Here is a 243,793-nt window from a genome sequence, read left to right as displayed (position 1 = left end):
GAAATAGGCAACCAGACAAGATGGTTGTTCTAACATTCACGAGAATAATGATGTAAAGCCATGCAAACGGGACTGTATTTGTTTTACAGTGAATGAAGGGATTAAACTGTATTATGAAAAAAAATTCATTGTGTCTTTGTGGTGGTGAGAATTGCTACTATTGTCTGGATTTGCACATCAAGGCGCCAGATCATTTCAGAGCTGGGCAGCTGCAAAAAAAAAAAAAAAAAAAGAATTATTCAACCTATTACTTTCATGTGGAAAAACATCGTAGCTCTCAGATGAAGTGCTTGCAGCATGGGCTCCATAAATATCCCACGTCCCCCCCATACACACTCATCTAAATTTAGATGACTGACATATCAGAGTTGAATGGGCACAATGGAAGTGCATGGGAATGTGGCTTACTAATGACAAAAGACATATGGCCTATCTCCTCAGGCTCATAACTTGGTCATTTGCACATTTTATAATCATGATAATCAAATATGCTATGCTGACACTTATGCACACGTACCAATTTTAATCATTGATTCATTGGTGATAAATTGGTGATAACATTTTTCATTTATTACCAATAATGTATCTTTGTTCATCATCTATCTCTGCCAGAGACATATAGTGACAGGCAGAAAAATTCAATTCGATGTTTTTCCAGTAGGTGGCAGAAGATACATCCATCCATTCATCCATCCATCCATCCATCCATTTTCTGAGCCGCTTCTCCTCACTAGGGTCGCGGGCCTGCTGGAGCCTATCCCAGCTATCATCGGGCAGGAGGCGGGGTACACCCTGAACTGGTCGCCAGCCAATCGCAGGGCAGATACAAACATCCGCACTCACATTCACACCTACGGGCAATTTAGAGTTGTCAATTAACCTACCATGCATGTTTTTGGGATGTGGGAGGAGACCGGGGTGCCCGGAGAAAACCCACGCAGACAGGGGGAGAACATGCAAACTCCACACAGGCGAGGCCGGGGATTGAACCCCGGTCCTTAGAACTGTGAGGCAGACGCTCTAACCAGTCATTCACCGTGCCGTGGCAGAAGGTACAATTAACCTTTGTACCCACCCGTTGGCGTGACAATCCCTGCGAGTATATCAGTGTTGTGTTGAACTAAACAGGCTGTGATGTCACGATGAATAAGTAAATTTATGAGTGAATTGTGACGAAGTCTGCATATATACTTTCAGTAATATTGTTGTTTGATGGTGTGCCATAGGCATTTCTAGCCCATTTTGGTGGCTGCTGAAGCAAATGTCCCACAAAAACTTAATCGATAGCGGACTATGCATTTTCTATTTGTAGGAATAGCTATCTTGCTAACTGCACTTTGCAATTGGGCCAGATAACCAGTGATCTAAACAAAGGAGCTTAAGTTCTTATATATTGGGGGAGGGGTGACTCATGCCAAGGCCCAAGTACGTAACTGGGCCCAGTTTTAGCAACCCCCAAAGCACATCTTCAAACATGCATGATGTATTTAGAAACAAATCCCTGAATACACTTTACAGGGTTTTTAATCTGTGAAATGAAAAAAAAAAATGTTGATTGTGGTCGTACAATCGTGAAGAAAAAATACCTGCCCGGAACAAATCTCATCTCATTAAACACATTAAAGATCAAAGGACTCCTACTTTTTAAACAGCTAACCTACAACTCCATTGCAACATGCTGCCAATTTTTTCGTCTTGAGTTTGTTGTCACATTTCCGTTGGGCCAATTATACATTACTCGTTTAGTAGTCTCGCCACGCTGCACTATTTGGATATCTTTTGTTGACCAATACTGGCCACTCATCCCAGAGCAGCATCTGCCCCATTTGCACACTGACTGAGGAGTATCTGCAACATTTGCACAATCAACAATGCCCCAGATTGTCACACTGCTAGTCACTTAAAACCGCATACACTCCTTGAAGTCTCGGCACCCTTTGCACTATTGCTATATTAGTCATTCAAACTGCTCTAAGTGCTAGAGGACTCAGCATCTTTTTGCACAATTGTCAAAAAAATAAAAAATAAAAAATTGGACAGGCATTACCAGATAACTAGCAACCCTTTATTGCCCAGTGACTGATTTTGTCAATGTCTTTATGTCTCAAAAGTGTTCTCTGTCAATTGACTGTCGTCGTACTAGAGCGACTCCAACTACCGGAGACAAATTCCTTGTGTTTTTTTTGGACATACTTGGCCAATAAAGATGATTCTGATTCTGATGATTGGGAAGGTTTGACCCTGGAACATTTCCATTATTTGCTATGGCAAAAAGTTGTCCACCAGGAACAGGTTGTGCTTGACCTTGGGCGTTCCATTGTACAATGTTTGCACAATGTTTAACGGGAATACGGTGCATTGGAAGGTAATTTACAGCCTCAGTACATTGACCGTTTTATTAGATTTTTTTCCCTTCGGCCTGATTCTGCCAAGTCCACTGTGTGGGAGAACCAGTGGAAGAACTCACAAATGCACCCAGGGAAAGCAATGACAAAAAATAGTGACGAATGTCATCACCATCAACCCTGCCAGACGAGTGGGAGCCGGATCCTGCATGAGGCCTTCCTGCCAGGGTGCCGCGGCGGGAAGAGGAGCACTTTAATTGCTGTCAAACTCTCCTCAGCAATATTTACACTGAGTCTTCCAGCTCCCAGCACACAGCTCCCGACCTTGCACGGGATTTATGTTATTGGCAGTGCAAGGGTTGAGTTCTTATTCGTGAATAACAGTGTGGGTCGAGTGCCACACACTTCTGTTGTAACGTGCCTTAGATTTATTTTTCCACATTGAGTCCATATCCGTGATCAAAAGTAACAATGTACAAATGCTTTCTTACTCTATTTAAGAAGATTTTTTTTCAGGCATCTGTGCTGTACTCTTTACTTTTACTCACTACATTTGAAAACAGACATATGTAATTCCCACTCCTTACTTAGTCCAAATAGGCTCGCTACTTCTTTTTTTTTTTTTTCTCAAAACCTCCCGGATGACACGACATAAAAAGATGTAAATAGAGGGAGGTAAAGTTAACCGCTGTTGAGATTTTGATGGATTGATTGATTGAGATCTTGGGGACTTAAAAATGCAGAAAAATCAGGGACAGCAGTGACATGGAGGAACGTGAACAAGAGAGCATTAATGACAATGACACAACAGATTTGGAGAAGCAAGATATTCCCCATCCATGGTCTTATTTAACAGAATTGTTTGATGTTGTAAGCTCCAAGAACGATTTGTGGTGAATGCCTTGTGTCTCGTGCCAGCCTAAAAACCGCAAGCTTCTGCCATTCAAAAATTCTGAGTGTAATTTGAAGACACACATATGGTTAAGATGTATTTGTTCATTTGTCACCATAATCTAATTTAGCATTTATTTTGTTAGTCAGTTCACAACCTTCGCGTAGCTATGGAACACGTTGTGATGATGGCATAAAAAGCTGAGCTATTTAACTAGCTCTTTTCTTCTCAGTCCAAGCACTCTAAAAGTTAATAAGAGAGAAACTATTATGTGTCAAGGACAAATAATAAAATACCGGAAGCACACTTGTAAAACTCTTATATTGGATGTGATTATTTCCTCACATTATTGCATGCACAAACACCAACAATGACAGGTGTCACTCTATAGTGCTGAGTGCTGACTTCAGCAGTCCTGGACTGAGTGTGCTGATCCATTTGTTTGGCGTCCGGTGTGCACCCTCAGCTCGCTGCGCTGGCGCCAGCACAGAGTCACAGTCACTGACACAAACTCATCGACATCCTCAGAGTCCTCAGACAGACACCAGCATTCATCGTTAGTTATTACTCTAAGTATCCTGGAAGCAACTGTGGATCTATTCAGCAGTTCTCCCCTCTGCAGAGCAGTATCTGTAATAAAATAGAGTTTGGTACACTTATGGTTACAATCACTCGTCACTGGGATAGTAATATGAAAGCAGTGTTTTCCAGGACAAATAATGTAGTTATGTTCCCAAACTGTAAAAGTCTAGTGTCTAGTATACAGTACATGACATGTACAGTATGTATGTGTGTGTTGACAAGCAGACCGGGGGGGTTTATTGCCTTGAGTTGTTAATAAAAGCCAAAATAATTTGTTTAATGTGATAAAGTAGGCAAGAAACATGATAGAAATCAACACAGAAAATGGCTCCTTTCTTATCGTTGGCTTCCATATATAATTAACAGTCTTCAATTAAGGTAAAAGTGTGTGTTAAATTTTTATTTATCCACTTCACTAGTCATTTATATTAATTTCATACTGTTTTCTTTATACACTGTACAGTGGTTACGGAAAATATTCAGACTCCCTTACATTCTTCACTTTTTGTTATATTGCAGCCATTTGCTAAAATCATTTAAGTTTACTTTACCCTCATTAATGTACACACAGCACCCCGCATTGACAGAAAAAAATGGTCTTCTCCCCCGATTGTTAAGTTTGGCCAGACGGGCAGCTCCAGTCCCAAACGTCTTCCATTTAAGGTTTATGGAGGCCACTGTGCTCTTAGGAACCTTAAGTGCAGCAGAAATATTTTTGTAAGATCTGTGCCTTGCCACAATTCTGTCTCTGAGCTCTTCAGGCAGTTCCTTTGACCTCATGATTCTCATTTGCTCTGACATGCACTGTGAGCTGTAAGGTCTCCAATGAAGGTGTAGCACCATCTCAAGGATGATCAGAAGAAATGGACAGCACCCAAGATACATATATATGTCACAGCAAAGGGTCTGAACACTTATGGCTGTGTGATATTGCAGTTTTTATTTTTTTAATAAATCTGCAAAAATTTCAACATTTCAGTTTTTTTCTGTCAATATGGGGTGCTGTGTGTACATTAATGAGGGAAAAAATAAACTTAAAGGATTTTAGCAAATGACTGCAACATAAAGAGTGAAAATCTTAAAGTGGTCTGAATACTTTCCGTACCCACTGTATGTATGTTTTTTTCTCCTAGTTTCCAGACTCTTGACTGAATTAATTGGATTTATATTATTTTCTGTGGGAAATATTGCTTTGGTTTTTGTACAATGTGGTTAATAAATCACGAAATCCAAGGTTCTACTGTATTTGAAAGAAAGCCACATGCCACTACAGAGATGCCATAACTAGAAAGAGTACAAACCATTACCTTTGGAGTATACTTATGATCCATTTGGGTACAATAGTGTACCATTGAGGGAAAATAATGGAATGTACCTCTAGTATTTGTGACTTGTGTGTAGTTGTAAATGTAACTGTAAAGCTCCTAATGAGACAGAATGTCCCAGTGCCCCAGTTGGGGGAGCGCAAGATCACTGCACTCACCTGGACTCCTGTGGGACTAAGAGTCCACAGTGGGTTGAAAAAAAAAAATGTTGCAAGGTCACTTAGGTGAACTTGACGCTCTGCCGCATTTGAGCAGGGGTATTAAAAACAATAATAATAAAAAAGACCTTTGTTTTAATGCCTCCACTCTGAAGCTGTAGCGAGGCTCATTTACTATACAACCAAAGTCTCTCTGACTCGTCATTTTCTCCCTCATTACCTTCTCCTTCTCCCAAGGACTGCTCAGGAGAATACAGACGCTCAATTAGGCTGTTCTGACCGGAAATCCCAGCTCTCATAAATCACCTCTCATGGCTGCTCCTGATCAGTGGGAAGAACATCTCTCCAAGCAGGACACCGGCTGTTATAAATCAAAGCAGTAGTATATTGCGGGGCAGGGTGGGTGGTGTTAAAATATAGCCGTACCGATGCCATAAATTGGGAAAGTCATAATGATAGCAAACAATGAACACAGAAACAGATGTGAGGTCATTGGCGTGAACAAGGACATGCTAACTTTGACTTGAATTTAACGTCACACTTAAAATTAACAGTTATCACCAAACTCTGTGTGTGCGCTCCTTTTAATCAACAATGTCATGCAGGCTATAAACGCATATCTTACCTTGAGGAGGGACTGCTTGATAAAACTTCCACAAATAGCTTCATGTGCTTCTCCTTCTTTGGAATGCTGTAAGAGTCGCAGCAAAATAAAGACACACTTTTAACGTGTTGCTATTTAACAAGGGACCTGGGAAGACCTAACTCAAAATGCATGACAGACAAATCCCTGCATATAGGGTGGGTAATCTCCGTATTAAATAATTAGCATTTAATTGGACTCCAAGGCAACCAACACAGGGAGGAGGAGGGGTGGGTTTAATTACAGGAAATCGTTCATCCAGGCCATGTGTGATGTGAACGTCGGAGTAACACAAACACTGAGGACGGTTCTTTCTCTCTTTTTTTTTTACATGCGGGGGGTACAATTATTACTACACAACATATTTACTGGAAGTCATTTTGTGGCAATAACTTAAGCCATCGCTTTCGTGTGGTAATATATATACATATTCCCGTAATTCGAGGTTATGGATGACACGCAATAAACTAGTTTAAGCAGCGGCATAAGAAAACATCGTCACACAGCACAAGAAGGCATGCTCAGTTACAATCCTATTTACCATGTTTTAGTTGAGTTTTCGTTAAATTTATGGGCTAGAAGTGATTTTCATATGAATATTTACTGTAATTCTGACTCTGCTGAGTTAGCGCATGTTAGTGATAGATTGTTCCGGAAGCCCAACCCCATAAAATTCAGGTTACCCCGCCACCTTAGGAACAGAACTCCTTTGTAAACACCCTGTATCTGATTGTCAGTTTACCAGAATGCAATCACATACACACTCAAACCAGAAGGAAATTATAAATGGGTAAACTGGCAAATAATTAGTGTGACCTCCCCTTACACGTTTTTAATGGTGATTAGCCAAGGGCGCTTTCTGGCATCTAAATTATATGCAGTCAGACAGTGCCGTGCTGGAGGGGCAACCGGGAGTGTAGCACAGGGTGGCATTCAAGCTAGGACCACCAACTGTGATTAGCGTTCCAGTAGACTCTCTGACATGTGATCGCGCCACAGTATTGTGGGCATCCATGTTCATGTACCACCCAGTCGGGCTGGAACAGAGTCAGTCAAGTTGTTATTTCATATTTTTCAAAAAATACATTTGTACAAATAATAAACAATACATAGCAATGTATTTTTAATATTGTTATTCTTTCTTGAAAAAAAGTGCTTTAATACACATGTAAGAATCCCTTGAAATTGCCCGTGGAGTGACAGATTAAAGCTGTCAGAGATTAGATGTCGCACACAGATGGTGTGCATGCTTCATCCACATCGGCTGACCTGCTACCGTTGCTGTGATTATCAACAGTGCGCTAAACATGTCACGACCGTGCTGCCCTCTCCGGTGTTGTTGTGTCTGTTCACTGCCACTCTCACTAGATACCCTCTGGATCTGTGACGTTATTCCCCTGATTTATCTTGAAATTACGTCCCTCGTGCATCCATGGTGGTTTTACCTCAGGCCACTATGAGTTTGCGTTCCCTCCTTTGGATTGCTTTATTAATTCATGTGTATTTTTGACTTTAATATTTAATACTACAAAACAAGCCCAATATATCCAGGGAGCTTTACAACCTACAGGCAGAATACATTACGACATAGTTGTTTCAGGGATGCAATGGCTTGCTTCATTAGGGCGTTGATTTTTATAGCCTCGCAACATTCGTTTACCTTTCTGGCCCTGGAAAAGGTAAAAAAAAAAATGACCACAGAGTCCAATAAATATTCCTGTGTAGTGTTCATTGTACCATTGAAGGATGGATAGGGTCTCCTATTGTGTATATGATTACCATACCTGTATAAAACATTTTTTAGTAAGTTTTCTAATGCAGCTGCAAAGGTGTGACATGATTGAACTAGTAATTTGTTTTGTTTTTGTGATTCATACCATTGCCAAAACGTCAGTACATTTCCTGTTATTTGGCCTACCTTAGTGGACAAACGCTCTCTTAGTCAGATATGTTTATTTCAAATTGTGTGTTTGTAACTGTACAGGGTGTCCAAAATGGTCACTGTACAATACACTTGCTTTTTTCTATTTTCTTTCAATTATCATTCAAGGAGACGTGGATCTTAGGGATTGCAGTTTTTATAAGCAGTCTAAAAATAGACGCGCACACGCAAGAATGAATAAATAAAAGTAGCGAACAGCATGTCGATCATTGTAACGGAGTTAAAGTATCGATCCTTCTTCACATAAATACTCAAAAGTATTTATGTACATAAAAGTACGGTGCATTTAAAGTACTCTGACAAGTACAGTTTATGGAAAATGTTACTTGAGTAAACGTAATGGAGTAAATGTAGCACGTTACTACCCACCTCTGTGATTACATATACTGCAAAGCCTAAACTGTCAAATACGGACGGCCTCAAGTCTGTCCAAATGACACCTGGAATGAAATATAAAAAAGGAAGTTTACAGTAACGTTTGGGATGCCCTGTACAGAAGAACTCAACATGGACCAAAACTTTTATTACTTTATTCATTTTTTTTTCTTAAAAGGTCCATTTGAACCTTATTGTTTTATTGCACTTATGCAGTTAAAGTATCATCATCAGACTCCTAATATATTACTGTTGTCTACGAGCACCCATTTCTTCTCAGTGTTTTCTTCACTGTTGTGAACATGGCCCACATTCTTCTTCCGAGCAGGAGGAGAATCTAAAACAGCAGCAAGTGAGAACAACACAAAGCCAAACATGTTGTCCTGCTTTCCACAGTGAAAGTGTTGACTCGTTTGCCTGCTCATCAATCCCCATCGGCCCATGTCACCGCTCGGCAAGAGGGGCCAGATTACTCCCATTTCTGGCCTCAGACTCTCATTTAGCCCATACTTCACACCATTATTCAACCATTCAGCCACAAAGCAAATGGTATTTACCTCAAAGGCCAGAGCACCTCAGGCAGCAAATTAGGAAGCCAGGAGAGGGGAAATATTTAATATGAGTGCGAAAGTAGAAACTGACTTCTTTTGGAAGTATCAGCCTGTCATCAGTCATCTAAGAACCTGACAAACGACTGAAATGAGCTGGAGAGGGATTTGACACAGATGTCTGACATGCCCATCTAATCCTTCACTACAACTGAAAACGCCTGGATGGAATGGACTTGATTGCCATGGCAACAAACTAAAAAAATAATCCCGCTGTCCCCAAAAGCTGGGGTGAATGGGTTTGATTTGGATGTCAAATCACTGGCTGTCTGCCGAACAATGACTCAATGAGGATGCTGGTAATTAGTCAACATCATGGGCAGGGCCTGCGGTCCAACCATTATCATCCACAGCCATTAGAGTCTTTGCTTTGAAGGAACAAGCCTCTTATAGAGCGGGAGCAAGGCTTAGCCTCACGTGCAACACTGATTCCATCTGTTCTCATGTCCATAGCGCAGCCTCTCTGTCTGTCATTTGTTTTAATGCCACACAAACAATTCAATCTTACCTCAGGACATATTGACATCTGGCTTGCAAAGTGTGCATTCCAAGGTCAAAGAGGAAGAAGTGTGCTAAGTGACCTGGATAACCTGGATCACGTAGACCTCTTTGAACAAATAATGAAACAGACGATGACTCTGACCTCCCCAGATTTGAAAGAGAATAACATACAAGTGATGATTAGAAATTTATGCTCAAGTGCTGCACAAATTTAACTGAAACACAGAAAGCACCAGCAAGTGAGCAATTTGTGTGTGTGTGTGTGTGTGTGTGTGTGCGTGTGTGCGTGTATGCATCAACTGAAAGAGCCTTTAGTGAGTACATGAAGTCATGCGACTTTGTCGGTTATTGTGCTCCATACGGATTATATCCACAGTATATCCAGAGTCATGAGCTGGCCTCTGGATGGCATTTGGTGTCATTTCTGACACACTTAAAATCAAGCCTGTGGCAACACCCAATTTTGCTGAAGACTGACTGACAGATACATTAAGGTCGCAGATTATTTGTATGCTGAATGGCAGAATAATGAGAAGATTTTTTAATAGACAATTTGTCATTACTTTCTTTAAGTTTAGAAGTTTACATACATTTCATTCGTATTTGGTACCATTGTCTTTACACTGTATGACTTGTATGACAGCCCGTGGTGTGCGCTCCTGCTGATATGCTCAACTGAACTCTTCTCATTTGTTTAGTGACAAACTGTTTTGTTTTTTGACACAGTAACGTAAAAAATCAAAACGGGCAATATACCAGTGACCAGTGGCAGTTATGGGGGCTACCGGTGGGTAGGGGTCAGTGCCTCCCTAACACTGGGCGGGCCGTCACCGTCCGCGGTGCATGGGAGCAGTTAACTGAATCAAAATGTGCAATGTGATGTTTCACCATCACTAGACTTAGTACAGCCACAAGTGTGGATGAGGAAACGCGCTTAAGTCTTTGGGAGAATATGCGCTCGGCCAGGTATGAGAGGGAACGCCCACACTTCAGGGTTAGTCCTCCCAGAGTGCGCAAATGGCCGAAAGGTGAGCCAATTGATAGAATTAAACGGAGGGCGGAATGGGCGCAGTCAGAAAAGGCACGCAGCACTGCGCTTTTTTGACTGAAGCGTACGGGAGAATATGGTCACTTAAGCGTGTGCAAGCCAGGCGTGTAAAAAAATGAGACTTACGCACGAATGGGATAACATGGCCTTAAATGGTTCAGGTCCTGAATACATTAAAGAAATGGAATATGGAATATAAACTCAATAGGGCTAGATCTACAGATTCAGGTCAGACAGTGAAGCACAGAGTCCAAAGCAAACATGGTGAAGCAGCATTTAGTTGTTATGCTCTACACCAATGGAATAAATTGCCAACAGACGTGAAGTCAGCCCCAAGTCTGAAGGTTTTTTAGTCCCGGCTAAAAACTATCCTTTATTCTAATGCTTACGACTCAGCTCTTTTACAGCATTTTAAAATCATTTTTAAAACATTTAAATACACTGTAAGTTCATTTAAAGATTTTTGTAAAATGTCTTTTATTTATGTACTTTGCTTTTAAATGTCTTTTGCTCTTTGTTTGAAATGGTTTTTACTTTTTAATCACATAAATCAGATTGAGTTTCCCTGTATATGACATGCAGTATATAATGTAAATAAAGCTGCCTTGCCTTTGCTTGAAATGTTGCTTCAGTATTTCCACGTAATGTTCTTTCCTCATGATGCCATCTATTCTGTGAAGTGCACCCGTCCCTCCTATAGCAAAACAACTCATGATGCTGCCATCCCCGTTTCAAAGTTGGGATGGTGTTCGCTTGCAAGTTTCCTTCTTCCTCTTCCGAACATAACAATGCTCATTATGGCCATACAGATCAATATTATTTTCGTCAGACCACAGGACCTGTCTTCCAAAGTTAAGGTCTTTGTCCCCTTGTGCATTTGCAAATTGTAATCTTTCTTTTTTTATGTTTCTTTTGGAATAACGGCTTCTTCCTGGCAGAGTGGCCTTTCAGCCCATGTCGGTACAGTACAGGTACTCGTTTCACTGTGCGTAATGACACACTCTTACCAGCTTCAGCCAGCATCTTTACAAGGTCTTTTGCTTTTGTTCTTGGGTTAATACAGTATATAAATTTCGGACTAACGCATGTTCATCTCTCAACATAATCCGTTATTTCATGTCAGACAGTGAGAAAAAAAGTGTCTTTTTATATAGTGCATGTAAACATCTGGTTTGAAGGGTATAAAACAAGACAGAAACATGTAAAAATACGATCTTAATTTATTCATATCTCAAATTAGCAAATTACTTCACCCACCCTGTATTTCCTCAAAATAGTTTCCGTCCCTTTAGAAAATGCCTCTTCTTTCTCATGAGGAAAAATGGGTAGTACCTAATAATTTGGTTAGACATAGACATTTAATAGTTGCTTTACAAATAAATGCATTTGCACTCAATTGCTAACCAAAACAGGAGCACTTACCATGGCACATAAACAGTTTCTCAGTGGACTTCAAATGTGGAGTAAATGACTTCAGTGCAGTATTAAAGATTATCTTACTGTAGAAGAGACGTCTTTAATGACCATCAGCGTTCCAGCAGACTAATACGATCACATCTTATTTTTTCCACTCTGTTTCAGTTAAATGCATTTTTATGTAATAGTCCTTATATTTAGTTTTTTAAACTCTACTTTTACTTGACATAAATTGTAAAACACTGGTAATAATCCAGCGGAACGGTGAACGACTGGTTAGAGGGTCTGCCTCACAGTTCTGAGGACCGGGGTTCAATCCCCGGCCCCGCCTGTGTGGAGTTTGCATGTTCTCCCCGTGCCTGCGTGGGTTTTCTCTGGGCACTCCGGTTTCCGCCCACATCCCAAAAACATGCATGGTAGGTTAATCGACAACTCTAAATTGCCCGTAGGTGTGACTGTGAGTGCGGATGGTTGTTTGTTTGTATGTGCCCTGCGATTGGCTGGCAACCAGTTCAGGGTGTCCCCCGCCTCCTGCCCGATGATAGCTGGGATAGGCTCCAGCACGCCCGCGACCCTACTGAGGAGAAGTGGCTCAGAAAATGGATGGATGGATGGTAATAATCCATTCTCAACACCGCTTATCCTGTTCAGGGTCACAGGGCGCTGGAGCCTATCCCAGCTGACTTCGGGCGAAAGGCGAACTACATCCTGAACTGGTCGGCAGTCAGTCGCAGGGCACACACTGGTAATAATATCTATTATTAATCCAGAAATGCACAACTATATGTACAAATACATGTGTCCACCCAAACAAATCCCCCCCATCTGTGGTTGAGTAAATAAACATTCTTTGCCACTATTTGCGGACATAAGGTAAATGCTCCAAAACGTACATGGAACAAACAATGTCACGTATCTGCCCACTGAAGAGAAATTATACACACAACAGCACATCAAAGAGCATGAGTGCATGTGTTTGTGTTAGTGTGTGTGTGAATGTGTCCGTGAGTAGACGTTAGTTACTTTTGTCATGTGCACACAGCACATGGCACAATAATCCTGCTACTGTAATGCAGGTTTTTAAGACCACTGAACACACAGAATATTGGAACCTATGAAGCATGTGATGCTATGTCACCTCATACTTAAAAAATCTCCCAATGCTCACTCAGGGAGGTCTATGAATTTTATGTCATCCCCTATTATTATGTGTGTCTACATCATCATCTAACCCTTTCACTTTTTTCAGACTATTTTACAATAATTTGGCCTGTACAGTCAAGGATTTTATGATGTGACGCCTACAGTTTGTACCTACGGAACAGATTATTACTATTTCCATGATTTCCTAGTAGAAGAATGGTTTTAAAATGCCATCAAATTGGAAGTTGACCATTGTCATGGAATATAATGTGTTCAATTTCAGAAATTATGACATTCATAGCCGTTGTGCTCAGGTGATGTTTTGGCCTGTTTACATTGTTGAACGATTTGCATGTGTCTGTGTCAGTGCAGCCAGTACATTTATTCAGGCATCATTATTTGGGCCACTTAAAAACACAAACTACTGGAATTGATGAATTAATAGTAAATTATTAATATTCATTTTGTCTCATTCAAATTACAAAGGGTATTCATTGTTTTTGACAATCCATATATCAGAATGGTTCACATCACCCATGAGATAAAACAATCATGATCGCTGTCTATTAAACTTATAACTTAGTGAAAATAGAAGAAAATAAGCACTTAGTCCACTCTTTAGAGCCGGGGTGGGCAATTCATTTTCGTTGCAGTGGGCCACACCAATATGCTAACCTCATCTGCGTTCTATATTAGTTGAATGTTTTTAATTAAAGGAGTAAATTGTATTGATTTAATAAGCTGCTACTTATATAGACATGGTATACTTTATAATTAGGAAATATAAATGGTAAACAAAATTATAAGCAGTCACATAAAAAATCTTTATATAGACATGTACGTCAGTGCGACTCCGTGTCAGTCCGGCAAGGATTACGATCGCTAACCAACTACAAGCGACCATCCCCCCAAGCGGAAAACAATAAAGGACTGACTGACAACTTGGAAACCTTCAATTACAGCTTTGAAAAGTCACCACCGACGACCACCATCACGCCTCTGACTCCCCCTTCCGCATTGTCCATCCACGAAGAGGATGTGAGATGTAGCTTCAAACAACAAAAGATCAACAAAGCGGCTGGCCCAGACCTTGTGTCCACATTCTGCCTCAAAGTCTGTGAAGACCAGCTCACTCCAGTCTTCACAAAGATCTTTAATTGATCTCTGAAACTGTGTGAAGTATCATCCTGTTTTCAAACCATCATCCCAGTCCCCAAGAAACCTGCAAACTCGGGTCTGAATGACTACAGACCTGTCGCCCTGACATCTGTGGTCATCAAGTCTTTTGAACGTGGTGGACAATCCTCAAGAGCATCACAGGACCCCTGCTGTACCCCCTGCAGTTTGCCTAGGGAGCAAACAGGTCTGTGGATGAGGCGGTCAACATAGGACTGCATTTCATCCTAGAACACCTCGATGGCGTACGGACCTACGCGAGGATCCTATTCATGGAGTTCAGCTCTGCATTCAACACCATCATCCCCGAACTCCTCTCCTCCAAGCTTCTCAAGCTCAGCATCTCGCCTGCCAATTTACAGCTTCCTGACGGGCAGGACACCGCAGGTGAGGCTGGGGGACACCACCTCTTCCACACGCACCATCAGCACTGGAGCAACCCTAGGATGAGTCCTCTCTCTGATCATCTTCTCTCTCTACATGAACGACTGCACCTCAACGCAGCTGGCTATCAAATTCCTTAAGTTTCCAGACAACACCACAGTCATCGGCCTCATCAACGACAGTGACGAGTCTGCGTATCGACAGGAACTCGAACGGCTCGAGCTGTGGTGCGGCCGACACAACCTGGAGATGAACACGCTCAAGACTGTAGAGATGATTGTGGACTTCAGGAAGCATCCTTTGCCACAGCTACCCCTCACGCTGTCCAACTTCCATTGTTCAACTGTCGAAAACTTCAAGTTCCTGGGAATAACAGTCTCTGTGTGAGGCCAACATTAACTTCTTAAACAGTTAACTCACAATTCCATTGTAACATGCTGCCAATTTTGCACATGTTGAGACACTACTACATTATTCGTGCACTCACTGTAGTTGTCACGTCACTCTGCACTATTTGCATATCTTTTGTTGACCAATACTGGCCACTCATGTGCTTCAGAACTATCTGCACAATTGTCAGTATTCCACATTATCGCACTACTAGTCACTTTAAACTGCTTACATTTCTTGAGGACTCTGCACCATTTGCATAATTATCACTGCACCAGGTTATTGCACTATTAGTCACATCAAACTGCTCTAAATGGCTTGAGGACTCTGCATCATTTGCACAATTGTCACTGTATCAGCATTACCACATTACCTTTCATTGCTCAATGACTCTCCGTGTGTTTTTATGTCCTAAAAGTATCCAGTACTTTGTCACAGTGGCTGTCTATTGTCATACTAGAGCGGCTCCAACTGCCGGAGACAAATTCCTTGTGTGTTTTTGACATACTTAGCAAATAAAGATGATTCTGACGTCACTATTTCATCATTTCATCACATTTACAAAAAACATGTCTACACTTTGCATCAGTTTTTTGTGCTGACATTTTGAGAACCAACCACTAACTCACATAATTTGCCACTCCAAGTTGGGAATCCCAAATCATGATCAAGACAAATTCCACTCTCATCTGAACCATGCACAAAATAAGAATGTTGCTAACATTAAGACCACGGTTAGCATTGTTGCGAGTTATTTTTATTTTAATACAGTAGTCGCTAGAGGGGTCACAGAAGTCGCTAAATCCGCTATATGCGGAACGTCACGAGTCCAAACCCGGAAAACAGGATAACTGACTTCCTGCGTATGTTACACTAAGGAGGATGACTATGGTTTGATTAGATAATTGTTTGAAGCAGAACTTGCTCGAATTTTGTTTTCTTTATGGCTGATGTCTTCAGACAAAAGTTAAATACATGTACAGTATATCATTTATTTATACAAATATGATCTGATATGTATAAACACGAACGAAGCCTAAACATTGGATACTGTAATCTTTGGTGGCTCTGTGGTGACATAAAAAACACAGTGTAAAAGACATTAAAAGTCCCTACGGTTGCTTTGTCACGGCTCCCTTCGCTACTCACCCGAACCGGGAGGAAGTGCTTCGACCCGTTTTTATGAATGCGGAAGTAGGTTGCCCATTGGCATCACTTATTAGACACAAGTGCACATCAAAATAAGAGCATTGCTTACAACATAACAGCTCTGGCTGAGTCTCTGTGTGGAAGAAGAACAGGAGCAGTGTGAAGCTGTGTGTGTCTTGATTTTACAGTACCTTCAACAAACTTCCATTTACAGTAACATACTGGCAACACTGTTGCCACTAAAGTACTGTAAAAAAAAAAGTGGGAAGTAAGTAGTCTAGATTGGATTCGAGAGTCATGCACCACTTGATACATCGTACACTAGCTGTGAATCATTATTTGCACAATGCTAATTGATTAGCTTACCTGAATCAGGTGACACTGTGAAAACAGCAATTGTCTCCTGTTTCTTGACCTCTACAATGAGCTTCCTCTAATGGAATGCTAATACCAAATCCACATGTACTGTATATAATAGAAGCATATACAACAAAGTTTTTCTGCAACAGTGCCACGTTGTTCGTGTTCAGTAATCATACACAATATATTCTTATGATAATTATCTTTCTTGTAAAATCATATTTTCTTGCATGTGTCTCTTGTGATATCTTGTAATTTACATCAAAATGCTTCATCACTGTGGAGCCATGAATATTAGAATCCATGCTGACAACGTAGATTACAGTACACTTAGACATTGCTCTAAATTCTAGTTATTTAACACATACATGCAGTAAAAGACTGTAAAGTGACAATACTTTAATTAAATATAATTTCCACTACACATGGGATTTTTGATTGACGTCACACACTATACATAGACAGTTACTACTTTTTTTCTTTTTTAAATCAATCCTTTTATTCATAGTAGTGCTGATGAGTCATACAAGGAAAATTGGAGTTCTTTTGGCTTGCAGAAAAAGTAGGCTAAATTGAGTAATCACAAGGAAGTTCACACTTGTATCTACTCCAGTTGACAAGTCACCAGCTAACAGTTAGCTTAGCGTCACTTAGCACATCTGAACTGACAGGGATGTCACTCTATTGCACACAACCCACAGTCAGGGTTTCATGAGAACAAACTGCAACATAAATGTAACCGCAGAGTTAAATAAAGCAAAGCAAAGGAAAGCAAATTTATTTATAAAGCACATTTCATACACAAGATGCCTCAATGTGCTTTACATGATTAAAATGATTTAAAAACAAAGAAAAAAAAAGGCTTACAAACATTTAAAACAAAGAGAAAAATAAAGGTACAATTAAAATAGTGTACAGTGCAAGAAATGTCATTCAAAAGTGGAAATGTGCTAAAAGGTTTTTAACCTGGATTTAAAAATATTCCCACTCGGGGCTGACGTCACTTCTGTTGGCAATGTATTCCATTTGTGTGCAGCCTAATAGCTAAATGCTGCTTCACCATGTTTGGTTTGGACTCTGTGCTCCACTATTTGACCTGAGTCTGTAGATCTCAGAGCACTACTTGGTATATATTCTATTAGCATTTAGTAATTTATAGACCAGTAGCAGAACTTTAAAATCTACTCTAAAGCTGACTGGAAGCCAGTGTAGAGACTTTAGAATTTGAGAAATATGATCTGACCTCTTTGTTCTAGTGAGAAATAAGACACACATTCAACGAACTACGGGTAACGTAAACACACATTGTTAATGCTACGTTAATACTGATAGTTCATGAACATTAAGGATTAACGTCTATATTACGGCAACAGTTCAACATTTCACAGCGCAATGCATGCTGGGCGTCACATGGCTTCTATTACAAAATACAGTAACTCTGTGTGACGTCTACCAAAATCGCATGATGCAGTTGAAACTGTAGTTAATTACTGTATCATCACCTTAAAGTATGGCGGCACGGTGGGCGACTGGTTAGAGCGTCAGCCTCACAGTTCTGAGGACCCGGGTTCAATCCCCGGCCCCGCCTGTGTGGAGTTTGCATGTTCTCCCCGTGCCTGCGTGGGTTTTCTCCGGGCACTCCGGTTTCCTCCCACATCCCCAAAACATGCATTAATTGGAGACTCTAAATTGGCCGTAGGCATGACTGTGAGCGCGTATGGTTGTTTGTTTCTATGTGCCCTGCGATTGGCTGGCAACCAGTTCAGGGTGTACCCTGCCTCCTGCCCGATGACAGCTGGGATAGGCTCCAGCATGCCCGCGACCCTAGTGAGGAGAAGCGGCTCAGAAAATGGATGGATGGATGGGATCACCTTAAAGTATTTTACAGCATGGATGTAGTAAATAACTGTAGAATTTGCAGGAATGTATAGTAACAGTGCACCTCATGCTTGTTTATGGTACAGTATTTGTTTAACATAAGGACGAACTGAAGAGAACAGAATGTAATTAAATAACATGAAACGGATACGCCACGATACAGCTTAATCTTATGGAATGCGTCTCAGTTAATAGTTTACTCAAGCCTCTCGGTGGCGTTTCATTGACAGTTGTCTCCACAATTTAGTCAACAGAAAATATCGGTGGCTCACTTACCTTTTAGTCCCAGTGAGCTCCCACGCCAGTGCACAGCCCATCCATCCATCAATCCATTTTCTACCGCTTATCCGGGGTCGGGTCGCGGGGGCAGTAGCTTTAGCAGAGACACCCAGACTTCCCCCTCCCCAGCCACTTCATCCAGCTCTTCCGGGGGGATCCCGAGGCGTTCCCAGGCCAGCCAAAGGATGTAGTCTCTCCAGCGTGTCCTGGGTCGTCCCCGGGGTCTCCTCCCGGTGGAACGTGCCCGGAACACCTCAGCGGGGAGGCGTCCGGGAGGCATCCCAATCGGATGCCCCCGCCACCTCATCTGGCTCCTCTCGATGTGGAGGAGCAGTGGCTCTACTCTGAGATCCTCCTGGATGACCGAGCTTCTCACCCTATCTCTAAGGGAGAGCCCGGACACCCTGCGGAGGAAACTCATTTCGGCCGCTTGTATCTGGGATCTTGTTCTTTCGGTCATGACCCACAGCTCGTGACCATAGGTGAGGGTAGGAACGTAGATCGACCGGTAAATCGAGAGCTTCGCCTTTCGGCTTAGCTCCTTCTTTACCACAACACATCAATAGTAAAAGTCCAACCACCTTACGGCCACAGCTCCGGTCGGCCGCCTCAGCAATGGAGACGCGGAACATGATCCACTCGGACTCGATGTCCCCCGCCTACCCCCGAACATGAGCAAAGTTCTGTCGGAGGTGGGAGTTGAAACTCCTTCTGACAGGGGATTCCGCCAGATGTTTCCAGCAGACCCTCACAATACGTTTGGGCCTGCCACGTCGGACCGGCATCTTCGCCCACCATCGGAGCCAACTCGCCACCAGGTGGTGATCAGTTGACAGCTCCGCCCATCTCTTCCCCCGAGTGTCCAAGACATGGGGCCGCAAGTCCGATGACACGACCACAAAGTCAATCATCGAACTGCGACCTAGGGTGTCCTGGTGCCAAGTGCACGTGTGGACACCCTTATGCTTGAACATGGTGTTCGTTATGGACAATCCGTGATGATTACAGAAGTCCAATAACAGAACACTGCTCCGGTTTTGATCGGGGGGGGCTGTCCCTCCCAATCACGCCCTTCCAGCTCTCACTGTCATTGCCCACGTGAGCATTGAAGTCCCCCAGCAGAACGATGGAGTCCCCAGAGTCTCCAGGACCCCCTCCAAGGACTCCAAAAAGGGTGGGTACTCTGAACTGCTGTTTGGTGCATAGGCACAAACAACAGGCAGGACCCGTCCCCCCACCCGAAGGCGGAGGGAGGCTACCCTCTCGTCCACCGGGGTGAACCGAGCCGAGCCGGAGAGCAATAAGTATACCCACACCTGCTCCGCCGCCTCTCACCGTGGGCAACTCCAGAGTGGAAGAGAGTCCAAGCCCTATCGAGAGGACTGGTACCAGAGCCCAAGCTGTAGGTGGAGGAGAGTCCGACTATACCTAGTCGGAACTTCTCGACCTCACACACCAGCTCAGGCTCCTTCCCTGCCAGAGAGGTGACATTCCACATCCCTAGAGCCAGTTTCTGTAGCCGGGGATCGGATTGCCAAGGTCCCCGCCTTCGGCCATCGCCCAGCTCACATTGCACCCGACCCCTATGGCCCCTCCCACAGGTGGTGAGCCCATGGGAACGCCAGTGCATAGGTGTCTGAAATGATCAATTGGTGAAAACCATGCCCAGCCTGTGCCAATAATGGATGTGACCATCACCACAAGAAAAGGTGCTGGCTCAAACAATAATATGAATTAACGTAACAATGCTTAGGGAAATACGTTTGAGACTGGTACACTCGAGAAAGTGTGCACAGTAGTACACAAATAATAAAAATAAAAATAGTCAAAGAAAAGAACAGAGTGAAGTTTAAAAAAATGTAATTATAAAATCTTAGCCAGTTTTTTGGTTCAGAGAGAATCAAAAACAAGCCAAAGATACTGTACAAAAGGCAAGCTTGATTGCCTGCCAAAGATTTAATTTTTTTAATTAAGATTTGTTATCAGACAAGTCATGATAATAACTCTTAACTCTCATCTTTCTGGAGGCCTCTCAAATTATTTGATCTCAGGGCCGTGGGAGCAAGACTTCACATTTTTGTGTTTGAGTGCTCTGGTCTCCCATCAGGCTCAATAATGGACTACAGTGAGGGGAAGTGGTATTGCGTTTCAAGTCTTTTATGCCAGGAGAGAACTGCATGGCTAGACACACACAGTCTGACTTATGACCAGCGGGAAAGGTTGGAGGAGAGAGAATAAGAGAAGGGGCAACAACAAGCACTCAGAGAGGTTCTGGAGATGGAAAGAGAGAGCAAGAGGTAGAGTGATAGAGAGATGCAAAATGTAGAGAAAGGCAGCTGTCTCAGAGGTGTGTGGATCCTATTTTTAGTTTCCCTAATGCACATCTCCAACTCAAACAGCTGCTGGAGAATTTGCATATCAAAACACTTGAGCGCTGTTGTTGTTTCCTGCAGACAACGCTAGTGAATTCCACGCAACAGGGAGGCTTCAACTGGCTCAGGTGTAGTTTAGCCGAGGATGAGGCCCCGCCCGCCTCACAGTCCTGCGTTTTTTTTTTTGTTAGCATGAGTTACCTAAGCACATCCACACGAGAGCGACGTGCAACGTCACATGACCCACAGTGCTGCAGCTGCACAAGACAGCAGTAAATAGCTCACGTCCCAAGTGAGCATGTGAGTGGGACACAACAGGCTGGAAGGGGTCATTAACGGAGGTCATTAATCCCATGATGGGAAGGGAGTCCACTATTTTACTCATTACTCATTGTAGCTTCTTTCATAGGCTAGTGATAAAATAGAGAATACCGTGGTTACAACCTCAATAATGTCTCAAAACTGTCTTGGGCCAGACAAGTTTGTGCCAACGTAGGTAGGGTAGCAACTCTACCCAGAAGTACGAAAAGAGGTTGTTTCATTTATTTATCAAATATAAAATATTTATAGGATTCAATCTACTGGCAGAAGACGACCAGGAAGAGCAAACTGTGGGTGGAAGAATAGCAAAGTAGCTTTATGAGTGAATGTTTTAAATAAGCATGTGCTGTGGATGCTGCCTGCTGCTTTGCATGCATTTTTTGTCCTGAATTACATTTGCCGGGCTTTCAGGCAGTCAGAACTGAGTAGGTCAGCACACTGAGAGCCATTAATGCGTCACTGTGGAGTTGTCGACTAACACTGGGAGTGGACACCTCGCCCGCATAAAAGGAGTCTGCCCGTTTAGACACAAAAGAACTACAGAAATTCCAGTCTAGCCAGTTTAGCAAGATTGCTGTTTTCCTTCAAACAACAACTCCTAACGCATCTCTCGACAATGTCCCTAAAGGGCTTGACGCACCTATAACTGCTGCCTTATTTGCAGTTAATCTGCACCAAAGTGCTGTGTGAGGATTACACATTTTGACTGATGTCGCATTCAAATTAAACTCCCAAAAAGACACACCAATCCCCTCTGACGCACATCTTCACATACGGCAGACAGATGATCAAAAACAAAGGGGGGATAGGAACCCAGGGAAAATGGGGGAGAAGCGATGCTGCGACAAATCACATTTAGTGAGTTAGCAGCACTCTCTGAGCATGGCTCTATTCTAAATAAAACATGAAAGCAGGAGAAGAAGGTACTCCTTCGGATGCTGTGACTTGTGACAAAACATGATATTGTGAGAGACAGCACACAAAGCTCAGAGTGACCCCTGGGAGGACTCTTTCCTCCCTTTCATGTCAACTGTAAGTGGAAAGAGCGGTGGTCGAACAAAAGCTGTTCTGGGACACACCTCAGATTTTTTTGTGTTTCCCATACAAATATAATGGAAATAGAAATACTGTATCTGTTGGAGGGTCCAATTGTCATACAAGTGTAAAAAGAAGTAAAAGACCCTGTAAACTGAATTCAGAGACTTGTTTCTAAATATATTATACATTTTTAAAGATAATTGTTGATAATTGCCTCAGACAGTCCACTGGCGTGGCTGCTTTAGAGCGCCTTCTTTTCAGCCACGAGTGTGCGCAAGTCACAGAGAAGGTGGAAGAGTGAAGAGGAAAAAAGTCTCACGGGAAAGCCAGCATTTACAGCGCCTTGTGTCGTGGCGCGGAAAGCCCCACGACGCCTTGATGGGATATATTCCAGCCACTACAGGCCTTAAGAAAGTATATTTTCACGGCAAAAACTTGTAATACTGATATTTGATTGACAGTTGAGTGGAGTGTTTTTGCGCATTCAGCAGACATGCACACAGTGTTTGAGAGCAGAGAGTATGGCTTGACTTTTCACGATATTTTGAAGCCTCATTTTATATACTTGGCAATTCTTTGATCAATCAAATTCAACAGGGTTGTTAGCAACACTATTCTCTGTGGTGTGTCAAATTTAGAAAACATTTATTTTCTGCTTAACAGAGACTTAAAGCACTCTAATAATTTGTTTAGAAACAACAAAATGTGTCGACTCATCGTTGTATCTTCGCAAGATATTGGATTCAAACGGCAGGTCCAAATAGACAATTCCAGTTTCATGCCGATATCAGATTTTTGGGAATGCTCTATTTACATGTACATGTGTGATTACATGTGTTTACATGACACTGAACAAATTAAACAACCTGCAAACACAGATACCCAAATTGCACAAAAATAATTAACACCGGGGCGTGGCAATAGAGAAATAAACCACATTTTTAATGGCTAATGCTTTTGCTGTAATTTGGATTTACAGATGGTAATTTTAAAATGATTTTACTCTATGTATGTATGTGCAGGGTGTGTAAGTAATTGTATTTTTATTACATGTAGCTCACATGTACAGTGGCTGAAATAAGTATTTAACACCTCACCATTTTTCTCATTAAATATATTTCCAAAGGTGCTATTGACATAAACATTTCACCAGATGTTGGGAACAACCCAAGTAATCCAAACATACAAAGAAAGTACTTGTAGAACAAATAAGCTTAGAAATTATGTTTTGTAATAATCTGAAATGACACCGAGAAAAAGTATTGAACACGCCAACTGTTATTTATTTAATACTTTGGACAAAAGCCTTTGTTTGCAATGACAGCTTCGTGATGCCTTCTGTATGGAGAAACTACTCGCATGCATTGCTCTGGTGTGATTTTGGCCCATTCTTCCACACAAGCAGTCTTCAAATCTTGAAGGTTCCGTGGCTTTTTTTTATGGACCTTGGGTTTCAGTTCAATCCATAGATTTTCAAAGCTGTTGTTTTTCTTCGTCTAAATGTAGTCACATAACGCGCGCTGTTGCCTTCAGTGGTAACGCCGACGTTCCCAACATGGTCGCAATGTATGCATGTTGATTAGCAGGGCTGTCTTATCTATTGTTAGTACCTATGCCCGGGAAGCCCAATAGAAGACAGTGTGTGAGGTCCTGTGACTTCTTTGTGTCGTTTGATTGGTGAACTAGACTTAAACGTCACTTGCACTTAAATTGGATTGCCGCAAACAGTGCCCACTGCGGAAATTAAAGTCATAGTCTAAACAAATATGTCGTGCACGAAATAGTTGATAAATAAACAAAAAAATTATAATTAAAAGTAGTGCGCGACATTAGATCATTGTAACGGAGTGAAAGTACGGTTTCTTCTTAACATAAATACTTGAGTAAAAGTAAAAAGTATACAGTACTACAACTACATTGACAGGTACAATTTATACAAAATTCTACTTGAGTAAATGTAACAGAGCGTTTACTACCCACCTCTGCATACCAGTGTCCAGAAAAGGCCCCTCTGACAGCTACTTCTGTTTGACCCAGTTTTGTATCCACTTTGTCCATATTTAGCTAAGCCCTTTTCTTTGATTGGTTGCCTCCGTGTAGTAGACCCACTTGCGAGAGCACACGTGTTTGTTATGTTCACAGCGCTGGCTCGGGAGCGGAAAGAGAAGGCAGAGATCTTCACTAGTGACGAAGATAGGCTCAAGAAATTCAAATTATCTGATTTCAGGGCTCCATCCATCTATCCATTTTCTGTATCGCTTATCCTCACTATGGTCATAGGCGTGCTGGAGCGAGAGGCTGGGTACACCTTGAACTGGTCGCCATCCAATCACAGGGCACATATAAACAAACAACCCTTCGCACTCACATACATACCTACGGGCAATTTAGAGTCTTCAGTTGACCTACCACTCATGTTTTTGGGATGTGGGAGGAAACCACAGTATCCAGAGAAAACCCACGCAGGCATGGAGAGAACATGCAAACTCCACAAAGGTGACGCCGGATTTGAACCCACAACCTCAGAACTGTGAGGCAGATGTGCACTCCAGTCGGTCACCGTGCCGGATTTCAGGGCTCTCGGCAGAAAAAGTCAGGAACTCAGGAATGCATGGACAATTTTAATTCATATTTCACGTTTACTGAGGCAACATAGAGCCAACATTACATCCCAAATACGAGAAAAAGTTGGTTTGGCAAAATATGTCCCCTTTAAATCTTGATACACCCTGACAGATACTCCATCACATAAACACACAGGAATGCTACAGTCATCAGTCACATTATCCTTGAGCTCACATCCAGATCTGTTTAGGCCCCCTTTCACTCAGTGCCATTAAACTCAGAGAGCCTGGAGAGGAAGGGCCTGTGTCAACACTGATATGACCATGTAAATAAGTCATGTGTAATAGCTCTCTCTCTCTCTCACACACTCACACTCACACACCACGCAAGTAAGGAGAGAGCGTAGAATCAAGAATCCCAAACCTCAGAACTGTGAGGCAGACGTGCGAGCCACTCACCACCGTGCTGCTATTTTCTGCAGTTGTAATATTTAATAGTGTAATTCTCATATTTGTACATGCAGTTGTGCTGGTCATCTTCCGTTTCTTAAAAAGGTGCTATCAAAGGCACTTTAAACATGTAAGCATTTGTAGTTTTACGATATGATATGCCTGTATATTTTGAAAAGTTATTTGAACAATATATTTTCTTTATTGTTCTTAACTTCTATAAGGGTCGCGACGCAACGTTGCGGTTTGAGCGGGATAACAGTTGAGAACCACTGTATTAATAAAGTGACTGCTGTATACACAACGGATAGACTACTGCAGGTTGACACAAAGACGCTGCATGGTCATTAAACGCACCACCAGAGGGAGACCATTACATACGACAAGGCTGTAAAACGGTGATATGTCCTTTACATCCATCGGTATGTTTAAGGGAATAAAGTTGATGAGAGCAATTCTCCTCGGGAAATTTTCGATGAATTAAAAAAAAAAAAGTACTATACGTCAAATTCATTGTAGAAGACCCCTGCAGCCTCTCAAGTCGGAGAATGCGGAAACTGGATTACATTGAGTGACATTAGTAAGTAAATGTTACCTGAATAATTAAAGCGTTGTGTCATTTAGTCCGCGCTGCCTCGTAATTACCCTGTTTAGTCTGCACTGACAAATGGTTACTCCATTAAGGGTTAATGTCGACGGTAGTGAAATTCGATACAGTTCCTGTTGAGCGCGCCCGGTGCTAAGAATGAGCTTGTTAGGCTACCCGTTGCTTGTAAACGTTTGCTTCCACGCTGCTCAGGTGCATCGTGGTCGCCATTAGCCGCGCCGAACGGGAGGACGTCATGGCGGCGGCGGAGGAGGAGAAAAACTTTCCCATACAGTTGGGAGTTGGTTTGGCAGCCTGGGGACGAGCGTGTAAGTTGTGAATGTTGTCAGTCTGCGCTGTTCAAACAAAAATCTGCAGCTCGTGTCCGTGTAGCCACTTTAACTGGTCAGGTGAGCTGACATGTCCGTGTGTCAGCGGGTACTGTTTGTGCCCCATGATGTGACCATGCAAGTAACAAGTTAAAAAAACAACAACAGAAAACGCCTTATTTAATTTTTTTGTTATTTTTTAAACGTGACAGCTCCAACCCAGGGGTCTTATGAACTGGGGTTCGTGACAGGAACAAAACCTTCACTGTCTTTAACGAGATTAGCTGTTTTGTTTGACACTAATGTCAGCAAAGGTGGGACTAAGTCACGTATGTGCAAGTCTTAGTTGGAGAATGTAAAATGAATGCATGAACAATGTTTAATTTTCCTTTATTGTGTGTGTCAGTTTTACGGGCATCTTCAACTGGTAGTGACAAACGGCTTGAAGCAAGCACTTCGTCTCTTATTTGGAGAGCTGTGGGAGTGAGTCTTTTTCTTTCCCCAAAGTTATGTTATACTTCCTCCCTCATACCTTGACAGCGAGAGAGTGAAAACAGGCGCTACGGAATACTTTATTAAGTGTATTTAAAGTGTGTGTGTGTGTGTGTGTGTAAAAATATATGTAAAAAAAAAATAAAATAAGTGTCTCTGTAGATTGTTTTCGATCACGTGATCAGTATGTGGTTGGCACCAGAACATAACAATGCGTTGACCTCCAACATGGCAGTGCATGACGTCACTATCTATATCGCGGATGGATCTGGAATGTTTTCCCCGCAATAAACAAGGGTTCACTGTACTGCATGTGGCTTTCTCCCACCCCTAGATATAAGATGTTAAAAGTAAGTCACATACCATAAATTTTTTTCTTGAACAATTCAACACGAGATTGTTTTTTATAAAATTAAAAAAAGAAAACAAAACAAATATAAGGCAGCAGTATATTTTGTCCTTCAATACTAATGTACATGTGCAATAGTAAGAAGAAGCAAAAAACAGTTTCAAGTAAAGCACACTGTTTAAACACATTTAAATTGAATAAAACACAATGATTCATTAGCACCTGTTCCCTCTCGTTGTCAAGGAATGGGAGACTACCGTATAACCACTTTAAAGAAACTAAAAGAAGACTCACTCGCACAGCGCTCCAAATAAGAGGTTAAGTGCTTGCTTCATGCTAATAAAACATAAAAAACACAAAATCTATTGAAGGTCTGCTAACTTAATGCCAACATACAAAACAAAATCCTCGAATCCAATTATATTTGTAGTTTCCTCCATGATGTTTCATGTGGTGGCCTCTGCACTCAACATCATATATATCACACTGCTGGGTTGCCAGGTTCGCGCAGCGTAAATTTTTTTCCCCTTTTTAAACCAAAACAAATGGAACACTACCTTCAAAATGCAGATTTTAAAATGTAAACAGGCAAAACATGTCATGAATACCAAGTCAAGTAGGGTCTTTCAAAAGTTTTAGCCAAGCAAGTCCCAAGTCCTAAAATTGTCGACCTAAGTTCGTCTCGAGTCACCACCTGTGCTAATATCTCTCTCCCCTATCTTTCAGTATGGTGGATTAAGTGATCAAGAAGCTCCAGTCCCCACACAAATGGAGGCGCTCTCCCTAATGGCCTTGCTGGAGTGCCCTCTGTGTTCGGAGCAGCTGGATGCATCAGCCAAGGTGCTGCCCTGCCAGCACATGTTCTGTAAGGCCTGCTTGCTGAGGCAGGAAGCGGCGCACTCGCAGTTGATCTGCCCGGAGTGTAGAACTCCCGCCAGGGCTCGGACAGTGGATGAGCTACCTGCGAACATCCTGCTGGTCCGGCTACTGGATGGTTTACAGGGGTCAGCGGGGCCTAGCCGGGACTCGCGCTACGCTGTGCCCTTTGCCAGGAGCAGTCAGACTGTCAGGGAGGGTCACAAAGAGCATCAAGGCCACAAAGACGTGAGTGTGTGTGTGTGTCTCTCTACCAGTGCTGCATTTGGGAAAACTGGGAAATGTCCGTCTAATGACATGAAATATAAAATGAGGCAATTCGGATGTACCCCAACTTCACAGTGATTCTGTAGGCGTGTAACACCGGTGGGTAGGCCTGTCACGATAATTACTATATCGACTTATCGTTCGATAAATAAAATGGACACAATAGTTATTTTGCGGGTCTCACGCAGTGAACCGACGGCAAGTTGAACGGCTCCACTGCGAAGTGGCTTGCTACTAGCAACCCGGCTAGTATGTATTAGCTGCTAGTGGGCTCGCGGACCTGCGGCGCACCGGCGTTGGCTCCGTCCAACACTCCACAGCATTGCTCCGTGTGCCGTCCGTAGATCCACACAACACAGACACAGGGAAAGGAAACAATGAGTTAACTGTTTTTTTGTTTTTTTTACATACGCTAGCCCGCAAGCTAACGAGTTAAGGAGGGAAAAAGCTCACTTGACCGCGGTGACGCTGTTTAAAATCTCAGCACCTCACTCTGACTTGTTGTGTGTGGGTCCTCACATACACATTCACACACACGCACGCACACGCACACACACGCCCACACACACACGCACACACAGAGACATTCAGCACGGGAACGTTAACTGTTTATTAACCATAACCGCAGCGGCACGTTATTCAGTCAGTAGTTGACTATGGCTCTTTTCCAGCACTTTCAGCGGAGACGTCCACACGGTCCTGCACCTCGAGGACGAGTCTTATTTTTCATGATTTCAAAGCCTTAGTGGTAGGTTGATTGAAGACTCTAAATTGCCCGTAGGTGTGAATGTGAGTGCGAATGATTTGTTGTTTGTGTGCCCTGCAATTGGCTGGCGACCAGTTCAGGGTCTACCCCGTTTCTCGCCTGCAGTTAGCTGGGATAAGCTCCAGCACGACACCAGTGAGGAAAAGTAGTACAGAAAATGGATTGATGGATCGATTTATTTATTTATTTTTATTATTATTATTTTTTTCCTTCATTCAAATTTGGCAGGCGTTTTAAACGTCCCAGCCAAACATTTGTGACAAATGTACTGTAACACCCAATGACTTATTTTGGTGTTTTTGTGACTTCCTGTCACGATAGCTTTGCAATTAGCATGGCTTCTTTGTCTTTCTCCTGTTAATTACTCCTCACCCTCACTTCATGATAACGATACTTGTCAGAAGTGTAGCATATTCGCTGCCAAGGAGGTGATGATTACTGACTTATGCTGCATTTACGCACGATGCGAAGCAAACGTTCCCCTCCGCTCCTCTGCATCGTATTTTGCTGCGTTAACTAAATTGTAGGTAGCTGGGGTGATGCAAAATAGTGTGCAACAAGCATTTCCCAATGCAAACAGCGGACAGCAGGGAGGTTGGGCGAATGTGGATGTGCCGTTTCTTTTTTTTTTTTTTTTTTTTTTTGGTGACTTAATTTTGTTTTTTTCTTTACAGTAGTGTACTGTACATGACCACACGCTGGCTGCAATTTTTGCTTGTCTCATAACACCATAACCATAACACCACACTATTTCAGCCGTTTTATTTCGGTAACAAAAGTTTTGGTCCGAAACTGAAAATGCACTTTTGGGCCCAAAAGCATTACTAGTAAAATATATTTTTAAGAACTGAGATGATCCAACAAAGATTAGGTTTTTTGTCAAGAATGCTGACACTAGTCAAATTGTCGGAGCTGGTAAGAGTCACCTGACTTGCTATTGTTTCTCACGAACCCCATTATGGTCAATATAGTTCTTTATACTTGTGTGCTGCAATATTTGGCATCTATTGTCATTCTATACAACCCAAATTCCAGTCACTCAATACACACAATAGTATGTTTTAACATAGTGCTCCTTTGCCAAATGTCCATTCGGGAGGACTATTCTGTATGATCCCAAATTGTAAATGAATTTTGCGTCACTGTGGGTATTCTTCCACAATGTCAAAGTCTGATCTTGCTCACCGCTAAGTGGGTTTATGCACACGAAAGACACAGGAGTTGAGTAAGATTACCTGACATGTCACAGCCCAAACACGATCTGAACTATCAAATTATTTCCCCAGGCAAATTGTGAATCAAGGGCTTCTCAAGTCTCAGGGGATAAGGTTTCTTTAAATGAGTTGGTACATTGAGAACCTTTCACTGACCTCTGACACTGTCTTCAGAAGAAGCTACAGTAATTTTGTCAAATGGAGCTTCAACAATTAAAGCAACAATACATAGTCATTTTACGTTTGACTATCAGCTTCAAAATGTTGATGCTGATGATAATAGTTGACTGGCTTACCATAGTGAGAACAGCATTTCTGTCATGGCTAAAGTGACCTTTCATTACCTTATTTTGTGGTCTGTCATAACTAGTCGGGACATTCTCACAAGCATCCCTCTTCACATTAGCTTCTTTGGCACTGGCATTGTGAGCCGGCTTTTTTACTGCTTTTTCCCCCAGTTTGCTGTCCTGTGGATAAGCTATTAATACGGGACAAGGGTGTTGAAGGCAATCTGGGAATTTCCCTGTGTCCGGCATAACAACAAAAGGGCAATGTTGCCAGCTTGTAATCCGAATGCAAAGTTTAAGAACAGAGACTCGCTGGCCACGTGCCTTTGTATTGAAAGCAATTGTCATGGCCCTCGCCAAAGCATCCAGTTACGATGTATATTAATAGGGCCGTGTGAACATGCACTTTGGACACAGAAATGTCCTGCTGTAGTCACTGATGGTGCAGCGGTACTTTCGGTGCTCATTTGGTGCAGGCAGCATGGGTTCATGTCCCACCCAGTGACGGTGTGAACATGAGTCTGAATGGTTGTCTCTCTCTATATATGTGCCCTGCGACTGACTGGCGACCAGTTCAGGGTGTAGTCTGCCTTTCGCCCGAAGTAAGCTGGGATAGGCTCCAGCGCCTCGTGACACTGATTCGGATAAGTGGTGTAGAGAATGGACGGATGGATGGATGAAATATTGTGCTTCGGCGAGTTCTGTCTGAATGGTACAGGCGAATAAATCCCGCCTCTACAGTTACAGCTATGATTTACTGGGAATGCAGTGTGAAAACGGCTATAGTTGTTTATGCAGTTCTTTTCCTCCTTTTTAGTCTTATACTTGAAATGATCAGACAATGTTAGTTTTAGAGCAAATGGTAAAAATAAAAATCATTATCTTAGCTTATTTAGAGTCTGACATGTCGTTGGCAGTTTCCTTAGCTTGAAGTTTCACCCCTGAATTAAAAGCCAGCGTTATACTGCACAACTGTTAAGAGAAGCCCTCTAGCAAACAAAAGCCTACTGTTTTGTTTTTAGGTTTTTCTTTCCACAGTTTATATCATTTCACAGGTGTCTTAATAACATGTAATTTTTCCATCAAAATTCCCCAAGGACCACATATGATAGACACATTTTTACAGCATATTTCTTGCGATGGTGAAACTGGCTCGTTTTAGGGAAGGATCTGTCTAATGCAATGCACAAGCCCTTATCCTGTGATACGTACTGCTGGACCATTGGTGAGTCCGGCTTTTGTTATAATGACAACCAGTGGGCTAAATCTCATGCACATTCCCGCCAGTGTCTCCTCTCCAGCCTTGCTTGGCTTTTAAAAGTTAAACACGGTTCATTACAAAAACTATGAGATAACACTTAACTGTCATAGCAAGTGCTACAGTGAGTCTGGCTACTTTTACTGTTAGTCCTCTTCAGGTAACTTGTGGTGTATATTCTCTTTCCTCTTCATTTCCTTTTGGAAAAAAAATGTAGCAAAAAAAAAAAAAGAAGCAAAAAACACGGCAAATAATACGCCAATGATGTTCGCTGAACTGAGGTCTTGTGAGGTATGCTGATGTTGGCCGTTGGAACTCAAAATTTTGTTTTGTTTGGTTTTTCAGATAACGTTGGTTGAATTAAAAATTGTACAAGCCTAGTAGTAGTCTGTTTTTTTTGTAAGAGAAAATGTATTTAAAGAAGTTTTAAATCAAACTTGAACTGAAACCCATCATTAGATCAACAAAGAGCTCCGTATTGTTTGAGTCACTCATCATGCTTATCGATTTGTCTCAATTGAGGATATAAGAAATGCAGAGAGAGGCCCTTTCAATTGTACATCATTTAAACCATTCAGTGTTCACAAGTCTGCTTCTAAATCCTCAACCTCGGTTCAGTGAAAGTTCAAAAAGCTCGCCTGAGTTCAGGAGGGGGGAGTTTGTGATCGTATTGCTATTTAGACGCTGGAGACAAGCTGCAGTTCAGAACAGGGTTATACAACCTATTCTACTTATCCTCTCCATCGGACCAGGCTTCACAAAATGTAATTTTAGTGTAGTTGATTTTAAAATAACATCAACCTGGTCATGACAAGCCCGCTCTGCCTGAGAGAAAAAAGGAAGCAGGTGTCTTTGTATCTTTATTCAGCTGATCTCCTATTAAGTTGTCTTCAGATGCTGCATTAAAAGGAAATAGCGTGTCTACAGTATTATTTTGTGAAAGTAGGCTGTGGATGATTTATTTCACTGATGTAAGATTCTGCCTTTGCAAAGATAACATTTCTAATATTTGCCTCTCTCATTAAGCTTAAGATAAACATAATATTATCTCATAAAGTGGGCTGTGAGCATTAATATTTGTATGGTGAGTAAATACAACATTGACAGTTGTGCTATGAATTAGGCTTATAAACAGTATGACGATGGATGCTCCAAGATTTGGCCCTGCCTACCTCGGAATTTGCAGTGCATTACTGTATTTGTATAATCTACCAATCTACCACTTCTAAAGTGATCCTTTTCAAACCCTTCCATCTAGGCTCACTTACCTTTTAGTGCCAGTGAGCTCCCATGCCAGTGCACAGCCCATCCATCCATCAATCCATTTTCTACTGCTTAGCCGAGGTCGGGTCGTGGGGGCAGTAGCTTTAGCAGGGACGCCCAGACTTCCTTCTCCCCAGCCACTTCATCCAGCTCTACCGGATGTAGTCTCTCCACCGTGTCCTGGGTCGTCCCCAGGGTGTCCTTCCGGTGGGACGTGTCCGGAACACCACACCAGGGAGGCGTCCGGGAGGCGTCCAAATCAAATGCCCCAGCCACCTCATCTGGCTCCTCTCAATGTGGACTTCAAACCTTCAAAGAAAATAATTCTGTCTAAGTAAGCTTGACAATTTATTTAGTAATAATTGACTAAAAAAAAAAACTTAAGTCAATGACAACCAGAATCACAGAACCTACTGTGTTCGACTTTAGAGGTTCCACTGTATTTTTCTGACTTAAGCTTCCATTAGCATCTGTTTTCTAGTTTTATCACTTAACACTGTAAATTGAGAAGTGTGTTCTACATTCAAATTATTTGCTCTTTCACATTAAATTTTTTTCCTACAATTTTACACTTCGCAACTTTGCTCTTGCTGGACGACAACCCTTGGACCTGAGCCAAATAGCCTCATCCCTATTATTCATGCATCTTCATGACATTTTTTTTATTTGTACATGTAACTAGCATGTTTTTAAAAGTAACCTTACAGTTACCTTTTTTAGCGCTGTGAGAAATGAACATGGGTTCCCGTGAATTGGAATACAGTATCAGTTGCTTTATTATTACAGACTCAATATCCAGGCATAGACAAACAAGATGCATAATATAAAAACAAGAAGGTAAAAATATGCAGCCACAGCAAGGCTGTATCAAGTATTAGAAAATAAATATTTACTATGAAGCATCATACAAGAACCAGACCATATTTTACTAACAACAAAGTGATTTTAAGTGGCAGTATTTTGTCATATTTTATATATCTTTACTGTGGGGTGGAATCCCCCCAACCTCCAAAATAAAATTTTCATGGAAAAAACAAAACTATAGCTTTGTTCAAGTTGGTTTTGTACCTTATTGCTATCATTACAACATTACACTGTCACATGAACACAACAGCTAGCACCCCAAAATTATGTTCAATCGATATGATGAAAATTTATCAGGGTGTTATCGATTAAAAGGATACGACCAAGGCGCCCGCTAGGCATACACATCAAAGTCTACCTGTGTCACACGATGTCACCATGCACCTACAGAAAGCCTTTAAAAGCAAAATCTGTGTCACATCATTCATCAGAACTCTTTTCAAACATCTTTGAGGCATTGTGATGATGATAATTATTAAGAACTAGCAATAGACCGATATCATTTTTCAGGGTGATACCGATTATTAGCAGTTAAAGAAGCCGATAACCAATATTTGGAAACGATATTCATTTTTGAAGTAAAAGGTTTTCCCCTTTTATTTATTATTTATTGGTGTCAAAATTTTGAACAATACAAGCTTGTATACTTTGTTTAAAGGCCTTTTAGCATATATTTAGTGAATAGCTTTTCAAACTTGGTAAACGTTAAAGTTTTTTTTTTTAGAATCTTAGACAATAGACATTTGTTTTAAAATTCTAATAAAAAGTGCAGGGATCGCTCAGGCTTAGGAGAATGTCTTATAAAGTTAAATGAAAACTTAGTTTTCTACAGTTAAGTTTTCCAAAATTTCACTGTAACTGAAATGTTTCTTTCACTTATCATTTCAACAAACAAAAACAAAAAGTGCAGGGAGTTCCCAACGTCTTAAGTTAACTGAAAATGTAAATAAATAAGAACTTCCCTGAAGTTTACCCAGTTTTAAATACGGTAGATTTCTTATCGGCCATTGGATTTATTTAAAAAATAAATAAATAAAGGCTGTTGCCATGTTGTCACAGATAATCGGTCTCTCCTGCCATGTTGTCACCGATAATTGGTCTCTCCCTTCACTTCTCTCCAAAAGTCAGTGGCATTGTTGCTTAAGTTTCTTAGCCATAGAGTCAGCCCTCCAAGTCTGCTCATTTTTACAAATAAAACGAGTAGCATACTTGTATCTTGCATTATCTTAATTGTATTTGAGATATTAAGTCATAGATTGCAATTAATTTCCGACAGCTCAACCAGGACAAAGAAGAGGTTTTAGTTATTCTTCCTGAAGGCAAGAGAGAGAAACTGTTAACGAAACTAGAATATTTGAAACCATCACAGTGTGTAAAGAACCTGGGCTTCGTTCTCGACTCTGAGCTTAATTTTATTCCACACATCAAAAATTTAACTAAGATAGGTTTTTACCATCTTAAGAGCATAGCCAGAGTCTGTCCGCTCTCTGGTCCTCCCAAAAAGACCATCTCTCATCTACGATTACTGCAGATATCAGCCGCTTGTTTGGTGACATAGACCACAGGGCGTGTTTGCCTTAGCTTTTAACTGATTTCTTATTTATTTATTACGTATTTATAAATTTATTTTTTTATCCTATTTTGTATTTTTTGTGTCCTTCAGTTTTTTTTATTATTATTATTTTTTTAATACTCTCCTATTGTCTTTTAGTTTTTTTAACTTTTTAAGTTGAACTTCAATGTCTTCTCATGAGAGTCTCCATAACTGTGGGGATGTCATCCTGCAGTTTCCCCGGGCCCGGTGACTCGAGGGCTCTGCACAATGTGGAGAGTCCATCTCGGTCTACCCGGGTCATGTTGGTCTCTTTGGTGGCATCCACTGTGGCTGTAGGCTGTGGCACCTCTCTCTGAGGATGGCTCCCACAGGTTGTCTTTCCTCACCTGAATCCTTTTCCTTGCCATTTCTCTACACTATTAATCAATAGGTGCTGTGCGGGGGTTCGTGAGTTCGTTTGGGTGTGTTATGCGTTTATATGTGGGGATGGGAGGGGTGGGTTGTATTGCTGTTTTTAATTCTGTTTTTATCTCTATAAAGCGCTTAGTGTTTCATTTTAATGTATGAAAACTGCTCTGAATAGATTGATGAACACATTTAATGCCCAAGCTCTCCATTGTACAGATGTAGTGATATCAGCGCTGTAAGACAAATCCATTATCAGCCACCTGATGACATGTGGACAGGTTGAATTTAGCGTCATGGATACGGAAACACCCTGGTTTTGGTCGACCTGCTATAGCCCAAGTCCTAATGGCTTCATAAGCCGCAACGTGATATCCTGCCACATATTTATCCCATCAAGGCTTGACATTGTGTCTTATTTTTGCATTTGTGAAAGCACATACTGCTTTTATGCAAAGGTTTTACAGTGTCATCATACATTTGGCAGATTTCTTAAAACATACATTTTCACACTCCGTCTGGTTACGCACCATAGTATCTCTTGGTAGAATGATTTCACGTCACAACCTATCTGTCTTAGTATAGTAAGCTAAGCGGTCTTCCTCACAAAGGGTTGACCAGTCCAATGTTCCTGTGTTGATACTATTTCTATGACTTGATAAATTAGGTATATTCTCAACATTTATTGTCATAGCAACACTGGTACATGATCAAATGGTACAGCACCATACAGAATGTTCATAGATGCAAGAGAAGCATGTGCATGAGCTGTGCTTATACAGTGGTCCAGCCATGATGTCATTTACTAGGCCTCGCCTATATAGAGTATGTATAGCCACCTGCAGATAGCTCTTTGCTTGACAATACCGGCTTATTATTGTGACAAAACAGAGCCAGATGCCTGGCAAATAATGAATTTTTTAATCATCCTCATTTTCATTGCATTCAAAAGGTGTATATACAGTACATAGTCACAATGTAATGTGAAAAAGACATGAAAAAAGCATTGTTAACCTTCTGGAGGGGGACTTAATGACAAGACATACTGTAGCATACTAGAAACAAAGATGTTAACAGCACTATGTAATCCATGTTAGCTCAAATAAGCCTGTGGGTGATGTTCTTCTGTTCCTCAGGTTTCTTCAAGAACTTCAATCCATAGCCAAGATGATTCAGAAGGAGAGCTTATTCTCTCCCCTGTTAACAGCATTGTGCCGAAACACAGAGCGACACCGAGCGAGGACTGGCTCCACAGACACATTAGTGACAATAGTGGCACATCTGTCTCTGCCGGCATGCTGCATGCTGCCCCCCAGACGCCTCAATCACTGCTCCACCAGCAGTCGCTGGCTCTCTGCCGCACACTGTGTGACTTTAGTCCCAATGAGATGAACGTGGAGACCAGCGATGCTTGTCTTAGCTTCCATAAGGTACGGTATGTGTCTCACAGTCCTACCTAAACACGTACAGAGGATCTCAAGTCTTGGGAAATGCTTGTGATGATGCAGTATCAGTGTTCTAACATCAATAATAAACACGAAGGGCCTGATTTACTAAGATCCCAAATAGAAATTGGGAATCCCATTGGAAATTTAGCGTTTTTGGCAGACGCAATCCTGGTTGCGCCCAGTCAGTAGATCAACTTCCACGTCTATGTGTATGAGCATTCAGGTTCACGCCCATTTTTGCACATGGAAACCTTTAGTAAATCAGGCCCCAAGTATTCTGACAAAGTGAGGATTAATGAACTTTTGAACACTGAAGTGTATTCCTCCCTGTACAGGTATATAAACCTATTTTTTTAATAATCTTTTAGGAACTTGCATGTATTTAAATGTTGATTAAAAATGTTTTTCAATCGCCATCATCATCCAAACAACGAAAAACAAATTAAGTTTTTATTTTAAATTATAGCCTAACCTAGTTGTGAACAGTTTATATACTGTACAATTGACCCGCAGCTGGGATAGGCCGCGAACCTAATGAGAACCAGCAAAGTAGAAAATAGATGGCTGGATGAAATTTCACCATTCCAGGAATAAACTGTCAGCGTTATAAAACAGTTAAGGTTGTGTAGGCTGCCAATTGGCTGGTGACCAGGCCAGGGTATATGTAACCTCTTGCCCTCAAAGTCAGCTGGGAAAGGCTTCAGCTCACCTCACCATCCTAATGAGAACAAGTGCTATAGAAAATGGCAAGTTCTTAGTTACCATTTGTGCATTTTTAACTACCATACATATACAAATAACCACTGCAATAAAAACATGTTCAAACAAAAGAACAACAGTAATTCATGTCTTCGTTACAGCTCGGCTACATTACTGTTGGGTCAAAATGCTGCTACTCTCCTCCTAACTGGCGCTCGTAGGAGGACGCACGCAACTCCAGTTCTGGCCTCCCTTCATTGCCTTCCTGTGCATTTTGGAGTTAATTTTAAGATATATTTATTTGTTTTTAAATCTTTAAATGGTCTCGCCCCACCTTACCCTCTGAACTGAGTTGAATTAAATAATGCAATATTTTTCACAATTTAAAATTGTACTCTTAATAAATTGTGTGTACTCAAAATGTCCCAGGAATCAGGATTTACAGGACACTTTTCACCCTCATAACTGCCCTCTTGAAACAGCTGTTTTTTTTCTTTCGGGCCGTTAATAACCTCCTCAATTTCGAGGTACCACTGTACAAACATTATCATGGGGTTTGAACCGTGGTACCTTGGTTCTAGCTACTCAGGATTTTGCCTTCCAAAAGAAGATAACAAATATACTTTTAGATTCCTTTGACTTGACACAATGTCCTTTTTCTGACAGGTAAGTGAGCTCACTGTGGTCTCTCACCAGATTTTTGGTCTCTCCTTTGGCTTCTTACATCATGCTGAGCAAAGGAAGTTGCTTCTGGTGCTAAAACATAATAGCCATGGTTATTTTTTTTCATTTTGCTCTTTTCACTGTTTCGCAGCATTCATTGCGGTCTGAAGGATTTCTGAGCGAGTTATGTAAGGGCTCCATTGCTGTATGCTTTCCATTAAAGCACTTGCTGCTTGCCTCGCTTTCCTTATTTTTTTATTTTTTTATTTTATTTTTTAATGGAGATGTTTTTTTTTTTTTTATAGAGGCGAGGTTGTTCGCAGAACAGGCTCTGGCCTTCAAAGAGACACAGAGAGTTAATTCCTCATGAGTACCCAGGCTCTAATCATAGCATAAAACACTGAGCTGTCATTTAATTTCCAACAGTGTCACATCTCGCCTCTTTGTAACTTTTGCCTCCATTTAAGTTTCCTCACGTGTGTTCGTGTTCTGCAGGGCGACATTCTCACTGTTATCAGACGGGTGGATGAACACTGGATTGAAGCCAAACTGGGCGACAGGATAGGAATTTGCCCTCTACAGTTTACAGAGGTGAGTTCTCTCCTCATGGTACATGCCATCTGTAGATGCAATGAATTCCAGGGCAGTTCCAGTTTCCTCTCTTTTTTCCATGCAAAGCTTTGGATTCATCCCCAAGTGCCACTCAGTGGCTGCAAAATGTTGAGGATAGAGAGCTCATTTTGAAGCCCTGCTGTGTGTGCAGATGCTCTTTAGTTAGGTTCGCAGAGCTGGCTTAGCTGACTGACTGTCATTTGTTTTCGTTTGAGTTTCCTGACTCCGGGAATAAACCTGCTCCACACTGGGACACATTGCTTGTTCATGCGGTGGGGTTACCTCAGCATGTTGGCATCTGAGTTCCCTCACTTGCCTCTTTCATGTTATCTCACATCTTTCCTCACTTATTTTCCCACCCCTTTTTGTTCCTCTCCCTGTCTTACTCCTCCGTATCTTTCTCCTCAAGCTCCGCCTCAGCAGTCTTCCCATCTTTTCTACCTCTGGACTCTTTCATCCTCCTCTTCCCTCTCCTTGTGCTGTGCAGCCAGGCGTGAAGACACAGTAATGCTTTCTCTGCTCGGATGGCATAACAGCACATCACTGTGGTGAGTGAAAGCATTAACCCAGCCGTGCCTGTCTGTGACGCTCTATATTTCACCTTGCCTCCCGCTATTCTCTCAGCGCCAGTCGATCCTTCCAGGCTTACTGGCTGCTACTTATCTTCCTGCCTGCCTGTCCAACAAGTTGGAGTGGGTGAGTGGAGTGATGAGCAACTATGTTTAGACAGCTGCTTCTCTGCTCAGCACTCAGCCTGTCAGGTGCTAGTGACAGGTAGACTTTGAGAGGCTTTCCTTGTTTAAATATACGGGCTGTAGGGAGCGGACATCACTTTTCTTTTCTGCATCTATCTTTCCCAGCTAAACTCGGTGGCAACCAAACTATTGGAGGGAAAGAGTCGACGGAGGAGTGACTCAGCAGAATATCAGAATCGGACGGGGAGCAGGAGCAAAGACAAGGGCCCAGAGGCATCCAATACGACCACAAACCCGAGAGTCACACAAGTTCCTGCAAAAACTCCTCTTGCCAGCCCTGTGGCCCCCTCCAACCCGTGCAAACAGCCGAGTCCCAGCAGCAGCAACTTTTCCCGCACACCTGCTGTGGAGGCAAACATCAACGGCTTTGACCTCCAGCGACAGTCACACCGCTCCTCCGTGCGACCCCCTGCCCGTGGACACGCGCATCCGTCGCGCGATTACTCTCAGCGAGTTCGGCGCCACTCTGACGGCCCGCACAGACACCTGTTACTGGTGAGTCGCATGCCTTGATTTTGTCTTAGTATCTCATTGTTATTTGGTCTTCAATTTTCTTGCAGTTAGGTGTGCTTGAGATGAATCAAAACGTGGCTGAAAAAAGTGGTGGTTACTCTAAACTGATCGATGTTTTCATTTGAAAAAATCTGTTTGTGCTCAGGGGCTCAGGGTGGGGACCACTGCCGTAAGGCTCAAGGAATGAAAACTGAGGGGAGCTGCCCTGATGTTAGCCTCTGCATGATTGTCTCCTATTAAGACAAAACACATGTGAAAAGGGCTAAGAATGAAAACTGCTGGGTTGGACTGAAACTTTTCAAATGTTTGTAATTAAGAGTCCCGGGACCTGAGCCAGAGATTCTTCTCAGAGGTGGACGAGAGTCTTTTTCCTTCCAACAAAAACACAGCCTAATCATCACAGGAAAGTTGTAATTCTACAAACCAAAACATTATAAGGCCCTTGAGAAAAATGCATAAAAAAAAATAAAAGGTCTATAAAATGTTAACATCCCATCAGTTTCCCACTCTTTGGATTTCCTGTAAATACATGCACTCAACGGCCACAACATTAGGCACACCTGATTTCAATACAAGAGCTGCATCAAATGAGCTGCCTTTTTGAAAGATCACATTTGAGTGATTCTGTGCTCACATGCACTAGAGAAAAACTGTATTAAGTCCATTGAAACCAAACTTTTACATCAAAACCACTCAACTGGAATCAGAAATTCAAGACATGAAGGGGGAATTAATTAAACAAATTCATGTTAAATCAGTTCAAATGTTCATATTGTAAAAGTATATTATGGTTGCAAGAAAAACATACCTGCTTAAAAAGTGGCTTAAAATAAAAAAAAATTTCTTCAACTGTTTTTGTAGTTTGCAGTGGTGTAGAACTGCTTTTCATCACACTGACAGCTGATTCTGCCATTTCTATTTGTGTCATTCGGCTTAATCATAAGGGCAAAGTATTAGAAACATACACCCACACTAAGAGAACATACTGTCAAATCATAAGAGCATTGCTGTCTTTATAAAGGCATCATTTCTTTGATGCAGCTGTTGCATCGCATTGCAATTATGTACCTCCTATAGTGTACAGTGAATGCATAATTTCATTTCTCAGGGCTAATAACAGGGATAGATAGTCAAAACAGGTTCACGTGACAGAATGATGGATGGGTGATGTGGACCTCTGGCTAACAATTTGGATTGTATCCCAAACGAGACAAGGACATTTTGGAATGGGCAAGGGAAGGTCAAATGTACACTGGATATGTTATGATCTGATCACCTCAGCATACAAACTTAAAAGGACACATGTGAATGTTACTTATGTGCTGACTATCGGTTTTGAATTTTTTTGTGGGCGTGGGACACCACTTAATGAGGAAACTGCACAGAGTCACAGTAAGGTTATGCAGTAGCAACATAAAAGCCTCTGCAAGGTTTTCAGAGCATAACTTTCCGCCAAGTGCCCTGCTTCCTGAGATAATGATTTCCTTTGATTTAGTTGAAGTTTCACTGCTCTGCCCTGCAATTATAAATGTCAGCGCAAAAAAAAAAACATACCTCATGAAGGTCTGAAAGTGAGATCAAAAATAAGAAAGAGAAGAATGGTATTTAAAAAAATAGGGGTTTCAGCTTGGGAAGAAAGAATGAAAACAAGATTTGTGAACTATGTAAAGGCAAGTAAGTAGGAAGATGAGGAAAAATAAAAGATACTGTAGATTCAGCGTGTAGGAGGCTCAGAGAGTCCCTCGGTGTGTCTGCTTATCTCTCATGCTGATGATGATGAGTCACTGGTGAAATTTGTTATATAACAGACTCCCATCTCACTCTCTCCCCCCACTGCTGTAAAACTCCTTCCTCTTCACTAAGCAGGTAACATCCACTCTCACATCAGTGGGCTAGTAATAGAAGACAAGCCCTACTTTCTTTAAAGAAGTCTGTCCTGAAACATGATGCTCTCAAGTTTCAGCTAACTGAGGATGAAGCAAATTTCCCGTGTGAAAATATTTTGTAGAAATAAAATGCTTACACACCCCTGTTCAAATGTTTTTTTGTTATATAAAAAAAATTAGAACAAGATAATTTCAAGTTTTTCCACCATTAAGTGACCTATAACCTGTACAACTCAATTGGGGGGAAAAAATAAAAAAATTCTTGAGAGAGAAGGTAAAAATAAACTGAGATTGTGGTTGCTCAATCGTGGACATCCTTTTATAACTGGGGAGACATCTCGTTCAAAGGTAAAGACGTCCACACAGTCCTGCAGCTCGAGGAAGGGCCTTACTTTTCATGATTTCAAAGCCTTAGTGGTAGGTTGATTGAAGACTCTAAATTGCCCGTTGGTGTGAATGTGAGTGCGAATGGTTGTTTATATGTGCCCTGCGATTGGCTGGCGACCAGTTCAAGATGTATCCTGGCTCTCTACCAGAGTTAGCTGGGAAACGCTTTAGCACCCCCGTGACCCTAGTGAGGTTAAGCGGTATGGCAAATGAATGAATGAATGGATCACAAAACGAGGTTTGGACATAGAAGCTGCCAAGAGGCTGACAGCAGCTTTGAAGGAGCTGTAGGTATTTCTAGCAAGTACTGGCTGTTTAGTAAAAACCCGAATTCCAAAGAAGTTGGGATGTTGTGTAGGACTAATTCTTTCCTGTTCTCGCTTTATGTACACCTTCAGTTGGTCAACAGTCTAGGGTCTCTGTTGGCGTACACATTTTCAATGGGAGACAGATCAGGAATCCCTAAATTCCTTGCAAGTGTATGTTGAAGAAGAAGAAGAATCACCTTTATTGTCATGAACATGCATGCATGCATGCACACGAAATTTGCTCTCTGCATTTTACCCATCACAGTGAACACATACACATGTTCGTGGAACACACTGGAGCAGGTGGCAGCTGAAGCGACCGGGGAGCATTTCGGGGTATTAGTTTCTTGCTCAAGGACACCACAGCCGTGAGTCCGGGGGATGTTGGCGGATGGTCAAGTCGGGGTCTTGAACCTAGGTCCCCCACGGTGGCAGTCGATGATCATTGGGCCACGGCTTACCTGTTGGACTGTTTGCTCACAAAATTGTTTAGAAAGTGGTGAACCTCACTCAATCCTTGCTTTTGAACAACTGAGCCTTTTAGGAATGCTCCTTTTATATCTAATCATGACACTCACCTGTTTCCAGTTGACCTTTTCACCTGTGGAATGCTCCAAACAGGTTTTTTTTTTTTTTGAGCATTCCTCAACTTTCCCAGCCTTTAGTTACCCGTGTCCAAGCTTTCTTTGGAACGTGTTGATGCTGCAACACGGGCATCAAATTCAAAATCAGAAAAGATTTTAAAATTTAAATATCTTCTCTTTTTAGTGTATTCAATTATATATAGGTTGAAAAGGATTTGTAAATCATTGTATTCTGTTTTTATTTACATCAACTCTGATGGAAGGTTTGTATGTGTGACAACAATCTCCCGTCTTATTCGTATGTCTGGGCTATGGGGTAGCGTGGAAGCTTGTCCTACAAAGAACAAAAAAATCCAAATATAATACAATACAAATACAAAGAACAAAAAATTTAAACAAAAAACAACAACACGTGAAACCTCCAAAATGCATGTGGGAAAATGTGTTATGGTCTGATGAAACCGAGGTGCAACTTTTTGGCCATTACTCCAAAAGGTATGTGTGGCGCAAACAACACTGCTCATCACTAAAAGAACCCCATAACTACAGTGAAGCATGGTGGTTGCAAAATCATGCATTGGGCTGTTTTTCTTCAGCTGGAACTGGGGCCTTAGACAAGGTGGAGAGAATTGTGAACAGATTCATTACCAGCCAGTGGTATTGGTATTGGTATTTGCATAGTCACAGGAGCGTGCTGATTCCCATGTAACATGTTTAAATGTGACTGATTAATTCTGAACACAGCCACTTCCCCAGTTTAAAGAGTGTGTGCACACTTGTGCAACCAGATTATTTCAGTTTACCTTCCACTCCTGAAAATATTAGGGGTGGTTTCAATTGAGTTTTGTACTGACTGGTTTTCCTAGTCCCATAATGCCTTTTAATTGATAGCTGGTTGAATTATTCAATTAGTGGGGACCTATTGGCCATGGACCAAATACAGCCCGTGAGAACATATGAAAGCCCCCAAACCTTTAAAAAAACACAAATGCTCATAATATATATTAAATATGTTTGATTGTTGCATTGTTTTTTAAATACATTTAGTATGAACCTCAAAAGACTTTATACAGGCTGAAATGGCCTGTGATTGGAAAAAGCCTCCCCTGATTTAGAAGTCCCATACTCATCCAATAGTTTCTCTCTCCTTGTAAATTATATGACACTGCTGGGTCATTGCATGCGGCAATTGCGTGACTGCTGCTTGAGTAAGATGCCCTCTTTGTATCTGGAAAAAAAAAAAACACAGACCAAGAATAGAAGATGGACACAGAGGAGTGAAAAGACTTAAATAATTGAATACATAAAGAATGCAGTGTTGTGCTTTTTCTCTTGCTGTTATTTCTTGCAAGGAGTTAATGCTGTGAGAAATGATTAATTACCGTCATTATATCAGGTGTTTGTTCACATGTAACTGTCTTACTAGTAAAAATAGCATTGCTAAATCATGTACTTTAAACATATGCCTGAGATTTACATCCATCATGTGAAAGCTCAAATGTCTTCAGGACATACTCGATGCCTTTTATCTCCTTTTTGCATGTATGCCTCTCAGCTCTGCTTTTCACAAAGGACTTCTAGGTAATAGTGATGTCTTGAATCATGTTAATTATAGCTTTCTTTATGTTTCGTGCGAGCGTGGAATGTAACTGTACAGTATATGCAATGCAGCCTAATGGTCACAGAGCCTCAGGATCCCAGGCACCTGCTATAAAGGGAACCTCTTGCTTCACTGGGCACTATTAATTCTTTAAGCACTAGGTGTGCTTTAAATGGCATGAAGCTTGCACTGAAGCCATGACAGGGAATATTTCTCAGTTTTATAAAGAGCACTTGGAGTAGCCCAAATTAAATGAATCAATGGCTTGATCGTACACTTTCCGGCCACAACTTAAGGTATACCTGCGCAATCGAATGAGGTCCGGTATAAGAACTGTATCAGAAATTTGGCATTTTGAAAGATGATAATGCTTGCTCTTGAGGGAGGTTGTTTTTTTTTGGTTGTAATATGCGTGGGGTGTAAAACTACACAATACAGAGAGGTGCATTATTGTTTTCCCCCCATTTATTTGTATAGCTTCAGAAGAGAAGCAAAATATTAGAAATTACTTTCAGTATGATGCTTTAATAGAGCACGATAGTAAAAGTTAAATGAAATACATCTGATGGTGTCAAGAAGCAATTTTTGTTTCCACTTTTGCATTGGGTGTCATTAGATTGAGCAGCTGTACGTAATGTTGTGGCCGGTGACTGTGTTTTGATATGCTATGGAAAAGATCCTCAAGTGAACTCTTGGAATTCCCCAACACCACCATGACTATTTTGTTCTGAGTGTGCTGTGGTTCAAAAGTTCAACCATCCTCCTTAAATTCATGTTGATCGTTTTTCCTCCATTTTGTTACAGAGTGACAAGATGGCCAACAAGGCTCCACCCAACATCTCGATGGCTCTGTCAAATCCCCAAATTTCTTCCTCTTCTGCAGACAGCAAAAACTCCAATACGCAGCAGCTCTCAATCAGTGTGTGAGTCCATGAACAAAAACTCTCCTCATTATAAAACATTTAACTGTAGAAGAAGAAGAAGAATCATCTTTTATTGTCATGAACTTGCATGCATGCACACGAAATTTGTTCTCTGCATTTAACCCATCACAGTGAACACATACACATGTTAGTGGAACACACTGGAGCAGTGGGCAGCATTTCGGGGTATCAGTGTCTTGCTCAAGGACACCACAGCCATGAGTCCGGGGGATGTTGGCGGATGGTCCAGTTCACAAACATTTAACAATTATCCATCCATCCATCCATCTTCTACCGCTTATCCGAGGTCGGGTCGCGGGGGGAGTAGCTTTAGCAGCTCGGGTCGCGGGGGGAGTAGCTTTAGCAGGGACGCCCAGACTTCCCTTTCCCCAGTAACTTCATCCATCTCTTTCGGGGGGATCCTGAGGTGTTCCCAGGCTAGCCAAAGGATGTAGTCTCGCCAGCGTGTCCTGGGTCGTTCCCGGGGTCTCCTCCCGGTGGGACGTGCCCGGAACACCTCACCAGGAAGGCGTCTGGGAGGCATCCGAATCAGATGCCCCAGCCACCTCATCTGGCTCCTCTCGATGTGAAGGAGCAACGGCTCTACTCTGAGATCCTCCCGGATGACCGAGCTTCTCACCCTATCACTAAGAGAGAGCCCGGACACCCTGTGGAGGAAACTCATTTCGGCTTTTTAACAATTTTAACATTTAACAATTATGCAAGTATAAAGGTTAACAACTCTTACTATTAACACGTAAAACAATGACAAAGATTTAGCCACTGCCAAAACAAAAAACGAGACTTAACCTTGACCATAACAGTGGTGACAATGGTCATAATCTTTGAATAATGTATCTTCCATTATACTCAATTTCTTCGGTTCTTCACCTTATTCTTTTGAAACAAGTGTTGAGAAAAGGCTATAAAAAGACAAATAAGTCTCCCAGTTAATGATTTGATGCTCAGAACTGAGGGCTTGCAAGATTTTCTAATAATGTCACCCATGACAGCAATGCAAATGCCTTGAAGCTCTGTGAGACTTCTAGTATTTTTCCCCAAAACATTGGTCGAATTCTAATTGGTTTGACCATAGACTATTTCAGCTTGAGATGTTAACTGTCTAAACAAGTTACGGACATTTAGAATACACACACTAGCTTCCATTATGTTGTAATAATAGCATGGGCTACCTCACCCCTTAGGTGTGCTGTGCTGTACTCCTATAAGCCGCAACGCCCAGAGGAGCTTGAGCTGAGGAAAGGGGAGATGGTGGGAGTGTACGGAAAGTTCAAAGAAGGATGGCTGCGTGGGTTGTCTCTCCGAACGGGCAAAGTGGGCATCCTGCCCAGCAACTACATCACTCCTGTGCTCAGGTGAAAGGTCACAATCCCTAACGGCACTATGTGTCAAGATGCAGTGCATTTGTGTGGGCAGGAATATGTTTAATCATTAAAAATGCAAAATGTATCACACGTATAGAGTTATATAAAAGATTCTCAGTTTAAAGTGTGGATAACTTTATCCTTCTGTGTCTCACTGCAGAACGTCAGCCAGACTCCTGGAGACCAAAGCGGCAAGCGCATCATCACAGCACAATCCAGCAGTGGCAAAGAAGCACACAGCTGCTCGGAATCCTGCTGTGGTCCTTGCTCCTGATAGGGTAAATACTGATGGAGCACTGTACTCAGCAGGACAGGTCTCACATGTGCCAAATGGAGCACAGCACGCAATGTCATCCACAGGTGCTGGAAAATCATCCTTCTACGGGAGCTCACCAGGTTGGGAGACAGTGAGGCGACTCTTTAACCCACACAGAGGTGAATGAACAACCAGTGCATCTCCTAATTTTCACCATTATTGTGTAATAATGTCTCCTAAATGATCCTTTTGAATAGGTTTATCAGCATCCAACCCTTTCAACCATTCATCCAATTTGAATGTAACCTCCAACTCGGAGCACTTTGCACAAGTTCAGGCATCCGGCTACTCGCCTGCCCTGCAGAGGAAGAAAAACGGCGGAATTCTAGCCAACTCTGGAAGACCACCAGGCTGGATGAGTGAGCCGACAGCGCTCTCTGCTGCCCTACCGTCGAAAGACAGGGACTTCACCTCCTCACATGAGGCAGGGGGTTATCACCATGAGCGGCATCTGTCCAGTGGTCCTCACTCAATTCTTGTCAGACCTGATTCACACAAGAGCACTGCAGACAAGGTAGTGTTCAAATGAAGTTATATTGTAGTCACTCATCTTGTCACATCCACTAGAGTGGTTTCTCATGTAGCGACTGGACACAATTTTATCCTGATCTACTTATTTCAATTTGTCTGTGTCAAAGCAAATAGTATATATTTTTATCAGTATTAAAATGTGTACAGCTGTCGTCTCAGCTGTGTTACAACTCTAAAACCACCTCTGAAAATAAAATGATCTCTGTGTGAACAGCAACCGAGCAAAAAGTCAGATAAATCCAGTCTTGAACAAACTGTAAAAATGTTTTCCACTGACAGCATAGTGTAACACTTACAGTTTAGTTTTTTTCTTCTTCTTTGATTTTGGTTACATTGCCAATATGAATTGTTTCCTTTCATGTCCTGGTTGTCTGCAGCCTGCCAAGTCGGTGCGCTTCCTCACAGATGAAGATCCCCCACCTCCACGGCGTCGGACCTCCTCCTGGTCTTCAGGAAGCCAGGTTCCGTCCAATTTTGCCCCAGCACCTCTCCCACTAGAAGTATGGGCACCATCACTCACCTTGGGAAGAGACGGACCTGGAATCCTTCTCAAAGACGGAAAAGATCCAACTGTCAGGAAAGGCATGGAAACTGTTCTCTCGGATCTAAACTCAAACTCACAAAAACCAATGTCATTGCAGCCGTCGCTATCAGCTTTGTCAGCTCAGTTCAGCCCCACCAGGTAGTTTGGGAATTGGAACAACCATTCACAAAGGTTTCATTGTTTAATGACTTCTGCACAGAAAGGTTCACTGTTTTGTTTTGCTTTGTTTTTGTTTTTTTCCTCCCCTCAGACACAGAGTGACTTCAACACATCTAGCCCAGACAGACTCTGAGCTCAGTCTGCTTCAAGGAGAGCTAGTCCTGGTCCACAGACCTCGACCTGACGGCCGTCTCCTGGTTACTCAGGAGACCAGCGGCCAGACGGGCCTGTTTCACTGTAGTATTCTTCACGCTCTGGAGAGGCTAACTTGACTCTTATTGCAATTAATATATTTTTGAAACCCTTTGTCGAGATCCAGCAGTTGAAATTGCCAAAAGAGATTTCCATGATGGAGTTTATTTTTGCCCCGGGTTCATATTAAAATCGATATTTTGTGTTTCTTCAGTGTATGAGCATGTACTGTATGTCTCTTCTACTGAGGATTTGCACATAAACCCACCAAACGGCGGTTACCCTGTTACTGCCCATGTTACATACAGTACATACAGTCCCCTCCCAAAGTATTGAAACAGCAAGGTCGATTCATTTGTTTTTGTTGTACACTGAAGACATTTGGGTTTTAGATCAAAAGATGAATATGAGACCAAAGTTCAGAATTCCAGCTTTCATTTCATGGTGTTTACATCTAGAAGTGGTAAACAACTCAGGACAGAGCACTTTTGTTTGAAGCCACCCACTTTTCAAGTTAGCAAAAGTATTGGAACAGACATGATTAAATTAACTATAAGTGAGTAACTTATTTGGTGGCATTACCCTTACTTGCAATAACTGCATCAAGCCTGCAACCCGTTGATTTCAGACTGTTGCTTTCTTCTTTTGAAATGCTTTTCCAGGCCTTTACTGCAGCTCTTTCAGTTCTTATTTATTTCTGTTTTTTTTCCCTTCAGTCTCATCTTCAGGAGGTAAAATGCATGCTCTATTGGGTTAAGGTCCGGTGATTGACTTGGCCAGTCCAAGACCTTGCACTTTTCCCCCCTGATGAAGACCTTTGTTGTGTTGGCAGTGTGTTTTGGCTCATTGTTTTGTTGCATGATGAACCTCCTCCCAATTAGTTTGGATGCATTTTTCATTAAATTGCCAGACAAAATGGTCTGCCAACCTCCACAGGGCAGGGGTGAATGTTTCACAATACACTGTTCGAAGAAGACTTTGAGAGAACAAATATACAGGCCATACCACAAGATGCCAACCACTCATCAGCAAAAAGAATCGGAAGGCCAGATTGGATTTTGCAAAGAAGTACAGAGATGAGCCACAAAAGTTTTGGAACAAAGTTTTATGGATTGATGAGACAAAGATTAACCTATAGCAAAGTGATGGAAAGGCCAAAGGATGGAGAAAGAAAAATGATCTGATTATGATCAAAAACACGCAAGCTCATCTGTGAAGCATGATGGAGGTAATGTCATCCCTTGGGCTTGCATGGCTGCTTCTGGAACGGGCTCTCTAGTCATTAGTGATGTAACTCATGATGGTAGCAGCAGAATGAATTCTGAAGTCTACAAAACAATTTTGTCTGACAATTTACAGAGAAATGCATCCAAACTAATGGTGAGAAGCTTCATCATGCAACAAGACAGTGACCCAAAACACACTGCAAAGACAACTAAGGACTTCATCAGGGGGAGAAAGTGGAAGGTCTCAGACTGGCCAAGTCGATCACCGGACCTTAACCCAATAGAGCATGCATTTTACCTCCTGAAGAAGAGACTGAAGGGAGAAACCCCTAGAAACAAACAAGAACTGAAAGAGGCTGCAGTAAAGGCCTGGAAAAAGCATTTCAAATAAAGAAAGACTGTTGTCTGGTGAAGTCAACTGGTTGCAGGTTTGATGCAGTTATTGCAAGTAAGGGTTATGCCACCAAATATTAAGTTATTCAAGTTAAGTTAATTTAATCATGCCTGTTCCAATAATTTTGCTCACTTGAAAGGTGGGTGGTTTCCAACAAAAGGTGCTCTGTTCAGTCTGTCTGTCCATGAAATAAAAGCTGCAATTCTGAACTTTTGTCTCATATTCATCTTTTGAGCTGAAACCCAAATGTCTTCAGTATACAACATAAACAAAGGAATTGAGCTTGTTGTTCCAATACTTTTGGAGGGGACTGTAGGTGAGTGCCTTTGTCAAAACCTACAAAGACAAGACAATCTAATTATGTGAAGTCAAATATCTATACTTCCTCTGTGACAATAAACTACCTAAGACAATAATTATGTCTCGCTTAAGGGGGTTGATTGGTGAAGGTAAACTAACAAACAGGAATACAAAAAAAAACAAAGGCATTATGTTGAATTAACAGTATTGGAAAGTCATTCACAGATAACACATTCTAAATACTAATACTTTTAATGTGACATATGTTTACCTACTTGCTGCTTCTAAAGATTATTCCAACTATTGTGTGAAACAATATTGCACAGACACCAGTTAGCAGACATTTACATCATAATAAAAAACACAACAGTTAAAATGTGTAGATTATGTGATTAAAGACTTGTACGTATGTTCTGACATAAATACATCTTCATGGTTTGTGCGTTGCCATGGTGATAGTCGTGAAGACGCACCAAGGCGTGGTGTCATCCTTTGTGGTACTCACGTGTAAAACTAAGGGAACTGAAACTGCTAAAACGTATTCGAGTATGTACATTTGACCTTTAATGCTTAAAATCCTGGACGTATTTGACATTGGGAGTGATGAAACAGATGAAGGTTCGTCATTTTATTTTACTTAGAAACCTTTAGACTTATTGTTCAACGACAGCGAGGACGCATTAAGAGTATGTTTGGAGACCAAATTTAGTACAACTTGAAGGTTGGGGGCGACTTTTTGTGATGAATGCCATTAAAAACTTCAACATTGTCGCATTATGACAACTGCCAGGAATTTACATTTGTCGCCGCCACAGCAGGTGACGCATGCGCAGACAGTCTCATCCAAGCTATCGAACGTGACACTGATGTTATGGATTCTACGATGGCATTTAAATTCTTCAAATAGCAAGTCTAATGTCCAACGAACACAGCCAAACAAGTACCAGTCATTGCACGTATACTTTTAGCTACATCCCTGCTGTTTTACAATGCCGGTAAGTCGCTTTGTATTTTGTTTTGTTCGCCAAGGGTTCCTCCCTTCCTCCGATCCCAATAATGTGATGCTAACCGGTTAGCTTATTAGCTCACTCGCCGTTAACCAGAGTACTGGGGAAATGTACACTTTGCGCGTTGTTACATATCTATTACGACGATTTCGTATAGTCGCTGGATATACGTCTCAATTTTGTTCTTAACACCGTTGCTGTTATCTGGAATGTTTGTGTCTCGTCATCCTTAGCAACCAAACGCCTATTATCAGAAAATAATGCTTCATCACCAACCTACTCGGAATCCTCTTGCTACCTACACGATGCTAATTATTTCATATTAAACTGCATCCTTGTCAGTTTTCCACTCGAGCGTTTTGACTGTGGTTACGTGCGCACAATGACCGACCGTGTTATCTTTCAGAGCAATAAGCTTGACAAGCCGGAGGTGTGCGATAACGTCAAGGTGGTGGTACGGTGTCGTCCACTGAACCAGAAAGAGAATGCGATGTGCCACAAGCAGGCCGTCGCCGTGGACGAGATCCGCGGCACCATCACAGTCAACAAGCTGGAGACACAACAGGAGCCCCCCAAAACCTTCACGTTTGACACGGTGTTTGGACCAGAAAGCAAACAGCTGGATGTCTACAACCTCACAGCCCGGCCCATCGTTGACTCGGTGCTAGCAGGATACAATGGTAAAACGGTACTATAATGTGATAATTTAGCTTAACAGCCTGTGTGGATTCTTATATGCCCACCAGACACTATATTAGGTACACTTGCACTGTATGACAAGATTCAGGGGCGGTTTTATTATTATTTATTATTTTTTTTTATTGTAGTTTGCAGTGCTGTACAAGTACACTACATTTAACAGAAGGGTGTAGGTATATTACTAAAATTTTCAGGATTCCTGTATATCAAAGTAGACAATATCATTGGATTGAGGAATGATATGGCAATAAAATGAGCCCTAGTTTGTAAGAATCTGATAAGGATTAAGGATTTTATCAGAATCCTCTTTATTTGCCAAGTATGTCAAAAACGCACAAGGTATTTGTCTACGGTAGTTGGAGCCGCTCTAACAGACAGCCATTCTGACAAATACTTTTAAGACATAAAAACACACTACGGAGAGTCACTTAACCTCTAGCAATTTAATGGCAAGAGGGAAGAAGCCGTTGGAATGTCTGCCTTTTTGAGGATGGAGTTGATCTTGGTCTCCCACTTCAGGTCCTGAGAGACTGTAATTCTCAGGAACTTGAAAGTTTCGACGGTTGACACAGGGCAGTTGGACAGCGTGAGGGGCAGCTGTGGCGAAGGAAGCTTCCTGAAGTCCATGATCATCTCCACTGTCTTGAGCGTGTTCAGCTCCTGGTTGTGTCGGCCTCACCAAAGCTCCAGCTGCTCCACTTGCTGTCGATACACATACTCGTCACCAGCTTTGATGAGGCCAATTACTATTACAAGGTCAAACTTACATAAAACTGCATGCGAAGTTTAACATTTTAACATCATTGGGTGTAAAAACAAGTTAATCAGCTGTATGTTAGTGTTAAAAAATAAAGGATTTTGCTCATGGCAGTTGTGCAGACCCTGGTTATTTTTGCCTAATTGGTAAGTGCCTTCACATAAACACAAAACCAACTGACTTTCTGATTTGCGTTCCATTCTTATATTATTGATGTAGACTTGGCTATATTGCACTGACTGTACAGCTTCTGTCGCTATGATGTTTTCAAGTCCAATTCCTGTTCCTTTGTCATCAAATTTTTATCATTGCTGCCACTGGAATGTTTTTGTGGTGGTATCAAGTTAATTCAAATTGCACAAATTCAGAGGCATTTATTTGTGTTTAAAACTATCAGTTCATGTTGTGACGTTGTGTATGTATATCTCTGTAAACTACAACCACAAATGATAAATATTGTTCAAAACTCAGTGTTATGCTTCTCCAAAAATGAGACACTGTTGTGTATTGGGTAGCACATGGGCCAATGAAAAGCCAATTACATGTATATTAGTCAGGCGTAGTCACAGAATTGATTATTCATTGTCAGAATTTTATTTGTTGTATTTTGCAACCCATCCTTTATCTCCAAATGGATTTTTTTTAAATTATGTTTTTTTCTTTGTATATTTCTGACCATTTTAGGTACCATCTTTGCCTATGGACAAACTGGAACCGGGAAGACTTTCACCATGGAAGGTGTACGGGCAGTGCCAGAGCTCCGAGGGATAATACCCAACTCCTTTGCCCATATATTTGGTCACATTGCCAAAGCAGAGGGGGACACTAGGTACATAGACATTACTAATTTGAGGCTTTTTTGCTACATTATCAACATTTACCTTTTTATATATACATTGCATTGTTACATTTATTTATAATATACATTGCATTGTTACATTTATTTATATGTACAAATTCAAAAAGTCTACACCTCTAACATTAATGCCATGCTTGGAAGTAGGATTTGGATAGTTATTTTTACATGCGTTTTAAGATTCTGATGCTTGAGAAATTGAACGGAATGACAAATTGGTAGTCTTATCTGGTGTCTTACACTTCAACAGGTTTTTGGTTCATGTATCATACCTTGAGATTTATAATGAAGAAGTGCGTGACTTGTTGGCCAAGGACCAGACGCAGAGACTGGAGGTATCAAATCTATAACCCATAATTGTTTTGATCCAGTGAGTAATATTGAAACCGAGCAGTTAAAGACAGTGTCATTTTTAGAATTCTGGTAACTTAAAAAAAAAAAAAAAAAAAAAAGCAAGTGAGGAGACTTGGCTGCATGGACTGAATAATTGTTGTGCATCATCAAGTGTTTTTGTTCTCCCGCATAGGTTAAAGAAAGACCAGATGTTGGCGTTTATATCAAAGATCTTTCTGGGTATGTGGCAAACAATGCTGATGACATGGACAGGATCATGACTTTGGGCAACAAAAACCGTAAGAAGAGACTTAACCACATATTCCAACATTATTGTACATGTGTTTGTAAAGATTTTCAGTAGAGTGATATGGAAAACCACATTGAAAATTATAAGGAACTCAAACTGACTGGAAAGAGACTTTAATAACAAGCTTGTACTTTGTACAAAACTGGGTAGCCTCTTAATTCACATAAAATAGTTGTTTTTTGTGTAGCTACATCATTGATGAAAACAAACTGTGGTTTTCTGTATTTCCCTTTCAACAGGATCTGTTGGTGCTACAAATATGAATGAGCACAGCTCGAGATCGCACGCCATATTCACCATCACCATCGAGTGCAGCGAAAAGGGTGTGGATGGAAACCAGCACGTGCGCATGGGAAAACTTCATCTGGTTGATCTCGCAGTATGTAAAACATTAGTTACAGTGCCACCAGAAAGTATTCACACCCCTTCACTTTTTCCACATTTTGCTACAGCGGCTAAAATAAGTATTTAAGACGTCGCCATTTTTCTCACTAAATATATTTCCAAAGGTGCTATTGACATAAAATTTTCACCAGATGTTGGCAACAACCCAAGTAATCTATACATATAAAGAAAGTAGAACAAATCAGAAATTAAGTGTGTAATAATGTGAAATGACACAGGGGAAAAGTATTGAACACATGAAGAAAGGGAGGTGCAAAAAGGCATGTAAACCCAAGACAACACCTAAAATCTATCAGTAATCAAATAGCAATCCAGCCCCTTGTCAGTACCAATGAAGAGCAGCTAGTTCAGTCCTAATTGATAGCCTACAAAAAGGTCTCATTGCCGAGGTGTGAGTTACGAAACATCTCGTGATGGATAAGAGCAAAGAGCTGTCTCAAAACCATTGCAAACCAATTGTTGCAAAACATAACGATGCCATTGGTTACAGGCTTACAGTGGGTACAGAAGGTATTCAGACCACCTTAAAATTTTCATTCGTTATATTGCAGCCATTTGCTAAAATCATTTAAGTTCATTTTTTTCCTCATTGATGTACACACAGCACTCCATATTGACATGAAAAAAAACGGAATTGTTGAAATATTTGCAGATTTATTAAAAATATCACACAGCCGTAAGTATTCAGACCCTTTACTGTGACACTCATATATTTAACTCGGTGCTGTCCATTTCTTCTGATCATCCTTGAGATGGTTCTACACCTTCATTGGAGTCCAGCTGTGTTTGATTATACTGATTGGACTTGATCAGGAAAGCCACACACCTGTCTATATAAGACCTTACAGCTCACAGTGCATGTCAGAGCAAATGAGAATCATGAGGTCAAAGGGACTGGCTGAAGAGCTCAGAGACAGAATTGTGGCAAGAAACAGATTTGGCCAAGGTTACAAAAACAATTCTGCTGCACTTAAGGTTTCTAAGAGCACAGTGGCCTCCATAATCCTTAAATGGAAGACGTTTGGGATGACCAGAGAACCCTTCCTAGAGCTGACCTTCCGGCCAAACTGAGCAATTGGGGGGGAAAGAGCCTTGGTGAGAGAGGTAAAGAAGAATCCAAAGATCACTGTGGCTGAGTTCCAGAGATGGAGATGGGAGAAAGTTCTAGAAAGTCACTGCAGCCCTTCACCAGTCGGTGCTTTATGGCAGAGTGGCCCTACGGAAGCCTCTCCTTAGTGCAAGACACATGAAAGCCTGCATGGAGTTTGCTAAAAAACACCTGAATGACTCCAAGATGGTGAGAAATAAGATTCTCTGGTCTGATGAGACCAAGATACATCTTTTTGGCCTTAATTCTAAGTGGTATGTGTGGAGAAAACCAGGCACTGCTCATCACCTGTCCAATACAGTCCCAACAGCGAAGCATGGTGGTGGCAGCATCAACGTCCATAAAAGAAGCCCACAGAACCTTCAAGATTTGAAGACTGCTTGTGTGGAGGAATGGGCCAAAATCATACCAGTGCAATGCATGCGACTAATTTCTCCATACAGGAGGTGTCTTGAACCAGTCATTGCAAACAAAGGCCTTTGTACAAAGTAGTAAATAAATACCAGCTAGCCTGTTCAATACTTTTTCCCTGTGTCATTTCACATTATTACTCATAACCTAATTTCTGAGCCTATTTGTTCTACATTCTTTGTATGTATGGCTACTTGGGTTGCTCCCAACATCTGGTGAAATGTTCATGTCAAGAGCACCATTGGAAATATATTTAATTAGAAAAATGGTGACGTGTTAAATACTTATTTCAGCCGCTGTATGTCAGACTTATTCTAAACCTGATTTGAGTATAGTTTTCTTTAAAAAGAAATCTACATAAAATACCCCATAATGACAAATTAAAAACATATTTTCAGACATTTCTGTAAATTTATAAAAAATGTAAACATTTAAACAATAGGTACGCAAGTATTCACACCCTTTGCTATCACACTCAAACTTAAGCTCAGATGCATCTGATTTCCACTGATCATCCTTGAGATGCTTCTACAACTTGACTGGAGTCCAGCTGTGGTAAATTCAGTTGAATAAACATAATTTGGAATGCCACACACCTGTCTCTATAAGGTCTCATAGTTGGCAGTGCATATCAGAGCAGAAACCAAGCAATGAAGTCTAAGGAATTGTCTGCAGACCTCTGAGACCGGATTGTGTCAAGGCACAAATCTGGGGAAGGATACAAAATAATTTCAGCAGAATTGAAGGTGTAGGTCTACAATTTTGTTTCTGGTGTCCTTTGACAGCTCTTTGGTCTTGGCCATAGTGGAGTTTGGAGTCTGACTGTTTGAGGTGGTGGACAGGTGTCTTTTATACTGATGAGTTCAAACAGGTACGATTAATACAGGTTACATAATAATTACCATAATCTCCTAATAAATTATTTAAAAATCAGTTCAATGTGATTTTCTGGATTTTTTTCTAATTTTGTCACTCATAGGTGAGGTATACCTATGATGAAAATTATAGGCCTCTCTCATCTTTTTAAGTGGGAGAACTTGACTGACAAAATACTTTTTTGCCCCACTGTACCCAAGAGGACTTGAGGCTGTCATTGCTGCAAAGGTGCTTCAACAAAATATTAAGCCAACGGTGTGAATACTTGTGTATCTATTATGTTTAAATGTTTACATTTTCCATACATTTGCACAACTGTCTGAAACGATGTTTTTACTCTGTCATTATGGGATATCTTATGTAGATTTTTTTTTTTTTATCAAGAAAGCTATATTCAAATCTGCTTTAAAGTGAGTCTGTAACAGCAAAATGTGGAAAAAGTGAAGGGATGTGAATACTTTATTGTGGCACTGTATATGACTTTAGAAAAGGGAAATTAATATTGCAGTAAATTTTCAAAGGTTAGAGTCCACTTATGTATTTTTCCCTCTTTAAGGTAAAACAAAACTATTTTTCATAATACTTGCTTAAGTGCTCTTAAAAATACATTAATAGACTGTCTATTAGGAAACCGTGTTGCTCTAGAGTAAAGAGGAGCAGCTCTCACCCTGGCCAATTTTGTATAACATTTCTGTGATTATGTGGACATGGCCTATGCCTTATTATTTTCATCTCTTCACTCCCCTCACAGGGTTCAGAAAGACAGGGTAAAACAGGAGCCACTGGCCAGCGCCTCAAGGAAGCAACAAAGATCAATCTGTCACTCTCCACGCTGGGTAACGTCATCTCTGCACTGGTGGATGGCAAAAGCACCCATGTGCCCTACAGGAACTCCAAACTTACCCGCTTGCTGCAGGATTCACTCGGAGGGAACTCGAAGACCTTGATGGTAAGATTCCAAGTTTGTAATATTCGCCTGCATACCAAGCAAATGAATCACTTTCCAAGAATTGGTGAGATTTCAGCATGTTAACATTCTTTCTTATTGCCACCCAGTGTGCAAACATAGGTCCTGCAGACTACAACTATGATGAGACCATCAGTACCCTGCGCTATGCTAACAGAGCCAAAAACATCAAGAACAAAGCCAGAATCAACGAGGACCCTAAGGAAGCTCTACTGCGCAAGTTTCAGAAGGAGATTGAGGATCTGAAAAAGAAACTAGAGGAAGGTAATAAGGCTTTTTTTTCCACTTAAACTGAGCACAAAATTACAGTCACTCTTATGTTGTAGCATTTGCCATGCAACCTTAAAATTGTTCCATAATGCCATCCCAGGTGAGGAGATCTCTGGCTCGGAGGGTAGCGGGTCAGATGAGCTCGATGAAGGGGATGAAGAGGGAGGGGACGCTGGACAAGGACGCAGGCGACGAAGAGGTAACAATTACATCAATTTGAATACATTTTGTCCTCATACAGGCAGGTAGTTAAATTTTGTGAAATGCTTTTATCATGTATTACGTAATGCCTTAAGATCACATTTTATTGACGTTTACCGTCTTGGCAGTAGTTTTCTCAAAAACTTTTTTTTCTGCTCTATGACTGAGATCTGTTTAGTATTCACTTGACATAAGATGTCAGATCCTGTATCTATAAGGTAGGTTACTATATCTTATTTATACTATAGTTTAATTGACTGATAATTTATGATGCTGACGGCAAATTGCATATGACACACACTCCGCATCCTCCCATCATTGTTGATGTTGGCATGGGTCATTGGCAGAAATATGCAAATTTTTGACAGATTACATTACTCCCTGTAAAGTGAAAATGAATGTCTTCTAAATATGACACACCACAGAGAAGAGTTGTAAACAACCCTGCCAAATTTGAATGATTAAAATAAAATTGTCAATAATATAATATGGCTTAAAAATTCAGAAAAATAAAGCTATTCCCTCCCCTCTCAGTTGCTGTGGGCCCCGACCCGCTCAACTGTCAATCAAGTACCACTGCGACAACCTGGAAAAATGGATGCTACTTTGTCTAGCGTCTTTCTTATGCTTACACAGACCTACGTTTGAGCCATAAAAATGTATCCGCTTAAAGCCTCTGGTGGCTGGGTCATCATGGGGGTTTTCTACACCACAACAACGAGGCATTCTAAAGTGGCCACGCCAGCCTGAAGCCCTGGTCCACACGTTGGCTGTCAAGTCTTACCCCACACCCCCACTCTTTCTCTGAAGGGAAGATAAATTTTGTAGGGGTGTAGGCATCGCTAGTTACCTTACTGTACACTGCAGTTGCGCCGGATAAACGCTAATGCGAACGAAGTTCTTATATAGTGGGGGAAGAGTACTTTTGCCAGACTCCAAACTCCGTCACTAGACAATGTTTGAGCCACCCCTAAAAAAAATCAGGAAAACAGTTTGCCGTAGAGATGATCCGATCACGTGAAGAAGTCGTCGAAGATGAAGTCTAAAAAGAGATCGCACACTCAATAATAGATACATAAAAGTATGGCATGTCGGTCATTGTAACGGAGTAAAAATATAAATTTTTCTTCACATAAATACTCAAGTAAAAGTATGGTTGATTCAAACTACTTTCACAAGTGCAATTTATCCAAAATGTGACTTGAGTAAATGTAACAGAGTTAAATGGAGCACACTACTACCCACCTCTGAATGTATGTAGAAACAAATCTCAGACTTTCACAGGGTCTTTATTAATAATAAATAATAGACTGTTTATTTTTAAATTCTCACATTCAACTCATGGCTCATCTAGGCTTTATTCTTCCACTCTTTCAGGGCTTCACCTTCATGTTTCATTGATGTGTTGTTGTTTTCTTTTGTCTTTACTGTTTTGGTATTTCAGGTTAACAGTCATGTATTCTTTCTCTTTCTCCTTCTGCCATTGTGTCTTTACCACACCTTCTTTCAAGGAGAAAGAGGTCGGTGAAAAAATATTCATGCTTTCTTTCCTGTAGCAAAGATTTCGCTTTTTGCAGGAAGCACTTTACAGTGGTGCCTTGAGAATTTAATTTGTTCTATGACCACACTAACAACTCAAAACCCTTGTATCTCAAATAATCTTTTCCATTGAAATTAATTGGAAATACCATTAATCCATTCCAGCCTTTTCCCGCAAAGATGTACTAATTTGTAGTTTAAGGAAGAGAAAAATGGCACTCCATAATATTGTACTTCATAAAAACATACAGTAATGACAAGTAAATAGAATAAAAAATCAACAGTTTTTGTCACACTACCATTGTGCTGCTCTTTCTAGTGAGCCTGCCTTGGCCACCTGGGAGCAATATAAGCACACACCCTACACTCACGGTTTGATAATGACATCAGAATCAGAATCCTCTTTATTTGCCAAGTATGTAAAAAATACACAAGGAATTTGTCTCCGGTAGTTGGAGCCGCTGTAGTACGACAATAGACAGACATTTTTTTTTATCCTATTACATAATATACTGCAATAACTGTCCCACGGTAATGTTCTTGACATAATTTTAAAAATCTGGAAATTCAGACAAATTGTTCTGAAAGTGAATTTCTATAGGTTGGCAGCTCTGCAGAAATAGCCATGAATGCAATTTTACTAATATTTGGCATATTTTTATAATATTGGCGAGTGATTTATTTTTATATTGTAATTAATGTAAGGCGCTTTGTGTTGTATTTTTTTTGGTATGAAAAGCACTTACAAATGAAGTTTGATCATTAATTTCTTCCGGTGTTTCGGCTTTCGGGTTATCGGTTTCGGTTTCAGTCTAGAATTTTCTTTCGGTGCATCAATAATTAAATTAATATATGGTGTTTACGTCACGGATTTCGTCTGTCCCGGGATTCGTCTGGAACGTAACCCCCGTAATAAACGAGGGATTACTTGTACTGTTATGTCTACATTTGTTACTACACAGTTTGTCTTCAAGCAGTTGCTTAAATGGTTAAAGCACCGCAACATAATTAATATAACACATTAAGATAGCGGACTGAAAGGCTAAGGTATGTGGTTGTTTTAAATTCTCTTTCTTTATGTTTAGTTTTGACAGTAACATTAAACTGGGAGTGGCAATAAACAGCTTAAAGCCTTTTTTGAAGAATTGTTGTTCAGTATTTGCCAAAGTGCTGCTGATTGTGAAGTGAGTTGAGTTCACAGCCATCAGACAGCGTTTGCATCTGAAGTCTGCGGTTACAAGTCAAAGCAAGGAATCGGCCAAACGACTGCTTGCATCTCAAGAAACTCATAAGTCGAATCACTCGTACCTCAGGGCACCACTGTATATATTTTAGTCGTAACAGTGGACCCCCGCATACTCGTGGTTCGGGACCTGCGAATTCATCTATTTGCGGATTTTCTTTCATTGTATTTTTTTAAAAAATATTTTATTAATGTTTTTCTTTGTTTTTTTCTTTTTTGGGAGGAACCAATCCCAAAAAATGCATATTGGCGGTTTATCCACATGTATTCCAAAAATATCAGGGTTTAAAAATAATAATAATCATAATAATAATGTATTTGTTTTTTCAATGCAATTCTAATGAGCGTCAATTATCTGCAGATTGTCGCTATTCGCGGTCCAGCCCAGTTCCTATCCTCAACGAATAGCAGGGGTCCACTGTATATCGAAGTAATTTGTTTCTAAGCCACTGTTAACATTTCTGTCCAAGAATGAATACCATCTGTGGATGTCTGTCTTCACAAAGATTGTGCCACTGAAATATTCAATATTGCACTATACCACTAACAATAGGCCGGTATTGTTAAGGCCTCCCAAAAATAAAAATAATAAAATAAATATATAACACATTATTTTGTAAAATATTTTAATAGCCATTCCAATTTAAATTTTATTTAAAAAAAAAAACAACTTGCACGGTCTTTGGTTTGGGGGAAATTACAATAACAATAAACTGTCAATTTATGGCACCTTGTTTGTGTCTTATCTTCAGGGAAAAAGAAGGTTTCCCCAGAAAAGATGGTGGAGATGCAGGCCAAGATTGAAGAGGAGCGAAAGGCTTTGGAGGCGAAGCTGGACATGGAGGAGGAGGAGCGGAACAAGGCAAAAGCCGAACTGGAGAAGAGGGAGAAGGATCTTCTCAAAGCTCAGTGAGTCCACCAGAAGAACAATAAAATGTAACATAACATACATACAGTTTCAAAATACAGGTCAAAGTTTAGTTTGGAACATCCATTTTCTGTACTGCTTATCCTCACTAGGGTTGCGGGCGTGCTGATAGCCTATCCCAGCTATCTTCGGGCAAGAGTCGGGGTACACCCTGAACTGGTTGCCAGCAAATCGCAGGGCACATATAAACAAACAACCATTTGCACTCACATTCACACCTACAGGCAATTTAGAGTCTTCAATTAACCTACCATGCATGTTTTTGGGATGCGGGAGGAAACTGGAGTGCCCGGAGAAAACCCATGCAGGCACAGGGAGAACATGCAAACTTCACACAGGCGGGGCCGGGATTTGAACCCCGGTCCTCAGAACTGTGAGGCAGATGTGCTGACCAGTCGTTCACCGTTCACTAGTTTGGAACATTTTGTCTATATTAAGTGAGATACTTGTGATGCCATTTTTGTCAACATCATTCCAAAGACACTTAACAGTTCGAGAGATGTTCCCTTATTATTGGAACCTGATTCTGTTGACAACTTTTATGGTAAATGTACAGTATCATAAATTAGAGGATTGCATGCTGTGTTCGTAGTCAGATTTAAATTGTGCTACATCTAATTTCTCACGATTGACTGTTTGTATTTTCACAACTAGGCAGGAGCATCACCTTCTGCGTGAGAAATTGTCAGCCTTGGAGAAGAAGGTGATCGTAGGGGGCGTCGACCTGTTAGCAAAGGCTGAGGAGCAGGAGAAACTTCTGGAGGAGTCCAACAGTGAGTTGGAAGAACGCCGACGGAGGGCAGAACGCCTTCGCAAGGAACTGGAGGAGAAAGAGGTAACAGTTACAAGTTATCATTTGGTGAACTGATATTTTTATGTTCATATGAAAAGCAATAATAATTTAATAAAATATCTTGTTCATCCCGCCCTACCTGCCTACCCATGTAAATGTTGTTTATTTGTGTAAAAAAAAATAAAAATAAAAAAAGGCGTTAAAAAATATACATAAAAACGGAATACAATGATTTTCAAGTCCTTTTCAACCTACTATTTTTTTGCAGATTTATTAAAAAAGAAAAACGGAAATATCCAACAGCCATAAGTATTCTGATCCTTTGCTCAGTATTTAGTTGAAGCACCCTTTTGAGTACAGCCATGAGTCTTTTTGGGAATGACGCAACAAGTTTTTCACACCTGGATTTGGGGATTCTCTGCCATTCCTCCTTAGTGATGCTCTCCGGTTCGATGGTGAACGTTGGTGGACAGCCATTTTCAGGTCTCTGCAGAGATGCTCAATTGGGTTTAAGTCAGGGCTGTGGCTGGGCCATTCAATAACAGTCACGAAGTTGTTCTGAAGACCCTCCTTCGTTATTTTAGCTGTGTGCTTAGGGTCATCGTCTTTTTTGAAGGTGAACCTTCGGCCCAGTCTGAGGTCCTGAGCACTCTGGAGAAGGTTTTCGTCCAGAATATCCCTGTACTTGGCTTCATTCATCTTTCCACCGATTGCAACCAGTCGTCCTGTCCCTCCAGCTGAAAAACACCCCCACAGCATGATACTGCCACCACCATGCTTCACTGTTTGGACTGTATTGGACAGGTGATAAGCACTGCTTGGATTTCTCCACACATACCCCTTAGAATTAAGGCCAAAAAGTTCTATCTTGGTCTCATCAGACCAGAGAATCTTATTTCTCACCATCTTGGAGTCCTTCAGGTGTTTTTTAGTGTGTCTTGCACTGAGGAGAGGCTGAAGTGATGGTTGACGTTCTAGAACTTTCTCCCATCTCCTGACTGAATCGCTGGAGCTCAGCCACAGTGATCTTTGGGTTCTTCTTTTACTTCTCTCACCAAGGCTCTTCTCCTGCGATTGCTCAGTTTGGCTGGATGGGCAGCTCTAGGAATGTTTCTGGTCTTCGCAAACGTCTTCCAGTTCAGGGTTATGGTGGCTATTGTGCTCTTAGGAACCTTAAGTGCAGCAGAAATCTTTTTGTAACCTTGGTCAGATCTGTGCCTTGCCACAATTCTGTTTCCACATCCTACCTGTGGGGCACAGCCACTAATCACATCATACATAACACCCTCAATTTCAAGTTTCAGCCTCATCACTCGATCTGATACTCTTTTTACCTCCATGACACTCTTAGCCAACTCTTCTTTTAAAATAACCCCGACTCGATTTCTCTTCCCCTCTACACCAAGGTAAAATAATTTAAACCCTGCCCCTAAACTTCTAGCCTTACTGCCTTTCCCCCTGGTCTCCTGGACACACAATATATCAACCTTTCTCCTAATCATCATGTCAACCAACTCCCAAGATTTCCTGTCATTGTCCCAACATTCAAAGTCCCCACATTCAGTTGTAGGCTCTGTGCTTTCCTCTTCTCTTTCTGCCGAAGAACCCGCTTTCCACTTCTTCTTCTTCTTTGACTTAACCTACAGTAACTGAATTTCCACAGGCGCCCTGGAGGTTGACGGCGCCGGTGACGGACATTGTTAACCCGGGCCACGACCGATCCGGTATGGAATTCTTTGGATGAACGCTCATATTTGTTTGGCAAAGTTTTAAGCCAGATGCCCTTCCTGACGCAACCCTCTGCATTTATCCGGGCTTGGGACCGGCCTACAGTTTGCACTGGCTTGAGCCCCCCCATAGGGCTGCATTGCTTGGATGGCAGCCTATGTTTCTCCAAAACCTGTATGTACCTTTCAGCATGTACAGATGTGCAAGTTAGCAATGCCATGGGTACGAGACACCCCCATACCATCACAGATGCTGTCTTTTGAATAATCCGAATGGTACTTTTCCTCTTTTGCCTAGAGGACATGAAGTGCATGATTTCCAAAAACAATTTGAGATGTGGACTCGTCAGATCACAGCACACTTTTCCGCTTTGCATGGTTTTAACTTGAATTTGTAGATGTAGCGATGAACAGTGTTAACTGACAATGGTTTTCTGAAGTGTTCCTGAGGCCACGTGGCAATATTTGTTACACAGTGATGCCTGTTTTTAATGCAGTGCCGTCTGAGGGATCAAAGGTAACAGGCATTCAATGCTGGTTTTCGGCCTTGCAGTTTGTGAAGAAGAAGAAGAAGAAGAATCACCTTTTATTGTCAAGAACATGCATGCATGCCCTCGAAATTTGTTCTCTGCATTTAACCCATCACAGTGAACACATACACGTTAGTGGAACACACTGGAGCAGGGGGCAGCTGAAGCGCGGGGAGCAGTTCGTTGTATCAGTGTCTTGCTCAAGGACACCACAGCCGTGAGTTCGGGAGATGTTGGTGGATGGTCCAGTCGGGGTCTTGAACCTAGGTCCCCCCACGGTGGCAGGCGATGATCTTAACCATTGGGCCACGGCTGCCCCGTGCAGAGATTCTCCACAGTCTTATGAAACTTTTGATGATGATATGGACTGTAGATGAGGAAATCCCTACATTCCTTGCAATTGTACGTTGAGAAATGTTCTTAAACTGTTGGACTATTTGCTCACATAGTTGTTCACAAGGTGATGAACCTTGCCCTACCCTTGCTTGCTACAATGTCAATCATGACACTCACCTGTTGCCAAATAATTTGTTCACCTCCGGAATGTTTCAAACAGGTGTTTTTGAGCATTCCTCAACTTTCCCAGTCTTTTGTTGCCACTGTCCTTGCTTTTTAGGAATGTGTTGAAGGCATCAAATTCAAACTGAGAGGTTATTTGCAAAAAACAGAGTTCATCAGTTTGAACATTAAATATCTTGTCTTTGTACTGTATTCAATTGAATATAGGTTGAGAAGGATTTGCAAATGATTATATTCTGTTTTTATTTACGTTTCACACAATGTCCCAATTTCATTAGAATTGGGGTTTATAATATATAATGTCTAAACACAGCAAGAGCGCCTGGACATTGAGGAGAAGTACACAAGCCTTCAGGAGGAGGCCCAAGGGAAGACCAAGAAACTGAAGAAAGTGTGGACCATGTTGATGGCTGCGAAATCAGAAGTAAGTAGCACCAGCAGGGGCATATATTTAGCAAAAGTTTAATTAGATTTTGAAAAAAAGCATCTTGGAAAGGAAAGGACAGACCTTCATCAAGGTTGATCACCTGTGTCCTGTAGGTGGCAGAAAAGTGTTTCCCAAATCTTAAATGCCACATTTGCTCCTCAATGTTTTGTGAAAATCAGTAGAATTGTGCTGGAAACAAACACATGCTGGTGAAAACGTAAGGAGGTAATTATTCGAACTTGGTCAGATATGCCATGTGAAACATTCCGTTATTACATTGACGCCCTGTCTTCTGCTGTGCCTTATACTTCATACTTCAGCTATGTCTTTTAGTTGGCAGATCTGCAACAAGAGCATCACAGAGAGATTGAGGGCCTGCTGGAGAACATTCGCCAGCTGAGCCGGGAGCTGCGACTCCAAATGCTGATCATAGACAACTTTATACCTCAAGAATACCAGGTCTGCATTTACATGTCTGATTGGTTTATACACGCTAAAAGGTTGGCGTCTCCCATTTATGTAAATGTAAATTAGTTGCCGAGAGACATTAATAATATGATGTGAATCTAACATGCTCAGGGCAGACTAAACAACCAATACTTTCTTATTCTATTTGTCAGTTATAAATGTCAAATTAGATTGAGATTAAGAATAGTTCCCTGTGTTGTCAATTATGTTAGAATGTTGTTTCTTCGTACTTTTTCTGTTAGAAATAAGAACAAAGCCAGAGGCTACAAGTCATTGGAATAAGAGTGTACACTGATGCCATAGCTGCTCTCTACCTAGCTCAGTGGTTCCTAATGTTGTTGGAGGTACCGAAACCCACAGTTGCATTTGTGCATTCGCCAAACCCCTTCATAATTGGAAATACTTTTTTTTTCCAGATTCAAAATACAGTTGTATATTTTATTAGTGCACAAAATGAACCTCAAATCAGTTGTACACAAAATCACTTTGTTCAAAGAAAAACAACAAAACATGAATTTCACACAAAAACAACTACTTACTTACTTACTACTTACTCAATTAATATTTACGGTACCCTGCTGTTGCCTTACAGAGAAAAGTTCAGAAATGCGTGGCTTCACCTTGGCAATTGCCCCTCTCATAAATTTTGCAAATCTTCTTCTTCATTTTTTATCCCTGCCATCCAGAAAAAGGATCGCTTGGAAAGTGGTAACATTGCAAAACGTTGTAACAAACGGTATGCAGTCAATGAACGGAGTGTGACGTCATGGATCATATGAGTGAGGTGAACAGAACAAACCCACGCACTGTGTGTGTGTGTGTGAGTCTTGACCTTCACAGAATCCCCAGGGTTTGATTGAGCCCAGATTAAGAACCACTGACGTAGCTAGAAACTGCATTGGGTACACTTTTTCTTTCCTTGCAAAGTTCTCTGTGAACTGCCAGCACTACATGGATCCAATCTAGTTGTGAAAATACACTATCATATTTATCCATCTGTTGTAACATACATATTTTTGTAGGAGATGATTGAGAACTATGTGAACTGGAATGAAGACATTGGAGAATGGCAGCTGGTAAGATTTTCTATTTTATTTTAAACTAACTTCATAATAAATCTTAGGCTTAATGCGATTTGTGTAAGTGTACCTGATGGTTAGTGGGTGTCAAGTTAAGTATTCTCTCTAATATGTATTGCCCTCTTGTGTCAGAAATGTGTCGCCTTCACTGGCAACAATATGAGAAAACAGACACCTGCTCCAGGCAAAAAAGAAAAAGATGTAAGTCTTTTCTGCTGTATTTGTCCAAGTCTAGATGACAAACGTTCAAATCTGTTACTTTTCTTCTCGACACTGTGCTTTACTCTCTCATCTCATCCTGCAGCCTTTCGAAGTAGACCTGTCTTACGTGTATTTGGCTTACACAGAGGAGAGCATGCAACAGTCATTGATGAAACTAGAGAGGCCCAAGACCTCAAAAAGTAGCAAGAGCGGCCGGCCCAAGACTGGGCGCAGGTAATCGTAACACAGTCCACACTTAAAGACATACATGGGATACAAAAAGTTGACGCACCTTTTCCAATGCCAGGAAAAACCCTATTTAAAAAATGAGACCATGATAAATAATTTCATAACTTTTCAATTGGGGGGGATTAATTCTCAATATTAATAATATTTTTTCCGAGAGGGGAAGTAAAAATAAAAAAACTGAGATACTGTGGAGGGAATTAATAAGTTTCAAATGGCAGTCAGTTTTAGAACAAAACCTTCAGGCTTCTGCTTGAAAAGAAAATCAATGTCAGGATAAGCCTACTATAACAGCTGAACTTTATTTGGGGTTAATCAGGGGAACTTTAAATGATAGCAGGTGTGTGCTGACTCCATTTAAACGACTTTGAATTCTGAACACCGCAACATCTCCAATTGTAAGACGGTGTTCACTCTTGTGCAACCACATTATCTCAGTTGTTTCTTTATACTTCCCCTATCAAAGATTAGTTTTTTTCAATTGAGATGATGAAAATGATTTATCTTGTTCACATTTTGTATATCACAAAACCTGGCATTTAAACAGGTGTACAGACTATATTATTATAACAGTTCCCAGGTGTCTTGACTGTCGGCGCCACTATTCTGTGGATGAAGATTTACAGCACATTTGCAATTAGTGTATTTTGAGGTGAGGGGGAAAGCCCTGTCTCATGCGATTAAGCCTCTCCTCACCCTGCCCTCTGTACTGCAGGACCAATGCAGAGTATTGCTGTCATTACATTTATTGTCACATCGACAATAAAGTGAAAAATAAAAATGTTGTATAAATTCGACACACTACAGAACCCTGCCAAATCTGGCCAATTATGTAAAATGTGACTCCAAAATCTTGAAAAATGGAGGCCTCCTCCCAGCTCTCGGACACTGTGGGCATTTCCGCTGAATGTTTTGAAAACACGTCCCGTGAATATAAACTTTCACTCAAATATGTTTGTACAGTATGTGCTCAATGCTCAAATGTCTTGTCAGTGTGAGCCACAGGCCGAATAATGGAGGCTGCCGTGTTTAATAAACAGTTAACATTCCCTAAAGTGTCTCTGTTATGTGGACCCACACTTGACATTAGACAACCGAGTGAGGTAACTAGCGAGCTAACCCGCTAGCTAGGGAGCTTAGTTATGATTGGATCCTAAACAGCCAATCAGAATTTTCCCTGCTGGCCAACTCCTGATTGGTTGATGTTATGGCACATTTGTAAGATCATGTAGCGTAACCGTAAGGGCCACAGATATGATGAGAAGAGGCGATCTGCCAATGCGTTGTAGCAATCAGTTAAGCAACGTGCCTACATGTAGGCCACATTGGCGTGGGCGATGTTCCCATCAAAAGCAATGCATGGGCATTGGAAATGAGTCATAGCTTGCTCATTTCTCAACTGATTTTCATGAGATTTTGTTTTTTGTCAACGCCAAAGCGTGTGCTATTAATACAGAAAATCTGGGAAAAGCCCCAAAAATATATAAGGTTAGTTAGTCCCTTATCCCTTATTGTAATTGTATGCAGTTGTGTGCAACGGAATGCAGCACAATGTGCAGGCATCCTTGTTATTTCGATTTTCTTGCTATCCACAAACGTGGAATGTGCCGACACTTTGCCCCCACTAGCTCTGCGTCGCCACAGCTCAAAAGGGGCATGTCGTTTCTACCTATTATTCATATCTATGGCAAAGATGGTGAATTTGTGGTTGAGAGCAAAATGAGTGGGTGGGATTGAGCACATGGCCAAAAACTGAAAAATAGTAAATGTTTATATAGAGTTCTTGCATAAAAACACGTTTTTGTGCACACATGTTCTGGTGCGCTCAAAACACTTGAGAGTAGGGGAAGTTGACGCTGGTATCCCCAGCATGCCTGGTGGCATTGTGTAAATAGTTGCGAAAAACGACATTTTTATTGTTAATGTTTGATGTTAATTATTCCCCAGTAGTAATATTAGACTGATTTAGTGTTTCAATCTGTGATCTGGCCGTCGCTTGAACATGGCGACTATTCAGAGGCTAGCTGGTACATGAGCTTGCAATTTGGCAAACTTCTGGAAGGCTCGCTTACAGACACATTTTCAGAAATAGGCAGCTCAAAATGTTTTACTTTTTGTGTAAATCAACACTTTATAAGTGGGCAGATACTCTAGAAACCCAGTTTGGTTGGTCACTGCTACGATTTGGCCCCAACACGAGTAGACAATATTATTGCATCTACACATTTACTTAGAGCCTGACCAAAATGTAATGAGTTGTTTTTGCATAAAAATAACCTCTCAGTGTAAAAGGCATTTAAGTTTGTTTGAAAATATGCCGCTCATGTCACTATAATTCCATTTGTTTATGGGATAATGTGATTCCCTGCCAAAAGACAACAGCATCCCAGAGTCACCCATTTGTGACTTTTTGTGTATCGTGAGCTGTTCCCATGTTGCTCAAATTGGTTTTGCTGCTCAGAAGTTAAAACCTAAATCTGAGTAATGCTCTTCATACTCTTGCATGGTGTGATTAATGTCTAGTAATTGGGTCACTGATAGTGGTGTGGTTCACTCGCCTGACTTCCTTGCAGACACAGTAGGTCCCAATCACTGTTGTAGTCCAACTCTCGCTCACAGTCAACTGGGTTAAACTACAGCTTGAACAAGATACGTGGTAGAAGATTGATGACCAGTAATGTTTTCATAGGCTCATAGCATTTGAACTTGAACCCTCATATAGTGTTTCGTGTAATCGTGCAAGTTATTTTAATGAGGTTATGTGTTCATTGATAGTTGATAGTGTGAAACATTGGCATGTTCGCGCTGATGTCAAGTATAAACTACATTTCTGAGAAGCAGCCTTCCGGATACAGCGCTAACATTTATCTGGTATCGTTCCCTCACAGGAAAAGGTCTGCAAAAGCAGAGGCGGCCGTCGAGTCCCCTCTGCAGTGACAACATGGCAGTGTCAACTGAAGAAGTCTCTTGTTGAATTAACTGATGATCCTTATTTAAAAGATGATCTGAGTACACTGTATACCTGACACGGTTTTAAATGTGACACAGCGATTAGCTGTTTGGATTATTATAGTCAATATGGTCCCCAGCTTCACATACCCTATAGTTTTGAAAGTAATTTCCGCAGCAGCAGCCCCTGTTAATGGAGCTGTTAAATCAGCGCCTCGAACAGCAGGTACATACTTGGCAATAAAGAGGATTCTAATCTGATCTGTAAATCTGGACTGCTAAAATATCATGGCAAAATGTGTTCTTTTTCTGCAGCAGAGTGATTGTTCAATCATACTTATCAAAGCTCTTTGGCTTTACTGTTATTCTTCGTCTTATACCATTCAAATGATTTTTGTTATATACATAGAAGCAACATGAATAAAAATAGGAATTTTAAAATATAAACAATATTACAATATAATTTAAAAAAATAATGTTTTGAGATGCACAGTGAAGCCCAAAATGACAGACCAAATTTCAAGTTGAACTTAATTTTCATTTGCTGAATGGGTCTTTTGTAGCTATAAATGATGCACACGAAAATAGGAAAAGACTTATGTGGCCTTAAGATTCTGTACATAAACCCTTTTTTACCCATTTTTTGTATAATTTGACCAAAATGTCATATTTCAAATCCACACCTTGTCTGAATATAGGGATACAAATGTTATAAATGCTCTCAATTATGCTCGTTACCAGGATCTTGTAGAACGGTGCAAAAAAAAAAGTCTTTCTGCGAAATTGTCAAATAGGACTCTTTATTTTATTTGATATGAACATCACAAAACATTGGATGAACCAAATGTATTGTTTTAAGTGTTTTAGCACAACAGGAATTTAATTGTAGAAGGTGCATAGAATTACAGAAGGTAGATGGATAGAATAAAGACAATAGTCCATATTTAAGACTGGTGTCAAAGCAAGCAAGTAGTTTTAATATTATGCATCAAAATTTTCATTCAAGCAGCACTGTCCAGGCTTGAGCCATTTTTTAGGTCCCTGCCAAATAGCATAGGATCAATCTCCAGCCCCGAACTCCCTGGGAAGCAAATTCTAAAGTTTGGCTCCTTTAGAGGAGCAACTGGACTGTCCAAAAGAAGTCTTGAACATTGGGAGTATACAGTCCCCCCTGACAGAGCCTCGAGTGGCTGGTCTCTCAGAGTTTTGAAATCTGATGATCAGGGCTGAGAACAATTATGGCAGTTAATTCATTTACAACTGAATTTTTTTTTATTTTTTTTATTATTATTATTTATTTTTTTCGAAATTAAAAACCCAATGAAAATTGCAATTATTAAAATCATTCTTAAATATTAGCTTAGCTCAATATCTTACAATCTTTTTCCACTTTGTTGTGTCATTTCCTGCTAAAGAATAACCATTCAACAAATCAAAATGTATGGTATGGTGAATTAAGTTTGGGTTTGATTGTAGATCCTTTTGATTTCATATAAGTCAAAAATTGATTGTAATCAGTTCTACAATTACTCTGTCCCTGAAAAAGAACAGTTTGAAGAACTTCATCCCCATATTTCCATGACAACAGGAAAATATGTGAACTATAAACTGGATCTGTATGTTCTGATAGTTGTTTTCACACTTTTTATGAAAAAGGCAACTGTTTTATTCATTGGAAACTAAATGCAGTAATTTGCGGTATCGATCCTTAAGACTAATTCAGTTTTTCAAGGTGAAGTCAAATGCTTCTACTCTGAAAAGACCTTTTAGTAGTCCTTAGTATTTAAGTGAAAGTGCGCGTTCTACTATTTCACGTAGGTCAGAAACTTTGGGAGCATGCATGCCAGCCAGCTCTCGTTAGTGCCACTTACTCGTCTTCTATTTTGAAAAGTTACAGCTATATTATTGAGATGCACCATATTTACTGTATGCCTTAGTGTAATGCACTCATTTGAGGCTCTGTGAAGGTCATTTAAATTTCACGTGTGTGTTTCGTAGTGGAGGCAAACTGGCTTTTGTTTTATATCATATGTCAAATGTTTACATTCACCCTGGATGTTTTATTTATTAAATTATTTTATACACGTTTACCTCACATTGTTGCTCTTTTTGTCTTTCTCTTGATGATATAGAAGACTTGAGTATGTGACCTTGGTGATTATAGTGTTGACTCATGGAAGGTTTTGTAATGCAGCTTGTAATGTATAATGTAATCCATTACATTGTACATGTTGTGATCCAGATTATATGGATCCCCATTTCCAGGGGATCAAAAATATTTATATTGTATTCATTGGCTTGGTATAGTCCATTCCCAATATGAAGTCCAATTAGATCAATGTAAGTGTAGAATGCAATAATAAGTTGGGGGCTGTGGGGGGAAACAGCCAAGAGTGACAGCAAAAACCTTAGGGGTGGCCAAGAGAAAAAAAAAAACATTAGCAAAAGTCTAGAATACTCTGAAGGAGTTAGGTGTACTCTATTGTCAAATTTGACATCTACTTGTCCTGCATATGCAGGAAAGTTCATGATGCAAGGTATACCACATCACGTGTCAAACCTACCTTTGGAAATTGTGGCCAAAAAGTTCAACCTTGCGTGCATAGGACTATAACACATTTTCCCACATGCCTTTGGGGGAGTTCAAGTGTGTTATTGCAAAATGCAGCTGACCTTGGATGGTTTATGGGCATATGAAGAGAGGAGATTGTCAAGCACTAAACAGCCTGTACATGCCAGAAATTCCTACAGCTCCTTCAACGATGCTGTCTGCCTCTTGGCATCATCTCTGATGAGTTTTCTCATCTTTTCATCAATGTAGGAGGGATGTCCAGATAGGATGGCTATCTTCATGATGACTTGTTCCATGGTATATTTACCTTGGAAAATGCTTTTGTACCCTTCTTACTAATTATTTTTTAACAATGAGATCCCTCTAATGCTGTGAAAGCTCTCTGTAAACTATGGCTTTTACTGTAAAATGTAACTGCAACAATGTCAGCAAAAGCCTACTGAAACATCTGAACTTTATTTGGGTTTAATCGGAGGAACTTGGCATTAACATGAATTTGAAGGTGATTGGTTGACTCTAAACAGGCACATCCTCATAAGAGGGTGTGCACACTTGTGCAACCACATTATTTTTACTTCCCCTCTAAAAAAGATCGTCTTCAAATGAGTTGTACAGGGTATATGTCCCATTAATGGTGGAAAAGTATTGAAATTATATTGGTTCCCCCCCAACACACACCACAAAATCCTGGCATTTGAACATGGGTATGTAGACTTTATCCACTGTATGTGCCCTGTGAATGACTGCCAACCAGTCCAGGGTGGACTGCGCCTCACTGGTAATGTCAGTCTGGATGGGCGACAGCTCACCCGTGACCCAAATGAGGACAAACGCTATAGAAAATGGATAAAATATTTTGCTCAGCTTCGCAAAAGAAATGTTTCTGTAACGAATAGGCCACTGACAATTACACGTTCATGTAAAAAAGCCCACATTGCTGTCATTTCCAAATCTCTCAAACCTACCCCACATGTTGTGTGCTTTGGCCTGTGCACCTTTATATTCTCCAACTGTCGAGGAAAAAAGGTCAACAAAATATAAATACACGACGACAGTAGGCCTACTGTACTGTACAAAGTTTTGCTACGTACGTTTAGAAGAGATGCATTTTTTGCTTCTTCCTTGATAGATTTCAGCAGGTAGTCTTCAGAAAGCACAAGGGATGCTGCAAAGAAGGCCACAAGCAACAATATTATATCAATCCTAAAATTATTCATGGTTTAGAACCCAAACACGAGCTGACAATGTCTGGGCCTAGGTGCATGTAGCCAATTCCTCCTTAATTGCGTCCTAGTTTTTCATCTACAACCTTACAGTTATCCCACCGAGCAATCCAAGGTCGCGTTTGTCACTAACCTCCTCCGCGGCAAAGCAGCTAAATGGTCCACCGTGTTATGGCACAACTCTTCCCCGCTACTCCAGTCATTCGATTCATTCTCCGCCGAACTAAAGAAGGTCTTTGAACACCCCGTTCAGGGCAAAGAAGCCACCCACCGACTCCTTACGCTCACTCAGGGCGCTAGTTCCATAGCGGCCTAATCTATTTAATTTAGGATACTTGCAGGTGAATGCGGGTTGGATGACGCTGCGCTGAGTGAAATCTAGCTTAATGGCCTTAAAGATGAGCTCGCTGCCCGGGACGAGCCCTCCTCTCTTGAGGATCTCATCACACTCACCGCCTGCCTTGATAACATACTGCGAAGCGAGAGAGAGCATGAGAGAGGGGGGTCCGAGCGCAGAAGATCCCTCCCACCATGAGCACCGCGCCGTCAGCATTTCACCAGCCTTCTGCACCTCCGACTGCCCGTTCACCACCCCCTACTGCACCTAAGGAACCCATGCAAATTGGTCACACCCGACTAGATCCCCAGGAAAGTCAGCGTCGTGTCATCCAGTGGCTGTGCGTTTATTGCGGTCAATCAGGTCATTTCATTGCCACTTGCTCCCTGCGACCAAAAGACGAGGCTCTCCACAGTCTGAGAGTGCCGTGGTGACCCAATCCACCATTTCCTCCAGCTCTCCCTCCCATATGACCGTACCTGCTTACATTCTAGGTTCCGCTCACAACACACCCCAAGTTGCCCGAATTGATTCCGCTGCAGACGATAGTTTCATTCACAAATGTATAGTACATCAGCTCCAACTACCTCTCCAACCACTTCCATCCCCCAAAGAAGTCACAGCCCTGGATGGCCGAGTCATCTCCCCTGTCACCAACCAAACACTGCCATTCACCTTGCTGATTTCCGGAAATCACTGCGTGAACATCTCTCTTTTTGTTATCCCATACCCTGAGACCCCATTAGTCTTTGGTATTCCCTGGCTCAAAGAACATAAACCCACCATAGACGCACTTAGCTATCACCAGATGGAGCCCCTCGCTGCCACTCACACGGCCTGTTCGCTGCTATACCGCCCTCTGGTAAACCACCACCATCTGCCACGCCGGTTGACCTCTCCCGTGTCCCCGAAGAATATCATGATCTCGCCCCTGTTTTCAGTAAAGACCTGGCCATTTCTCTGTCCGCCCATATGACTGCGCAATTAATCTGCTGCCGAGGGCCCCTCTTCCCTCCAGCCATCTCTTCAACCTTTCCCGACCTGAGAAAAAAGCAATGGAGGACTATATCCATGACTCTCTGGGTTGCGGACTCATTCATCCTTCCTCGTCTCCAGTAGGGGCAGGCTTCTTTTTTGTTGAGAAGAAAGACATCACTCTCCGTCCCTGTATCGACTACCGTGGACTCAATGACATCACCGTGAAAAATAAATCACCGCTTTCCCTCATTTGAACCCCTCTGTGACGCCCAGATATTGACAAAATTGTACCTACGAAATTCCTACAACCTCATCTGTTATCCGAAAGGGGGATGAATGGAAAACTGCTTTCAATACCCCTCTCGGACACTTCAAATACTTAGTCATGCCGTTCGGATTATCCAACGACCCCGCAGTCTTCCAAGCCTTCATCAATGACGTCCTCGGTGATATCTTAAACCAGTTTGTCTTTGTTTACTTGGACGACATCCTCATTTTCTCCCGGTCCCCCGAAGAACACCACAGTCATCTATGCCCAGTCCTCCAGTGCCTCCTCGAAAACCATCTGTACGTCAAGCCCAAAAAATGCGAATTCCACCTCTCCTCTGTACATTTCCTAGGCTACATCATTGCCCAGGTACAATTGCAACAACACCCTACCAAGATCCAAGCAATCATTGACTGGCCCATTCCACCCACCCGTAAAGAACTACGTTTCCTCGGATTCGCCAACTTCTACCGCCGCTTCATCTGCAATTACAGCAAGGTCGCAATCCCCCTCACCAGCCTTACATCCACCAGTTCCCCCTTTCAGTGGACCCAGGCAGCATCCCAAGCTTTGGTTGGTTGGTTGGTGTGAATGTGAGTGTGGATGGTTGTTTGTTTATATGTGCCCTGTGATTGGCTGGCGACCAGTTCAGGGTGTACTCCGCCTCTCGCCCAGAATCAGCTGGGATTGGTTCCCGCACCCACACGACCCTAGTGAGGATAAGCTGTACGGAAGATAAATGAATAAATGAATGTCAAGTAAAGTTTGTTTGTATAGCCCTTAATCACAAATGAGTCCTCGAAAGAATGTCTGTTCTTCTTGATATGCAAATGAACCACTGATTCTGGACCCGAAGATGCTGCCGTCGATGCTGCGCCATGCATCTATGAACCAGTTGCTTCATCTCTCCGATATAGAGGTTGTTGGACTCCTCACTACATTGCACAGTCTAAACAACAATGCTGAGTTTGAAATTTGTCCTTGGGGTGAACCAGATTTTGTCTGAGGGTGTTGGTGGGTTTGAAATTCATTGGTATATCATGTTTGGAGAAAATCTTTTCTCTGACAAACCAGCGAAGTAGGGGACCACCATATTTTGCCTCCTGTTTTGGTCTTTAGGTTCAGGTGTAGTGGATTTTCTTCTCTTGGGGGATTTGACAAAGGCTCTCTTTGGATACCTAAAGTTAGTACGAGCCTTCCTGATGTGAGTCTGCTCCTTCTGTCTTTCGTTGATTGTGGTTTTCTCTCCGCTGCAGTCAAACTTATCTTTATGGGAATGGGTACATGTAGAGGAGGAGGAAAACGGGGAGTAGTCAAAACATGGCCAGGACACACATAAGTAGTGTGCTGACTAAGAGCTATGGAACAATCAAACGAGAAGGTTGTATAAAAGTAATATGTGATATACTGTATATGAATCATAAAAGTTTCCATATCAAGATCCCCCCTTTTGATAATATAACAATCAACTATTAATCACACAAGGAACATTACTAAACATTACTAAACACTAAGTAACCAAAAATTGCTAAAATAGCATGGCGCAATCAAAATGATATAACAGTATAACATGTATTTACAAAACAACCTCACAATCATCCAGAACACCTGAGGTTTAAGAATAGCCTCCATAAGCGGGTTGTAAGGCAGACATGCAATGAAGTTAGGAAGATGAGTCACTGAGAGGAAAGGTCAGGAAAATGCCGCTCAGTAGCGGGGGAAATTGTCAGTGGGTCACCTGTGAATAGTGACCAGAAAACAGGAGTAGGCTCGAGTCTTGTTACAGCCGTTCACTGACTACATCAATGGCCACAGTGACGAGGATGCATGTGAACAGCGACTTCACATCAAAGGATACCATGTGTGGCTAAATGGAGGAGAGTCGAGAAAATTGACTGACAGGCCACCTGGGCAATTGAGAGCAGCCACGGGGCATGAGAGGGGAGCTCCCAGGCCAAGCAGCCATCCAGCCCGAGGGGCCAGACCTCAGGAACACCACCATGAAGCTAGTGAAAACCCACCTCCCCACCGTTTCTATGACTGCCAGGTCCCCCGACTAGCAGTTATTGGCCCTACCCTGTGTATCAGTGCCCCCCTGAGTGGTGTGATGCATTAAAATCTTTTTCAGGAACTTACCTGCTTATTTCAGCAAGACTATGCCAAGACACATTCTGCATGTGTTACAACAGTGACTAGACTGGCAGCAGTCCAGACCTGAAACCATTGAAAATGTGTGGCAAAATATGAAGTGCAAAATACGACGATGGAGACCCCAGACTGTTGAGCAACTAAAGTTGTAAATCAAGCAAAAATGGGAACGAATTCCACCTACAAAGCTTCAATTAATGTAGTGTTTTCAGTTCCCAAACGCCTATTGAGTAATGTTCAAAGGAAAGGTGATGTAACAGTGGTAAACGTGCCCCTGTCCCGGCTTTTTGGAAATGCGTGCGTCCGTGTGTGTGTGTGTGTGTGTGTGTGTCAACACTGAAATATTTCATAACCTTTTTTTTTTTAAATATAATTTTGATATAGCTTATAGCTAACAAAAACCCCATTCACCATCCCAAGAAATTGAATATATGATCAGAAACCTTATTCAAATTGGCCTTCTGAAAAGTATTTTCCCATGTTTAATGAATCTGTACAATACTTTGAGTTTTACTTTTTGAATTGGAATAATGAAATAATTGAATTTTTCTGTATTCTATTTTAATGAAATACACTTGTGTTGTGGTACCTCTCTTGACAGTCTCAATCAAAACAGAAACAAAAATATTATCGTTATAAATGCAGAGTTTTGTGATAACGCTATAAAGTCATTTGATTTTTTAACCTAATGCGGTGGACAGTGCCATCCTCAGGTAGTTCTAATAACTGTCAAAGGATACTAACCCTAACCCAAAAACTGAACTCATACAGTATTGTTGTTGTTTTAGCGATACAATTAACCACATGAAATATAATCTTATGTGGTGGTCAATTGGTTAAATTACACCCATCTTGGCCAATATGGGGCATTGAGCGACCTTCAAGACTAATGGACTACACCCTGAACTGGTCGCCAGTCAGTCGCAGGGCACATATAGACACGGACAACCATTCGCACTCACATTCACACTGCCACTGAGTGGGAAGTGATCTCACGCTGCCCGCACCAAAGTCAGGCGAGTGCACTACTGCACCATCAGTCACTTCCTGAAACTCTACCAAGACATTTTTGACAAAAATCTGCTTTGATCTACGAGGATGAAAATGAAACAAGGGTGGACATTTCAGCAGGATAACATTTTGTCCTTCCATTGATATGCTTGGACACAGCACACTGTGAACAGCCAGGCTCCTTAGCTATGAACCTTTGTGGCTTACCCATCCTATGGAGGGTATCAATGATGGTCTTTTGGCCAGTTGTCAAGTCTGCAGTCTTCCCCATATTGAACCCAACTGAGACAATTGAACCAAACTGAAGCAATCTCTCTCTCTCTCTCTCTCTGTCTCTCTCTCTCTCTCTCTCCACACAGTGCTGTGAAAAAGTATTGCCCCCTTCTCAAATTTGTATTTTTGCAACTTTGTTAGGATCATCAAACAAATGTAAATACCAGACAAATATAACCCAAGTGAACTTAAAATGCTGTTTTTGAGGGAAAAAAAAAAAGTTGAGAAAAAGTAATGGCTCCCTAAACCTAATAACTGGTTGGGCCATCCTCAGCAGCAACAACTGAAATAATTTGTCAGATATTTACATTTGTTTGATGATCTTAATAAAGTGGGGCAACTATACAAAAGTTACACCTAATTAATTATATCATCTCCTAACTGTGGCCTTTGGCCTTTCGGAGCACAAAAGTTTGCCCAAGACCCATCAGATGCATCGGATACGAATAGTGTACAGTGCACACATCAAGGTAGTTGAAAGTGGATCTAGATCGCATTGTGCGCCCACCTCGATGTGGACCAGTGGGTGCAGAACGGCATCAGAGGCCATCAGCCAATGAGAGCGGTCGCAGTACTTCGGCTCCATGCGCCATTTTAGCGCGTCCACCGCCATCCGGTAAGATGGTCTCCGCGCTTTGTCTCCGCTGACTGGAGTTGCTACGTTTATTCGGGGACTTCTGTCGCTTTTCCTGGGCCAAACATCGCCAGCCAAGCTCCTTCTGACCTGTCCGCGCCGAGAGCAAACGCGTCTTTGTGTATCGGGAAATGACGACCGCGAACAGCAGGTAGAAAAGGCTCGTTTGAATGTGTTTACACAAGTGTGTTGTGCATCAATTGTACTGTAGTGAGCTATCGTTTGCTAGCGCTACGCCGAGCCATCCATTAGTGCTTGTTGGTATTTAGCTAGCTAGGCTAACTAGCCCCTACCGGCAATGTTCAACTTATTACAAATGCAGGTTCCGGTATTCTCGTGCATGTCTCAGAATGGTCGCCGGATGTAGTGGGATTATTTTAAGCCGACTTTGTAAAACGGACTCTTATGACAATGGCTAAATGTAGTATCTTCTATGTAGCGTAGTAGCGAGCGCCAGTCAGCGTTCAGCGCTCCGGTTCCTGCCATGATATCGTCAGAGGGATGCAAGGCCCCGGGAGCATTGCATTTTTCGGTGCATGCCCATGCGTTGGAGCTGGCATGCACCGCTGGGAGGGGTGATTGGGCGGGGGTGGGGTGCAAGGTTGCCAGGGCAACTTGGGGATGGAGGGCAAAAAGAAGTGGCTCTGCTCGCACCGCTGCTACTGAACCTCCGATCTAGTCTCAATTTGGCGTCGCGGGCAAGAGTTGGTGTGTTTTTCAAAACATGTCAAGTTGAAAATGAGTAAAGGAACTCATGCAGGAGTCTTGTGTCTTCGGCTCACGCCGTTTTTTTAATTATTATTTTGTTTCCCCCCGCGATTAACCGTGGACCTTGTCAGTGCTTGTGGGGACGAAACGACTACAGAGTTGATTGTAGAGTTTAGCATCCACAGTAAACTGATGCGGCCGCGCGTTGTCAAAGTGGCAACACCGACATGTATACTAGTAATTATTGATTACATACAAATGTTTTTTTTAAAATTCTATAGCCTTCTTTAAATGCTTTTCATCAAAAGACAACGCGGTGCCTTGCCAGTTAATTCGTTCCATGACCACACATTTATCTCAAAACAAGTCAAATCTGAACTCATCTTTCCCCATTGGAATGGGTGGAAATGCCTTTAATCTGAGGCAGCATTGCTCCTTCTAATGTGCGAACCTTGGCATTTTAATAGTCATACAGACACAAACAAAAAGGTTTCATGATGAAGTGACTCAGTAAACTGCAATGATGTTTGTCGTTTTCACAGAATAACAAATAGACACCAGTGTATTGTTATACTGTCTTTCTAGTAGGGCAAAAAATGATTAATTTTTTCATCCAATCTCGATTATACCACTTTTTTAATATTTTTTTTTAAATAGCTGGATTTAAAGCATCTGTACTGAAAACTAAAGAAGCTAGAGAGTAGTTTGACATTTTATTAACGACTTTGGTTAACGACACTCCTCAGTCAATATTTAAAACAATAACCCCAACATAATATTGGCATACTACGCAAACAGGGATCTCATTTGATGTGTGTCCTGTGTCACAGAGGCACAAAAATGAGCAGGAATGCATAAAACATCATCAATCTGCATCCACAGGTACACAGCATTGCTTACGTACACTATACGTACCCTCCAACCCAGATACATGCTACACTCGTTGTCGGAGACCACTCTGGAAATCAGGGAGTTCGAGAAGAATGAAAATTCACCCGAATGCACAAGGAAAACCACTTAACTATCAAAGTGGAAACAAAAGGTCCACTTCTCGAGTGTCGTAGCTCCGGACGCAATGAAAAACAGCACTGGCCGGCCACTGAGTGGGTGCACGTCTTGTTTACAATGGGAGTAATCAAATGCAGTCAAATAAAAGAATACTGCATACTAAAAGCTTTTACAGTATTACGTATGAGTAAAGTAAATTACGTAGCAATTGCTATACTAATGGAACTAAGTTTAGACCCCTTGTTTTCTTTAGTTGCTTGTTCATTTGTAATGTCGGGTGCAACTCAAGGTACATTTAGTTGGAAAAATATATCAATGACAAGGAAAATAGTTCATAAGAGTTTAATTTATGCGCTGATATCTAGCTCTAGGAATTTTCTATGGTTTACTTGACAATAACCAAAATCATTAAATAATACAATTAAGCTCCCAGGCAATAAAATGAACAGGCAAAAGAAACAAAGGTGGTGTAATATTTTTTTGTCGACTGTATATATCATACATGTACTCCATAAAGTTTTTTTTAATGTACATACAAACACACATTCATCATATAATGTATATATGATCATGCAAGTGTTTATCTAATGATTTAAAAAAAAAAAACGTTAGGAATGGGCTAATTCCATTATTGCATATTTTTTCAAGTTTATCTTAATTTTTTAAATTGATTTAAAATATAAGTATTTGAAGTTGTCAGTTTTCATTCCACTGCATTTTGATTTTTTCCGTGGTATTGTTTCAATACCGGTATCGATGTACTTTATGCAGGTATATTATTGAAGTCAGAATTTTGGTATCGTGACATAACTAAACAGTTAAAATCTGCAATATATCCCGTATCCCGTGATGATAAATTGTTGGGACTCACTGTTCCAGGGCTTGGACTAATTGTTTCCATGACGTGCACCCCGGCACTCACACGGGTCTCAAGTGCAAAATGATCTACGAGCAAATAAGGCAAACAAAATAAATGTAGAAAAATATGAGAAATGTTTTTTCTCAACAGTGCAGACCTCCACATAGATGCTGTTTGTTAGCGTCTATGCCATTTTGCTTTGTGTGGTCGCATCAAGGTAGCAGACTTTCAGAGTGATGTGGTTGTTTTGAATACACGTGATGCTCTTTGTTTTATGTTTAGTTTTACAGTATACTTCAACTGGGAGTGGTAATAAACAGCTCAATTCTCATTTTTGAAGAATATTTCAATATGTGCTGCTGCTTGTTGTAAAGCTTGTTGTTTACTGCTATCATCTAGCACTCATATCTAAAAAATTTGCCTTCAAGTCAAAGCAAAAAAATTGCCCTAGCGCCATCTTATCTCTTATCTCAAAAGATTGGTAAGTCGGCTCACTCGTAAGTCAAGGTACCACTGTAATTGCGTTGCATTCAGACACTTCATTTGATACACTTGATTAACGCTGTCTGACAAGTATTAAGATCATGCATTTGTAATTTCTAATTTGCTGTGGCATAGACAGTATTGGGTAAGCTACATGGGAAATGTAGTTATTTTACATTAAATGTAGCTTAACTACACTGGAGCCACCCACCAGAGAAAGCAGCCAAGTAGCAAGCCAAGCTACAATATAATGTCAATTCATGCCTTTTTTTCAAAAGCGGGACAGTGCAGAAATAGACAGTGCTGAAAATCCACAAACGTAAATTGATTATGATTCAGTAACTGGTTTGGTCTGTAACATGTCAGAAAAAAGGCAAACATTATGATTCCCCCACTCACACCCCCGAATGAAAATGTTTGCAAAAGTCTTATTTTGATGAAACACATAGATGATCAGTCTGCTTTATTATTATAATAAATATAATTAATTATCAATATTTACTGTTGAGGTTGAAATTCCGAGGATGTGGACAGTTTTAAGGTAAAGCCTCAAAACGATTAATTGATTATCAAAAAAAACATTATCGATTAATTTGATAATTGATTGGTTGTCTAAATCGATTGATCGTTGCACCTCTATTTTGGTTATTCAGAGCGCCACACTCTGGGAGTGCTGGAGCGCACTCTGGCCACTCTGATTGGGGAGACAGCGTCAGAGCGTCAAGCAGGACGCTGTTCAAGCGAGTCATTCAAGCAAGGTGGTTGATGGTCGTTCGTAAATTCAAAGAAAGGGAGCGCGCTCTGCCTCACAGAACACTGCATTCTCAGAGTAGAGTTAGGGCGGCAGATTGAATTTCTGAACATTCCCTGAGTCGTGATGACTAGCTTAGCTGGCGATTGCTGTGTTAACTTTGGGACTTACCTTAATGCGGGTCCATAAATTTGTGCTGGACATCTTGGATTTTGACAGTAGTTTCTTTTTGGGGTTGCACAGTTAACACCGGAACTGTGAGGACTCTTAAGTAACACAAATTTGAGAAATGTAGTAAACTCGTAACGTCGCTGCTGCCTGACACTGCATTAAGAACGCTGCAATTTAGGCCTGTCACCATAATTACTATATGAACTTATCGCTTGATAAATGGAATGGACACGATAGTTTTTCCGGACTCGATAAATTGTCGTTGTTGTGGTGAGCAGGCGCGCAAATCACGCATTGAGCTGACATATTTGTTGTGTGTGGTAGTCCCCTATTAACACAAACACGGGAAAGCAAACAAACACTGTTTATTCAGTAGTTGACTACAGCGGACGTCAACATATATTTAATTGACTGGTGAAGTGCTCGTCTTCACCGGACCAACCACACAGTCTTGCAGCTCGAGGGCGGGCCTTATTTTTCATGCTTTCAGAGGCATAAAAAAGCATCGATATTATTGTTGATCGTGATAGTTTTTGGGAAAATATATCTTCTTAAAACAATTGTTATCATGACAGGCCTAATGGAATTTATAGCGTTTTGACAATGGTAATCTTTTATCTTTGTAGGATTCCTGTTGCATAGTCTGACTTTTGTTGCAGGCTATTGGATCCCATTAGAAAATGCAGGAGAATATTACCGTTTGTATGTTATTACTGCATGTTTCTGAAGTTTATAAAAAGGCGCCATGCTGACAAATGCAACACATTTGTCAAGGTTTTCAGAATAACATCACTTCTCCCTGTAATCTTATTTTTCAATGCCTTGCTGCCATTATTTGATGTCTTTTGGTATTTTAAGAGAGGGATGTCATGTTTGTTTCCCAAGCATAAAACACATTGACTGTTTCTTCAGGTAAAATGAGTCTACTTATTCCTGAATCCAGTGAAGACCAAATGGAAGAAAATACAGAGGAGGTAGTTCTTCTTCCTTTCTTCTGTTTTGGTTGTTGATTAGGTTTTGTGTGCATAATGACTAGAATTTTGATGCCATATAGTCCAGTTGAAACTTTTTTCCTGTTATGCTTGCAGCCTTGTAGCTCAGCAGAAACAACACTCTCCTCAGCTCGTAGCAAGAGGTAAGCAACATTTTACTTAATGTAACAGTCTTCTCAAACACACTCCTGTTTGCAGACCTACAACATTTTTTTTTGCTCCCACATTATAGGAAGCCCACTACAGCAGCTAAGGTTACTGGACAGAATGACTCTGGCAATTCCGATGACAGTGACAATGAAGCGGCTACCTCTGACAGTAATGCAGGCAGCACATCCAAAAGTATGATTTTATTTTTTATTTGAATTATTTGATTATGATGTTGTGACTGTAGCTAATCTGATCTTGCTCTATTTGTTCCAAGGTACTTTAGTGTTACGGCCTGCAGGAAGTGAAAATAAAGGTACCGTGAAGTTCAGAGTGGATTACAAACAGAAAACTTCAGGTAATTATTTGGCATAGAAGTGTTTTTGTGTGGTAATAGAGCACAGTCTAAGCAAAACGTTTTTTTTTTTTTCTTTTCTTCATTTTACTATAGGTAGTTGGTACAGTTGTATACCATAGAAAACTGGACTATTTCATTAAATTGAAACCATCCATCCATGTTCTTCACCGTTTATCCTCACTAGGGTCGCGGGCTGCTTGCGCCTATCCCGGCTATCTTCGGGCGAGAGGCGGGGTACACCCTGAACCGGTCGCCAGCCAATCGCAGGGCACATAGAAACAAACTATCATTCGCGCTCACATTCATACCTACGGGCAATTTAGAGTGACTGAAACCAGAATTCTAAAATGCATATAAACACTTTTTGTTTTTGTTTTTTTAATGTTTCAAACAAAAAGCAAGTCACAGTATTCTGCCTACAGATGACACCCTGCAAAGGAAGATCAACTGCACAGCCTGTGGAAAACAAGTTAACCAGTTTCAGCGCAGCTCTGTGTATGAGCACCCTGCTCTTAAAGTGCTTATTTGCAAGGTATACATTTTTCACTTATTTTTTCCCCCCCACCATTTTATTGAGGCTCTTGTGTGATAGTCTTACCTATGATCTCACCTTTCCGCTAGTCATGCTATAATTATTACACAAGTGATGACATCAGTAGAGACTCTGATGGAATGGACGAGCAGTGCAGGTAAGGCAAATCAATTTAGCCAAACCCTTTAGTGTAGTTCCAGTAGTAGAACTTTTTTTGCATCACTCGAAACCTTTCTTTGCCAGGTGGTGTGCTGAGGGAGGAAAGCTCATCTGCTGTGACTACTGCAACAATGCCTTCTGCAAGAAGTGCATCCTGCGTAACCTGGGCAGAAGAGAGTTATCAGCCATCACTGACGAGAACTCCAAGTGGCACTGCTATGTGTGCAGGTCAGAACCACTCCAGGATCTGATCTCAAAGTGTAACGGCATCATGGCAAAGGTTGACCACGAAAAAAACAAGCAGCGTAAATCTGGCAAAGGCGAGGAACGAAAGAGCAAGACCTATAATAGCAGTGAAGTCAAAGCGCACAAAGCCGTTGTGAATGGGAAAGAACACACGGATGGCTCAGGCACCATAACATTCTCTTACAAAAAATTACCGATATCCAAAGAACTCTTAAAGAAAGCAAAAAAGCTGGTCGAAACCACAACTGGTTTGAACAATACATTCATCCAGTTTGTGCAGCAGGCTACCTCGGAGCAGGATGACAAGTCTGTCAGGTACAGGCATTTGAAAGCATTCAAGGCGGTGCTTGCTGATTTGAAAAAAGCCCACACTGCTTTGGAGGAGGCTTTGGAGCCGGAGTTCAGAAGCATGAAACTACAGAATGGTGACAAACGGCAACAGCAAGTCAGAAAAAGCATGAATACGGTGCAAGCTGCTGTGGTTGATGAGGACAATGAGGTGGAGGAGGCAGATTCAGCGGAGGAGGCAGATGCAACTGAGGAGTCAGACTCACTGCAAAATCTGCTTGAGGATCATGATGAGCAGCCGGTGGTGCAGTACAAAAAACGTCAGGAAGCACATCCCAACCAGCATGATGCAAAGCAGCTAGTTGAGCCGGAGGAGGAGGAACCGAAGACTTTGTGCAACAAGCTGGAACGTGTGCCGGACAAGGAACTGGAAAAAGAACTGCATGAGGAACCAGTTGGTAAAGACAGTAAAACAGAAGAGCTAACCAAAAATATAGTTAAAACAGAAGTGTCTGATGATGAGCTGCTGTCACCTGGTGAAATATCACTTGATCGTGACATTATGTCTGTTCCTCCTTCAGTTCCCGAGGAGCTTTTTCAGATGGTGGAAAGTCTCGCAGGTCCCCACATGCTGGCACAGACTGATCCGGCTTCAGACGCAAAAGCAAATGGCCGCCCCCCACAGAAAGTGAAGAACCTCATTGTTAAACTGACTCCGGTGCCGGTGGTGACAACAAGCAGGTCAAAGTCCTCCAGGTCCAAAAACAAAGAACGAGACGAGGAAAATGGTGGTTCTGATACAAGAGATGAACCAGCCACCCCACCACCCAGTCGACGCTCCAGTAGAGTGAAGACCACTCCCCTGAGGAAGCAAGCTGATACTAAGAATCTCAAGGACTACTCTGAATTAGAGCAGGACTCAGAGAATGAAAGTAGTGGCAAGTCCCAGTCCTCCAAGAAAGAAGATAAGCACAGTAATGCTTCCTTGTCGGAGAAAGAGGCAGGAGACTCTGACTCGGATGAGGTTCCTGACATATTGCTGGAAAAGGTGGCAGAATGCAACAGTAGCGATGAGGAGAAAGAAAGCCTGATTCCCAAAAAACGTTTATTTAAAGGAAAACCCTCGGCTGACGCAGACAAAACATCCAAACGCAAAAGGAAGTCTGAGGGTTCTGAATCAGACATTGAAAGTAAAGGCAAGAAGGCATTGAAGAAGAAAAAACAAAATGTCTCTGACTCTACCGATTCTGATCAAGACAAAACGAGCACGGCAAAGAGGCGGTCGAGCCGCATAACAAAACAAGGTAAAGCAAAGGAGGAAGGCAAACCCGAAAAGATGGCTGCAGCTGTGAAAAGATCTTATGAGAAGAAGCGCAAAGGAAGAAGCTCAAAATTAGCCTCAAAGCTGGAGTCATCCTCCAGTGAGGATGAGGAAGAACAACAGGCTGATGGCGACTCTGGAGAGGACAGTGACCAGCAGATGTTCAACCCCTTGGTGGAAGATGGTGTGCAGGGAGGTAATTGTGTTTCGCAGGATTTAAGGATTCACAAATTGTAATTACTTGCATGTTCTTAACTTTATGGTACCTGTGGTCATTTTTGTCAAGGAGATGAAATAACTGTCAAGGAAGCCACTCAAATGGGTGACGACGACGATGACCCCGAGAATAGGTACACTACACACTCACAGTAAAGCCCAACAATATTCTACTTATTTATCCAACTTGCAATTCGTTTAATACTTAGGAGCCTGCGGGGCAGGCTGAAATTGGAAACTGAAATAAAAATTATATGCAGGAAAGATACAAAAATTATATGCCATGATGTTTAACAGTTGAGTATCCCTGATTACATATCAGTTAAAAAGAATTGACCACAGTTGTTTGTATTGTTTTATGTATTTTCTCCAAAAGGAGTAGTGCAGATGAAATTATTCTCTTCTGGAGCTTCAACTTTTGCAATCATAAACCTTTGCAATCATAAATCAACCTATTGAATATCTTGAAGATGATGTTTATAAGTTAGATTACACTGACATTATAAGAGATACATTCTAGCTGTGATTCGGTCGTAGGCACAAAACCGTAAGCTTTTAAACAGCAGTTCTACAAGCGTAATCTATTAGTTAACAGTAATAAGCGACAAATTATGATTTGCTTGTTTATTCAGTTATTAGGTTCTCCCGACACAAATAGCAGCAAACAGTGACGCAAGCCGTGTAGTTAGGCTATAGTGTGACAATGCTAACTAACCAAATCATCAGTGTCAACGTTGACCAAAACCAACAAAAAAACAACCTTGTTTTACGATTTCATTTTCATGGACCGTGTCGTACGTTTAATCCACTTCACGCCAAGTTGTGTCACGCTATTAAGCCGTTTAGTGGGCGCTATGGGACCATCCAAAATTACACGCAGTTGTCCAGAAATGCAACATGAAGCGATTTAATGCAATGACTGTGCACAGCAGTGTTAGCATATTTCAGTCAATGTAGACTGTCCTATTGATATCCTAGCCATAGCACTGTCCTCTGGACTCTCTGATGAAGCAGAGGCCAGTGGTGAGAGTTTGAATCGGGCAACTGGCTCTAATTCCCACAGTCGAACTTGAATGCTGCGAAGAGATGGTCCTCTTGCCATCCAACACAGAGCAACTTTCCGCTCTTAAATTGATTCCGTGCAAGGTCCGGTGCTTTATAAATTACTTGTGTTGCTGCCTTTAGCAGTGGTGGGTTTTCTCCATATATTCAGAATCAGAATTATCAGAGTCAGAATCATCTTTATTTGCCAAGTATGTCAAAAAAACACAAGGAATTTGTTTCCGGTAGTTGGAGTCGTTCTAGTATGACAACAGACAGCCATTTGACAGAAATACCTTTGAGATAAAAACACAGTACGGAGAGTCACCGAGGAATGAAAGGTTACCAATAATATGGTAATGCAGATTATTTATTTATTTTGGACAATTTATAGCTGTTTGAAATGACTAATAGAGCAATAGTCTGGCACAGTTACCATTGTGCAAATGGTGCAGAGACTTCAAGAATTTAAGCAGTTTAAAGTGACAAGTGGTGCGATAATCTGCAACAGTGTCAATTGTGCAAATGGTGCAGATACTTCTCAAGCATGAGTGGCCTGTATTGGTCAACAACAGATATGCAAAAGTGCAGAGTGGCGAGACTACTACAGTGAGTGCACGAATAATGTATAATTGGCCCGGCAGAGATATGACAGCAATCTCAAGACAAAATTGGCAGTATGTTACAATGGAATTGTAAGTTAACTGTTTAATAAGTTATTGGTTAAAGTTAGTTATTGCACCTTGCACAATTGGCATCTATTTTGCGCCACATTTTTTACACGTTTGACGACACACAACTACAGGAAAGATACAGTTCACAATATTGATACACAAATCCCATCTGTGGGCATACCAGTTCGTATTTTTCTTCCATGCTACAATGACTTGTACAGCCTGCATCCACCAATCACTGCAGCTGTAGCAGCTCTTGGTCACATGGTTGACCTGTGGGTGTTGAAACCTGGCACCGAAAAACAAGGGATATATCGATATTCTGTACTACCGAAGCATTTTGATCGGTTCCATGAAAGAACCAGTTCAGTACCAAGCCTTACTTAATAAACAAAAAAGGTTAAAAATGTGTTTTTTTATTTTTTTAAAAAGAAAATATGAACTCCGAGACTATGATGATGTCTTTGTCTGATCATGGCCTTCATCTCTCTTTGCTTCTCAATTTCAGTTCCAAAAGATAAATGTGGGGTATTTAGATTCAAATGTAGATGTTTTTTTTTTCTTTTTATTGGGTTTGTACTGGGGATGTTTTCAGTATTTTTTTGTGTGTGAAATCTTAATCATTCATCTTCTCCTTGTCTTTAAGAATCGCAAAGAAAATGCTGCTCGCCCAGATTAAGTCCAACTTTTCCTCCGGGGCTGAGAGCTCCTCTGAAAATGAAGGTGAAGACGTGAAAGAGAAGTCCTCCAAAAAAGTTAAAAAAGAGGAAGATGACAAAAAGGAGCAGCAAGGTATAGTGAATTTAATAAAAGAACACTGTTGGTTTTATTTTAATTTTTTTTTTGCATCGTCTACCATTTTTGTTATTGCTCAACAGATACAAATTCAGAAGACTCTGGTTCTGATGTAGAGGTGAAGAAGCGTGGTCGACGTCACAAGTTGCTTCGTCACAAGCTATCGCTCAGTGAGGCAGAGTCAGACGATGAAAAAGAAGACAATGCAGAAAAGACCAAAAAGGCGGCCAAGAAGAAGGAAAAGAAGAAAGGTTCATACTCAAGTTACTCATCCGTAAATGTGAGCTCACTATTTGCTTTTTATGTGAGAGCAGTGAGTAACCTCTGTCTTCTGCCTGGCAGTGGACAGCGACGATTCTGCGGATTCTGACTTCAAGAAGTCAGCATCCAGTGCGGAGTCTGTGATGAGCGAAGAGCTCAGTGAGTCGGAAAATGATGGAAAGCGTCGAAAGACCAGGTGTGAAGTCCAAGCACTCAACTCACAACAATCTGTTAGCGCTAGCAAGTGTCGGCAACCTTAAATACTCAGAGGGATTTGGACAGTTTCACAAAGAAGGAAAAAAAAAACACCAGGAGACACAAAACCCTTTTGGCATCTAAACTGAGGAGAACATTGCATATATGTGTATATATATGTATGTATATGTGTGTGTGTGTGTATATATATATATATATATATATATATATATATATATATATATATACACACACACACACACACACACACCCATATATATACACACACACACATATATATATATATATATATATATATATATGTGTGTATATGTGTATATATATATATGTGTGTATATGTGTATATATATATATGTGTGTATATATATATATATATATATATATGTAATTATTTTTTTTACATTGTGTGGGCTATTATGACATGGAATTTAAAAAAGAATTACATCAGCACACACAGAGCTGAATATTTCTTTGAAAAACCTAATAAAATATGGATGATACTTCTTTTGAGCATATGTACTGCAGCAAATCGATGGTGCGCATTACACAGTGCCGTGAAAAAGTATTGGCCCTCTACTCAAATTCTTATATTTTTGCACACACAGCAGAAGAATGAAAGAGCCACATCTGGCTCTGGACCCACGGGTTGCAGACTCCTGATCTAGACTCTTATTGTAATGTGGCATGGCTCAGAAACTGACTCTCTTGTGCATTAACAGATCTGCGAAGAAGAAGGATGATGAGAAGCAGAAAAGTCACAAGCAGCAGAAGAAGAAGAGACGTAGGATCAAAGTACAGGATTCCTCCAGCAATGAGAAGGTGATTTAAAATAGAGAAAAATAAATACATGGGCAATGACAGTGAGACCTGGAAGGGTGCGATCGGGAGGAACGCCCTCACCCCCCCACCCCCCCGGACCAGAACCCGAGTGGTGTTCTGTTATTGAACTTCTTTGCTCGTCACGGATGGTCCAGAATCAGAATCATGCTTTATTGGCCAAGTACCGTATTTTCACAACCATAAGGTGCACCATATTAAAAGGCGCAGTCTCAGTACGGGGTCTATTTCTGTATTTAACATACATAAGGCGCACCGTATTATTGGGCGCAGGCATGGTAAAACATACGCTAGCTTAAAACATACGGTAGCATGCATGCACGGTAAAACAATGTTTTTAAAAAGGCAGTGGGAGCAAAACTGAGTTCGGTTGTACTTTATTGAAGTATTTAACAATGTACTGACTTTATTTTTGATCAATCCTCATCCACAAATCTATCGAAGTCCTCATGTTCTGTATCCGAAATAAACAGCTGGTTCTCAATCAAACACGCCAGGTTTGAGTCAGTCTCTTTGCCGTGCGGCTCCTCAGAAATGATGCCGGCTTTTATGAAAGCTCGAACAACAGTGCAAGCAGACACGTTAGCCCAAGCATCCACAATCCATTCACAAATTGTGGCGTAATTCGCCCGGCGCTGCCTCCTTGTCTTTGTAAAGCTGTCTTCACCATCTGTCATCCATCGCTCCCACGCCTCTCGCAACTTCACTTTGAACGCCCTGTTTACACCGATGTCCAGCGGTTGGAGCTCCTTCATCAAGCCTCCCTGAATGATGGCAAACTCCGAGTTATTGCCCTCAGTCGAATGGTGACTGTAGAGACGCTTCTCCCGGCTGTTCTTTGCTCATTAATCCATTGCTCAAGTTGGTCTTCCAACTCGGACCACCTCGCCTTGTTTCCTTGGAAACTCAGCTTCGTCTTCTCGACTTGGCGAAGCTCGTTTTCCTGGTTCCTCCACTTGTGAACCATGGATTCGTTGAGCTTGAATTCTCGCGGCTGCTCGATTCCCATGTTCCTCCACGTAACTGATAGCTTGCAGTTTAAACTGTGCTTCGTAAGCGTGTCTCTTCGTAGGTGCCATTTTCGGGGGTCCTGAGCCAAACCGATGGTTTTTTTTTACATAATGCACACCCCGGCGCTATATACCTACTGGGAGCATGACTTTAGCGTCCTCCTTCACGCAGCCCCCTTACCCCCTTAACGTCTGCATGCTGTCCTCAGTCACGTCCGCCTTTCCTCTATATAAGCAGCGTGTGTGCAGGAAATGCTCCCAGTCAGTCAAGCGGAGCGTTCATCAAAGTCACACAACAACATTTACAGATTTTGGAACTCTGTACACACATAAGGCGTGCCGCATTATAAGGCGCCCCATCCATTTTGGAGAAAATGTAAGACTTTTAAGTGCGCCTTATGGTCGTAAAAATACGGTAAATATAGGTTGAACGTGATTTGCAAATCATTGTATTCTGTTTTTATTTATGTTTAACACAATGTCCCAACTTAATTGGAATTGGGGTTGTAGAAGCATATTCTGCCACCTTTTGTTTTCCCCGATAGCTCCATGTCGCAGTCCGCTCGATTTAGTTGGAAGCCGGGCAGCAGTACGGCGCTGCCAGGGATGCGTTCACAAAGCCATCTGTAAAGCAGAGGGTGGGAGAAGGAGCAATGTCTTTACTGGTCTTTGGGAGGAGATGAAGCTTGTTCATTTTGTTGGGTAGAGAGCATAGATTTGCAAGTTCGGTGAGGCCATGGAGAATTACTTCCGGACATCTTTGAATCTTTGGTCCACCATCTGGTGTCTTAGGATGGGGAAGCAGTGCACCATCAACACTGTCTATAGTAGGGAGGGGCGCTGTTGACTTCAACTGGAGACTATGTGAATCGATGGGCCTGAATACTTAGACCTATGCAATTTCACTGACACACTTTCTCATGAGGAAGCAGATTCTTGGAACTTTGAGGTGGGCTCTTCTATCTCTGGGGTTGAGGTCACTTGAGGTGGTTAAAAAGCTCCTCGGTGGCAGGCCCCAGTGGGTGGATGAGATCCGCTGAGAGTTCCTGAAGGCTGTTGATGATATGGGGCTGTCTTGGTTGATATGCCTCTGCAAAATGACGTGGACATCAGGGATGTCTATAGCAGTAGAGCTAGGATTTTTCTGGCTGTTCCTTTCAGACAGAACTCACCAAAGTGGGACACCACAGTGTCTGAAGTGCTCGTTCCTTTAGCAGTTTTAGCTTGCCCTATTAGGATATGTAGATATGTGGCAACGTCAAGGCAACAGCGGCGATTTCTTTCAAAACACAGGTGAGTGGACAGTAAGTCTTACAGTGTTAGACTTCACACTCTAGTTGCGGTTGGTGGCATTACGCCTCTGTTTCTTTTTTGAAAGCCATAAAATCTCTGGGTCAACTTCAACTCCCTATCCCAGTCCTCAGTACCTTCCCCAAAAGACAGCTATCTGGGGGAAAAGCAGTAAAAAAGACTGCCTTGATGGCCTTTGATGAAATAGGCTAGTGATTGCAAATGAGATGTGTCAGTGAATGTTTTCATTAAAAAAATAAATAAATCTACCACAGGTGTGAACCTTAAAAATTCTCACATGAATAAAAAGCTCATCTTTTAAAGGAATCCGCTCGTGTGTTGACCACTACAAGTGTACTAGTTGCAGTCCTGAAGAGTCCAAAGTGCAAGAACTTTTGAGACAGACTTGCTTAACCTTAGCAAGTACAGTCATGCATGACACAAAAAAATGCATTTTAAACTTATCCCTGGAGTGTGTTAGGGTTACTGGGGGCACATATTAATCAAGCTGCTCGCAGGCTACTGATCAAAGTTACCCATTCTACACCCCACAATCCCCCCCGAAGGACTGAAGATCTGAGAGCTTAACTTAATGTTCATGTCCACAGAGTGGAGAGGAAGATGGCGACGACCCAGATGGAGAGGAACGTAAAGGGCGCAAAAAGATCCGCAAAATCCTCAAGGATGACAGTCTCCGGACAGAGACGCGGGATGCACTAAAAGAAGAGGAAGATAGGAGGAAACGTATAGCAGAAAGAGAGGAGCTAAGGCAGAAACTCAGAGAGGTAAATATTGATATTGTCAATTTCATTTGATGGCTTGAATTACAGCACATTCAGATCATGTTTAGGACCTAATTTATGAATTGTATTAATATTCTATTAACTTTTATTCAATGTAGAAATACTTTCCACACAAAGATTAATTGGTTTGGCTGGATGGAAAGACACCATGTATTAGAGCTGCACGATTATGGCCAAAATAAAAATCATGATTATTTTGATAAATATTGTAATCACAATCATTCTTCGTTTGGAAAAAATCTTTATTTTTATTGCACTACTTTTCAATGGACAATTTGTGATAATTTTCAGTGCAAAATTAATCTTTAAATAAGAATGATAGGTAATAATAATAAATGTACCCAAAAAAAATCTACTTTGCCAAAGAATAGCTAAATAAATATGCTGTTACCAAGTGCAGTCGCGAATTGCAACTTAATGGAAGTAAATACAGTTAATGCATAAAACGCAAGATCATTAGAGTGCAAGGACCAAAATTTCATTAGAAAATCCCCGTCAGTATAGTGAATTGTCAAGGAAGGGTACGTCTCCGTTGTTTTGCTTGATTAGTCAGTCGTGCACAAACTGCAAAAAACTCGACAGTTGTGATTTTCCTCTCTCTTTACTCCATTTACTTCTGGCGTTTTTTTTTGTTTGTTTTTTTTACAGAGGTCAGGCAAGCTGAAAAGTTGAAGTCAAGACAGCCGCTACAACGATTAATAGTGTTTTACTGTGACAGGATTGTTAAGTGTCTTACCGTGACACGCTGCCTCTCTGCCAAGGTGCTGAGAGGGCCAACTTCAAAATAAAAGCTTCATATATTACTAATTTGGACATCAATGCAATTTTAAGCTTTGAGTTTGAAGTTGCCCAGGGTGGCCTTAATGAAGCCTTAACCATGCGTTCGTCCTCTAGTGGCTGGCTGACGGCACTGTTGCAAATGAAGCATTTTTCATATGCGGCAGTGCCTGCATTTTAAGTGTAAAAAAAATCTCTGATGATCGGGCTCATTTATTTGTAGCAGCCAAAATCACGATCACAATTAAAATTCGATTAATTGTGCAGCCCTACCATGTATAATTTTCTGAACTAGAGAACAAAATTCTACGTGTGGATGTACTTGAAATGCATTTTGTTTCAAGCATTTTTTTGAAAATACAGTGACATTTTTGTGCTCAGACAATTGTGGTGAAAGAGTCTTCCCAGGTGACATGTCCCATCACCACCAAGCTAGTGCTTGATGAAAATGAAGAGACCAAGGAGCCACAGGTTCAAGTGCACAGGAACCTCGTCACGAAGCTTAAACCTCACCAGGTCGATGGTAAGGACAAGACGAAGGATGCGGTGATGGGCATGATAAATCCACTTGCTATTTTTCTTTTTATCTCTCCCTGTTGATGAATGTAAGTAATAGAATTTTAGCTCATATTTTTATCGTGTCTTGCTTAAATAATACGGTGAATATTGGCACTATGGAATACCATAGTTCTGGACTTAAAAACATCAGCCTGTTGACGTCAGTGACAAAATGACGAGCATATTTCTGAATACTAGACGTTCTTGGTTGCTTCACAATTCAATACTATTATTCTGTCCCCACTTTGGCTGTTATTTCTAGACAATGTTAACCAATTTAGAGTGGCTGTTCCAATTCTCAAATTAAGCGGGCTTGCATCGCTCTTTGTGAGCCAAACTTTGCATTTTGCGGCGCCTCAGTCACATTAAAAAGCAAAACTGCTAATCACAAATTGTTCACTGTGCTGGCTCGGCAAGGACAAAGCTGAATTGATAAGAAAAATGCAAGGCAAATGATAGAAAAAGGCGAAAGTGTCGTAGCATTTCATAGTGAAATGCAAGGCGAGCACCCGTGAGGTGTAGGGTTGTAACACAGACCTTTCCGCCGAAGACAGAGTATGATGGCTGAAACCCGGCTGAACACTATATACGAGCCTTCATATGTCAGGGGATTAACCTTTTACCCCCCTTATATATCCACCCATCCATTTTCTTCCGCTTATCCAAGGTCAGGTCGCGTTGGCAGTAGCTATAGCAGGGAGGCCCAGACTTCCCTTTCCCCAGCCACTTCATCCAGCTCTTCCGAGGAGATCCCGAGGCGTTCCCAGGCCAACCGAGAGACGTAGTCTCTCCAGCGTGTCCTGGGTCGTCCCTGGGGTCTCCTCCTGGTGCGATGTGCCTGGAACACCTCACCGGGCAGGCGATCAGGAGGCATCCTAATCAGATGCCCAAGCCACCTCATCTGGCTCCATTCAATTCTTCACCACAAGGGACCGATACAAAGTCCGCATCACTGCAGATGCTGCACTGATCCGCCTGTCAATCTCCCGTTCCTTTCTTTCCTCACTCGTGAACAAGACCCCAAGATACTTGAACTCCTCCACTTGGGGCAGGATCTCATCCACGACCTGGAGAGGGCACTCCACCCTTTTCCGACTGAGGACCATGGTCTCAGATTTGGAGGTGCTGATTCTCATCCCAGCCGCTTCACACTCTAGCTGTGAACCGCTCCAGTGAGTGTTGGAGATCACGGCTTGATGAAGCCAACCGAACCACATCGTCTGCAAAAAGCAGAGATGCAATACTGAGGCCACCAAATGCGACCCCCTCAACGCCTTTGCTGCAACTAGAAATTCTGTCCATAAAATTTATGAACAGATTCGGTGACAAAGGGCAGCCTTGGTGGAGTCCAACCCTCACCGGAAAAGAGTCCGACTTACTGCCAGCAATGCAGACCGACCTCTGACACTGGTCGTACAGGGACCGAACAGCCCGTATCAGGGGGTTCGGTACTCCATACTCCCGAAGCACCCCCCCCGCACAGGACTCCGAGTGGGGCACGGTCGAACGCCTTCTCCAAGTCCACAAAACACATGTAGACTGGTTAAGCGAACTCACATGCACCCTTGAGGAAACTGCCGAGGGTGTAGAGCTGGTCCACTGTTCCACGGCCAGGTTGAAAACCACACTGCTCCTCCTGAATCTGAGATTAAACTTCCCAATGGACCCTCCTCTCCAGCACCCCTGAATAGACCTTACCGGGGAGGCTGAGGAGAGTGATTTCCCCCTGTAGTTGGAACATGCCCTCCGGTGGTGAGGGGGACCTTCTTAAAAAGGGGGACCACCATCCTCACTATACACAGTGTTGATGGGGCACTGCTTCCCCCTCCTGAGACGCCGGATGGCGGACCAGAATTTCCTCGAAGCCGTCCGGAAATCGTTCTCAATAGCCTCGCCGAACTCCTCCCATTTCTGAGTTTTTGCCTCAGTGACCACCAAATCTGCATTCTCCTTGGCCAGCCGGTACTCATCAGCTGCTTCAGGAGTCGCACAGGCCAAAAAGGCCCGATAGGGCTCCTTCTTCAGCTTGATGGCATCCCTCACCGCTGGTGTCCACCAATGGGTTTGGGGATTTCTGCCACGACAGGCACCGACTACATTACGGCCACAGCTACGGCCAGTTGCCTCGGATATGGAGATGCAGAACACGGTCCATTTGGACTCAATGTCCCCGCCTCCCCTGGGACGTGAGTGAAGTTATGATCGAGGGGCCTGTTCTTCCCAATCACCCCCTTCCAGGTCTCACTGTCATTGCCCACATGATCATTGAAGTCCCCCAGCAGAACGAAGGAGTCCCCAGCGGGAGCGGTCTCCAGCACCCCCTCCAAGGACTCCAAAAAGGTTGGGTACTCTGAACTGTTGTTTGGTGCATGGGCACAAACAACAGTCAGGACCCGTCCTCCCAGCTGAAGGCGGAGGGAGGCTACCCTCTCGTCCACCAGGGTGAACCCCAATGTACAGGGGCCTAGCCGGCGGGGCAATAAGTATACCTACACCTGCTCGGCGCCTCTCACCGTGGGGAACTCCAGAGTGGAAGAGAGTCCAACCCCTCTCAAGAGGACTGGTACCAGAGCCCAAGCCGTGTGTGTGTAACTTACACATTTGTGAAGGCACCATTAATGCTGAAAGGTACATACAGGTTTTGAAGAAACATATGCTGCCATCCAAGCAACGTCTTTTTCATGGACGCCCCTGCTTATTTCAGCAAGACAATGCCAAACCACATTCTGCATGTGTTACAACAGCGTGGCTTCATAGTAAAAGAGTGCAGGTACAAGACTGGCCTTCCTGCAGTCCAGACCTGTCTCCCATTGAAAATGTATGTTGCATCATGAAGCGTAAAATACGACAACAGAGACCCCGGACTGTTGAACAGCTGAAGCTGTACATCAGGCAAGAATGGGAAAGAATTCCACCTGCAAAGCTTCAACAATTATTGTCCTCAGTTCCCAAACGTTTATTGAACGTTGTTAAAAGAAAAGGTGATGTAACACAGTGGTAAACATGACCCTGTCCCAGCTTTTTTGGAACATTTTGTAGCCATAAAATTCTAAGTTGTGATTATTTGCTAAAACAATAAAGTTTATCCATTTGAACATTAAATATCTTGTCTTTGTAGTGTATTCAATTAAATATAGGTCGAACATGATTTGCAAATTAACACAACGTCCCAACTTCATTGGAATTGGGGTTGTGTACACACGCGCGCACACACACACACCCATACGCGCGTGTGTGTGTATATATATATATATATATATATATATACATATATATATATATGTATACACACACATGTATATGTGCGTGTATACACACATACGCGTGTATATATATATATATATATACACGTGTGTGTGTGTGTGTGTGTATACACACATACGCGTGTATATATATATATATATATATATATATATATATATACACGTGTGTGTGTGTGTATACACACATACGCGTGTGTATATATATATATATATATGTGTATACACATACAACCCCAATTCCAATGAAGTTGGGATGTTGTGTTAAATAAATAAAAACAGAATACAATGATTTGCAAATCATATTCACGTTTGAGTTGACAAGATAAAGTCCAGTGATCTTAAAAGATGGGATGTGGTGGTATCGGAATGTAAGATTTTATTGGAGTAGTCTGACATAGTGTAATCGTGAGAGCAAATTTGTCTTGTCGTCTGATCCATGCATTACATGTCTGTCTCAGACGTGTTGTCTGTCCAACACCGCCGACAATTTATTTATTTATTTTTTTTTCAATAACTTTCCTGGTCAAATATTTATAGTACTACGTCAAAAGACCTGGTAAAAATAAACTAGCTTTTGAATTCAACTATACTGTACACGATGGTGACGCGGAGTAAATGTCTTTTATCAACTCTCTCTCTCTCTCTCTCTCTCTCTCTCTCTCTCTCTCTCTCTCTCTCTCTCTCTCTCTCTCTCTCTCTCTCTCTCTCTCTCTCTCTCTCTCTCTCTCTCTCTCTCTCTCTCTCTCTCTCTATATATATATATATACACACATATGGACAAAATAGATTGTGGTGTTTTGAGGGGACTAGAACGGATTAATTGTATTTCCATTCATTTTAATGGGGGTCATGCATTTTGAGAGATGAGTATTTTCATGGAATGAATTAAACTCGTATTTTAAGGCACTTCTGTTTTTGTAATATTGTCACAAAATTGTAAGTATTGTCAAAAGTTTGTGTTTGAGAAGCCCTTTCATCTTTGTCATGTTTCTAGGGGTGCAATTCATGTGGGACTGTTGCTGTGAGTCTGTGAAGAAGATTGAGAAGTCCTCTGGTTCTGGTTGCATCCTTGCCCACTGTATGGGTCTAGGAAAAACACTTCAGGTAGGTAGAAGAGAGAAGCTGTGAAAGACTGGTTAGGAATGACTGACTAGAGCGTCCCAGGTTACACTGCTCCAGTGTGTCATCAATAGTGTTGTGCCTTTTGTGCACCAGTGATGGGTTAAATGCAGAATTCAGAGTAGATATGGTCTTAACCATCTTTTTGTATGTTATCTTTAACTAGATATGAGTGTTGGTAACTGGACTACACGATTGAGTCAATGCTGTTGTCATCAAATCTTAACTGTAATGCTCCTTCCCCCCTGAAGGTGGTGGCATTTCTTCATACTTTGCTCCTTTGTGAAAAGCTCAACTTCTCAACAGCACTGGTGGTTTGTCCCCTCAACACCGTCCTTAATTGGGTCAATGAGTTTGAGAAATGGCAAGCGGGAATGAAAGATGATGAGTGTTTAGAGGTAATAATTTGCTTTGGCAGCTGTTCTTCACCAAACCTTACTTTTGGAGGATTAACCGGTGATCCTTGATGTATTAAACAGGTGACGGAGCTGGTCACAGTAAAGAGGCCGCAGGAGCGAGCAGTCGCCCTCCAGCAATGGCATGATATGGGGGGTGTGATGATCATTGGCTATGAGATGTACCGAAATCTGACACAGGGAAGGAACACCAAGAGTAAGAAGCTGAAAGAAACATTTCAGAAGACTTTGGTAGACCCAGGTATGGTCATGCCATATTATAGCATATAAGTGTGCTTGAGTGCTTAGATAAAAATAGTTATTATTAAAATGATGAATCCATCATTAAAAGTAGTTTAAATGTTATACATATCCCATTTACTGTATGATCAGATTTCCCTTTGGTTTTAACTGTACTTTCGCTTCAGGTCCCGACATGGTAATATGTGATGAAGGTCACATCTTGAAGAATGAAGCATCAGCTGTGTCCAAAGCCATGAATTCCATCAGGACAAGGAGGAGGGTTGTGCTGACTGGAACACCTCTTCAAAATAACCTCATTGAATGTAAGCCTGTTAGCAGTTGCATTGGTATCTGAATGCTAAGATCTTCTGACATCCTTGTTCCTCTATCAGACCACTGCATGGTAAACTTCATTAAGGAGAACTTGCTCGGGTCGGTTAAAGAGTTCCGCAATCGCTTCATCAACCCCATCCAGAACGGGCAGTGTGCCGACTCCACAATGCACGATGTCCGCATCATGAAGAAGAGGGCTCACATCTTGTATGAGATGTTGGCTGGATGTGTTCAGGTAACACACACGCCCTTCTGGTTGTCTTTTCTCCTTTCATGGTTAGTCCTAAAAGTATCTTCTTTTTGCTTTCCCAGAGGAAAGATTACACAGCACTCACAAAGTTCCTCCCTCCCAAGCACGAGTATGTGTTGTCCATCAGAGTTACTCCACTCCAGTGTCAACTCTACAGATACTACCTGGAGCACTTCACTGGTGAGATGCATACTGCATTGAAACATTTTATTTATTTTCTTGCACAGAACCATCTGACTTTTACAATGCACTGAAGTTGCCGGGTGTTATGACCTTTAGGCCCCGCTAAGATGCCGTTTTTGCTCACTCACAGGAAAAACTTGCACAGCCTTTGCTGCTCTACTTTTCTGTGCTTGTTTGATAAGTCATTTAGTGAACTTTTCTGTGTGTGTGTGTGTGTGTGTGTGTGTGCGTGTGTGTGTGCGTGCACATATAAGAGTGGCAGCTGGCAGAGTGCCGCAGGCAGGGTTTAAGCATGGTTTCCCTAATGAAGAGCTCTGGGACAGGGGCGGGGAATGTGGGGGAATACACGAATAAGAAAGACATTGAAGTGGTTGGGGTGGAATATCAAAACCTCTGCACCAAAAATGAAACCAAAGACCACGACGGTTGGTGGGGGGGGGTCGCCGTCGCTGACATCATAGGCTGTTTCGTACTCCTTGAACGCTGGCAACTAGGTCCATTCCACACATCCACCATCCACACACAGATGTAATTTCTGAATATTACTCCGCGGCGGACTAATATGCGGCCTGAGGTTCCGCTTGTGCGCTTGAAGTTACAGGAGTTGACGAGACCAGAAAAAAACTTCTGCCGCTTCTGCTGTTAATAAGTAACGGTACTTTTACTCCGCTACAATGATCTAAATGTCGCTCGCTACATTTATCAATTATTGCTGATTTATCAATTATTTCGTGCCCGAGACTTCGACTTCCGCATCGGGCGCTGTCAATCCAATTTAAGCACTAGTGACGTTTAAGTCTAGTTCAGCAATCAAACGACACAAGAAAGTCACATGACCTCACACAACATCTTCCATTGGGCATCCAGGACATAGGTATTCACACTAGATAAGCCTGCCCCGCTGTTCATCGTGCATATGTGGCGGCCATGTTGGGAAGGTCATCGTTGCCATGATGGCAACGGCCCGCTACTCTTGTTTACAATTAAACGATCAAAAACAACAGCTTTTGTGTATTGTTGTATTTGTCTGGCACTGTCTGCCCAAACGTGGGTATTTCAGCTCACTTATCACTTGAAAAAACACCGTACAGATGGTTTTTTTTGTAGTTTTGACTGTGTGCACACACACTCTGCAACATCAGAATTTGCACATTCATGTTTTAAATTGTACATTTTTTTTATTGATGTTCTTGCTGTGCTAAAAACAAATCTGAAGTTACTCACTGTTTACTCTACTTGAATATTAATTTCACTCTGTACGTTTTACTGTTACTCAAGTAATTCTTTTGGATGACTACGTTTTACTTTTACTTGAGTCGCATTATTTTCAAGTAACAGTACTCTTACTTGAGGACAGTGTTTGGCTACTCCAGTGATTCCCAACCCCTGTGCCGGGGCACATTCGTGTGCCGTGAGTGCTCTTCAGGTGTGCCGTGGGAAATTATAAAATTTTACTTAATTGCTCCAAAAGAATTTTTTTTTTTTACAAGAAGTATTGTATCTTTATTCATCTATTTCTGCCAGTGGGGCATAGTGACAGACAGAACAAAGAAATGCTCTTCTATTTGATGGCAGGAAGTAAATGCAGTAATTAATGTATTCACTTTTTGTGAAATTTTTGTTTGTTGGTATGCCGTGAGATTTTTCAATTGTAAAATATGTGCCTTGGCTCCATGACGGTTGGAAATGACTGGGCTACTCTACCCACCTCTGGAGTGGACATCCTCTGTTGTAACTCTTATGCTTAAGCAACATTTTTGCTCATCAGATCAGCCAGTGTCGTGTTTGTTGCACTGGTCTTTTGTATTTTTGCATTCCTCAACTTTCTCAGTCTTTATTGCTACCTGTCCCAGCTTTTTGGAACGTGTTGCAGCCATAAAATTCTACGTTAATGATTATTTGCTAAAAACAATAAAGTTTATCAGTTTGAACATTAAATACCTTGTCTTTGTAGTGTATTCAATTAAATATAGGTTGAACATGATTTGCAAATCATTGTATTCTGTTTTTATTTGTTTAACATAACGTCCCAACTTCATTGGAATTGGGGTTGTACAAGGAAATTCTCACCTCGTCTCCGCTGCTTCACCGCGACGGCTGCGAAATTTAGTTTTCTTGCTGGCGGTTGAGGTCCCGATGGCCGTAGGAAAAATACTTGGCCGTAGCTGATTTCAGCCTCTACTTCTGTATCCAATGCTTTCTGCTAAGTCTTTCTCAAAACACGCTGGTCTAGAGTTAAAGAAAAATCTTTGTCCTCTGACCTTTAAAAAGATTGAGGCTTGTCATTTTCATCATAGTTATACCTAACCTATGAGAGACAACATGACTAAAAAATATCCAGAAAATCCCATTGTCTGATTTTTAAAGAATTTATTACCAAATTATGGTGGAAAATAAGTATTTGGTCACCTACAAACAAGCAAGATTTCTGGCTGCCACAGACCCGTAACTTCTTTAAGAGGCTCCTCTGTCCCCCACTTGTTACCTGTATTAATGGCACCTGTTTGAACTCATCAGTACAAAAGACACCTGCCCACAACCTCAAACAGTCACACTCCAAACTCCACTATAGCCAAGACCAAAGAGTTGTTAAAGAACACCAGAAACAAAATTGTAGACCTGCACCAGGCTGGGAAGACTGAATCTGCAATAGGTAAGCAGCTTGGTGTGAATAAATCAACTGTGGGAGCAATTATTAGAAAATGGAAGACATACAAATTAGGCACAAATTAGACCCCTCTCCAGATTCTACGCAGACCATTTTGTGTATAGAGAGACTAACCTTCAGTCTGACATTGTTACCACCTGCATCTCACACTCTCCCTCATGTTCCAGGTGTGGGGAATGCTATGGAGGGGGGCCGAGGCCGTGCAGGGACCAAACTCTTCCAGGATTTCCAGATGCTCAGCAGAATCTGGACCCATCCCTGGTGCCTTCAGCTGGATTACATCAGTAAAGAAAACAGGGTAGGTATGGGAAGACGAAATGAAACCTTGCAATGTGAAGAACTGGCAATACGGGAGTGAAGATTAACCTTTTTTATTTTTATTTTTAATTTTTTAAACAAATTCCAATGTGCATCGGTTTTGCTCCAAAGCATCAACTGTCTGTATTTGGTACATAAATTCCCTACACATTTGAGCCTCATCCAACTCATCTCTCTTTTAGGGTTTCTTTGACGAAGACAGTATGGAGGAATTCATTGCTTCAGAGACTGACGAGTCCTCCATGAGTCTGAGCTCAGAGGACGAAAAGCAAAAAAAGTAAAGAATCCAGTTCTCCGTGTTGTATATTTATAACGCGAGAGACACTTTTGTAGTTCCACTGTTCCTTCATCTGTTACTCTGGCTGACCCTGTGTCCCTCCTTAATAGGAAAAAGAAGAAAGGCAAGGGAAGAAAGAAGGGATCTGATGACTCTGATAGCGATGATGTGGAAGTCATCAAGGAGTGGAACACTAGTTCTCGTGGCAGAAATGGAGAGGGGCGAAACAGGGCTGAGCCTGTAGAAGAGCGTAAGTTTGGATCCTCGAGAACAGCTTTGCATGTTGTAGTAGAACATAACTGATCTTGACAATGTGGACAAAATGTGATGATGAGCAATGAGGGGTCACATTAACCAGATGTGACATTACAGCTTGTAGGCCTGTTAACACTGTAGAGGATGAGGCATAAATGTTGTGTCCAAATTGCAGATCTACAGTCAGGTTCACAAATATTGGGAAATTGACACAATTCTCATCTTTTTGGCTCTAAAACACTACGACAATGGATTTGGATCAATAATCAATAATGGTAACTTAATGGTTACTCACTACATACAGACCTTACTCATTTGTGTCTTTGTTGGAAAGAAGCTCAACCCTCTGGCTCGGCACCAGGGAGCCCCACCGCTGACTGGCACAAGGAGTTTGTCACTGAGCCCGATGCTGAAATCATAGAACACTCCGGAAAAATTCTGATCCTCTTTGAGATCCTGCGCATGGCAGAGGAAGTGGAAGATAAAGTGTAAGTATGGAATGTGCTGTTGGTGTGTATTAGCCAGTTTGTAGTGTAATGGGATAGCGTTTCGAAAAGTAAAGTGACACCAATGAATCTTTGTACCCATCCACAGGTTGGTGTTCAGTCAGTCTCTTATCTCTTTGGACCTGATTGAGGATTTCCTGGAGCTGTCTTGCAGAGCTGCAGATGAAAACAAGATCTCACCATACAAAGGTAGGCTTTATATTTCCATCCCTCCCTCCATCCATCCATGTTCTTTTATTCAAGATGATCTCACTTGGCTCTCTTGTGAGGCTGTTACTTACTTCACTGAATGATTCTATCCCATATTTGCCTGTGATCAGTTTCCCACTGAATATTCTGCTTTGTAATGCTGCTCTTATTCATGATGTACAAAACAACCAAGTACCCTATTAGTAATAGAAACCAGCTACTGATTTATGGAGCTTGACAGGCTTTGTGTGTCCCAAAATTCACTTTTGTTTTTTGTGTCTGATGCCAAAAATGCTAACATATTTTTTTGGGTAGTATTTTTCCATCCACTCCTTGAAGCAAGTCCACATGTAACATGTATTCTTGTCCATGCGTCTTAACCTTAAGTGTGCACACACACATACATACACAGTGCCACCGGTGTAAGGTCATGTTCCTAATTAAACTTCAGCAGCTGTTTTTACTTTCATTTTGAAAATGATTAGACCTTGACTTTTTATTCCACCAAAAATGTTTGCTCAAGGGTTTGTAATTTGTAATGAAAAGATCACAGTACTCTAATTGGAAACATGCTGAACTGCTGCATATGCAGGCTAGCGAAGGGTTGGCCATCTTAAAGGTTACATACAGAGGGCCTCCATTCGCCATAACAGTCTATCTGCTTCTACCCAAACCTCTTTGACAAGAAACGGCCTAGTTGATGGTGGCGTGTTGTTGAAGGCTCATCTGCAGTTTGATGATGGCATTAAATAGCTGGTTTCTTAACTCGTGTGTCTGTGAAGGTGAGGGGAAGTGGTTCAGGAACATTGACTACTATCGTCTGGATGGCTCCACCAACGCCACCACCAGGAAGAAGTGGGCAGAGGAGTTTAACGACCCTAACAACACAAGGTCATTTGTTGATTTAAAAGTCCAGTGGTAATTAAACAATTCAGACATCTTTTATACAAGTCTTTCCAAACCATTCCAGGGGTCGTTTGTTCCTCATTTCCACACGAGCTGGCTCCCTTGGCATCAACCTGGTGGCGTCCAACAGAGTCATTATCTTTGACGCCTCCTGGAATCCTTCGTATGATATCCAGAGTATATTCAGGGTGTATCGCTTCGGCCAGCTGAAGACGGTCTATGTCTACAGGTTCCTGGCGCAGGTGATCTTGGCGGGATGATTTGTTTAGCAGCCAGCAGATATCCTGATTCTGTAGCAGACAAACATATTAACGAGCAGCAGAAATGCACATCCTCATGAATTAAATTAACCTTTGCCTATTGATGGAACTGTATTGGATGTGTACCTCTGTGACTTTGATTGCTTATTGCACTAAATTAACGCTTACAACACTCTTGTTACTACGTGGAACCTTATCCCATATTTGTTGGGCTTTCGTTTCATATTCTCCTTTCAGGGCACAATGGAAGAAAAAATCTATGACCGGCAGGTTACCAAACAGTCTTTGTCATACCGGGTGGTGGACCAGCAGCAGATTGAAAGGCACTTTACTATGAACGAGCTGGCAGAACTCTACACTTTTGAGCCTGATATGCTAGACGATCCCTCAGAGAAAAAGAGCAAGAAAGCCACACCGCTGCTCCCCAAGGTAAACCTTCAGTTTTATGCTACTCTTATACTTAACACTTGTGTGCCAGACCAGTCTCCTAATAAATAAAATGTAGGGTAAGTCAGCAGTGTATTTTGGCTTTTATGGAGTTGTTTATTCAGTACCCATAAAGCCTTAAAGCCAGGGCTCGAGGCTGTGACCAAATTGGTCGCATTTGTGACCTTTTTTCAGCTTGTGCAATTAAAGATTTCATCTTGTCGCACTTGCACGAGCCCATGTTTTAATGTGTGAAAGTTGCCTTTTTTCCACCATAATCTACTCCTTCTGCACACTCAGAGAGAGAGAGAGAGAGAGAGAGAGAGAGAGCGAATCGATCGTTTTGAATTCCATTTGAGTTAAAAGCGAACCACTGCAATATGATTGGCTGCCCGCTGCAACATAATTGACTGCTTCTTTCAGTTAGGGACACGTGTTATTTTAATGTAATGCTAAAATTATGTGGTTTTCCCAGGGGAAGAGGTTTAGCAGCACTATAAGAGCTGGCTGCTGACCCCTCTAGTCGAACAAATGATCATGCTTTACCTTATAATCCCTTGATCGTCACTCCAGGATGCAGGTCTGTAAAGTATTATAGTGATATTTAGGCTGGCATTAAAATATGCTCAAACATGCTTGTAGGCAGTGCCACAGTGACCTTGAAAAAGTAACTTATTTACTTTACTCATTACTTGATTTCAAAAGTAACTAAGTTAGAAAAATAACTTTTTAGTTACTTTCAGCAGCTGCCAAGTGGCAGTAATATCACTTATCCAGAGTACAAAATAAGCATTATCTTAACCGTACCCATTACTTCGTAATGTACGCCATACAAGTTGCAGAATCATGTCATCAACATGAAGCAATAACTTAAATATTAGTGTAGTTGAAGCCACATTAACTTAGTGCAGACTTGACATGCCAACACAATACAGTAAGTTCCTAAACGTAAACAAGCACACCATTCTCTGTACACTGCCGATTGTGGTCCATGAAAGCATCTTTGTGTGCGTGCGTGCGTGCGTGTACGTAAATGTGACAGTGAGTGACACACACACATCATTGCTCCCACCACAGTAACTTTGATGCGATGAGCGAGAGAACTGAAAATTCTATCAAATAGTCAAGTGTTTGGATACACTATATATTTACTTGGCAAAAGAGCAATTATAGATACAAAAAAGAAAATGAGACCTTTCACTTAATCATGTACGTCTAATTGGTTTCCTTTTTTATATAATCAAGTTACTTGTTAAATTCATAATGTGCATAAAAGGCCTTAATTTAAAAAAAAAAAAAGCATTAACAGCCCTTGTGCAACTTCACTTAAGCAGCTAACATTTTAGCGTTTTGTGACATATTAATACATTAGGTTCATGGCTGCATTTCTGAGCTGAGAGCAGATGACTTGGAATAAGACATTCATTGTACTACTAGAAGTTTTGGAAGTGTTCAATTTGTGCAAACTAAAAAGAAGACACCTCGAGAGTAAACAAATATGTCCTTTATCTGACTTCACCAAAACTCTCCTCTGTTTGGGTACATGACCCATTTTACTCTTATTCCTGTATGACGCCCTGTGCCATGTTTTCCACCTCATTGATTCAAAATGTAGCCATTTACAGATCAGATGCTAGTATACTGCCCATATGTCACACACTGCCTAAACTGAGCAAAATTTTAAGCACCCTAAATAAGTAACATTCTGGTTGCTATGGTTGCAATATACTGGTCATCTTTGTAATAAACAATTCAGCCACAAATTTGATAGTACTCATAATTAACAGAGACCATCCCAAAGGCTAACATTATGTTAGTAAGGTAGACTCACGTTAATCTTACTCATTTGTACTATGTTAATTGCAATGTCAAATCCCACAACTTCGTGTCATTCTCTGCGTCTTTGGCGGAGAGAAATATCCGTCTTACAACAATTACAAGTCACAGGTGCTCGCCTTGCATTTTAGTATGAAATGCTCCCACAGTCTTGCCATTTTCTGTGTTTTGCTCTCGCATTTTTCTTACCAATTCAGCTTCGCCCTACCGTGCCAGCAACCAAGCTTCACTTCCGCCATTTCGGTAATGACGACATCGCGTTGTCACGTCCGTCACAGCAAAGCTTTATAGGAAACACCAATTTTTAATCCGTAGTTTTTCTTTTTAATGTTTCATGAGGCACAAAATGCAAATTTTGACTCTCAAATAAGCGATGCGAGACCGCTTAATTCGAGCCTTATAAACTTGCCGCCGTCCCAGTTTTTTTGGAACGTGTTGCAGGCATCAAATTCAAAATGAGTGAATAACTGCAAAAATGCAAATTCTGTTTTGCAAATTTTTATGCATTTTACACATCCCAACTTCACTGGAATTTGGGTTTGTCGATTCAGTGGAAAAGAAACTGCTCAGTTCAGCACAGGGGTATACTGACATCTTCAGTATCTCTACTTAAATGTACTGTAGTATTGAGCAGGTTAATAGTCCTGCCAGGCTTTTAATTAAAATAATTTCTTTTCATGCCCAGTTATACAGTATAGCCGTTACCACATTCATTAGCACATTTTGTAGATGACTTGAGTGTAGTTTGGTTGTCCCTTCAAAATAGCCATAACCCTAATAGCAACTGCCCTAAAATCTTTGCTTACCCTGTTCGGTCAAGTGCGCTCAAATGTTTATCTCACGGTTCGGTTTTAACACGTTATTACTCTCACTGTATGATAATTATTGTGGTATTGTGGGAAAGCTCAAAGTATTGTCGAAAGGTTGACTGTACAGGTGGGGCGGAAAAGTAAAAACAGGTATGCTGGAAAAAACAATTGTTCTTGCTTGCCGAGTCCTTAATAGGCTTTAGTAGTTTCTGTGCATTTCCCCACAGGTTTTTGTAAAAAAAAAAATAAAAAAAAAAAAGACATCTTCACATCCTATACAGTATTACCGTGCACTTCTATCCCTGTCCATTCAATGTTTACATTCGTATACAGTTCCTATTATTGCTGCACAAATAATCATGCTATGCTCTCAATAACAAAACTGTCCATTGAGAGATTCTGCTCACTAATTTAACATAATGTATTGACATATGTTTTCAAAGTTCTAACATTACAAATTGCTGCTATTCTAACTAACATTAAAAATTACCGCCTACTAACAGTGATTTATTTGCTTGAGTCCAAAAATTCAAGTCAAGTCAGAAAGGCAGGAACACACTTAAAGGCAAAGCAGGTTTAGAAACAGCCAAGTGACAATAAATAAAATAATCATGGGACTCCTACAGTTTCTTTTCTTCTGCTTAGTGATATTGTAAAATTATTTATTTTTCTGAGCAGCCTCTGTGATATGTTTTTATTTGAAACGTAGACATTACATTTGAAGATGGGGACGTATGTAAGATTTATTTTTGCAGTGATATGGAGTGGGCCTATTTAATTTTTTCATTTTGGGGACTAATGGAATGTACAGTAGTTGCGGAGGTATATGTTTTAACAGGAGTTAAAATCGTTATTCCCTCTCGCTGTGATGTTCATTCACCCGTGACCTTCGACTCATAAGTACACCACGAAAGAGTGATATTGTTAAAATATGCTTAAACAATTTGGCAGAGAAGTGGGGGCGGCGGCAGTGACACATGGAGATCTGACCCATGCTGTCTCCCGGTGGCGGCCGCCGCGAGCCAGGACGCTGGCTTCTCAAAGCGGAGGTCCATGGTAACCGATCCCGACCCGTGGGTCTACGTTTGCTGGGACAGAGACTGGCATGAACAGCAAGGCGCCTCTATCTCGCCCTGTTGATTGTGAAGTGACGCTCTGACGTAGTAGTATTACGCCGTAGCAAGTTGCAATTCTAACACACACCTCTCAACGCTGTGGTCATACAGGTCTGTCAGCCAGTCAGTGTATTTCTTTAGATTTACACACATGGTCGCATGGGTTAAATACTTGGGGTGTTCTGGTCTGATCTTTGAGATCATAAATCGGTCCGATGTCAGCAAAAAAAGCGAGTATCGGACTGGATGTAAAATCTCAGATTCTACCACTCATACAAGCAGTCTATTCAATGCTTTGCTCCAGCACTTCTATCCAGCAGCGCCCGGATGGCATGCAGAGCCCACATGATCACAACAGGTTGCTAAGGTGCTGACATTGTAGCAAAAAGTGAGAATCAATGTTGCTTGCTTCAAGTCGGTTATTGACACTCCAGTTAAAGTTCACTGTAAAACTAAACACACATAACAAAAGATTAACACCAATTGAATGTTCAAATACATCAGAATTTTTCTTTTTGTTCACAAAAATTGATAGCTGAAAGAATGAATCAATTAGTGAATGAAAAACACCATTGATGGGCTAACAAAAATTAGCATTGAACTTGCGGCACTTGTATCTCTCAAAGTATTGAATATTGGTACACAAACGCTGTATAAACATACTAACCGGCAATGTAACAATACTCTGGTATATATTCTTCAAACTCTGTGAAAAACGAGTTATTAACAATATTTTATTGTGACTTCTCCTTTCTTTGTTACTTCAAGTGTGTATCTCATTGCAAGTACTACACTGCCCCTCAGAGGTCAAGATGTGTACAGCAGGATCAGCGATCCCAAAAATGAAGTTCAACTGTATTGCCACACGTGTAGAAAGCAAATGCTGTTCCCACCATGTACTACCATTAAAAAAAAAAAACAAAAAAAAAACAACAACTTTATTTTGCGCTTTAAAAGTACAATTTGTATTATTTATTTAAGTTATTTTTTATGGTTTTTCGGTGGCATGGTGGGCGACTGGTTAGCACATCCACCTCACAGTTCTGAGGACCCGGGTTCAAATCCAGCCTCGCCTGTGTGCAGTTTGCATGTTCTCCCCGTGCCTGTGTGGGTTTTCATCAGGTACTCCGGTTTCCTCCCACATCCCAAAAACATGCATGGTAGGTTAATTGAAGAGTGTAAATTGCCCGTAGGTGCGAATGTGAGTGCGAATGGTTGTTTGTTTAAATATGCCCTTCGATTGGCTCGCAAACCAGTTCAGGTGTACCCAGCCTCCTGCCTGCAGTTAGCTGGGATAGGCTCCAGCATACCTGTGACCCTAGTGAGGGTCGTAGGAATGTAGAGAATGGATGGATGGATGGTTTTCTAATTCATTTATCATTTAATCTATTCAAATGTAGAATATGCTTATGTTTAAGTTGAGCAGTGGTTATGTTGCAATTTAAATATATATTTTTGGTATTGGTTTTATTGGTTATTTTTTCAGGATTTTCTTACATAATTTTTATTCAATTGTAGTACACGTTCTTATTTTTAAAGTTTATGTAGCCTGTTGGTTGAAGATGTCAAGGTTCACTCTAGGAGTGACCAGGTTGGATAAAATTAGAAATGAGCTCATTAGAGGATAGATGTTTCGGAGACAAAGTTGGAGAGAGCAGACTTCGATGGTTTAGACATGTCCAGAGGGGGGAGAGTGAGTATATTGGTAAAAGGACGATGAGGATGGAGCTGCCAGGCAAGACAGTGAGAGGAAGACCAAAGAGAAGGTTGATGGATGTCGTGAGGGAAGACATGAGGGTAGTTGGTGTTAGAGAGGAGGATGCAGGAGATAGGCTTACATGGAAAAGGATGACATGATGTGGCGACCCCTAATGGGACGAGCCGAAAGGAAAAGATGATGTAGCCCATTGGTTAAAAATAAATGGGTCAGTTTTTCCTCATACCTACTGTTGCTGATTATTGTTTTCTGTTTGAGTAATATCACGTGATCAAGCCTTTTCTACATTCCTTACGACAAAATATGTGAAGTATGTGTGATTATTGCTGGATTATTTATGGATCGGACCGGTATTGGCCAAAACTCGAAGCTGCAGTATCGGTATCAGATCAGCCATGAAAATGTTGGATAGAGACATCCCTCCTAAATACACCCAGTACAGTACAGAATTATTGTAATTAAATATAAAAAAGCTTTAAAAATATTGTAAAAGTTTTTGTTTATCCAAACTTACCTCGCTAGTGCATGAGAGGGGTGATTTTGACTTCCAACTGGACACTATTGTCTGTCCGTTAAATTGAGGTTCCACTGTATTTGCCTTTCTAGTGACCAGTCCAGACAAATGACAAATGGGACACCATAGATCATTTTATACTCGAGACTATGTGAGTACCGGGATTCACATATCATTGAAACAATGAGTCGCAGCCCTGGAACAATGAGTCCCTGAAACTTATCATCACGGAATACAGATGCAGTAATCCTCCGCTACATTGCGGTTCCTGCGTCACAGTTCTGCTATATTGCAGCTTTTTATTACAGTTGTTACTCTTTAATCTTTTATACTGTTTGTGCAATATTGTGGTGTTATCTATTGCTCTTGTTCTCTATCACTATATTGTGCTTAAGCCTGCCACGATAGCAATTTTTTTTAGAACAATATATTTTCCCAAAAACCTTCAAGATAAACAATAGTATCGAGGTTTGTTTTTTTTATACCACTAATATAATGATATTAGTGCATAATAAAGACTTGTACCCACATTACAAATTCTGCCTTGGTAATCAAACATTTGAGCACAACTGTGTTTTTCTCATTTACTAAATAAAGGTAGGGCTGCATTTCACATTAAGAGCAAGTAAATCAGAGTTATACGTGTTCAAATAAAGTGCTGAACTTAAGAAAAATAAAGTTTGAGTTTCCCTTTTTTTGTTTGGCTTCTTGACATAACAGTGAAGTCTCAAACAATTTTACATTAACTGAACCGTGTTTCGGTTATGTTTATTCAAAACCTTTGTTTTGGTTCATAATGGCGTTTACCTATATGCACTTTTAATAAGAGGGTTAGTTAGGGTTAGGGTTACCCACTTAACATCTTTTGTGCATCTTCACTTAAACAGCTAGAATTTTTTTCATTTTGTGACATTAATACTTACTCTGCATTTATGAGCATAGACCAGCTGACTAGAAATAAGACAAATATTCTTTGTACTACTACAAGTTTCAATTTGTTCAAACTAAAATGAAGAAACGTCACGAGAGAAAAATATTTCCTTCCTCTCCTTTTACCGAAACCCTCCTCAGTTTGGGTACATGATGATGATCCATTTTACTCTTATTCCTCTCTGGCCACATTTGCTACATATTTCACCTATTTGACTCAAAGTTTTGCCACTAACAGATAATCAGATTGGCCATGTCACACAGTGACTACACTGAGCAAAAAGCACACTATGTAGTTATGGTTGCGTTATACTGTCCTTGTCACGGTAAAAAAAAGAAAAGAAAAAAAAAGCCACACATTCGACGGTACTCATAATTGAGAGAGACACTCCGCTGCGCTAGAATTATGTTAGTAGACTAACGTTTGCGCTTTAACATCATCTCTCGGGTCCCGCAACGCGCCGTCATGCTTGGCGGAGAGAGGTCCGTGTTACAATGAATGGGTGCTCGCCTTGCATTTCACTATGAAATGCGACCGCGCTTTTGCAATTTGTCTTTTTTTCTCTCTCTATTCTCATTTGTGTTGCATTTTTCAACTGCACTTCTCAGTCGAACGCTCCACTTCCACGACCACGCATCGGTGACATAAGTCTGTTGTGTCATATACGCCACTGCCATCCGTCTTTGTCTCCGCGATAAAACTGATTTGCAGTTTTGCTTTTCAATGTGTTTTTTGATGCGCGAAATACGAATTTTGACCAGGAAACTACGATTCGAGACAACTTAATTCGAGCCTTGCACAATACATAGGTACTGTAAGCAATGTTGTGTGTCAGTGGATGGACATTCACAAAGCTTTTTGCATCATTCATAATTTTTGTGCGTCGAGGACGCAGGGCGTACATCAAACGAGATCCCTGAGACACTATAATACATTGTAAAATTACTCTAGAATAGGATAAGCAGTAGGGAAAATGAATGAATGAATGAATGACTACAATTGTTCGTAATAACTGTTGTCACCAAAGAGTTGTTTGAAATATGTTTGACTGAAAGTGTTCGTCATTGCTGGAGTTCAGTCAAGGGCTGTCGCTATGAAATCTTTTTAGAATTTATACTCCTATTGATTATAGGTTGAATTATAATCTCCACACTATCCCACTATTCATTTTTCTTTTCTTGTTTTTTTACTACTGACTCCAATCCTTAAACGTTTGCACTGAGTGTATGGTATAAATTCTGTGTGTGCAGAATTTGAGACAGCTAAATGATAAACGGTTAACGATTGCGACTAGCATTAGCACGCTAGTGATTACCATTTTAGGTCAAAAAACACTAACTACCGTTCAGCTGACTCATAAATCATGTTATATATACATTACACATCTAACGGTGTCTTAAAAATAACTTTATAGATGCTCCTCTGTCATTTTTGGCAAAGTTTATCAGTAGGCCAACACTGCGTAGGTCTGCAATAAATGTCCATGTAAAAACATTGGTTCTGGCGGTGGGCGAAACTTTCTTTGGGTCCCGGCAGAGCTTTGAGGCAGAAATTTTGTCGACCTATTTTTGAAGTCGACTTAGCAGAGTTATTCGATTCTCCCAGCTCTAATTCAGTCCATATTATTTATTGTAATTCTTCTGAGATGTTGCACTGCCCTCACAGGAATTTTGCAACGTTGCCACTGCTAGCTGTTATGATTTTTGTGACCTTTTTTTGAGAAGTGAATCAGAGTAATGTGAATTGGTTTTCCCCACCCACTTTCACGTTGTTATTTAGGCCCCCTGGGGTTTAATGAGAACACAGTGCACTTACATGAGCCATCCAGCCTAGCGCAGCTGCACACATCTGTTTACTGCTATTTACTAAATAGTCTCCTCTTTGCGATGCTGCTATAAACCTGCCCTTTTTCCTCATTCCTTGCCATTAATTACATCGTTGTTCATCTATTAATTTCTCCTCTTACCATCACTCTTTTTTTTGGCCCCTAGAGTTGATTCACTTGTGTTGTTGTAATAAGATGGCGGGGGGGGGGGGGGGGGGGGGGTGAGAGTCAGACGGATTCAAACTCTGGACAACACCCGTCCATATAGCTGGGACAGTGAGAAAGTTAGAGTAAACATGTCATTAACAGTATTTATTAAAGTAATTTAATTGCAATAAAGTAATTTAATTACAGTAAGTTGGCACCCATTATTTCTGTAATGTTGATTCTACCTAAACCTATGTCAATGGCCAATCCTTGAATGCCCCCTAGAGGTCATTGGTGTTTTAACTTTTGTCTAAAATGCTAGAGAACAATTTGACCTGGGACTGGCTCCAGCACGCCCGCAACCCTTGTGAGGATAAGCTGTACAGAAAATGGATGGATACAGTATACAGTACACAAGTATATACAATAAATGAACAAGTCATGTAAATAGACATATTGCTCCATTTTGTGATCGGATCGGTTATCGTTTTTTTTAAACTTGCTGATTTGTGAGCGGCCCCAAAATTCCTGATCGTGTAGAGCCTAATAAAAAGCAATGACAGCTTGCTTCAGTTTCCAAACACTGCTTTGTTCCAGTTGGTATTCTACCTTATATTGCTGTCATATATTGTTGCACCCTCATATGGACAACCACTATCTCACATGAACAATAGCTAGCACTCCACAGTTATGTTCAATGGCCAATTTAATATGCTTAAAAAAATCTTGAATCTTTTACTGTCATCGATTAAAATGATACAAACACGGCAGCAGGTGCCATAAATCCTTGCCATCTTCATGAACCTAAGCAATCATTATACCGTTGCTTTGGACTCTGACATGAACACAGCCGCTATAGCGCCCCAAAGTTATGTTCAATCGCTAATTTAATTTGCTGAAAAATCGCAAATTTATTGGGGTGTCATCCATTTAAAATGATACAATCATGGCAGCGAGTGGCACACATTATTTCAAGCTTCATGATCCCAAGCAATCAAATGCAATTGCTTTTCACTCTGACATTAACATAGTAATAGTTCACCAAAATTAAGTTAAATCGGTCATTTAATATGCTGAACAATTGCAAATTTATTAAGGTGTCATCGATTAAAACGGTAAATGTTGAGTTTTCTGACACAGAGCGACTGAACTTAACTTTTTATTTTTTTTATATAACTTTATTGGTGGTCAGATATTTACAGTATGTCAAAAGACGCGACAAGGCTAAAAATAAACTAGCTATTGGATTTGAATATACTGTACACGACTGCGACGTGGAGTAAATGTCTTTTGCGGAGCCGATCAATCGAATTATGACATTAAAACTGATCAGCATAAAATGCTAATTATCGGCCGATGCCGATCAGATCGGTGTAAAGTCTAATTTCAACGATCGATTTTATTAAACTGTTTCACTATCTTCAATATTGTCTCATATACACACACACACACACACAGAAATGCAAAAAAATGCACCACAGAATATGTAGTACAATGAGGAAATGTTCTCGCCTTCTGCGCTTGACTTATCAGGCTGTGATAGGCTGGTGTCCCAAATGTGGGCAGGCCAAAATCTGTCTAAAAAATCAAAGCCTAAAATTAGTACTGAGTCTATTTTGGGGGGACTTTTTTCCTGCTGGCAGAATTTGTAAGTCCAGAACTATGGAATAAGCGACAATGTTCACAGTATTAAATAGGTCCTTTAATGAACAGGGAGGAGCCCTGAATCAACTCAATGTGAAACTAAAGTAGCAGCTCTAAATACTCATCGCATCCAGCTGTAGAATGGGTCACTTTTTATGTTATCTATTGCACAGATGTATTTGGTGAGCGATGTCCTTTTAGGCATGACATTTAGTGAGATATCAGCGTTAGTTTTACAGTATTAAAGGCAGAGGTTGAAGTCATTGACAAGCTGCCTGTTTTAGGCAATTAGATGAGGAGGAGGATGAAGACAGAGCTGAGAGTTTAATGGAAGGAATTCTGTCTGGATTCATGTGAAGATGAGTCAGAAAGACTCATTGCTTTGAGCCAACGGCCTTCTGCACAGACAGGGAGTAAGTCAAGTCACAGCATAAGGATCTCCACTCTGCAAAGCGATGTCTACACAGTACTAAAAATAATAGTGCTGGCCAGTGGCCCTGTGTGTTGTCCTTTTCAGCAACTTGCTCATCTGATCTTATGTCTTTAAGTTCATACTTTACTTCCCTGCGCCACATCTCTTATGCTCCTCATCCTTCATGAGGTTACACCATCTTGTCCCCATGGTCTTTGCAGCCATCTGTTATGCTGACTCACCTCTCCCTCTGCATGTTCAAAGCAACCCCAGTAAAGTTGTTTTTCTTATCCACCCCTTGGACTCCCCCTGCCTGATGAAGGGTCATTATTTAAACCCCTCTCTTAAAGATGTCTCCGTGCTCATCAAAGAAACTAATTGAAGACGCAAGAGGCAGGCGCGCTTCCCCTAATGACAAAGAAGGTTTTGCATCCCAGACATGAGGTTTGGACTTCCCACCCACCCTTCAGACACATCCCATTTCCTGTTCATTACACTCTTCCATGAAGCAAGCATCCACTTGCAGAATGGGCCGCTCGCCCGGCTTGTTGTACTCACTTTGTACAGCTCCGCTGTTTTCGAACTTTTTAATTAATGGTCAAAGCTTTAGGCTGTATGCATACACTATAGTTTGTGCTCTCAGCAGGTGATGTCAGCAGTAATCAGTAGGCCCAGGCATCTACCTTAAGGCTGCAGGGAGGCTGTTTTGCAATTTAAATATGAATGGGAACAAACTGGGGCAATATGCCACACGCTGGCCTCATTAGGGCAAGGAAATTATTTAATCGTTGATAGGTTTTCACACGGTTCCCCCAGAATTTTTTTATATTTTCCCACTGTCACGTCATCAGATACAGTGCGGTGAAAACGTATTGGGCCCCCTTCTGAAATTCTTATATTTTGCATAGTTTCCCCACTTTAAGATCATCAAACAAATGTAAATATCAGACAAATATAACCCAAGTGAACTTAAAATGCTGTTTTTAAATGGTAATTTCATTTATTAAAGAAAAATAACTATTCAATGTTACATGGGCCTGTGTTAAAAACAATAGCCCCCTAAACTTTACTGGTTGGGCCATCCTCAGCAGCAACTGAAATCAAGCATTTTCTTGAACTGGCAATGGGTCTGTCACATCTCTGTGGAGATATTATCGCCCAGTCTTCCTTGCAGAATTGTTTGAATTCAGCAAAAATTGATGGTTTTCGAGCGTGATCAGCCTTTTTAAGGTCATGCCACTGCATTTCAATTGGATTCAAGTCTGGACTTTAACTAGGCCACTCCAAAACCTTCATTTTGTTTTTTTAAGCCATTCAGAAGTTGACTTGTCGGTGTGTTTTTTCATCATTATCCTGCTGCAGAACCCAAGAGCGCTTCAGCTTGAGGTCACAAACTAGCTGAACATTCTCCTTCAGCATTTTCTGTTAAAGAGCCGAATTCATGGTTCCATCAATCACAGCAAATTGTCCAGGTCCTGAAAGAGTTTAGCAGCCCAAGACCATCACACTACAACCGCCATGTTTGACTGTTAGTATGTTCTTTTTCTGAAATGCTGTTCTACATTTATGCCAGATGTAACAAGACAAATACCTTCCCAAAAACTCAACTTTCATATCGTCAGTCCATATACTAATCTCCCTAAAGTCTTTGGGAATCATTTAGATGTGTTTTTGCAAAAGTAACACCAGCCGTTGTTCTTTTTGGTCAGCAGTGGGTTTCACCTTGGATCTTCGCCATGCATGGCTTTTTTGCAGAGTCCCTTCCTTATTGTTGTCTTGAACAGTGACCTTAACTGATGCCTGGGTGGCCTGCAGTTATTTGGAATTTGTCCTGAGTTCCTTTGTAGCCTCCTGGATGAGTCATTGCTGTTCTCTTGAGGTAATCTTTGTAGGCCGGCCACTCCTGGGAAGGTTTGCCACTGTTCCTTGTTTTCTCCATGTGAGGATAATGGCTCTCCCTATGGTTCACTGGAATCCTAAAGCTTTATAAATAGCTTTTGTAACCCTTTCTAGACAGAAAGATGTCACTTTATTTCCTGAATGTTCTGGAATTTTTGGGGATCGTGTCATTTTGTTATTTTATTATTTTATTATGTTATGTTATTTATTTTTTAGATCTTTTGTCTGACTTGGTTTTGACGGGACAGGTTCTGTTTAAGTGATTTATTGATTGAACAGGTCTGGATATAATCAGGCTTTGGTGTGATCAGTGAAAATTAACCAACAATTGTGATTAGCCACATCCATCCATCCATTTTCTGAGCCGCTTCTCCTCACTAGGGTCACGGGCGTGCTGGAGCCTATCCCAGCTGTCATCGGGCAGGGTGCACCCTGAACTGGTTGCCAGCCAATCGCAGGGAACATAGAAACAAACAACCATTCGCACTCACAGTCATGCCTACGGGCAATTTAGAGTCTCCAATTAATGCAGGTTTTTGGGATGTGGGAGGAAACCGGAGTGCCCGGAGAAAACCCATGCAGGCACGGGGAGAACATGCAAACTCCACACAGGCGGGGCCGGGGATTGAACCCGGGTCCTCAGAACTGTGAGGCTGACGCTCTAACCAGTCGTCCACCGTGCCGCCTGTGATTAGCCACAATTAATTCATAATTTAACAGGGGTGGTAAGCCAGGTGTGTTGAGGTGCAGTCGGAGAGAGCACACATCTTTGGGGTGCCCCAGTGCTGGTGTTGTGTGTGGATGAGGTGGTGTCCCCCAGCCTCGCCTGCTGTGTCCTGCCCGTCAGGAAGCTGTAAATCCACTGGCAGATGGCAGGCGAGACGCTGAGCTGGAGAAGCTTGGAGGAGAGGAGTTTGGGGATGATGGTTTGAACGCAGAGCTGAAGTCCACGAACAGGATTGTCGCGTAGGTCCCCCCCACCGTCAAGGTGTTCTAGGATGAAGTGCAGTCCCATTTTTACCGCGTCATCCACAGACCTGTTTGCTCTGTAGGCAAACTGCAGGGGTTCCAGCAGGGGACCTGTGATGCTCTTGAGGTGGTCCAGCACGAGACGTTCATAGGACTTATTGACCACAGATGTCATGGCCACAGGACGAGATTGCCGGTTTCTTGGGGGCTGGGATGATGGCGGAGCGTTTAAAACAGGATGGTACTTCACACAGGTGGTACTTCACACAGTCCCAGAGATCTTTTGAAGATCACTGTAAAGACTGGAGCGAGCTGGTCCGCACAGACTTTGAGGCAGGATGGAGACACAAGGTCTGGGCCTGCCGCTTTGTTGAGCTTTTGTTGTTTGAAGATGGGTCTCAAATCCTGTTCGTGGATAGTCAACGCAGAAGGGGGAGTCAGAGGTGTGATGGTGGTTTGTGTTGCGGCTTTGTGGGTGTGGGGTGGGAAAGTGCCCTTTTCAAATCTGCAGTAGAAGGTGTTCAAGTCGTCAGCTAGTCCTTTATTGTTCTCTGCTTGGGGGGGGTAGTTGGTTAGCGATTGTAATCCACACCAGACTGATTTAGAGTTGTTGGTGTTAAACAGTTTTTCTGCATAATTTCTATTTACAATGTTTATTTCTTTAGTCAGCTGGTTTCTAGCGCAATGATACAAGGCTCTATCCCCACTTCGATAGGCGTCCTCTTTAGCCTGGCGAAGTTGCTGAAGTTTGGCAATGAACCACAGCTTGTTGTTATTGAACTTGCGAAATGTCTTTGTTGGTACACACATATCTTCGCACAAAGTGATATAGGATGTGACATATATTCATCTAGGCTGCCAGTTGAAGTTTCAAAGACACTCCAATCTGTGCAGTCTAAACAGTATGGCACGGTATGCGTCATTTAGCAAGGTATAGCAGTGGTCTAGAATGTTGTTTCACCTTCGCCTCCATGCGCCGTAGACCACGGCCGCCCCACCAATGAGTAACAGAGAAAAAACTGAGCGGCTTTGTGAAAGTTGGTGAAAGAAAGTCCGGGGTAGACTTTTGTTTAGCAAGTCTTGTGTGAGTCGCGTAATGTCTTCAAAGACGAGCGAAAAACACAAAACATAGACTGTACTAGAGAGCACATAACCGAGGCGACCACACGGTTAGGCACCATCTTATAATTGACCTTCTGCAGTGTGGCTGTTGATTGAGGATAAAACTGAGACCTTTTTTTTTCTCATCAATGAGAGCGTTGTACTTATAGGTAGCAGATGGAATTTGTGTTGGGCATTTCTCTTCACGTGGTTGTCTAATCGCATTTTGGTGACTCCAGGTAGCCAACTGTGCAACTCTACTTATTCCAGATTGTCCCTGCAGGGAAGCCAGAGCTAGCACCGCCAAAAATCTGCAGATATCATCCTGAAGAATTTCCATCATCAATCTTTGTTAAGAGTTGTTTCACATTAGGTTGTGATAGCACAATTGCTTCCAATGTTAAAAAGTGAAATACAACACCAGATAACCAAAGGTATCCAAAAATGCAGACAGTGGTACGTGCAGCTGTCTTAAACATTGGAGCACCATAGCCATAACAAAAAAAAAAGTCATGGTATTTTCCTCCAAGGTCAAAATGGTGTGCAGAAAACTCCACGGAGAGATGACATAGCCAAACTTCCATAAAACTGCATCGTTTTCTATTGAGTTCAGGCTTTATGGATTGGCCCCTGATCTATTAGCGTTTTAAAAGATGGGCTGCATTTGTATCGAGCTTCTGATATTTTTTGGTGTCTTCTGAAATTTGAAAGATGTAGATACATGATAACTAAACAGTTTATCACTGTGCAACGAATGTGATGAGTCTTGTTAATTGACTGATTGCCAGAAAAACAACTCTTGCATGTTTTCCTGCTGTGAACGTTGTAAAGTCCTGAGGGCGGTCTTGGCCTCCTCATGTCAGGCACAACTCCAAGATTTAAGTGCGTTTCTGCAGATTAACTTGTTTAGCAGTGTCTGGTGGCTTTGTGTGTGTGCGTGCGTAACTCATTTGCAGCTGTGGGTGAGGGAGTTTTGACTGACTGTGTTTAGGTATTACAAATATCTCGGCCCCTTGCATTCCTGCTTTTAGGATGTTGTCTTTGATCCTCTGTTGCTAACACACCTGTGTATTTAAAGTCACCACATCAAACTCTGATATAAACTATGGTTGAAAAGGTTAAACACAATTTTTTCGTGGATGGAATTCAATATTTGATTCGTTACACTTTTCCCATACAAAACGTACAAAAAAGTGACGTGGTGGTGTATCTTCACATTAACACCAAGCACAAAGCACAGCTGTGCATGTTCTTGTATTATTGTAGACTTTTTATCGCTTTAACCATATTGTACTCATCAGCCATGAGAGAGACGTGTGTACCAATTTCCGATTTCAAGGTGGCGCCTACCAGTGTGGTCGCCTCGGTTACGCGCTGTCTAGTATTGTTTTTGTGTTTTTCGTTCGTCTTTGGAGACATTACACGACTCACTTACACATGGGGAGACTTGCTAACCATCGAGGAGGCTACTCCGGACTTTCTTTCGCCAAGTTTCGCAAATTCGCTCAGTTTTTTCCCTGAGTTACTCACCGGGGCATCGACCGCGGTCTTTGGTGCATGCAGACGGAGGCGACTCCACAGAGGGAAGCGAGCCGGCATCCAGGTGAAACTCCGCAAGAGAGGATACAGATTGGCGTTTCCGTCCATCCACCTTGCGAATGTACGCTCCCTACCCAACAAAATGGACGAGCTTCATCTTCTGATAAAGTCCAGTAAAGACTTTGGACGTTCCGCCGCCATGTGCTTTACGGAGACTTGGCTTTGTGAGGCTGTACCCGATGGCGCCGTAATGCTTCCGGGCTTTCATCTTCACCGAGCAGACTGCATCACGGAGTTAACGGGGAAAACAAAAGGCGGCGGGATATGCTTCTATATCAACGAAAAACGGTGTACAGACGTCACGGAGCTCAGCACACACTGCAACCCGCATTTGGAGTCGCTGTTTTTGAACTGTAAGCCATTCTCCTCACCGCGTGAATTTGCATCATTCATTCTGGCTGGCATGTACATACCATAACAGGGAAAATAACATTTTGGACCACTGCTATACTACGATAGAAAACGCATACCGTGCCAAACCTCGTGCAGCACTAGGCTCGTCTGATCACTGCTTAATTCACTTAATACCGGCAAGAACTTAAATGCAGTGAAAAAGTGGACCAATGAAGCAAATATGGAACTTCAGAGCTGTTTAGACTGCACAGACTGGAGTGTCTTTGAAAACTCAGCTGGTAGCCTGGATGAATATACAGACACTGTCACATCCTATATCAGTTTCTGTGAAGAGGTGTGTGTGCCAACAAAGTCATTTCGGACATTCAACAACAACAAGCCGTGGTTCACTGCCAAACTTAAGCAGCTTCGCCAAGCTAAGGAGGACGCATATCAAAGCGGGGACAGGGCCCTGTATAATCGAGCTAGAAACCAGCTGACTAAAGAAATTGACTTTGCAAAGAGGAACTATTTAGCAAAGAACAGTTTAGCGCTAACAACTCTAAATCAGTCTGGCATCCATTCCAATCGCTGACAAATTACAAGCAACAATCCCCCCCAAGCTGAGAACAATAGCACACTAGCCAACGACTTGAACACCTTCTACTGCAGATTTGAAAGGGACACTTTCACACCCCACATCCACCCAGCCTTACCCCCGACCACTATCACACCACCGACTTCTGCGTTAACCATCCGCGAACAGGAAGTGAGACGCATCTTCAACCAACAAAAGATTAACAAAGCGGCAGGCCCAGATCATGTGTCCCCCATGCTGCTTCAAAGTCTGCCCGGACCAGCTCGTTCCAGTCTTCACACAGATCTTCAATAGATCTCTGGAACTGTACAAAGTACCATCCTGTTTCAAACGCTCCACCATCATTCCAGTCCCTAAGAAACCTGCAATCTCGGGTCTAAATGACTACAGGCCTGTCGCCTTGACATCTGTGCTCATGAAGTCCTCTGAACGTTTCGTGCTGGACCACCTCAAGAACGTCACAGGTCCCCTGCTGGACCCCCTGCAGTTTGCCTACCGAGCGAACAGGTCTGCGGATGATGCAGTCAACATGGGACTGCACTTCATCCTAGAACACCTCGACAATGCAGGGACCTACGCGAGGATCCTGTTCGTGGACTTCAGCTCAGCGTTCAACGCCATCATCCCTGTACTCCTTTCCTCCAAGCTTCTCCAGCTCAGTGTCTCACCTGCCATCTGCCAGTGGATTTACAGCTTCCAGGCGGGCAGGACACAGCAAGTGAGGCTGGGGGAGGCCACCTCATTCACACGCTGCATCAGCACTGGGGCGCCCCAAGGTTGTGTCCTCTCTCCGCTGCTCTTCTCTCTACACGAACGACTGCACCTCAACGCACCCGGCTGTCAAACTCCTGAAGTTTGCAGATGACCCCACTGCCATCGGCCTCATCAAGGACTGTGACGAGTCTGCATATCGACAGGAAGTGGAGCGGCTGGAGCTGTGGTGCGACCGACACAACCTGGAGCTGAACACGCTCAGGACTGTGGAGATGATCGTGGACTTCAGTAGGCATCCTTCGCCACAGCTGCCCCTCATGGTGTCCAGCTGCCTTGTGTCAACTGTCGAGACCTTCAAGTTCCTGGGAATTACGATCTCTCAAGACCTGAAGTGGGCGATCAACATCAACTCCGTCCTCAAAAAGGCCCAGCAGAGGATATACTTCCTGCGGCTTCTGAGAAAGCACGGCCTGCCACAGGAGCTTCTGAGGCAGTTCTACACAGCGGTCATTGAATCAGTCCCGTGTTCTTCCATCAGTCTGGTTTGGTGCTGCTACAAAAAAGGACAAACTCATATCTGTCGTTGACCAATACTGGCCACTCATGCCAGAGTAGCATCTGCTTCATTTGCACACAGACTGAGGAGTATCTGCAACATTTGCAGAATCAACATTGTCCCAGATTATCGCACTACTTGCTTGAAGTCTCGGCGCCCTTTTTACAATGGTCATTGCACCGGACTATTGCAATATTAGTCATTCGAACTGCTCTCGGTGCTCGAGGACTCTTTTTGCACAATTGTCAAAAACAAAAAATTTACCGACATTACCAGATAACTAGCAACCCTTTATTGCTCAGTGACTGTTTTTTGTCAATGTCTTTGTCTCAAAATGTTCTGTCAATTGACTGTCTGTTGTCGTACTAGAGCGGCTCCAATTACCGGAGAAAAATTCCTTGTGTGTTTTTTGGACATACTTGGCAAATAAAGATGATTCTGAAATCTCACAAGATATGAACCATACACAATGCTGTTTCCAAAATGTACAACTTTCCAATTCAGAGGTTCTGCTGCACTCTGCATCCATTTTTGTTTTCCATGTCCTTTCCTTTTCATCTATCTGTTATTTATATATACATATGGTATTCTACCCCATGTTAACTGTGGTTTATTGCCATGGAAGTAAAACTAGATGTCACTGTAGTGGCTGACTAAAAGTAATTCCAAGAAAATAACAGTTTGGTTTCAGGAAATAAGGTACTCGTTCTCAACTTCAGAAACCATCTGATAACACAGCCAGAAATAATTTCTTCATGGCTTCTAAAGCTACTCATGCTGACAGGTGTTGCATCAGACCTTTCTAAAGTTAGTCAATTGGTAAAATACGCTTGGATGCCTGTGCTAGCTCGTAAAGTCCAAACGAGGCTCACTTATGTCGACTCCCAATTTTTCATCTCTCGAGATGTGAGGACTGCTTCGTTACAAAACCGCGTTACATCATTTGAATGCTGTGGCATGAAATACCTTTCCTTACAGGCATATATACAACACTTAGATTCATTAAATGGTTGCATGCACAGATGGATTTCATTATTGTCAACCAATATTCCCCAAATCTTTTACACATTTTTTAACTTAAAAGGAATAAAATAGTGAGCTTTTCTCAAGACTGTCCCTTCATTCCATAAACATAAATTTTTAAATGCCAGAATTCCTTCCAAGATTTCACCCTGTAGAAATACCCACTCATATCCCCCATATGCTCACTGAGTGGGTTAATTTACATTATTTCTGCCTGAGCATCTGCTCACCCAGCGACTCTCATTTTTGCAGCGCTCCTGCAGTAAAGCGATAGGATTTACTATGTGGGTCCATCAGGATGCCAATAGACCAGCTCAAGTTACTGGCAATCATTAGTACCGGGTCACATTTGCACACAGCTCACTGAAGGAGATGGACTGGACCACCCCTGAGCCAGTGGTGTATGGGGAAATATAACTATATCCCAGTGTGCACTTTGTTCCAGGAGGAGCATCTGTATTGTCATTTGACCTCCAGCACTGGTGACGATTTACCTTGAAAATGTTGGAAAATGCTGCTCGTTCACGTTAGCTATAATAGCCCACTCCAGCAAAACCTTCGTCAGCTCAGGTTGGTGGCCTAAGCAGTTTTACACGTGAATTCTGTGTGTATACAAGCTTGTCTGCTTGTCTTACATCTCTAATTTGAGAGATCCAGTTTCACCGTGTCTGGCCCACTGTTTATTTTCTCTCTTATTCTGTACAGATTTGCAATCACTGACTCCTTTTATCATACCGTGTGTCTGTTTTGTAGTCCTCCTTGCTTTGGAGCAATGGCATCTATGATTAATTTGCCTTGCAACTTCACACTCATTGTCAGAGTTCAGAAGTAGCTGGACAAGGAAGGGGGAGCAGAGTTGAACCCCTGTGTCAACTGGCTTGTGAGGAGGTTAATGATGCAGCAGTTGTATGACGTCTCTCCAACAAGAGTAATCTGAACCATTTTTGTGTGAAAGGAGTCTGGCACTACTTGCATAATTTTAGTTGGGCATTGGAGTAAATAATAGTGTTATAATGGAAACTGAAGTTATTTAACTTCTGCCAACAAAGGACGTTATGTTGTCCCAAACATGAGGCAGGAGGTTATATTTTTGCTTTTGTTTGTATCTATGGAAAAGCAAAATAAAAAAAACAACTTGCCATACCAAGTGTGTGGCATGACTCAAGGAAAGGTTCACTCAGTCGTTGCCTCCAGGACCGGAGTAGAACAGCATCATCCACAACTCTAGACTGACTGTATGTCTGTGGCCTTCAGAGAATCTAGTGATAACTTCAAAATGTCCTCCCTGTGACACTTTGCCTCTTTTTGTTTCTCTGGCCGCTGTAGGACCTCTTCCTGGCTGAGTTGCTTCAGACCCATAAGGACCAGATTGTGTGCTATCATGAGCACGACTCCCTGCTGGACCACAAGGAGGAGGAAGCCTTGAGTGAGGAGGATCGCAAAGCAGCATGGGCTGAATACGAAGCAGAGAAGAAGGTAAGTGTGACGTGCACTGCATCATTTAACTGGAATCAAAAGTAGGCTAAACTTGCTTATGTATTTTTTAGGGTTGGGCATCGTTTGAATTTGAGCGATTCTGGTCCCGATTCTGGTTCCAAATGATTCTCAATTCAGATTCTTTTAGGGGGCTGGGTCAACAAAGTTTGCATGGTTTAAATAAAGTGTGTCCACATAAGGAGAATCCATTTTCTTAGCAGCCTGCACCATAAACCTAAATGAACATTTTACTTGGCGTTCTTTATAACCAGTATCAATATCAAATCTATGAACTAAAAGGCAATGTGTGGCACTAACCCAATTGACTTAATGTTCATTAATTATTGTTTCAGCTATAAGTTAAATACCATTGTTAAAATAGTTATTTGCGACTGTTTTATCATATCAAATGGTTTAAACAGTGGGTACGGAAAGTTTTCAGACCCCCTTAAATTTTTCACTCTTAGTTATATTGCAGCCATTTGTTAAAATCATTTGTTCATTTTGTTTCCTCATTAATGTTCACAAGGCACCCCATATTGACAGAAAAAAAACTTGACATTTTTGCTGATTTATTAAAAAAGAAAAACTGAAATATCACACAGCCATAAGTATTCAGACCCTTTGCTGTGACATATATATTTAACTCAGGTGCTGTCCATTTCTTCTGATCATCCTTAAAATGGTTCTCCACCTTCATTGGAGTCCAGCTGTGTTTGATTATACTGATTGGACTTGATTAGGAAAGCCACACACCTGTCTATATAAGACCTTACAGCTCACAGTGCATGTCAGAGCAAATGAGAATCATGAGGTCAAAGGAACTGCCTGAAGAGCTCAGAGACAGAATTGTTTCAAGGCACAGATCAAGGTTACAAAAAAAATGTCTGCTGCATTTAAGGTTCCTAAGACCACAGTGGGCTCCATAATCCTGAAAAAGAAGACATTTGGGACAATCAGAACCCTTCCTAGAGCTAGAGCTGGCCGTCCGACCAAACTGAGCAATTGGGGGAGAAGAGCCTTGGTAAGAGAGGTAAAGAAGAACCCAAAGATCACTGCTGAGGCTGAGCTCCAGAGATGCAGTCGAGAGATGGAAGAAAGTTCTAGAAAGTCAACCATCACTGCAGCCCTCCACCGTTCGGGACTTTATGGCAGTGCCCCGACAGAAGCCTCTCCTCAGTGCAAGACACATGAAATTCTGCAAGGAGTTTGCTAAAAAAAACAGCTGAAGGACTCCAAGATGGTGAGAATTAAGATTCTCTGGTCTGATGAGACCAAGAAATAAATTGTTGGTCTTAATTCTAAGTGGCATGTGTGGAGAAAACCAGCCACTGCTCATCACCTGTCCAATACAGTCCCTACAGTGAAACATGGTGGTGGCAGCATCATGCTGTGGGGGTGTCTTTCAGCTGCAGGGAGACTGGTTGCAATCGAAGAAAAGAGGAATGCGGCCATTTACAGGGATATCCTGAATGAAAACCTTCTCCAGAGTGCTCAGAACCTCAAACTGGGCCGAAGGTTAACCTTCAAAAAAGACAATGACCCTAAGCACACAGCTAAAATACCGAAGGAGTGGCTTCAGAACAACTCCATGACTGTTTTTTAATGGCCCAGCCAGAGCCCTGACCTAAACCCAATTGAGCATCTTTGGAAAGACCTGAAAATGGCTGCCCACCAATGTTCACCATCCAACCTGACAGAACTTGAGAGGATCTCCAAGGAGGAATGGGAGAGGATCCCCAAGTCCAGGTGTGAAAAACTTGTTGCAGCATTCCCAAAAAGACTCATGGCTGTATTAGCTCAAAAGGGTGCTTCTACTACAACCCCAATTCCAATGAGGTTGGTACGTTGTGTTAAATATAAATAAAATCAGAATACAATGATTTGCAAATCATGTGCAACCTATATTTAATTGAATACACTACAAAGACAAGATATTTAATGTTCAAACTGATAAACTTTATTGTTTTTAGCAAATAATCATTAACTTAGAATTTTATGGCTGCTATACATTCAAAATAAGCTGGGACAGGTGGCAAAAAAGCCTGAGAAAGTTGAGGAATGCTCATCAAACAGCTATTTGGAACATCCCACAGGTGAACAGGCTAATGTGGAACAGGTGGGTGCCATGATTGGGTATAAAAGGAGCTTGCCTGAATTGCTCAGTCATTCAAAAGCAAAGATGGGGCGAGGTTCACCTCTTTGTGAACAAGTGCGTGAGAAAATAGTCGAACAGTTTAAGGACAATGTTCCTCAACGTACAATTGCAAGGAATTTAGGGATATCACCATCTACGGTCCATATCATCATTAAAAGGTTCAGCGAATCTGGAGAAATTACTGCATGTAAGCGGCAACGCCGAAAACCAACATTGAATCCCCGTGACCTTCGATCCCTCATGCGGCACTGCATCAAAAATCGACATCAATGTGTAAAGGATATCACCACATGAGCTCAGGAACACTTCAGAAAACCAATGCCAGTAAATAAAGTTCGGCGCTACATCCTTAAGTGCAACTTGAAACTCTACTATGTAAAGCAAAAGCCATTTATCAACAACACCCAGAAACGCCGCCAGCTTCTCTGGGCCCGAGCTCATCTAAGATGGACTGATGCAAAGTGGAAAAGTGTTCTGTGGTCCGACGTGTCCACATTTCAAATTGTTTTTGGAAATTGTGGACGTCGTGTCCTCAGGGCCAAAGAGGAAAAGAACCATCCGGAGTGCTATGGACGCAAAGTTCAAAAGCCAGCATCTGTGATGGTATAGGGCTGTGTTAGTGCCAATGCCATGCGTAACTTACACATCTGTGAAGGTATTATTAATGCTGAAAGGTACATACAGGTTTTGGAGAAACATATGCTGCTATCTCAGCAACGTCTTTTTCATGGGCGCCCCTGCTTATTTCAGCAAGACAATGCCAAAGCACATTCTGCACGTGTTACAACAGCGTGGCTTCGTAGTAAAAGAGTGCGGGTACTAGACTGGCCTGCCTGCAGTCCAGACCTGTCTCCCGTTGAAAATGAGTGCCGCATTATGAAGCGTAAAATACGACAACGGCGACCCCGGACTGTTGAACAGCTGAAGCGGTACATCAAGCAAGAAGGGGAAATAATTCCACCAACAAAGCTTTTAACAATTAGTGTCCACAGTTCCCAAACGTTTATTGAATGTTGTTAAAAGAAAAGGTGATGTAACACAGTGGTAAACTTGACCCTGTCCCATCTTTTTTGGAAGATGTTGCAGCCATAAAATTCTAAATTCATAATTATTTGGTAAAAAGAATAGTTTATCAGTTTGAACATTAAATATATTGTCTTTGTAGTGTATTCAATTAAATATAGGTTGAACATGATTTGCAAATCATTGTATTCTGTTTTTATTTAACACAACGTCCCAAGTTCATTGGAATTGGGGTTGTAAATACTGAGCAAAATGTCTGAATACTTATGGATGTGTGATATTTCAGTTTTTCTATTTTAATAAATCTGCAAAGATTTCAACAATTGCGTTTTTTTTTCTGTTAATATGGGGTGCTGTGTACATTACTGTGAGAAATAAATTAACTTAAATGATTTTAGCAAATGGCTGCTATTTAATAAAGTGAAAAATTTAAGGGGGTCTGAATACTTTACGTACTCACTCTATGTGCAAGTTTTAACTTGACTTCCTGTTTTAGGCATGTAACCAGAGCTCAGCATTTTGGCACACAAAATAACTTTACACGATACTGGTAAAAACAAATGCAAACAAAAAAAAAAATAATTGATGGAACCAAATGCTCTGTAAAATGTTGATTCCTTTACCTACACACCGATAACACACAAGGTTAATGTTTGTGATACTGTGAGGCAACATTTATGTGAATTTTGTCTCAATTCATTTTCATGTAAAGTTTCTAGTTTGACTTTTTGGTGAAGTTTTAGCTCAATGTTAAGCTTGTAATGCGACTTTTTCTACTTTCTTTCCAGTATGGTAGAGTAATTTACATTTTATTTTTGTGTCTGTCATCAGCTCTTACGTTGGTTTGGAGACTAAAATAAACGTAAAAACCATCAGTGCAAGAAAAAGTGCAACCCACCTTAACTAGTGAGCTGCCTCAATGTTGGCATAGACATATTTTATTGTTTCACTCACCCAATTGTCTTCACTGAAGTTCCGCGCGGTTTAGCCTGAGGCTCAGAGCGGGAGGGAGCATGTCAGACTTCTACACATCGTGAAAGCCTCCTTTGCACAATATAATCTTAATCCACGTGTTGCCCTGAGGTGACTGGTCATTTATTTTAACATAGTTAACACTTTTGTTCGTCGCTGACGTTGGGCACAAGCATGTCTTCGTGTGCGATCTTCTTCATTGGTTTTCGCCACTTTGTTCTTCATGGTCGGTGGACTGTAAGCATCAAAACTTTTTTTAATTTATTTTAATTTTTTTATTTGAACGATTTCAGGAGAACCGGCATGTTAGTCCCGGTTCCAATCGTTTCTCGATGCCCAACCCTAGTATTTTTCAAGGAGCTATGTATTTTGAATCAACTGCAATTAATCCAAGCCACTGGCGTGCTTTAAAAGGCAGCCTAACATGTTCTACATTTTTCCCATTACAGCAATTAGTGACGCACACAAGAGTAGCATTTGGTGGAATTTAGTGACATGTTCAGAGACTCCTTAGCTCTATGTAGTCCAGCCTTTTGCGAGATGACAGTTCTACCACATGTGCAAAGCCACTCTTAACGCCCACGTCCATCCACAAGAGGCTTGTCTAATGTTCACATTATCCTGCTGTGGCCGGCACTTGCACCTCCTCTCCGATTCCCTCCTCTCCTGTCTTTTTGTAGGTCAAATCAAAGGGCAATTAGTGTGTTTATTTGGAAGACGTGTGTGTGTGTGTGTGTGTGTGAAGGGTTGATCGTGCAAGCGAGCGGGAGTATATCTCCCCTCTCCTCATGTAATCCTAGATTCTAATTCACTCTAATGATTATTTTTCCAACACACTCCCCCTCTTCTACCCCCTGTGTGCCCTAAGCGGCTTTTCCCTGAGCTTGCCTGCCTGTCAGGAGAACACAGGGTTTTCCACTTGCAGGGGAAACAATGGCACTGAGGTCTAGTGACAATATTTCAATTGTTTCTACATCTTTGTGATGTACTGTGAAAAGATTTATTTAAAAGTTTCTGTAAAGTGAAAATAAATCTTGTAAATTTGACACACCAGTGTTGTTAACAACCCTGCCGTATTTAAAGGATTAAAACAATTGTCAAGTATATAAAATGAGGTTTCAAAATCGTGAAAAATTAAGCCATTCTTTCCGCTCTTGAGCACTGTGGGCATGTCCGCTGTATTACATTAATTCCGGCTCATCTGTCAACTGTTAATCGAATACCACAAATCTTTCTTATGCCTACACATTCCTACGTTTGAGCAGCGAAAATATATCTGCTTGAAGCCTCTGGTGTCTTGAATAACACAATGCATATACTTAGCTGGTATATAATGGCATCCTGGGAAGAGGCATTTTTGTGGTGTAAGCATAGCTAGCTAGCTAGCTAACTGGATGCTGTATTGGTAGAAATGCAAGGTTATTATAACAAAGTTACTTGCAGTTGTGCTGTGTAGCCACTGATGCGGATGAAGGTGCTCAGTTCTTATATAGTTGGGTAGGGTTGGGCATCGAGAGTCGATTGGAACAGGCACTAACATTCCAATTTTCCCAGATTTGTTCAAATGTAACAATTTTGATTCCTAGTTTCAATGCCTACACTTGGCAGAGCCGCTGAGCTGCAATTAGCTGCAAACCAGCGAAGTACCGAAAACCAACGAAGAATTGCGCGGGGGCGTTCAAAAGTATGTCTTAACTCTAAAATAAATGACTAGTCACCTCAGTGCAACACTTGCAATAGGATTATATTGTGCAAAGGAGGTTTCACGAGGTATAATAGTAAAAGGGTGCCATCTTTGACATGCCCCCTCTCGCTCCAAGCCTCAGCCTACAGCTTGCTGAACTTCATTGAAGTCAATCGGATGAGTGAAACCATAAAATATCTGAACGGCTAATGCCAACATTGAGGCAGCTAGCAAGTTGGGTCAACGTAAATACAAATAACCAACTAACATTAAAATATATATTTTCTTTTCCAAGCAAGCATAGGAGACGAGCGCTCTGTCAACATTGCTCACACACATTACCTGAAAAGTAAGGTATGATAATGAAACAAAAACTGTTTTTGTGCTGAACATGGCTGGGAGTCCCTTTCACATGTAATTTTTTTTCAAATGTTGCTTATTGATAGCATACACTTTGGTGTTGACAAAGAAGTAACCCTCATGAAAATCGCTTGAGAAATAAGCAAGTTACGACTTAATTTCAGTGTCCATGGATTGCTTTCTATGGGAACGATGACCTCCCCAACATGGTCACGCGTCAAGTGTTCATATCTATGTGCACACCTATCTCTGACCAGGTCCATAGAACCCTCTCTCCTCCATCTCCCAACACGCACTCGACTAACTCACTCGCACACACACACACATTCCCAGATGGCCAGATTACAGGACACAGGAATCTGCAGCAGAGTTTCAATTACACACAGACATCAGTATCCTGCTGCCCTTTACTGGGGTACGACTATATGGTTTGTACACAGACACGCACACAAATACACATACTTCACCTTGTCAGGTTTTCTCACTGAACATGCAAGCAAAGAGAGGATAATCTTTCTGGTGATCCCTCATATTAAAGTGAACTAATGCCACTTGTTTGTTAATTACGGTCTTGTCTTTGCTCCCCCAGGGTATGACCATGAGGACGAACTACCAGACACACCCTCAAATGGGCTCTTCTACCTTATTCTCCCACTACAACTTGGCGGCTTTGGCCACCATGACCAACCAGCAGCTGGAGGTAAGTAATGAGCTCCACATGCCCCTCTCCTGCCTCCCACTCGTCGTCCTCCTTTTTTTTCCCCCCGCGGCATGTCGCACCACATTCCTCAGTACCCGCCGCTAATTGTGACAACAGTCATGCAGCCGGCAAGCCGGCTCAGCCCCCGGACCGCCACCCGTCACATCGTAATGCCTCATGTCTGGGCCAGCGGATATTTATACGTGCTGGCACATCTGACTAAGGTAGCGGGAAGATCAACGAGGAGAGCAGATTGGTAAAAATATTTAGGCTGGTTTCAATTATTATAATCATAGTGCGATATACAAAAAAAAGTTCCTAGGCGATATGATCACTCATTGATGACGTGAGACATAATATAGCTCACAAAAGTTTCATGTCTCCTTCCAACCACCTCCTTCAGTTGAACTCTTAGGCACATAAGAGTTCCACCCATGTGAGGATTCTTGTAGTCCCAATCAAAACTGTTAAATTATTTGGTGGTTTCTATGGAAATGCGTTTTGACCTGCTTGCAAGATGTAGAAAATCACCATGTTGAGCCTCTCGACCAGCGTTTCCCAAACCAAGTTGTCCAAAACTTGGTACAGGCAATACTCCAAATAACCAATGGGAACATTGTGTATTGCGTGATTTTAGTTATTACTCTTCAACTAAGTCTCCAATACATTGGAGGGTGAACAACAATGGTCAATTATATATATTTTTTAAAGCAAAGTCATGGCATAGGACGACAATGCAATGATTCTACACCAGGGGTGTCCAAAGCATTTTTGTCATGGACCACATTGTAGTTATGCAGGGAAACCAAATAAATATATAATCACTTATTATATCTATGCAACAAATTGATGGATAATTAGTTTATCATCAGGCCGTGATCTCCAACTCTCACTGGAGCGGTTCGCAGCCAACTGTGAAGCGGCTGGGATGAGAATCAGCAACTCCAAATCTGAGACCTTGGTCCTCAGGAAAAGGGTGGCGTGCCCTCTCCAGGTGAGGTGTTCCGGGCACGTCCCGCCAGAAGGAGACCCCAGGGACGACCCAGGACACGGTGGAGAGACTACGTCTCTTGGCTGGCCTGGGAACGCCTCGGGATCCCCCCGGAAGAGCTGGATGAAGTGGCTGGGGAGAGCGAAGTCTGGGTGTCCCTGCTAAAGCGACACGACCTCGGCTACGTGGTAGAAAATGGATGGATGGATTAGTTTTGAAATCAAAAGTCAAGGAAAATAGTTTGTTCAACTGTTGCTGAATGTATTTTAAAAGGGGGGTTGGTAACAAAAATGCTTTCAAATATCTCAGTGTTATTAAAAGTGAAGACAATTTTCAGTTTAGATACAGATTTTAACAAGAAACATGAAGTACATGATTTGCTTTAGTGTGCAACATAAAATTATGTGGCGGGCCTGATCTGGCCCCCAGACCTTGTGTTTGACATCCGTGTTCTACACTATAGAAAGCATGTTGTAGAGTCACCAACTTTCACCTGTTGATAACTATGACACAGAATTAAGAGAGAGGCATTACTAAATGTTGTGGATTTTGTGGTGTTACACATTCCACATTGTCATGTTGTCATCTTAGTGACAAGTGCACAAGGATATTGTTGTGCTTGCTGATAGGACAAATGTTGTTGTTGCAAATGTCTTGCATTGTTTGGAAGGTTAAAAAAAAGCACCCGCCTGTTCTGTGGCACGTAGTGGTTACGTTTCAACAATGTGCAGTGAATTAAATGACTTGTTGCTGGAAGTGCTGAGAGTGGATGATACAGTAAATCTTGTGGGCTGTAACAACCAAATGAGCTCATAATAACTTCAGAGCTCGATAATCCTCTGTGGTTTTGTCGCTATAAACAATGCTTGATGACATTAATCGTTTCAATCCATGTTATTTGCACAATCCGAGCTATGCAACAGTTGAAGCGGTCCCGCCGCTGCATCATTTAGGCTCAGCTCGGGGGTGGCGGCGGGGGACTCGACTGCTCGTGATGCTAAAAGGATAAAGGCGTTGTTTCAACTGTTCCTCCATCTTCATTTGCGGACAGGAACTTATCAACCAAGGGCGATTGAATGTCATCGAGGCAACAAATTCATTGAAGAATTTACAACGAGACTCCCTGGAAGATACTATTAGCAGAATTGTGAGTGCCGTTTCACATAGATTTTCCATTCATTTAAGATCATCCCGACCCTTTATCTTCATCTTGTATTGTGTCATATCAATACAGAAACGGACGGTTTTTGACATTGACCTGTTAATTGTCCTCTCCGTCGTCCACAGTGGAAAGAGAACCCCGCTCTTACTGAGAGCCAGGTCCAGTCTTTGGCTCTGGGCCGAATGGCCACTGTGGAGATGGAGGCCAAACGCAGGGAAGCTGTTTACAGAGAAACTCTCACCATGCAGCAGTCGGTAAGATCTGATTAGCTCCCACAGTGCATTTTGGACAACATTGTACTCATGCTTTTTTAGCTACACACACTATTAAAGCTGAAGTCCTGAAGATTCAACAATAGCAATGTGACAAGTTGCCGCCATCATGGTGGCGTTTGCTCTCTCTCTCGCTCCCCCCATATATAAAAATACACACACATTTGTTCGGCTCAGCGGGGGTCAGTTCTTATAGTGAGGGCCCCTAACCCTCTTCTCCTGGGAAAACCACTTAATTTCGAGCATTACCACAACCATATGATTGACATACATTTTAAAAACGATTGCAGAAGTGTACCACCACCATATACAAGTATTGTTTATGATTAGTCACACTAGTTTGCAAATTATTTACTCAAAAAACCAACCAATTTACCTATTTAAAATCATAGTCCCATAAAGAAGATGGATAAATCATTACTACTGCAATTCTTACACTTTATTTAATTGGAGTTTTTCCTATACTATTCTCTTTAAAGGAGTCTGGGCTGTTTGTGAAAGACTCATTGCCAGTTATAGAAAACACTTTGTCAGTTGTTGCTGCTGAGAATGACCCAACCAGTTATTAGGTTTAGGGGGCCATTACTTTTTCACACAGGGTCAGGTGACTTTAAATAGTTTTTTGGCCCCCCCCCCCCCCAGTAAATGAATTCGCCATTTAAAAACAGCATTTAAGTTCACTTGGGTTATATTTGTCTAACATTTACATTTGTTTGATGATCTTAAACATTTAAGTTTGGAAACTATGCAAAAATATAAGAATTTGATAAGAGTGCCAATACTTTTTATATAAATATATATCTCAAGTTTCAGCCAAATCCATCCAGTAGGTCTTGAGAGATAGTGTTATTAATGAAATCCTGTAATTCTATTGCAAAGTCGCTGTTACCATGGCAACCTATGCAAAACATTTGTATTTTTAAAATTACATAATTGGTTCATATATTATGTCCAGATTTGAATAGCTTACCTTCATTATTTTCCTCTTGGGGTGGAAAAAAAATAAAAAATTTTGACCAATGTAATTTCAAGTTAGGGCCTGTTAGTAGAGATATGTTGAGAAATAATGTTAGTGTCTTACTCTAATTTGAAGGAATTTTTATTTTATTTATTTCAAAAAAAAATTTAACTAGATTTTCTAAAGGCGATATCAGGTGTTGGAATGTGTCATCGTTATTCTAACTGTTTCATACATAAAATTTCAATTACCACAATTGACAATTGTGAACAAAGACCTATCTTTCGTACTGACAAACATTAGATTCGACAATGTGTCAAACCGCAGTGTCGCGGGAACTACTAGCGAGGTGGGGTTACTGGATGTCAGATTTTCTTTGCCTTAAGTATCTGTGGCTGCTATCAGCAGCCTTCACTGGTACCTGATAACTTGAAATAAGGCCCCTATCGGCTCGATATTAATACCTGGTATCAGTACTCGGCTATCCCTATTTCACCATCGTAACGGCTCTTCGAGGGAAACCATAACTACAATCTGGGGTGTCAAACTACAATGAGTTTGACACCCCTGTGTATAAATATAAATTTTTCCCATTATTACCCATATTTATGTGGCTATGTGAAGACACAATGTTCAAGGGAACCACTTTGTACAGCAGAGTTCTGTTACTACAGTAGTGACATAAATTAGATTTGTGGGCAAGTCAGAATTACAGTAAATATTTGTAGAAAAATACACTAGGCAATAAATATAAAACAACAAAACAGTACAGTACACAAGTAATGTGGTACAAGAGTACAACTAGATCATTGCGTGCCGTTTGTACCCTTGAACCCTTTTATGTCAAGGCAGAAGACCATGTTCTGACTACACTTATGCCATGTTCAACAAAAGTTATGAGTAAAGTAAAACACATCTTCATTACAATTGCAAGCTCTAATGGCATTATCAAGTGACAGTACTTGGTATCGGCGATGACTCAACTATAAGTACTTGTTGTGATCTGGAAAAAAAGTGCTATCGGTGCATCCCTAGTGTAACCTGAATCAGAGACGTCGCAACTGGTGTGTACACTGTAAAAATCTCGGTAGCTACAGTGGAATGAATACCCTTATTCCAATATTGGTTGAAACTGGGGAAGCCCTTAATAATGGATTAATTTATCGATAAATATTAGGTCAATTTTGCGGAGTTTACTGATTAATCAAGTCACGAGGCAATTGAGGCCTAATGGAGTCCACTAATACAGTACTGTATATTCTGATTATGAATTTTCCACATTCAGTCAAGGCAATTGACTGATCACTGATTGGTGTTTCACTTCTCTTGTCAGCTGATGATGTACGTACAGAAGGTGGTGAACAACAGGAAGGTCCAAGAGCAGCAACTCGCCATGGCCAACCAGACCAACCTCCTGAATATGGCCCTGCAGAATGGCATGCTGGGAGGTAACAGGCTCAGCCAAATGGACCTGCTGGGCCTTTACCAGCAGTTGCACGGAATGAACCCCCACGCCGCCATGGGCAAGAATCCCGGGCCTTCCAAGGGCCTGTAGGTCACACCAGCTTTCTGGTACCAAGTGGGCCCAGTCCAAACCGGGCCTGTCTTCTATATTTGTCTCTCTTTATCTGTCTGTCTATGTTTGACCGATGCAGATGAGACCACAAGAAGAAAGTGGAGGCTCGACTGCTATCCACTGGAGTTACAATTCCGTCGTCCACCGAGTGCTGGCGGAACCTAATGTAAAAATGACTGTTTGAAAGGGGTCTATTTGAAAAACTCGTCATAAATACAAAGTGTATATACCGCCTTAATGTTATTCAAGTTCTATATCTTCATTTTTCATGTATTTAAAGTCAAATCTGTTTTAGTTTGGCAATACTTTAAAGCGTTGCATTGTTACTCCCTTAAAAGAGGGTTTCATCAATGTTTAAACTGTTTTTATACGCTTTTAAAACCCCAATGGGACCAGTGTGGTTGGTGACAGCCTGTAGATTCCTCCACCAATCAGCCGTTGGTGCTGACAAATCTGGCTTCTTTTGGGAAATGAATAAAATAAAATGGCATGTCCATTGGAAAAAAAAAAACCAGAAGAATGATGGCCTTCCTATTGGGCTTCAATTGTTTCTATCAACACAGGGCTGGTATTGGAATGCTTGTGTTGTTCAAAACTGCCTGCTGGTCCCTGTGACCTTCTTTTTTTTTTTTTTTTTTTTTTTTTTTGTGTATCGTCATTCTCGCTGTTAGCGTAGTGTCTAGCATAGCACTGTGTCCTCGTCATTGTTTTATGTTCCACTTGTATTGGTCCCATACCCTCAGTGGGTGGGTGAGTGGGTTGGTGACTCTATGGAGGACCAATAGTGCCAAAGTTCAATAAATACACCATTAAATAAATAAATGTCATGAAGTATTTTGATATTTATTTCAGTATTTATTTATTTGAATTTTGGCACTCCTGTTCCCCTATGGTTCATGAAATAATTGTCATTCTCACCCATCAAACTCAGTGGGCGGGGCTAGTGCTGATTCAGCTCCAATCAAATTGCTTGTTCCTGCATGAGCTCGTCAGTGAGTTAACTCATTCACTGCCAGCCTTCCCAGTTAACATGCATATTTGACGGTAAATACTTAGGCAAGTATGTTTCATGTGCCTTCTGATTGTCTTCTTTGAAACCCCTAACCACTCGGCAATTTCACTCGCCACCCCTCACCTGACACGACACTCAAGAACAGGAACGGTAATGTAGAACATCCCTCCACTTTGCAAGCCATATCTCTGGTATTCCTACGGCTGTATTTTCCGCTAGGTTTAAATTGCCTGTTGTTAACTAGCACATGAAACATACTGGCCTAGGTATTCACCTTTAAGTCCATGACTTTTATTTAAATGTCAGCGATTAATTCACAGAAGCACTCATGCAGGAACAAGCAATTTGATTGGAGTTGAATCAGCGCCAGTCCCACTTAGTGCCCGCCCACTGAGTTTGATGGGTGCAAATGACAGATCGTTATTTCACGATGCACAGGGGAACAGGAGGGACAAAATGAAATCAATAAATATTACAAATTGAAATAAATACTGAATTATATAATTTATGTCATTTATTTAATTGTGTGTATATTTAATTTCGGCACTCCAGGCACTCCACTCACAAGGCACGACCAGTCTGCTGACGTTCCAGTCGAGTTTGGAGGTGTGGGTGTGTGTTCAGGCTGGCACCTCAGTTTCACCTGGCGGCTCTGTTTTTTTGGACATTTTTTTTTTTTTTTTTTTTTTTTTTTTTTTTGGGAGGGGGGAAACGTTCTGCTCCAAGCGACCATTGCTGTTAATGAGGGTTTTTGTGGGGCGAGAGAAGCCTGTTGTCTCTTGATGGCTCCTGTGTTTGCACAAGGTGTATTTCATTAACTTGTAGACTGTTTTTGCCCTCTGAAGATTGTTCTTCCGTTAGCAAATACACAACAATTTGCTAATCTGCTATTATCTTAAGTATTTAATATAACGTTTAATAAAGTGACCAAAAGGCTGAGCAAATCTTGTTTGATTCTTTTTGTGTGTTTTAATAATACACAAAGATATAGTGTTTAGGACGTCTAGGGGTTCTGGTTCGAATCTTGGCTGAAGAAAAGTGTGGAGCTTGCATGTACTTCCCATGCTAACAAAACTTGCATGTTAGGTTAATTAAAGGTTAGCTTGCCCATGTGTGTAGATGTATGTAAATACTTGTCATCCTGTGAGGAAAATTAAATGGTCTCGGCAGCAAAGTTCACAAGCATATTCAAGAAGTAGTATGAAGAGCAAAGAAAGTAGCATTGTGTAACTATATATATATTCTTTTTAAATAAAAAGAAACATTTAGATTTTGGTAAGTAAAAGATAAATTGAGCGGCACGGTGGACAACTGATTAGCAGATCTGCCTCACTGTTGTGAGGATCGGGGTTCAAGTCCCAGCCACGCCTGTGTGGAGTTTGGAAGTTCTCCCGGTGCCTGCGTGGGTTTTCTCCGGGCACTCCGGTTTCCTCCCACATAGGTGTGAATGTGAGTGCGAATGGTTGTTTTTCTATGTGCCCTGCGATTGGCTGGCGACCAGTTCAGGGTGTACCCTGCCTCTCGCCCGAAGATACCTGGGATAGGCTCCAGTAACCCCACGACCCAAGTGAGGATCAGTGGTACGGAAAATGAATGAAAAGATAAATTGGCCCTTGACCCTTGTGAGGATGAGCGGTTCAGAAAATGGATGGATGGAAGATAAACGCGACAGTGATATTTGTTCGATTAGTGACCCTAGTGAGGAGGAGCAGTTTGGAACATGGATGTATGGATAGTGCAAAGTAGGAAGTATAGTATAGCCAGTTATATAACAATTACACTTACACCCAATATGTGCAATGTATGAAGCACCTGGTGGTATGAATAATAGCTTAATTTCACATTGAAAGTTGAAAGATAAAGTAAAGACATTAAATGAAATAAAAGTCAATGGTTGTTTTTCTAATGTGCCCTGCAATTGACTCGCGACCAGTTCTGGGTGTGTACCTTTCCTCTGACCTGATTTCAGCTGGGATAGGCTCCAGCTCACCCTAAAGAGGACAGATGTAGTTTTTCCTCCCAAAACATTACAGACTAACCTGCAATTGAGAAAATGTCCCTCTTACTCCCCATAAAATTCCTGTTAATTCCCATGGAGATCGGCAAACATTTCTGGAATTTTTGCAATCCTATGAAGTTCCTTCTTTTGTAGCTTGTGTGATGCTAATATAAATTGTATACATACAGAATTTGTAAATACTGCTTCTAATGTCCAAAAATGTGATTCAAACATCCTCCTGCAATATACTGTATTTGCAACCCAAATAAGGACAAGTACTATAGAAAATGAAATGGTTTACTTTTTCTCTTAAATTGTCAGAAAATATCTTTTCACATACAGTACAATAAGTTGTGTCCACAAGCCAAACTCTGATTTTATCCCGAAAACAAGTAGCGACCAGTTTGATCCCTCAAATTTGACACGGAGGTACTATGTATTAGCAAACTAGTTGACCTCATGTTATCCATTGTTAGTGATATTCTAAGTAAATTCCTCCTTTTGCAGCTTCATTTTGATTCAGGGCTTCTGGATAGTTGCCTTTTAGATGAACAAGTCCACCACTCCCTATCCCTCCTTTTCTTTCATCTGTTTTCACCCCCACTGTGTATTGTTTTCATTTCTGCATCTGCCAGGGTTTTTCCCGCCACGTCTTTGACTTTTCCGTCTCCTCTGCCCTCCCCCCTCTCCCCCCACCCACACACACACACACACACACACACGCACCAGGGCAAGAGGGGAGGGGATCTTGCTCTCGCCACTCACAGATATCTGCCAGTGGAGGAGCATTACAACCATTGCAGATGTTGAAATGTTGATCCCGTCCACTCTATGAGTACCCCAGATTAGCGGCACTGCAGGTTTTGCTGCACATCTCCACTGCTCGCCAGGTCTGCAAGCAGCTGTTTCTGTCCATTGTGTGTAGACGACACCATAGTTGAGTCCCAGAGGACCCCAACAGCCGATCACTACCCAAATCCACACTGATGTGTAAAGCCAATTAGGAGTTTGGATCGAGTTGCATGAGGAGTCTGATTTAGTACGGTGGATGAGGCCAACTAAGAGTGTACTGTTGAGCCAGCGGGGCCTGTGCACTTCACTTGCTGAAGGCTTTATGGGGGCAAATTGGCCTGGGAGTCAATGTGTTCTCTTCTGGGAAACTAGATCTGCTGCAAATTCTTTTGACATAACATTCTCGTCGTCTTTCAGACGGGAAGGCACAATCATTTGTCGTTTGCGACGTGCGCCATGAATCTTTTGGATGAAGAAAAAAACAACTTGATTGAGATTCCTTACCTATTTGTGTAGCTGGTGTGGTAGTGTTATAAATTGTATACGAATTTCGAAATAACAGTCTGTCCTGAATCTCCAGACAATGTCCAAAACAGACCAAAGCTACAGAAAGACAAAAGAGAGCTGAAAACTTAGCAAGCGAGACAAGGTCATTTTCTTTGTGCTTATAAAAAGACAGACATATGTGTCAATGTATTTCATCCTGATCTTGACATTAATGTTGTGCTCTTTTGTAATAAGTTTTCACTGCTTTTTGATGACTGCAGACAGTGTCGTATGTTACCAGTCTGCAAATAAAGCAAAGCACGCATCTGAAAATGTCTCACCTGTTCATTGAGCTGAGGGACCGCTACGAACAAATTGGGTCACTGAGCGAAAATGTCACATTCCTTTGCATTGTATCTCATCGCTAGCTCTCATGGCACAATTTCAAAGCAGCAACATCCGATAGTGTTACTGTCTCTTTCTCACATCTATGCAGTTGCACCTTTAATGACAAAAATGATTTCATGTTTCCATTTCCAGGGTATTATTTTTTTGGCATGAGACAAATTCACAAGTTGTGGTGCGAAATTATCTTTAATATAAGTAGTGCAACACATAATACCATGGACAATAAGTACTTTGTTATAATTTATTTTGTAAAAATACACTCAAATGGCAATATAATATTATAATTTATGAAATTGCTCAGTATTTATCATTGAAGATAAACCAGCTAACATTGATCCACTATGGTGTAATCATGTGACAGCAACGATGATGGATAAAAATCTCTGTATAGTGATTAGGGAGGAGAAAAGAGTGAAGGACTTTTTAATATGATGTGAATGTCTCTACTCGTCCCGTCCGTTGTGTATGTAAACACTGCATATCTAAGCGACCAATGAAAACTTTATTTCAAATTGATGTATTACTGAATGTATTCCGTCATCTTTTTTCATGCTTGGCTGCTCCGCAACTAGCCGCCCCCTTGATTTGGATTTGGCACAGAACAATGACTCACAACACCTTCAAGATGAGTTTATCATTGTTGTTGTTATTATTATTATTATTTTTTTTTAAGAAGAAAGTGTTGACAAAATCGGCTTACAAGTGTAATGTTTTAAGTATTTAACTATTGGCAATAAAGGTCTAATTTCACTGAACCAAGTATAGTTTAAGTATAGCACACAGTGTTGACTGTGAGAATATAGATTTCACAATGCTAAATGTAGCTAAAAACTGATGTTTAATCTCTGGTGTTATGGAAGACTGAGTGGTGAATCCATTTTTATCTTGCTCATGAAAAAAAAACAGTGTCAATATCACCATAAGGTGCCTTTGACAGTTCCTTATTTCACTCGAAAAATCTGGTATTTTCTATTGAACCTTGCATTCAATGTATGAAGTAGATGTTCTACTGTACGAAATGCATATTTGTCAAGGTCCCACAAATTAAGTACAAGTAAACAATGAATATGCAAACCGCAAAATATGTGGGCTTGATGACAGGGTGAACGTTTTTGGCAAATCTTTGAATGCTGCTAACAAATCGGGATTTGTTAGCAGCATTAAAAGATTGTGTGACTGACTGTTTAAGAAATATATTTAGAATTTTCTGAAGGGTTTTCATATCAGTTGATATTTCAATATGACGGAGTGGACATGTTAAGTTTGGCAACATCCATCTTGACATGTAATATGGTGTAAATTATGAAACATAAGTGTCATTTTTGCTCTGCAACTAGCCACTGTTTTCCATTGAAGACAAAAATCGTAATGTCACCGAAAACGTCAGAGGGTTTCTTAAAGGTGCAGTTACCCCATAATCAGCAATTTCAGGGACACATGCAAAATGTTCAATATGATCATGAAATAGAATATACATCATCAAAATGACTTGTTCTATCAAAACACCTGTTGTGAGCAATAAACCCAAGTTTAAAAAAGAGAGATTTAGTATCATCTAACCATTACACACACTGTAGTCAGCAGAGCAGTGTGTGTGACAGGCCAAAATTACGTCTATCCAATCTAGGAAAAGATTTTTGGAAACTTATATATAAACAAGATGGTGCTCTCTAGTATTGTCTTTGTTTTTGCCACTTTCATTTGTCTTTGGTGACACTACGTGACTTACATGAAGAAAGACTTGCTAAGCACTGTGGAGTAGCCCCCAGACGTTTTTCTGCCAGCTTTCACAAATCAACAAAGTTTTTTCTCTGAGTTACCCACTGGTGGAGCGGCTGCGTTATATGGTGCATGGAGTAGTCGTAGACAGCATAGGAGTAAGCGAGCTGGCGTCCTGGTCAGGGTGCGACAGTGGGGATTTCGAACGGCGCTTCCGTCTATTCACCTTGCAAATCTACGCTCGCTACTCAACAAAATGAGCGAGCTTTATCACACCAAGGCTAACACGAACACCGCACTGCAAACGCTGGGTGACCAGGTAAACAAAATTAAAAATAAGCACCCAGATTCTCCCCACACTATTCTTGGCGACTTTAACAAAGCAAAACTCAACCATGAACTCCCTAAATACAAACAGTACGTTGACTGTCCCACCAGGGAAAAGAACATCCTAGACCACCGCAGTACCTCCCCGTGCAGCTTTTGGCTTTTCTGATCACTGTTTAATTCACTTATCACCAACATACAGGCACAAACTTAAATGTGCGAAAACTGTGGTGAAAACACTAAAGAAGTGGACCAATGAAGTAAAGATGGAACTTCAAGACTGTTTAGACTGCACAGATTGGAGATTGAAGCTACAACTAGTAGCTTGGATCAATATGCGGACACCTTTACATCCTACATCAGCTTCTGGGAAGATGTGTGTACCAACAAAGACATTTCGCACGTTCAATAACAACGAGCCGTGGTTCACTGCCAAAGTTCGCTAACTTCACCAGGCTAAAGAGGACGCCTACCGGAGTGGGGTCAGAGCCCTGGAGAATCAGGTCAGAAACCAGCTGACAAAAGTAATCAACATTGCCAAGAGAAAAGCTGGAAAACCAGTTTGCTGCTAACGAACATGGATACATTTGACAAGGATTACAATCACTAATCAACTACAAGCAATTCCCCCCCCAGCGGACAACAATAAAGGACTGGCTGACGACTTGAATACCTTCCACTGCAGATTTGAAAAGTACACTTTCATACCGCACACCCAGACAGCCACACCACCGACATCCACCATCACACCTCTGACTCCCCCGTCTGCATTTACCATTCACAAATAGGATGTCTTTAAAGAAACCTGTCTTTAAACAACAAAAGACCATCAAAGTGGCAGGCCCGGACAGTGTGTCCCCTTCATGCTTGAAAGTCTGCGCGGACCAGCTCGCTCCAGTCTTCACACATATTTTCGAAAGATCTTTGGAACTGTGTGACGTCCCATCCTGCCTCAAACATTCCACCATCATCTCAGTCCCAAAGATACCTGAAATTTCAGGACTGAATGACTACAAGCCTGTCGCTCTGACATCTGTGGTCAACGCCTCGTACTGGACCACCTGCAGTTTGCTTATCGAGCAAACAGGTCTGTGGATGACGCAATCAACATGGGATTGCATTTCATCCTAGAACAACTCGATGGCGCAGGGAGCTATGTGAGGATTCTGTTTGTGGACTTCAGCACTGCGTTCAAAACCATCATCCCCGAACTCCTCTCCTCCAAGCTTCTCCAGCTCAGCATCTTGCCTGCCATCTGCCGGTGGATTTACAGTTTCCTGACGGGCAGGACACAGCAGGTGAGGCTGGGGGATACACCTCATCTGGACACACGACCAGCACTGGGGCGCCCCAAGGTTGTGTCCTCTCTCCGCTGCTCTTCTCTCTCGACACGAACGACTGCACCTAAACGCACCTGGCTGTCAAACTCCTGAAGTTTGCAGACGACACCACAGTCATCGGCCTCATCAAAGACGGTGACGAGTCTGCGTATCGACAGGAAGTGGAGCTGCTGGAGCGTTGGTGCGGCCAATACAACCTGGAGCTGAACACGCTCAAGACTGTAGAGATAATCGTGGACTTCAGGAAACATCCTTCACCACAGCTGCACCTCACGCTGTTCAACTGCCATGTGTGAACCATCGAGACCTCCAAGTTCCTGGGAATTACAGTCTCTCTGGACCTGAAGTGAAAAGACCCAGCAGAGGATGTACTTCCTGCGGCTTGTGAGGAAGCACGGCCTGCCACAGGAGCTGTTGAGGCAGTTCTACACAGCAGTCATTAAATCGGTTCTGTGTTCATCCATCAGTCTGGTTTGGTCAGTCTGCCACAAAGAAGGACAAAATCAGACTGCAATGGACAGTCAAGACTGTCAGAACTAAGACAAGAGCATTCAAAATCCTCTTGGACGCTCCACATCATGGTCACCACCTCTTCCAGCTGCTTCCCACAGGTAGGCACTATCAAACAATGCGACTAAAACCAGCAGACATTCGAACACATCTTCCCTCTTGCCAGTAACTTCTTAAGTAGTTGACTTATAATTTTATCGTAACATGCTGTCAATTTTGCACATCTCTGTCGGGACTCTTCTACATTATTCCTGCACTCACTGTTTTATCACACTGCACTGTTTGCATGCTGTTGTTGATTACTAACTGGCCACTTTCGAGAACTCTCTGCACCATTTGCACAATCGTCACTGTCCCAGATCATCGCACTATTAGTCACTTTAAATTGTTCTAAATTGCTTGAGTACTTGCACAATGCCATTATATCAGCATCATCACACTAGTGGGACACTTTCATGGCTCAATGAATCTCCACACCTGTGTTTTTTATGTGCAGAATGTATATTTTGTTATACTGGCTGTTTGTTGACATACTAGAGTGGCTCCAACTTCCAGAAACAAATTCCTTGTGTGTCTTGTAACATACTTGGGCAATTAAGCTGATTCTGATTGTCCTAGTATGTGTGCAGAATCTTTGGCCACTTATAAGACCTCAGAGTTTCATTATTCTGCTACATTTCCATGATGACAGAGTGATCCTGACGAGGACACCTAAGGTACTTTATAGTGATGGTGACCCTTAAACAACAAAATATAAAAGAAAAGTTGATTTTTAAATGATATAGAAGATTAAAGAATTGATTATTTTTATTGTATAAACACCATCATTAGTTTCCACCAGCTGTGTAGTATTGTTGGTGGTTTGCAGGAAACTACAAGGCCAACTGTATGTATATATATATATATATATATATATATTGTTAATATACCAAATTGTGGGACTATGGGGCTTTGCTATTTAAAGTATCTTCATTGTGGAAACATGAGCAAATGTTCATCCATCATGCACAATATAGCCAATATACAAAGAAAGACACATGCTCATATACATTCTATATGTGTTTTTAATTGGTACATCAAATTTGGATCCAAGCACAAATAGTCTCACTAGAAAATGTCACATAGCGGGACAATTTTATTGTCATATTAACTGCAGATCTTCATTATCATTATTAGTATTTTTTTTTCTAAACATGGTTTATTGTTGTAATTTCAGTAGAATCTACGGTCCAGATAATTTTAAGATCATTACAAAATAAAGTCTTTGCAATAAATAAATATATAGATTTAGATTTATACTTTATATGTAGAAAATAAATATATTGTACATCTCATAAATAGGATCGCCCATACGTACCCCTCAGCTGCTTGCCTTTTTAATAATGTTCCTGACAATTTGAACATCACATGTCAATCGCTTGTTCTGTACAACCACAGTTAGAGAAGTGCTTCTGTCCTGCATTGATCACGCTGTGTTGCATTCGCTTGCAACACAACGCTACCTATAGCATCTAATTAAAAGCCTATGGAAAGTCTTTTGAGCATTTGTTCGATACACTCAATATCCAGTTTAAGGTCCATGTACTCATAAGCCCCTTGTCCTTAGGCACTTTTTTCCTACTGGTAAGCAGATAAAGCTTTGTAGTAAACTACTGTGCTGCACTAATAACACAACTAGGCCCAAGTAGTAGGCATATGTCATGCACTCCTGGATCCTACTAGTAGCACCAGAATGCACACTAGTAGTTTAGCCTTTCTAGTAACATGTTCATATAAAAAAAAAAACATTACTGTCTTAAAAGTCAGAAGTTTGCATACAGTAACAATAATATGCCTTTAAACAATTTGGGAAAACCCAGATGATGATGTCCTTTCTTTGGAAGCTTCTGACAACATTCGCGTTAGAGAAACACCTGTGGATGTATTTGAAGGCACATCTGAAACGCACTGCTCGTCTAACATCATGGGAAAGTCCAAAGAAATCAAGAAGAGAATTGTGGAGTTGCACAAGTGAGTTTCATCCTTGGGTGCAATTTCCAGATGCCTGAAGGTGCCATGCAAGTAAAACCACCATGGGGATGTCCAGCCATCATATCGCTCAGGAAAGAGACAGGTTGTGTATCCCAGAGATCAATGTGCTTTGGTCCGATGTGCATATGATTATGACCCAAGAACAAACGCAAAAGACCTTGTGAAGATGCTGGCTGAAGCTGGTCAGAGTCTGTCATTATCCACCGTGAAACGAGTACGCTACCAACATGGGCTGAAAGGACACTCTGCCAGGAAGAAGCCATTACTCCCAAAGAAACAAAAAAGTCTGATTACAGTTTGCAAACGCACACAGGAACAAAGACCTTAATTTTTGGAAACATGGCCTGTGGTATGACAAAAGAAAAAAATGTTTGGCCATAATGAGCATGGTTACATTTGGAGGGAAAAAGAGGGAAGCTTGTAAGCCTGAGAACATCATCCCAATTTTGAAATACGGGTGTGGCAGCATCATGTTGTGGAGTTGTTTTGCTACTTGTACATTTCACAAAACAGATGGCATCATGAGGAAAGAACATTATGGAGAAATATTGAAGTAGCATCTCATGACATCGGCAAGGAAGTTAAAGCTTGGGCACAAATTGCTCTTCCAAATGGACAATGGCCTGAAACATACTGCCAAACTGGTTACAAATTGGCTTAAAGTCAATGTTTTGTGACTTATTGTTTTGTAGTGGCCATCGCAAAGCCCTGATCTCAATCTTATTGAATATTTATGGACAGACCTGAAAAGGCAAGTGCGAGCAAGCTGGCCTACAAACTTGGCTCAGTTACATCAATTCTTTCAGCAGGAATGAGCCAAAATTCCTGCCAACTATTGTGAAAAGCTTGTGGAAGACTATCCAAAAGTCATACAGTTTAAAGGCAATGATACTAAATACTAATGAAATGTATGTAAACTTCTGACTCTGAAGAAAGTAATGAAATATTGCCCCCCCCCCAAAAAAAATGTCTCTCAATATTCTGGCATTGAGCAAATACCTGTACAAATAGTTTATGGAATCCTAATTGACCTAAAACAGGACAAGTTTAGTCTCGTTTGTGTATTTTTTATATCGTGTATGTTAACATCTGGTTTCAACTGTGTGTCCATAGTATGCCAAAGTTGTCCTATTAGTGTGCAGAAATGTCATACAGTTGTGGAAAAACCTTACTAGTAAGACACAGTTGTTCTACTAGTGCACCTTAGTCATTCCACTAGCACGCTGACAAAGGGTAGTTGGACCTTAACCTGAATAGTAAAGCTAGTAGGACAATTTTGGCAAACTAGTAAGAAAACTACATCTTACTATTAAGGCGAAACTGGGCACTTGACAACTAGAACTACTAGTGACATTATACAATTCTACTTGTTAACATCTGGTGTTTCACCAGTAACGTAGTTAGTTTGCTAAAAGTTGTCCTTACTTTAGTTGGAGGCTTAGTGCGAAAGAAATGTTACTAGTTAGACAGAGTCGTTCTACTAGTGCGCCTTAGTTGTTATACTAGTGCACTGAACTGTCTGACTAGTGAGGACAAAGAGCTAACTCGTGCATGTTACTTGTGAGACGAAACTGTTTACTAGTGGACAAATGTGTGCTACTAGTACTGTCAAATGAATGCTCAAAGGGGTTTCCATGCTAGCCTCCAGCTGGGGTGTTCAGTAAGTGCTCTGGGATCAAGACCACATTCGTCATGTTCTCTCTCTAGCGTGAGACCTTTTCTTTCACTTCAGTACCTTACCACTTGAACATGGGAACCTTGCCCAGTCTGTGTACTGTATACTTGAGCCTTCCTGTCCGTCCTCTCGCTGAGTCCACGTGGAAACATGCCTCTTCTTCCATTAACTGTAGTGCTTCCCATCACGTGTAACCGTCTGTTGGTTCTGCGCCAGCTTAGTGCTAAATGATCTCTAAGAAAAGTGGTTATTAGGGAAAGGTGGCGCCCGATCGGAGCGTCCTCTCTGTCCACGTCCGCAGCGGTCTGGTTTGCTGTAAACGTAATGAAGCAACATCCAAGCACATGCAAAGATGTTTGTATCAGTGTTCTTGGTAGCGAGCCGAGGCGCTGACCTCAGCGGAGGGTAAACAGTTTTGTAGCAAACAACCCCCTGTGGCCGCCTCTTCTTGTTAAGTGGGACCAGTTGTCCAAGCTGTGGTCACCTGTACTGGAAGAGGTCCCGGTAGGCCTGAGGGATCTTTTCGATCTCCACAGGTCGCGGTAAGAAGTGTGTGAGTTTCTGTTGCTTTTTAGTCCTGCTGCCCTCCCTGGGCGAGCCATCTTTGTTCAAGGCCACGTAGTAGAAGCGTGCCGTGTCGTTGTGCTTGTACAGCGTGGATGCGTATGTGTTGTACCAGTTCTCCTCAAAATGCTCCCTGAACACACACTCTGCTGTCAGCTTCCTCTGCAAGGAGATGGAAAAAAACAACACGTTAGGCTCTGTCTACATGAAAACAGAGAGGTTCCAGGTTGCAATTGGCTGGCAGTTAGCTGAGATAGGCTCCAGCTCACCTGCGACCCTAATAAGGAATACTGTCGTTCTACAGAAAATGGATGGATGGATGGATGGATGGATGGACAATCTCCCTCGAGGGGCTGTGACTTACATAGGGATAACAGCTAATTGGAGGCTGAGTAAATACTGTGCTGCCTTGACATACGAGTTTAGTTTGTTCTGTCACGACACTTTTAACTAAAAAAAAAAAAAAAAAAACCTTAAATCATCCTTTTCAATTGAAAAGAATGGAAATGCCATTAATTTGTTCCACTCCCAATACCAACACAAATCTTTGTGACATGTTTTTTAATAGCATAACTCTGCAGTACTGTACTCAGGGCTTCACACTAACACCCGCCAACCCCCCAAATGCGGGTGAATATCACCAGTGGCAGGTAGGAAAGCCACTTCCACAAGCCACTTTTGCGGGTTGTAGGTTAGCATATTTAATAGGAAGCTGTGCTTCCATCCATCTCACTGAGCCAACAGCCATAAAAAAAGAAAGCATCAAAGCACGCTGCTGAAACACAGCAAGGAAGTAAACATAAAAGGAAATATAAGTAGGCATGCGTCGTAGGGCCTCACTGTGGCACAAGCATAATATTGCACATCAACTTAGGACATAGATACAGTGTCTCAAACATATAGTATAAACTTGAAATCGGTCCCGGTGATTCAAAATGGAGCATCTGTACGAATGCATCAGGTCGCCGTCGGGCTTCCCTCGATATCGCTTGCGTGTCATAGAGCAACGTGGAAGCTCAACCGAACCCGCAGAAACTCATTTAAGAAGGTGCTCATTATGACGAGGGCACGTCATTAGGGTTGACTTTTCACTTTACATTCCTCACTCGCTCCACAGACTTGCTGACCTCTCGTTGTGCACGGTGGGAGGGGAGGGGGGGGGGATCATTTCCCTCCCTGTAATGCAACATGAACGCTTAACAGGCGCACGCACACACACAGTGAGCGTCTCTAAAAGCTGTCCTGACAGCGCAGCGTGAGCGATGGCTGCCGGTTCAGCAGGTGAGTGCTAGCTGGCTGACTGAGTGTGTGAGAGCAATCGAAAGACACAAGGGTACGAGCTCCTCTGGTGCCAAAGATCAGTCAGTCATGCAACGCCTGCTTCTGGTTCTGGTCTGTAAGCAGCCCGCACAGAGGGAGAATCCCCTCAAGAGATTGAAGAAGGAACCCCTCGTCTAAGTGATTGCAGGGTTTAGTTGATGGTCTGTCAGGCTGAGCAGAGCTGTTGTCTGTAAACACAACCCAGAGGACACATGACCGGACCATCCTATTAGACACTAACTTCATCACATTGCAAGCGCGTCAAGGTCTGGTGGCTCGTCGCGGAGGAAGAGCCCCTCTAACTTTTGACCCTGGCCCGCCTACTCAGAGGCAATGAGTCGCCTCACAGCAAAAAAGTTTCCTGCTTTGAATCTGTGTCATCTCCAGTGGTGAGAAGAAGTGGAGTATAAATACCGTGAACCCCGCATACTCGTGGTTTGGTATTTGACAACTTTTTTGTTTTTTAACCTAAACTCAGTTATTTACTGAAAATATCGTCTCCTAGCTGTTTTTGTGCTCAGGCATTAAAATGACTACTTTAGCGCTATCTGGTAGAATTCTCAGTGTTGTTGTTCAGTATAATTCAATGATAGTGTTTTTTTTGTGTGTTTTTTTTGTTTTTGTCGCAGTCCTTGAATGCACCTTGTCCACCATCAAAAATCAACATTTCTGCTTTTCTCCCCATGCAGCTACTAACATAGTCTACTTTGCTGTTACAATTTGCCCATTCAGTGGAACACTGCATTGCTGCATTCCTGCAGTTCGGGACACATGGATTCACCTATTTGCTAATTGTTTTCTTTTTTTCCCCAATTTTTTTCTGTTTTTGTGTGCGGTGGGACCAACCCTCAAAACGCTTATTGATTAACGCGGTTAGTCAAGATTTTTGGGGTTTAAAAAAAGAAAAAGAAAAAATACTTTTTTTCCAATCCAATTATAATGGGAGACAATTATCAGCAGATTTTTGCTATTCACGGGCCGGCCCAGTCCCTATCCCTTGCGAATAGAAAGGGTCCACTGTATTCCCAAAGATTTGTCATTGTGTGTAATTGGCAAAAAGGTGAGTTGTGAGTTTTTGCGTTATGTCGTTTGTGTAAAGTACTAGTGCGCATATTTGTATGTCCATGTCAGTTGGTGCTCTTATTTAGGCTAGTACGCTCGCTAGTACTATTGATGAGCCTCATGTGAAATTGGTTTGATTGGCTTAGATGCTTGCATTTAAAGCTAAAATACCTCAGTTCTGTCGCTCAGTAATACAGTATTTCAGTATTACAACATGAGAAACGGTCGCTTTGATATGACGTAGGGGGCCCTTGGATGTGATAATTCTATAACATTCGCAAACATTTTTATTCTGTTTTGAAGGACAACCAGTGGGGGGAAATGATGGATTCTTCAGAAGATGTAATTGTTGATTAAGATATGAGAAATATCCCAAACAGTACAATGCAGACAGAGTGACTTAGTCCTTATTATTGCTGCATTTATCCGTGCATTGTTCAGTGCATGTATTTTACATCAGGCACCTTGTTGAGCAGCTAAGAGATTTGTATTATTGTTATTATTATTGTTTTCATTTATATGTAATCATTGTATGATTTTTTTTTTTAACTACAGCTACAGACACGCAAAATAATATGTAATAATATATTAATTTTTACATAAGACAAGGGGCCTTGCGCTGCCCATTGGTTGAAATGCATAATTTCCGTGCCGTCATTTCCGCTACGTATTTTTTTGGTGCGCGGCCTTGAGGGCAGTGCAGGAAATGAATCAGGCATTCACTAAATATAAAAAAATCAAATACTGAAAAATATAGCATGTCAGCATAGCATGTTAGAGGAGCTGATAGGCTTAATCAACAAGGTGTCATCTCTTCTAGTAGTGATTTGCATGAAAATGACTTTTTTAAAATAAAAAAAATACTTACATACTACAGGTTTAGCTACTGAATACCGTTGTTTTATGTAACATGGGTTTATGATTGTGTACATGCTAGAAGCATGGTGGTGATGCTTTATGATTCTGCGGTTTTAAGTGCTTTGCCTCCATCTTGTGACCTCTACATGCAATTACAAAACCTTTTTGTTTGAGAACACTGAGGAAGCCCAGATGCCTCCCTGGTGAGGTGTTCCGGGCACATCCCACCGGGAGGAGACCCCGGGGACGACCCAGGACACGCTGGAGAGACTGTCTCTCGGCTGGCCTGGGAATGCCTCGGGATCCCCTCGGAAGAGCTGGAGGAAGTGGCTGGGGAGAGGGAAGTCTGGGGTTCCCTGCTGAGGCTACTGCCCCCGCGACCCGACCTCGGATAAGCGGAAGAAAATGGATGGTTGGACACTGAGGAAACGCTACCTTACTTCCGAAGTGGCTGAAGTACTGAGAACTCAAGCTGAAATTTTACCCACACCTTGTGATTTAATTGTTGATAATTTTAACACTAAACTGAAATCACCACTGAATTAATTGGCTCCACTTTTAAGTAATAACATAAAAACCACCCTAACACCACTATGAAGAAACAACATCATCAAACAGTTGAAAAGGAAATGCAGAAGTGTGGAGAGGAGGTGGAGAAAGAGTAAACTTACAGTCCATTATGAAATATTCCATGAACAACTCAAAACTTAATAAATTAGTCCAACAGGCATGAATATCAAATTTTTCAAATTTCATCATAGCTAACAAAAACAATTCCAGATTATTTTTCTCCTCTATATCTTTTTTAACCAGCAGCAATTTGAACAAATCCTCCAAGATATCAACTGACACCTTTTGTGAGGATTTTGCATTCCACTTCAGAAGTAAGATTGTTATTGGAGCTGATAGTAGACATTTTATTAAACACACATTTTGTTAAACGGACTCAGAAAAGTGGTTGGCCTGTCTGGTACTGTTTCTAACTGGTTCAGTTCTTATCCCTCGGATCCATTTTTCTTTTTAATTATGGATACATGTTCTTCGGGAACACATGAAATTAAGTGGGTGGGGCCCCAAGGGTGAATTTAGGTCCACTACTTTTTAATCTTCACGTGCTTTCCATTAATTGGGGACGTGATCAGAAGTCACAGCATACTGTAAGCTTCCACAGTTATGCAGATGACACGCAGCTGTATCTTGCCGTGTCTCCTGGAGAAACTGGGCCTATTGATGCCCTTTTAACATGTATTTTAGATATAAAGTCTTGGATGGCAGTGAATTACCTGCAGATCAACCAGGACAAAACACTGCACAATGTGCAAGGTCTACTCTGGTCTGTTGGGGTTGGAGTTGTCTCCTGGGCAGCACTCCCTGCAGTTGTGGGCTGTGGCACCTCTTAGTGTGGAGGCTCCCATTAGCTGGCCTTTCCTCACCTGGCTTCTCAGTGCAGAGCCATGTAACTACTCACAGTTAGTATGTATGCATTTGTATGTATGTGTGTGTGTGTGTGTGTGTCTTTGCGTGGGGGTAGGAGAGGCGTTTTTTTTCTCATCTGTTGTATTGTTGCAATTTGTTTTTATTTTTTGTGAAGCACTTTGCGTTGCGCTTTTATGAGAGGCGCTATAGAAGATTTAGATTTGATTTGATTTGCGTGTTTTCACTTTTCGCTGCAGCTGTCTGGGCAGGGCTCGACTGTACTTCGTTACTGTACTTAAGTCGATTTTTCAGGTATTCGTATTTTATTTGGGTATTTATTTTCCTGACAACTTTCTCCATTAACTTACTACTTTTTAAAACAGATATCTGTACTTTCTACTCTTTACTTTGTCAAAATAGGCTTGTTACTTTTTTCAACTTCAGATGATGACACAACATCAAAAAAAAAAAAATGTAAATAGGGAGCATGACAGTCAACCAGTTGAGATGTTGATTCACTGAGATCTTGGGGTCTTTTCCAGCGAGAAATCCAAGGACAGCAACTACATGGAGCATGAATGACGACAACAACGATTCGGAGAAGCAAGATATTCCCCATCCACTGCCTTAATTAGGAGAATTTTTTATGTCAGCACGTCATTTTTGTTTTTTCTTTCGCTCAGTATAACTACTCTGTAAGTTAATTAATGAGTGGGAGTACTGTAATTTGTATGCAGAAGTTATTGTCGCTGTGCCAAGTTATCAAAATGGTTATTGTATATACTGAAATTGACAGTGAATATTCAAGCCCTAAAATACGCAAATTTTTGCCAGGATACACGGAAAAAATTTGGTGAGTTTTTAGCCATGTTGAGGCCTGCCAAAAAGTCGATTAAGAATAATCATGTACACAGTGCCTCATAAACATATTGTTAATAACACTATTACTGCATATTTTGTTATCTTATTTGGCTACACGGGAGGGGTCCATCCAATTGCCCCGCCTCCCCCCCGAAGATAGCTGGGATAGGCTCCAGCAGCCCGCGACCCTAGTGACAATAAGCGGAAAAGAAAATGGATGGATGGATATTGTTCAGCTAATGTTTTAAGGGCAGAAAGATAGACCATTGTCAAGAATCTAATTTAAAAATAAGTTTACACCTTTTTTCTGTCCTGTACATACATTCCCTCACTAGTACCTTTGTGAAAGGTAAAAATGGGGGCGGTCTATTCAGACATGTGAATTTTTAAAAATAGTAGTTAACAATGTCATATGTATACTACAATCTATATTTAGAGTATGTGAAGTGGAATTCAAAACAAAATAAAAAGGGCTATCATGGTGAAAATACTCCGGCTTCCTACTACAGTCCCAAAGCATTCATGTTAGGTTCACTGAAGACTCTCAATTGTCCATGGCTGTGAATGAGAGTGTTAAAGGCCCCATATTTTGGCTATTTACACCTCCATAGAGTGACTGTAACATGGACATGTATGAACGTGTCAATTTCATTTAAAAAACATACAAGTGTCCAGAAAAGGCCCCTTTGACAGCTACTTCTGTTTGACCCAGTTTTGTATCCACTTTGTCCATATTTGGCAAAGACCTTCCCCTTTCCTCTGATTGGTTGCGTCCGTGAGATCGCGGAGCTCTTTGCGAGTGACGTAGTTAAGCTTGAGAAATTCAAATGATCAGATTTCAGGCCTCTCGGCAGAAAAACGTCTGGAACTCGGGAATGTGTGGATGATTTTAATTCCTATTTCACGTTTACTGAGGCACCATAGAGCCAATATAACATCCCAAATACTAGAAAAAATTGGTTTGGTAAAATGTGGGACCTTTAATGGTTGCTTGTCTATATGTGACCTGCGATTGAGTGGCGACCAGTCCAGGTTCTTTGCCCAAAGTCAGCTAGGATAGGCTCTTGCTTGCCCGCGACACTAATGAAGATAAGTGGTATAGAAAATAAAATGGAGAAATGCAGTAAAACAGCAAGGACTGAGGCAGTCTTGGGAGAACTAATGTGCCGTGTAGTTCCTCGGAACATAAACTAGGATGCACAGGGGCGTCGAACTCAGGGGGAAAAGGGGACAACTGTCTCAGGGCCCGAGCATTTTGGGGGTCCCTGGCTTTCCGGCAGCCTCCTCTACCGCGACAAATAATTTTCAGACGGGAACCTTTTCAAAATGGATGGATGGATAAGCTCCTACCCCACCTCCCACCCATCTGCCCCCCCTGACAAATATTGGGGGTCAAAGCTCCTGGATGCCAGACTCTGATAGCACGCAGTAACAATATCTGCACTCTCAACACAATGGGCGTGCTTAAAGGTAGAAAGGTGGGCTCTGTTTGGAATAGTCTGGGCTGGTGGGTTGTGGGGGGGGGGGCTGCTGGGCCCCAAGAGGCCCCCAGGTAATGCCTTGGGACACCTGATACACATAACCCTCACATACTTCTGCCCGCTTTGTCTTCATCTCTTTCCTCTCTCTTGAGATAAAAAACACTGCAGGAATGACAAAGAGGGGGAGATTCTGGAGAACTAAACAAACTGTCTGCTTCCGTATTTAATGCTGAAGGCCATCAAGTTCACTAAGAACACCTCTGAAGGCCTGGACCCACTTTGAGAAGACTTTATGTCAATATTTCTGCATTGCTACAAGCTTGAATAACTACTTTGATTTCATTTCAAATGCTGCAAAGTAAAAAGTGTCTGTCTTCTGGTTGCCTTATGACCTGTCGAGTGTTCATTCATAGATGTGAGGCATCAAGAGATGGAGCTACGGGAGGAGCGCGTGAGACATAATTGTTGTGTCTCACTGCAGTTTCCTATCAGCCAATGAGCCTTGACAACGCACCGAAACCCAGATGACTGCGAATGCGATTTGCCAACAAACACTTTCAAGAGGATATACAAAGAATAAAAGATAATTCTTGGACCTTCCGAGGTGGACTGGGGTGCTATCCGCAATGGTACTACTTGTGTACCCTTGAAAATAAGGGGTCCACGATGAGGAAGTATATTGAATATTATTGTAAGCCACTGTAACATTATGCACAGTGTGAACATGAACACTGCGCATAACGATAGGAAATGTTTAAATTAAAATAAAGTATAAACATGATGATTGAATTAAAATGTATTGCACATAAAAGTTCAATACAAATTGTACCTAAATAAAAGGTTTAAACAAACAGTTAACATGATTACAAGATTACATGCAAATGAATAGTTCTAAAAAGTTAAATACAACTGAACTGCACTCAGGCAGTGATTCTTTTATGTACCACTTGAGGGAGCCGACGTATTACTAGTGCTACTAGTCCCAAACTTTGAGAATCACTCACTGGCTTATAGAAAACGCAAATGGCGATGACATTCGATTTCAGTTTCTTTTGTTTATTTCTCCTGATATCAAAACAAGCTTTGAAACTGCTTTTCCCCCAGCATTAACTTGCTTCAACTTTCATAGAAATAAGTACGTTTTTCCTTTTGGAAAGTCACTTTTCATATATGAGATATATGTAAACGCCATTCTTGATAAATGAACATTCATGTTCAACAATTTTACATCCTAAAATGAGCTGTCAAACTGCAAGGTTCAGATGGTCCGTATACCTCTTGTTGAAGAGTTGCACCACCTTCAGCTCTCTCATGGTCTTTTCTCATGGAAAGTTGCACAGGAAAGGAAAGGTGACCTCGGAAATATAATTTCTGCTTTTAAGCAAATGCCTCTGGTCAAAAGCTTCCCGTGTGGATAAATCACTGCTTTTGCCATGTTGCCCCAAAGGGATAAATAAAGATTTCTAAATCCGAATGTGAATCATGGGCACCATGTCGTTGGCAATGTTCAGCACGATTGACAATCTCCGTCCACCAGGTTCGTTTTTTTGTCATACCGAACACAACCGGGCAAGGAGTTGAAAGAAATGGAGGGTTTTGACTTACCGACCCATAGAGCTCTCCTTTCTCGTTCATGCCGAGGTAGAGTCCAGCGTCCACGCCCCTGATGCTGACCAGACCGACTGCCAGACTGATGAACTCCAGGATGCCTTGGGATCAAACATGCACACTGGTCAGGAAGTACTGGGCTGTGCGCACGCAGAAAGTGAAGTCACGTCTGTGAGCTTAGACGATGAGGTTGGTATTTTGTTGGTTCTTTATCTGCTCACAAATCCACCAAATCCTTCTGCTGGTCTCTCCATGGAGCTCTGGGATACTAAGTTCTTACATTATGGAGACAGCCCCAGAAGATGACGTTGTTTTTGATAGACACTTGGTAAATCAATCTGAATAAATGAGCAAGTCTGCTAATCCTTATACAGCGTGTAACTACACTATATACTAATGTTTTTAAACCCATACTCCATTACTTGCTGAACAACTCACCCATTCGATGTTGTTTGAGCTCAGGCCAAATTCCTTTCTAATGGAAAAGTATTTCTTTGGTGCAATCTTTTGATGCCAAGGAACTATGTTGAAGTAAGAGGAGGAGTGTCATTTAGTCAGGCCATAGTCCTGTCTAATAAGGAAGTAGTGCTTTGCTGCCATCTTGTCCCATCTATAGGCAATTATAAAGTTTTTTTAGGGGGTGCATGAGTTACCTAGTACGGATTTTTGCTGTTCGCAGAAGGGTTCGGTCCTGTTGTGCTGTGTTAAATTAAATCCTTTTGTGTTTGTGTGTAATTGCCAAATAACAACACTGCCTAGTGACAAGCAATTATTTTCTCAAATAGTGGCGTATCAGGTGCCACTTTGAAGGAGCTTTTATTTGAGAGGAGGTCTTTATTTGTACAAATGCTGTACAAGGCAGTCTATGGCAAACTGTTTTGGCAGTTGTTCGATATCCAGGTCAAGGTCCATGTACTAGTATATTCTTTGTCCGTACTATTACGACAATTCGACACACTAGTAAGACAACGAATAAATGCTCAAATGGTTTTATGGAAATGTGAAATATCAATGATATTGAATAAATGGTCAAATGTTTTGCCATAAAGCATTAGAGCATTTATTCGATATCCTACCAGTGCGCTGAATTATGAATGAAAATGATTGTGCTGCAAATAAATGCTCACAGCGCTTCATGGCCACCCGTTTTAGCATTTATACGATACCCTTGATATTCAACTTAAGCTCCATGTATTAGTATGTTATTTTCCCTCACGAGAAGGACAACTTTTCCATACTAGTAGGACAACTGCATGCTACTAGTACTGGTAGTGACATTATAAAGCATTTCAGTAGTACTGGTAGCACCCAGATGTAAACTAGTGCACAGTTTTGCCTCACTAGTAGTGTAATTATCCTACTATAATGTATGTTTAAATTGTCCTACTAGTGTGCAGAAATCTCATACTGTACAATAGTGGGGACATTTTTTCTACTAGTTAGACAGTATTTCTGCTACTGCGCCCTAGTCGTTCTTCTAGTGCACTGAATTATCTTACTAGTGAGGCCAAAAGATTGTACCTACATGGACCTTCAGTATAGTGAATAAATGCGCAAACAGCTTGTAGAACGACTTTGGCAGACCAGTAGGACAACTGCTACGTGTGAGGCAAAACTGTGCACTAGTTGACAACTGTGTGCCTGTTGTGTAAACTAGTGACATTATGAAATTCTCCTAGTTAATACCTAGTGTTTCACTATAGTGGTACTAGTAGTAGAGATGTCAGAAAGTAGTGGAAGGCAGTATTGGAAAAACGTTACTAGTACAACAGTCGATGTTTTTGTAGTGCGTTGAATTGTCTTACTAGTGAGGACAAAGAGCATAGTACATGAACCTCAAGCCGTACATCGAGGATATAGAATCAAGGCTGAAGCGACTTTCCATGATGTAGCTGTCTGTTGATTGGTTGACTACTTTTTTTTGGTTATATCTGTCAGTTTCGTCTCGTCAAAAAGAATATTTCAGATATCCGCAACTACATTTGGCTTAGGACAAATGGACTCACTTTCGCCATTTATGTGCATTGGATTTGTCATTACATATATCTACAAGTCAGTTGTCAGTTGCCGATATCCCCTCCGTGAATTAGAATATCTGCAACTGAATTGTCGATATTTCAGTTTGAGAGAACTACAATTTGAGTCTGGCCCGTTATAGTTCCAGGTGAAGATACCTTTTGGGTTTTGGGTTAGCTGTTAAATGTTAAAAGGGTTTGCCATATACAATACATGTTTCCTTACGTCCCATGATAGACACACCATCCTGAAAACCAACCATTCATCTCTGCAACATATACGGCAACCCACAAGTTATATTTGAGGCATTTTAATAATGTAAGTTTGCATCTGATGCACAGCTGTAAGGCGATACTCATTTTGTTGTATGTTTTGTGTAGTGATTTTTTGTTTTCTGTGTGTGGTTTAAAACTGGTATCAGTACAGTAAAAGAAATATTTGGCTCTTAGTCAAGTGAATAGTTGGTGGCCCAGCTTTTTCCCCCCTAAAAAAGAAATGCCACAAGTTAGCAGTGACTTTTATGAGGTAGCTGAGGTGTGTGTGCCTCCGATGCTGACTCACAGGAAGTTCCAGTGCAAATGTACATGAACTTCAAAGGGTGGGAAACAAGCAGGCAAATTAAAAGCCAGGATGCTGGGATGAAGAGGTTAGTAGTCAGAGATGATCCAGCTGGCAGAGGCCGGCATGCGGCCACCTGGGCCCCATCTTCCCCCGAGCTCACGGGGTGCCAAACACTGACAGTGCGGCTTTTTAATCAGAGCCATGTCTGACAAAAGGGCTCGCATCTGAACCTTAAGTCGAGCCAGAGACAAACACGAGGACCACCCACCCATCGTTCTTATGCGCATCGGCCTGTTTTTTTGGAAGCCTCCACTGGAAGCCTACCAGTGGTTCTGCTTCAGCCTGCACCTGCACGCTTCATGTCTGCATGCTACACGTCCACACCCTTGTCGCGGCACTTGTTTGCGGCCGACGAGAGGAGACACCTGTGGCCAGAGCCCAAAGGGGCCGGGGGGGGGGGGGGGGGCTTGCTTTTCCCTGCACGCCAGCTGACTGCGACACACGGTCGTACATCCATTAGGGACGTAAAGAGCTCAAGAGTGACACCGGTGGAGATTCATTTAATTGGTAGTGTTGCATCACCTGCAAACAATACTGTATGTACACTTACTTGCATGTCAAATAAGTCAAGTAGGCAAGCTGTTATAGCATGGCATAAAATTATGAATGAATAAGTATAACATATTTCAATGTCCTTTTCAATTTGTATTTCATTGAAACAGTGATGGGAAGTACAAAGTACAATTAATTTGTGACTGTGCTTTATTAGCTTTGTCAGGTATTTATTATTTATTTATTTATACTTCATACAGTTGTGAAAGCAGATCTCTTCTAGTCCTTACTTTGTCAAAATAGACATAACCTTTTTTCCAACCTTCGCTGATAATGATCAAATGTAAAAAAAAAAAAAAAAAGACAGCAGTTGAGATTTTGATTTAATGATTGAGAGCTTGGGGATTTATGAGCTTTACCAACGATGATGCAACAGATTTGAAGATGCAAGATATTCCCTTATATAAGAGAATTGTGTTTTTCTGGATGTTATTAGCCTATTTAGTATTTTTTTTGTTATTCCGTTCACATAAGCTAACTTGTTTCGATTGCATAGAAGCCTGGGCCAACGCTAGCTACCTTGAATAATAAAGGGAAGTTTATTTGAATTATTTTTTTCATTGTGACATGTTATCAAAATGGGTAATGTATATAACTGACAGTAAAAAAAAAAAAAAACTTAAGCACCTTTTTTACTTTTACTCAAGTAAAGGAATTGAATCAGTACTTTTTTTTCTATACTCAAATGTCAGTACTTCTGCTTAAGTACAGAGTATGAGTACTTTTGCCCCCTCTGAATTCAAATGTAGGCTTTGGTAGATAAGTGACGGTTTAAGGAGACCAGGCGTGACTGCTTTGAGTGCACTTCACCACTTTATGTGTAATTAAACTCAAAAGTCATTGCAAAAGTTACAAACCAACACAAAAAGCCAAAAACTATAAATAGCTCAACCCAACTAATATTACAAGCAACCATTATTTTTCAAAAAAGTGGCCACCTGTTGTAACTTTGTGTACTTTGCAGATCTTTTTTTTTTTTCATTTCTTTTTTAAATTTCCCACTTTCCATTCTGCAACACGCCCTTTGTAAGCCACTTTGCGACCATTATCAGGAAGTCAATTCGACATGCCTTTGCTCACTTATTCCACATCATTTTCTACATTACTTTGACATACAGTAGCTCCAGTACACGCCCATGCACAAAGAGAGATATGAAAAAGGGTGAGCACTGTTTCCCTTGTTAGATTAGATTTGTGTGTGTGTGTGTGTTAAGGAGCATCTCAACAAGTCCAACAACGTACCAAACCTGCTGTGGTCCTGCCTGGTTCCGTGCACTGTCCCATTGGGGAATATCTCCAGCTGGAAGCCCGTCCTGCAGTACAGCTGCCGCCGCCTCAGGATGCCTTTGAGGTGGCCGAAGTCGTTGGGCGACCCCCGCTGGAGCCCCCCTTCGTTCAAGCCCAGGGGAGACTCCGGCTGCAGGGGCGCGTTCCCAAACGTAGGCAAACTTTGTAAATCCAAGTCGAGCGCTCCAAACAAAGTCCCCACCTCCGCCATGGTGTGCACGGCGGTCAGGTTTAAACTAAGCGAAGGCATTTAAAATGGTGCGATTAGGGGAAAGTGGTGAAAATGTCCGAGCCATGCAGACTGAAGGAAGTCCTCTGGTCCTCCGTTTTGATATGTGCGCTAATGAGAAGGAAAAGACGGGATTATATACATCCTCCCCAGTCCCCACGCATTCTCCTCACATTGGCCACGCCTGGCTGGCATCCTCTTGTTGCGCGCACCTCACTCCGCTCCGAGCGCGGACTCTTCTCATCCAACGTGTCTGCTGCAAGAGTTGACATGAAATCTCCTGTGCTCAACGAGAAGTGCGGCCGAAGTAGCGAGAGGTGCGTTCAAAGACCATCCTTAGGAAAAGTGTTCAGAGCGTTTATCTGCCGCTCGTTGAGGGCTCACACCTCCTGATTTCCCGACAAGACGATTAAAATAACTTGTGCGTATTCTCAGTGCAATCCAAGCTTGCGCGCAAGTGTCAGTGCCAACAACTGGAGCTTCTCATGAGAGCCTCCTCCCCTCCTCCTCCTCCTCCTCCTCCTACTCCTCCTCCTCCTCCTCTTTGGAAGCAGGTGCTTCCTCGCCCCCTCTGCACTACAACGTCCGCAATGGGCTGCATGCAACACGGCGGCAGCTTTAACCACTTGTAGGACCCACGACTGGCGAGAAAGAGAGGCGAAGGTTTAACGTGACGTGCACTTCCAAACGTGACAGCTGTGAAACCACCGCAGCCGCTAAGGGACTTTAAAGACCCTGTAAAGTCAATTCAGAGATTTGTTTTTAAATACACTATTAATGTTTGAAGATCATTTTTGAAAACGTGACGAGACTAAGAACTACGCAGTACTGATTTGTGGAGACGTTCAATTGTTTTTCACAATTTCCGTTTTCCTGATTGTTTTGGGGTGAGGCTAAAATGGGTTGGCACGGTAGACGACTGGTTAGAACATCTGCCTCACAGTTCTGAGGACCGGGGGTTCTCCACCTGTGCGGAGTTTGCATGTTCTCCCCGGGCCTGGGAGGGTTTTCTCCGGTTTCCTCCCACATCCCAAAAACATGCATTAATTGAAGACTCTAAATTGCCCGTAGGTGTGAATGTGAGTGTGAATGGTTGTTTGTTTCTATGTGCCCTGCGATTAGCTGGTGACCAGTTCAGGGTGTACCTCACCACTCGCCCAGTCAGCTGGCATAGGCTCCAGCACACCCGTGACCCTGGAGAGGATAAGCGGTACAGGGAATGGATGAATGGCTAAAATGGGCGTCTGACATGTCACCCCTCCCTACCTACTGTATATATGACAATGAGCACCTTGATTGACATCAGTAACACACAGTCCAATGGAATTGCAAGTGACTGAGACTATGTTCACACTGCAGGTCAATTGTGTCAGATTTTTTCATTTCAATGACAACAGTTCAATGCAGATTTTTTTGTTTCAAATCTGACCCAAGCCACTTTCGTATGTGAATATAAATCGGATATGTCAATTTCATAGTTGCATTTGTTTTTATAATTTGAACAACTACATAAAAAGAGCAGATTTAACCGAAAATCTGAATTGGGCATCATGCCCTGCAGTGTGAACGTAGCCTTAGTTACAGTGTTATTACTAGACCCATTTCTACAACTCCAGTGTGCAGTTAGCTAGCTAGCTATGCTTACACCCTGAAAATGTAGGGATGATGGTCCCTAGATGCCACAATTTACTGAACAGCATGGTGTCATATTTAAAATCCTAAGCGAGCAGGTGATGCTGCAGACAACCCCACAACCCATCCTCCCTATTAAAGTCCTCCATTCTCGCTATCTGTTCTCCCTGTAGCCTCACTCTTCTACCTGCTCCCCTCTCATTCATGCACATATATTCTCTCTTTCTTTGGCTAATTTCCCTTCCTCTCTTTTCCAGTGCATGCCTCCACCTTTCCAATTGTTCCTCCACCTCCTCCGTGCTTTCACTGCAGATCACAATGTCATCTGCAAACATCCTGGTCCACGGGGATTCCAGTCTAAACTCATCTGTCAGCCTATCCTTCAACCACTGAAAAAATGAAGGGGGTCAGGGCTGATCCCTGATGCAGTCCCACCTCCACCTTAAATTTGTCTGTCACACCTACAGCACACCTCATCACTGTTCTGCTGCCCTCATACATGTCCTGTACTATTCTAACAGACTTCTCTGCCACTCCAGACTTCCGCATGCAGTACCACATTTCCTATCTCGGTACTCTGTCATAGGCTTTCTCTAAATCTACAAAGATACAGTGTAGCTCTTGCTGACATTCTCTCTACTTATCCTCCCACACCCACAAGGCAAATAATGCATCTGTGGTACTCTTTCCTGGCATGAAACCATACTCTTGCTCGCAAATATGCACAACTGTCCTGAGTCTGGCCTCCACTACCCTTTCCCATAAATTAATTGTGTGGCTCATCAACTTTATTCCTCAATTATTCCCACAGCGCTCCACATCACCCTTATTCTTAAAAATGGGCACCAGCACACTTTTCCTCCATTCCTCAGACATCTTCTCACCCACTAGAATTCTGTTGAACAAGCTGGTCAAAAATTCCACAGCCACGTCTCCGAGATGCTTCCATCCATCCACAGGAATGTCATCAGGACCTACTCCCTTTTCATTTTTCACCCTCTTTAATGCCTTTATAACTTCCCCCTTACTAATCATTGCTAATTCCTGTTCCACCACACTTGCCTCTTCTACTCTTCCTTCTCTCTCATTTTACTCATTCATCAACTCCTCTAAGTATTCTTTCCATCTGTCCAGCACACTACTGGCACCAGTCAACACATTTCCATCTCTATCCTTAATCACCCTAACCTGCTGGAGATCCTTCCCATCTCTATCCCTCTGTCTGGCCAACCTGTACAGATCCTTTTCTCCTTCTTTAGTGTCCAACCTGCCATACATGTCATCATATGCTTCTTGGTTGGCCTTTGCCACCTCTACCTTTGCCCTAGGTCGCATCTCCATGTATTCCTTTCTCCTCTCTTCAGTCCTCTCAGTGTCCCACTTCTTCTTAGCTAACCTCTTCCCTTGTATGATTTCCTGTACTTTGAGTTTCCACCACCAAGTCTCCTTCTCCATTTACCTACCAGAGAATACACCAATTACTCTCCTGCCTGTATCTCTGATCACCTTGGCTGTGGTGGTCCAGTCTTTTGAAACTCCTCTTGTCCACCGAGAGCCTGTCTCACCTCTTCCCGAAAAGCCGCACTACACTCTTCCTCAGCTTCCACCACAAGGTTCTCTTCTCTGCCTTTGTCTTCCTAACTTCCTCCCCACCACCAGAGTAATTTTATACACCACCATCCGATGCTGACTTTACAGTCAGTAACCTTCAGATTATATCGTCTGCACAAGATGTAATCCAGCTGCGTGCTTCTACCTCCGCTCTTGTAGGTCACCCTATGTTCCTGCATCTTCTGGAAAAAAAGTGTTCACTACAGCAATTTGCATCCTTTTTTCAAGTTCTACCACCATCTGTCCCTCCAAGTTCCTTTCCTGGATGCCGAACTTACCCATCATTTCTTCATCAACTCAGTTTCCTTCACCAATATCCATATATCCATATATCCATTTTCTGCACCAATCACAACTCTCTCTCTGTCTGGGATGCTCAGAACTACATCTAGCTCCTCCAGAATTTCTCTTTCACCTCTAGGTCACATCCTACCTGTGGGCCATAGCCACTAATCATATTATACATAACACCTCCAATTTCAAGTTTCAGCCTCATCACTCGATCTGATACTCTTTTCACCTCCAAGACATTCTTAGCTAACACTTCCTTTAAAAGAACCCCTACTCCATTTCTCTTCCCATCTACACCATCCATCCATCCATCCATCCATTTTCTGAGCCGCTTCTCCTCACTAGGGTCGCGGGCGTGCTGGAGCCTATCCCAGCTGTCATCGGGCAGGAGGCGGGGTACACCCTGAACTGGTTGCCAGCCAATCGCAGGGCACATAGGAACAAACAACCATTCGCACTCACAGTCATGCCTACGGGCAATTTAGAGTCTCCAATTCATGCATGTTTTTGGGATGTGGGAGGAAACCGGAGTGCCCGGAGAAAACCCACGCAGGCACGGGGAGAACATGCAAACTCCACACAGGCGGGGCCGGGGATTGAACCCGGGTCCTCAGAACTGTGAGGCTGACGCTCTAACCAGTCGGCCACCGTGCCGCCCATCTACACCATGGTAAAATAATTTGAACCCTGCCCCTAAACTTCTAGCTTAATGCCTTTCCACCTGCTCTCCTGGACACACAATATGCAGTGATCCCTCGTTTTTCACCCCCGCGAAAGGTGAAAAACCACAAAATAGAAATTGACTCCACCCCCTCTAGGAATTTTTGTGTATGTGTATGTGGGTACCAGAATGTTTAAACTATGTAAACAGTATTTATACTTTACATATTTGAGACAAAGATTACAACAGTACACATATTTACTTAAATCTTTTATTATAAAACCTTATACAGTAATTAACATTCATCAACATTGCCTTCTGAGAGAGGCAAAGAGGCTTGCGTTGGTGGCGGAGGAGAGGCTCTCACTTGACTAGTAGAGGCTTTAGGTTCACTCGGAGACTTCTGCTGGAGGCGCTGATGGTGTTGCTGGGGTTTTACATGGTGATGGGTAGTTGTCTTTGTTTTTTCTTTTGCTTCAAAATTCCCCTTGTACAAGGACATAACCCCGTCTCTTGTTACGTGGAGTTACCACACATTTCGCTTCTGTATTGAAGCAGTTTTGCGGATGTTTGCTTCCTCTTTCTTGATGTACCGCACTGTAGATTCATTCACACCATAATGGCGTGCCACAGATGCAGAACTTCTGCCCTCTTTGATCATATCTAAAAGTTTCACTTTTTCGCCGATGGTCATCATCTTCTCCCTCTTGGGCGCCCTGGAGGAAGCTTTCGCAGGGGCACAGTGCTTAGGCGGCATTGTAAGGGCTTAACTAATAAAAAAAAGTTAGCGCTTAAACAAAAAAAGTTATCACGAACACAACACTAAGATACAGTATGCGAGACAGTCAACAGCGTGGACGAGACTGGCGAGACACAACAAGGGAAGAAGCTGGATGAGGCTGCGATGATGCGGAGCCAATCAGCTCACGGGATAAATCCACTCGTGCTCTCATTGGTCGATGTCGCGCCAGGAACCAATCACGCGCCTTGTATGAGTGCCCGTGGCAGGTACAGTACAGTAAAGGCATGTACAGGCATGTACAAAGCCTCTGAGTCAACTCATCTCTTTGTTTGGCATGTCGGGAAACCTCTCGCGCGCATCAACATGAAACAACGCGTCTCCGCAATATGGCTGCCGATATGGCTGTATTTTTTCATTTTTATTTTTTGATGAATTATAATTTTTTTTTGATGAATACGTATTTTGGAAAACCCCACGAAGCACTGAAGTGACAAAACGTGAAGCGCAAAGTGGCGAGGGAACACTGTATCAACATTTCTCCTAATCATCATGTCAACCAATTTACAAGCTTTTCCTGTCATAATCCCAACATTCAAAGTCCCCCCAGTCACTTCTAAGATCCGTGCTTTCCACCTTCGTCTTCGACCCACAGTAGCTGAATTTCCACCGGCGCCCTGTAGGTTAGCGGTGCCGGTGGCAGACGTTGCTAACCCGGGCCACAACTGATCTGATATGGAATTCTTTGGATGAACGCTCATATTTGTTTGGCAAAGTTTTAAGACGGATGCCCTTCCTGATGCAACCAATTCTCTCTATGATGCAGTGTAGCCATAACTGGGAAAAAAAAAAGTATCTGGTAGTGTCAATGGAAATTGAGCGATTGACATACAGTATCTCTTGGATTGGCATTTCAAGTGTAACGTTATGGTCAGTGTATAAAACATGATAAATTGAGTCACCCATAATTTATGCCTGTATATTTTAACTACATTACCAAAATATTTTAAAATTGTAATTAAAGCACAATTGCCTACATTTGTATTACAAACATTTCTATATGCAAATAGAGCATATATAAATAGGGAATAAAAGATAAGTATGGATTTGTTATCTCTTCTGTACATTGTGGGGCAACAGGTCCCGACATGTGGAAGCATTGCCTAAAAAAAAAAGAAAGAAAAAAGAAAACACAGCTGTTTAGCAAAGACTTTGCTTGTCTCAAGTGAAAACAAACTGCGGGAGTGTTTTAATGAGATCACTGTTCTTGAGATATCAGTGACAGCAGGGATGGCTGGTCTGAGCTGCATGAAGACATCAATCGAACAATTGAAGTAGTAGACGTTTAGTTAGACCACCCTCAAGCTGTCTTTTTGGAAAATGCCCCCCCGCAAGCCCCTCATCAACACATGCAGCAGCATTACATACTGTATGACAAAGTTGACTTTTCAAATGGCACACAGTATACAGGGCATATGGTATACCGAAAACAAACAAACAAAAAGCGAAACAGATCACTGATTGTAAACTGCATTTAGGTTTGGATTTTGCCTAGAACATGTCATGACTTTCATTCGTCTCTCATAGAGTCTCATGGGGGCGGATTTGGATGTAAGCTTAGGGGTCATTATCATGCAGATTTCCTGAGGTGGAAAATAATGAATGACATTTACGCTTGTTATTCTTATTGTACTCAATGCAGCCGTTCCCAAGCCCGGATAAATGCAGAGGGTTGCGTCAGGAAGGGCATCTGGCTTAAAACTTTGCCAAACAAATATGAGCGTTCATCCAAAGAATTCCATACTGGAGCGGTCATGGCCCAGGTTAACAACGTCTGCCACCGGCGCCGTCAACCTGCAGGGGCCGGTGGAAATTCAGCTACTGTGGGTTGAAGTCGAAGAAGAAGAGGTGGAAAGCGGGTTCTTCGGCAGAAAGAGAAGAAGAAAGCACAGAGCCTAGAACTCAATGTGGGGACTTTGAATGTTGGGACTATGACAGGAAAATCTCGGGAGTTGGTTGACATGATGATTATGAGAAAGGTTGATATATTGTGTGTCCAGGAGACCAGGTGGGAAGGCAGTAAGGCTAGAAATTTAGGGGCAGGGTTCAAATTATTTTACCATGGTGTAGATGGGAAGATAAATTGTTATTTTAAAAGAAGAGTTGGCTAAGAATGTCTTGGAGGTGAAAATAGTATCAGATCGAGTGATGAGGCTGAAACTAGAAATTGACGGTGTTATGTGTAATGTGATGAGTGGCTATGCCTCACAGGTAGGATGTGACCTAGAGGTGAAAGAGAAATTCTGGAAGGAGCTAGACGAAGTAGTTCTGAGCATCCCAGACAGAGAGAGAGTCGTGATTGGTGCAGATTGCATTGGACATGTTGGTGAAAGAAATAGGGGGGATGAAGAAGTGATGGGTAAGTACGGCATCCAGGAAAGGAACTTGGAGGGACGGATGGTGGTAGACTTTGCTAAAAGGATGAAAATGGCTGTAGTGAACACTTTTTTCCAGAAGTGGCAGGAACATAGGGGGACCTACAAGAGCAGAGGTAGAAGCACGCAGGTGGATTGTGCAGACGATGTAATCTGAAGGAGGTTACCGACTGTAAGGTAGTGGTAGGGGAGAGTGTGGCTAGACAGCATAGGATGGTGGTGTGTAAAATGACTCTGGTGGTGGGGAGGAAGATTATGAAGACAATGGCAGAGCAGAGAACCATGTGGTGGAAGCTGAGACAGGACGAGTGTTGTGCAGTTTTTCGGGAAGAGGTGAGACAGGCTCTCGGTGGACAGGAGGAGCTTCCAGAAGACTGGACCGCTGCAGCCAAGGTGATCAGAGAGGCAGGCAGGAGAGTACTTGGTGTATCTTCTGGCAGGAAAGGAGAGAAGTGGCTGTATGATATCTTGACAGGTAGTGCAGCTGCTCTGATGGCACTGTGGTGAAAAAGATTATTATGTTTTTCTTTTATATATACAGTGCTCCCCATGAGCATTTAAGCCCCCGCCCAAAAAAAAGGTTGCCTATCGATGGCAGCAAAGCACTACTTTTCTATTAGACAGGGAGCATGGGTTCCCCAAAAAACAGTGAATAGGCAAATTTGCAAATACATACGGGAATACTGTATTTTATATTAACCCAGTTAAGTTTTTTTTTTTGTGTGTAATCAAGAAATAGTGTCTGTCTGACTTTGTATGACTGTGTTCCTGTTGTAGTTCCCTGTCCTTTCCCTGCTGTGTGGGGCAGTCAAGTCCTCTGCCCCAAGATTCCAAGGAAACAGCCCAATGAGTGTGTGTTACATTACTTTTTTATTTTCGTTAGTCAGGCACCAAGTTGTGATGCCAATGTCTTATGTAATCAGAAAACCCAATCTGGGCAACTCTGTTGCTCTTTAAATAAAAGAATATGAAAGAAAATAAATGACATAAATAAATGCCCTGCACTTGTTTTGAATTAAGCTGTTGTTGGCCTTTTGGTGACTATCTACACTATGGACAAAGGAATTAATTCTAACCTTCTGCTGATTGACGGCTTTTAACGATTAGATTTATCTGATGCCCTTTCTAATCTTTATGAACCATAGCTTTGGTTTGCAGATGCAAATAAGTAAATGTCAGGAAAATCCTACTACATCAGATGAACTTTATCTGCAAATTATGCTTGGTTTATGAATGTGAGTGTCAATACATGTTTGTCCATGTATGTGTAGCTTGTCATTGATCCAATGGTGAACATGGTAATCCGCAAAGGTTCATTCAAGGCAACCGGACTGTTTGTGGAAGACGTTTCGCCTTTAATGCAAAAAGCTTCTTCAGTTCATTTTTGTTTGTTTGTCTATATGTGCCCTGTGATTGGTTGGCAACTCTCACCCAAAGTCAGCTGGAATAGGCTCCAGTTCACCTGTGACCCGAGTGGTATACAAAATGGATGAATGGATGGATTGCTATTTTATCTGGGAGTCACTGACTATTGAAGTGGTTCACTTCCCTGACTTGTGTGCAGGCAGCGTGGATTCATATTCCACTCAGAGACGGTGCGAATGTGAAGTGTGGATGGTTTGTCTGTGTCCCGTGATTGACTTATGACCAGTCCAGAGATTTAGCTTGTCTGGTCCAAAGTCAGCTGGGATAGGCTACAGCTTTCTCTAATTTTGTGTTGTCAACACAGGGGTCTCAAATGGCTGGCCTGAGTGGGTCATTTTTGCAGCCTATTCTAATAATAAAATTAAACACGACCGGCATCAAAAGGTTGAGCAAAAGTACAAATGTTCAAAGATGGTACAGTATTTTACACTAAATGTAACAAAAGTTAAACGTTACAATATGTACAGCCACTTTTCATTTCAAATTGTTGTTTTAAATGTAAAGAAAAATACAATGAAAATGTGTCAAGCGGTTGAATAGCGGTGGGTAACACTGCTGACACAGGTTCCTTTGATCAAGGTCCTTAGGCAAGACTACAGTTGGTTTGCTGTTGTGTTTTGCACTTTGGTTTACGCTGTATGCTCTTACCTCGAATGAGTGCTACATTTAATGATAGAGTCATTTTCAGTTTGGATGTCGCTCGGGTCAGTAAGGTCCGCATCAGCTGTTGGGTAATCTGAATAAGTAAAATCACCTTTTAAAAACGGCATTTTATGTTTGCTTGGGTTTTCTTTGGTGGGTTTAAACATTAAAGTGGGGAAACTATACAAGAAAATAATAATTTGAGAAGTCTTTTTCACAGAAATTTGAAATCGAAGTCATGAAAAATAGTAACAACCAAATGTAAGCCATGAAAAACAGTAATGGAGGGATTTGGTGAAATACATGCTTGTACTGGGCGGCACGGTGGACGACTGGTTAGCACATCTACGTCACAGTTCTGAGCACTGGTGTTCAAATCCCGGCCCCGCCTGTGTGGAGTTTGCATGTTCGCCCCGTGCCTGCGTGGGTTTTCTCGGAGTACTCCGGTTTCCTCCCACATCCCAAAAACATGCGTGGTAGGTTAATTGAAGACTCTAAATTGCCTGGAAGTGTCAATGTGAGTGCGAATGGTTGTTTGTTTGTATGTGCCCTGCGATTGGCTGGCAACCAGTTCAGGGTGTACACCGCCTCCTGCCCGATGACAGCTGGGATAGGCTCCAGCAAGCCCGCGACCCCAGTGAGGCTAACCGGTACAGAAAATGGATGGATGGACATGTACTTGTACGATAGTAAAAAGTGATGTAAAATTGCAATTATGGTACCACTAGTGGTACAGATTATCTGTTAAAAATGAAAAGAATGTAGCAATTTAGCAAGAAACTTTGCAATTTGCTTTTGTGGGTGCCAAAATATGATGTAGCAGGCCAGATCGAGTTAATTAGTTAGTCATCTGATCCTTGATTTTCATACAAGTGATCTACATCATATTGATTTTAGCAAGTTTGTAAACTTCACAAGGTGAAGAAGACCCTCTCACCTTGTAGCTCTCTCTCTCTCTCTCTCTCTCTCTCTCTCTCGCTCTCCTGCACGGCAGCTCAGCGCATGCCACGAACACTTTCCAGGGTTTCTAATTTGCACATTTCATTTTCTTGGGAGCCATAGTGAGGGCTAATTTCGAGCAAAAAACTAATTTACTGAAATATGTGACGTGCCAAGCGAATGATGTTTATGTTGTGTGAGACAAAACACAGGTGAGCGTTCGTATTTGTCCGAAAAATTTGTTTGTAAACCAATTTGTTATTCAACTGAGATTCCACTAAGAGGTTCAATGTTAATTGCTCAATTTTTTTCCCACTCACTGGAGCTGTGGAAACCATTAAGCTCACTTGTAACTCAAGTCATTGCTCTGCAAAAAATCGGCAGAGCGACAGCTCATTTATTTAAAAAAAAAAAAAAAAAAAAAAAACCTGTAAATCAGGGCAGTCGTAAGTCGAGATGTGACGCTTGTCAAAATAACCAAAATTAATAATAAAAATGACTGGTACCATACCTCTTTTTGACTTTAGTGTGGTGGAGCTGGACAATAAAATAAATTACAAACAAATTACAAGTTAGTAATTAAAAAAAGTGCCTTTATTTCTGACTAAACTAATCGTCTTCTACTGACAGAAACGTTCTAGAAGAAACAAATTGGTGGATTTCGATGCTCTCGGCCATTTTTGGAAACTTGAAGAAAGGTCAAATTAAATGTTTGTGTAAAAACAAAATCAGAAGCGGTACCTTTTGATTCCTTCTTTTTTGGTAGCTATTAAAGCTACATCTGTTGCTGGTCAGCTGTATTTTATAGTTGACAAGGTAGATTTATGGCTGCAGACGCACACACACACACACACACACACACACACGCACACGCATAGACTTAAAATGTTCCCATATGCCGCAAACCTGTTGAGGATATAGAAATGAAGATAATGACCTCAAGTGTACGTCTGCAGCTTTGAAGTCGCTCTCCTGGGAGCACACACACGTGCACACACACACACACACAGTCGCAATTGGAAATACACTCGCTGGCCTGGATTGGAGGCTAACAAGTGCCTCACCGACTTGTTTGGATTAAGAAAAAATTCATACGTGTCCTCTTCAAGGAGTTTAGCAAATGTAAATAAATAAAGTGGATATGTTTTAAATATAGATACATGTTGGTTTTAATTATGGAGCCTCGCTGGAGGTGGTGGTGCTCTTGAGGACTCTTTTGACATTTTGGGAAACCCGCTTGTCCGTGTTCTTGATGTTCTTGAGTTCTTTCTTTCAAGTCTGTGCGGTGCATTGGAGACCAGAGTCGGTAGAAACAGCTGCTCCCAAAGCTGCTCGAGTGCGCTGTAAATAACATGATGCATCTCATTAGTTAAGCTAACAAAACAAAAAGGAATGCTGGGTTATGTAATAGGCTGATTTATTTTACTTTATTTTTATGTTTGATGGTGGGAGACTGGTTAGCGCATCTGGCGCACAGTTCTGAGGACCTGGTTCAAATCTGTGTGGTGTTTGCATGTTCTCCCCGTGTCTGCGCGGGTTTTCTCCGGGCACTCCGGTTTCCTCCCACATCCCAAAAATATGTGTGGTAGGTTAATTGAAGACTCTAAATTGCCCGTAGGTGTGAATGTGAGTGTGAATGGTTGTTTGTTTGTGCCCTGCGATTGGCTGGGGACCGGTTCAGGGTGTACCCCACCTCTCGCCCAAAGATAGCTGGGATAGGCTCCAGCACGCCCGAGACCCTCGTGAGGAGAAGCGATATGGAAAATGGATGGATGTATTGATGTCTGATGGTATTTTATTTTATTTTTTTTAAAAACATCTTATGTCAAGTGTGGCGGCACGGTGGGCCGACTGGTTAGAGTGTCTGCCTCACAGTTCTGAGGACCGGGGTTCAATCCCCGGCCCTGCCTGTGTGGAGTTTGCATGTTCTCCTGGTGCCTGCGTGGGTTTTCTCCGGGCATTCCGGTTTCCTCCCACACGTCACCAATCCCAAATAAACCCCCCAGTCACGAGATTGACAACTGCACCGAGCAAGCAAGTTAGCTAGCTGTTAACAAACATCAATCTGTGCATTCAACAAAACACAATGCAGGTCTGCTTACCTTTTGTCTTTGACATGATAAAGCAGGAGTGGCGCACCAGCGGGGATGTGGGTGTTGATGACAGTGTTTCGGGAGATTTGGGCCGACCACCGGACACCAGCTGTCGTGTGCAAATGCCTCCCAATCATTGCCCACCCTAGCTGATCATGTGCTAGGCAGAGAAACTCAAGACCGCACCATCCAAGACCAAGACTTACCCGAGACCAGAACTCACCGAGACAAGACCAACATTTTTGGGAGTCAAAACCGAGACAAGACCAAGACAGACAAACCGAGACCGTGACAAGACCAAGACCATAAAAATCAACTTTAAACTTTAACAGTTAAAGTCCATTCTCTCTTTAATTTTAATTTTCTTTTAAATACATTTGACAGCCAAAAACTGTGTGCAACTCTTTCAAAGCACAACATGAACAAAATCCCAAATCTTAACATTTTTCAAAACTTGCAAAAAAAAAATAAAAAAATCCTTGTACTTAAAAATGAAGATTTAAAGAAGAACTTGGTTGCATTTAAGAAACACAAGAGCCTGCGGGGGAGGGGTGTCCCTCAGTCATTATGCAGTCATTATGTGGCCGGTGGAGGAGTAGTAACACATGAATTGAAAAGTATTTGTTGTTTTACCAAGTGTTTCTCCTTATTATCCCATGAATGAAGTTGAAGAATAGCATATCAGTACCGGTCTTCACCACTCTTGACGGAAAATCCAGAGTCCGGTCAGTCAGAGACCGAGATAAGGCTTTTGGCTTTTACGGTAAAACTTTTGGGAGTCGAGACCTTCAAAATTTGGAAGACTGGTCAAGACTAGTCTTGAGTGTTACAACAATAGCGTTTATGAATGAACTATTTCAGAACTAGGCAAAAGATTTACTTTGTTGTTTAATTTCGCACTCCAGTCTATTTGTATACAAGCAATTTAATGTCATTTTTCCATGTCTGCTTTAAGAGCCTCTGTCAGTCACGGCCGTAGCTAGCCCTGACGTCGCGCGTCGGTCTGCAACCTGGTGGTTGACAACTACTGGTATACAGTGCCATCAAGCACTAATTTGTCATTCAAAAAGCCTACTTTATTGGCCAGCTTTTTGTTTGTTTGTTGGCCAATGGGGCTTTGGAACAACTTTTGTTCCATAAATTCTGCCGAGCAACAAGTGGCCGCACAGACGTGTTGTGACCAGAAAAAAAAAACAGTCAGACTTTGTTGTTGTTTTTTTGTTGTCCTACACGGTTGCTAGTAAGGAATTGTAGGGCAAAATGCCTAAAGGAAATGGTGAAACACTATAAGAACAAAAAAATCATCTGTTTTTCCCCGTTTCATAGATCTTTCCAAAGCATTCGACATAATCACAGGACGTTATTTGGAAAGTAGGATCAGAGAGGGGTGCCTAAATATATACTGAGGATCCTGGTGTATTGGTATGCAAGTAAAATGGGGTAATAGTGTCTCTCAACTCCATTTGGTGTTAGTAATGGGGCCAGGCAAGGGGGAATTTTGTCCCTGCTTCTTTTAAATCTATACATGGATGATCTTTCCAAACAGTTCAGGGCCAGCAAAACTGGGTGCATGATTGGAAACTTATTAGTGAACCATATCATGTATGCAGATGACCTGGTGGTTCTCACTCCCAGCAGTGCAGGCCTACAACAGATGCTTAATTTATGTTCAGAGTATTGCCGTGCATCATGAGATCAAATGTAATGCTACCAAGAGTGTCGTAATGATCCGTAGAACCAAAGATAAATACAGTAGGCCTATATGATGTTTAATTCTCCTTTGTTTCATGTGTCAATATTACAATAAACTTTAACTGGAAGTGGCAAGAAACAGCTTGAAGCAAGCACGCTTCGCCTCTTATTTGGAGAACAGTAAAAACGAGAGTGAAAACAGGTGCAAAGAAATACTTTTCTAAGAAGTGTGTGGGAGGGGTAAAACCATCCATCCATTTGCCTGACTTTAGTGCAGGCAGCGTGAGTTCAATTCCCACTCATTGACGATGTGAATGTGAGTGTAAATGGTCCGTTTCTATAAGTGCCCTGTGACTGACTGACCTTTCACCTGAAACCAGCAGGAAAAGGCTTGATCTCCCCGCGACCCTGAGCAGGTTAAGCAGTGCAGAGAGTGGATGGATGAATGGATCGCTAGTTACACAGATTAACATATGCTGTAATGTATTAAAACACTGGCCCTTCAAACACATACTGGTTGAACAAGATGGCCCGCTGCTGCTTGTGATCCCTAACTTGGAATCATCTGATCTGGGATCAGTTTCTTATGAACCTCTCTTAACCCTAGCCACGTGAGGACACCAAAAGATGGCGGGACTCGATGTCGGCGGTGAGCACAGAAGAGTGCCTGGGGGTCAAAGCCCAGCACAAGTTGCTGAGAAGAGGTACACACTCCCAGAGAGAAGGGCTGCTATCATGTGCTCTTATTTTACCTTTTGTCAAGCAGCATGTGGAAAATGATCTTCGCTGTGAGTTATTTGCAGAGCTGGATTCCGTGTTATTTCATTCCCAAGCAGAGACATAACAGAGAGGGTCTCCGCTTTCATGCAGGTGGTCTCTCGGCCTTGTTCAAGGGCGCCGTGTGCGCCGGGACGGAGGGGCGGGGGGGGTTGTAGGGGTGGATTGTGAGGGAAGGGGAGACACACAGATACATGCGAATGTAGGTAATGGTTTAACATTTCACAGCCTGCCCACCCACTGTAAAGATAGTTTTAATTCATTAGTTTGCTTTGCTTTCTTGCACTAATGAATGCCCCCCCCCCCTCCCCGATCACCCCTCCCCCCTAAGGTTTTGAGCCACTAGTATACAAGTCTAAAACCAAGATTTGCTGTACAAATGCCTTACATTTGTGTATGTTAGAAGAACAAAATATGTAGGATGTCTCATTCGCCCTTGGTTTTTTTTTTTTTTTTTTTTTTGCACCATGGCAACATTCAAATAGAACACTTCCATTCTCGTCTCATACATTTTGGTTGAGCACTAAATAATCAACTATTAAACTTTTACTGTGTTCACCCCTGGCCTCCACAAAAAATATATAGAATACTGCAATGATAAAATCCATATTTCACATGCTTCGGAACTTACCAATTCTTCATCTTTAATGTGATAATGTGAAATTTTAGATTTTAGTGCCACTCTGGGTAAAAATGCAGATTTGCAGTTGAAGTCACAAGTGAAATGTTCCCCCAACTCAGAAAGTAAATGGTAGAGTCCAGTAGTCTGCTGACATACAAACAAACGAACACAAATATAGCGCTCCACATTTTTTTGTCAAAGGAATTGAAGTTCATCTTTTCCTCCTTCACAAAAATAAAAGAAATGGTATGATCCTGTGATCTTACATCATCATCACACTTTATGATTATTATCATGTTATGAGTTCGTGTTGTTGGTTATGTGGTGTTTTAATGCTGTTCAGTTACATGTTGCCTGATTCATGTCTCTACTAATTGCACACACAGCCAATACAGGATGGAAAGTCCTTTTAACAATTAACAGCGAGACTGAATATGTGTTGCAGATATGTGTGATTCACTTTTGCCTAGTCCAAAACAACATTACAAATCTCCGCAACGACATTCCTCCTATACACAATTGTCATTTCAGATATTTCCAACGTCATTTTGAATATGACAAATGCACATTACTTACACCATTCATGTGTATTGGCTTTGTCATTACAGTTACAGTGTCTTGAAAAGTCAAAAACCACCCACCTGAATTTCCTGGGGGGAAAAAAACGTAATTTGGAGTGCGGTAATTTGCTCTAGATGAAATGACATTACAGATATCCGTAATACAGTTTTGACTATGCAAAAGTGAACAACAGATATCACTATCTGTCATTTGGACTAATCACAATTACGTTACAGATATCCTTAATGAAAAGAGAAAGACGTTGATATCTACAATGTTAATTCTGGATAGCCAAACCTAACTTTTAAATGTTAAACCTGGTTGCCATAATACTGAGCTCGATCTTATTTTTCACTTTCTCAAACGTGACATTGTAGTTACTAATTTAAAAAAGACCTCTTTGTTCGACCTGCCTGTCCGAATGGATGATTGACAGTGTGGGAGAACAGCAATAGCGTGTCCACGTGTGTTTCTTCACTCTGAGCTCAAGCGGCGTGACATTAGGGGTTAGTTTGTGCATGCGTGATCATGATCCTGTCTGATAAGGCCCTTGGAGCGAGACTATTATGTTCGCTACAACCCAGTGCAAGGATTCAGCCTCAAACAGATGTTAGGCGGCCTTTGTAGAGGCCTTGGCACACAGCCCAGGCCTACCTATCTGCACAGCTATTTACATGGCGATCCAGCTGCTCGCTCTCTTTCCTGCTCGCTCCCTCTCCTTTGCTTTTGGGCTGTACATATTTGCATGCCCCCTCTCTCCCCTCATCGTTTGAAATCAAATACCCGCTCACTTATAAACTTTGATCAATCAAAGCCACTAATTTGTTTAGCGGACAAGACAGCTGAAGTACTGATGCAGGTTCGCTTGCAGGGGGATGAAGAAGGCCAGCCGGTCTGGATCCCAGAATATCTTTGTGCTGACGCAAACCTTTAACCCGCAATTTATTTTTAGCCATTTTTTCCTTCTCAGAAAAGCTGACCGCATTGCTGATATTCTTACCTGCTGCACTTTTTCGTCGGTTCACTCGAGATGTGGATGATTCAGGAGTCTGCTTTCTCACTCATCGTATGAGCTGATGTCGGAGGCTTTGAGTTGCCAGTTGTCATGTTTCCATTGAGCGGCATTCTCTTTGCCAAAAGCCTTAAAAGGAACCAAAATAGTCGCAATGCACTGTACCACTTTTTGGTACCCCTTTGTAGGGTGGTGAGGTACCTAAATGGTGGAGGAAGAATGGAATAGGAAGAGCACAAAATACACATTTTCTCAAACAAAGCTTTTTGAGGTTGAAAAAGGGCTGATTGGGATTTTATGATCTCAGTCAGCTTTCTTTCTTCCACTACGTTGTGACTTCTTCTTTGGGTGTTACGTTCTTACATGCTCTCAGATTGCAGAGACCGTATACTGTCATTGGCCAGTCTACAATTTCATCCTTACACAGCACCGGTGATTGGTCAGTCATTTGACTTGATGTGTGTATTGGCCGGTCTACATGTCAATCATTATGCACTTGATGCACATATTGGTCAGTCAACTGTAAATGTTAAACATTAATCACAGTTACTGGTTGGCACAGAACTTATTTTGGTTCGTCCATATGTCAATCATTACACACAGTTAATTGTCAGTCACGGAACTTATTTTCATGCAAACATTGGTCAGTCTACATGTCACTCATAATAGTGATGATTGGTCGGTTTGCAACTTGCTTCCTGACAATCATTACACGGAGTGATTGGTGGGTCATGGGTCTTATTCTTGATGCAAGGTCCTCAAGCAGGGTTCTCAAATGTTTTGAATCCACAGACCTCTTACATTTTTCCACAAACTCATAACCTGAACACCTCATCACATTACCTGTTTAACAGAAAGGAACTTAACCAAATTCATTTTAATTATATTCAATATGTATCTATTGTCACTAGATGACATGAACTGCTTCAACTAACAACGGGGCTCCAAACAGAGAACAGCTGGTTTACAAACGCAATCGGTGTTTCCAAGTTAGCAATATGGTTGCTATATTTAGAGACTTTTCTGAATGCTCAAGAGACCCATCCATCCATCCATCCATTTTCTGTAACGATTATACTAACTAGGGTCGCGCGCGTGCTTTTTAGTCTTAGAAACCGGAGTGCCTGGAGAAAATCCACGCAGGCACGGGGAGAACATGCAAACTCCACAGAGGTAGGGCCGGGACTTGGACCCCGGTCCTCAGAACTGTGAGGCGGACGTGCTAACCAGTCATCCCGTCCGTGCCTGCTCTAGAGACAACTCTAGAGTTGAGAGTGACTCGTGAGTTCAAAAACCGCTAAGAAAGCGAAGCCATTTTCACATTACGTTTCCAATGACAAGGAGCCCAGTAGAAGCCAATCACAGAGTCATTTGAGAGAGAGCAAGAAATTCCCCACGCTTGCAGGGATGTGAGATTTATGTGATACCTCTTACTTGGCCCAAATTTGAGGTAGTGACGAGTAATTGGATTATTATGTTGGTGTATGGCTCGCGAACTCAGTTTGAGAACCACTGTCCGAAATGACAGAAGAAGTTAAAGTAAGTGTCAGTGGGACGTTGATTAACAAGCACGGCAGGTCGCATCGTGTGCAAGTGGAAGCAAATGGAGTCAAATCAGTAGAGGGCGCTGATGTTTTCCCAGCTGACAGCTCTCATTGCCTCATGCAAGCTCATGCTATGACAAATGAAGATTCATTAGTTAATCAAAGTGGGAAGTGCTTCCTTTTGTTTGCCTATAACGTTCCGTCTTCATATTTGATGAGTTCTGTCTTCGTTTGTCCAATCAAAGGTGTTTGTTCTTCTGACGTCACTCCGCTGCTAATTTCCCCACTGTTGTTGGCGTGCCCGTGCATAAGTCGGACCTGCCATGTTATGGAGGTCATTTGCGGTCAAGAGTGATGCACACATTGGCGTGCACACGAGAATACTTACACATTGTTTACCAAAGAGGATTAACAGAAGGCATGTCTTTCCTGTGCTCATGGACATGAAGCGGATCCTCTCCCAGAGACTCTTTTAATTGACTCTAAAGGCGTTTTGGCAATCAGGGAGCACAAAATCACTAATGCAGTCTGTGGGTTTATTGTTGATGAATTGTATTGTAGGGAGAAAATGGAAAAGAAAGCCACTGTTTCCATGTGAAGTCCTCAACATCGTCAACTTTGATGTTATAAGGGCAAATAGTTGTTAGGTTGAGACAATCTCTCCACTGGCAGAAAGCAGAGTGGAGGCTGAAGCAGGTGCAGCATGTTCATCACATCCTGATGGACCAGACTGAGGGCCAAAAACATATTGGATGTGTTTGCAAACAGATGGTGAACGTTAACTGACTTTGTCCAGCAAGCCGGGAAAGAAGTAAAAAAACAATACTTTAATTGCAAGCGGCACGAAGGACACAGGGATAGATTGAGACAAGCTTGTACTTTAATTTGGAGCAGATCTCTTTTGAATGTTGAGCTACAGTATTGGTTATATTCCAGGTGACTACAACATCCAACTGTTAAATTGTGCAAAACCACAAGCAGGTTCAATCATTTCTCTCAGTGGACCCTTGACGGTGGAACACAATCTCCTGCGAGACGCTGGTCGACCTCGGATTTCAAAATTTCCCATGGTAAATAACACACCTTTACTGACGGTTTTCTTTTAAGTGACATTTCAACATTTTCAACCATGGGTGTGCGAACTGGGGGAAAAATTGAAATGTTGTACAAGGGCCCCAAGCACTAGCACTTTTGTAAAATTTTGGAGATTGTTTTAAATGTGTTTAAATAGGTTGGTTATAAAAACGGACAAAATAAATGTTAAGATCAAAAAGTTTGCTTTAAAACTACCTACATCCACACTGAACAAATTTGTAAATTTGGAAGCGCCACTGCCACTGAATCGACAACTTCACGAGCAATCAAGTCAGTGTTAGATTGGAGCTAGCGCTGTTAGCTCATGCTTGTCTGCGTGATAGTGTTTCAAACAGTGGAGCCCAGCAGCCAGACTACAGTGGCTTTGGATCTTCGCCCAGCTATGCTGATCATGTCAAAGGCAGATAAACTCCTTGTGCGGGTGGTTGTTATGTACATTTTCAGAAATAGCGAGGTCATTTACTTGGTTGTTTAATTTCATACTTGAAGAGGCCACTACAGACCCCAAATTACAGTAGTACCTCCACTTATCAGTAACAAGATTTACAAGCTATTCCAGGTATGAGCCGTCGCTCTGCCAATTTTTTGCCTTGACTTGTAAGCAAAAAAATTGACATACAAATGCTTGATGGTAGCAGCGAATCCAACTCAACTCACTTCACAACAAGCAGCAGTTTAGCATCTAGTGAACATCTCTTCAAAAAAGAGGCTTCCAACATTTTTTTAATATAGTATGTCCACTCCCACTTGACGTTTACTGTCAAACTAAACATAAAACAACGAAAATTACATGCTGTGTATTTAAAACAACCAAGTTACTGACTTAACAGATTCACTGCCATTGACGGCTTTAGAAGCTTTAGAAGAACTGGGTAAGGTACGGCCAGCGGGCCACATTTGGCACGTCCACAGTCTCTGAATGGTCCCCACGTTGTCCGTGCTGTCAAAATAAAATGTAAACTATTTTGATGTGCTCACGTGTGGATGGTACAAGTGAGCAATAGCTATGACTTGAATCTGCAATCTTGCCAACTATCTATCCATCTATCTATCTATCTATCTATCTATCTATCTATCTATCTATCTATCTATCTATCTATCTATCTATCTATCTATCTATCTATCTATCTATCTATCTATCTATCTATCTATCTATCTATCTATCTATCTATCTATCTATCTATCTGGAAAAGCTGGTTTCTTGCTCAAAATCCTTAGTTGATCCCTCAAAAGTAAATATCTGTGTCAATGAGCATGTCAGTGCTATTAGAATGTCAAGTCCATGTGTCATTGTGTACTGATAAACTGCTTTGTCCTGTTGTCATTATAACAGTGTACTCTGGAGAGATGTTCAGACTTTTACTGTTTGTACTGTCATGTTTGACAGACAATCTCATTGTGATACAGAAAGGAAAAGACAACCCTGTGTAGCACACACAAAAAAAAATGTAGAAAACGTGAACATATAACAATCCCCTTAGACATACATGTAGGAATTACAGTGAAGTCTTCCTACACCTGATCCCATGATTTAGAATGTGGTATACAGAAAAGTGTTGCTCTAATCTCATCAGCAATGCGCTTTTGTCCTCAGCCTCTTCTGTTTCTTGGTCTGTTTTGCCTCCCAACTTCCTCGCCACACAGCCTCGCGCCTCCTCCTCCTCCTCCTCCTCCTCCTCCTCTTCTCTCTGGCTGTTGCCCCACTCCAATTCCTTGTCCTTTCTTTGTCAGACATTGTAACATTGTGTTCTGCTCTGGCTTTATACTGTATCTACTACCGATTGATGGTTCATGATAATCAGAGGAACAGCCAAGGTTACATGACAAATTTAGTGAGACTAGATTTAGATAGTTTGGACACGTCCAGAGGAGAGATAGTAAGGAAATTCATAGAAGCATGGTGAGGATAGAGCTGCCAGTCAAGCGAGAACGAGGGAGACTTAAGAGAAGGTTGATAGATATAGTGAGGGAAGATGAGGGCAGTTAGTGTTAGAAAGGCGGATGCAGAAGATAGTCTTAGATGATGAAGGTTGACGTCCTGTGGCAAGCCGAAAGGAAAAGAACAAGTAGATGGTTCAAGAGATATTTCAGAAAACTGGTGGATTAGTGGTAAATGGGAAATGGTCTTTCACTTGAATAGTGTGTTTCTAGCTTCAAGGCACTCAAAACACAACAACATTGTCTCCTCATCCACTTACTGATGACACAACTTGCTCAAGGGCACTTTGACATGGTCACAACAGCTGAGGGTTGAACCCACAACCTTCGGGTTAGGAGACAACCGCTCTACCACCTGAGCCATGCTGTTGATTGAATCCCTCAGACATTTCCCTTTAGAGAAAGTCAAGATTCACCTGGGGGAACTGGAAATGTGTAGAAATATTGTATGCTTGACATATGACAATTTGTTAAACCATTTTACAAGTAAAGACTTACGCGATACTAATGCCTGAATGTTGTGGGGGTAAGAGTATCCAATTGAGACCCATTATATTACGTTTCGATCAACATGATGTAAGCCATTGATAATGTGGGGAAACAGCCGAGAATTGTACATAACCATTTGCATTATTTCCAAAGCTTTTGCAACTTGTTAAAAAAAAAAGAGAGAGAAACTGCCTTTTTGATAAGCACAAGTGACACCAAGATGTGATGAATGAAGAAGTGGTTTTGAGGATAATAATACATCACAGCCATAGAGCACTTTTCTAGGCACTCAAAAACACTTTACAATTTCATGGATTATTCATTCACACCCTGCTGGTGGCAATTGGGCCAAGTGACACGACGACGCGCTCACATGAGATACGAAGCACCGACCCTCCGGTTGCAGGGTTGCATTTCAAGGGGGAGAGCTGGTGCGGGAGACGAGTGTTTTGAGTTACCAACATGATCTTTGAACAAATTAAACTCGATAGTCAAAGGACCACTGTATACAAGCAAATTCAATTAAAGACAAAATTTCCCATAATTGTCCACTTTAAATAAGGTAACCAGAAGAGGAGAAAGATCTCTTATGATTATGCAGTAAAAACGACTACCACAATAGAAATGTATTGTTAAATGAAATGAAAGTTTCAATCAAAACTGACCATTATTTTTTTTAAAGGCAGATTAAAAAGAAAAAGAATATATATATATATATACAGCTCTCGTACTATATCTCATTTGGCTGTGTATGTTGTGTCCTGTGAGTGACATATTGAGATTTTGTTTTAACGTGCTCGTGATTTTCCACATGCGCTTTTCTGTCCATTATGTGTCATATTTTCTAGCATTCCTCAGTCACATGTGCCCCCCACCTCACTTCGAGCGTTCTCTCTCTCTCTCTCTCTCTCTCTCTCTTTCTCTCTCTCTCGCTCTCTCTCTCTCTCTCTCTCTCACACACACACACACACACACATACGCACATCTCCATCTTCGATGTTTGTATCACAGCTTTATTTCTCTTGTAAGGTCACGCAGCAGCACAGCTGGCATCAATATGGCAGAGGTCTTTCTCCGTCCAGCGCTGGAAACTTATATTCAGAGGGCTAATCAGTTTAAAAGATAATGAAAACAGAGATTGTTTACAGAGATTAGGCCTTTGGAAAAGGAGTAATCAGTGTTCTGAGAGGGAGCTGACAGCGCTCTGCGCGGCGAAAACAAGCAACGTCGCCCAAGCTCTCTGAGCCCTGATGTCATGGCAGATAGAAGATAGAGGACGTTCTCCTCGGCTCCTCTCTCCATTTGCTCCTCTTTGCTGGAATGAAATTAGTCAGCTTGTAACAGACGGGGCACCTGTCAGCCAGATGTGTTTGAGTAATGAGCAAAGTGGAGCATGAAGTAAGCGTTTTGACAAAAATGTGGGGAGAAAAATTAATCTCGGGCCTAATTTCACTCCAAATATGTGCTTGGATTTATGTGGATGACTTCAGAGAGGTGCTACATCTTCAACATGTTTGTAACCATAAACTGCAATGAGCGCATTAGTGAGAGCTTGTTGCTCACATTGTGTTGTTTGTTGCCGGAGCAATTTTTAGTCGGTTCCCATTGTATTGATTGGACATGCACAGAGGACCTCGTCTTAATTGGGGAAGGGCTCCTTGTAAACCGTGAAAGAAATTATCAGCATCTCAGATCTCATCCAACAAGGGGGCAACACATGTTTAGAATTTAGACTTGTATACTTATACCCCCCCAATTCACCAGCCAAACATAAATTGTGGTGTTTTACTATCTGGGTGCTCTCTATGTAGCAAACATGACACTTAAGAATGTTAGCATGTTACTTCAAACATCTAACATCAAAACCTATCAATTCGCCCAGCCCTGCTGACAGGTGGGGTGCATCCTGGACTGGTCACAGGGCACATAATGACAAAAAAACCTTTCAAACTCACATTCACACCTATGGACAATTTAGAGTCTTAAATAAACCTTGACATTTTTTGGGGGTTGTAGGACGAAGGTGGAGTACCTGCAGAAAAACACACACAAGCATGCATTATTTGAGGTAAAAGTTTGACTTTTCAGGCATGCTTCCCACACATTTTGGTTTAACATTAATTTGTACAATTTCACAAACAATTGAGGTATTGTAAATCCAATGGAAAAACGAACAAATCGGGGGTCGGCTACCGTCCCGATTGAGTTGAACTTTTGGTGTCACTTGACTTTTAATGTTTGGGCACATAAGTGCATGAAAAGGGTACAAACTTTAATAAGGGACAGAAATGGACACTTACTATACTCAGATTTCCCAAGCTTATCACACATTAGCAGCATTTTTATGAGAGTAGTTCATATGTGTCACATGAGACTTATATGAAGTCTGTTTAGTGTCCTTTTTTTCACCTCCTGACTTGTTTTCGCATACTTTAGGGCGAGGACTCCTTCTGGAAAGGAGCACAAGGGTGTGAATCTTTTGTCTAGGTCAGAGCACACGTTTTCAGTGTGGCGGGAAGCAGCGAGGCCAACCTCAGCCCAATGACCAACACCAATGGCATCCTCCGCTACGACACCGGGGGGAATCTGCATTGAGAACACTGAACATAAAAGTCACATCAAGTTGCATAATAAGGTGAAAAGAGAAGCAGATCATTATAAAAAGTATGTTCTAACTTTGGCACCATAGCGCAGTGGTCTTTTCTATGAGATTCTTTTTCAAGCACCATGGGGCCTGTAACAAGAGTGTTTAAGTCTTACATGTACGCCAGCCGTCGCTTCCACTCTGATGCGCTTGTTTGCTAAATCTGCCCATTCATTTCGAGAGAGAGAGAGAGAGAGACCCATCCATTTCCTTCCCAGGGGAGCATGACAGGGGGCAGCCTGCGCTGCGCCGTGCGCCAATCAGATGTCAGAGTTGGGTGGTCTGTCCGTCAACAGCAGATTTGAGGCCGGGCCTGAGAAAAGCAGCTCGGCCGTATCACTTTCAAAGAGTGAAACCCAAAGCAGCGGCTGCTCTCCGCAGCCTGCTGCAGCCGCGTGCGCACAAAGACACCTGTTGTTCAGCCTCCATAGAGGACTTGATCCGTGGAGGTGTTCGCATTCATGCCATCTTGTTTTCACTTGGTTGGGTTCCACATGATAAAGTAAGTGTAGTGCTGAAACCGCTCTTTGTCAAAAACAGCTTTGAACATGAGGAAATGGCCAACTGTAACAGAAACACGTGATTCAGCACATGAGGCTTTCTCTGTGTAAGAATATAGAATGAAGGATTCTTTTTTGTACCATACTCATTAATATTTTAACCTTCTGCTAATTTGACGTTCTTTTTTTTTTCAGTTTCTGGGATCTACAAAAAGCGTCCATTAACTCAGTCGGCATTTGTTGTTCAACTTCTCTGACTTCGTTGTTTGTTTAGGCCCCACCTTTCTGCTACGGTGTGACCGTACCATCATTGGCTAGCTTTTCAGTCCTTGATGATGCGACATTGGAAGAAATAGATGTCAACCACCATTACGAGACGACTGGTCGGTTTTGCTGTCAAGCAGTGTGTGTTTTCATGTTAATACAGAAAGAATGACCCTCAAGCCAGTTCATATATTTTATGTTTATAGTAGCACTTTTTTATGGGGTAGGGTAGCAAACCTTCTGGAGTTAGGTAATGGCAAAGGTTATCAGGAAGACTGGAAGTGTCTTGTTATTGAATCTTTTTGGTGAAAGTAATTCAAACCTAGAATTAGCGAACCACATTACAGTCAAAAACAGTATTCTTGTAAAATAACTAATTCCTTTTATATGAATAATTAGAGTGTGTTACAAAACCTCTCATAATCCTTATAATGCTGTTTTTCAGTAACATCTCTGTTTTGCTCAGCATGCGCATCTCCAATTGTGCCTAGGAACACAAAGGTGATCGGTTTTGCCGTGCTTTCTCGAAAGCTACGAAAAAAAATCATTTGCGTGTGTGTGTGTTTTTAAAATAAGCAATCATTGTGTTGTTTACTGCATTGCCATGGGAAGAAGAAGGAAATGCAGACGAAAAATCAGCGAGTACTTAGTGGTTGGTGCTTAAGTCGTAAGATCTTAAAACACATTTTCTTTGTTCAAGCTTTATGCAACCACAAAACAATTTTTGCAAACAGTTGTGCTTTTTCTTTCTTTTCTTGTTTTTAAAATGCAAATTGCAGATGTGTGCTAATTAAGAGGGATTGTGTATTACAAACTCTTTCTGTTCACCAGTGTTGATTTCATTGTGTGAAGCCAAGCAGCGATGAGAGTATCTCTTTTTTTAATGAGAAATGACACATGCAGTAATTTCATTGATTTGTCTTTGGACACCATTGCTTTGTGTGTTTCTACTCTGGGATGCAGCAGATGGGCGTTGATGCCTCATGAAGGCCAGACACTTTAGCTACACTCAAGTGCTAATTGCAGTAAATAGAAAACAGAAGAAACACAACTGTTAAGGCTGAAACGCTCATTGTATTTGATCAACTTACTTTGTTTGATCTGTGGAGAAGTGTGAAGTTGAAGAGCGAGATCCTGCATATAACGACGTAAAAGTATCACTCTTATCGAGTTGGCTTAGTTTCTTAAGATTTCTCGGCTCTTTAATCTTCAACGTAGTTGTTGGCAAGAGCACAATTAAATGAAGAACGCTTGGAAATGATTGAGGAAAAGCCCATCGACTCCCTACATCTTTCGGTAATTCAATATGGCGCTGCCACTTTTTGGGATCACACACTGTGAGTGGAGGCTTTGTTAGTGTGCCAAAAGGATTTATGGAATCAAATACAAGTTTTCATTTCCTTGTCTCAGTATACATGGAGGGGATTAGGAGAGGGAATATGTCAGCAAAGTTAAATTGACTTACCACATGCATTTTGGTTTACCTTTATCTACACTGAACATGCAGTAAATATAAAAGCAACACTCCCATTGTTTTTATTGTTCTTATTCAAAGATGTCAGAATTTGCCCATGTATGCAAACAGGATATTCCACTCAAATATTGTATTCACAAGTCTGTTTAAATCTGTGTTAGTGAGCACTTCTCCTTTGCCGAGATAATCCATCCACCTAATAGGTGTGCTATTTTAAGATGCTGATTAGGCAGCATAATTCTTGCACAGGTGTGCATAAGGCTGCCCACAATAGATCGCCACTCTAAAATGTGCAGTTGTATATGTATTGAGGGGGTCAGAAAACAAGTCAGTATCTGGTGTGACCATCATTTAGCCTAACCCTAACCTCATGCATTACAACACTTTTATTGCACAGGTGTGCCTTAGCCCCCCACCCAAAACAAGTGCCGTGTTACTGTAAACTTTACTGGTACTTTGGCCCAGTTCTGGTGAGCAAACTGCTGTTTCAGCTTTGAAGGCCGCCTTCTCCAGACGACATTTTTCAGCTCCTTTCACGGATGTTCAATAAGATTTAGAACAGGGCTCTGCAGAACTGTTTTGTGCAACTATGGACCTGGGACTGAGACCAAGCTTTCTTTGAGATTTCATTGCATCCTACTCAGATTCAAGACACCCTGTGCTGGATGAAGTAAGCAGCCCCAGAACATAACGAGCCTCTTCGACAGTAGCGCCTGACCATGTTCATTTCTTCGCTGCCTGTATGCACATAGTCAGACTTGGCGTGAATTGCCAAGAATGTAATTGTTTTCTTACATCTTTATAAAGGATATTCTCCCAAAAGCTTGGTGACTTATCAAATGCATTTGGGAAAATTCCAGTCTCGTCACTTTCACGTTATTTCAGTGACCATTGTATGTTTTTCTTTCTTTGACAGAAGGCTACCAACAATAATGTCCAAGTGTGTAACTGTAATGAGCCACATTTCCATAAGGAAGTACTGTTTGGTTCGCTATGCTGCACCATTATTTGTTGTTATTTTTAAAAAGGAACGTGATATGTTCACAAGAATTTAGTAGGATGAATGTAAGTACGTGATAACAGCAGGGGTTCCGAACTGGCGGTATAAAGATTAGAATTTGGCAATTTCCAAATTCTCCATACATTTCCTTTTCCCTCCTCAAATTTAGGATAGACACTTTCTTCAAATTGTAATTCAAATGATAGTTTTCTTTCTTACAGGAATATTTTCCCACCGACAAGACCAACACACTGAACTGAAAAAAATGAAGTCATTTTTTCCGAGTTCTATTTCTCCAGCGGCGACATAACCCAATTTGTATGTAAATCGGAACGTGTCGTTTACCACCACTAATGTAGTCCTAAAGTACTAATTACAGTAGATGCTGTATATGTATGAAAAGCAGAGAAATAAAAAACAATCAGATGGAAAACTGTACAAGTATTGCAGGAGTAGTAACGACATATTCTAATGGCGTTGCTAATTCACTGTGCACTGTTCGTAACCTTTTAACCTCGTACGTACTGTATGTCGAGATGAGAAAAAACGAAGACCTCCTGTAGAATCACTCCAGAAGCTTGATGAAACAACTTTCTAAAATTCATCAAGCTATCCTGAAAATATGTGGCCTGTGCTTTTTGACTGTCGTGAGAAGGCGCTGCCTCTATAATCTTATAATGCAAGTTAACAGTGCAGCAACAGTCTAGTGGATGAACGCGAATGTCAACATGTGTTACATGTGCAGCACAACAAATGGGTGTAACTTGACAGTCTGACTTGCGCTAATGTAAAAAAGACAACACCATTTAAGTAGTTTGAAGAGAACATAATGGACATCTGAGGGCTGTTTTTGATGCTTTTGTTTCCTCATGCATGTTTATGTGCGTACGTGCTCTAAATCGTACAAAGAGCAATCTCATCTACACGTGTCTCTTCACTGCCGTCATGTTCTGAAAGTGAGACAACATTCCTCTTAAAACACTCTTAGTGTATCCTATACACTAAATACATTACCGCTGCGATGAGATGGATGATGGACGCGCGGCGTCTTTTTTTTTTTTCATCCTGCGTGTTTGTGTTCTCCAACTTTCATCGTCGTCATTTTCTGAAAAGCCGACAACATTCCTCTCCCCTCTCAATGACATCATTTCAGCTCTCTGAAAAGTTACTGTAATACCACAGCGAAACACGAAAAAACATACGAAAGCCCCTCGCCGTAAGCCCTCCAGAGACTCTGCTGGCGAGCGCTGACTCTAATAACTTGATGGAACATGGAACCTTTTGTGCCTGTTTAACTTTGAGCACGCACTCTCTGGATCACCCCGAATCACACTCAAGAACTAGTCACTGATTAGCAAAGAGTAACATCAGCTCAGAGATGTAGTGTACTAGCCAAAACACATCCCAATTTGACCTTTCACCTCTGACGCATCCGCTGGCACATCCTTTTCGCTCGTTTTTTGGACGATTTTCTCAAGAAGTGGATCTGGCTGGGGAACATTGGACACCTGGTCACATCTAATCAAATGTCTGCGGCCTTGCTTACTGTCTATTTACTGTATCTCTGCCCACTGTGTATAATGCTGCTTTTTGTATTACCTTCTCAAAGTTGTGTCTTTAAAATACCATACTCAAAAAAATCTAGGGATAGTCTGTTTTCAGGGTGAAACTAAACCGCACTATAACCTTTACAGGTTAATTTATTTTGATCTTATCCAAACTTTTGAATGTTTCAGTACTTTTTGCACAACATTCTGTTCTCTAGCAAAGAGTTGAACAGCAAAATTAATGACATTTTAATCGGTCGGGTGGGTGTCTTTCTGTGACTCTTCCGGTCTCTCTGCATCTGTTATTCTAGCTAGTGCAACCTGCTGATGACACTCGGTGACACTCTACACTCAGTGGCCACTTCCCTCTGAGAACATCCTGTGTGCAGCCTTGCAATGGCGAGTTACTGGTTAAGCGTTTTGGTCTGTGCCAACATCGCGAAAGAAATGTCAATTCTAACTGAACCTGGAAATTGATGGGTCCATTCACTGATCAATCACCAGAAGATAATCTAACTGTTGAGCTCATTGTTAAGAGAACAATACGTTGTGCAAGTAGGTTACTGAAACACTGACTTGGACGTGCGTCCGAAAGTTTACAGAAGGTCAAGAAAGTAGTTTGAGCTATTTTTTTTTCCGATATCAAGGATATCAAAGCAATTTGTGCATTCATTCCATTTCCTTGCGATCCATTTTAACGCCTGCAGCACGCTGGAACAAAGAAGTTACACAAGACCATTTGCTCAGCAGATAGCTAGCTTTTGCACGCATAATTTTTTGGTGAATTTTGTGCCTCACGAAGCCTGAATATACAACATGCTTGACATTTCTTGCTTTACGAGGTGAAAAATTCAAAGTGTGTGCTCTACTTGACCTAAGTGCTGAGGGCAGAAATTCAGGTGGCCAATCAAACCACATCCTCTGTTCACATGACTTTAAGATGGCGACCCTCGGTGAAGTTGTTAGCGGCTACATATTAGAGGATAAACTGATCGATATGTGGCCAGACGTTAACTCGTCCAATTTCATGAATGAAACTGAATATACTGACGAAAGGATATTATTCGTTTTATCGATGAGGCTTCACCATCGTCGGCGTTCTCGAGTATGTTGGAGAACGTGGACGACGCCATGGCTACAAAGAAGTGTTGGCCAAGGTGAACGGAGGATGCGTTTTGACTGGCAACATTAATTTCTGCCCTTAGCACGTAGCACAAATAACGCAAACTAGGTGAATTTTTCACCTTGCAAAGCAAAAATCATCCATCCATCCATCCGCTTCTCCTCACTAGGGTCGCGGAAGTGCTGGAGCCTATCACAGATATCTTCGGGCAGCAGGTGTGGTACACCCTGAATTTGTTGCCAGCCAATCGCAGGGCACATACAAACAAACAACCATTCGCACTCACATTCAAACCTACAGGCAATTTAGAGTCTTCAATGAACCTACCATGCATGATTTTGGGTTGTGGACGGAAACCAGAGTGCCCGGAGAAAACCCACGCAGGCACGGGGAGAACATGCAAACTCCACACAGGCGGGGCTTGAACCCCGGCCCTCAGAACTGTGAGGCAGACACTCGAACCAGTCACCCACCGTGCCGCCGCAAAAATCATCAAACGTTAAATATTATATATCAAAGCCTCTTGAGGCAGAAACCGTGCACACAGTGAGCCATCGCCTAAGTAAACGTTCTCGAACGACTTTGCTCAGCAGATAGGTCCAGTGTGCGGCAGGATTAAGGTCCTACTAATAGGCCAGATGTCTTACTAGAGAGGAAAAAGAGTGTACAAGCACATGGATTTTAAGATGGATACCAAGGATATTGAATAAATGCTCAAGCAGTTTCCCATATTTGGTAGCACATTCAACAACAGACCAATACATTCCATAAACGAGCCATTTTCCAGGGCAGACCAGTGCTGTTGTTTTGGACACAAAACGTGTGACCCCAGGCTGTGGAAATGCCCGCATAGACACATGACGTCTCCATTGTTGTTACAAAACCAGCCTGTCTGTTGTCAGTCAGAGACTCGATGCTGCACCTGGCCCATAAGGTTTCACTTGCATGTCCTCTGCCACGGAAAATGAAATGGTGACAAGAACTGGAATGGTTGTGTCATCTTTTAGCAGACCGTTGTGCGGCGCAAAAATGAGTCCCACGGAGGCGGTGAAATGAAAATGTCGTCCAGGACCTTTGCCGCTGGGTACGAGTGAAGAAGACGTGGGCCGACCCAGTCATCATGAGACGAACACATGTGCTCCTCTCGCTATTCTACGTTCTGGCTGCCTTGGCAACAGTTGTCTAGCCGAGTCAAAGTCATATTTCCTTTCATTAAAGACTACCATTTACCATTGGTGCGACTCGAAGATGAGGGCCAAGTCTTCAATAAATAATGTGTTAACTATAGCTTTCTAACTGGAAGCACCTTTAAGTCTCCGTTCTCTCCAGTGACGTTTGTGCGTTTGTGTCACCAGAAACAGATGTGAGTGAGATTCTTACTGCTTTCTGCTTCTGATTGAAAAGCTGGTCGATAGTCAGGCTGATGACATTTTGCTTGCCTGTGAACATATTCCTGACTGGATTTATGGACTGTCTCCCAAAGTTCCCAACTCCGACTGCGTGCGTCACATCAAATGTTGATACTTTACATCCCTTGTTTGCTCGCTGAAAAAAAAATGAATTAAAATGCATTATATATAAATGTGGGCCATAAAATGGACATTAAAGCAATATTTAAAGACCCTGTAAAACAAAAGTAAATTTGACGCACCACATAAGTGTAGTAAACAATCCTGCCAAATTTTAATCATTGAACAAATCACCAAGTATATAAAGTGAGGCTTCAAAATTGTGAAAAATCAAGCCACAGTGGGACGCTGTGGAGATGTCTGCCCTGAACCCACGTCCAGCTCAACTGTCACCTGTCAATCTGTGGCTCACCTTCAAAATTGAATACTGTGGAACTAAAAGCCTGTCCCGGACTGCCCTGACTTTGGGCAAGAGGCCGGATACATCCTGGACTGGTCGCCAGCCAATTGCAGGGCACATACTGTATAGAAAAACAACCATTCACACGAATGGACAATTTAGAATCTTTAATTAACCTAACATGCATGTTTTTGAAAGGAAGCCGGAGTAACCGTAGAAAACCCACGCAAGTACAGGACTGACATGTAAACTCCATACAGGAAGGCCGAAGCCAAGATTCGAATCCTGTGAGGCAGACAAGCTAACCACTTTCTGCATCGTGCTGCCTCGATTAAAACCTCTCTGACAAAGTCAGTTAAAACTATCATCTTCGTACTGTAATGCTAGAATTTTTAATACAGTTTTTATGGGATGATAATTGGATGCGGGTATACCAAAGTGTCCAGTGAAATGAAAGAGCTTAAAATCTTTTCCCTTTATATATATAAAATGTATACTGTCGGAGCAACATGATCAATTACACCTATTAATTATTACTGCCGCACTTGTGAGGCACCTAATTCTTGAACAAGTGAGCAGAGTGCGTTGCGTGTTTTGTGTCTAACCTTTGATTAACCTGATAAGTCATAGAGCGGCAGAAGGAGTCTCTATTCCCGCCCCCCCCCCCCGCCCCCCCCCAAACTCCCTCCAGAGGCCCTGTCGCTTCACATTAGCGCCTACCAGCCGCTGCGTCTGGCAATCAGCTCTACAGTCTGAAACACCTGCTCATGTGAGGCACTTTCCATGGAATCATGCAGTTATTCCATCAGGAATTGATTGGGATGGTGGAGGGGAAAAACGGAAAGCGGGAAAACAACTGTGACTGCACATACAGTTAAACAGACTCCAATGCAAACAATGCCACCATTTGTTTTCACGTGTTAAAGAAAAATGGATCCTTTTCAACTGCTATGGATTACAGACATTTTGTGATATGACATGCTCTGGATGCATTGCTCTGAGATTACCGTATTTTCACGACCATAAGGCGCACTTAAAAGTCTTAAATTTTCTCCAAAATGGACGGGGCGCCTTATAATGCGGCGCGCCTTATGTGTGCACCGAGTTCCAGCATCTATAAATGTTGTTGTGTGATGAGCGCTCCGCTTGACTTTTTTACTTTTTTTTTTACTGCTTGACTGACTGGGAGCATTTCCTGCCGACACGCTGCTCATATAGAGGGGAATGTGACTGAGGACAGCATGTGGCCGTTAAAGGGGGAAAGGTGCGTGGAGGAGGACGCTAAAGGCACACCCCCAGTAGGTATATAGCGCCGGGGTGGGCATTGTGCAAAACAATATCGGTTTGGCTAAGGACCCCCGAAAATAGCACCTATGAAGAGACACGCTTACGAGGCACACTTTAAACTGCAAGCTATCAGTTACGCGGAGGAACATGGGAATCGAGAAGCCACGAGAGAATTCAAGATCAACGAATCCATGGTTCGCAAGTGAAGGAAGCAGGAAAACGAGCTTCGCCAAGTCAAGAAGACGAAGCTGAGTTACCGTGGAAAAAAAAGAAAAACAAAACGCAGAAACAAGGCGAGGTGGCCCGAGTTGGAAGACCAACTCGAGCAATGGATTCATGAGCAAAGAACAGCCGGGAGAAGCGTCTCTAAAGTCACCATTCGACTGAGTGCAATAACTCTGCCATGTGCAGCAAGTGAAGAAGCTTGCCATCATTCCGGGAGGCTTGACTAAGGAACTCCAACCGCTGGACATCGGTGTAAACAGGGCGTTCAAAGTGAAGTTGCGAGCGGCGTGGGAGTGATGGATGACAGATGGCGAACGCAGATTTACTAAGACTAGGAGGCAGAGTTACGCCACAATTTGCGAATGGGTTGTGGATGCTTGGGCTAACGTGTCTGCTTGCACTCTTGTGCATCATTTCTGGCGACGAGACTGACTCGAACTTGGCGTGTTTGATGGAGAACTTGCCCAGCTGTTAATTTCGGATACAGACGATGAGGACTTTGATGGATTTGTAGATGAGGATTGGCCAAAAAATTGTTGTACATTGTTAAATACTTCAATAAAGTACAACCGAACTCAGTTTTGCTCCCGCTGCCTTTTTAAAAACATTGTTTTAGCGTGCATGCATGCTACCGTATGTTTTAAGCTAGCATATGTTTTACCATGCCTGCGGCCAATAATACGGTGCACCTTATGCATTTCTTAAATAAAGAAATAGACCCTGTAACTGAGACTGTCCCTTTTAATACGGTGCGCCTTATGGTCGTGAAAATACGGTATATATTTAGCCTCTTTTGGGGAAAACTATACAGTGGATCCTCTGAGGCACAAGTGTCAAACTCAAAGCCTGGGGGCCAGATCAGATCATTTTATGTGGCCGACTAAGCAATATAGTCTTTGTACTTCATGTTCCTTGCTAAATGGATTTGTCCATTTGGCTTCCTTTTTCTTCCAGAACAACAATATACCTTTTTTGGCTGTAGTCAGACCATAAGAAATAAGTTACTTTTGTGCTCTCTTTAAAGTAGATATGGATTCTGAAAGATGAAGCACAATTAAGGTAGGATCAGGTTCCAGGTGAATATTTAGAACATCAGAGGGTGTTTCAAAAATGCTTGTCCAAAATGCCTCCATCCTGGGACAGAGGGCAAAACTATGAAGGAGCTTTGTCTCAGTTAAGTTGCATTTTTCATGTAGTTGAGGGATGAATGGAAATATCTTAAGAAGCTTTGATTTGAGCAGTGGAATCTGTGAGGTGATGTCTTAATATAACCTGTGCTATTGTTAGCTGTCCCAGCGCAAGCAATTGAAGCCTATAGCGTGTCTATGGAAGTTACTTTGTGTATGGAGTTACTTTGCTGGCACATCGAGGAAGGGTGGGCCTGGCCCCCTCCACCCGCAATGGCGGTCCAAGCCAGCGAGCCCCTCCTGTAGGGGACCCAACCGGGGGACACCACCCACCCCCAGGAGCCAGGGGAGTCCCCCAGCTCAACGGAAGCGCTCCAACCAGTCCCAAAGGGAGGGGCAAGTGTACTGGACTATCACCCCCCACCCCCAAACCACACCTCACCCAGCACGCCCCACTGCTGCCACCACCCCCAGAGAGCACCGAGGCCCCAAACACCAACTCAGGAGCCAGCTGCCACCCGAAAAAGGTCACAGCCCGCCAAAAGTGAGCCCATGTCAAGCGTCTGGCTTGAGCAATGACGGACGAGCGCGCAGGAGAGGGGAGAGGAAGGGGCAGGGGGAGATCCCCATCTTCCCACGGCCCGACAACTAAAGGCGGGGGGTGGAGGGGGGAGTCAAGCCAAGAGAAATGTCAATATCCACCACTCACCCTATGACTATGGTTACCAGGTCCCTGACTAGCAACCATTATCCCTGTACCGTGATCGTGTGCAGTGGGGTGTGGTGCCTTAAAATTTGGGAGATTGGTGGGGGTGAGGCGAGACGGACACGGGGCAATGATGATCCCCAACCGTCACTCCCTCCCAGGCCAACCAGCTCCCCAAAGGATGTACGAATGTAGGACCTGGAGGAAACTGGCGGACCGGTGGGGCAGCGAAGGGGGGGCGACCAGGCCGGAGACCAGCACAGATGTGCCAGGACCCGGCCCGGCGTCCGCCTCATCATGCCTCGTGCCAGCCCCCCAGGTGACCCTGGATGAGATGTGAATGTGCCCAATGTGCAAAACACAGTATTACAGTGTAATAAAAATGTCCAGTGTGTGATGTTTATAATTGTTAAATAACCTTCTTCTTTATAATGTAAATCAGATTGGTCTTTAATACAATAAATGTTGCGTCATATCGAATATCAAAATTAGGGAATAAAATATTGTGATATCAAATTTAGGCCATATTGCCAAGCACTACGATCACGGTAATCAGTTGTGTGCGTATATCCTCGATCAAACATGGTGAAAATGTGCGTGACAACAGCCAATCAGTCGTCCTTTCCCTGCTCCGCTTCCGTTTGCAAGTTGTGGGAGTAAACGGAAACTGCGCCTCCTCGGCTGGCGTGCAGCGAAATCGAGACTCAGCCCTCCTCCCGCAGACCCTGTTGCGTCGTCGACGCTTAGAAACCAAAAAAAAAATGCAGTTTGGAACAATTAATGCAGCTGTGTTACCAACAATAGGAACAAAAGGATGTGGGACGGTGGGAGAATTTAACCACTGGTGTTGACTCTATTGATCAGAGGAAAGAACAGGCGTACCCAGAAATAAAAAGACAGTAAAAGGTTGGAAATGATTCAGCTGTGTCTCTTTTTTTGATATCACAAAGACCTTGTATTTAAAAAGGGGTGTGGTGACTTTTTGTGTCCACTGTATTTAACCCTGGCCCAAATGTAGGGCCGCCACTGTTCATTTTTAAGAAATAAAAGCTGTCATTAAGTTTTGATGAGAAGCCACTTGCTGTATTCCAACAGAGCAGATTAGACATGAATCCTTTTAGCTACTCAAACAACTTGTGGTATTTCCTGGCTCATATCAGCTGTTTTTGGACGACTTGATTCCTATTCCTTTCAAAGCGCCTCCTCCTTTCGACACTTTTACAATCTATCAGGATTTGTTCTAACTTTTCCTCGAATGCCAAGTGGTTTTCATCAGCGGCATCTTTATCCACACACAAGCTCTCTTTGTTTGAATCATACTTGTCACTGTGATTGTTTGGTGCTGCACGTGTTTCTGAAACACAAGTATTCCTTCGTCCATGCGAGCTGTGAAGACATGATATAAAAGTTGCAGGGAGGAGCACAGTGGTTGTATGCACATGCATCTGCTCACATGCAAAGCGCTCCAGCTTATTCTTACAGTGTGGTATGAGGCAATCTGAATTACTTCTTCCCTTTCCATGACAGCATATGCCAATTCAACTATGAGTATAAAGTTGTACATTTAAATTATATATATTTTTTTAATATTATGAGAATAAAGTTATATTGTCATTAGAATGAAAGGTAAATACTCAATAAACTCATACTGTCAGAAGGATTGCAAATTTGATCATATCCATATTATTATTATATCCAAGTACTTCTTGCACTACACTAAATACCATAAACAATTAAATAGTGTGAAGAGTTGAATGTGAATAAAAACGTGTGAAATAAAATGCCATCTTTTCTTAGGTTTGTTCAATCATCTAACCAGAAGCGTTCTTAACAATTATTTATTTATATTAGCGGATTAATATGTGGGAGGTCTCTGAACAGATGGGTATGTTTCTGTCCCCGTGGGAATTTTGACATTTACTCATTAAAATTAAAAATGTAATATAAGATAGTAACATTATATTTTCTTTATGCTTTGATTCACCAAAGGCTTGTGCATGCACAAGCAGAAGTGGAAGCTTGTCTCCTAACGGGGCACAACTAGGATTACATCTGCCAAACACTAAATTGCTGTGCAGTTCATTTTGCACATTGTGGGAAGAGCATATGCAAATAGATGCATTTAGCATGTACAGTATGATTCATCAACCTGAAACAAATTGCAGTGGCTGATTGTACAAATTTAAATAGTTCATCTGAAATGCAGGTGCAAACCAGCAAAATGAGAGGCGGCGGGGAGAACTCTACCGCTCGTGTAAACATTTCTGAAATGCCAACAAAAATCATTGTGACATATGGTATATACACAATGCAATCTGGGAGCTTTTAAACTACCTAAGGCAGGGATGCGGCCCGTGAGCACACTCAGAGTGGCCCCTCGATTAATTTTAAGGGGGAAAAAAACATTAGTTTTTTTCGTTTTTTGTGTGTGAAAATTTTAGACAAACGTGGCCAGCGCCCAAGCTCGGAGCTGTCCCTAGATTATTATTATTTTAATTATAAATACATTGTGGTGTGTGGGGGTGGCCATTTTTAAGAACAAGGGTGATGTACAGAGTTGTGGGAAATATAGAGGAATGAAGTTGCTAAGCCACACAATAAAGTCATGGGAAGGAGGAAGAACAGTTGGAAAGGTGGAGGCATGCCCTGGAAAGGAGAGGAATGAACATTAGCCGTAGTAAAACAGAATATATGTGCATGAATGAGAGAGGTGGAGGAGGAAGAGTGAGGCTAAAGGGAGAAGACGTAGCGAGGGTGGAGGACTTTAAATACTTGGGGTCAACAGTCCAAAGCAATGGTGAGTGTGGTGAGGAAGTGAAGAAGCAGGTTCCAAGCAGGTTGGAACGGGTGGAGGAAGGTGTCAGGTGTGTTATGTGACAGAAGAGTCTTTGCTAGGATGAAGGGCAAAGTTTAGACAGTGGTTAGGGCAGCCATGATGTACGGCTTAGAGACAGTGGCACTGAAGAGACAACAGGAAGCAGAGTTTGGAGGCAGCGGAAATGAAGACGTTGAGGTTGGAGAGGATGAGAAATGAGAGAAAGATTTGGGATATTTGTAAATCAGAACCTATGACTTTTATCTGGTAATAAAGACATTAATATTACAGTTGGCAATATTGTTTTCTTCCCTATATCTTTGCACATAACATCTTTCCATCAGGGCCAAGTATTAATCAGCTGAACATCTACCGGAAGGTCAGTTTCACCTCCAGCATTTCTATTCCATTGTAATGTTGCACATGCAGCTCAGGCTTTTTTCACACAAGGATTTTTCAAATCTTAAAAGATTTTATATCTGCTACAGACCTCACAGATGACGATAAAAATCAAATCTTACATTCAACTGTTTTGGTCGCACTATGTGCGGTCAGCTCCTATAATCTCAACAGAACACCACTCACATAAAGCTTGTTTTCTGCCGCCTTTCTCGAATCGAGTTCGCCAAGACCGAATTCACGTGTGATCAAACGTGAGCTAACAAAAACGAAGAAGAACTATAGCAATAGCGCCGAAGAGGACACCAGGAGGAGGAAATGATGGCGGGTGTTCCAAGCTTATTTTTTTTACTGAAAGATTCTGAACTTAAAAAACAAAAAAGACAGAAGACTTCGCAAAGACGCTAAATAAGCATTCTTGGCCTTCCCACAGCTCCACGAGCTGGTCCTCCATTTATGAGGCCTACCAGACTTTGTGTTTCAGATTTGTTAACTGTGTTTTCTTTACTGGGATGTAGTCGACTTTCCTATCCTCACACACGAGATTCTTCTTCTTCTTTTCCTTTCGGCTTGTCCCGTTAGGGGTCGCCACAGCGCGTCATCCTTTTCCATGAGAGCCTATCTCCTGCATCCTCCTCTCGAACACCAACTGCCATCATGTCTTCCCTCTCGACATCCATCAACCTTCTCTTTGGTCTTCCTCTAGCTCTCTTGCCTGGCAGCTCCATCCTCATCATCCTTCTACCAATATACTCACTCTCTCTCCTCTGGACGTGTCCAAACCATTGAAGTCTGCTCTCTCTAACTTTGTCTCCAAAACATCGAACCTTGGCTGTCCCTCTGATGAGCTCATTTCTAATTTGATCCAACCTGGTCACTCCGAGAGCGAACCTCAACATCTTCATTTCCGCCACCTCCAGCTCTGCTTCCTGTTTTCTCTTCAGTGCCACTGTCTCTAATCCATACATCATGGCTGGCCTCACCACTGTTTTATAAACTTTGCCCTTCATCCTAGTAGAGACTCTTCTGTCACATAACACACCTGAGACCTTCCTCCACCCGTTCCAACCTGCTTGGACCCGTTTCTTCACTTCCTGACCACACTCACCATTGCTCTGGACGGTTGACCCCAAGTATTTAAAGTCCTCTACCCTTGCCATCTCTTCTCCCTGTAGCCTCATTCTTCCCCCACCACCCCTCTCATTCATGCACATATATTCTGTTTTACTTCGGCTAATCTTCATTCCTCTTCTTTCCAGTGCATGCCTCCATCTTTCTAACTGTTCCTCCAGCTGCTCCCTGCTTTCACTGCAGATCACAATGTCATCTGCAAACATCATGGTCCACGGGGATTGCAGTCTAACCTCATCTGTCAGCCTATCCATCACCACTGCAAAAAGGAAGGGGCTCAGGGCTGATCCCTGATGCAGTCCCACGTCCACCTTAAATTCTTCTGTCACACCGACAGCACACCTCACCGCTGTTCTGCTGCCCTCGTACATGTCCTGTATTATTCTAACATACTTCTCTGCCACTCCAGACTTCCGCATGCAGTACCACAGTTCCTCTCTGGGTACTCTGTCATAGGCTTTCTCTAGATCTACAAAGACACAATGTAGCTCCTTCTGACCTTCTCTGTACTTTTCCATCAACATCCTCAAGACAAATAATGCATCTGTGGTACTCTTTCTAGGCATGAAACCATACTGTTGCTCGCAAATACTCACTTCTGTCCTGAGTCTAGCCTCCACTACTCTTTCCCATAACTTCATTGTGTGGCTCATCAACTTTATTCCTCTATAGTTGCCACAGCTCTGCACATCACCTTTGTTCTTAAAAATGGGCACCAGTACACTTTTCCTCCATTCCTCAGGCATCTTCTCACGCACTAGAATTCTATTGAACAAGCTGGTCAAAAACTCCACAGCCACCTCTCCTAGATGCTTCCATACCTCCACAGGAATGTCATCAGGACCAACTGCCTTTCCATTTTTCATTCTCTTTAATGCCTTTCTAACTTCCCCCTTACTAATCATTGCCACTTCCTGGTCCACCACACTTGCCTCTTCTACTCTCCCTTCTCTATCATTTTCCTCATTCATCAACTCCTCGAAGTATTCTTTCCATCTACCTAGCACACTGCTGGCACCAGTCAACATATTTCCATCTCTATCCTTAATCACCCTAACCTGCTGCACATCCTTCCCATCTCTATACCTCTGTCTAGCCAGCCTGTATAGATCCTTTTCTCCTTCTTTAGTGTCCAACCTGCCATACATGTCATCATATGCCTCTTGTTTTGCCTTTGCCACCTCTACCTTTGCCCTGTGTCGCATCTCAATGTATTCCTTTCGCCTCTCCTCGGTCCTCTCAGTGTCCCACTTCTTCTTAGCTAACCGTTTTCCTTGTATGATTTCCTGTACTGTGAGGTTCCACCACCAAGTCTCCTTCTCTCCTTTCCTGCCAGAAGATACACCAAGTACTCTCCTGCCTGCTTCTCTGATCACCTTGGCTGCAGTGGTCCAGTCTTCTGGAAGCTCTTCCCGTCCACCGAGAGCCTGTATCACCTCTTCCCGAAAAGCTGCACAACACTCGTCCTGTCTCAGCTTCCACCACATGGTTCTCTTCTCTGCCTTTGTCTTCCTAATTTTCCTCCCCACCACCAGAGTCATTTTACACACCACCATCCTATGCTGTCTAGCCACACTCTCCCCTACCACTACCTTACAGTTGGTAACCTCCTTCAGATTACATCGTCTGCACAAGATGTAATCCACCTGTGTGCTTCTACCTCCGCTCTTGTAGGTCACCCTATGTTCGTGCCTCTTCTGGAAAAAAGTGTTCACTACAGCCATTTGCATCCTTGTTGCAAAGTCTACCACCATCTGTCCCTCCAAGTTCCTTTCCTGGATACCGTACTTACCCATCACTTCTTCATCACCCTTATTACCTTCACCAACATGTCCATTACAATCTGCACCAATTACGACTCTCTCTCTGTCTGGGATGCTCAGAACTACATCATCTAGCTCCTTCCAGAATTTCTCTTTCACCTCTAGGTCACATCCTACCTGTGGGGCATAGCCACTAATCACATTACACATAACACCCTCAATTTCAAATTTCAGCCTCATCACTCGATCTGATACTCTTTTCACCTCCAAGACATTCTTAGCCAACTCTTCTTTTAAAATAACCCCGACTCCATTTCTCTTCCCATCTACACCATGGTAAAATCATTTAAACCCTCCCCCTAAACTTCTAGCCTTACTGCCTTTCCACCTGGTCTCCTGGACACACAATATATCAACCTTTCTCCTAATCATCATGTCAACCAACTCCCGAGATTTTCCTGTCATAGTCCCAACATTCAAAGTCCCCACATTCAGTTCTAGGCTCTGTGTTTTCCTCTTCTCTTTCTGCCGAAGAACCCGCTTTCCACCTCTTCTTCTTGTTCTTCTTTGACTTCGACTTCGACCCACAGTAGCTGAATTTCCAACAGCGCCCTGCAGGTTGACGGCGCCGGTGGCGGACGTTGTTAACCCGGGCCACGACCGATCCGGTATGGAATTCTTTGGATGAACGCTCATATTTGTTTGGCAAGGTTTTAAGCCGGATGCCCTTCCTGACGCAACCCTCTGCATTTATCCGGGCTTGGGACCGGCCTACAGTTTGCACTGACTTGTGCCCCCCATAGGGCTGCATTATCCTCACACACGAGATTGATGGTCGGAAATATTGAACACGCTTAATATTTAACATTATCTACCCTGACCCATTTCAGACCCTATTATTGGGACAAATTCCCTTTTAGCACACCTCAGACCAAATAATAATCTTTTAGGACATGCTTACAAGACATGAAATAGTCTGGGGGCTTGTTGTCCTTGGTCTGGAAGGGGCAAAATCAGGACACACAGAGCCCATCCATCCATCCATCCATCCATCCATCCATCCATTTTCTGAGCCACTTCTCCTCACTAGGGTCGCGGGCGTGCTGGAGCCTATCCCAGCTGTCATCGGGCAGGAGGCGGGGTACACCCTGAACTGGTTGCCAACCAATCACAGGGCACATACAAACAAACAACCATCCGCACTCACATTCACATTCACATCTACAGGCAATTTAGAGTCTCCAATTAATGCATGTTTTTGGGATGTGGGCGGAAACCGGAGTGCCCGGAGAAAACCCACGCAGGCACGGGGAGAACATGTAAACTGCACACAGGCGGGGACGGGGATTGAACCCCGCACCTAAGAACTGTGAGGCTGACGCTCTAACCAGTCGGCCACCGTGCCGCCCACACAGAGCCCAGTTATCTTTATCTGTGAACTGGGCCTGAGGTAAATTTCTATGATTATATGTGGATAATATCCAGCTTATACGTTTTTTTTTTTAAATGGAAGAATCAAGTGTTATGTTCCTGCTCTTCATACAGACAGTACAGTACATGTTTACGTTAACCCCTCATCCTGCAAAGACTTGAGGCGATAACGTCGTCTTCCTTCATGCAGGTATTCTACGTACTTCATCTCACACACATGCAGGCACGCATGCACGCACGCACACTGACACACATCCCCCTGTGATGATGGGTAAGACAGAAAAACATTCCTCAGGGGTGAAGCTGCCCTGAAGCCTTGTGTCTGTGTGCGTGTGTCTGTGTGCATGTGTGTGTGTGTGCATGCTTGTGTGTGTACTACAGGACGGAATATTACTGACTGAATCAGTCTTTTCAACTAATTGCACGCATACACACGCAGACATTCACCCACACACGCTCACACACACACACCTACACACACACCTACATATACATGCACACACAGGCACACACACACACACACAAAGCAGCATAGCTGCTGCAGAATGAGTCCAGGTGGATGACATCATGTCTTGAGTATCACCTCAGGTGATGCCTTGTCATGTGCAGAGTGTTGATGTTGTGCATGGACTCACACAGCAGCAGTAGGCTGGTTGGTGGTTTGTGGTGGTGACGGGCGGGGGGGGGGTGGGGGGGGGGGGGGGGCATATGAGTGGGTAGGTTGGGGGTAGTGGGTGGGGGGGGACATTGTGTGGAGGCATAACAGCCCAAAAAATAAACATGTAGTCAGGGCAATATCGAGCGTGTTCCCTCACGCCTGAGACTGGCAGCGGGAGTGTTTCCAAAGCGCTGCTGCTGTTTCTGCACTTAAACACCTGCGACACACAATATGAGCACAGCCTGGGAAAAGCATGCTTGTTGTTCCCTGGGGGAGGAGTTGGCGGCATGTGTGTGAGGCCTGAAGAAGTGTGCTGCACAGTGTGCCTCCTCATCCAGTACACGGTTGTTCAACTGGACTTGCAGGATGTTTTTATTTGTATTTTTTTTAAAGGAGGTGATACCGTCTTATGCACAGGTGCTGGCGTAGTGTGACGGTGCAGGTGACGTGGTCACGTCTGGTATCTGCTTTGTGGCAGACAGGCTTGTCCGACTTCTCCCCGCTGTGCTAGAGTGGCCGTTCACATGTCAACATTTTTAAGTGAAAGCAGATTTTTCAAAAAGTGGAATTTTTTTCAAACTGTCCTGTTCATCAGCTTAGTCATGCAGTATGGTGGATTTGTACGCCCTTATCATGCCAGAACAGTTTTCATGTGGAAGTCTGATACACTTACTGTTGCAGTCTGCATTGAGATAGTTATTTATTGGACCTTCTCTAAGCTTTGTTCACACATGTCCAACTGTTTAGTGTTTCAATACTGTTTGAACATCAGCAAAATTCATTTGTTTGATCCATTAAAATTTCCAAGGATGTCCATTTCTATGCCTTTCTGTGACTCTTCCAGTGTTTCCGTATCTCTGTTGACACTCTGTGGCCACTTCCCTCTGAGAACGTCCTGATTGTGCTATTCATCAATCGTTAGGGTTCGTCTAGGTGTCAAAATGTGAGGAGCAGGATGAGGAGGACTGTTTAAATACAACTTCTACTTGAACCAAGAAACGGATCAGAATGGCAAGTTGTGCAAAAAGTGCTGAAACATTGAGATGTTGGACATGCACTAAAAACTTAAGGCAAACTCAAATTCAGGTCATCTGTAAAGGTTTAGTGCATTTTAGGTTCAATGGGAACTTTTACCCGAAAGCCCAATAACCAAATCTTTGGTTGAGTGGTGTATGTCTGGGTCCTTGGTGTATGACGGATTTCTGTTCCTATCGCGCAGAAACAACCCGATTTTTTATTTTGGAACGTGCGATAGGCTAGTCTATCAGTAATCTACGCTAATGCAGTAATTGAAGTAAGTAAACAGTAGGTATGGCAATAACTGAGTGTCTCTTCTTGTGCTGTGTGACGGCATATGCGTAACTAGTTCATTGCACCTTGTTTGTACCATCTAAATTTAATATATAATATTAATACTTAAAAGAATGTTGGGAGCTGCTTTCAAGGAGTTGCATTTTCTGTCTGCAAGGCATCATTGCCATGTAACATAAACAGCCAAAATTACACATTATTATCATTATCTTCCTTGGACTGTTCTCTCTTGTGAACACCCACATTCTGGGGTGGTTGTCATTGCACAGCCGCTGTTCCACACACATGCAGAACATTGCGTAGCACTGTTTTATAACTCTATTTTTTTAATAACCTGTGTAAATAATGAAAACAGTTTTTTTTGATACAGGGGCATTTCTAGACTCCACCCAGGCAAGACGGACCATGGAGGCCACCCAAAAACAAAAACCAGGGCAAAGGAAGAGCAAAGATATCTTTTATTAAATACTTGACGTATAAAATGAATACAAAATAACAACCAGCACTGAACTCAAAGTTGACATACAATGTATAAATAACAAAAAAAGAACTGGAAATGTGCAAAATATTCAGAAAGTTAAAAACACAACTACTACTGGGGGTCCCATTTGGGAGATTCCTGAATCCTGACATGTCATTGAAATGTGTACGGGTTTCCAGTTGTGTCATTCATATGGACCAATATAAGCCAACTCTCGGGACCCCCTACTAGCCTCAAAGCAGCAACAGCTCATAAGGAGCCCAATGCAGAGGATTCCCTACACGCTGTTGTTGTAGTGTCTAAAGAAGTGACGTTGTGAGTCATTGTCAGCTGTCTCTCGGGGCCCCCTTCAGCTCTGGGCGCTTGGGTTGACTTCCCTGTTGCGACGTCACTGTTTGGGTTAGGCTTTGGTGTGTAAGGCGTCACTGCTGTGTGTGTCAAAAAATGTAGCGCTTTGGTTCACTCCGCCAGGCCTCAAGGGAACCTCCACTCTCCCCGCAAGGAAGCAAGCACTTACACTAACCCACTGTCTAGGTCTGCCAGGGGGGAATAAATAAATAAATAAGGGAACTCCACATCATAACATTTTAATTGGCTTTAGTGGCTTAAGTGTGGCTCGCCTGTGGTTACCGCGGTCAGGCGAATGTGGAGCGGAGCAGCCACCGGATGGTTTAGACTTTTAAACATACAAGGGCTCTCTAAGAAACATACACACACACACACACACACGATTTCATAACGACACTCATATTTAAAGGCCTGGGTTACACCACCGCAGCGGTCGGCATTTCCTCTCAATGAAACCGCTTGACGAAATCCATCTCCCTCATTACAACACGTTAGAATGAGAGCACACACACTCACACACATGCCCACAAAAATGCCCAAAACTCTTCCTTCAAATACGTCAGTTTGTTTGTGTTGGGCCTCCTTTTCGGCTGCCCCGTGTCTGTCTGTGTGAGCCGCCTGTACACTTTGATGTGTTTTGACTGCAGGGTTTTTGCGGTCTGTTATTGTGTGTGTGTATGTCCCCTGCAATTAGGAGTAGCACAGGATGGGAATCTGTCAACTTTGGATCCTTGCTGTGATTAATATGATCATTATTGCCTGGAAAAGCTTAGATGAGTGAAACAAAATACCACCTTTAGAAAAACTCATTTCTCCACGTACCAACATAACAACTAACATTAAAATACAGTAGCATAGTAGGCCCAGGTGTTCATCAAAAACAAGGCAGAGGTTTCGCTCCTAAAACGTATGCTCAGTGTTATTGTAAGCCACTGTGACATTATGCAGTTTCAACATAACTGCACTTACTTAAAGGAAACTAAAAAAAAACTCTTAAATAATGAGGCAAATAAAATGTAATGCAGATAAAAGGTGAATACATCTCGTACCTAAATAAATGTTTGCAAATTTAAAAAAGTAATGCAAATGTATTGACTTATTATGTTGTATGACAGCGACTGGTGAGCACATCCGGCGACCAGTTCAAGGTGTACCCTGTCTCCTGCCCGCAGTTAGCTGGGATAGGATCCAGCATACCCGCGACCCGAGTGAGGATATGCGGTGTAGAAAATGGATGGATGGATGTTGTATGACAGGCAACAGGTGGATATACGGGTTTATTGTATCATCTGCCAACCAGTGGAAGAGCATTTAATTATTCTGCCTGTCACTACATGTCTGGCATAGATGGATGAACAAAAATATATATTTGTAATTAATAATTAATTTTTGGACAAATTCAAAGAAACTGGATAATTTCCTGTGGCACCTCAGATGATCTCTCACAGCACATTATTTTGCCATGGCACCCTGGCTGAGAATTTTTGGCTTCTATGATGTGTGTACATGTGTGTGTTTGCATGCATATGTCCATGAGATAAAACTATAACCAGATAGGGAAGCAATGCCTCCAAAAACCTCAGTTTCATCTGCCTGCAAATCTTTCTCTTACAAGTGAAAGGCATTAAAAGTCTCTAATTAGAGTTTGAGCTACTGTCACACATCTACTGATGCCATTCACCAGGCACTAGTATTTTCTTACCTATTTATGAGAAACCCAAACATCTCGCTTAATCCCTCAGCCTCTCTTATTGCAGGAAAGCACGCCATCACCATAGAAATCCAGTATGACTAACAGAAAAACAAAATAAGCGGTGGAGCAGGATAAGCAGGAAACAATACAGACAATTCTTACTGGTAAAATTGAAAAAAAAGAAAAAACAAAGTCCATGCATGAAAGTGTCAAGATGGAGTTTGTGACGCATTGTCAGTGCGGGGTTTGTCTGCTCACGCCAATGAGTCCCAGGGCTTCTTTATTTCTGAAGCTTGACTGCAATTTGGATAAGCAAGTTGGAGGTTCCCGGCAATTGAGCTTGAGGAGAAATGTCTATATCTGCGCCTCCTGTCAAGAATTAGGAGAGAATTTGATTTTTTTTTTTTTTAAAGAAGAAAAAAAAGCACTACAATAAAGTCAACATCGACTACCATAAAATTTGGTCAATTGAGTGAACTGGTGTACAGTGAACCCACACGTTTCATTGTTCGTGGCCCTGTTAAAGTGTAGATTTTTAGGCAATTGTTTTTTATAGGGTTTTAGGAGGAAGTAGAAGAGGATGATTCTTCTGTGTAATACAGTAACAAGTTCTGCCATTTTAATATTTGTCTATGAGTATTGATGGATGCTCTGTTTGTGTGAAAGTAGCAGTTGTTTGAAGGTTTATAATTAGTCCATTTATGGAATTTCACATTATAAAGTATGTTAGCATTAAGCTAGCAGACATTCATTAGAGGAAATTGTATGGCTCGGTTGAACATGTTTGTTGTTAAATATACAATGTTTAACTCTCATTTGTATTATGTGACAGTTTTACAGTAAACTTCAACTGGGATTGACAAGTAAACAACTTGAAGCAAACACGTTTTGCCTCTTATTTTGAGAGCTGTGTGAGCGAGAGAGTGAAAACAGGCTTAAAAGCAGTACTCTTAAGTCAAAACGTGTGTAAAGTATTTGGTATGTGCTTTCTATGGTGTCTTTATATTGCAGATTTTCATCTATCGCGAGTGGGTCTGAAATATCCTTATGATACATGAGGGTTCAGTGAATCCCTGTTTACACAGTGAACCTGGCTCAGTGTATAAACTGCACCCTATCAAATTAAAAACAAACACAAGCATATAAACCACACATACAGATATGACCGAAAACAGAAACTGCCAAGCATACTGTGGAAAATTAAACACTAGAGGACATGGCACAAAGTAACGCAGAAGTGAAAATACTACAAAATATGCACAACAAAAATAAGGTTTTATTCAATGGCGTTCTGTTCACTTAATCCACTGAAGTCTTCGTCTTCGGTGTCCGTCCTATGTAGGCATTACATTGTAGGCATCCTGGGATATTGAAAATCCACAAATAAGATGCAAAGTTGTTGAAAATGCAGGGATTAAAGCTGAGGAAAAAGTTCAAAGTTTAAAGTCCGAACTTTACATGAACAGGCACAATGTTCCACAGCAAGGCATTCCAAAACTAAAACGGCACTCAATAGAATGCAATCCACTACCAAGGCCAAAAAGTTCTAGACATGCCCATCTGACTCATTTGATAAGAAAATTATAAAGGGGTGGGCACGACTCTGCCACTCCAGCCCTGTAGATGTCAGTAATGCGTACAAAAACAAATTGGGTGCCAACTTCCACACAGAGCAAACTTGTTTTAACTGCAGATCGATCCACTGGATCTGGTGGGTCACTGCAATACTTGGCCCCAAGTGCAAGCAGACAGAAACAACGAAAAGGGAAACTAACTTTCTCTAGCCAAAAATTAGTACTAACCTGATCATTTTCTGGCGAGTGCAAAATTTGTTGCAGTAGAACTACAAGTGGTCATTGTTTCTTTTTTCACATTATTTCAGAGCACCTTGACAGCATAATTTGTGTCTGTAATTAGACAGAGGGATGCCAAAGATAATGTGGATTGTTACACTGCCTTGTTTTGACTCATTTCCACGTTCTAAAAAACAAACTGTAGTACGACAGGGTGAAAAAGCTTAAATACTGGGCAGCTTCTACCCACAGTCTGTTAAATATCTAAATGTAAAATAACTAGGTTCTTGTTGGGTATAGCTTTACTAATGTATATACTGGGGTGCATTGACCTCTATATGCCTCTTGCTGAGAGGTAGAGGTAAAAATGGTGAATCCAGCAGCAACACATTCCATTCATAATTTTTATTTTGCCTTAACATCAAGACATTGGACAGGTTGGAGCTTTGGTTTAAGGACATCATTTTCATTGTTCATTTATGAACTGAACCTCACCCAATATCAAACGATGTGCTCTGTAGCTGAAGCTAATGTAAGTGTTTTCACGATGTGGAGTTTAAGTCTAAATTAGTGTGTCTGCTATCCATGCCACCTCCATAAAGCCCTTGCTTTATGGAAGTATTCTGTCAATTGTGCTGGTAACACACAGATGGCACATAAATACTATACAAACAAAGTTGGAACAACCCATTCTATTCTTTGTGCTTAGTGCATAAAAACGCTTAATACCAAATATGTCATTTTTTGGCAAATGACAATGCAATACTTTTCACTTAAAATCTCACTAAATTCTCCCTTTTCCACATAGCTAACCAGTGCTGCTGTATTGTTCTTTCCTTTTCAGAATCCATCTATGTGCAGCGAATATAACACATTTATTGAAATTAAATCCTCATGACAATAGGTATCAAATAGTCTGTAACCATAGCAGCAGCAGCAGAAGTAGTTATCATGAAAATAAGCACAGTCAACATCAAAAGGGAAACTGTGGCAACTGGTAATGTGTTCAACTGCATTCTCAATTACTTGGCAGTGAAGGGAGCACAGAAACATGACAGTTTCCACTTTGGATTGGGAGATTCCATGAGAACTGCAAAGGTTAATCTTCCAGAAGGCTGCCTGCAAACTACTTGACGGGATTAGAGAATATATAATTGTTCAACCGCTCACATGTGTCATAAAAGGTGACGGCAAGGCCCCTTTGAAATGAGGACTACAGTATGTGTCTTTTCCATGGATTCATTTCTCCAAACACTTGGACCGTTTGGTGAGCTTTGTCTCGCCCATCCTGATGTTGTTTGTTCGATTGCACACACAGGCCAACTACCTTTACTTTCCACTGAGCTCTTGAACTTTTTACTGGTCAGTATGGACTGCAGAGAAGTTTCAGTGCCAAAACCTGGAAAGTGTATTTCATTGCAGTAAGTGTAAATGAATGGAGTGATGGTTAATGAATCTTCTTTTTACAAACTGTTTAGTTGTAATGACTTTCCCAAAGTCTTATTTTAAATGACTGCAACAAACTATTTATTGTTCAGAATAAAAATTGACTTTAAGGGCTCTCAAAAGCCCATCTTGTCCATCCATCCATCCATTTTCTTTCGCTTATCCAAGGTCGGGTCGCGGGGGGCACTAAGTTTAGCAGGGAAACCCAGACTTCCCTCTGCCCAGCCACTTCATCCAGCTCTTCCGGGAGGATCCCGAGGCGTTCCCAGGTCAGTCGGGAGACATCGTCTCTCCAGTGTGTTCCGGATTGTTCCCGGGGTCTCCTCCTGGTGGGATGTGCCCGGAACACCTCACTAGGGAGGCGTCCAGGAGGCATCCTAATCAGATGGCCGAGCCACCTCATCTGGCTCTTCTCAATGCGGAGGAGCAGCGGCTCTACTCTGAGCTCCTAGCGGATGACCAAGCTTCTCACCCTATCTCTAAGGGAGAGCCCGGACACCCTGCGGAGGAAACTCATTTCGGCCGCTTGTATCCAGGATCTTGTTCTTTCGGTCATGACCCACAGCTCGTGACCATAGGTGAGGGAAGGAATGTAGATCGACCGGTAAATTGAGAGCTTTGCCTTTCAGCTTAGCTCCTTCTTCACCACATCTTATCTCATCCCCGACCTGAAGAGGGCACGCCACCCTTTTCCAACTGAGGACCATGGTCTCAGATTGGGAGGTGCTGATTTTCATCCCAACCGCTTCAGACTGCGAACCACTCCAGTGACAGTTGGAGATCACGGCTTGATTAAGCCAACAGAACCCCATCGTCTGCAAAAAGCAGAGATGCAATACTGAGGCCACAAAACCGGACACCCTCTACACCTTGGCTGCGCCTAGAAGTTCTGTCCATAAAAGTTATGAACAGAATCGGTGACAAAGAGCAGCCTTGGCGGAGTCCAACCCTCACTGGAAACGAATTCGACTTACTGCTGGCAATGCGAACCCAACATTGGTTACATGTGAAATACACACAGCAAACATATTTACAGTATTTTGTATTTATAACTGATTATTACTGTTGGAACCACATTCCTCCTAGAAATGTATGAGCTTTTAGAGGGCCCCAACATGCCTAAAAATGCACTAATTTTTTGGAAGGGTTGTATCCTGATGGAAATGTATGTATTTTAGGGTTTCCAAACAACAACCCCCCAAACTTAATTAGTTGCTTCTTCTGGAAAGACACCATTTTCCCAGGTAGACATCATAACAGAGAGAATGCAGGGAAAAGTCTCAAAGACCCGTGCCAGAAACTGAACAGGAAGTTAGCCATTTCGGTTTGAAACAGACATTTCTAAAGAATTCCAGGGATAACACTTTGATGAACTTCCACAAGGGAGTTCACCCCAAATGCATGCAGGGACGAGCCCGCATGATCAAGCCCATTGAGTGTCGTTTTAATAGAAGCCTGGCTCGCCATTGGCCTAGCAGTACATGGGCGAGGATGTGGGCTGTCTCATGCCCCTAAAACGAGCCAATTTCACGATGGCAAGAAAATGGAACAATATGCGTATAAATCATGCTGCATGGGATAAGACATGGAAACTGTTTAAAGTTGTCAAAAAAAATGCTGGTTTTCTCCTTTAACGGATGTATTTGAGAGTCGAGAGTTCTCTTAAAAGTGTGTGAAGCTACATGGAATCCTTTAACAGGTGAACATTATTTTTCCAGTAATAGACTTTGAGCAAATTAAGTAAGGTCGGGCAGCAATTCATGGAACATTGAAAGTTGGCAAAAATGCTGGCATCGTAAGTGTTGTGGGCCCCCGAGGGCCAGTACAAGGTCCCTTCGTTTGATGTCGATTAAGCTTTCCATCTCACGACCACCTTTGCTGCAAAGTGACATCATCTCAAAGAGCTCACATAAAAAAAAAAAAAAAATTTGACATTGGTGATTGTGTTTTGGTCATGTGTTTGGTCTGCGTTTGGCCCTAAGCACAGATGAGTGTAAATGCAGAGCAATCACTGGTGCATGCACTGAAATAAGGCTTGGCCGTGGGGAAGGGAAACATTAATTACAGTGGTGCACAGAAACAGCAGAAACATTCTTCATGACTCTCATGTACAAGTGAGGCAAGCGATGCATGTGAAGCGCCTACAACCAAATGAACTTCGAAGGAAACATTCGTGTAATGACTTTTCTTTTTTGCTAGCAGGCTCAATTGTGGGAAACAGTGAGAGGTTGGAGCTACTTTGCATGAAGTAGCTGGACTGGTCATGAAGAAGTGTAGTATTGCAAATTCATTTTTTTGGTTTGTTGATAAATGGTCAAACAGGAGTATTCTTCTGGAGTGTCATATTTAAATGTGAATTTTCATCTGTGAAAACGGTCTTTGGGACCGGAATTGCATGAGTTTGATAAAAACTTGGTATTAGTAGTTTTTGCATGTGCTTCACATGCTTGACTTCTGTGCAGGCAGCGTAGGTTCAGTTCCCACTCAGTGACAGTGTGAATGGTTGTCTCTCTCTACTTGCCATGGGATTGACTGCTGACCTGTCCAGGCTGTAGCCCATGGTGTTGCTGGGATAGGCTCCAGCTCCGCTGTGAACCTGCACAGGATAAGCAGTAAAGAAAATGGATGGACGGGTCGCTAAATCTTGTGTTTTTGTGCTGATTTGTGAGAGTGGGAGATTGAAAAGCCATTGTTGAAAAGGCAAGCTTTGGAAAGATAACAAAAAAATGAGAACATAACCTCCTTGACGGACGTTTTTAGTGGTTCCCGTCAGCATTTTATTGTCTCTCCGCTAATTGTTTTAGCGGTTTTTGTTCTGTTTTAGTGTCTTAATCTTTGTCGTCTTTGGATACAGACAACAGTAGACAGTCATTTCTGTGAAAAAGCTCACTCAGCTCAGAAAATGGAAGACTGGTCCAAACATTTGGACTGATTGGGGGAGCTAAATGGAGAATTAATGTTGTTCAGCACTGCGGGCAGCATTGTGTCAGTGGTGACTTTATAGGCTTCGACAGAGTCTCTGTTTGTGTGAGAAATGAACTGCAAACTGTGTGTGTGCGGTCCTGCTAATGCACTTCTTCAACACCCTGAGAAGCATAAAATGGCTCTCAGTGGAGCAGGTCTCCAGTCTGCCTATCACTCCATTAGCAGCCGCGCTGCTTGACTCAGGCCAATGTGCAAAACAGCTGTGGAAAAGGCCTCCTGCCTTTTCTTTAACACCATGTCCCCTCAGAAATGTTTTTCCTACTCTCTTCATTTTTATCAGAAGTCTGAAAATTCCCACCCACTCCTGTCATGTAAGACTGGTTTCCTTCCAAGTATGACATGATGGAGCTCATCTGGATTCAGTTAGGGTGGGGCACCCTGCGGAGATAGAGTGGACGGGAACGACATGACTGAATCGATAAAGTCTCATTAACACATTTGGGCTATGGAGTGCATCAAACACTTTATTGTGCAGTTCAGTATCCACATATGGAGTGAACTGCTGTACTGATGCGATGACGACGCACCAACTTAATGCCATTTTGATTTGATCGACCTGTTTCTGGTAATGCCTATTGCGTATCCAGCATTAAAGCACTGTTACACTTCTTACTGAGTTTGTAAGTGCAGATAATTCAGGGAAATGGCCACATAATGCATATTGGATGTGTAATATTGTGGCATGAGTTGCATGGATTATCAATGAATATATTAAATTATTGCTAGATCAATTTAATAATTTTGTGTTTTACAGCTTAACAGAGGCATGGAACCAGTCAAGGTTTAATTTTATGAAAATTAAGTCCTTGTCGATAGTTACTAAAGAATAACAAAACAATTGCATTCTTTAAATTACAACCATAAGATTTGCAGTGGAACCTATTGTATTCATCCATCCATTTATTATCATTTATTATATTATATGATCTTCTGACTGTGAGGCATGTGCTAACCTCTATCACACCATTTGTAACAACCAGGATGTATGTAATGTAATGTAATGACTTATTTTTCTCATCCTGTTTACAATTAGTGCTTTGTCTTTTGTCTTTGTTTCTCTCTCCCCTCTAGAAACTTTGTTCTGTTCAACTCTGATTCTCAATAAACTTCAATTATAATACTAAGAAACCACAGCGGAAGGTTAAAAACTCCACTGTGACACAGTAAAACTGTTCCGGCATGAAAAGGATACAGATCTGCCATTCTGCTTGACCTAACAGTCGAACAGGACAAGAAAAAAAAAAAAGAAAGAGGAAGAGGAGCGTGACAGTCTTGTTTGCGAGATGACGGTTTCAGTGAAACACATGCTGGATGATTTCATTCACCGTTCATTGTCACAATAAAAAAAGTGGTTGGTCGACCACCGCTCGACCGTATTTCCTCGTTGACAACAATGGCTGTCAGACATTTTACACCAAGTACCACTGAAAAAATACATAGTCCTCAAAGTACCACCATCATGATCGACATTAAAATACAACAGTGTAGTAGGCCTAGGTGTTCATAAAAAACCAATAGAGGTTTTTTTCCCTAAGAAGTAAACTACCATCCATTTCTATTCAAAAAGCATAAGAAAGTGTTTTTGACTGGCAGTGTATATTTAAATATTATTATAAGCCAATGCAACATTATGCACCGTTTATATAGGAATATAGAGAAAAACAACTTGTTACAGTTACAATGCTGTATGTTGCACATAAAAGTTAAATGCAAATTCTACCTAAAGAAATGTTTAAAAACAAACAGTTCTTAAGGATTAAATGCAAACGTATTGTACTAGAAAGTTAAATAGAACTGAACGGCACTTGAGCAGTGATTCTTTCTTTCGCTTTCATTTTAGGGACATCTGTTAACTTCTTTTCACATTGGCACGACAGTTAGAAATGTAAAAAAAAAAAAAAAGCGTGGTGCTTTGCCTTCAGCACTCCTCCCTCTCCAAGTCCTTGAACTCTATGGGTCTATCAAAGAGTGAGTACTTTTATTTTAGGTTCTTCAGAGTGGTTATTTTACGCTTGTACGATCCTTGTGAAGGTCAAATATATACTTACAAATTTGGCTCGACAAAATAAAAAAATAATAATGATCATTACAATTTGACCCTGGAAGAGATCAAATAATATTGTATTATTTCCTAAAAAAAAATTCTAAATAAAGTATTCTAAAATACAAATAAATATGAAGTGGACAAGTGTTGAAGGTCTGATTTTGTCCAACAAAGCAAATGTAAATATCAGACAGATATAACCCTAGTGAACTTAAAATGCTGTTTTTAGATGGTGATTTCATTCATCCATCCATCCATCCATTTTCTTCCGCTTAACTGAGGTCGGGTCGCAGGGGCAGTAACTTTAGCAGGGAAGCCAGCTCCAGCTCTTCCGAGGGGATGCTGACACGTTCCCAGGCAAGCCGAGAGACGTAGTCTCTCCAGCGTCTCCTGGGTCGTCCCCGGGGTCTCTTCCCGGTGGGACGTTCCCAGAACATCTCACGAGAGAGGCGTGCAGGAGGCATCCTAATCAGATGCCCGAGCCACCTCATCAGGCTCCTCTCAATGCAGAGGAGCAGCGGCTCTACTCTGAGATTCTCCCGGATGACTGAGCTTCTCACCCTATCTCTAAGGGAGAGCCCAGACACCCTGCGGAGGAAACTCATTTCTGGGATCTGGTTCTTTCAGTCATGACCCACAGCTCGTGACCATAGGTTAGGGTGGGAATGTAGATCGACCGGTAAATAGAGAGCTTCGCCTTTCGGCTTAGTTCCTTCTTCACCACAAGGGACCGATACAAAGTCCGCATCGCTGCAGACGCTACACCGATCCGCCTGCCGATCTCCCATTCCATTCTTCCCCTCACTCGTGAACAAGACCCCAAGATACTTGAACTCCTCCACTTGGTGCAGGATCTCATCCCCAACCGACCTGGAGAGGGCACGCCACCCTTTTCCCACTGAGGACCATGGTCTCAGATTTGGAGGTGCTGATTCTCATCCCAGACGCTTCACATTTGGCTGCGAACCGCTTGAGTGAGAGTTGGAGATCATGGCTTGATGAAGCCAACAGAACCACATCATCTGCAAAAAGCAAAGATGCAATACTGAGGCCACCTGATATTTTAGCTTCCTCAACACAATATTAAGATTTTTTTATTATTTATTTTTTTAAATTATGAGAACAGGTTAAGTTCACATTTTACTATAGTGATAACGTCTAATATCATGTTTTGTGTTGGAAATGACATGAGAGCATGCATCAGGAAACTCAAAACAATGTGACCTAACACAGAGACAGGAAGCATATTGCAGGTCCAACCGTCACTAGTTTCCTGGTTCAGAAACTCAGGATGACATTTGGTTATGGGCACCCACATGAAAGGGCAAGATGACCATTTAAATCTCCAGCTATTTAAAAATGGTGCAATAAAAGGCCCTTTGTAACCATTTATGCAAGTGGATGTGAACGCACATGTGCAGTAACACCTTTTTTAAGATGAGTTATGCAGGAATATGAGAGTAGTTTTGTTTTCCCACTTCTTGTGTACATTGACCAGAGAGCCCAGGACCTATCAGGCATGCTCTGTTTGATGCCAGTGCAGAGCAATCAGAATAATTGTCCATGGCAGTGTTGATGAAACATTTCAGAAGGAGAAAAACACAAACTTGGAAAACTGAGTCAATATCATTAATCACAGGCAGGAATCTGCTATTAATGTCTGTTTTATATTAGATGCAGGTGTGAGCGGTGTGCACGGATGGGGATTATCCGGCCGCTGTTCTGACCTCAGCTGTCCTCACCATGACCAGACAACAGAGTTCACTGCGGAGTGCACTACGGAGTTCACCAGTTATCACCCATCAAGGCACCAGCACATCTCTTTCTCGGTACGTGTAGATGGTTGGGAACAGAAAAAACTCATTCTGAGCTTTATTATATGAACCGTGGAGAGGTTTTTGCATCACCAGAAGACACTTTAGACAGCAGACAATTTGCCCGCGAATGATTGTTTGTTTATATGTGCCCTGCGATTGGCTGGCAACCGGTTCAGGGTGTACCCCGCCTCCTGCCCAAAGATAGCTGGGAAGGCTCCGGCAGCCCGTGACCCCAGTGAGGAGAAGCGGTGAAGAAAAGGGATATGGATATATATATATATATATATATATATATCTACATCCCTTTTAGGCCGTAACAGTTTTAATGTGTCACAGTGGAGTTTTTAAACTGCCGCTGTGGTTTCTTAGTATTATAATGGTTATTTATTGAGAATCTAAGTTGATCAGAACAAAGTTTCAATAGGGGAGTGAGAAAAGAAGACAAAGCACTAAGCAGGGACCCGATGCCACCCCCCGGCATGAGAGCGGAGCTCCAACGCCAAGCAGTCATCCAGCCCGGGGAGCTCGGCCTCAGGAGCACCGCCATGAAGCTAGTGAGAACCCATCTCCCCCCCTGTTACTATGCAGTCAGAAAAATAGGGGGAAATAGGAGCTTGCTCCATCCACTCCACGCATTAACCTGGTATTGCAAAAACAGAAATATAATGAACTGGTTCCAGGGGGGAATTCCAGTGGTTATGTGCCCTGCGATTGGTTTGCAACCAGTTCATGGTGTACCCCACCTCTTGCCCAAAGTCAGCTGGGATAGGCTCCAGCACGCCCGCAACCTTAGTAAAGATAAGCACTACTGAGAATGGATGGATGGTTCTAAGGGTCAAAAATTTGCTGTCAGAAAACTTTAAACCTTACCTGTTACCTTACTTGAGTACCACTTTTAGTGATTACGTTTTAGAATCGTTGTCAATACCTTTTCCTCTCTTTGTCTTATTGTTCGCATTGCTGTAAAACTGCACATACATTTTAAAAAACAATGTTACTTTCTGGTATTTTATTGTTTCCATCCATCCATCCATCAATTTTCTTTACCGCTTATCCTCACAAGGGTCGAATGTGTTTATGATTTTACTTCCTGTCTTTGTTTTTATCTTTGCCATTTGCCCCCACACACATCAAATCAGTTTTTATGTAGCTCCACCATTTAATAAACCGTATTGTTGAATGTAACTTTCTCAGTTTTGATTATTTGTCTGAACTTCACCCTGACTGATCTTATCTTTGCTAATCATTTAGCTGCATATGAGTGTGACCGTGCTTGTATTTAGGTATCCAAAGTTGGTAAACAAACTGCATCTACAATTAATCACCTCCTGAACCCAACAATTCACCGTGACACAAATAGTACAGCAGCCATTTTAATGTTAGCAAATATAATTTAAACTTTTTATTATTACATTGATAATTATTACATTACTAAAATATCTGCGTGAATGACAGCAATATTATTGTTGAATACTATAAATGCAAATGCACAATGGAATGTCATCAAACTATTCATCCATCCATTCCATTTCCTGCTTGGAGTCAGACAACCATTCACACTCACACCTATGGGCAGTTTGGCGTCTTGACGTTTGTTATTGTTTTAAGGAATTTGGCACAAGAAAGCACATACCTTGTGTATTAGACACAGTGGAAAGTTAGTCACTGTGTCTAGCCAGTTTGCAAATTTAAACCCAGAATTACAGAAGTTGCATTTACTGCTCTCACTCTGTTCACAGATAATTATACACTATTTTAGTATCAGGTCAAGATGGACTCTGTTTTACTGTAATCTGCATGCAGAATAGAGACTGGATAGTCGTGAACCTCAAAGATGCTGTCATTGAGGTACCATCCCAAAAGACACCAATAAGGTTGTGACATAGCCATCCATTCTCCAAAGAGCCTGGAAGGCAAAGAAAATGCAGCGAGAACTGCCTCATACAGAAACTTTATTACACTACTGTAATGTGCTGAGGGACAGCAGGGAGACGTGTGGGCCGTGATAGGTGTACGGGGGCGGTGGCTGCGGAGGCTAAACGTTTCGGCTGTCGTCCAAGCTCAGAGCTCGATCCCTGCTGTGCTGAGACAGTGCGTGCGAGCTGTGTGCCAGAGGGCGGGAATAGGGAGAATAGGGAATGGGGGTTCATACACGGGAGCCGTATGAATTGAAGTGTACCCGTCTTCGATTTCTGCAGTTTTCTCTTCCTTTCACTTCTCTTTACAGGCCCGACTTTGATTTAGCTCGGCTGGTTTTGCCGTATTTTTCTTGGCCTTTGAATATGGGGGGAAAAAATGTAACAAAGCCCTTGCTGCTGTAAGTGTATACAGTAGATTTGACTTCTTCATGTGACTTTAAACGATGGAAGAGCTCTTTGGAGGTGACACTGGCAGTTTAATTCCCCCATAATCCTTAACTCAACACAGAGCTCTCCTGTAAATGCACACATTTAATGCCCAAGCTCTCCATTGTACAGATGTAGTGACATCATCACTGTAAGACAACTCCATTATCAGCTACCTGATGACATGTGGACAGGTTGAATTTACTGTCATGGATAAGGAAACACAGCCATGCAAACAACGCTTATCTTTGCCTTGCATAGCCTCTGCATTCATGCGCAGGGTGATTGTTGTGCATGCACGTTCATGCAGTGTAGTTTTTACAGAAGAGCAGGTAGCTCATCACTTACAGATGGAGCTGAGAAGGTCTGTAGCGCATGTAATGCTAAGCCAAATGCAGCAGCTGTTCATTATGTTAAGCTTACGTGACTATCCAAGAAAAATCTTTGTTTCTGATTCTGTTAATGATTCACGTACATTAACACACACTTGCACTTGCATCAGCCCTAATGAAGCAACTCCAATTCAGATTCCAACTCCAGATTTATTGTAGCCCTGTTAGGCAGAGGGTTCACTGGAGGTGTGTGTGTGTGTGTGCGTGCGTGCGTGCAGATTTTGAGCAATCACCGATTGGAGGAGCCTTTTACTGTCACGCGGGGACTTGCAAGTTCTCTTTGAAGCCACGACAATCTTTTTCCGAGCAGCTGTCGGTCTGGCGAGTGGCTCCTGACAGCAGTGCGACTGTAACACTGGATCCAGCGCAGGGGAGAGCTAGTCAGCTGCCAGGCTTCACATGACACTGCCAGCGGAAAGATGGAACTTTGAAAAGACATCAGTGGAAAGACCTTCAATAGAACTCACTTTTCCCACTACTGATAAAAGCCGGTTTTGATGAAAAACATTCCACACACATAAATTCACAAAAATGTATTTGTACACTATGACAAAAATTAAATGACTCTTAAATGATGTCATTTTTTTTTCAAAACATTAAAATCTGTTCTCAATTAAAAGGGGGCCTTTATTTTTGTATCAATTTATTTTCAATCAGATTAAAAGATGACAAGGTACTGTTCACAGTAAAGGGAACACAGGCTAAACAAAAAAAAAATCATACTATATTACATTTAACTTTTTCAAGTACAGTAATCAATCACTGAAAATCATATTCCTTATTATCAATTCATATTTACACTGTACATACTCCGCACATTGGGCACACTCATATCTCATTCAAGGTCCCCTGGAGGACTGGCACCAGGCCGGGTGCTGACACATCTGTGCTGGTTTCCGGTCTGGTCTGGTCTGGTGGGGGTCCGCCCCCCCCCCCCCCCCCCCGCCTCCCCTTTGGGCCCCACCTTCCTCTCCCCTCTCTTGGCGCCCTCGCCCGTCCTTGAGCGCTTAACATGGGCTCACTTTGGCAGGCTATGACCGTTTTTGGTCGGCTGGTGGCTCCTGCGTTGGGCCCTGTATGTGGGTGGGGCCCCCATGCTCTCCGGGAGTGGTAGGGGGGTGGGGGGAGGGCGTTGGCGGCAGGGGTACTCGGTGGGTGGGGGTTGGTCGTGTGAGGTGTTGGTCTGGTGTCCGTGCCCCTCCCTTTGGGACTGGTTGGGGTGCTTCGATTGGGCTCGGGACCTCCCTGGGTCATGGGGGGTCGGTGGCGTCCCCATGGCTGGGTCCCCTGCTGGACAGGCTCGGTTTTGCTGTGGTTCTCACCTCTAGTCCCCTTGTCCATTCTATCCCTCTGTCTGTCCCCTAAAGCCCTTTTCTGTCCGGCTGCATTTTCAATAAACATCCGAATAATAAAAAAAGTTTTAAAAATAAGCAGAGGGAGTATTTCAAACTCCCCTGTTGCACAGGAAAACTGTTCCAGCACAAAGGCATACAGATCCACCATTCTGCAAGCCCATGCAGCTGAACAGGATGGGTTTAAAATATATATCCATCCATCCATTTTCTGAGCCGCTTCTCCTCACTAGGGTCGTGGGGCATGCTGGAGCCTATCCCAGCTATCATCGGGCAGGAGGCGGGGTACGCCCTGAACTGGTTGCCAGCCAATCGCAGGGCACAAACAACCATTCACACTCAAAACTACGGGCAATTTAGAGTTGTCAATTAACCTACCATGTATGTTTTTTGGGATGTGGGAGGAAACCGGAGGAGTGCCCGGAGAAAACCCACCCAGGAACGGCGAGAACATGCAAACTCCATACAGGCGGGGCCAGGGATTTGAACCCCAGTCCTCAGAAATGTGAGGCAGACGCTTTAACCAGTCGTACACCGTGTCGCTATAAACTCCATACAGGCGGGGCCAGGGATTTGAACCCCGGTCCTCAGAACTGTGAGGCAGATGCTTTAACCAGTCGTACACCGTGCCGCTATATCTATATATCTATCTCTCTCTCTCTCTATATATATATATCTATCTATCCATCCATCCATCCATCCATCCATTTTCTGAGCCGCTTCTCCTCACTAGGGTCACGGGCGTGCTGGAGCCTATCCCAGCTGTCATCGGGCAGGAGGCGGGGTACACCCTGAACTGGTTGCCAGCCAATCGCAGGGCACATAGAACAAACAACCATCCGCACTCACATTCACACCTACGGGCAATTTAGAGTCTCCAATTAATGCATGTTTTTGGGATGTGGGAGGAAACCAGAGTGCCCGGAGAAAACCCACGCAGGCACGGGGAGAACATGCAAACTCCACACAGGCGGGGCCGGGGATTGAACCCGGTTCCTCAGAACTGTGAGGCTGACGCTCTCACCAGTCGGCCACCGTGCCGCCATCTATCTATCTATATCTATATATATAACTATATCTATATATATCTAGATATATATAGCAAATGTTTTAACAATTTAATCTTCTCACCGGGACTCCACAGCATTCACTGCCAGTCATGTTTGCCCACTCTGTTCCCCCGCGTTGGCTTAAGACTATCCCGTTTTGTCTGCGGTGGCCTGAAATGGGGTTGCTGTGGCCGCTGGGAACACAGTGTAAACATAACAGTCCAAGAGAATAGTATTTTCAGTTTGTGGCATTGAAGAGGTGGTGGACAAAGTGATATTTTTTTCTGGGCAAGTTTGTTTTGAAAACCCACAACATAATGTTTAGTAACTATATCAGATGGTGCTTTGGATGAAATTGAAACTTTTTGCAAGTGGACTCATCAACACTCGTATGCATCTTGTCCTTTGTCTTTTTATTCACCCTCACTCTGACATCTCCATCCCACATCAGTCTGTCTCTGTTCTATTTATTCCACTCACACAGTCTGACTTTATGGCCCTGTGGATTAAATTTGAGCGATGGAAACATCACTTAAGTATCTGCTCAGGAATGTCATCTGCAAGGATAGCTCCAGAACCTTTCCATGGAGAATTTGGAAAATGGTTAATCAGAAGTTTGCATTTAAGAAGGGAAAGAAAAACAAAGACATAAAATACAGGCCTTTTCAACTCTTTTTTTGCTGATGGGACTCATCTGCAACATCGTGTGGACAGGGCCTCTGGATTGGCAGACGGGATTAGGTGTCCCTTTTCATTAAGAAGGGGACCTGGGACCTCTGATAATGACCATACGGTCCCTGTATGACTAGTGTCAGTTTGGTTGGCATTACTGGCAGTAAATCGAATTAGTTAACATTGAGTGTTGGACTGTCACCGTTGCTCTTTTTTGCAGATTCTGTTTGAAACCTTGGTGGACAGAATTTCTCAGTGCAGCTGGGTAATTCACAGGGTCCAGTTTATTGGGTCTCTGCATTTTGCAGATGGTTGTTCTGCTTGCAATATCAGGCAATGATCTTCAATGTGCAGCTGAGTGTGAAAAGGATGGGATGAGAATCAGCACCGCCAAATCCAAGACCATGATCCTTACGTAGAAATGGGTGAATTTCCCTCTCTGGGTCAGGGGTAAACTCCTGGCTAAGTGGAGAAGTTCAAGTATCTTGGTGTTTTGTTAAGTGAACAAGAGATTGACGCGTGAATCGGAGCTGCGTCAGCAGTGATGTGGACCCAGCATCAGTCGGTGAAGAAGGAAATTCAAGTTTTTCCACCCTCACCTTTGGTAATGAACTGTGAGTACTAGGGACCTAAAGAACAAGATTGGTCAAAATGAGTTCCCTCCACAGGGTATCTGGGGCCTGGAAAATTGTGGACCAAACACTCTGTGGAGGAAACTCTGAGCTTTCCCTAAGAGGTAGCGGAACAAGCTTGGTCCTCCAGGATAGAGTCAGTGTAGAGCTCTATTGCATCCAGAGCATCCAGATGCGGTTGCTCAGGCATCTGGTTTTGATGCCTCCCTGGTGAGGTGTTCTGGGCATATCCCAGCATGGGGGGGAGAAGTTCCAAGCTGAAGAAACTATGTCTGATAAGAACATGGATGGATAGATGGAGGGATGGGACTCCTCTCTTCAATTAGATAGTTCCAGTTCATCCATACATTTTCTATACTGCTTATCCTGTTCAGGGCCATGATGGGAGCTGGAGCCCATACCAACTGACTTAGACTGGACTGCATGAAAGCCAACGTTTTGAACCACTACAGTACCAATTGGTTTCAATTCAGTTCACCAAGGATTTTACCCAGCTTTACTACTTCCATAGTTATTTCTTGTCAGCACTCTAGTGATTGCATTTCTGTACTGACCTTTTAAAAAAAAAAAAAGTAATTATTATCCTACCTAAATGAATTTTCTACTTGAGCTGGGGGTCAGAAGTTAAATCTGCACATTTTGTTTTGCCAGTGGTGAAGGGGAAGGAGCTAAATATGTATATTGTATTTTTTTAATTTCTTTGTTTTTTGTAAAGCCTGTTCAAAATATTTGAAAATTCAGTCAAATACTATACAACTCATACTGCTCCAAGTGGAGATTTTGGGTTAGTATTGTATGTTCCCTGCCAATGCAAACTGCAATCCTAACAATAAACATCATTCTTAAACAATAGGGAATGCATACAGACACATGGAACCCATACACACTACTACACATCAGATTAGGAGTTGCCAGTGATCAAATCTTTCCTTTTTGCTTTTTTATTTTATTCTCAACAAAGTACACATGTAATTGAAGATTGTCAACTGGATTATGTCATCCACCGAGATCTAAGATTTCTGATTTAAGCTCTGTATTGAGCATCAGCATTGTGCAAATTAATACCTCAAATAAAAACTGGGCATTACAATATTTCAAAAGGTAAAATATTTGGTATATCTCCTGCATTACTGGAACTCTTTAGATTGTGCAGATGTAGATTTCCAGATATTGTGGGCAATGACAGATCACTCAAATGAAAAGCTATCTATGTATGTTTTCATGGGGGTAACAAAATCAGCCCAGAGTGAGCGCTTAACTTTGTGTAATGAAACGTCTTTAATAGACATTGTAATTGGTGTCCTCCACATGGCACAGCCATGTAAATTACTGTGATTGTTGAAGACACACAGGTCTCCACCCTTGAGCAGATTTATTTTCACACATGCTGGGTGAGGTGTCTGCAATTCCTCCTCCACCCTGTCATTGTTTGCTCTGCTGTTAAGTGTGAATATGTACAGAGACCAGACAGAAATATAAGGTCTTTTCTTGCTCCACTGAGTACTGTCGGTTGAAGTCACACCAACCTAATAACTGTACAGATGTCCACCATGTCCATCCGGACAAGTTCACTGTGTGTATGCCGGTTATGTGGCATACATTATTCATATAGTAAGTTCAACAAGACACCTGCAAATTTTCATCAGTGGTGTTAAAAGAGTGTATGGGGCATTGTGTTTCTCTGTGTTGTGTTAAGTTACATTGCAAATGACGTGTTCCTTGAAGTCACAGAAATGTTTTCTTGCAACGTTTTGACCCTCTAATTACTGCTGCGCTCATGTCTGATGTTTACACACTTACCTTTGGTCTGAATGAAGTAATGTGGGCAACTCAGAGCTCTTTGATGGCCTGGATGTGCACCAATGTCAATATGAATACAGACTTTCCAATATGTGCTTCATATTGACTTCAAACAAATGCAGACATGATGAATTCCTTGTCCAGACACTCAAGCACGCAGGGAATGGAATGGAAATCCTATCAAATCTAGTGCTGCATCTTGTGGCGCTGCAAAACAACAAAACAAAGCCACAGTCGTCAAACGCACTAAACATCTAGAGTGCACTCATATTTGTGTGTCCTTCGTTTTCGTGGAAACACTACACTTGTTTGGCCTTCCTTTTCATAGAAATGCTATATGTATCTGTCCTTTCTTTTAGTGGAACCGCAAAAGTCCAATGCCAGGGCAGTTGAACAATAACAATGTCCATAATTTGTGAAGTTCTGTAAGAAACAGTTTGATCAGCAATCGTGCATGACATCACAAAAAGGATTGACTAACCACGTGCATTTAACGTTTTCTTTGGCTTTTTGGCTTCTTTTAAATACCACCCACAGAAGTGTGTCGAAAAGAAAAATGTGGTCACTTAAGAACCTACAATACAGGGACAGCGATAGTGTCATGATGAAAGCGGTAGCCACTACAGTACTGCTAATGACGTGTTTGATATTTTTGCAGTACAGCACTATATATATATCTCAAATCACAGGAACAGTGGCAGTTGTAGCCCCTTTTTAGGAGATCGAAAATTTGAACAGACTAGTCCGTTCACATCCATTTTGTCAACGTGTAGGGGGCCAAGCCCAGTGTTAGGGGGGTACTGCCCCCCCTAGAACCTCCACTGCACAGGAAAAGGGAATGCTTTTCAATAATCTATATTCACCGACAACAGACACCTCATGCACCAAATATATGCAGAACATACACGTTAGAACACAAGAGCTGGGTGCTCACTGTGGCATCATGTTCACATCACGTCAGTAAACGGTGAGTACAGCTTTTTTTGTTTTACTATTCACAGTGTTTAACTTCTTTTTACACATGCATGATACTTTACTTAAACCGTTTCCAGCAAAAGTTGCAAGTGTTTGACCTTGAAACAGATATTTTCAGAGGTCGACCTAAATATTTTTTTACCTCAAAAGATTCCATTGTAAAGCATCTGCTTCACAATTCGGTTAGGGGTTTGAATCTTGGCTTTGGCCTTCCTGTGCGGTGTTTCCATGTTCACTCAGTGCTTGCATGTTTTTTTTGTTTTTTTGGGGGGGGTGCTTCAGGCCAAATTCTGAAAATATGCATCTGAATTGTGAATAGCCTTGAATGTGAGTGTGAATGGTGGTTTGTGTGCCCTGCAACTGACTTACGACTAGTCCAGGTGGTACCCCGTCCCTCACCTAATGTCAGCTGGAATAGGCTCCAGCTTGATGGATGGTTCAACTACTGTATTCTAGGCTGTTCCAGAATGTCCCATTCACTAAAAGCAAAAATAAACTCTACACATGACTGTTTAAGTATATCTGCTTTAGCAGAGGTAAATGTACACTGTTCATGAATCAGCCCTGGTGCTACTTGGCACCGTTCCCCTAATGGCTGCAGAGGTAGAACAAGTCTATGTTATGGGAGTCTCATCCACACACTAAGTGCCACTTCATCCTCAAGGCATGACCGCGAGCTGCAGCTCAAGACCAAACACTTGAGCTGCCTTCATTGTGTTTCTTGCTAGTAATGAACCCGCATCGTGGTATAAGGTAAACCACAGTATCCTTTTTTCTCTTTTTTTTTTTTTTATCTTTCCACTCAGACATGCGTGAACTCTGCCCAAACAGGCTCTCCCTGAGACTTGGACTCCCACCAAGGTGGCATGGAATGCACCTCCATCATGCTCCACTCACACACCTCTGAGTGAAAGAGTCACTTCAACCTGCTGGTATGATGTTTTATTTTAACTCCTGGCCATATGTTTTGATCAAAAGGCCGTTACTGTTTTGCTTTTTTAGTGGAGGATTTGTGCTGCTGTGTCGACGGATGGATGCCTCCACTCTGTGGATGAACCAGAGAGGAGCTGTCACCACCCTGCAGCCGACATGGTCGCTTGAAGTGAGAGCAGGGCAGACAGCCAGAATGGGGTGGAGTGATGTTGTTGCTTCAAGAGCCAGTGACAGACAATATGTTGAAAGTGGGAAAATGTCACAGTGCGCCTGGAGTTTGATGCTGGTGGGGAGGTCAGCATTGGGTGCAGCTCACCTCACACTCCTTCCTATCTCTAGCCCAGAAGTCTCTTTCATTACAAAGTTGATGGGCTAGATTCCGTAAAAAAGGAGAGCAGGTAGAACCAAGATGTGTCCAATAGATCTGAGGCCCCATTACATGATGCAAAGTTTATCAGATTTTCAAGTTGGACAGAATGCTGCATACTAACTCTGATGACCACATCAGACTATTATTGATTCCACAAATCTTCAGAAACAGGTAGAGGGAAATGTTCACAACAGTCAAGAATTGGAGCGAATATATTATTTTAACACCCACCAAGTACTGAAAATATATTTTTCCATAACTTAAGGTAATACCTAATTTATGTACAAGTAAATATAATTCTACTGGATACCTTGATGTGCTCAAGTTTTGTTTTTTTAAACACTAATCATCATCCATCCATCCATCCAGGGGTGAGCTTGAACCTCTCCAGTTTGCTTTGGGCGAGACACGGAGTACCCTGGACTAGTCGCCTGTCAATCACAGTGCACATAAAGACAAACATCCATTCACACCTATAGACAAATTAGAATCTTTGATGAAACCAACATGCATGTCTTTGGAATGTGGGAGAAAGCTGGCGTACACAAGCACAGGAAGAACGTGCAAACTCCACACAGGAGGGCCAGAGCTGAGATTCAAACCCCGGACCTCAGAACTGTGAGGCAGACGTGCTAACCACTCGCTCACCATGCTGCCAACCCTAATCTCAACTAAGTTCAATTGTTGTTTTATCTACTATATTAACATTTATGTTCAAACAAGCTATTCAAATAAAATCAAACATGGCTTTAAATTAATAAGTCTCTTAGCGCCCTCTAGTGGTGACTTGCAAAACGCACTTTTTTTTTGCAGTTGTTTTGGTATTTATTTTCAACTATCGCGCCAATGTCTTTAAACGCATACGTAAGACTCGTTTGCTGTATTTGTAGAATAAAACTAGTACTGCTATTAATAATAATAATAATTGGTCGAGTAATACATTCGCATTGGGTGATTACCGCTGTGTGAGGTGGTTGTAGTTGGGTTTAGGTGGCTCCGGTCCATAATTTACAGTACTTACCATTTCACTCAAATCCCCATTCGGAGTTCAGGTTGGACGAGATAGATGTGCTGATTTGTAAAATACTATTTATTTATTTAATTTTTTTTAGTGATAATCTGTTGAAGAAATGTTAAGCAATTTTACGCAATAGTAATAATACGCTTCTGAAAACTGCCGATACTATTTTTTTTGTGTGTATGTACTACTATAATATATATAATAGCAATTCCATGAATATTTCATTTAGTATTTATTCTTATTATTCACATTTCAGAAGGCAGCAGGCGATAACATTATTATTTATTTTTTTCCCCTTGTGGTATGGAACGTTTGAGTTTTTTTCCAGTGCAGTACTCGAGAACGTGGTGTGGCGAATCGAGCTCTGATGACGCTGATGCAGAAATCCCAGGCAGGAAGGCTAATCGAGCACAGACTATGAGAGCAGCGTTTGATGGAGTATGGCGCTCTCGAGAGGTTTGCGATGCTGTCAAAGGGTTTTCTCGTGGTTACCCGTGCTTATTATTGCCTCCGTGGTGCTGTGGTCGTACTACGCTTACGTATTTCAACTATGCCTATGTGAGTATCGGAAACGAGTTTTTAAAAACCTTTAGTTCCCTCCTCTAAAACCGTACACATGTACCGCAGTTTTCCGCACAGCTCTGTTGACAGATTTAAATGACAGCACAGGAACTAGCAAACTGTGCGGAAGTGTTTTTGGTTTGAGCTTTTTGTGTAGGTAACGTTTTAGATTTTTAATGATCACAAAAAGCGTAAAGGTAATTTTGCATCCACCGAGAGGTCTGTCTATTCATAAACGAGTGTCTGTTGTTACGCTTATTGATTTCAGTCTGCTATTACAGCTTGTGTTGTTAGCCAGTAAATGTCTCTTGGGTGTAAAAATAAACATTGTTGTCTGAACTGGGCGCATGTTTAAATATCCTAAATGTAATTAATTATTATTTCTACAGTCACCCTGTCAAACACGTTGGAAAAGGGTGAGTTGCCCGTTTATGATCAGGGTTGTACAACGGAAAACCATGTATATTAATGTGAGCATGGTATTGCTTGTCTCTGCAGTGGCCTATTTACTGGTATTCCATGTGTGCTTTGGGATGTTTTCCTGGACCTACTGGAAGTCCATCTTTACTCCTGCTGCATCACCATGCAAGAAGGTACCCTCAAAAATCACAAGTGCATTATGGAAAAGGTCTCCAGATGCAATTAAAGATTCTAATGGGATGTGTTTGTTGTTGTAGTTTCAGCTGTCATACTCAGACAAGCAAAGGTACGAGATGGAGGAGAGGCCAAATGCACAGAAACAAATTCTTGTTGAGATTGCCAAGAAACTGCCCATACACACTCGTGCTCAGTCTGGAGGTAAACTTTCTCTTATACTTTAATATACTACAAAGGCAAGTGGTTTAGCGGCAGTTAATCTTTTCGCATTCAAAAGGTGTGTTTAAAACGTGTAGTATAGTATTAGCATTCCAACGCGAAGCAGATGAGCTGCTGACTCTTTTTCATTAGCACTGATGGCTGAGCAGGAAGTTAAGCGACTCGGAAGCTCAGCTCAAATGTCCTTCACTTAAGTGGCATTCCTCTTGTGTCTAGCTATCAGGTTCTGCGACCGCTGCCAGGTGCTGAAGCCTGACCGCTGTCACCACTGCTCGGTCTGCGAAACGTAAGTCAAGCTTTCCTCCCGATATGTGCATTTAGAGATTGACCAAGGCAAAGGCGGTGTGCACTGTGTGGCTATCGTTCTATGGGGACCTGTCGGTACGGCATGCATCAGAACAACAACAAAATATAACATTGAGGAGCGTCTCCTCAATGTTCGTTGCGAGTATTTTCATTTTGTATTTGTCTGTTACACTTTTAATTGTTTGTGCAATTCAATGAAGGGCTGAAATTGCATCTGATAGTTTTTTCACGTCACTCGAGTGGCTGCATGTTAGAAGCTTGCTTGCAAATCAAATTTTGGCTCACAACACAAGCAGAAAATAGGCCAAGCGACTGCTTGTAACTTGAAAAAGCCACAAGTTGGGCAATCATAATCAGTGCATTACTAACTTTACAGTGGAAGCTTAAAATTCAAATGCCCCAAAAATCATGCCGTTCAAAAACGAACATATTGTAAGCTTTGCAATTTAACATCATCAGTCTGTTTATGACAGTGATTCCCAACCAGTGTGCAGTGAGAGTTCATCAGGAGCGCCGCTGGAATCTATCCAATTTCACTTAATTTGTTAGAATAATAATAAACTCAAACGGAAGTCTACGAGGGCCTTCGACACCGCCTGGTACTTGGGCCCTTAATATTTGAGAAAAATATCCGGTTTCCTCCCACATCCCAAAAACATGCATGGTAGGTTGATTGAAGACTCTAAATTGCCCGTAGGTATGAATGTGTGCGCGAATGGTTGTTTGTTTATATGTGCCCTGCGATTGGCTGGCGACCAGTCAGGGCGTACCCCGCCTCTTGCCCGGTGATTGCTGGGATAGGCTCCAGCATACCCACGACCCTAGTGCGGATAAGCGGAACATGACTAAATGAATGCTTCAAAAGTCAACTAACATCTGCAAGTCTAACATCCTTATCTGTGATGACACGAGTCATTTTGGCTTATATCAGGAGAATGACTTGAGATAGGTTGCTATAGTTAGCTGCCTAGCCTGTCATTGGCTAGCCTTCCACTGGTTAGCTCCTTCATTTTACACTTGGGTGAATGTTAATCTTATAATGATGTCTCATAAAAAAAAAAGTTGAGCATTTTATTGTTTTGCTGTTGCAGTGAATACTTTGTTTTTTTACACAAAAATTGACTGAGGTTCCACTGCATATAACCAAAAGAGGCGCCTTAAGAATTGTAAATGATATGTAATATTTTAATTTTTAGGTGTGTTTTGAAAATGGACCACCACTGTCCCTGGTAAGTTTTAATAAATATTCAGTGCATCAGTCAGTTTCTTCTTGACTGCCTCATCTGATTTTCTTTTAGGGTGAACAACTGTGTTGGATTTTCCAACTACAAATTTTTCCTGCTTTTCCTGTTCTATTCAATGCTGTACTGCATATACATAGCAGCCACAGTCTTTCAGTATTTTATTAAATTCTGGGTGGTAAGTGTCATCACAAGTTGTAACGAGCAGTACATTTTACACCACCATTTATTCTGCTTTAATATGCTTTCCCAGGGGGACTTGCCAAATGGGCCAGCAAAGTTCCACGTCCTTTTCCTCATGTTTGTGGCACTCATGTTTTTTGTTAGTCTCATGTTCCTCTTCGGTTACCACTGTTGGTTGGTTGTGAAAAACAGATCAACTTTAGGTATGTTACAAAATGAATTTAAACAATGATGAGTGTGTGTAGTATATTTTGACTCCATTCATTTCACCTTTTTCAGAGGCCTTTTCAGCTCCATTCTTTGTCAACGGACCAGATAGACAGGGTTTCAATATTGGCATACGCAAAAATCTGCAGCAAGTATTTGGAAAAGACAGGAGACTGTGGTTCATCCCCGTTTTCACAAGGTGAGTTTGACATCAGAATCAGAATCCTCTTTATTTGCCAAGTACGTCAAAAACACACGAGGAATTTGTCTACGGTAGTTTGAGCCGGTGTAGTACGACAATAGACGGCCATTTTGACAAAAAAATAATTTTGAGACTTAAAAACACTACGGGGAGTCACTTAGCCTCTAGCAATTTAATGGCAAGAGGGAAGAAGCTGTCTGGTTGTTTTAGTTTGCATTGATCGATAGCGCCTACCTGAAGGAAGGAGCTGGAAGAGGTGGTGACCAGGATGTGGAGGGTCAAAGAGGATTTTGCATGCTCTTGTCTTAGTTCTGGCAGCGTGCAAGTCCTCAAGGGTGGATAGGGGGCTACCAACGATTTTTCTGGCAGTCCTGATTGTCCGTTGCAGTTTGTCCTTTTTTGTGGCAGCACCAAAACAGACTGATGGATGAACACAGGACTGATTCGATGACTGTTGTGTAGAACTGCCTCAACAGCTCCTTTGGAAGGCCGTGCTTCCTCAGAAGCCGCACGAAGTACATCCTCTGCTGGGCCTTTTCCTCACTATGGTCGCGGGCTGCTGGAGCCTATCCCAGCTATCTTCGGGCAGGAGCCGGGGTACACCCTGAACCGGTCGCCAGCTAATCGCAGGGCACATGGAAACAAAAAAACATTCACACTTACGGGCAATTTAGGGTCTTCAATCAACCTACTGCGCATGTTTTTGGGATGTGGGAGGTTTTATCCGTGCCTGGATAAAACCCACCCAGGCACGGGGAGAACATGCAAACTCCACACAGACGGGCCGGGATTTGAACCCCGGTCCCCAGAACTGTGAGGCAGAGGCGGCCGCAGATCATCTAGATTACCATAATATAGAAGACCATTGTCTTTTTGCACCATGTTCTTTACAGCCAAGGGAATGGACACTACTTCCCCTTGAATCGGAGTGAGTGTCAGAACCCCTTACTGGCAAACGAGGAGATGTGGGAGGAATCAGATGATGCCTCTGAAGAAGGAAGCTGGGGTGAGTCACTTGAATATCTGAGGCTATCTTAGATTCTAGGAGTATACGTCATGTGTACACACAACAATTACAGTTTGAAGAAGTCGTTTCGTTTCCGAAAGAAACAGCAGGAACAAAATAAAAATAAAAAGCCTCAGCCACAATTAAAAAACAAAACTTGGAACAGTAAACAATGCTATATTTTCTTCAGAAAACAAATTCTGTAATTAGTCATAAATTATTCTTTTATCCATTCATCCATTTTGCTCCGCTTATCCATTTCTCATTTTATATTATCCCAAAAATATCACATTTCTTCATATTGTGAGATATTAATCACATATTGCCCTCTCCTAGTGGTCACAGTTAGTGAGTAACAGGTGTTATAATTGACATAATTAATCCCACCACACTTCAGTTGTACAGCCGGGTACACAACCCTTGTCCTGCATGCTTCTTCTCCGGTCCTTCTATCTTGTCCTGTCCTTCCCTCACAGGGTGTAGCACTACAGCCCCATGCAACACTCATTTAATGTTTCATTGTTGTAGATAATGTAATGATTTACTTCTCTCATCCTCTTTACAATTAGTTCTTTGTCTTTTGTCTTTGTTTCTCTCTCCGTTCTAGAAACTTTGTTCTGTTCGTCTGATCAAGTCTGATTCTCACTAAACCTCAATTATAATACTAAGAAACCACAGTGGAAGCTTAAAAACTCCACTGTGACACAGTAAAACTGTTCCGGCATAAAAGGGATACAGATTTTTTATTCTGCTTGACCTAACAGCTGAACAGGACAAAAAAAAGAGTAAGAGGTGTTAATTCC

The 243,793-nt window shown here is 42.0% G+C and overlaps 5 protein-coding genes and 1 long non-coding RNA gene across 11 annotated transcripts in view; 4 read left to right on the top strand and 2 right to left on the bottom strand.

Moving 5' to 3' along the window:
• Positions 1–2,795: 2,795 nt before the first annotated feature.
• LOC133484556 (uncharacterized) lies at positions 2,796–26,054 on the bottom strand. Its single transcript, XR_009790434.1, has 4 exons — positions 25,935–26,054; positions 5,928–5,993; positions 5,523–5,663; positions 2,796–3,867 (listed from the first exon to the last, which is right to left on the bottom strand). It is a non-coding gene; the product is annotated as an uncharacterized LOC133484556 (long non-coding RNA).
• Positions 26,055–26,119: 65 nt separating this feature from the next.
• On the top strand, positions 26,120–51,391 carry sh3rf2 (SH3 domain containing ring finger 2). Its single transcript, XM_061787328.1, has 11 exons — positions 26,120–26,254; positions 27,822–28,199; positions 36,987–37,280; positions 39,156–39,251; positions 40,133–40,522; positions 46,110–46,228; positions 47,434–47,604; positions 47,774–48,048; positions 48,127–48,443; positions 48,838–49,142; positions 49,255–51,391. The coding sequence occupies exons 2-11, from the start codon at positions 27,864–27,866 to the stop codon at positions 49,433–49,435; spliced, it is 2,484 nt and encodes an 827-aa protein (XP_061643312.1). The 5' UTR covers positions 26,120–26,254; positions 27,822–27,863; the 3' UTR covers positions 49,436–51,391.
• A 681-nt stretch (positions 51,392–52,072) lies between these two features.
• On the top strand, positions 52,073–74,214 carry kif3a (kinesin family member 3A). The gene is made up of 17 exons (XM_061787329.1): positions 52,073–52,270; positions 52,689–52,962; positions 54,423–54,567; positions 54,845–54,929; positions 55,121–55,226; positions 55,477–55,616; positions 58,789–58,986; positions 59,094–59,268; positions 59,375–59,473; positions 63,010–63,166; positions 63,840–64,020; positions 67,068–67,178; positions 67,515–67,640; positions 68,672–68,725; positions 68,861–68,929; positions 69,033–69,163; positions 72,064–74,214. Exons 1-17 carry the CDS (start codon positions 52,265–52,267, stop codon positions 72,110–72,112), a joined length of 2,106 nt encoding a protein of 701 aa, XP_061643313.1. The 5' UTR covers positions 52,073–52,264; the 3' UTR covers positions 72,113–74,214.
• Positions 74,215–81,542: 7,328 nt separating this feature from the next.
• atrx (ATRX chromatin remodeler) lies at positions 81,543–144,690 on the top strand. 3 transcript variants are annotated; one of them, XM_061787243.1, is made up of 34 exons: positions 81,546–81,719; positions 86,461–86,522; positions 86,637–86,683; positions 86,773–86,882; positions 86,965–87,045; positions 87,468–87,577; positions 87,667–87,734; positions 87,821–89,787; positions 89,878–89,941; positions 92,169–92,314; positions 92,401–92,568; positions 92,660–92,774; positions 93,514–93,613; positions 96,540–96,716; positions 97,893–98,034; positions 102,327–102,436; positions 102,703–102,849; positions 102,931–103,108; positions 103,275–103,412; positions 103,482–103,657; positions 103,735–103,852; positions 106,691–106,821; positions 107,024–107,118; positions 107,229–107,368; positions 107,708–107,861; positions 107,968–108,068; positions 108,851–108,959; positions 109,039–109,216; positions 109,472–109,663; positions 130,729–130,878; positions 137,665–137,775; positions 139,818–139,913; positions 140,054–140,182; positions 142,492–144,690. In XM_061787243.1, exons 2-34 carry the CDS (start codon positions 86,466–86,468, stop codon positions 142,711–142,713), a joined length of 6,027 nt encoding a protein of 2,008 aa, XP_061643227.1. In that variant the 5' UTR covers positions 81,546–81,719; positions 86,461–86,465; the 3' UTR covers positions 142,714–144,690. The 3 variants fall into 3 exon arrangements, with proteins under 3 accessions (XP_061643230.1, XP_061643227.1, XP_061643228.1); XM_061787244.1 differs by having other exon boundaries at positions 81,547–81,719; positions 107,711–107,861; XM_061787246.1 differs by lacking the exons at positions 130,729–130,878; positions 137,665–137,775; positions 139,818–139,913; positions 140,054–140,182; positions 142,492–144,690 and adding an exon at positions 113,257–116,313 and having other exon boundaries at positions 81,543–81,719.
• A 7,700-nt stretch (positions 144,691–152,390) lies between these two features.
• On the bottom strand, positions 152,391–169,360 carry fgf16 (fibroblast growth factor 16). Its single transcript, XM_061788476.1, has 3 exons — positions 168,635–169,360; positions 164,201–164,304; positions 152,391–155,759 (listed from the first exon to the last, which is right to left on the bottom strand). The coding sequence occupies exons 1-3, from the start codon at positions 168,927–168,929 to the stop codon at positions 155,514–155,516; spliced, it is 645 nt and encodes a 214-aa protein (XP_061644460.1). The 5' UTR covers positions 168,930–169,360; the 3' UTR covers positions 152,391–155,513.
• Positions 169,361–238,734: 69,374 nt separating this feature from the next.
• zdhhc15b (zinc finger DHHC-type palmitoyltransferase 15b) overlaps positions 238,735–243,793 on the top strand; it is a 9,066-nt gene continuing 4,007 nt past the window's right edge. Inside the window, exons 1-10 of one of the 4 annotated variants that reach the window (XM_061786895.1) lie at positions 238,735–239,026; positions 239,419–239,445; positions 239,528–239,622; positions 239,707–239,827; positions 240,062–240,131; positions 241,348–241,380; positions 241,450–241,570; positions 241,646–241,778; positions 241,855–241,981; positions 242,447–242,870. In XM_061786895.1, the coding sequence (XP_061642879.1) occupies positions 238,909–239,026; positions 239,419–239,445; positions 239,528–239,622; positions 239,707–239,827; positions 240,062–240,131; positions 241,348–241,380; positions 241,450–241,570; positions 241,646–241,778; positions 241,855–241,981; positions 242,447–242,801 (1,200 nt within the window). In that variant the 5' untranslated portion in view covers positions 238,735–238,908 and the 3' untranslated portion in view covers positions 242,802–242,870. The other 3 variants (XM_061786898.1, XM_061786894.1, XM_061786896.1) reach the window with 3 other exon arrangements.

Source organism: Phyllopteryx taeniolatus, chromosome 10 (genome assembly GCF_024500385.1).
Source record: "Phyllopteryx taeniolatus isolate TA_2022b chromosome 10, UOR_Ptae_1.2, whole genome shotgun sequence".
Lineage (NCBI taxonomy): Eukaryota > Metazoa > Chordata > Actinopteri > Syngnathiformes > Syngnathidae > Phyllopteryx > Phyllopteryx taeniolatus.
Note: the sequence above shows the minus strand (reverse complement) of the source record. Positions and strands in the feature narration are given on the sequence as shown.

Excerpts from the sequence above, each read along its gene's own strand:
- fgf16 (XM_061788476.1), bottom strand. The coding sequence starts at position 168,929 with ATGCCTTCGCTTAGTTTAAACCTGACCGCCGTGCACACCATGGCGGAG. Across the intron at positions 164,305-168,634 it reads GCAGGACCACAGCAGGTTTG|GCATCCTGGAGTTCATCAGT; the intron begins GTACGTTGTTGG and ends TTTGATCCCAAG. Across the intron at positions 155,760-164,200 it reads AAGGAGAGCTCTATGGGTCG|AGGAAGCTGACAGCAGAGTG; the intron begins GTAAGTCAAAAC and ends ATCTCCTTGCAG.
- kif3a (XM_061787329.1), top strand. Across the intron at positions 59,269-59,374 it reads GAAAAAGAAACTAGAGGAAG|GTGAGGAGATCTCTGGCTCG; the intron begins GTAATAAGGCTT and ends ATGCCATCCCAG. Across the intron at positions 59,474-63,009 it reads AGGACGCAGGCGACGAAGAG|GGAAAAAGAAGGTTTCCCCA; the intron begins GTAACAATTACA and ends TCTTATCTTCAG.
- atrx (XM_061787243.1), top strand. The coding sequence starts at position 86,466 with ATGAGTCTACTTATTCCTGAATCCAGTGAAGACCAAATGGAAGAAAAT. Across the intron at positions 86,883-86,964 it reads TGCAGGCAGCACATCCAAAA|GTACTTTAGTGTTACGGCCT; the intron begins GTATGATTTTAT and ends ATTTGTTCCAAG. Across the intron at positions 139,914-140,053 it reads AAGATACTATTAGCAGAATT|TGGAAAGAGAACCCCGCTCT; the intron begins GTGAGTGCCGTT and ends CGTCGTCCACAG.
- sh3rf2 (XM_061787328.1), top strand. The coding sequence starts at position 27,864 with ATGGAGGCGCTCTCCCTAATGGCCTTGCTGGAGTGCCCTCTGTGTTCG. Across the intron at positions 40,523-46,109 it reads CGCACAGACACCTGTTACTG|AGTGACAAGATGGCCAACAA; the intron begins GTGAGTCGCATG and ends ATTTTGTTACAG. Across the intron at positions 47,605-47,773 it reads TACATCACTCCTGTGCTCAG|AACGTCAGCCAGACTCCTGG; the intron begins GTGAAAGGTCAC and ends GTCTCACTGCAG.